Source organism: Myiozetetes cayanensis, unplaced genomic scaffold (genome assembly GCF_022539395.1).
Source record: "Myiozetetes cayanensis isolate MyiCay16 unplaced genomic scaffold, myiCay2020 scf6-25, whole genome shotgun sequence".
NCBI classification, from domain to species: domain Eukaryota; kingdom Metazoa; phylum Chordata; class Aves; order Passeriformes; family Tyrannidae; genus Myiozetetes; species Myiozetetes cayanensis.
In genome coordinates, this window is record NW_026087853.1 from 3,530,846 (window position 1) to 3,801,497 (window position 270,652).

The 270,652-nt window shown below is 43.3% G+C and overlaps 4 protein-coding genes across 5 annotated transcripts; 2 read left to right on the forward strand and 2 right to left on the reverse strand.

Annotated features, from left to right (window-relative positions):
• Window positions 1-20,345: 20,345 nt before the first annotated feature.
• Window positions 20,346-31,633, reverse strand: LOC126650903 (homeobox protein SIX4-like). Of its 2 annotated transcripts, XM_050336251.1 has the most exons (4): window positions 31,391-31,633; window positions 30,732-31,285; window positions 28,709-29,397; window positions 20,346-26,281 (listed from the first exon to the last, which is right to left on the reverse strand). In XM_050336251.1, exons 1-4 carry the CDS (start codon window positions 31,568-31,570, stop codon window positions 25,485-25,487), a joined length of 2,220 nt encoding a protein of 739 aa, XP_050192208.1. In that variant the 5' UTR covers window positions 31,571-31,633; the 3' UTR covers window positions 20,346-25,484. The 2 variants fall into 2 exon arrangements, with proteins under 2 accessions (XP_050192208.1, XP_050192207.1); XM_050336250.1 differs by having other exon boundaries at window positions 30,732-31,633.
• A 1,181-nt stretch (window positions 31,634-32,814) lies between these two features.
• On the forward strand, window positions 32,815-151,052 carry MNAT1 (MNAT1 component of CDK activating kinase). The gene is given in 9 exon segments (XM_050336272.1): window positions 32,815-32,913; window positions 67,953-67,987; window positions 67,990-68,104; window positions 69,784-69,857; window positions 78,423-78,526; window positions 82,683-82,823; window positions 88,078-88,203; window positions 116,326-116,447; window positions 150,548-151,052. Coding segments are annotated over 9 exon segments (927 nt in total). The 5' UTR covers window positions 32,815-32,824; the 3' UTR covers window positions 150,669-151,052.
• Window positions 151,053-152,759: 1,707 nt separating this feature from the next.
• On the reverse strand, window positions 152,760-159,895 carry TRMT5 (tRNA methyltransferase 5). The gene is given in 6 exon segments (XM_050336257.1): window positions 152,760-153,885; window positions 154,909-155,563; window positions 157,081-157,205; window positions 157,575-158,084; window positions 158,087-158,223; window positions 159,825-159,895. Coding segments are annotated over 6 exon segments (1,497 nt in total). The 5' UTR covers window positions 159,830-159,895; the 3' UTR covers window positions 152,760-153,820.
• A 159-nt stretch (window positions 159,896-160,054) lies between these two features.
• On the forward strand, window positions 160,055-200,927 carry SLC38A6 (solute carrier family 38 member 6). Its single transcript, XM_050336262.1, is given in 17 exon segments — window positions 160,055-160,236; window positions 160,762-160,883; window positions 161,652-161,725; window positions 165,959-166,011; window positions 168,918-168,957; window positions 179,429-179,507; window positions 184,104-184,186; window positions 184,657-184,715; window positions 189,143-189,208; window positions 189,413-189,466; window positions 191,009-191,088; window positions 191,806-191,906; window positions 194,525-194,583; window positions 194,585-194,650; window positions 195,460-195,604; window positions 195,729-195,823; window positions 196,930-200,927. Coding segments are annotated over 17 exon segments (1,422 nt in total). The 5' UTR covers window positions 160,055-160,071; the 3' UTR covers window positions 197,011-200,927.
• The last annotated feature ends 69,725 nt before the right edge of the window (window positions 200,928-270,652 follow it).

The following is a 270,652-nucleotide window of genomic DNA, read 5'->3' on the forward strand; positions in this document are numbered from 1 at the left end:
GGAGAGAAACGCAACTCGGGGCTGAGGAAGCCCCATGCCATTTTAACGAAAGCTGCTTTTTCTTGCCCTCACATTTCTTCATTTCTTCTCTTGATTTTTTCTTTCTTCCTTTTTTATTTTATTTTTATTTTTTTTTCTCCTTTAGAAGGCCGACCAAAACAAACACCGCTCTTGCCGGGAATGAGCAAATTATCCTAATACGGCCGGCGGAACTGCTGACAGGGACGGGTGAGGGCTGAGCCGAGGCTTCCTCGCGATTCCCTTGCGGGACTTTATTCTTCCGTCTCATGAAAATTCACACAGGGAGGGGACTGACCCACCAGGGTCTACCTGAGAGTTACTGCAGGCGAGAACCGCTCAGCATCAATGTTCGTTGTGGCCCGCGGTTGGTTTTTCTAGAAACTGGGAACCTTTCATTTTAAATCGCGGAAAGAGGTACATGTATTCCCAGAACACCCCATCCCGTTTAGACCTTGAAAACCACACAGAGGAAAAAATAGTTTCGAGCCGCTCAAAAAAAAAATAATAATAAAAAAAATAAACAAGGCAGATGCAAATGAGCATAAAGCTACTGAACAACACAACGGCACGGAGCTCCCGCCGGCCGCTCTCGGTCCTTCCTTTCCCGGCGGAGCAGGAGCAGCCCGGCAGCATCACCCCGGCAGCATCACCCCGCTCCCCGCCCGGGCTGAGCCCCCCAGGGCTGTCCCCCGCCGTCGGGGCCTGCCCGATCCGCGCCCGCGGAGAGGCGGCGGCCGGACGAGGGGCCCTCCGCTCCTCGGCCCCTTGCCCGGGCACCCATCGGCTCTGTTTGTGCGGGAAATTCATATCTTCCCTTTTTTATTCGATGTGGCGTTATACAAGCGCGGAGCGGGGATGAAGATGCAGCCCACGCAACGCTCTGCGGATTTTCCTCGATTTCGACAAAAAGCCGAAACAAAGCAGGAAAAAATAACCCGAATACATCCCCCATGCACCCACGAACTTAGAAATAAAGCTCTTCCCCAAGCAAAAATAAATTTTAATTTTTTTTTCTATAAGTATAATGGTCTGGGGAAACAAATAGCGCAACAAAATAAAACCAGCAATGGGGTTTTTTTGTGGAGCCGCGTCTCGTCGGGATGAGGAACCGGGGCTGGAGGCTGGGAGCCGGCGGGGCAGAAACACAACGCTGCCGCTTGCCGAACCTTTCGAAGGCGAAATCCAAAACCGACCCATTAAGTCAATGAGGTTTGTGTTGTAGAGGCTCCTTTCCCATCCACTTGCTGTTCTGAAAAATAGATCGCATTTCGTTATCTCGAGTGAGGATCTGCAACGTGATACCGGATCCGCGCCGCCTTCCCTGCCGAATGCGAGGCGCAGGGAGACAGCCAGCTTCCCGGCTTATTCCCCAACAATAAAGGATTTGTATTTTCTTTCTCTCCCTCCCTCCCTCTCCCCCTCCCCCTTCCTTTATTATTCTATTTTTTAATGAGGAAGGACAAACCCCTCTCCATATGCACCGCTCTTCTCTCGCAGGAGCCTCTGGCCCGGCGCGCCTGCAAACCGGTGCGACCTTTAATTACTTGTTAGTAAATTGCCCTCCCGACACCTGTAAAAACAAAGCCGGTGTCCGCGGGGCGGGGGCCGCGTCCCTGCCCGGGCCCCCCGGGGGTGCCCGGCGCGGGGGTCCCTCCGCACCCGGCGGGGTCAGGCCGGGCCGGGGCTGCCGGAGGAGGGCCGGGCCGGGCCGGGCCGGGATGGTGGGGCAGGATAAGGATAAGGCCTTCCCGGCGTGGCCGATCCCCAGGGCACAAAGGGCTCTTTCTTCGCGCACTTACCGGGACATTTTTCAAAGGATTAGAGGTGATCACGCGTTGTTGTTTTTTTTTTTTTTTTTTTTCCTGTCCGAGGGCCGATACGTCTTTCTGTCCCTGTCCCCCCTCCACCCTTATTTTCTCCTGCTTTTGCCACAGGATCCCCAGTTCCGGTCCCCCCCTTTTCTCTTTGCTCCTGTACCTCCTGGATGCTGATTCTTTTAAGCTACGAAAAATTTCCTTTGGGGAGGTGAAACCCTCCAGCTCCTCCTGTTCAGAGGAAAGTGCTAGTGATGGTAATACGGGGTGACACTAAATAAACAGTTAAAGCAGGGCTGGAAAGATGGAGTTAATTATCCAGTGAGCTACATTTAAACCGAGACCAGGAGGGGCTGATTTGTTTTGGCGCAGGGAACTGAGAAGGAGACGAGCCACTGAGGTCTCCTTGCCCCTCTTTGGTGGCTCCTTAACTTGTCCTTGCTGTCGCCAGCCCGGGGACCGGCGTCCTTTGGCCTGGGTGGGGCAGCCCCCGGCTGGGACCCCGAACCGCAGCCCGCCCGGCCCCGAGGCCGCGGCGCTGGGAGTTCTCTGTGCGAGCCGTGCATGGAGGCGGGCGATTTCAGGGTGTCCGGAGGTGGGGTTTTTCCCCCATATTTGTTTGCTTTTTCTTTCCCAGAAGTTAGATAAATTCTCGTCCGTGCGGCTCGCCGATGCCTGTGCTCTCAGGTAAGCCTGCATCCGTGCATCCGAGCAGGAGCCCCGCGATGCGCTTTATGTTTTAAATTTTCCCTCCTCCTCCTTCCCTCTTTTCCTCTTTTTTTCCCTCCCTCTTTTTTTTTTTTTTTTTTTTTTTTTTGAGAAGTCTGATATTAATAATCCCCGTATGCCCCGCTTTCCGGGTCATTACGGTACTGCTGGTCTCTAATCAATCCTAATGCGATGGCAATTGGAGTCTCTGATGAATGCATCTCAGGTTTCTTGTAATGGCTCTACCACATTTTCCTGGACCTCCTTCTTTAACCTGAGATGCCAGGGGGACGTCTCCGTTCTCAGCTGCTGATTACTTCAAGATGTTTGGGCTGGCGTGGGGAGAGAGGGAGCGAGCGAGGCAGCCTGCCCCTGAATAATCTGGAACTGAATTGGATGAGCCATTTCCTAAATCAAAGGACAACGGCGGGGTTTAACTCCTTTTCTGCACGGAAGCCTGCCTGCTCGCCTTCCAGCCGGCACTGGCTGGGCTACATCTCCCCCGCGTGTCCGTGTCGGCGACACGACCCTCGGGTGCCCACACGCCCCAGGAGTGCGCAGCTCCCCCGCCAGTTGCAGTCCCCCCTCGGAATGGGGAGGAGACCCCCGCCCGCTGCATCCCCAGCTGCTCACAAGTCCCCAGAGCCCCTCAGCGCTGCCGGGCGGGTCTGCACCCCACCACGGCGGGTGGAAGTCCCACGGCGGGAGGTGGGATTCCCACTCCGGGGGGCTGCTGGGAGCCTCCCGCCGGGACCCGCGCGGAATCACCGCGGTGGTTCGAGTTGTCGCGACATTGTTTTCCTCTCGTTTCTCGGCGTAATGGCATCTGCCGGTACCCGAGACAGTGGTCATTGCAACTTCTGCCGTTTTATGTTATTTAAATTTTTTTTGCTTGTTTGTTTTTAAAGTAAGATAATGCAGCCGGAATTAGGCTGCGGGCAAACCAGGCGCGGGGCTGCCGCGGCTTCGAGCGCTGATTCCCCGCAACAGGCAGGATGTTCCCCCGAGATGCGCCTCCTCGGTGGGAGAAAAACACGTCCCGGCTGCCCCCCCGCAGCCACTCCGCGGCCGGCAGCAGGGTATGTCCCAGCGCAACCCGACAAGCGTGGGCACCTTCGTCTGCCCTCCTGTGAGAGGAGGATGTGCTGGATGGGGGGGGCGGAATAAGTATTTGAAACGAATAATTTAATTTATCAGCGCAGGATGCGGTGTAAAAATGAATCCCCGGCAGAAAATCAGTGAGGGGTAAAACCAGCCCCTTCCCCGCGGGGTTGGTTTGGCCCTGCGTGGGGAGACGGGAGCACGGTCGCGGGGGGGTGGAATATAAGTACTGAGTGCGTGGGTGGGTCCTCGCTGCACCTCAGCGGTGCCACATCTGCCAGGAATGAGTCACTCGCGAAAGCGAAACAAACCACGGGCGCCTTCTCCTCTCCCAGCGGGGCGGCCCCAGCCCGGTCCCGCCGGGGTCCCGGGGCTGGAATTGGGGTGCAGGGCCAGCCCACGCCAAGTCCGCGCTGTGACGCCCACCCGTGTGCTCCCAGTCACCCCACGGGCAGCGCCCCAGCGCCCACAGAGACCCTTGTGCACTCCCCATCGATGTGCACACACACACCTGTGTCCCCTCCGAGTGCCGACACCCCAAAATCCACCTGTGTGCACTCCCCCACCCACGTGGGCGGACACTCTTCCCCCCCGAAATTTCACCCTCGTGTGTGCACAGCTCCTCGTGTGGCACAGACATCCCTGCCTGCGCTCACCTGTGGGCAGACACCCGTGTGAGCACACACCGAGCCATGTGAATGCTCCCACAGCCCTGCGTCCAGGTGTCCGCCCACGTGTACACCCCCCCACACACGCGTGAACCCCCCACCCACACCCGTGACACCCACCCAGCAGCACATGGACCATCCCCACGTGTGTCGGGGGCAGGAAGCCGGGTGCCCAGGAGTGCAGTGTGGGCGGGTCCCATCTGTCCCTTTTTTAGGTGATGGCTGGGGCAGGGGGGCGCTGGACACCGGGAAAACTGCAAAAAGAACCCCAAACCCCTTACTAAAAAAGAAAGAAGAAAAAAGGGCGTGGAGGGAAGTGCGGTGGTTTAGTTTTTTTCTGCACCAGGTTCAGTGCAAATTGCTGGAAAAGAAAATAAATTAAATTTCAGGCCCTTCCTGGCTTGAGGAGGGCAGCCCAAGGACCCCCTCCTTTCACATCGTCCTCAAGCCCAAACCCATCTCCCCACCCAGTCGATGCCCAAACACAATCCGAGCTCGGAGCAAGGTGCTGCCTGGTGGCTGGAAGGGTGGCAGCTGGACCGGAGACAGGATTTACATCCAGAGCTCTGTTTGCCTTCCTGCTTTGCATTTGGGTATTGAACAAATATTTCCACTGCTGGGGGACTGTGCCAGTTTCACCTGGGCCAAGGGAAGAGGCACCGACAACCCCTTGGATGAGTGTGCATGCCTGTGGTGGATCAGTGGGCACCTGCCCCCGGGAATATGGGGCTGGGGGGCAGCAGGTCCCTGCCTGCAGGGATATGGGGTCAGGGGGACAGTGAGTGTCTGCCTGTGGGGCTGCAGGGCTGGGGGGCCCGTCCCGCACCCGCCGCCTCGGTGGGTTTCCGAGTGAGCTGCGAGGAGGGGACCTTTCACCTCTCATTAGTGATGCCATCAGTGGCTTGGCAGAGCAGAGCTGAGGTCATGTTACATATGGCACACAGTCTGTTCAGCGCCGGCAACGCCAGCTTTGAAATTTTAGAGAGGGGAAAGGTCACCTTGCGTAAGCCGAGGTCTGGGGGTCCTCCGCTCTGTCTGCGCCCTGGGTGGGTCTCCATATGCCTCCGTCGTCGCCAGCCTTCCTCTGTCTGGCCCTGAAAGATGCTCAGCCCACCTTCTCTTCCACCTCCTGCATTTGCAGGGAATCACTTAACCGACGGGAATACTTTCACACTGCCTTTCCTTTTGCCTTAGAGAAAGTCTCTCCCAGCACTGCCTTTTTTTTTGTCCTTTCCCTTCCCAGCATAAACCTGTCTCTAACAGCTGATTATTTTTTTTCAAACAACATGAAATGCAGCTTTCCAGGAGAAAATGAGTTGTCTCTGTTTATCAGCAGATCTGCCCAGACGGATAAGTTTACCCTTTCTTCAGACCTGGGTGTTTAATTTCATAGACCTTCAAAAGTGTTGTGCTTCCATGGTGATTAAAACTTCTCGCTCCTGAAACTTGCTGGGGCATTTCAGGTTTCATGCCACTGGATCTTAGAAAAGCACATCTGCACAGCTGTATTTCTTTCATCTGAAGAGCAAAAAAAAAAAAGAGAAAAAAAGAAAAAAATTTTAAAAAGCAAACCCAGTATATTTTGTATTTGGAAAAATATGACACGTTGCAATAAATTAATTCCCGGTTTAATTCACTCTGTTGAATTTTGGTAGGATCCTGTCGGAGCTTCCTCCGGAATGATTCCAGAGGTGATGACTGCAGGGAAGAAGTTACCAGTTTCTCATGTATGATGGCTGACAGGTAAGTTCATGCCCCTTCTCAGCCCTGCTGCAGAATCTTATTTTGCACTTTATTTTTTAAATACTTGGGGCTTGATCCTTAAGCTCTTCAAGTAACTTGGCCGGGAGTCTCTGGCATGCAGCTGTTGCAGGGAGATCTTCAAAAGGACATTTGCTTCTTCACAGGTCATAACTAAAAAGGCTCTAAATGAAATAGATGCTTATCTTGAGAATCCGGGAGAAGCTGGAGCTGAACCAACACGCGGTGTGGATTCGGGATGCACCTTTCTGCCTGCTCCAGTGAGGCATCCAAACAGCCACATTAAAGGCAGCTCAGCCTGATTTCCTAATAGGGCTACTTGCATGGATTTTAATTTTTAAACAGGAGTACTCTTCTGCTGTCTGTCAAAGAGGGAGTTTGGGAGCGGAGGTATGAGACGGCTTATTTTCAGAAATGGAAACTGATCTCTTTATGGTTTTTGTCACAAATGATGCTCTCCCAGCACGGGGTTAAACTCTGCCCTTGGTTATTGAATGCAAATCTGTCGATTTAAATGGAGTTCATTGCGAGTGGGAACAGGATTTAGCTGTCATTTTCTGCTGCTGCCTAACCACTGTAGTCTGAAGAAAAGCAACATATGTATAATGGTAGCTGAGATGCAGGAGGGGTGGAAGCTTTCTAACAACAAAACCACATTAAATAATTAATTCCCAATTGCCTTTCTACATTAGTGCTTTCAGCTAAAAAAGCTGGTCAGCTTTGTAAGGCCCCAGGCAATGAAACATTTGGTGCATTGTCAGTCCAAAAGTGGAGGTAATAGATATCCAGTGTGGCTGGGAAAGTGCTACTCTCCATCCTGCCATTTACATATTCCAGCTGCGCAGCCTCATTCCTCATCCCCTCCTTTGCCTTACTTAAGTTTGACAGGACAGCATCTCTTCTGAGGTGGCTGCTGAGGAAGCCAGAAGTGCATTTATTTTATCAAAAAAAACCAGAGGAGCTTCGTGTTGGAGCCTAAAAATGGCGTATACGAAGTTGGTCCCTCTTTTATCAGCAGACAAATCTGACGGGTTAATAAGGAAAGGACTGAATTTCCCCCTCCTTTCCCATTTGCCCCTCCTTAACCCATCTGCTGGTCCCCCAAGCTCAGCCTGTCACCTCAGGTCACGATGGGATCTTTTGGGCTCATACGTCATTCGCAAGAAAGATCTTGCCATGAGAAATGAGTTAACAAGCCTTTTGATGTGCAAGTCATCAGAGGCTGCTCCGCTCACCTTTCTGAGATAAATATACGTGTGCGTGTGTGGAGAAAGCTGAGGAAGAAAAGGAAGCGTTGGAATAAATTGCCTGGGGAGGTGGGAGATTCTCTGTTAAAAACAGGTCTAGACAAACGTCTGTCAGAAAATACCGACATGTATTTGATCTTGTCTTGGATCTGGGGAAAAGACTGAATGGTGTTGTCAAGTCCTTTTCAGCCCTGAGAGAACACAGTTCTACACCTATATACACTCGTGTGTAGGTGTGTATATATATATATATTTTTATATGTGTGTGTGTATAAATGTATATATTTCCACACTCTTGGTGACAGGCTCTTGCCCTCCGTGATACTTTGTGGTAGTGAATCTTGTAGGCTAATTACACACAGGTTTGTGTCTCTCAGCTTCATTAAATTTGAGTTTCAGTTCCGTTTAATGTCCTTTGTGCACTGAGTGGATCAGATGACAGTGTCTAATCTACTGACTGTATTTCTCTCCCCTCCCCTTTTTCTCATCTCTTTAAATATCAAGTGAAGTCATTTCAATTCTGGGAGATTTCCAGCAATTCCACTTATGGAAGAGCTCCCAAAGCACATCTGTGAACGCACATGGGGTTACACTTAGTGAGGTAAGGTCATGATAGTAGATACTTATCTTTATTATTAGTTGTAATAGATGGGTGCTTGGAGAAGCTGTTTGGCTGAGCATGAGGACAGCATGAAATATTTGGGGTTTTTAATGATTCTTTTCATATGAACTCATTTTCCAAAGCATTCCTCTACTTTAAAGTCATCATGGTCATGGCCACTGCTAGCACACCTATGTCTTCTTCCCAAGCACACAGACCTCAGTGGGACCAAGGAGCTGCAGGATGCAGCTTTGAGGAGCGTTGGAAGCTTACTTGCGTTTGTTCATGGAGGATGGGGAGATACCAAGGGCCAGGACTTTTGATCCTTTACACAGGAGACAATATTAAATATAAATACTTGTATTAAAATTCATATGAAGGGGAGTTTTATCACAGTGACACGTGGAGGCTTCCCTAGAGGTGGGGTCCTGTGCAACTCAGCATTGGAGATAGAGGAGAGGCTGCTCCATGATAGAAAACTTAACACTCCAGGTGGGTGTAAAAGAAGTTTGCAGGGCTGTTGTAGAGAAAATTGTATAGTAATTCCTCTGTCACTGCTGCCAGAGCATATTCACAACAGGCGATGCAGATGTTCCCTTGACACCCTGGCCAGTGCTGGGTGGAAGCAGGAGATACTTCAGTTGAGTTCCAGGAATCAACACCAAACTTTGTAGCAGAACCTGAACCCTGAATTTCTGAAGCCAAATCTAGGGTGAGCCAGGCTGAAAAGTTCTCTGTGATCCAGGCTTTTAGCCCCACTACCAGCCTTCGTGAGGTCCTGTCCATCTTAATCTTTCCAAAAGATCTCTGTTCCCCCACAGCTAAAGCATGAGCAACCACATCTGTAACTTGGCATTCCGGCTGAAGCTGAAGCTGCTGCAGAGGACATTAGGGCAGTAGGTTGCACTCTGAGATGACCATGGAGGTCACACACCATTACTTCTGCCAAGACCACAGTGAGGCAGCAGCCTCTCCCTCCTGGGGACAGGCGGGGACAGAAAGTCCTAAAACTGCCTGAGAATGAGCAGCTGGAGCTCGTGAGTCCATCCTTGGGCAGGGTTTGAAGAGCAGCTGTGAGTCAAGTTCACTTTTTGGACGAACCCTCCCAGCAGATGGTGAACTGAGCTCTCCTGTGTGTTCACTCAAGGACCTGTGAGCAACAGGGAGGAGGAGGCGACTTGTGATCTCCTTGGGTGTACGAAAGCAGCAGGGCTCTTCCAGAGCGTGTTGTTGTCTCAGCTGATTGTGGCATGTGACACAGGTTTTGACATCAGGACAAGGAGCTCAAGGAGCTCTTTGCAAGCCAACTTCCAGCACAGCTGTGCAGTAAAGGCAGAGGTGAGAAAAGGGAGTGTGACTGTCCCCTACAACCATGTCCAAGGGGAAAGAGCTATTTAAGGGGAAGGACAAAACGGGCACAGGCTGGCTGTGAGCACACACGAGCTGGACGTCGGAAAAAGGTCTCCAGCCATCGGTACGTGACGCTCTGCAGCAGAGGTGATAGAAATCATGCCAGTTTTACAGAGGAGCTCAGTGGATGTACAAAGGGTTGAGATGGGCTGTTCCCCTGCTCTCATCTCACCCTTAGTATTTTTTAAGCATCACTTTTCCCGAGGTCTGCCCACACAGGGTCGGGCAGGCACGACACCAGAGTCAAAATTCCTGACCAGCAAGCGAGTCCCTTTTTGCCTTTCCCAAGTGGAACATTTTCATGCACCGCTTTCATATCAGCCACTTCAGATAGACTTTTGGGGGTAAGGCAGAGGAGGAAGTTGGGGAGATCTTCCCCCCATTTTGTTTTCTACATTCCTTTTGCTGGTGAACCATTACCATTGTGGCTGAGGCGGTTTGTCTGATGCCTCTTGGGTTTGTACTGCAGCCAGCGCTTCTGATTCTGTCTGGCCACATATTGTATTTGGCTGTTTGGCTCTCCCTAAAAAATTCCTCTGTTTTTTCATGTTTGGGTTTTTTCTTTCTCTGTGGCATTTTAATGTCTCACAACAGGCACCTTTACCTAGAGATTAAAGGTCTGTAAACAAATGGCTGTTTCACAGGCAAGCTTTAACACAGGTAACAAGTAAGAACCCTTTGTAAAAGAGAATTTGGGGAGAATTTTTTGAGTGTGGGTAGTGCTTTTAAAATATTTCTTCCAGGATACCGAGGAATTACAAACAATTCCTGAGTTAATATTCATGTAAACCACCAGGAATTATTCAGGTAATAAAAAAATATTAAAACCATTTTAAGGAAAACTAGGTGAGAGGGAAGCTCTATCAACCCTGAAAAGTTTCTACAGTGATGAGAGAAAATCCATATGTTTTTGGATGGGGAGTGATGCAGTTCAGCTATGGGGAAGAAAAGAATCACAAATCCTTTATGCTAATAATTCTTTTAACCCTCTAGTTGAAAAACCATTGAAAATTTATCCAAGGCTCTGCTGTAACTGACTTGCCACTGCAGGTCCAGCCTTTTTATTGAGCTTAGTGAAAGCACTTCAAGGGCCTTGCTTGGCCCTGGGAATTGTGGAGAGCCGGATGATGGGGATCACACAGACAACAGACTCATGCAAGGAGCAGGGATCCCTTGGTAGGGAGATAGGAGTGGGTTTGTCCTGCTGTGGACTTGTGTAAATGCAGCTTTAACTCAAATTCCTCCCTTTCTATGATCTAGAGAAGGTTTTTCCCTTCATCACTTGGGAGTTCCCATGTTCTCCTGTTCTCTGTTGAAACCCCCCAGCTGGTAAGTCTGAGGAGCTTTTTGCCTGGCAGGGTGTCTTCTTGTCCCACATCCATCATCCTCTCCTGCCTGGCACATGGTATGGGATGCACCAGCAGGTGCTGGAAGGCTGCAAGGGCATAGGTCAGGAGTGACAGCAGATGAGAGTCCTTCCCAAGGACTGGTTTTGGCAAATTCCAGCCTGGCCCAAGGTCATGGAGGACTCTTCACCTGCAAGGGAACAGCATGATCCTGGCTGAGCATGGAGCTGGTGTGTTGTGGGATGGGCTGAGGCTGTGGCCATGATGGAAGGTGCTCAGTGACAGGGACTCTGGGATGATGGTGAAATGAAGTGCAGGGGACAGCAGTGTGGAGATGGATTAGTTAATTAATGTATAGCTTGATTAGGAAGCTGGAGCCAGGCATGCAAGCCCCACACTCCTCCTCTGCCGTTCCTGATGCTGATCCCTCTTACCATGACTGCAACGTAGGGAGCCACTGGAGTCCACTATAGGTAAAGTAAATATTGTTGTTTCAAATAGAAAATAGTTCATTCTGTAGCAGAACAGAGGGTGCCTTCTCTTTGAGAGGCCTCACTGAGCTCGGGGGTGGGACTGCAGCCCACCCAGCTGCCAGCAAGGCTGCTTTTTCTGACATTCACAAGCCCTAGTGCTGGATATGCCACCTGAAACCCACAGGTGAGAAGGGGATGTGCTTGGAGCTGCACATCCAGTGTCTCCAGCTGCACATCCAGCATCTCCAGAGACTGTCCATCAGCTCCTTCCTTCAAACAGGCCCTTTGCTGGTGTTTGGGCCTAGTTTTGGCCAGGGTGCCCAGGGCAGGATGGAGTCCCTGTGGTGCCAGTGGGAGATGTGAGGAGCATGGAGCAATGGGAGCAGGGGCAGAAGCCAGCCACACTGGGGGAAAGGAGGGGCTGTGCCCTTCCCCACCGAAGCTGTGCAATCCTTTGCATAATCCCTTTAGCTTCGATGGCACCATGGTGATTTACAGCACTAATGCTTTGATCCAGAACATGATGGACCATGGGACACGAATTAAAATACGAGAGATGACCGTAAAGCACAAGTTTCCATTTATGGCCAGCTATTTTGTGAAGACGTGACCACAACCAGGTGTGAAGATCTTGCAGGAGATGAGGGAAAACCAAGCCAGTCCAAACAGATTTGTTAGAATGTGAATGGGAGCGCAGCAGCGTAAGTGCTATTAATAGGATTTACACAGATTAGTAAACTAATCTGTGCATTTCAGATTGGATTTCATATTATGGAGAAGAAAATTAAGCCACATACCATGCAGACTTTCCAGGCAGTGATTTGAAAGTGTGATCTATTCGCTGGTAGAAGTGGCCGCTCAGGAAAGTCGTGGCAGCTCCACTGGGTGGATCAGTGACACCCACTGTGAGGTGACAAGGAGTGCAGAGCTGTGCTGGTGGATTTGGGAGACAGACAATGAAAGGAGCAGCACTGCAGTCTGTTTAAGGAATGGTTCTTAAAATGCGCTACCAGGAGGTAAAGCAGTGTCCAGCCTTGGCTGCATCACCACCGGTGCAGAGCTGTCCTCCTGACTGGACTGAAGCGAAAAGGGAGGAGAGGTGTGAAGAAGAAGGGCTCATAAACCAACTGTATCAGGGGATGCATCAAAGGCAGAGGGGACAGCAGGTCCAGGGAGGGGATTCTCCCCCTCTACTCTGCTCTGAAGAGACCCCACTTGGAGTTCTGAGTCCAGCTTTGGGGTCTCCAACATAGGAAGGGTGTGAAGCTGCTGGGGCAAGTCCAAAGGAAGCCACAAAGTTCTGTGGGGAAAGGCTGAGAGCTGAGGCTGTTCAGCTTGGAGAAGAGAAGGCTCCATGGAAATCTTAGAGCTCCTTCCAGAACCTAAAGGTGCTACAAGGGAACTGGAGAGGGACCTTTCACAAGGGCCTGGAGTGATAGGACAAGGGGGAATGGCTTCAAACTGAAAGAGAGTAGGTTGAGATTAGATATTAGGAAGGAATTCTTTACTGTGAGAGTGGTGAGACCCTGGCACAGGTTGCCTAGGGAAGCTCTGGATGCCCCATCCCTGGAAGTGTTCAAGGTCAGGTTGGATGGGGCTCTGAGCAACCTGGTCTAGTGGAAGGTGTCCCTGGCCATGACAGGAGCGTTGGAATGAGAGGACCTTCAGAGACCTCTTCTTTCCCTTCCCTGTATGTGGACTGAAGAGGAGAAGAACTGGCCAAATGTTACTGAAATGGGAAAGAAAAGGCCTCCTCCAAGGTGAAGGGCAGAGTGCTCTTGCTGTGCCCTGCTCACGCTCCTCCTGGTGTACAGGAGGTGGATGGAGGGCAGGAGCAGGGAGGTGGGAGGCATTAGCACAGCTTAGGGAGGGACTGAGCACTCAGGCCAGTTCTGAACACTTGTCTGTGTAAGGGGTAAGTTTAATAGTACCTAACAATGCATTAAATATATATTATATATAATATGTAATACATAATTTATGATACATAAAAAAATACACTATATAATATCTTTAAATATATATATTTTTTAATATATTTTCTGTTGCATCAGTAGGGTCTAGCCTCAGTATTTTGACTGTGCCACCCCAGACAGGTGCATCCCAGCCTGGCTATGCCTCTTGCCATGAAGGAGGGAAGTGCTGTACTGTTGTTGTACTGATGGGGAGATGGAAACAGAGATGTTTAGGAACTGGACTTTTGGTTCCCAGTGGTTAACATCAGCTAATAGTGGGCTAATATTTAAGATAATATTCAAGCTGCCTCTGAGTAGGGCTTGAAAAATGAAGTATAACCCATCTTTCTCTTTGTGCTCCCTGTTATTTTGCAAAAATACAAGCATTTGGAACATTTCAATGCCCATTATAGTCAGGACTGAAGGAAGAACACCATTATCCTTTTAAATTTCTGGTTTAGGCCAATTCTTTCAAACTCAGAGTGAGCTGAGCAGTCCAGTGATTTCTCTTCTTGCAGCATCTTGTTATGTTGCAGCAAATAAAAGTCTCAAAGTTGATTTGGTTGATCTGGGAGAAGAAACACTTTGGAGTTTTCCTGGACCAGAGCTGAGGGTGGTAGTCAATATAAGGCACATCAGGAAGGTTTCTGGCTCCTTTTCCACGGTCCTTGACGTTTGTCTGATCTTTGGTATGGGTGATAACTCAGCTGAAGATCATTTGTTACAACTGGGAGCCATTTCCTTGTGATAATTACAGACACAAGGATATGCAGTTTGTGTGCAGACAAGTGTTTAGGTTGGGTGTTGAGCTGTGGCCCTGAGCTGAGTAATCTGACATGGGATGGCTTGTGCTGCCAGTCTTGGTGGGAGCTGCCAGGCAGAGGATGCTCTGAAAATCCTGCCTGTGTCATAGAGGGATGTAGAATGAAGTTGCTTGAATTTCTGGAAGACAGAACTGCTTATACAGGTGCTGATTTTGAGAAATGTGTTTGTATGCTGTTTTCTGGGAGTTGTTTTTAGGTCAGGGAAATGTTTCTTCATCCTGAGTTATGCTGAGGTTTTTAAGAGATCAGCTATTAGCTTTACTGATTAGACCACAATAGCCCAGTAAATTAACTCAGAAGTCTAATTTCAAGTTTAGGGAAATTTGGATCCGAAGGCATCTTTGACAAATATTATCCTGAATTTGTAGACCATTTATTAATCTTATTTCCAAAGTGGCACCTTTTTGATACCCTGGTTTATCCTCCTGAAGTGCCTTGTTGCACATAGAGCTATCAGACCCAAAGGCTTGGAGAGCAAGAGGCAACACCAGCTTTGAGATAAAATGCTTATATACAGTTAGATAGATAAACGTGATGTACCCAAATTTATATGCATTCTGGTTTGGAGGCCTTCAACAACTCCACATTTATTTGTATTTTTTAAAACAAGGAACTTAAGAATGAGGTTGATCAGGAAGCTGTGGCCGTAACCCCCCTGCCTACTTCCACTCTCTCACCAGCTACTGAACGTTGCAAAGCTCATAAATTGTGAAAGTTGGCAAATCAGAGCATCGCTTAATTATAAGACTGAGACTTGGGGCCAGGAGATTTCAATCCTTTATTACCTGGAATATATCATTACTGACAGACTCGTCGGGGTTCGGTTTCTACCAGCTATAAAGTGAGATTCTCAAATTATGTCATGCCAGCCTAGTTGCCTTTGATGACATGATACGCTGTTTGGAAAGGGAAGAGCCATTAGAAGTGACACAGCTTGGCATCCGTCAGCCTTTTGATGCTGTTCCATGCCCCGATGAACTGAGGAAATGCGATCTGGGAAAAGTCCCCGTAGGATGGGTGGGAAATTGTTCTGAAACAGTGATTATCTTGTGGTTCCAGGTCAAAATACCATGATCTCTTGATCAAGGGTTTCTACTCAGCACGGTGTTAGTCAGTGTTTTCAGGAGCAGCTCGGATGCTGGAAGAGGGTGTGCTTATTAAATACAGATAAGCCGACGATCCTGCACAAGTTTCGCAGGGTGGAGACCTGGATCCTGAAACACTGGCTGTGGTGTTTATAATGGAAGTAGAGCTTGCAGGGCAGGAGGCACTGCTTCCACTGGACTTGGCTCTGGCAAAACCCAAGTGGGAGTGTTGTCTAGTTTTGGGCTTAGATATGGCTCTCCTCTTGCCTTCCAGTGTTGTATGTTAATAGCAGCTTCTTGTTTCACAGGGATATTTAATTTATTATGGATTCTAAAAAGATCCTCGGAGTTAAGAATAGGTAAGAAATGAAAAGGAATAGGCTCTACCCTGTACTTTAATCTGAGGGGCTGGTCCTCAGTCCATTAGCAAATGACTAATCCTTGATTGCTGTGAGTGTCATTCACCTGAACAAGTCTTGCTTTTGTAACCCAAACAGTAAAAATTCAGACCTTTGCAGGGAAATCTGGAAGGAACAGAAGCACTGCTAACCACGTACACGTGAGCAATACTTGCTGCCATGACTGATTAACGAAGATAAACCAAGAGCAGCTGGTCAAATAGCCTCATTTGCTGGGACTGACTTTTCCAAAGGAGTGGGATGAAGCTTTCCTGACTTGAGGCTCAGGTTAACTCAGCCTTCAGTTTACACAAAAAACCTCTCAAGGCAGCTATGGGAAGCTATTCCTAGAAGCTGAGGCCAGAAGGGGTTCACTGAGACCTGCAGTGTGTAGCAGGAGGTGCCAAATGTCCCCCTGGCACCACTCTACTGGGCCAGTACATTGTTGTGGAGCCATGGAGGGCTGGCTGGCATGGTCTGATCTGGGACCAGGCATCCTGCAGTGCTGCTGGCCAGTGCCAGCCGACCCTGCCTGGTATGTGCAGCACTCCCTGTGCTCTGGGAGCGCTTCCAGGCTCTTCCTGATAAAGCAATACCTCGAAATAGGCTGCTGTCAGCAGCCTGCTTCCAGGTACTGGTGTTTTTGGAAGTCCTGGGTTCTACCTCCCTCATATGGCAGAGGTCTAGGGGCCGAGGGGAAGATGGCAAATGAGAGCAGCCCCTAAACATCCCCTCTGAATTTATCTGGGGGGGTCCTGAGAGGTCCCAAATGAAAGGTGCTGTGGGGAAGACACTGTGGGGGCTCAGCTGAAGCACCTCAGTGCTTGCTGACTGAGAGGATGGACCTGCTGTGGTCTTGCATCCAGCCCTCGTCCTCGTAGGCAGATGCGTAAAAGTGTGTCTTACTTTTCTGGCCTGATGGCAAAGCCTGGGGAAACCAAACCCTGCAGGTGATGTAAGAAGTAAAACCACCTCATTATTTTGAAGCTCTGGGGAGAACACCACTACATTTATAGAGAAGAAGAGGAGAAGGGCTATAGCAGCCTTCAGGAGCTAATTTGACTCCTCACAAAGAGGGGCGATGTGCCTAAATCCCTCCACGTGCAGATGATATCACACCCTTAGAGGTTTCAGCTTTTTCTCTTACTGATACTGCTCGAGCCTGCTTCTCCTCCAAGGACAGCACTAACAGGGCAGTCAGCCCCTGCTGCCTCTGCTGCTCTTCTGCCACAGGCTCTGAGCGAGGAGCCAACACATTTAGCAGCAGTAGGTCAGGAATCTGCACCTGTCTGGGGGTGTTGACCCTCAGACCAGTTCCCTCATGGAGTTTTGGGACCTGGTTATATCACATGTTGTCTGCAAGGGGGAGCAGAGGTTGCAGCTCTTACACAAATTCATAGTGAACCTCAAAATAAAGAATTTTTTTTTAGACTTAGTCTAATCAGTGCTCACTTCTACCTGCATGCATACAGCACAACAGAAAATGTTTTTTAACACAGACAATCCCTATATTTTTATGTGCGTTGTAAAATGTACTTGGGTTGGTCCAGAGTGTTGTATTCCAGGTCTGCCTTCTGATCCTGCCTGCCTTGGTTTGCTTAAGCAGCAGTAAGTAGCAAAATCCCCAGCATTTTCCTAGGACATAGGTAAGCTGTAAATTCTCATTTGTTGTTGATTTATAATTTTAGGAAACCACTGGCTTAGGACATTCACAGCTCAAGCTCTGAACTAACCCTTCCTCGCTCTCTGGAACATCCCCCTCCCTCGGCTCCTTGGACTTGGTGGGAGATGAGTCAAACGTTTCTCAGATTGCCTTGATGTGGAAGTGGGTGGCTTGGAGTCAGCCTTTCAGGGCCTGTGTGTGTAGGAGCAGCTTCCTTGGAGCCTGAGTGCTTGCAGGCTCAGGGATGCTGGTCTAGGGCCGCTCTAGTTTTCGACAGGGCTGTTGGTCAGCACCAGGAGGTGGCTGTAAACACAGCAAATAAATAAAAGAAGCAAACTCAGCTTTGGTGTCAGCAGCAAGTCCTTCTGCTGCTGTTGGGGGGACATCACATCCAAGTGGGATTGGGCTCCCGGGGAGGCGGCGTGAGCCAGTGGGCAAAGCAACAGGGGGAGTCAGAGACCTGGCTTTGCAACCTGGCTCTGCCACCCACTGCCTGCATCGCCCTGAGCACATCACATCCCCTCCCCTCCCCTCACTGCCCTCCTCCCCTCTCCCATTCCAGCCCGGGGTTGCTTTGATTTCTGTATACTGTAAGTGCCCCAGGGGACGGGCTGCATTTTACAGCTGCAGGCAGTGTAAGGGATACCACCAACACCGAAATCGTGGGCTGTCAGCTTGCAGACTGGGAAAGAAAACGATGTGTAACGTTCTGGGAGTCCTTTTTCGTAATGTAAAATCTATCACAAAGCACTTTGGCTGCAACAGTGAAGCTTATTGATCAGCCCCAAGTGCTACGGATTGTGTCTTTCTGCCCGAGAAGTAGCAGGATGAAGAATTGAAAGTACTTACACAGGAGAATATCGTGCATGAGTTATTGAGTAACCATCAGCTCTGCTCCAGGGCTGCTCTGTTCCTCTGGACTGCTTGCAACTTCTGAGCATTTTATCTCTTTCCTTCAGCTTTTTGGAGGTGTGTGCCAGCTTCTGTAGCACATAAACTAGGTGCTATTTTTATTGAATCTGGCTTTAATGCAGTAGGTTTTTCACACGTGTGTTGGTTTTTTATTGTTGGTCTCATTCCTGAACTTTCTGGCACCTCTAAGCGTAAAGTCAGTTATGTGCACGTTGTTTGGCAGATGAATTCCCATTTCTGGGAATCATTTTCCTTCTAAAATGTATTTTTATATTAAAAATGCGATCTGTATCCATATACTGGACTAAGAGTTCAGCCTAGAGATTTCTGCAGCCAGAGATCACCATAAGAGAGGATGCAGCCCTGTGAGGAGACCTCTGCTTTCCAAGCCTTGAGTATTTGTATTAAAATCCTGTTTTACTGACCCAAACTTTGCCTCTTGGAGCAGCAAAATTCCCTTCTGTTCAAGCCAGAAATAGAGGATGATAAGTGCTGTCTTCCAACATTGTCTCCCTTCCCAGCTTGTCTCCCTGCTAGATCAAGAGCAACCTCCCATCTCCCGAGACTCCCTACCATCAGCTCTATCCCAGCTACCGCCTTGGCAGCCCCCCATGCTCCCTCCAGCATCCCCAGCCTCCGTGTGAAAGGCGGGGGCTCAGGGATCCAGCTGCCCACCCTTCCAAAGGTGCTGTCCCCTCTGCACAGACTGCCAGGGAAGAAGGAACTGTGGCTGTGTGTGGTTTTCTCGCCCAGGGTGACCTGGAACACATCTGCAAAGCCCTCCAAAGTAGCAGGAATGCGCTCAGTTAGGACATGATTCATCCTGCATACCGCATGGGTGGCTGCTCAGGGAGAATTCTGACATTTGCATACGCTGAGACTTTCCGCTTCTCTTGCTCTGCAACCCCTGCACTTCGTCTGGTCGAGAGCGTGGGGGCTGCAGAGCCAGAAAAGCCTTCCCAGAGGGGATTCCCCCCAGCTGGAGCCAAGCCAGCAGTGGTGGTCCTGGCGGTGCTCCCCCAACCCCCGGCTGCCTCAGCGAGGCAGAAAGGAGAGAAGCTGCTCCCAGCCAGGCTGGAGGATGGCTTTAGCCCCTCAGCTCCTGCTCCAGGCAAAGCTGGGACAGAGCTGCTGCCCAGGGATCACTTAGGAACTTGGTACCTGCAGGGCAGGGAAGTATTACCACAGACCCACTGCTCAGGCAAAACCGAAGCATGGCACAGGGAAGTGCTACGAACAGGACTGAGCCAAGCACGCTGCTTCTGGGGAGGAAACAGGAACTGGGCAACAAGGCAGTTGGCTCTCTCTACCTTAGGGCTGCTCCCCCTGGATAACTGGATTTACGTTGGCAGCTGCAGAGTGAGAGTCAGATCAGCCTCAGGCAGAGAGGGGAGACGTTCCTGGGATTGGGAGGTGACTCCCTGTGCCTTGACACCATCACCGGAGCTGCGTGGAGCGAGCGGGACGTGGCTGTGATGAATGGGAGAGGTGGAGGAATGGTGAATCACAGCAGGGAAAGGTAATGTCTTAGCGACTAATAACATTATGGGTATTACATTTTTAACTGGAGCTATTAAAAAAAAACTCTCAGACCTCACCTTGCTTCCTGTGGCCTAAATACAATTTAAGAGGCATGTGCAGGCTGTTATTTACCTCTACTGAATTTATAGCTTCAGCAAGGGAAACTATTTCACCTGCACAGATTAGTCTATTTGAACTTACTGTCATTCATTTTGGCACCAAAATCTTAACTAGGCAATCCTGGTACTTGGAACACAGATCTAAAGTAATATGGTAATGTGTTTAAATCCTTCAATATCAAGGGAACATAACATTTCAAGCTGTTCTCAAAAGGCTGCCAAAACCAAGCCTGACACTATGGGAAACATTTTAAAGAAAAATTTCAACCATCCCAAATTTAGCAAATAGGAATTGACCTACCCAAATAAAAGGCCCTGACATAGAATGCATGCCAATGTCATGGCAGCCAAAAGTAAATACTGACTAGTCCTAACTAGCAGGTGGAAATATATTTTATTAGTGTCTAACTAATTATGGTATAAATTTGGTTTGAGACACAGATTTAATAGTTAGGTTCAATATGAGATGTGAGTTTATGGGTTTTAATTTAGTATTTTAGAAGCAAAGCTAGGGTCTGATAAAATTCCCTCAGGTCAACAGAAAGTCTCATTCTAGCTTAAGTAGGGTTTAGATCAAATCTGTGGCGAGCACAGGCATTCCTAGTTGCCATTACCTTCATGATGAGTCATTAAAAGCCAACTTTCTACTTTAGATTGCTTTTCTAACTCAAAATTCAAAGCCCTCACATGCCAGGCAAACAGAAATATTTACACAAGATGTGTATAAATATAAAGTTTATTCAGTATAGTGTTTAGAAAAATAAGTTCACATCATCTCAGAATACAAATAAAACACTTAATTGTCCAGGCACAAACCCCTATTACAGTACAACAAACATACATACTTTAGATCTCTTTGGTTGGGTAATTAAGCACAGATATGTTTGATGATACACTCTGGGGCAGCATCACCTAACAGTGCAGTAAAGTCTCCTTGATTATTCCCTCCTCTAACGCGTACATTCCGCTTAAGTTCCGTATTTGTTGTAAGGCACAATAAACCCATACTGGAGAAGTAACTGCTTAGTGTTCTGGACAAACAGTACATGCAGCAAAAGAACAAACATCCTCTGAATGTGAATCCTGAAAGTCAGAAGATTCACTCCCCCCCGCCCCCCTCCCCGTTCCTTGAGTTCAGAAATTTAAGAAGCAAGTTTTAAATTATATGAAACATATAACTAAGGTAAAAAATATCCTTCAAGGTAATAACTGCTAGGAGATACAGGAAGACTTCAGGTATCCTTGCTTGCAAAGAAACACAATTTTTGTTTCCAGAATTATAAAACTACTATTCTTTTGACGATTTGACATACCTCTTGACCACAAGCACTAGGCAATTCATACCCCCCCCCCCGAGTCCTGCACACACATTTCATATGAAACTGGAGAGATGCACCCTCTTGTTCACCTGCTCTCGCTAAGGAAAGTGTACAGGCACTGAAAATCTGTGTGAAAAGCTCCTGTGCTAGGAGGAGCCAAATTCTGCCCAGCTTAATTTAAGTGAAAATAGTTATTGAGGTGATTTTTTTAGAATTTGAAGTCAGAACCTGTCCGTTATTGTTATCAACATCAGATTGATGGTAATAACAATAAAGACAGTTCCAGCCTTACTTCTGGGTAAAGTTGCTTTCTGAATGTGTCTTCCTGAATCCACAGGTAGGGAAAAGCAGTAAATGGGAAGAGGTATATGCTTTGATAGACTGTGACTGTTTGGTTCTACCCAAGTGTCAGCCTTGTGCTCTGGTTCACGCTGCCACCATTTACTGGGCCAAATCCGTCCCTGACCTAACACCAGTGAAATGAATGGACCATATTCCCAGCTGGCATGAAAGGACATTAATGGAAATGTGCTAGTTTAGCCCAGCTGAGGACCTGGCCAATAGATGTCCGTGATTTACGTTGCTGAAATGTCCTTGTAGGTAAGACCACAGGAATAATGCTGCAAATAGTCCAGACAGAGCATTCAATTTAACAAGTTTCTGGTCTTCTGCAAAACTCTGGGTGGAACAGAGGCAGCTTTAATCAAAAGCAGTAAAAAGCAGAAGGGTTTTTAACATCGTGCTTTGTAAGAATTTGCTTAAACTTTAAGCGTATTTTTCAAAGCTGAGTCTGGGACCAAAAAAGTAGTAGAACTTGGCAATGTTTCCTGTAAGATTACCAGTGGACTTACAAGTTACAAACATATGTGAAGTTGAAATGATCCTTTATTCTCATCCATAACAGAGAGAGAGAGGGAGGGAGGAGAAGGAACGTGTATGCCAGATAGACATACCTTCCATTTAAACAACAGAATGTGATAATAAGGGGCTGTCTCTGGGGCTTGGACACTCACTGCCTTCACATGTGTGGGAGACCAGCATCCATACCCCCTAAACACCACGTTAAATCCTGGGTTTGGGAATCAGTGGAGCAATGCCTTATTTACAGCAGCCAAGGATCCGTCCCTGGACACTTTTCGGGGCTTTGAATATTGTCTATTTAGAGCAGTTACCCTGCTTGCTTGAGGGCCACATAATAAAAACTTAACCTCGATAAGGAGTAAAACTACTTATTTAAATTTCTATTTTAAAAACATTGTACCGTGCAATGAGTCTTTATATTGTGCATATGTACCTGCAGAAAAACATGAGGTTATAACTACGCTATCTGAAGGGAATGACACTTATTTTCAATGGGAAAAAGAAAAAGATAATAATAAGTTACTTGGTATCTGGAAGACTAGAATAGATTAATCTTACTTTGTCCCAAACCACTGCTTTTATGTACATCCTCCACTCCCACTGAAGAGTGGGAAGTCTCCTATCAGACAAGTACCAGACACTCCAAGATATGTGCCACTGTAACAACATACACAGTTTTCATGTCAACTGTGCTGCAAAGCCATGGAATTCAGAGTCTCAGTAACACAACGAATGCAAAGGAGGAAAAAATAAAAGTAACAGGTACTGGTGTAACACCACAGTCCCACAGTCTTTTCAGTTATAAGACCTGATCTCACCAACAGGTGCTCTGAAATATTCCCTAGCTTGCCTCCAAATATAGTCTGAGCTTCACAAACCAAACATTAAGCCTCAATGAACTCCTTCAGAGCCAAGTACACATTCTCCATTAAAATGACGACGATACAGGGTATTTCTAATTTTCCAAATGGCTGAACAATTTCATGCAAAGCATATGCAGCTACTATTACTGTCATCACCACCTTGGTTTTATGGGTGAAGAAGAGGTGGGAAGCAGATTGCTCATGCTGGGGCCCAGCAAGCAGATAAACAAGCAGAGCGGAGAGGAGAACTCCGGCCTATCCGATTCCCTGCTCACGTGGAGCTCCCCTGAATGTCGGGGAAAGTTGTGCCAGGGGAACATACAGCTCCACGTTCTGCTCGTGATAATCTCTGCTTTAAAGCACTTGCCTCAAGCACCCTGTTTGTTTGGGAGCACGTGGGGACAGCCAACTGCTAATGGGCTGCTCCTGCCTGCAGAGAACCAGCGAGTCCGCGCAGCTGCAAAGTGCACCCCTTGCACACTTGCTCTTCCCTTTCCCTGCCCTTTTCCCTGCAGCCCTAGAGACTCTGGCTTGCAGCACGGACTCCAGTGATCACCAACAGGGCTCAGCTTCCAGGTTCCACAGAAAACCTTGGAAAACACGCTGTGTTCAATATAGTGCAAAACTGCAGCGAGAGCACCGATGCCACGCGCACGGTGCACGGAAGAGCCGTCATTCCTCAAAGGTTTTCCACAAAACCAGTTACAGCCAAGACAAACAGACTGGGATGTGCTACCTCAATCATCCCTCCTTTCCATTTTTTTTTGTCCTTTACAAGTGATCTTGTTTTGTCCTGAGCCTGATTCGGAGCCCACAGAAGCTTATGAAAACATTTCCCCTTGTCTTCCAAAGGCTTCAGACCAGGCCCCTGATGAGGATGAACACATGCTTTAGTTACTGTATATATTCACATTAGAATAAAAAATAACAAAACAAGACCGCAAGGACTAACAGCATGTCATTTTTTGTACATCTGCATTCTTCTTGTTGTTTTAAAGCTTAAGGATGTGCTTTTCCATTGCTACAAAAAAAAACCTCCTCTGGAGGAAAGGTAAGATCTGTTCCACCTGCCCAGAGCCCACCTGCTTCTGCTGTCCTTGGGGAGAAAGGTGTGGTGACCCATCCCCAGCCAGGCAGGGACCATGGCTGCTGCCAGGAGCCCTTCAGAGCTGCAGTTCCCACCATCAGCCCTCAGGCTGCTCATCCTGGAAAGATACATAAATACACACACAAGAGCACTCCCGGATGGAGACCTTCTTGCTCAACCAGCAGCTGAAGTCCTCCCACACGGGCTATTTGGACAATGGGCCCGTGTAAACATGAGGTTCCCCTCCCTGGTCTGCCCATCCAACCCTTCCTGCTCATCCACCCGAGGCTGGAGACAAGACCTTTCTCTCGGCACAACAGCTCTGCCCATGATCCCTCTCCAGACTCCTCCTGCCCTGCTGAGGAAGGATCCACCTTTGGCTCTCTGCACTGCCAGTAAATGTCACCCACGACGCCCAAAAGACTTAAAATTTCTCTTCTTACTCGTGCAAGTACCCAAGTCAGAGGGTCTACTTGCAGAAGTAAGGCATCAGGATTTGGCCCTGAGGACGGATATTTGCAAATCAGTGTTTATATTCCTCCTGCCACTGTGCTTTAGTAACAAAGATAAGGCCACTAGGAAGAAAGGCACGTGGAATTCTGTAAAAAATACACAAAAAGGTTCAACTAATTCGCAAATTACTAACAAAACAAACAAAAAGCCCCTGAACACAAAGACAGAGAGGGGGTAGAGACAGCGACCTCCTGGGTTTGTGAGACCGGGAATTCATTTTCTAGTTTCAGTGTGATTAACATTTTACTTTTACAGTCTATTGCTTGAAAAAAACTACAAAAAAGTAAAACCTTGTCAGAAATAACTACGCTTACTTCCTGCTCAAACAATAAAAATAAATTAAACTGCCAGAAAACGTTTTCCTTTTCAATGCATTGTGTCTAAAGTGAAAGGGAACATAAACCATAAATAAAATCCATTGTACTAATTAAAAAAAAAAAAAAAAAGTCTCCTTTATAAGAACTGAAACAATATTTACATTCATACTGGAGAGAAAGCTTCTGAGTTGCATAATTAGAGTTTCAAATGATGCTTTTTTCTGGTGCACTGAACAAAATGCTCGCCGTAGCATTTAGAAACCTGTACATGATTGATGCGAGATTTTTGGTTTGAGCGCAAGTCTGCTGGAAAAAAAGCAAACACACCAGTAACAGTATTATTCGTGATCTTGTTTCGTTTCTTAACCTCAAACAACATAAAAGTAGCCGGAGAGGTATCGTCTCGAGTTCCTTGAAAATTTCTCAATGCCCACGGACTGGAAGTAAACAGCAAAAGTGACTGCATTGTTCCTACGGTTTTGGAGCGAGAGTTTTCTATCTGAAGTTAGGAGTGTATACTTACTGTTCAGAGTATGTTGTACTATGGAGAGTCTAGTTAAATTTTCAGAGTAGTATCTGGTAGCCAAACCTGTACCCATTCACTCAGTACTTGCCCTGGCATCTCCTTTCTCCTTTAATCTGCTTAAAAGAGAATACTGCATGCAAACCAAGTGTGGCAACCTAATTCCATTGCTGGAAATTCCTCTGTACATCAATTCAGACCATTTAAATGTTCTTCTGGTTTCTTTAAATGAAAAAAAAAAAAAACCAAACAAAACCACCAAACCAAAAAAAAACCAAAAACCAACAAACTCAAACACCCCACTGGGTGCTTGTTAGGGCCTCAAGAGGAGACTTATCTATTAAAACAGAAAGCAAGGGGAAAAAAAAAAGAAGTTACAAGTCTTGCATATCTTCATCTATCTGAACCGTCTGCAGTTTGGCAAGTTCTTTTTTGTCCGTTTCCAGTTCTTCACAAACCGTGTCAACCATGTTACTCATAACATACTTGGATTTGGAATCCAGCATCATTAAATTGCCAGTTGACTTGCTCTCAGAATTAGGTAAGAAATTCTCTTTGACATCAGGTACGGCTTGCAGGACTAACCTGTGCTCCCTGCCAAAATCCTGATGTACTTGTGCAGAGGGGTGGCTGACACGGTCTCCGCTCGTAGAAACTATTTCTCCAAGCACCGGCTGTGCTGTGGAAATGGACAACAGATCTTGACTGGTAATGAGGGAACAGTTCTGAAGGGTTGCATAGTTAGTGTTGCTGATAGATATCACTGTAGAGGTACTGGTCACGGGTGATGACATGGACTGGCTCTCCGAGATACCAGAGTTCAGTTCTGCAGCATTTAAAAGAGTTGGTGGCGTGAGGGAAAAATTATGGGAGGGCGTTACATTCACTAACGAGGAGGCCAGGGACTGGAGTCCTCCGCTGGATATATTTTCAGCAGACATGTTTACGTTTAGTTGTGTGTTCTGACTGACTGGCATCAACTGAGAAAACACCAGGCTTCTTTCCAGTCCTTCTTGCTTGACAGAGCCTACTGCCTGGCCTGAATTGGGAACTGTATAAACCACTGCACTCGGAGCGAGGGGGCTGAAGAAAACCTTTCCTTGCTGCACTGTTGAAGAGTCAGTTGTAAAAGTTCCTCCATCAGATGTGCTGGGATTTACTGACACATTACCTAGGGAAAAGGGAAGCAAAAGAATGGAAAACAGAGATTACAGCTGGCAGACATTTCTGTAAGAACTTCTGGTCTTTTTTGTTTGCAGTACACATCTATGCTAATATTTCACACAACACTGAACAGCAATTCTTTTATAACAGGTGAAAAAGAGATTGGTATAAAGAAATAAAAGCTGTTAACAGAAATAGCTTCTAGAAAGAAAAACAAAAAAAAGGTTCTGGTATATGAGGTATCTTTCAGACTCTCGTTAAGGGGCAAACAGTCCCCAGCCATGTGACTAAAATGAACGTGCTTTGGCCTTCACTACTTGCCACCACTCCATTTCTATCTAAGAATAGAAGCACGAAAAGCTATTAAAGATAGTTCAGTGACAGACTACAGCTTGTGTGTGGGAACTGGAGACACGTCACATGAAATCCACTCCTGCTGGGCAGAACCTGCCCGAGTCAACCTGCAGAGAAAACATGAAAAACCGGTAATTTCTATCACTTTAATGAGGTAGTCTGTCAAGCACTCGGATCTATTGCCTTTCACCTTGCTTTATCACATATTTCTAAAATCCTAACCCTGCCACATCCACCACACCGTGTAAAGTCACCCAGCACTGCCTCCCCTTGCTGAAAGCCACAGCACAGCTCGCGTGATGTTGCAGTGAGCCAAAGCCAGGAGAGGTGGCCAGAGATGACCTGAAGTTGTTTTTACTGGACATGGCATGTAAGTTGTCATTATGATACCTCCTAAAATAAGAAATACTGGCTCTTGGGACTGGGTCCCACTCCAAACACCTCTCTCTCTCAAAAGCTGTTTAATTATAGGTGGCTACTTCTGAAGTTTTCAGAAGTGCAGCAGAGATGAATTTTTCACATGGGGAATATTTTAGCTCCCTATCAATTTCAGTTTATCATCAACGATTTTTTGGAAGATGTTATGCATATGTGTGAACCAGAAGGATAAAGTGAGGCAATCTGAAGCTACCTGTTAGTATTATTTACTGTGGCTTACTTAAAATAGCCTGCAGCACGCTTCACTTGGAAGAGGCAGCCAGCTATCCATCCATGTCATGATAAGAAAACCAAAACTTTTCTCTGCACCAGACACATGGTGGACCACTCTCCAGTGGGAAGCAGCATTTTTAACAATGGGGAAAATGGTCAGAGAGGAGCTTATTATGAATTTGAGGGCTTTCAAGCACAACACTACCACACTACTTAAGGGACAGAACTTTCCTTCTCACCCCTGCTGGCTGTCAGTTTATGCCTTGGAGCATGTGGATTAAGTGGCTTTTGTAATTACAGGTGGCATTCAGACTAAATGTCTTCTCTCTTTAATCTTCGGTCAACTACGTACCAATAACTTCCAGTGCCTGTGAGTGCCACATTTTTGGAGCTTATAATTGTGCACCCATTTAAAATGTGTTTGTACAACTCCAGTGTTCCTCCCCGTGCTCCAGCAAGAATAATTCGCTCCCCATACACATTTAATTCAAAGAAGCACAGGAGCACAATTTGATTTTCCTTACAGGATTCACAGCTCCTGAAACTAAAGAGGTTCACTCCAATTTAATAATTTTCATAGCCAAACATAAAGTGTCTAATGAGTAACAAAGATGTTCAGTTGTGCTTTTTAACTGACCCGCTTCAAAACAAGGATCCAGAACTAGGTTTATGCTCCCTGGGATTCTTCCTGCCTGGCTGCAATCTTCAGTCTACGGTATGTTAAGACAAACTCTAAAGCAAACTCGGGGAGGAGCCTGCACACTTGGCACGTGAACCTGTGATGATATATTTCCCTTGGACTGAGGGCAGTTTTATCCGAATACCCTCACATTTTACATCTACGAGCTATTGCTTACTTCTGTTGCTTCCCTCAAGTTTCATCTTTCTTAATTATAGAACAGAGAATGTACAAGTGTAACTGCTCGATCTTGTTGTGTCTACAGTAATTTAATATGTATTTTTATGACATGCTTTGGTTAAAAAAACCAAAAAAACCAAAACAACCACCACAAGAGCAACAGCGGTAACAATTTCCAGCTGCCACAATTTTCATTTTTATGAACCTTCTCATTGGAAGAATTCAGTGGCAAATAGGGAATATTTTGTGTTACTGAAACATGTAAAATTTACGGATATTTGTGAAGACTGGTATCACAGACTTCTGTGAACAGCATGAGATGAAAGCAGTGTAAATCTCCAGACCTCCTTCCCTGGTCTTAGCAGAGCTCAACCTCATCTAATGGTCTGCCCACGAGCATAACCCACTATAAAGGGAAACAAAAGGTATTATTTGATGTTCTGTGTGTGGCCATGGCAGAGATACAACCCTGGTACCTTGGAGGAAAAGGACCACAGCTTCTAAAATGCCAAGTATGCCTGATTCCAACTCTTTCCTCATACCTCTTACTGCAAGAGACAAAACTTTTACCTTGTGAAGCTGCCACAGAAACAGGAGGCAGCTGCAGAGAAGAAAAACCAATGCTTCCGTTCAGCAGCTGGCCATTTGTTCCTGAATTGGGGATCTGGACAATGCCATACTGGTTTATTTGGACAGGAGCAGTAAAAGTAACGACAGAGCCTCCATCTTGGGAAGCAGCAGTTTCTACGCCTTCCCTTTTCACCTCTGAGCTCGGTATCAATCCCGGGAAAGAGACTGGGATGTTGCTAGGGCTGAATGTGGCTGCTGTGGCGTTGGGGACAGAAGCCTGAAGGAGTTTGAAGTCTTTAACATCTTCTGATGATGACGATATTATGTCAGTAATGGACACCCCGTTGCTCACAACACTTGACGCGGTTTTGGGCGAATTTAAGGTAACTGTCTGCGAAGTGCCCACACTGAGTCCATTGAGTATGACACCATTGGGTCCCTGAAGAAAAGAGCTACCATTGAGGAAGACCGGAGAGGTACTGGCAGGCACGAGGTTTCCATTCAGCAAGACACCAGATGAGCTCAAGGCTATTTTAGTGTTTCCAAGCTGCTGCATGTAGACGGGCTCCATGTGGCTGGGGAGGCTGAGACTGGTAACGCCATCAGATGAGCTGGACAGTGGATGGGGAGATAAATCCTCCTGCCCCTTACTGGATTCATCTTCTGTGCTAGGGTTCCCATCTGACTCGCTATGGGAAAAGATGGAGAAATGACATTGCATTACCATGGCGTGCCTGGATCTCTGCACCAAGGCTTTAATACAGTTTGTGAGAGTTTCCACGAACGTTTATTTTTCTGTGTTTTGCCTTTACCAGGCACTTTAAACGAATATTCAAGCCAAACTGGGGGGGGAGGAGGGAGGAGGAGGGGGAAGGTTTCTTGGAAAAGAACACATCAAGCCAAACACTCGCCGAGGAGAAACTTTACAGACTTGGGTTATGGAGTTGTAAATAAATTCCTCCACCCCGGCGGCCGGAGGGGGCTGCCCGGCGCGGGGTGTCCACACGTGTGAGAGTCGGCCGCGGCCATTTGGCAAAGCGCTGGGAGGTGAGGGAAGGCCGGGAAGGCTCTGCCCGCCGCCCCCGGCCCGGGGAAAGGGGGGGACCCCGGCCCGCGCTGCCCCCGGAGGCACCTCCGGCCGTGCCCGGCGCCCGGGGGAGGGACGGAGGGGTGGGGGGCGGCCTTTGTGCCTCCGCCCGGGGCTGCGCCGGGGATTTTTCGCTGACTGGTCCGCCCTCGGCTGCATTTTTCGGTCGCTCCCCCCCTCCCCGCTCCCTCCCCCTTCGCCCTTTGATGTGTCCCGCGGAGAGGGGCCGCGGCGGCACAATCGCGCCCTTGGTTGAGAAATGCCTTGGGGCCCCCTCCGCCGGCCGCTTTCCCTCCTTTCCCTCCCCGCTCCCTTCCTCCCCCCCTTCTCCCCCCTTTCCCGTCCCTTCCCGGGGGGAAGGCGGGGGGAGAAGGGGGAAGGTCACCTCCACCTGCCCGCGCCCCCGCGGCGGGGCGGGGGGAGCCGAGCCCGAGCCGCGGGCGGAGCGGGGCCGGGCCGAGGCGGCTCTCCCGCCCGGGAGCCCCGGGAACCGGCCCCGCTCCCTCGCTGAAACCCGAGCCCGGCCCGCTCCCGAGTCAGGTTTCAAAACAGAAGGAGCGCCGGGACCCCGCGCGTCCTCCGGCCGTCAATGATTAACTCTGTCAGGCGCGACAATTGAATAAAAACAAGGAGTCGGAGGGGGGGGACACACACACAAACACCCCCCGTCCCGTGTTCTCCCGGGAGCCCGCCCGGCGGCTCCCCCGTCCCGGGAGCTGCCCCGGGAGCGCGGGGCGGCGGGTCCGGGAAGTTTTCCCCGTGCCGCCTCGCACGGCCGGGCCGGGTGGGTGTGTTGGGAGCGAGGGAGCGGGGAGGAGGAAGGAGGGGAGGACGAGGCGCACCGAAGGTAAGCGCCATGTTTGCAAGGGAAGAAAGAGCCGGGAGAGGGAAAGGCAGGCGGGAGAGGGGGGCGGGGAGGAAAAAGTTTTCCCTCACCTTTTGGACTGGGTCTCGGAAGGGTTGCGGTCCCGCTGCCTGCGGTTCTTGAACCAGTTGCTGACCTGGGTGAGGGACAGCCCGGTGATCTTGGCCAGGTTGCGCTTCTCGGCGGGCGAGGGGTACCGGTTCTGCTTGTAGAGCTCCTTGAGCGCGTTGCGGGACTTCTCCTTGAAGCAGTACACCGTCTCCTCGCCGTCCCAGATGGTCCTGGGCAGGGGGTATTTCCTCCGGAGCCTATACTTGTCCACCGCCCCCAAAGGTCTGCCCCGAGCTCGCTCCGCCTCGGTGTAGCGAGCCTTGTACCAGAGCTCCTGCAGCAGCGGGTGGTTGGAGGAGTCGAAGTTGTGGCTCTCCAGGATGCTGTAGAGCTCGGCGTAGATGCCCTGGTGAAAAGCCACCAGCGCCCGGGCTTTCATCAGGCTCTCGTTGCCACGTAGCAGATCGCTCGGGGGCAAAGACCACAGGAACCTGGCCAGGCGGTCCAGGTTCCCACCTTGCTGCAGCGCCTCGCACACGCAGGCGACGTGGTCCGGGGAGAAAGCCAGGGGGGTCTGCGAGGAGGAGGAGGAGGAGGAGGAGGAGGAGGAGGAAGATGAAGAGGAGGGAGAGGAGGCAGCGTGGTGGTTCCTGGCCAGGAGTTCGGTGTGGAGCAGTACCTGTTCCGCGGCTCCCTCCTCGCTGGCGGAGCCTGCATGCTCCATGGGGAACGGGGCAGCGGCGGGAGGGGGCGGCGGCGCGGGCGCCTCGGGGGCTTCCGAGAGCATTTCCATCACATTTTCCTCCTTGATCTCTACCGCGATCACGATGTCGTCCGTGGCGGGGGAGGCAGAAGACATGTTTCGGTTTAGTTTTCCTTTTATTTTTTTCCTCCTTTTTCGTTTCTTTTTTTTTTTTTTGTTTCCCCCTCTTCCTTCTCCCTCCCTCCCCCCGCGGCGTCCCCTTCTCTCCTCCTCTCCCCCCTTTCCCTATCTGTCTCTCCTCCTCCCGCTGCAGCCGATCAGGTTTCCCCGCGGCCCCGCAGTGACCATCCGGGACCGGCGCTGTGTCCCGGCCGCGCTCCCGCCGCTCCCCCCGCCGCGGCTCCCGCACCCGCCGCAAGACTATGTGGCCCCGCCCACCGCTGCCCGGGCAGCGCCCGCCCATTGGGCCGCTCTGCGCCCGGGGGGGCGGGGCCACGCCCGTCTCCAGGGCAACCGTCAATCAAGCGGGCGCGCGCCCCGCGCCGCTCCCCCCTCACGGCTCCACCTGGAGCCCCCACGGGCGGGCGGCGGGTCCGGCACCTGCGGCTCGCCCTGGACGGGGCAGGCCTTAGATTCTTCCCCCACCCCGGTGCTGGGGTTGCCCCGGGGTGAGGCACCTCGGTTGCGAGACGGTGGGGCTGAGGGGACCCCGCTGTGTCCGCTTCTGGGCCCCCTCGCTTCAATAAAGTCGTTGAGGTGCTGGAGCGTGTTCGGTGCAGCTGGGGAAGGGGCTGGAGCGCAAGTGTGATGAGGAGCTGCTTAGGGGGGCGCTTATCCCGGAGAAGAGTAGGCTCAAGGGTGACCTTATCGCTCTCCACAACTACCTGAAAGGAGATTGTACACATCTAGGAGTAGGTCTCTTGTCCCAGGTAACAAGTGACGGGATGAGAAGATGATACGAATCATTAGGCTGTGCCAGGGGAGACTTAGGTTGGACACCAGGAGGACTTTTTTCACAAAAAGGGCGATTATAGACATCGAAACGGGCTGCCCAGGGAGGCGGTGGAGCCGCTGTCCCTGGAGGTGTTTGAGGAGAGACTGGACGTGGCATTACTCAGTGCCACGGTCCGGCTTGACACGGTGATGTTGGGGCACAGGTTGGACTCGAGGATACCGGAGGTCTCTTACAACCCAACCGACTCAGCGATTCCTTGTCGGTTACTCGCGGGCGAGTGCCCCCTTCTCCCCCACTGCGGCCGGCACAGCCCCAGCTCCAGCCCCGCTCGCACCCGCTCGGCCCGGCGGGGCCGCGGAACGCGCGGGGTGGCGCCGGGCGGCGGCGGGACCCTTTGCCGGGCGCACCGGAAGGCGGAAGGCGCGGCGGGCGGAGGGAGCGGGGCGGGGGCGGCCATGGACGACCTGGGCTGCCCGCGCTGCAAGACCACCAAGTACCGCAACCCCTCGCTCAAGCTCATGGTGAACGTCTGCGGGCACACGCTGTGAGTGCGGCCGGGCCGCGGGGGCCCCGGGGAGGGGTCGCTTCCCTGGCCGGGCCGGGAGCGGGGGCGGCTCCGGCCCCGCCGGCTCCGAGCGGTGTCTGCGGGGCGGCCCCGGGCCCTTCGTGCCGTCGGTTCCTCCCCCGGGCTGGGTCCGGTGCGGGTCTTCCCTCTGTGCAGCGAAATTCCCGTGGGGCAGCGGGCACGGGAGCCGGCGTGTGGCTGGGACAGGCTCCTGTCCCGCGGGGCTTCGGGGTGCCAAGCCGGGGACGCGGGGGAAAATAAATTTCTCATCGGCCTAAACATTTCTTATTTGTATTTATCGCTGTGCTCGAGTAGTTGAGAAACATAAGAAACACACAACAAAACCCGTCCTTTTTTTTTTTTTTTCCCTATCCTTTTAACGTGTTAATTCTGCTGAATGAAGAATGCTGCACTGAAAGTTTGATGCCGTTTTAAATGTTAGAAAACGCTCTTGTGAACCAGTGCAGATGGTCGTGTTCACTCCTTTTTTTTTTTTCCACCAAAACTCAAGCCTTAGATAATTCCCAGCACTGGCTCTACCTGATTTAAGTCACAGATAGTCTGAACTCATTCCCTTTCAGACCTGGAGATCATCCTTAATGTGGAAGTTTGGAAGGCTGTACTCTGCGTCCTTTCTGGCTGTTCATGTTAGAAGCCTCATATTGCAGTAGCAGCCCTGCTGTGTTGTTTTGTTTGTTTGTTTTTATTTTGTTAAATTTTTGGTTTGTTTGTTTTTGTTTGTTTTTCTTATTATTTTTGTTTGCAGTTTTTGTGTCTTTTCATCTTTCCTGTGATGTATTTTTATATTTTTTAAGCTACATATGAACTACATTCAGAAGACCCAGCCTGAAAGCTTTTGCTTGACTTGATACTGTGCTGGAAGTGAACAGGATGAAGGAAATTAATTGCAAGAAGGGATTTATCTTATTGGCTTAGGGAAAAAAAAAAAGTGTTACCTTCCATTCTGTTCCCTGATCCTGTTCTCTGTGGCCACACAAGCACATGTGTTGCCATGAAGGGTGTGGGAGAGCAGCAGCAGATCTGGTGGCGGTGGTGTAGGAGAGGTGGCATCAGGAGTGTCCATTTGGGACAGGGCTGTGCTCTCTGTGTCCAAGTGCAGCATTAACTGGAGCTCAAAAGGCAACAGCCACGTCTGGGCAAAGCAGAGCAGTTTTAAAATGATGCCTCGATCTTGTATTCACTGACAAACAAAGGACTTGTGGTCTTGATGATCTTCTGCTTTCCGGCTCATCCAGAGCCACTTCCAGCAGAGGACAGCATGTCTCAGTTTCCTTTCCTGCTTTGGTTCTCAGTGGTACTATTTTTTTTTTTTTTTTTAGCTGAGCTTTGCTTGAGAAAATGGTGTTTTGTGCTTTGGTGGGAGCAGCTGCTGACACCGTGTTTGGGGTTGATATCCTTGCCTTGCTTCTTGTTTCTGCACCAGTTCTGCCTCTGCTTCCCCCAGCTCTTGTTGTTTGCACCTCTGTCGTTGCAGAGTAGGATCTCTGCATTTCTTTGGTTTTGTTGTAATTAAGGACTCTCCATCTTGATCTGGTTCAAGTGTGTCACTTTTCCCCTGCATTTTCCTTCCAATACCTCCTTTCGGTTATGGTTTTATTACTGTTTCCATGCAACATTACGAAGCCTTCATGCTGGAAGTTGTTTCTTAGTAATGGTTTATAAATTCTCATAATAACTAATCCAGAAGCTGGAAGCTCAGATGATCCACCTGTGAATGAAGGGAGGGGAAAAAGGGAGGTAATTGACATTTGTTCTCCCATAAATTCATTGCATTTCAGGCACAAGGAAGGAATGTTTAACTAGTTCTCAAAGCAAGTGAGCTAAAGTAAGTTTCTGATGGAGATTTATCCTTAGACAATCCATTCTGATACTTTGCTATTCTTACCATTGAAAATACTTCTCCTAATTTCCAGTCTACATTTACTTGTAACTGAAACATTTAAGAGTTCTAACATGAAGTATACCTTGTGAACTCTTGATTACACCTCTTCTGTAGGAATGCACTGCATGTTTTGGTGTTTTCCATTCTGAAGAAACCCCATTCCTTCAGTCTCCTCTCGAGTGATTTTTTTTGAAAATTATTTTTTAATACATCTGTGGGTTGTTCTCACTGTTTTTCTTGAGGCCTTTTTGCACTTGGTTTTCATTTTACTGGAACTGGACGTGCTGTTCCTTCTGAGTCCCTTAGTCCATCATTCAGCGTCAAAATTATTTCATGTGCTTTTCACACGATTCACATGATTTCACATGCATTTTGTACAGGCGGGATGATGAGTCTTTATTTTTTTGCAGTGACATATTTGATTTATTATCAGGATAAGCCCAGATTCTTTAGCACTTTGGCACCCAGCGTATCCATGGGCAGAACAGAATTTGACTTTGCCTTCCATGTTGTGTTCTACAGCTCATTATGTTTTTGCTCTGTTAAACAACATGTTACTTCAGGTGACTTTTGCACTTGATTCAAATGACTTTGGGTTCTGAGTCCCTCCATCCAAGCTTTTGAAACTGTCCTCTGTTACTGCCCTGATATTTTCTAATGTGTAGTTTGTGGACAAAATGTTGTCAGGGATATCTTTCTTGTGACAGAAAGAAATCAAACCAAGTCAAAGCAAAATACGGAGTTGCCTGCAGTGAGTTCCTTGCTGAATAACCCTCTTCCAGTGGTTACTTTCTGTAACAGTGAGAAAAGATTAGAGCCATGTGAATGGGCTTGCTACCAATTTTCTCTCTGACTGCAATAATGACAGCTTATCTCTGGGTGTGGGGTTCTGATCATCTCCCAGTGCTTCAGTGTGTTCTGCGTTTGTTTCAGGTATGTGACTGTCAGTTTAAGGGTGTCAAAAGTCCTGTTAAACCAAAACTATTTTGCCTGGAATTGCTGTTTTGCTACCTACTTTGTTACTGTGTCATTGCAGGGAATTATATTCCTTTGATGTGATTTGTTTCTAAGAAATTGTGTGTGGAATCTTATCTGTTTCGTTATCCGAAAGAGGTAATTTGTGTGATTATTTCGGCATCTTCCCAGGGGCTGATGGTAAGCTTGACTCTGGTTTGTGTTTTTCCCTGTGTATTTGGTTTCCTGCTCTTTAGAGGCAGGTGCTTTTGTCCTTCTGTAGGTTGTTGGCACTTAATGCAGAGAGCAGAGATGATCTGCCTTTGTCAGTTTTCAAAGGGTAAATATTGCACCTACCAGAACTGAAAACCTTGAAGTACTCTTAATATAACCCCTGGATATAGTCCACAGGTTTATGGACTACACATCCATAGGTTTATGGAGGCTCATTAAGTTGTCTGCAGTTGCAGATTGCCTTTACCGTGCTTTCTGTTTGAAGTTTCCCGACAAATCTGCATGGAAAATTCAGAGCCTCGGCTTTGCTGGCTCGGGAGGTTTGGAGCAGTTGCCGTAATGCATTTCCCAGTTCTGGCTCGTGCTTTTGCTCCTTCTGCTGTGATATGAGTTACATTAGGCAGCTAATCCGTCTTACTGAGTGGAGATTGATGCAGAAAATGCCCCAAGTGCTTTGGCATCATCTGTTAGAGATTTTCCTTCCCACTGAATAGTGGGTTAATGTGCTCCTGCTTCAACTGCTCTTTCTTTCACTGCAGGCATTCTGAAGGAATATTTTCGTGTTGCCTCCTGGTAGTTTCTTTCCTAAAGATTTAACCTTTTGTATTCTGTTAACTGTGCTGTTCACTTAATGAGGTGACCTTCAGTGATTTGCTTTGCACTTGTGCAAAATACCTTGAATTTTGAATTATTGAAGAGCTTCATATTTTTCTTCTGGGTTACTGATAGCTTGTGGTTTTAGCATTTTACCATGAGTTCATTTTCTTCATTTTGTGGCTCCCTGTCTTCCCTTTTCAAGAATTGTGAGAGTTGTCTTCTTACGCCTTCTATCAGCCAGGTTATTTCCACTTTCATGTTCTTAGTCAGTTCCTCCCCTTTGATTAGAATGAAACTTGAAGAGCCCTTCCTTTTATCATGGTTTATTCCCCCCCTTTTTTTTTTCTTTTCTTCCTCCCTCCTATATATAAAAAAAAAAAATCTCAAAATATCTGAGAACTCGTTGGGCAACGTGTGTCCTGTTTCTTCCTTCTTTTTTTTGACAGATGCCTGCGGTGAAGGTTCCTCTTTGCTATGAACTCCTGTGCTTTGGAGGTTTGGCTGTTCATTCTTCTCCTTTTCCCCACTTCATTAATTTAAATCTCTGTCTGAGGTAGATACTCTGTGTGAGAGTGCCCCTGTCGGCCTCCCACCTCTCCATGACTGCCACCTTGATCCTGCCGATGTGTTCATTCTGGATTTCAGCAGTTACACGTGCAGGGGGCATTTCTGCTCCCTCGTCCTTCATGTATCTTCCTGTGTCAGTGGGCTTGACCCTGCGTTGGAAGAACTCACAGTGGCTTTCTCCTAATGCCACATGTTTGCCATGTTCAGTTCCCCAGTGGTCAGTGGGGCTCTGGAATGTGTCTGCTTGTGGCAGAGCGGGATCCTTGTGCTGATAAGCACAGCAGAGCTGTGGCAGAGATAAGGGATAGGCAGGTGGCTGCAAGAGGATGAAGTGGGACATTTGGCCTCCGGCTGTAAACAACCTTCAAGTTGGAATTCCATCGGAGTTTATTCCAGTGGAACCGCGCCAAGAGCTTACAATTATGGCAATGGGGTTTTTGGGGGGTTTATTTCTTAGCAGTTTGTTTTCCTTGGTTGTTGCTTCTTGACCAGTATTGCCAAAAGTGTAATACCATGTGTTTTTGGCATCAGAGTAACGTTAAATAAGCCTTTTCCACTATAAATCTTCCCTGTCACTGGGAGGGAGGATGATAAATTAGCAGTTAAAAGTTGTTCTAGGATGGGACTTAGTAGGGAAATGCTTAGTTCAAGAATAATGAATGTCTTTTTAAGTTTATTTTCTTAAGTATAACAGAGGTTCAAGGCATGAGACACTTGGCTTTAAAGATGCTTTTGTGCAGGGGAAAGTGTGTCAAATTATGGAGCAATGCTTGATTAAAGTTCTGCAATGCATTGACTTCTAAAGTGCACCAATGACTTTGCCTTCTTTTAGAAGTTCCCTCAAGAATTATATTCAAAATCCTTTGTGCATGCATGACAATTTTTGATTGTTCAGATGATTTCTAAAGTCTTTTCTGAGCATGCAGATGCTGGGTGCGTGCTTGCCAATGGAGCTGTGATCCACCTGGCTTCACTTGAGACCATGAATTATCTTTTACTCTGCCCGCTTGGATTTCATGGCCTGTGTTGAGTTTTAGGAGGCAGGTTAAGTGTATCCCACTGATTTACTTTCATGGAGAGGAAAGGAAATGCATCCATCAAAACCTGCATTACAAGAATGTTAAGGTTGTTGCTGCAAACAGGAGAGGGTAAAGAGATTTATTCTTGGCTGTAAACTTGGACCATATGGTCTCCAATAATGAGACACAAAAATCTTATGTAAAAAAGGTGGTTAATTGGGGGTGCTGGGTCACCACTGTTATCCCACTGCCTGCTGCAGGGAGGAGGGAAACTGGTGTGTGAAGCACTTTCTTAGGAGTCAGTCCTGCTGCTCCATCTACCTGTGACCCACCCTGGCTTGCAGAGGGAGGAGATGTGGGTGTCTGCAGAGCAGCAAAAGCAAAGGAACACTTTCCCTTCCCCAGTGTCATGCCAGCTGTTGTGCTGTCTCAGCAAAGTGTCTTTTCCATGCTTGACATCTCTGGGAGATGGGCACAGGGACCAGAGCAGCCTCCACAGAAGACTGAGAGGCTTGATTTCAGCTGCTGCCAGTGTGGTGTTTTGGGGTTTGTTCATGTAGTGCCACAGTCTTAGATGGTAATTAATGAACTTGCTCTGTTATCAGTTTCTCTGCTCTCTTTCTTGTTCACAAGAGACGTATGGAAAGGTGTCTGGGCTCCTTATTAAAATGTCATTTTTTCCCTCCTGTTCCCAGAGGGAGATGTATTTATTTCTCATTTAATTTGTTAATAAGGCTTCAAAACTGAGACAGCGTAAAAACGCTCGCTGCCTCTAGGCCCAGCTTTGTGTTGCTCAGGGGAGACATCAATTCACCAAGTTGAGTTGTGGGGATTCCGTAATCTGCCCTGCACCCTGTTATGGCTGTTCCAGGGATTCATTAGGGGGTAAGTGCATCCTTGGAGAACTCTAATTGCGGTGCCAACTGCTGCTGAAACCAAGAAACAGAGGTTTCATTATTTGCATATTTATTTTAACGTTGGGAGCTTTTTGGAGTTCTGTGGCTGTCAAATTCCCCGAGAGTTGGAAGTAGGAACATCCCGGGTGAATTCAGGGGAGTGGGGTCTCATGCCAGCGCGTGGGGCTGGAGTCATCTGAAAAGGAGTTTGGAATCTTCTCGTTTAAACTCCTTCCAAGTGAAAGGATGGCTTGGCTTCCTGCTGCATTCTTCTGTGCAGTGTGGTTCAAGAAAATGCCTTTCTTCTAGGATGGGGGGGAAGCCCTGGAGATTTTGGAAAAATAACATAGAACTGTGTGTTTCAGCTGAGTGAGTTTGAGTGAAGAAGTCCAACTCGAGGTAGGCAGTGAGGATCTGTCAGACCTGTAACTTTTAACTTGAGCATGTGGGAATTAGGGGGGCTTAAATACGTAGTCCAATTTTATTTGGCAAGCTTTTTTTTCCTTAAGAAAATACCTTGAATGCAAGATATACAAGGACAATGATTCAGGGCTGTCAATTGTAACGTAAGGGTTGGCTGTCATGTATATGATTTTTGGGCCAAAAAAGTGGGTGGTGTGTGGGCTTTGAAGTGCAAACAGTCCAAGTGTGCTGGTTCAACCATGGAAATGTGGATTCAGGACTTGTGAATGGGCAGCAGGCACAAGGAAAAGAGTCACCAGACTCTGGTACTTACTGGAGCCTTGCAGGAGCTGATCTGGTTTGCTGAGCTGGCAGAAGATGAGAAGCTTTTTGGTCAGTTGATGTGGTGGTGTTTATACAGGACTAGCGAGTTGAAATGGCTTGTGAATGGTTAGTCAGACATCAGAGGTGGTGCAAGGTCATTTATAGGAATGTGCATCCACAGGAAAGGTGGGAATAGGAAGGACCTTCCTATGGCACAATGTTAATTTAGCTTACACCATTTTGTGAAGCTGCATGCTTAAAAACCTGGCTTATCTGGGAGAGCAAGTGCTCTGTTTTGTCTCTTAGGCTTGTTTTCTTGCTGCTATTACCATATCACACCTCAGGTTAGATTCCTGGATGGTAGATCCTTACTGGTATGAAAAGCATAAAGGTGATCTAAAGCAGATTGGGACTACATACAGCTAAAAATCTCAACCAGAGCAGGAACGTGGTGTGGTCCAAAAAATGCCTACTTTGCTTTAGGGAGATAAGTAATGACAACTATGTAATGCATTTCAATCCCAGTGATTTCCATCTCTGAGAGAATTCTCTTCATTTCTTCTGGGTGGCTTGGGAGTTGCATTGGGGAGGTTTTTACTCGCATTTGTCAGATCTGCTATAGGAAGTTTAACTGGTTGGTGGTTGAAATAGTTGCACAATCGTAGCCTATCTGCTTCCTCAAAGGAAGAAGCAAAATAATTTTTATTGTAAAGTGGAATGTATTCCCTCTGAAAGAAAGCTTTTCCCTGACTTCTTAGGAAATAAAAATCTAGGTCATCTTTCTTCTTAAGTCTTTTTGGAGTTATTCCCGTTTTTATTAATTGGGATTCGATGCTCTTTGGATCCTGTTCCATCCCATTAGTCTTCCAAAGTCTCTCCAAGTTAGTCATGGGAGGTGATTAAATCATTGCTGAAATACCCAAGAGGTTATTTCCTTCTGCCATCCAGTTTTGACAGTGCATATTTGCTTTTACAGTTGGCTCTGAATCATGGTCTTAATACTTCTGATGAAGTGGTGTTAATGCTTCAGTTTAATTCTTTTGTTTTAAAACTGACATACTTTGAAAATCTTCTCTTTTCTCTGCTGAGCTATCAATTGCCATGTCTACTTGGTAATACTTCTTGTCTGCTCAGCAAAGCTCACAGAGCTCTGCTCTTCATTCCCTCTAAGTACTCTTAGGAAATTTTAAGTTGTGGTTCCACTCTGTGATGTGATCTCGGCAAGAGATCAAGCTGTTGTTTATATCCCAGTTCTTCAGTCAGTAAATGGGAAAGTAAATTCTTTGTTCCTTGGTTCTGAAAATTCAGTCCGGTTAAATCTGCAGCCTGGGGTTGGAGACTGTTTATAAGGGTGTGTAGTGACAGGATGGGGGCAATGGCTTCAAACTGAAAGATTGGGTATTAGAAAAAAATTCTTGACTTGGTGAGGCCCTGGCACAGGTTGCTCAGAGAAGCTGTGGCTGCCCCATCCCTGGAAGTGCTCAAGGCCAGCTTGGACAGGACTTGGAGCAACCTGATCTAGTGGAAGATATCCCTGCCCATGGCAGGGGGCTTGGAACGAGATGATCTTTAAAGTCCCTTCTGACCCAAAACATTTGTCAATTCTATGGTCATGAAAACGTGTTTGGGACCCCAGCTTGAAGAGTCTTCTACCATGCTGGGTCCTTTTTGAGTTGGGTAAATACTTACCCTGTTAAGGTTGAATATTGTAAATGCCCAGCATGGTAATGCCCAACACAGGTGTGTGTAAATCTCTGTGATGAAAACAAGAGCTTCTCCAAAAGAAGCCAAACACAACAACCTCTTAAACAATTTCGTATTAGGTGGGTTTTTCTTTTCACTTTCTTTTAATTGCATCTACTGCATTTTAATTGAAACCAATAGTTCTGTGGGTTTGTGAGGAAGAAGGACATCTGACTTGCTCCTGTGTGGTTGCATTAGCTGCCAAATGTTAGTAAGCCATATGCATAGGTTTCCTATTTGTGAAATTAAGTAAATATATCCCTGAGTCATTTTAGGAAATGTGTCGTGGTAACTGTAAATTCACAGCAGGGCAGATCCGAAAGTGCCCCTTTGGAGTGCTCAGAAGTTGCATTTGTGTGCATGTTCTTTGTATGGGGCTTTGGCTGGTTGTTCTTCCCCCTGGAAACTGAAGGTGAAATTCGAAGAAAAGCTGGGTCAACATTTTGGAAATTGAATTGAGTGTTGCACTGTTCACATATGGTTAGGAAATGCAGAAAAAAAAAATCCCTGATAGTAACAGACTGTGGGACAGGCAGCAGGCTGAGCTTGCATTGGGGACACTTAAGTTTTATGTTGCTGGTTCTGTCTTTGGTTTAATAATTTGCAGGAAACAGTGGATATTTCCTCACAGAAAGGCCACTCTGACTGTAATAAAAGTCACAGGTATTACTCCTAACAGTGAACTGAATTTTGTAATGACATCTGCTTGGTTTTCCTTTCTTAAAAAGTAGTTTGCAAGAATTAATTTTGACCAGGACCAGATCTGAGAACTTACAGAAACTGCTGCTATATGTGACAAAATTCACCTAAGAACATTTTTTTGATGGTCTGAAAATGATATTCTAAGGTTTTTCTTGTTTTGAATATAACACGTGGAGGGGGAGAGAATGTATTAAGAAATTCTTGCAGGGTTTTTTGTGTGGAATGCAAGTAAGTCGGCAAGTGAGATAAGTGAGAACAAGATGGCTCTGCCACAAAGGAACAATGAGGAAGTCATCTGGTCTGATAAATATTTTGGCTTTGACCTGAGAAACATGTAGGTAATTACTTTTGCTGTGTCCACATAGTTCTGCCTCAATGACTGGCACTATGGTTGGTTTCTGTGTCTCAGAATTTGCAGAATCCTGGGCTTAACATGAACATGACAACTTCTTTAGTATTACAGAGAAGGTAAGTGGTTCTGCTGAGAGGGACGGGCAAGGCGAGAAACAGGGATTTTGTTGGGTTTTTTTAAGAAACGATCTTGAGGTGAAAGTTCCCAAGAACATTGCACTCTCCAGTTTTTATTAGTGCCAAGCAGTGTGGCCAGGCTCTCAGTCTCTCTGCCAGGGTGGCAAAGGAGGACTGATGTTCCTAGACAGCAAAAGGTGAGGGAGTGGTTTGGCTAATGCTGACACCTTCAGACTGCTGAGCCAGAATGGGAAGTGTTGGGTCTCACTGGGCAGGAAAGTTTTGCACTGGGGTTAAATGTATCACAAGAGCCGAGCTGAAGGAGAAGGACCTCTGGTCGCAGACAAGTGCAGGCAGAATAATGTTCAATGTCTTTGTCATCCTTACTTGCAGAGTGTCCTGTATTTTTCTGTAAAAAAAAAAGTAAATTGATGTCTTTGTGGGGATTATGGGCTGGACAATTGGTAGGTACAGCTAGTGGCTAGATAATCTTTGGTGTGAGCATATGAATAGCCTTGAGTAAACAGAGGAGTTCAGATGCTTCTGGGAGTAGCTGTCTGTGGGCTTTAAAAGACTGAAAAAATGGTCCTTACACACCCTGGACAGAGTCAAGGATCGGTTGGTGGCAGTGGCGGAGTTTGATAAGCCTGTGATTGATGTGCTGTGAACTGGAGATGAGAGGCTGCCCTTAAATCCCAAAATCCCTTGTTTTAGGAAAAAAAATGAACTCATCTATAGCTTTGGGATGTGGTTGGATTGTGTAAAGGGGGACAGCGAGGTTTACAGGACTGAGAGCAATGCCAGAGTGATGTGGTGTTGTGAACATCGTCAGCTGAGCAGGCTCGGAGGAATTCAGGAGCTGGAGAGATACTTGTCTTTTGAGCTCAGTCTAGAATAGCTCTATTTGTTTGAGCCTTTTTGTGTCCACTCTTGCAACAAAGGCTGGCCTACGATTTGGTTAAACAAACCCTAGATTTCTATTTTGTCTGCCTGGTTTTGGGAAAGGTAATACAGGAGATGTGTCCAGAATTAGCTGTCTCTAGGTAGGCAGTATCTTAATGATGTATGAGTGAAACAGCCCCTTGGAGATTTTGTTTCTTAGGATGAGGTTAGAGAACTGGAATTGCATGGGATCTGTGTGGGAACCTTTGCTGCCAGCTGACAGATTTTGGAAAGGAGCCTTGTCTTTTGCAGGGAACGTGTGACTGGGAAGCATCTTGTGGCTCTAGGGAAACTTTGAAATGCTGCAGGGAAGTTGGAAGGGGAGGCTGACTCCCAATCTTACCTTGTGGCAATAAAGAAGCAGCAAAGATCATGAGGGAGATTTGTTTGGAGAAAGAAACATGACTACGTGAGGAGTTGAGAGAAGGAGTGATGGCTGGGCTAGAGAAGGATTTAGAACTCTCTGGGAAGACTGAGGAAAAAATGGAGCTAAAGAACTGTGTAGGAAGATGTGAGGTTCTAGGAGGATGAAGGCATGGTGGCCAGGGGAAGATCAAGAGGTGAGGATAATGAGTGTGTGTGTGCTTGAACATTGTGGTGAAGAGGTGTAGGTGTCTAAATGGAAATTAACTGTGCAAGGAGTCTGTGCCTGAATCCAAAGCTCTTGGCCAGGGGAAGAAGGAAGGATGCAGAAGGAGGTTGGCACTCAGATCTTGTGTTCCTTCACTGGGCTGGAGCAGCACCCGGGTGTTTGAGTTGCTTTACAGAGCCCTGGGGTGCAGTTGGCCAAGTTCCTGCAGCTCAGCATTTCTCAGGGGCTCCTCTGTGCCCATGGGACGCTGCTGTGGAAGTGCAGGCTGGGCTTTGAGCAGAGGAAATCCTATGGAGCACTAATGCTAATCACTCTTAAATCAGGAATGTGAAATTTGGGCATGCTTCAGGCATTAATTGTAGTGGCTTAGTTTCCTTATCTGGTAATGTGGGGATAATGCTACCTCATGGTGGTTTTGAGAAGGTCAGTTATTTAATGCTGACTCTGCATGCCAAAGAAAACCAGAGAGGGGGAAAAAACCAGTAAACGTGTCGAAGCAGGATTTGAGCAGGGCAGAATAAACAAGGTCTGAGGATAAACCGGCATTGCCTGCATGTGTGTTAGCTGAGCCTTGCCTATCCAGAGGGCTGAAGGAGGTGGGAGTCCTCAGAAGCTGGGAAGAGCAGCCCCCACATCCCGGTTCCTGGCAGTTCATGCACATTAACTCTAAGGAAAACATGTAATGCCCGGCCTGGGTACATCGTGCAGGTTGTTAGAGGAATAACATGACATTGAGGGCTCTACCCTGCCGCCTGACTTAGTTGACATAAGGTAATGGATATAGAGGGGAGGAGCTGAGCAGCAGCCTGGTTGCATAAGCTTTTTTTTTTTCCAAAGGAAACTGGCTGGTGTGATGTGGAGATATAATAAATTTATATTGTAGTGCGCGACCACAAGAGGGATCAGACCACTTGAATTTTCACTTTTGTGTTTTTGATTCTGCGTTCTTTTGTGTAGCCTGGTGATGGGTGCTCCACATAGGAGGGGGGTTAATTGTTGGACTTAAAGATAATATTAGAAATGTAGTTGAATAGTGGGCTTGTGTCTAGTTTTTCTGTCACAGGTCTGTTTCCTGGCTTCAGTCTCTGCAGTAAAATTAAGGCTGCATTACTGCATGACTTTGATAGATAGTTTTACATTCCTGCTTGCACAAAACGTTATCTCTTACTGTTTGCTTGGTAAGGCTTCATTACCAAGGCTCGTGATGTCTTTTTAAGTGAATATTTTAAACAGATGACTGTGCCTTTGAGTTCAGAACCCGTACAGAGTCTGTGTTTTACATGAGCTTGATCATTCAAACCTCATTTCTCTCTCCTGATTCCTCTCTTCTGGAACATCAGTTGTATAATTGACAAACGTATACGAGACAAATGCTGATCTGAAAGAAATTCCTTGAATATAATGGACCACAATCCCTTTCTCTTACACTTGATTAGTCCAACATCTTATTTTAAAATTCATTTGTTTTTTAGGGAGAGTAGAAAGTTGCAAAGTTGCTTGAAGGAGAATCGCCCCAACTTACTTTTCTGTGTCCTTCCTTCACAAATATAGAAGCAGCTCTATCATTGAAAATTTAATGAAGCTTTCATCAATATAATGCTGTGCCTCTGCATTCTCTGAAACATATTCATATTTAATGAGCTTCTAATTCTAATTTCAGGTAACAGGAACAACTGAATATAATCATAAATCTGATTTGTTTGTGAACAGCATGTCCCATGTCATTTACAATTCCTGAAGTCGTCACTGATGACTTTTTACTGCTTTTAGTAGTTTGGTAAAAATGTTTTGTTTCAGAACTGTATTGGTTTTTTTTTAATAAAAATCAGCCTCAGGAAACAGAAACAATGACCTTAAAGCAATAAGGTGGTTGTCCTAGTGTCATATTTGAGTACTGATGTGGAGTTTTTTGATTTTGTTGTTTGTTTGTTTGTTTGTTTGTTTTTTTACCAAGCCTAAGGTTAGTTGCTTAGTTAAAAGTACAATAGTGGGAAAATATTTTGGATGTGTGTGGGAGCTGGTAATACTGAAAAAATATACAATTGCGGATAATTAATTACAGAAGATGGAAATAGTCTAGGAATAACTGTGAAAATGTCCTACTGCACTCTGGACAGCCTCAAACTGAAGATTTCTATGAAGCATCCAATACTGTTGCACTGTTGGGCTCGGCTGGGAGAAGCAACCAGGCTTGTTTGGCTTTTCCTTACTGGGAGTGAATCATAATGCTGAAAAGATGGTATTGTTTACCAAATTTTATGCGATAACAGCACCTATGAGTACTTTTACATTTTCAATTAGGAAAAGAAAACATTAACACTGAAACATTGTTTTGATCATGTGAAAAAACGTTATTGTTCTATCTGCTTTATTTAATTTACGGCCCTTTTATTGTTTCTCATAATCATAATTGACACTTATCCATAAATATTTAATTTGTGTTTTGGAGGTTAATTGCAGAAAAAGGCTGCATATAATGTGATGCCATTGAATATAGCAACATAAAATTTAATAAGCAGAAACATTCTCTACTACACATAGTATTGCCTTTGTTATTATACAAAGGGTAATGCGGAGAGTGGTATTCACTCCACCCCCTTTCATGGCAGTATGCAATTTTCTGTTTCATCTATTAAGGTTTTTGAAAAGAAATTTTAATTTAGTACCAGGAGAAAGCTGCATTTGCATGGCACATGTATCCTGATTGCTTTTGACAGTTCTTATTTTCTTGCTTTAATTTAGTTGGAGCGTTACACTGGCAGGGCTGATCAGGATGTTTTCCCACATGTTTTTTTAATCCAGCTTCTTGTGCTCATTTTACCAGCTTTGCCAAGGAAAACAATATGCCGAACATATTATATGGATATTTTTAACTGTTTCAGGTGTGTGAAGCAGCCCCACAGTTTTTATTCAGTCTTTAGCAAGACTTAACACTTGACCTTGGTGGTCTCCTCTTGGGGCAGACCAGGAGAAGGTGTTGGACTGGCAGCTCTGGAGCAGGTTCCTTGGCACTGCCAGCATGGAGCACTCCAGGTGCCACAAACACAGGCTTGGGGGGAGGCCCTGAGAGCACAGCCAGCGAGGATGGGGCAGGGAGGAGCTGCCTTTTTGTCCCCTCAGTCAGCTCTGCCCGGCTCCCTGTGAGCCCTTGCCCAGGGGAAGGAAGCTGTGGGGAAAGCAGTGCATCCTGCGGTCCCTGCGGCACCCCGGCTTGTAATCCCTGCTCCCGATGGTTCCCGGTCCCTAGTGCATGTCACTGCAAGAACACTGCTTTTTTACCTTCTGAATTCTTCCCTGCCTGAGTCCCTTTCCTTATCAGAGGAGGTCCGGTGTGAGTGAGTTAATTTGACACCTCCTGAAGTAGGAAAGTGAACGTTTGCTGTGCAGCTCCGTTGTAGGGATCTCATGCTGGGCAATGTCAGCTCTGTGTCAGTGACAGACACTTCCACTGTGGACTGATTTCTGTATTTACTGAATTTATGATGGCTAATTAAAAAAATTCAATTCTCCAATTATAATTCTTGTTTCCTGGCCATTTGGGTTGCAGAGCAGTACAACAGAGGAACGGATTAAAAGAGCTCTGTTAACAAGACTGTTGTTTCAAAAGGCTGGCTCAGTTCATCAGGGGCTTGAGTGCCAGTGTAGCCCCACTCATGCCAGTAACCCACAGAAATAGAGAGACTCTCCATGTGATGATTATTTTTTGGGATCAAACCCGTATGATTTATTTTCACTGCTTAAAAAATGTACAGCAGTTTTTCTGACAGTCAATTTTCTGTTAAATAGTTTACTTAACAGAGACAAACAGTTTATTTAAGATAAGTTGATAGCAGAAGACTTGGAGTTTGTCCTAATGCAGTCAGTTTTCGTATTTGGTTTGGACTATTTACAGTAGAAGCTGAAGGTGAATGAGATGAGGGAGAGGTGTAGGTTTGTGTTGGGCCCCCCTTTAAATATTACCAGTTCAAAGGTCTGAAATATCTGTTCCTCATCTTTCCCTGAGTGATATCAGAGCTTTTACTTGCCAGTCTTTAGCACTGACCTCTTTTGACTAAGGGTGGCAATAAATATACCAGTCAAGTTTCATTTCATGATGAGAGCACTTTTTCTGGTGCAAGTTTGGAGTGACTGCATTAATAAAACTCTTTTTATTTTCCTTTCCTAATATCTGCAGATTTTTTTTCAGATTCACTAAGGATAATTTGAGTATTTTAACCTGAAATTTGTTGAGGAATGTGTCAATTGCACATAAAAGCTACATTTCAAGTTTTGTTTTGGAGTTTAGCACCCAGAAATCAGAAAATACTAAAATAAGGACTCCTTGTTTAGTCGTAATGTGATTCCTCTGTATATGTGGTAGGGTACTGTAATGGATGTAGAACGGTATTTTTTTATCTTCCAGGACCTGTTTTAGGCCATAATCAGAGAATATTTTAATCAATTATTTTTTGAATGTATCAAGCATATGTAATGAATAAGAGAATCATTGATTTCTTCCTTTTCTATAGCATTCTGGATATAAAACTTTTTATGCCTATGTATTTCTCCTGCGATATACATCACTTACTGATGAGAAAAATTATCATGCTTTTGCAGGGATCTCTACATTTTTAAATGCACTACAAGGGGAATGTAGAACTTCTTTTCCATCCACCCTTCGTCCTCAAACACACAAGCTGCTTCCACAGTGAACAAAACCAGCCTTTTGAGAGCCTCATAATGAAAAACGTTGAACTTAGATTGTGCCAATTGTATCTGTAAATAGATGTTGGGCATTCCAGAAAAGGGTATTTGAATTAGTTAAGGTAATTATACTCTAGCTTCGCTCTACAGTACAGTTATGGAGTTTTTAGGAATTTTATTTTATCATGGATTCATAGAATGTTTAGGGGTTGGAATGGGCCATAAAGATCATCTGGTCTCACCCCTCCTACCATGTGCAGGTACATCTCCCACTAGACCAGGTTGCTCAAGGCCTTAAATTTTGTGTTACAATATTTAGCTCGTAGACAACTGGTGATTTGTACAACCTGGTGTCTGGGCAGGTAATTCACTGGATGATCCCAGTGCTACTGAGCAAGACTAAAAACTGAAGCTTTGGTCCTGGGGAAAGGAAGCTTGGGTACAAAGAGAGTTTCAAAAGGAGTGGAGATATTAGGGACATGCTTTCCCCCACACACACACTTTGATTAGTTGTTCTGCTTGCTTTGTTGTCCATCCTCACACACAGTTGTGTTGTGTGGGCACACCTGAGGGGCAGGAGGCTGAGAGGCCAGTGCAGGCACAGGGAGGGGATGGGGGTACACAACAGCAACAAGGTCTTTTTGCCACCAGGCAAAACCTGTCGTGCAACAGCCCCTCCGTGTGATTTCTGGGACACTTTGGCAGCCCTGTGCCTTCACGTGCAGGCTTTGTCTGTGCATTTTTAGGCTGAATTAGAGCAGAAGGGTTGTGCTTTGCCGAGCATCTGTGGTCGTACCCTCTCACTGGTATTGTTGTTGCTTGTGCTCAGAATGTTGTGACTCTTCCCACACTCTGCATTTAGCACAAATGAGCTGTGTGACTGGCCATGCTGTTATAAAATATTTTTATGCTTTGTACGTGATCAGACGTCACTGGTCGTGCCTTTTATGTATAAAGGCAATAGGAAGAGAAGTGGTGTGATTAAGGGAAAGAATAAAAATTAGTGGCTGCAGGTGTTTGTTGACTTTCGCCTGAGTCTCCATGGTTACTCCAAGCTGATTGAAATCCAGGTGTTCCCTGTGTCACATGCCTGTCCCATCCTTGTGTTTCAACCCTTTTTCTTGGCACTTGGAACCAATTCAAGAAGGTGGAAGGTGATCAGTTTTAGGGGTTTGATTATCAGCTAAATTAGCTCCTTGTGCTGCTCTAGAGGTGGCAGGGCTTGAATGTGGGGTGGGAATCTATGGCAGCCCAGATCTAAAAGTAGGATAAGCTGCTGTAGGACTAGACTTGCATTGCTTTGCATTTGTATTAGCCATATTTGATGCCTTTAAAAATAAAGACATAAATCTGTATCAGGTACCTGTATGAGTCTTAGTTGATAACTTCAGTGCTGTGCCAGGATGGTGCAGTCCTGGTAACATTCCTACATAAAGGGGTAGGTGTGTGTCACCCATGCAGAAAAAACGTTGATCTCAGATGATCCCACGCAATCTCCCCAGTACATGCTGTGGGAGTCAAGATGTTTGTTTTAGTTGACAGCCTGAGCTTGCAGAGGCTCTATTTGTCTTTTGCTCAAACACTGTATAGCTTGGATTTGGATTTAGCTTAAACAAATTCCAAGGAACTGCCTCTTCATGTTATGTAAAGTTTGTTCCTGAAAATAAAAGGATCACTTGTGGATTACTGAAAGTGTTGCAATTTGGAAAGAGCTGTACTGAGGAGGAGACAACTTTCTTCTTGGAGTGGAGAGAGTTTTCAGATCTCATCTCATTCAGACCTTCTCATGGTCCTTTCAAAGCTTGGGCAGGGGAATTTGGTTTACATGGATTTTAAAAGTTGTCACCAGTGTGAATGAAAAGCTGGTACAAGGGATTACTCAGGAGGGTGCTCAATATGGTCCTTGATAAGAGTGATAGGTTTTGTTTGGTTTATTTTTCTTCTCTACAGAAGTGAAAGTGAAGATAATACAAAGCAAAAGTTGTTTGAAGGGCAACAGGAATGACGGTGAAGCAAGTTTGATCTTTGCATCACAACTGTTACCACCAAGCTGCTTTTTCTATTTTGTTTTTAAATTTATTTTTTAGCATTGTTTACACTGGTAGGAGCCAGAAGACGTCTCATGAGTCCCAAGTTAGAGTTCTCTGCAGGGAGGGGAAAAATCCTTGAAGGAGAGGTAGTCTAAAAAGTAAGTGGATTTGAGCAGGGAAGGTGAAGATACAGTGGCAACAGGAAAAGCACAATTTCTTCCTGAGTTAGTTGATACAGACTGTATCATGCTGAAGTGCTTGCTCAGTTTCATGGATTAGTTTTCAGTGGAGCTGCAGGATGGGATGGGGAATAACAGTGGAGTTAGAGCTTCATGGAGCACAGGTTTAAGTATTTGTGGCTTTTAATCTTTGTGCTGTTTTTCTTTCCCCCTCCTCGTGGAGCAGAACAGGTGAGATGGTGTCAAGGGGGTGTTGTGCACAATCAGAGGGCTCATGATGCAAGTCATCTTTGTCCCCTGGCTTGGGAAGCCATCCCGCAATTTTGTTTGTGGTGCAGGTGGAGAGAAGGACAGGAAAAGTCGTGCTCCCATCGGCCTCCTGAAAGTACTTTGTGTCCCCGCAAGCGCTAAACTTGGGGTCTTTTCAAAGCGTAATAGATGCTGTGCAGGTGAGTCAGCCTTTTGTGCTAAGGGCCAGGTGCTTGACTTATTTTCAAGCTGGCATGCTAGGACACACTGGCATTCATCACATTTGTAAACACTCCTCAAAGCTGAGGAAGGCTTTTGTCTTGTAACCGGTTTTCTGTAATGCTCTGGGAGTGACTGGCTTGACGCATTTTCCCCAGGTGGCATCAGCAGCCTGTGAGACACAGAGGAAGCATTTCTGCTCTGTGACCTTTACAGCAAGGTGATCTTCAGGGAGGACAACCAGCAGCGAGTGTGTCTGTATTTTTGGTACTTTGCCCAAATATGTACACTTTTGACTCCAGAACAGGGAGTGAAAGACTCCGTGTCTTGGACCAGTCCTTTGGGCAATGCAGTTTTGTCCTTGCTTTTCTGCCTCATGTCCATTTGATGGTTGACAAATCATTGCTGAAGAGCATGAAGAAATACCTTTTGTTTTTAGTGGTGGAAAGGTTGTTGCTGGTATTGGGAGTGAAACCGAGCAGGGTTGTGGTCTGTTGTGCTGAGTTTTATGTCAAGTTTAGGCTCTTGCTTTTCTGAAAGAGTGTTCAGGTTTCCCTTTAATAATCTATTACTCTTGGTAGGCTTTGTTTCTGAACAAAGACTGGAGAGTATTTGTTTGCAGCAAATTACAAGTAAAAAGGAGTTCCTGGTGAGTTTTCCACAATTTTTGGTCTAAGTGTGGCCTCACTGCTAGGGCTGCTTGAGGAGGAGAATGTTGGGCAGTCCTGGATCCACACTGCGTTGCTAGGGAAAGCAAAACCTCCAGTTACATGGGAATTATCCAGCACATGTAGTAAGTGTTTTCTCAAGTCTGTATCTGTCTTTTTTTTCTTTTCTCCTTTCGGTGTTCTGAGGTTTTTCTGTTTGCTTTCAGTAGGCCATTGTCTTGAGAGGCTTGGTCTTGCAAACAGTAATGAACAGAGTTTTTATTTACTGGTGATACCTGTGGGACTGTTCAAATAAGTATATGGAGCTGAATCCAAGACCCCCCTGAAGCCCACCAAATATTGTGGTTTTGTTTCCACTCCTTCCTTGAGACCTCAGTTCCCAGAGGACTGTGAAGCCAGGTCAGCTCTCCCAGTAGAAATGGGCTGAAGGATTAGGCCACTTTTTTTTTTAATAGTAAAAAAAGACCTGAATATATTCACATTTTGACATGTTATGTCTGAGAACGTACAGGCTGTGAGCTGTTGTTTAGGCACACATTTTTAGCTTACTTGTGATGAAGTACTGAGTGCTAACATGCCTGTTAAACTGGTATGTTGGGGGTGGGAAAAGTGACTTAATTGTACATTGTCAAAACCAAAGAACCTCTTTTGGCCTGGCCATTTAATGGGCCACTGAGCTTCACGTGAATCTGGTTTTGCTAAAAGCTGCTGAGCAGAAATCACACGGGTTTGTCTTTCAGTGTTCACTGCTGTGTAGGTGGGGTACAAGGCAGGTGCTGGTGACAATTTGAACTGTCTGACACCGTGCCCAGAGTGACAATTGCTGCAGAACCAGAGCATACCATTATCTTATTAGTGCATTCACATCTTCATGCAATTAAACCATATTATATTTAAGCTGCCTCCACTATACACGTTCCCACAGTTTTAGCAGTTTATAATTTAAAGCCTGTGAGAATTTGACTGAGATTTACTTCCACCTGTACAGCCTGGGTAAGAGTTGGGTGTCATTGTATCTGTGTGGTTAAGGGCAGCTGCCCTGAGAAGTGAGAGTATTGTCAAGGTCTTCAGCAACCAGATAAGAGGGACTGACCAGCAGAAAATATCCCTTTGTGGGGGAGAGTGTCTGTCTTTCTTCCATGAAAGCACTTTCAGATAAAAGGTGAAAACTGATCATCTTGCTACTCGGTTGCGTTAAATTTACATAACAGCAATGAAATTCCCTTCCAGTGTTTAATAACGCTGATTTCTGCAGAAAAAAACCAGCATTTCACAGGTGCCTCAGTTCTATCACTGGAAAGTTTTGCAGACAAGTACTTGTCAGCTTCTGAAACTATAATATATATTGTTGTTAAGGTGATATTTTGGGGTGGAGTACTGAGTAAGCATATATGTCTTAAAACCATCTGAGTCATGTATTCTATTTTTTAATACAAAATGGTTTTGAAGACTCAGCATGTTGATGTGGTGGAGATATAGCACTAAGCATAAAGAGACAGGGAAAGGTGTCTTAAAAGGAGGAGAAAGAACGGAGAATCTTATGTACATCCATAGGATCACTGAATTAATTTACACATTTATTTATTTCTAATGAGCCAGTCAACTCTTGTTTGCAAGCAAATTAAGGTAGGGTGATGGTTCCAGTTCTGGGTCTGACATCCCTCCTGCCCCAGAACTTGCTGAGGGAAGGGGGTAGTGGCAGGGCAGCAGGTAGTGATTGTGCTTCACCAATACAGACAGGGAGGTGTTTCTGTGTTGGGTTCATTCATCTTGGGAATGCAGCCTGATCGTCCTGATTTCCATGACCAACCACAGCATGTTTTTTTACCGGGGAATTTTGTTAAACTGGTTAACTTTGTACGTTGGATTCAGGTCGTGCTGCAGTGGGTGTCACCAAACTCGTTTTACAGGGTTTTCCAAGGAAAACACTCGGTGTGGTGTTTTGTGCCCTGGGTAGGCTGGTAGGCTGTAAATGGCTTTTTCAGATGAGCTGCAGTTGCTTTTCAGATACTTGTGTTGCACAATGGTACCATGAGTCATGAACCACAGCCTGTGTCTGTAACTGGATTCTTTTCAGGGTTTAATTGTTGAGTGCAACAGCCGGGGTGCAGACTTCAATAGCTACAGAAGACTCATCCTTTCTTTATCTTTGGCTACCTTTGTTTTGTTTTTGATCAGTACACTTGGCTTATGTCCTTTGTGTAAAGTAGGCAAGGTGATCAACTTCTCTATAGCATCCTGATGTTTCTTGGAGAAAATGCTGTTAAACACCTTACATGTCTGCCCAAAATGTTGCATGTGGTTTTAGAGGGTGGAAGCAGCTTGGATTGCACTTCAGATAAAAGTTGGAAAGTTAAGGAAGTGCTTGAAGTTCATGAGAGGCTGAGAGCTTTAGATAACTTTAAAAAATGATATTATAAACGGCAGGAGTAGATTTATATGAAGTAGACTACTTGCTAATCATAGGTATTGGTGGTGAGTCGAAATTGTCTATGTAACAGTGTTACAGTCATGGTCCTCAGCTTGAACATAACCACCTCCCCAAATGTGTGCCACAGCACTGAGCTTCAAGCCAGAAAAATTCAGGTTTCATATCAACATGGAATCATAGAATGGTTTGGGTTGGAATGGACCTTAAAGATGATCTCACTCCACTCCCGGTGCTGTGGGAAGGGATACCTTTCCATTCACCAGGTTGTTCCAAGCCCCACCCAACCTAGCCTTGAAATTCCACACAACTATTCTGAAAAGCCTCGATGAAAGCAGCCTTGTTTGCCCAGGTTATCCCTGTTGGGCATCAAGGACAGTTTGTGCATTAAGCTTGGAGGATTGAGCCCAGTAATTCATAGTAATATATAATTCTGTAAAATTATGGCAATATTTTAGTCTGGGATCTCTGTAGAGATTCATTTTTGCACACACAGAGCTTACTTTGGCCAAGGTTAAAGGTGGCCTGTGTTAGTGGGCATCTCCAAAATGTCAGTAATTGGAGGGGTCATTGTCTTCTGAAAATCTAGTTCTTTGCTTTTTTGGGTTTCTTCACTGGATCTCCCAATCTGTTGGTCATCATGGAATTTGCTAGTGGCCATTGCTCTGTGGGAGAGCCTGCAGGATCAAAAAACCACGTGTAAAATAGATGTGTTGATTTTTATATTTTGAGTGAGCGGTTGTGAAAAAATCCTTCTCATTATTGTGTATAAGCTTTATCATTTGAGTTAGACTGGGAGCAGGTTAAAAAAAAACATTGCAATTCTGTGTTCAAAAGCTTTTGATCTTCCCAGAGTTGTGTGCTGGAGGGTGTGCTCTCCTGATTTGTTTTAATTTGACCTCTTTAGTGGCACTAGATAATATCAAGCGGTTACTGTGTGTGATTTATATGGAGAAGGAAAACGCTGTTCACTGTTTCTCAAGCCAGGAACAATGTTCTTTACACATGGCCTTAAACACAGTTGTGAGCCCAAATAAATGCTGCTTTGGAGTACGTGCACAGATTCCCTGTAATTATGGAGCAGTGTGGTGTTTATGGGAGAACCTGGGGCATTGTTGAGTGTTCCTCAGCTGATGTTTGGGTGAAACAGATCAGCTCAAATATTGTCTGGAACCGATCACCTGGATCTTGGGGCCGGATTTCCACTTCCTTACTTGTTGTCAGTGGCTCTTTACTTGGTCGGTGGGAGTAGTGGGCTGTGGTGCCTCTAACTGTGGATAATGGTGGATTTTGGTTGTCTGCTGAAGTGGTGGATGGAAATGGAGAACTTTTTGTAGTTAACATTATACAGATACAGGAATGAACAAAAATGTTCTGCCTAACGATGGGTCTGCATAGACCAGTCCCACGGATGGTGGCAGGTGGGGTTTGTGCTGAAACAGGCATCCAAAAATACTTCTTCCCAGCTATTTCCACACACAAATGACGAGCAAACAGCACATCTGTGCTCTGAGTTTGGCATTTATACATGGGAGGAGATTCACATAATGATGAACAGATTTGTGGATGTTTATCTGACTTCAAATCATTTGACAACAGTTTGGTCCTGATCAGTTCACCAGTGTGGGGAGGCAGCTCTGTGTCATCTTCCCTCCTGTCCCAGAATGTGCATCCACTGCTGAGTAACTGCACTGGTGTGTTCTGCTCGGTGTGGTTTGTGGCAGAACATGTACTGATATAAATACTAGCAAAAATTTAATGTATTTTGTTAAAATGTAAGGTTTTTTTTGCTTTTGTCTCTTTGATCCTGCATTAATACAAGTTTTCTTACTTCTTGCTCCCTCTGTGCAACTGATTCTCCTCACTGCCTCTCCTGCTAACAAATACTAAAACAATGAATACAAATCACAAATTTTCATCATGATAAAGTTCTTCAAAATGTGCTGGAACTTTGAGAGAGCGGTTTGTGTTATGCCTCTGGTATGGTGAGTAATGTGTTTGCTCACTTAGCCTTTTGTGTTTGATAACCTGTGAAGCTGCCTCCAGCTTCCCTGGAATAGGGCTGGGCTTTTATTCCCTACTGTCTGTAGGAAATGATTGAGATGCCAGCATAGCTATGGAAGGTCTGACACATCCTCCTTATTTTTTGTTTAATGCCTAAAAGTAGTTGGATTGAATATGACCTTACCATTTAGCTTCCAAAAGTTTGTGTGACTTTCACCAACTCGTTTAAGGTACTGAAATAGCAACTGCCATTTATTTTTATAAAAAAACTTGAGGAAAAAGCATTTTTTAAAAAATGATTAAATTTACAATGCAAAAAAAAAAAAAAAAAGGTCCCTATAAGGCTTTTAGTAGGTCAGGATCTCTGCCACCCTTGAAAAGGAAATTGCAATCTGACCTGCTCCGTGACCAGTGTGGGATGGGGGAGGGAGGTTTTGGTGTGTTTTTACTTCTGTTTTTTTTAATAAACATACTTATTTTTTGACATTTGTTTCACTGGCCACGTGTTGTATATTGTAGGATATTTCAAGACATCCCTGAAGTATTTATCATGCTGTGTCCCACCAAGAATGTAATCTTAAGGCCTCCACTGTTTATGAAGCACGGTCTATATTTTATCTCCTGCTGAGAAAAGATGTGATAATGGTTGTTTAGGGATTATGTGAAAATGAAGTGAGGAATGACCCTTAAAAATTGGTAGGAAGTGGGAGATTCCCAGATGAGACAAGGGAGGTGGGGGAACTGATTGAAGTGCTACTGTTGGGCTTTTCTAATGAATATCTTCTTTGCAGTTGTACCGGTGAAAATTAAGATTGGTGAGGTAAAGAAGCATTTAAAGAAAATGCGGTTAAAATCTGTTGGGTACAGAAACTGAAACTACAGCTGTAATTCGAGGAATTTGTAACTCCTGGATGTGTTAGTGCTGCAGTTTCAGAGAATGCAGACACAGAGCCTGAGAAGGTGCCTGTGCTGGTGAAGAACATTAATGGATCAAAAGTGCTGGCCCTGGGAAGTGATAGGACACACACGAGGCACAAGTTAGCACAGCCACTCCTAAATGAGTGATCCATTTCAACAGGAGATGCTTCACTTGGTTTTGGGTTTGTTCTTTACCTGTCCTTTAACTTTTTTAGGTTAAAAAAACCAAGTGGATTTGTCAGAGCATTTCTTTTTAACATGTACTTGCCTAGGCTTATTTCTTGGAGGATTAAGTCTGTATCTGGATGAAAGAAGGCAATAAAATGTTATTAAGTTTCATATTTTCTTTGTTTTTCTTTCTTCTGATGAGATTTTCTGCAACTTAATGTTCAGAATAATTTAGGCCGTGCTCTGTAAGGTATTTAAGGACTCCATAGAGATCATTCTTCCTTCTCTGACACCCAGCTATTCAAATTGTAATAGTAAAGGCAACAGAGATTTAGCAAGTCATTTTAAATGCTGCTTTAGGGCAGGAAATAAATAATGCCCCAATCAATTGAAATTCCAGTAGGGAATTGGGATATGATGTAAAATTACCTACATTAGTCTGGGAAACCAGCGTGCTCTCAACAACAAAAATGCTACTGAGTCCTTAGTATTCAAAGGCTACTGGTGCTTTTGGTCTGTCTCACTGAAAAGGCAGCAGTTTGTTCCCTAAGGCTGGATTGGACTGATGAGGAGGTGGGAACGATGATTTGTTGAGTCATGACCACAGGCTTTTGCTGCAGAAAGGACTTTTTACGTGCTGGTAGAATATATCTCCATATTAAATTGCGTGTTTTATCTGAAACAAGGCAAGCTGAGGATGCTTATACTGGAGTTTTCTTCTGTGCTGTTTGTATCAGCTGTTAAAGACAACCGGAACGGTGTGATCTTACTTTCTTTTTCCACAACGCGAAAAAAATTGATAAAAGTGAACCAAGTTTGATCTCAGAAATATGTGTTTTCTGGTGTGTGCCAGATGAGATGAATTAATTGGGGTTTGATAAAAGAATATGAATCTGTGTAGTTTGTGAAGACTGCTTTAGACTGATGGCAGAGTGGTTTCTGTCATGAGCAGAGGGAGCAGATGCTAGAACATCTGTGCCGTGCTTGTCATCCTTTAAAATTTTATTTTCAGTATTCAAAGATGCATGTAATGTTAGCTTTTTTTTTCTCCTTTTTTATTTTTCTTCCTAAGCTCTTGTTGTCTTAGGGCTTTAGTCAGTAGAGAAGGTAACCAGGACCATGGCTAAGACTGCAGGCACCTTCTTCATTATCAGATCTAGTTACCTGTTGAATACAATCAGGTCATCAGATCCTCCCTGTGATCTTACAGAACTTTAAAAAACTAATTAATGTTAATTTTTTTAAATTAATTTTTGTCCTGTTACTTCTGTTGGTTCTGATTCCAGACTCCCACTATGGTGACTGATGAGAAATACAGTTTCCAATGTGAATTTTTACTTTGTTGGTTGGACTTGTTTTAGTTTAAATAGTTTTTTCTGCTGTTTCTCTTGAAAAGCCAGTCTTCCAAATCTTGTGATCATCTAGTTGCTCGTTTGTGCGTTTATAGGATGAGCTCATCTGTTTGGAGAGTGAGTGACCAGAACTGCAAATGTCACTTCAGGTGAAATTTCACATCCTGCTGGTAACTCTTTCTGACAACAGCGGCTTTTCTGATGTGTCCTTGGGTTTCCTTCATGACTGCACCTCCTGGCAGAGGCACCACGAGGTGCTATTTAATTGGTATAGAGGTGTCTCTTCCTCTGGGTTGTGCTCTTTAAATGATGAGCTCCCATGGTGACTTTGTGACTTGTGTAGAGTGCGTGAATTTTCGTTCAGTTGTGTTGCCTTCTGTTTCTGTCGTGGAAGGACTTGGCTGTAAAATAATCTTGTGCGCTTTGTTTAAAGTATTCTGAAATAATATGTCCTGTTCTTTTGGTTCTCTTATTTTTAGCAGTCCTGAAAAATACTACTCATATCTGTCCACTACCCCAACTGTCATTGCATTCCTTGTGTTCTAACTGGGCTTCCATTCACCTTTTTAGAGGTGTGTTGATCAAGCAACTTTAGGGTTACCCTGCAATAATGATCAACACTTCATGTTCTCTCTCCTTATACTTTTGGATCAAGCTGAAGTAGCTGAGTATGTCACAAAAGCTTTGTAAGAGGGAAGGGAAGGAGAAAAGTTAATAAACAGCATAGGGTGCTGTTGACTCAGAGATTGGGAAGAGGAACAAGCAGCTTTTTATGCCCTCCCACCCAGTGGCTATCCCTTGGATCTCAGTTCAGGGATCTTGTTCAGACTGTGACCTGCCTGTGTGGTGAACCCAATGGGAAAGTTTGCCTGGCTGAAAAATAACCCAGAAAGTAACCCAAAGAATAACCATGTGGCTACACAAATGTTGTTCTGGCCTGTGGGAGAGGACAGCAGGGCAAGGACAATGCACAGCAGTGCGAAGGCAGGTTACAGCAGATCCTCTGCCATTGGTGCTGACTTAACGTGTAGGGATACAGTTTTGGGTAGAGTTTGGGTACAGTTCCTAGGCTGCATCTATAAACTCAAGGTTGTTGGGACTTCTGCTGCTCATCAGTGGGAGCTGGTGTCTTAACCTTTGAGTTCGATCACTGGTTTCTGACAAATTCAGTTGATTTTATTGTATCATAAGGCAAGATTTATGCAGGAGCTCCCACTTTGTCATGGCAACTTGTTCTTTCAGTCTTTTCTAGCCAAGCAAGCTCAGTGATAGAGAGGACATCACTTTGTGACATTTTGCTTTTTTGGCACTGACAGGGGTTTCAGAGCTGTCCAGGACATGGATGGTGCAGTGACTGCCCCAGTAGGCTCTTCCTTTCAGTCGTTTTTAATTGTGTGTACATACACCCCCAACTGTGTCTGTGTTTGAATAGCTTAAGGAAACTGGACTGTGTACTTTCTATGCTTTCAGTGAAACACAAGCCTCTGCTCTTGGCAGAAATTTGGCTTGGTTCCTCCCAAAAGCCATGAGAGATGAACCAACATATGCAGATCATTCAACAGGTATGTTTGCGAGAGACGGGTCAAGATCTTGATTTTTGAGAGAGTTTTAAACCTTTGCAGGTGTCCCACTGGGACCCCAAACCACTGTTGTTTTTATGGAAAACCTTGGTCATATGCCTGGTTCTCTTACAGATGTGTCTTATCAACTTTATCTTCTTACTTTCTGAGGTTAGGAATGAAATATGGGAGTGTCTTGTGACAAGCCTTCAGTAATGTGGTCAAGATATCCCATCATGCCACAAATACCTTGTAGAGTTTTTCCCCTTTTACCATATAGCTGCATTTCCTTGTCTTATTCCCATGTGCTGTTCCCATTGTAAATGCATTGAGAGTACAGGACAGAAAGTGAAAGCCTTGTTTTGGATCAAGTAAAAGTTTCTTTCGTGACTCTTTTGGGTCCCCAAAGCATTTATTTTCCATTGTCTGTGTTTTTTTTTTTTTTTTTTTCCCCAGTGTGTGATTTCTTGTGTGTGCAGGTGTTTGGTGCAACTGAGTCAGGGAATGCTTAGAGCACTTCAGCAGTAAGACCTGTCAGCCCTGGTGTAGGACTTTCTCACGGGGCAGCACATGGATACAGAAGGAGAAGGGAGCAAAGTGTCTTTGGTGGAGTTCCGTGTGAGATCTCAAACTTATTAACCATAAGTATGTTTGTCTTGAGACAATGGGCAACGTTGAGCTGGATCATGTCTCAAAAAGTGCAGTTTCTGTGATTTAGACAGATGGGAAATTTCGTAATTGCCTCCTAAGTTCAGGTGTGCTGTGGGCAGCTGCTGATCCTCATAGCTACCCAAGCTGGTGTTTGCTGAGAATTTGCAGAGTTCTCATTGAAGGAGAATGAAGCATAATAGAAGGGCTATTGACACTGTTGAATTATTATTTTAGTGCATGTGTTTGCCCAGTAGAACATAATGGGTTTGGAGTAGTTGTTCTGGTACATTGGGTAAATTCTGGGTCGGTTTTGGTGTGCCTGATCATTGTGAAAGCACTTATTTCTCAATGCCACACAGCTGCTCTTCAAGTGTCAAGTACTGGCCTGTTGTTTGGCCAAACTGACATAATGGTGCTGTAAGACATGTTTTTATGATTGTGTCCTTAATTGACTAGGCACTGGTATCTCATAAATACTCACTTTTATTTAAATACCTATAGAAATATTTTGTCTATGCTGTCCAGAGTTAATACCATAAAAGGTTTAATTTTCTTTTTTCAAGTTGAAACAAAAGGCTCATCTGTACTGGATAAATGTGAGTTAAGTTTCAGCTTACTTCAAACCCTCTTGTCAGGTCCAAGCCACTTGAAATGGTTTTGTAGTGAGATGTTGAAACACAATGGGTGGTGGAAATATTTCTGTTTGTTATTAATTGAATCCATATGTCTTTTTTTTTTTCCTTAAAATGCCAGTCAGTCAAGGCTGTAGTTCAACCACTACCTGGTCTGCTTTCTCTCTGGTGAGTGCAGCTGAGATGAACGGGTCTGTAGAGCAGTGTATGTACATGGGTGTTTGGAAAATAGGGTTAACTGTGGCTGTCTCCTAAATTTTTGAGATGTCTGGGCTCATTTAACCTCCTCCTTTCTGCAGTACGGAGCAGAACTCGTCTGACAGAACAAAAATGAAGCAGAAGTGTGTGCATGCGTCCTTTTCCCAAAAGATATAAATAGTCTAAAAGGAGGACTGTGTGCTCAGCAGCTTGGCAGATGACGCTGGGAATTGACATAACGCAGATATAAGGAGAGTACTGGACTCTCTTTTTGGTTTTGCTTTGTTGCTTAGAGGAGGGGGTTTCAGATCAGCTCTCTGGAGTCTTGATCCTTCTGAAAAAAAATGAAATGTTGGCGAAGTAATCTCTGAGATTTTGTGTTGCAGTGCGTATGACTGTGGGCTGAAGAGAAGGGAGCTGCAGACAACTGCAGATAGCTTATCAGCCGTGTTTAAAACCCCAAAATTCATATCTACTGAGTGATAGTTTTGGTTTCTGCCAGAAAGCTGAGATGTGTGTTGTTGCCATAATGAGCCGTAGTCTCTATGTGGCACATGGGCTGCTTGTGAGACCTGTTGGTTTACTAGTTGAAGATAAGACCCTCTGTGGGTTTTTCGACCAGGTGAGGTTTTGAGAGCATTCTGGAGGTGTCTACATATAAGGTGAGAACAGCAAGATCCCCATGGGTAGGACTTCACAGAATCTGAACAGGGACCAGGGCAAGAGTACTTGGTATCACCTCCCAACTCCCTCTTGTGTTTGGCAGTCAGAGAAGAGATGGCCCAAAACACATAGCCAGCAGCTTCTGCAAGTGCTTGAATAAGGATTTATGAATTCCTGAGGCTGAGGTGTGAAAAGGAAGAGACTTATTTTTGTCCCTAATTCCATACTCACATGGGAACTCCTGATCTCATAAACTCCTTTATTCTGATGCTCTTGGAAGCACTTGATGTCACTGCAGTCACTCATCTTTCTCTTCCCTCTGCTTTTGATCCCTAAGCTGTAACATGGAAGAAAATTGGTTTTGCTCAGTTGTTCTGGATTTTTTGAATCACAGGGATCATCATTGCTTCAGACTCCAGGAAGAACCTGCCTTCTAGGCTATGCCTCTCAGTCCATCAGCCCAGAAAATAAACCTGCACTGGCCAACTGCAAATAGTTGATGAGCTCTTGGCTATGTAGCAGAAACCACTGTGGGTTAGGAGGATTTGTTAAATGTACTGAAGGTTGTGAAATAAACAGGTTTGGCAGCTGCTCCCTCCAAATTGGGCCGTTCTTGTCTCAGTTCAAGAATCTCTGTAGGAGAACATGAAATTGTCTAACCCAAGCTAAGCAAAAAGCCTGGGAATGTTTCTAGAAGCATCTTTGATTTAAAAATCTAGATGTCGTTCTATAGGCTTTCTCATGTGTGTGTTTTCTGTTGGTTTTCAATGTTTCCTCACCATAAATCAAGTCATTCCATTTCTGTAAGTAAATTTCCCTCTGACTTCAGAATTGAGGAACAGTGAAAACACATAGTTTTTGCTGATTCTTTCCACTCCACTTGTTTGTGGTTCAAGTCTTGGCTATATGTTGAAGACTATTATTATTTTTTAATCTAAACTGGTTTTTCCATAGTGGAGAGGATTATTTGTTTTGTGAGTTACTTAACAGAAACGTCTTGGTTATAAAAGCTGAAGACAAAGGGACTTAGAGATTCTAAATATTTGATACTGTTTAATGAGTATATCTACTAAAAACAGGCTTTGTAAAGAAGGGTAGTAACTCATTCTGTAATATTCCTGGTCAACAGCAAAAACCATAAAGATTTTTTTTTTTGTCCTGAAATGATTAATGGCTGCGTATCTAAAACCCTGCAAATTTTTGTAATACTCAGCAGAATCTACAATTTTATAAGAGAATATATTGTACTCTGCTGCTTGTGAAAATAGCTCTTCCTCTATTCTGTTTTGTTTGCTCCCTTGCCAGCCAAGCTAGAAAAGGGAGCAGCACCAACGAGCTATGCGAATTTTGTGAGCCATTTTCATCTGTTCAGTGTCCCAGAGGTTTGATTCCTTATCTGCCATCATCCCTTCACGAAGGGAATGTGTGCATGTGTGGGGAGTGCAGGATTGGGCACAAATCTTGTAACCTTTGAAGGCACGCTGTCCAAAACAAACACTTAGTTCCAGTAAGTGCAATTTAGCTGATAAATATCTTAACAGTTTTCTGGAGGGGACCCTCTGCTTGTTTACCAAAAGCGTTTTTAGTGCAATCCTGGTCCTGAAGTCCATGAACATTGACATGAGGGCATGTAGTGCTGTTTCTGCATTGGTGGTGCCAAACCATCTAGATACTTTATTGTTTGCTTTCCTCAAAAATGTGGTGTTGTTCTGGACTGCTTAGAGACCGAGCCTTTTGTTTTTTATTTCATGGGATGAAAGAGAAGAACAAGACAGATCAAACCAGTGTCCATGGAAATGAGAATGAGCATACTGATATTTATTATCCTGGTGTCGAAAACCAGGATACTTTATTGTTCCTGGAGGTGTTGTGATGGCTTTTGTTGGTGGCATGACTAGTAGTCTTCCCTGTCTCTGTGCATGTGTAACTCCTTGGATGTTTTCTATTGATATCTTCATCCTGATTATCCATTATTCAGGATACAAACTCAAATCCAAAAGGTAATGAAATGTCTTAGTGTATGAAGTAGAATACTGATGACAGGGACTGGGCGTCCTTGGTGTGAAGAGGGGAATCAGCAACACCACACACTGAGTGTTTTAGATCTCATGTGAAGCTCTTGTCTTCAGACATACTCAGTATTGAACCAATAGATAGACCTGATTTTTAAGCATCAACATTTGTTGTGCATATGAAAAATGGCCAATTTAAGGCTTCTAATTTAAAAAAAACTTGTGGCCTTCTGTTTTGGCCCTGATTTGAAGGTGAATTAATCAAGTGTTTTGGTGTTTGGCTCATTTGGGGATAGCACATGCTGGGCAATGAAAAGTGCACTGGAGGATGTCCTGCTTCCATAGTCAACTGTCTTTACACTAAGGCCTATCTGGAAGAGTTGGACTTGCAAAGAAATGGAAGGACCTCCCAAATTGCTGTGGTCTGTGTTCCATGAGGAGTCTGTAATACCAGTTGTGGTGCTAGGCTGCCCCTCTGCTGCCCAGGATGTCTGGCTGTTTTTTGAGTTGGGTACCTTTGGTGAAGCCACAGAAATTGCTGCATATCTTGAATAAAAAAATAAACCACAGACAAAAAAGAAACACCACCAAAAAACCAAAACATGCTGTATTTTTAAATTTTACAGTGCAAGATAAATTTTTTTCCAGTCACATTTTGAAATCTGTATTTCAAGACATGAAATAATTCATTAAACCCACCTTTGCAGAAGTCTACCTTCCTGTTGTTGGCCTATGCTCTGACTTTCATGGTCTGCAGCGAAACCAAAAGGAACTCTGGGATTTGGGAAATGGCTTTTTTCCTTCCTCAAGGATCAGATGGAAATGTGTGACCAAACGTTGCCATCGCTGGCAGAGTGGCTGCGGTTTGTGGGGGCAAGAATGAACAGCCTGGAAGGAAACTTGGGATCTAACTGTGTATATTAAAGCTATCCGGAGATGGAGAGGAGGCAGGATATGGACACAGTCCAGGTCTGCCCTTGACTTGTCCCACATAGCCCCCTTTGAATTCAGAAGGAATTATCTACAAATAAATATAAGGGTGGATGTGCGTGAGTGAGCGAGAATGTGATCACCTGATGTGGGATTCCCATAGTGAGGTGTTGACTCATCTTTTCATGTATGGAAAGCTATTTTCCAGCCCTAGAAACAGTGGTTTCAGTTTGGGAAGGCATTGAAGCACTTGTATGAAGTGCTTTTCCAAGAAGGGATTGTTTCCATAGTCAAGTCCTGTGTAAACTTGAAATGTTGATTTAGGGAAGGGGGGAGTGAAGTAATTTCAGGTACTGCTGTCAATGTTTGGAGCCCCTGTTCTGTTGGTCCTTAGGCACTACCATGACAAAAAACCAGTGCAGACACCTGCACTTGGATACACCTGCCTGGTTCTGTAGCTTTACACTCCTTTTTCTATAATGTAGGAAAGAGGAGGTGTAGGGGTTTCTCTGAGCAGTGGCTGCTTCATTGAGAGAGACACATAAACAGCACGAGCTGCCAAAATGAAGGAGACAGTGAAACTGTCCTTATGTTGGGCCCTTGCATGCACGGACAGGCTGAGGGAAGAAGGAGAGAACCTTTTGCCTGCCTTGCCTGCTTTAGTATTGCTTCTTCTGTAGTGGGAACCTAAATTGTTTTCTTTATATTCATTATACTAATTTTTCATTATTCTCTTGAGCCTGTGTCCCAGCAATGTGTGAATTTCAGGCCTAGTGTGCCAAAAAAGTTTGATCTTTCCTTTCCCAGATCACTCGTGTTTATAAATACACTTTGTTTTCTGACTAAAGGAATTCTGGAGCAGGAAAATGCCCAGCTAAATTCAAGGTCTACTCCTTAACGTTGGCAGCTACAGTGCAAGATACATTTCGAAGCTGAAAATGAAAGTTCTCCTTGTGTTAACAACAACAAAAAAATGCTCTTTTTTTTTTTTTTTTTTTAAATTCTGAGATACAATTGTGTTTGTTTTGCACTTTCTAATCTTGAAAACAGAAGCTGGGTAAAACTGGTTGGCTCTCCTCAGCTCTGCCTCTGCAGGGACTGGAACCGGTTTAGCTGGGGGTAGGTCAGCAGAGTGAAAGTTTTGTTTAAGATCCTTCGCAACTGTGTCAGTGTTTCTCTTCACTTGTTTAGCTTTTGTGCTGGGTTTATGAAGGTACAACACAACTTAGCCCTTAATGTACAACTGTTTTGGCTTCATTATAGCAAAGCTATAAATAGGCGCTCCTTTGCCTCCCCAGCAGTAGGAAATGACTGCAGCAGGTGTTGTCCTCTGCTAGAAATTTGCACGTTATTACTACCCAATTTTTTTAAATTGGCTTCCTTGTTGTTAGTTCTTCCTTTATTAAATGCCAACTGACTGGTCCTCAAGCGTCACTTTAAAATAGGAAATCTTCGTTAAGACAAAAGAAATAAAAGCGGGAGGGTATTTTTGCTTTACTTCTGTGCAGCCTCCGTGTAAAGTTTATTTTATGTGCAATTTTAAAAGTATTACCAGAAGGCACAGGAAAGCTGCATAATGCTGGTTGCTGCCTGAAATGTTTTTTTGGTTCTTTTGGCTTTCCCTGGCTGGAGTTTAGCTGAGGTTTGTTATAGCAGTTCCTCTGTGGTAAACTGGTAGATGCTTGGAAGGCTGTGGGCAAGGTTTGTGTCCGTGCTTGTGCTGAGTTGTCCCTTGCACTGTGGCACCAGGAAAATAAACAGGGCTTTTCGTGCAGCAAAGGTGCTGCTTTAGAGCAAGTGAGGATATTGCAACGTGGCCCATTCAGAGTGGGTTTGATGGTGCCAATAAACAAACTTCCCCTGGACACAGACCCCATGTTGTTTGGATTAACTTTGGGTCCCAGCAAAGAGGCCGAGTTGTTTGGGCAGGGAGCAGAACTGTGTTTGTGCTGCTGAGGTTGTTTCTGTTCGGCCGCGGTGCAGAGCCCTGGCCTCCCGCCACACTTGGGTGCTGCAGGAACAGTGAAATCCAGGGGAGATGCAGGGTCCAAACAGCTAACAAAGGGGGCAATCCTGTGTTTCATTCCTATTTAACACTTATCTGCCCTTACACCCCTTCCTTTCCCCTGCAGATGCGAGAGCTGCGTGGAGCTGCTGTTTGTGAGGGGGCCGGGAACTGCCACGAGTGCGACACCCCCCTGAGGAAGAGTAACTTCAGGGTGCAGCTCTTCGAGGATCCTGCTGTCGACAAGGAAGTGGAAATTCGGAAGAAAGTGCTGAAAATGTGAGTGCCACCGGTTTGAAGAGCAGAAGGTGGAAGTATTTCAGGGATCACGATTTTAAGAAATTGACTTTTCCAGTAGTACAGAGGGGATTTTTTTTTCCCCTAAAGTCACAAACCATAAAACTTGACTCTATTTATCATGGAGGGATTTCAGAGAATCTGATTTTATGCAACAACTGAGGACTTAATTCTCAATTTAGCCTTGAGAGATTCCTGCTTAGCATTAGAAAACATTGGGTGTTTCTGTGTGGCCTCCTTTTGGCTAAGATTTGCCTCCTGAATGGAGATGATTAGATGTTGAGAAGTACAGCCGCTTTCCCTTTGAGAGGGTGAACATGGGAGCAGGGTAAGAAACAGGACCTTGATTGTTTTGTTCCCTGGGGACCTGTTCTGAGAGTTGAAGGCTGGTGCCCTTAAAAATCAAAATGGACAAAAGAGAGTTCACATTGTTTTTTAACTTCACACAGCAATTGTTAGTGGAAATACTTCCTTACAAGCCTGGTGTTACTAGCCTGTCATGCAGATTTGAAAGCTCTTGGTATTGAGATAAATGAGGTCTGAAATTGCATCTCCCTCCTTGTGGCCAAGAAACAGCATTTTATAAGGAAAATAAGGGAGCTAGTTGGTGTTTGATAGAAGAGGGTCTGGTGAAATGTAACAAACCCAGAGAGAGAGTTGTGTGTGCAAAAATGAAAGTACAGGTAAATTGTAAGCTTGGCAGCCTTTATTTGAGACTTAGTACAATACTAAATAAATCATGATGTTGCTGAGATGTGGGGAAACTGTGTTGCTGAATACCAAGATGCTGATGTGGAAAGCAATAATAATTTTGATGTTGGATTTTAAAGTCTACTAAAGTTAACAGAAGTCAAACTGGAATGAAGTCAACTGAGTTGACTAAACATGGAATGAAGTTTAGTTAGAAGAGAAAACATTGGAAAATACTTGGCCCACTTCGGTTTGCCAGATTAGTTTTTGGGAGGCAGGAAAAAATGCCTCCAAATTGGAATTTTGCCTGAGTTCTGGGAATTAGATTGTTATACTCCTGGGTGTCGTGGTCCACGGAGCAGGCAGAATCTCAGCTTTATATTTTCTTGGGAAGAAAGTCTGCACATCTTGACTTTCAGAGGCTGTCCATGTTCTAGCCAGCCGTCCCTTCATCTTTTTACTTTTTCCAGCTATGAAGAGGTGAATATGAGTCCTGGAATGGTCCATTGATATGAAATGAGATAATTGCATAGCATTTTCAGTTTGCTGCTGAAATGTGCTTTCTGTTGTTGGCACAAAGCCAAAACTCCCTTTTCTGATTCTTCTAGAAAAGCTTTTTTTTTTTTTTTTTTCTTTCTGTGGGTGTTCCTGTTGTTCTCTGCCTTTGTTAAGAGGTTGACTGGGAATGACTCTGCCTTGGCCTCTGTGCTCATGTTTACCTGTAACCCTGGAAAAGGAGTTGGCAAACAGTAGGCAAAGATAGCACTGATTTATTCCAGGCTGACTCCTTTCCTTTGGAACAAGCACTTCTGTCTCCCATGAAAGATTCTGTGTGTTGGTCAGTTTGGGAGCCCCAAAGCACATGGTTGATGAAACTAGATCAATACTTGATCAGCTTGCAGCAAGAGCCTTGTGGAATGGAAATTGCATCTTTGTGTGTTGTATAAATACTTGTTTCTCTTCTCTCAAAGATACAATAAAAGAGAGGAAGATTTTCCCACTTTAGAGGAATATAATGATTTCCTGGAAGAAATAGAAGAAATTGGTAAGTCTAAATGCTTGCATTTTTGATGTGCTGTGCTCATGAGACCATAGGCTTTTATCTTCTGACTCAGCTGCCTGGGAGAATGTCTAAGTTGAGTTTCTGTAATAGGATTTATCGTAGTATCACATTTTTACCTAATTACTTTTTTCTGCACACTTTTAATCATATTTGCTGAACTGTAGGACCTCGTTAAGTAAAACTTTTTATCTGCCAGAGAAAGACCACAATCCAAAGGGGAAGCAGTGCTTTATAGCTGGAAAAGAAAGGCTTGCAGGGTGCTGTCAGTGCTACACTGGCAAAGATTAAACAAAGAGAGGAGAAATTGAAATTTTCATTATATGCTTCCATTAGCTTTATCTACCATGACAGAAGCCATATGGTGTCTTTCATCATTTCTGCTTCTGCAAGTACAGTAGTTGAGGCTGCTTTGAAGCTGATGACCTTACATACCACTGTGGTAGCATTTTATGTTGCTGTGCAGAAGGAGAAGGTTTAGGAACAGACGTTGACTTCTTTCTCTTTGGATTAGCTGAAGCAGAACTTTGCCCTTTGGGGAAGGGACAATGTTATCAACAGAGTTTATTTTCTTCTTAGTTAGGGTGACTTGTGATTTATGGTGGACTGATGGATTTTGCTTAGAAAAACAAGGATGTGTTCAAAGGAGTGACTCCTAAATGGTTTGTTTCTTGGTTTTTATGAGCTTCTGAGGCTTTTTTTTTTTTGTCCTGGAGGAAGAAGAGGTGACTTAGAGCATGCAGGAGGGGCAGTCAATGTGATTTGAAGGAAAACATGGAGATACCACTCCCCTTCGGTTTCTCAAAGGAGCCCTTGCTCCTCTTTGCACTGTGGTGTTTTGTAGAAATGTATCCAATACACTTACTGCTGTGAGTAATGGATCGTGTTTTTGTTGGCATCAGAAGGCTGAGGCTGGAGAGCCAAATCGTGTGGCTGGGAAACACCAGTCACACTCAACACGGGTCCAAATATCTGGAGGAGAAGATGTGGGTGTAGTTCTGTTTGTGTATTTTTTTGGATGGTGTGGGGGAAGGAGGGACTGAGCAGAAAGAATGGTTGCAGAGGATCCTGGAAGAATCTGTGTGCTCATGGAAGGGAAAACAACTTCTTATTTATGTAGCATTAAATGCAGTTTCCCCACTTACTGCTGTTGCAGTTTTCAGCATCTGCAACTAGGGATTTGAAGTCTTGCCTGAAATTGCCTGAACCTCATGAATTTGTGCAGGACATTTTGATCCTTCAGCTCTTGGGATTAGGGGGTTACGTTTCAAATGATTCCAAAGTCTGCACTGGGAACTTGGTTTAGAAGCAGCAGAAATCTGAATGGTCTTGGTAACCTTGTGAAAAAGAGTGAGTTCGCCGATAATTGTGTTGGCCCTGCAAATGCATAATGAAGAAGCTTGATCGAGTCATTAGGAATTGGAGTTAGTTGCCTGAGAGGGACACCTAAAATACTAAAAGGAATAGGAAGTCTGATTAACTCTTAGTTCCTTCATGTAGCAGCCAGGGTGATGAGAGGAAAAAAGTGGTGAAGTCAGAAGGCTCTTAGTTTTCACTATCACAGGGTTCATTTGTGATCTACTAACTTCAGACAGATCCCAGAGGACAGGTTTGACACAACAATGCTACTTTAGTCAAGGGTTCAAGCCCTGTTCTCTCTCTCTGGTGACAATGCCCATTGCACACATATTGCTCTCCCTAAGTCATTCCCTGCTGTGTTCCTGGGCAGATTTCTCCACCTGGAAGTTGTCTGGTGTGGCACTGTGACTTCTTCCAATGCCTGTTGAGAATGGCATGACTGAATAATGTGTTAAGGGTGTATCTTTGACTCTGTACGGTCGCTTCACATTATACTGCAGAGAGTAGTTATTTCATTTGTGCGTGTGTGTGAATTCCCTGCTGGTTTGTGCACATGAAAAACTGGGCTGCAAGAGGGGAAGGAAAAGATATGGTTGTGCAGGGCAGTTTTACATCCTGGAGCCAGCATACAGCAGGTTGAGAGTAGCCGGTGGTGGTTGTTCAAGCTGCCAGGTTGGGAATGTTAGGGAGACAGAGAACTGGATTTCCCCCTCTCTCCCCCTGCCCCAGACTTTCAGTTTTTCTGTGGGAGAGTTGAAGTGCAGCTTCACCTTGTTTTGTCTTTGCTGGTAAGTTTTGTTTCTTGAGTTGTTGTGGGGGTTCAAAGAAAGTAATTGCTTAGCAGAGGCAAGGTGTAAGCATCCAGTGCAGGTATGCTTCATGTGACCCTGGCACGATTCAGATAGTTTTTCCAAATATTTGCAACAATTGCACTGTCTTATTCCATTGATGTGATAGGTGACCTCACTGGAAACACATTTTCTCCCTTGATATCAGCCGTGTTATACTTACAGACTTTTCCTATTTAAATGGAAGAGTTGGGTGGTACAGCAGAAGCGTGCGTGTGGGAAGGTCAAACAAACATTAGGGTAGTCACCTTTTAAGATTTGTGTTATAAAAACACATTTTTGAAGTGGTTTAGAATGTAGCCACTAAATAATGCTTTGGGCTAAAATGTGTTGTTACAAGGCTTTAAATAAAAACCACATTTTAAAGCAAGTTTTCGCCAGGAGAAAAATCAGTTGGACAATTTGAGAACACTGTAAACACAGTTTGTTGTCATTAACACTAGGAATAAAAATAAAGTGAAAGGGTTAAAACCTGCCTTTGGGAAAGGTGTGGACAACATCTATCTGAATGAGTCAGGTCTGTGCCCATTATGATGAGAGCCACAAGGTTAAAACTTAGAGTGTTGCTACAAGTTACAGTTTCTGGACATGATGCAAATTTTGCTTGTTATTTCTATAAAGTTTTCTTCTTTACCCAAAGGTTTTCTTCTTCCCCAGAGTATCTCTGTGCCCAGTTTATTTTAAACCCTGTGTGCAAGCTCTCCTGAGCAGGACCCACCTCCCAGCATGTGCCTGGCACTCTTCTCCTGGTACCTGAGTGAGGCCCGCAGGCATTACCACAACACAATTGTTAACAGTAATTATTACTTTTTAAAAACATTCAGTACATTCAACTTGGAAGGAGGCTGCTGTATCTGTGCCCTTCGGATTCCTGTATCTCCTTACTCCTCCGGGACTTCGTGCAATACCGGCTGCCTCGGGACTTGTCTCGCTTGGAACATTTATCTCAAAAGTGATCCTTGGATAGGAAGGGTTTTGGTATCTGTGATCACTTGTGGGTTGTGTTGTTTATTGTTTTGTGGTTTGTTTTTTCCTTCTGTGTGTGTGTGTGTTCTTGAGGATGGCGTTGCTGGTCCTGACAGAGGCAATTTCCCAACTGGAAACTGGGCAGTTTTATCAAAGAACCATTTCAGTCATCTTGTCTGAACAAAGATTTCACATTGTTCCAGACAAAATGGTCTCTCTTAGACTGATGGGGCTGAGTGAATTCAATAATTTATGACTAAGCTAAGGTAATTTTCTGGAAAATTATTGACCTAGTAAAAGACAACTGAGGATAAACAGAGATAATTATTAATACCTAACTAGACTTCTCTGGCTTATCTGTGGGTTTTCTTTTGCTTCTGATAATTATTTTGTTATAATCACAGAAATGTTGGTTTGGAAAGGACCTGTAATCAGCTTTTCTCCAGCTCACCCCTCTCCTACCCCTCTTAAAAGTGCAGGGACTCAGGCATCAAAGGCACCAAGAGGAGGTGCCCTGGGACTCCCTGGGCAGACTGAGGGTGTTGTTGTGTCTCCCTTCATAGCGCTCTGCCCAAGGCAGTTGCTCTTCTACCATTCCCAACCTCTGGCTGGGGTTTTATGAAGATGATTATTAAGGAGTTTTTTGTAGTGGGATGGGAGGAATGTTGTTTATATCAAACTAATGCTAATGATTTTTAGTCTGAAACTAAAATGGAGATTTTGATGGACTTAGAGTCCTTCAGTGGAGTGATACTCATTCATACTGCTATGTCTCTGGACAAATTATTGTGCCATATAATTAAAATTTTTCTCATTTTCTTTTTCTATGGCTGGGAAAATATTTTTTCATTTGTTGTAGAATTGCATAATGAATGTTGTTGTTTTGAAAAGCAGTGAAAGTCTCCCTGTAGAGGCGGAATTTCAGAAGTTGGGAGTTTTACCTAAATAGAATGAAATGTTTCAGAAAAAACACAATAGTCTTCCTGTTACACTTCAACAGATGTCTCAAGGCAAGTCATTTTATAAACCAACCAATGTGAGATGGATAAGTAGATAAATAATTGTTGCATACAAAACAGCTTCTGTTTCTTTTCCCTGAAGGGTTTCAGGCCTCTTATATCGGCTTATGCTATATTTCAACATGGACAAAAATAAGTCTGTCTTCTCTTTGAAACCTTTTCAAACCAGCCATCTGCTTTGCCACTCATATTCAGATCTACACCAATATTTTTTCAGGGTAGGTGTGGCATATGAGTTAGGGATTTTAACCCTTTCTGGTTCTTCTAGTTTTATAGGGGTTTTTTGTTGTTCTTCTGGTGTGTTTTTTTGTTTGTTTGGTTGGTTGGGGTTTTTTTTTGGTTGTTATTGTTGGGCTTTTGAAAAAGGGAAGAATTATATTTAAAATAAATTTCTGGCAAAACTCAAAGCAGACCAAATAAAAAAGTACTGCTTAGTCCTAGCTATGTAAAAGGTAAAATGTTGAGTATTAGCAACTGTGTTCTTTGGTTTGATACTTACTGGTTTTCAAATGCCAAGGAACTTGTGGAGGGGAGAACGGACAAGACAAAGAAAGAAATAATCTCTTAATTGTTTTTTTGTGGCCTAGTGCCCCTTGCAAAATGGAGTGGTCAGCTGTAATTGCAAGGATACAATGGCAAGAACTTGTTTTCTATGAATATTGATGAAAAGACGTTTGAAGCTCATGAAAGATTTATTAGAAAATATGTTGAAAGATGTTTTGGTGGCCTCTGCTAACCATGCAGTGTCAAAGGGCAGAGTTGCTTTGCTGCTGAGTGCTTACTGTGGGAGGGAAGATGCTTTTTTCATGTATTAAAGGGCAGCTGTTGACACTGATGTTGATGTCGAGACATCCTGGTTACGCTGGTCTACTTTTCCACTGGTTTACTTTTTTTTTATTTTTTACACTTTTTTACACTGTTTCAACAACTGGTTTTTTACACCCTTTTTTACAACTGTTTCAACCAAATATACCTCTTCAGTATTTTTACTGTTGAAATGTGGGCAAGCTGGTGTTGAGGAGCAGATGCTTAGGACCAAGATAACGTTCCTCATCAATGACTGTACATCAGTGTTCATTGGGACAAATCCTCTCTGGCCTTTGAGGATGCTGGAAGTTTGAATCTTTCTGATTGCTGGTGTCCCACGATATCCTTGAGTGACAGAGCAGAATCAGATGGACGGAGCAGATCTGATATGAACAGATCTGACTGTTGGGAGGGTTGTATCTGTGGTTTGGTTCCAACCACAGCAGAAAAACAGAAGGGGAAATAAATAGTCTTTCACCTTGCTGTGAGCAGAGCAATGGGCTTTTAAGGTGGCTGTGCAGGTGGCTGCTGAAGATTTCTCAAACGCTGATGAAGAAATAGATTCCTTACATGGAAATGTTACTTCCTATCAGATACCAAAATACTAATAAATACGGGAAAATGCACCCACTTTTGTAAGTAGTTCCCATTAAAGGTAGGCATTTGCACATGTTTAAAACTTGCCAGCTCTCCCTTGTATGAGTTTTAAGTCTTAAGCTTTTTGTTTTACAGACCAAATTGTGACTGGTGGAACCCATCAAAGATAGGTGAGAAAGGGGTGAAAAAACAAACCCCCAGTGTTTCAAGCAGCGGTAGTTGCAAAACAGGGATCATCAGCTTATTGCTGGATTTATTTTTAGAGAAATACTCAAGATGTTCAGGAGCCTAAAGGCAGTTTGGCATCTCATCTTGCTCCTCCTCTTGCACCTGAAGGTGGCATCTGGGCATCCTGCTAGCACAGCATGTCTCATATGCTATTTCTTTCTTGTGTCGTCATTGAAGAGTTTAGAGAGCTGATGTGTGGATTTAAGTTGTAGGAAGTGCTGACATTCCCATGCAGCTGCTGTCATTGCTGAGCCCTGGGCTGATTTTGTGCCAGCATTTTCACATGACAATTCTTCTCTGCCCTAATACTCAAATATTAAAAGTGCTTGTCAGTTGGGAGCTGTGGGCTGGAAATTTGGAGGCCAGATCTCCATTAAAATACTAAAAATTTAGACTGAAGTGATGTGTTTTACTAAGGAGAGGTTGCTACAACCAGAAAGTATGTGTTTGTCATGATATGAAATAGGAAAATGTTACGTCTTTTGGAGATTAAAGAACCCCCCTCAAACATTTGGAATGGGTAACTTGCTTCCAAAAGTCAAGGAGCTGGACTTTGAATGCCTTGTTTGGGTTATGGCAGTGCCCAGAGGTTCCACTTGAGATGAGATCAAGACCACAGGGATAAATGCTGCATTTAGCTATAGAATGGAGATACAGCAGGTGATATATAGGAGAAAGGAAGCTTTATTCCCTTTTCCTGGTTCTTGCCAGTGGGAGACCTCCAGTATAGAGGCCCAGCGATCTGGAACAGTAGCAAAAAAATTGAACTGAGGTATTGACTTCCAAATTCTTAAACCACAAACTCAGCCTCCATCTCAGATCTTCCTTCTAAAGTGAGGATGCTGGGTGGGGTTGGATAGTTTGGCTGATTTAGGAGCCAGGCTGAACTGAAATGTCAGTCCTCTTGATACTCTTTATTATTTGGAAAAGAGGGGGGAATAAGCACAGCATTTTAGTTTTTTTCTTGCTTAAGTTTGGGAATTCCTTCAGCTGTATCTTGCTGAGCCCTTTTTGTTGCTGTTAGAGCAAACTGAATACTTTTGATAGCTGTAAAATCATGTGGTGCTCCAGTACTTCTGTACACTTTTATTACTCCCGTGGTACCATCTCTGGCACTTGCCTGACCCCTTTGTTTCTGTTGACACTGCAAAGCATCCAGGGGTGTCCTGGAGTCAGAAGCAGGGGAAAGGGTGAAGCCTGTGCCTGGGAAGAGGCACCTTAGGAGCAGGAGTACCCCTTTTGGCTGTACAGCTGGGTTTGTAGAACTGAGCTGTATCCTACAACTGTAGCATTTCAGACCTTCCCTCCTTTTTCCCCATCCCCGTTTATTCCCTGGCTTTGAATTCTTGATGTTTCCTTTGCTGCTCTCAGCTGGTTTGCCAGCCGAGGCTCTTTGTGGTTTGGTTTGCCTAGAACCCTCCTAATGCACATTTCTACCGTGTTACCTGTGGAGAGGATGAAAGAAGGGATATAATCTTTCCCAAACTGAGATGTGAGCTGTCCTGATGAGGAACAACAGACTTCATGCTGCTTCCTTCTGTTCCTCTCTAGCAGCCTCACTGATACAAATGACTTGGCAGTGGAGCAAGTGCCAGGGATCATTTGGCCCTGGTTGCCTAAAAGCCTAGGAAGAGAGAACTGGACTAAAATTTTCCAAGTCTTGTGCTGGTGTTTTCACAAGAACCTCCTTCCCTTCCTCAGGGTCTGACTGAGCGCAGTCACTGCACAGTTGTTTGCTTGTGAAGGATTCAGCAACAGCAGTGCAAATTTCTTTTGCTGCACTTGACAAAGCTCTTGGAGGCTTTGAGTGCTGTGTGTTGTGAGTGTTCAGTGGCTTTAAGGCCATGGGCATGAGCCCAGCATCCACTCTGGGTGGTGATCACCAAGCAACTTCCCAGCGATAGCAGCTCTCAGTTGGAATTCACTTGACCCTCAACTGAACCAGTGACCTAGAGGTGAAAGGCTCAGGAATTGTATCAAATTACTAATCATCCAAACCATCTACATCTTTCAAGCTGTTGATTATAGACACTGTTCAATTTCTTGGGATATCTTCTGCGCCATGTGTAGATAATTGGGAATGTTGTGCTAAACTGTGGAGCTTGCTCATGATGACATGAGAGATACTCTGTCACCATTGGGAAACATCAAAAGAATGTCAGTTAATCTATTAATCTGGAAGCATCTGTAGATTCCTCCTAATAAAGGTAATTGTGTGCCTTATTAAGTTATCAAACAGTGTGAATTTTTTGTGTGTACCTGAAAATTCAAACAATCTTTATAGTCTTTGTGCATTAGATAATTTTATGAAATAGAATGACTTAATTTCCAACTTTGTCTTAATATGTATGTGGTGGTCTAGTTTAATTTCACAGGAATCACTGTGTTCTTAGCTGTAACTGCTACTTGAAAAGGTCAATGTTTTATGAATAATATGATGATTATTCGTGTGTATCATTATCAGTATCACAAAATAGGATGCAGGGCTCAAATTTTATTCTCCTACAAATGTTTAAACTAAAGGAACTCTGCTGGCTTCTGTTGAAGTTTGCAGTGACTTAGCAGATTGTGTCCATCTTTACTGAGCATGTTCAAATAAATCCTGTTACTGCAATGTTTATATCTGGTGCTAGAAGGGATAGAGAACAAAAGAGTATTATTTCTTTGTCACAGTCATGCATGCTGACCTAATACTTTTGCTTTCTGTCTTTATAATATTTATGTAGTGTTTAACTTGACCAACAATGTGGACTTGGAGAACACCAAAAAGAAAATGGAGCTGTACCAAAAGGATAACAAAGAAGTCATTCAGAAGAATAAGTTAAAACTGGTTAGTTAACTTTTCTCCTCTACAATTTTTACTCATTAGTTGAAGAATTAAAGGATTTGTGAAGTACTTTCTGCGGTGTCTTAAAAACAAAACTAAAAGCACTATGCAGATTTCTCTTTCTGTTTCAGTATTTAGATTAATAGCTGAAATGGAGTTATGCTTTACTTTGGGAAGAGCTTGAAAGGAGGGACAGGCAGTAAAGCCTGTGTCTAATACATCACCACTGCATGTGTGCTGGCAGTGTCGTTGGACAATATCCAGGAGAGATGAAGTTCATTCCTGTACCAGGACAATCGTTCCTTTCTCATCCGAAGGAAAAAAGGAATCCAGACGCAGACATTATGAAGCTCCCAGGAGGGAGTTGTAAAACTGAGGGAAAGCACAGGTCTGGTTTATGCAAAATTCAGAATGAAAGATGTTGAAACAAACATTAGAACTCTTGTTCAAGAGCTGATAACAGTAACGTCAGGAATATTGTATATATGATCTGTATGCAAAACACAGGGTTCTTTGAAGATTCATTCATTAAAATGTGGCTCAGATATCATTTGGCTCTTTAAAATAAACTTGCAAGCATTTATTCCTGTAAGAAAAGTTTAATCTGTTAAATATTTTTTCAGTATAAAAATACACACAGTTATCGGTTCTTGAAGCAAAATGTCTGCCCAGAGTGTGACATAACAAGGTTTTGTGTTTGCATTACAGTTGCACTGAGGACTTGCTTTCAAATCAGTAGGGGTGAAATCCTCACTCCCCTGAAGTGTGTGGCAAAACTCTGAGTGATTTCTTTAGCTCTAGGATTTCACAGGAGGAGATTGGAATCTGAAAAATGTTTGTTTGAACCTCTTCCTTTTAAAGGCAGGGAAATTTCCCTAGGGGTCCATCTCTGATCTGTTATCCTGTCTCTGACACTCTGCAATATCCTATGCTTCAGAGCTTGAAGAGACCTGCCAAAGCTTTGGCTTCACATCTTATTTTACAGTGTAGCTGCAGCCTTGAGGGTCACTGTGTTAACAGTGTGCTTTGCCTGCAGCCCACCTTCCCTTCGTGGGGGTGACTCTCAGGCAGCCCGTGCAGGAGCTGTGTGACCCTGTCAAGCGGCAACCGTGACACCCCGTGCCCACCAAGCCCCCCAGAGCCTCCTGTGTTCTGTACCGTGCAGTCCTGCTGTGCTGGAGGCTGTCTGGTGGCAGCTGGGCAAGCCTGTGTGAATCCAGACTCACTGGAGATCTGGAGACATTTCCCTTTTATTTCTTTTTTGGTGTTTGAAACATTCAACCTTTCCTTTTCGACAATCGAAACATAATAATAGACTTGACACAGTGGCTGTTACAAAACCTGCATGATATTGCCCATAAATTTAACCCTCTCCTAAAAGTTGAAGGGTTGCTTTCTCTCTCTAGTTCTTTTTGGCAGGTTTTGGAATGTCTTAGCTCCATCCATAGTAAAAGGTGTCCAAATAGGTTTTTCCTAAACCTCTCCTGACCAGTTGTTGTCCCTTCATTCTTGGACTGACATCACTTTTTCTGTCCATTGTAATAGCTTGCTTCTGAGGAGTATAGATATCTTCTCTCACTTATGGTGTTTTTGTTATCCTTTGCCTGTTCCAGTTGGAATCTGTGTTTGGGATGCAGAAAGCACCAGAGTTAAATGCAGTGTTGCAGTTGAGATCTTAATGCCTCTTGTACAGAAACTCTTGTTTTCCACCTCTACTGGAAATACATTGACATGATTCTAAAACTGTTCTTTGTAGCACTGTCATGTGGAAGTTCACACTCAGTAGTTGTCAAGCAGTGCATCCTCTTTGGTTTCTACCTTGCAAATTATTGTCCCTAAGCCTGTGACCTTTCAGATTATTTTGATCTCATTTCTCCTACTTTTGTCCTCATGAGAGTGTCATTCTTGCAAATCAAAATATTAAGTTACTATATAATAATAAGTCATCTCAAGATTTGAATAACTGGTTGTTCTCCTGTCAGTACAAGCCATATTTGTCATCTTTATTGCCAGTTCCTAATGACTTTGCTATTTTTGTACTAATCCATCTATTAGATGTGTAAGTTTGATGCAGAAGATGAGAAGTTTGATGCATGAAGAGAGAAACTTTAAGTAGGCAGGTTAGGAAAAAAACCCCTGAAGAATTATCTAGGTCCTTGTCATTCTAAGTTGATTTTTATATAGAGATACTTAAGTGCACTAGTTATTTTTAAAAAACCTTGCACTTGGAATGAACTACAGCTTTCCCAAACATGCCTTCTTCCTTAAATACCTGCAGTTCTCCAGTCACAGGGTAACCTGTTACTTCCTACTTTGTCAATAGATATTTAAATCCACTTGCTGCTTTGTGCAATCTTGAAATAGTTTTGTCTGAGTTCTGTGACATCAATGTGCACATTTCCTTAAATATCGTTTCCTGAATGTGATGAAACATCATTACACTTTTTATTTACTTCTTCCACTTATCTTCTTAAGGTTACTCCTGGCTTCACTGTCATCTTTTTCTTCAGATATTGGGACTGTATTTAGATTATTTTTAGGCTGGACACAACCCCTGCTGCCTGTTGAACTCGTCTCTCTTCTGGTTTACTGTTCTACTTGGTCTTCCTTTCAGAAAGAATTTGATCTGACGTGTGATAATTCTTCCATTTTCCCGTAGTGTGGTCTGGTTTAGATTTGTATATCAGTTTACTTATTTCTGACTATAATTTTTCTGGGCTAGTTCTTCACTCTGGGTCTGTCACCACTTCCCTACAAGTTTTCATCTGTTTCAGTGCAAATTCTGGGCAGTCTTTAGACATAAATGTGGAAGAGCTTTGGAATGTCTTAAAAGACCCTGAGCTCTCCAGTTCTGTTGACTGAACAAACTAAATCCCTTAATTCTCAGAAGCAACCTCAGTTGGGGATTTTTTTGCTTTGTTTTTTTCCTTTCATTCAGTGTAGAGAGAACCCAGTTGCAGGTGGTCACTGGTTGGTGACCAGTGTTTTACCAGTGCCACTGCTCATTATGGAACAGGAAGCAGCTCCTGTTGGCTTGGTGGCAGGTGACAAGATCTGTCAGCTCTTGCATCCAGGACATACTGGGACTTACTGGGACCCATTGGCTTGATCTGCCTGGTACAGGGATGTTTTTCAGCATATTGTGGCCAATATCAGATTGCTGTGCTTTATGAGAGAACTTTATGATTGGAACAAACTTTACTGAGCTCTTGGCTGCAATGATCTTTTCCTGAAACTGCTTCCATCAATAAATCGTCCATTTAAGTTGTATAAAATTTTAATTATCTCTGTGTTTTTACTGCATCTCCCTTTGCTTTAGTCTTTTTGGTGGGGAAGTTTTGGAAAGTGTTTCCTGTCTGTTTTTATCTTCTTGCAACAAAACTGATGTTCTTTTCATTCCCTCTTCTCTATAAAATTGTTTTTAATCAGTTTTATTTTCCCCTGTCACTGAACCCTCTTCTGGTTTTTAATTTCACTGTGATTTTCAAATACAGATTACTTAATAGTTTAAAAGGTTAAAAAAAGACTTGTCAAGAAATAAATCTATAACAAAAACTAGTAATTTTTTACTAATAATGTTTCGTTTCGTCTCATGTCACGTGGCTGCAATCCAGGTTATAGGAAAAATTCCTAATTTTCTGAGAATGTGACATTTTTTTACAGTTCATGCTTAAATGTTTTAACTTACAGACTTCTCTATTAATATTCACATATTTGTAATTTCTTGTTTTTCTTCTACACTGATAAGCACAGAGTGTGCTTTGCACAGATGATGCAGCTGATGGAGGGGGGGCGATCAGGAACAATATTATGGGATTATATTTTTGGTCATCCTACTTATATTACTTAGGTTGTAAGATATGTGGGAATAAAGAAGGGTTCCTTTTAGGGTGAATATATAAGAAAACCCCACTGTCATTCCCTAACATTTAAAGAGTTGGACCCAGACTGCAGAGAGCAGCAAGTTAAAAATGAAACTCCACACTGGACAATAAGAGGAGGTAGAATAATCAGCTATAATCACCTTAAAATTCTCCCTAAAATTTTACTCTAAAAGGTAGAATTTGGCTGCTTTTCTCTTGCGTGGCCTGCCCTGGGTCCTTTGGCAGGCAGTGGAGCTCTGGAGTTGCTGTGAGCTCATTTCTGATTTCCCTTTCAGACACGGGAGCAGGAGGAGCTGGAGGAGGCTCTGGAGGTAGAGCGCCAGGAAAGCGAACAAAGGAGACTGTTCATACAGAAGGAAGAGCAGCTACAACAGATGATGAAAAGGAAGAATAAACAGGCACTCCTGGATGATCTGGTGAGTAACAAAACCAGAGGCTTTGAGTGCTCAGTAGCGGTACGTTGACGTTCATCTCTATCACGTGTTAATTCCCCCCAGTTAACCATCTGCCCTGTTTCCCTGTCTTGCATGTTTTGTGTTAGTTGTTATTCATTTCAATGTTGTTCAAATAACTCTGGTTTTGTTAAGCAGTTCTGAAGACTTGTTGATGCTCTGGGGTGTTGAAGCAAAATGTTCATCAGGAGCTGCTTCATGAGCTCAGCCATCCCTGCAGTGGAGATGGTGGAGAGCAGGGGACAGTAACCTCAGGAGTTATTTGAGCGTTGGTCAACCTTTTATGGGTCAGAGCATCTAAATGATAATTGGTCCCTTTGTATTTAAAAACTACTTAAAGGAAAAGATTGAGTGTGTCATGTTCTCTTACTCCAACTTGTCCTGTGTGAGTTGCTCCATTTGAAGTGAACAAAGCTTGAGTTCATTTGAGGAGTGTACAGACAAAGGGAGAAAAACCTCAAGCTACTCCTGGAAATGGTGTTAATCTTGGTTGAAATTAGTACTGATTCTGCATCTAAAATGCAATGAAGTGTGGCCATAGAGAGGCTCAATGAATGTATTATTTAAACAAGATTCACATCCCAGTATTTTCAATGCAGGTGTGTGTACAGACATGGACACACACACATTCATGTCCTCTAACACCCATGAGGTGTAACAACACAGTAACACATTTCCTCGAAGGAAAGCAGAAAAAAGAAGTGTGTATCCATACATACATCTATTCAGCTGTGTCAGTGTGGTTTAAAGCTGCTTGGTATGTTTAAATCAGAATTTCTCTTATTTCAGTGCATCTCACACTTATCAAGTGTTAACTCCTGCTTTGTGTTCTCAGTTTTTATTGGAGATGCAGATGCTTTTCTACTTTTCCTGAAAAAAGCAGAGTTCCTTTCTGAGCCAGTGCAGAAGGTACTGACACGAGGAGAGAGAATTGAAGTGTAATTTAGAAGTTTCAGGGCCTCTTGAAGAGCTACCTTGTTTCAAGCCAGGGATTCTGGCAACCTGTCATTGGTTTTCCTGAAAGGAGCTGGTGTTTCATTTTTTGTAGACAAAAGCAGAGATGAGCAGAAAGGTTCTTTGAAAATTCCCCAAGTCTGTAACTTTGCATCCAGCAATCTATTTTCACTTTAAAGGTAAATGGGCTTACAGTCCATACAATTAGGAATAGTGGATCAATTAATAAAAATTCCACTATGAATTTGAATCTAATTTCTCAGAATATGGATTCTGAACTGGTTTCTGACTTACTTAAATGCTGTTCTAAAACACAGTCTTAACTGACCAGAGGCCAGTGGTGATGTGTGTTTGGTTGTTTTATTATTATTTTTTTTAACACAGTAGTAGGTTTTACTGGAAACCTTCACCAGATGGCTTTCAGAAAGAATGGTTATAAATAATCCTTAAAACACGACCAAAATAGGTAGTTTTAACTGTGATTGCATATGTATTGCTGTTAAAACATATCTTAATATTCTAAAAACAACATAAAGGTGATTTTTAAAGGCTGAGAAAGGAAACTAAGCAGTTTTAAGTTGTGTGTCTGTTTCTGAAGGAGGACTGTCAACTTAAATTTGAGCCAAAACTTGTTTTGTAATACTAAAGCTTTATAAAACCAGCACTGAAGTGTTTGTATAATGACTTATAAAGTCTCTGGAAAACCAGCAATTGTTAAACAAATAAACATTTCCTATGGTCTCTGAAGTCCCTCTAATGCTGTGCTGCAAATCTGAAAATGAAGCTGATCATAAATAAACCTTAATTGAGAAATGCAGCAAAAGCCAAGTGTAAGCATTAGTAGTGTAAAGAATCAGGTGTAAAAAAAATAATCCTGTATCTATGGTTGCTGGTTCTGTGCTAAACCAACAAGGATTAATTTCTGGCTACAGAGATACCGGTGGCAAAACCACTGACTCGGCAGGATTGTGAGTGCAGAGGAAGGTGGGAAGTTCACATTTCACCTGTTGGTTTTGAATCTTCTCTTTCGGATAGATCACCTGGCATGGGCAACCTACAGCCCAGACCTCCTGGATCTTGGTAAATTTTTTCTCCAGGATTGTCCTTGCCACTGGACAGCAAGAGAAAATTTAAGATAAATTTTTTGTGTGCAGTACAGGTTGAGATACTGTGTCTTTCTTCTTCCTTCTTTGGTGCTGAAACCCTAAGAAGCTGTGAATCTCATAGAACCATAGAAATGCTTGTGTTGGAAGCATCCTGAAAGCCCATCTCGTTCCAATCCCCCCTGCCATGGGCAGGGACACCTTCCACTATCCCAGGTTGCTCAGAGCTCCATTCAACCTGACCTTGAACACTTCCAGGGATGGGGCAGCCACAGCTTCTGTGGGCAACCTGTACCAGGGCCTCACCACCCTCACAGTAAAGAATTTCTTCCAATACCTAATCTAAACCTACTCTCTTTCAGTTTAAAGCCATTTCCCCTGTCCTGTCACTCCAGGCCCTTGCAAAAAGTCTCTCCTCATCTCTCTTGTAGGCTCCCTTCAGGTACTGGAAGGCTGCAATTAGGTCACCACAAAACCTTCTCTTTTCCAGGCTGAACTATCCCAGTTCTCTCAGCCTTTTCTCATAGGAGAGGTGCTACTTCCCTCTAATCATCTTGGGGGTCCAAGTCATTATATGTGTTATTTGTGGTGGTTTTGCATGGAGTAAAGGTCTCAGTTGTTTGCAAGAAGTGCTTGAGAATAAATACTGTGATATTTTTCAAAGAACCTGTAATTTAGGTAGTCCAGAGGCAGGGAAAAAGACACAGAAATATTTGGTATTTAAAATGTTGTGTAACCTGGGGAGTGCAGCAGCTTTTGCAGAAAGGACTGGACATGGGACCAAGGCTCCATGAACCCATCCTAGACTGGGGACAGGGAGGGGAAAGCCGGTGTCACTTGGTGGAGAGGTGACCAAGATATTGTGGAGGCTCGAGTTTTGCAGGCCACTGGAAGAGCAGTTTGGTCCTGTACTTGTTTTGCACTCCAGTACTAAATTAGATTCTATAGTATCTTCATTTTAAGTGACGTCCTTTACAATAAAACCTCTCACTTTAAAAGCACAACACCGTGTCATAATTTAGACTTGTAGTCTCAAATGCATTTTAGATGTTATTGGAAGATTTAGGGCACTTTATTTGCTGTATAAACTCTTGCACATGACATGCATACAGAGGACTCTCGATCTGCTCTTAGATACCTTGTGTGCTGTGGGACTTGCCCTCTCTTCTTCAAGGGGACTCTTCCCAGGCACGAGCAGAATGAGATGGCAGCACATGGCAGAGAGGCAGGCTTTGCCTGGGCTGAGGCATAGCTTGGAGCCAAGCAAAGAGCAAGGTGCCTTGAAGACATCATATCCACACTCTTTCACCAGAACCTGGTGGGTTTTGAGACCGATCTTTCAGCAATTGTTGCGCACAGCCAGCTTTGTTCACACCGTGGCACAGTTTGTTTTCCCATACCGAAAATTGCTGCTGTGGGTAAACGCTTACAGCGTTGGAACTTTCACGTGTGTTAATAGTTAACAGAAGGGCTCTGTGCGTATTCAGGAGGACGAACAATCAGGATGTGGTGCCTCGCTGGCACGGTGCGGGTTTCCCACAGTTGTGTAATCTGGTTACCGGGCATTGTGCGAGCTCTTGAGAAGTTGGTGCAAAGTGGGCTTCCTTGAGTTATTTTGTTAGAAATGCACCCAATGTTTAAGGAATATGAGAGGACAAAATGAACCAGAGACCTCTTCCCACTCCTCCCTTCTCCCCCAACATGTTAGATGTGATGATGAAAAGAATTCAGCGTCCTTAACCTCTGGCAGCTGGCAGCACATGCTGCTCTGGGGTATTTAGAGATGTACAACTCTTGGAAGAAGCAGACTGTAAACTGTTGCATTTGTGGTCCAAGTTTTCTTGAAGTTGTATAGAAATTAGATGTCTCTTGCTGTCTTTTACTACAATTTAGGTTTTTAGCATCTTCCCTCCCCTCCTCCCAGTTAATCACAGAAATGTGAGTAGGATCATTTGTGTGAGTTGTATTTGTGATTCTGGAGGAGATCTTGTCATGTGAGGTTTTTCTGCTTTTAACTTGCAATCTACTTGTTAGACAAAGGGAGTGTAACAAAAAATAGAGAGGAAAAAGGACTGGTAAGTGATGTGAAAAGTCAGTGCGCAATGTGGCTGTTCTTTGTGATCACTTCAGAAGATTTTTCTAGGATACCATGAAAACAGCAAAGCATGTCGTGGCATTAAAAATGCCATCAACTTCTTACCTTGAACTAAGTTAAAAAAATCACATTGCAGTTAATGAAGTTCGTTTGGTTTTGTGAGTAACAAGTATGGTTTCATAGTTCAGTGTTTATTTGGTTTTTGCAACAGAAGCGTATGTGATGTTTGAGAGCCTTAGGAGCAAAATACTGCACTAGAGCAGTTCAGGAAGAACCCATCTGAACTTCTTCCCTGCTCTCAACTTTGTGTCAGTTCTAGCCAGAAATTCTCAAGGATTTCTGTGTGTGTATGGATAGTTGCATTAGCCTCTTAGAAAATTACTTAGCCAATAATTTCCTGACCCTCTCAAGAATGCAGTTACAAATATGTATGTTAATAATCATTTTGTCCTGAGAGTTTAAGTAGTTCATTTGCTTAACTATTAATTTTACTACTTTATATATTTCTAAAAATTGGCTGGCTTCCCTAAAAATAAGTTGCTGAAGGAGAAAATAAATATGCTGTTGGTTGCACTTACAATAGTGCCATTGTGCAGAGCAGAGCAAGGATCATTTCCAAACGGCCTCAGGTGAAATCTAATGGGAAACAATTTCAAACTGCTCTGAGTTCATTGGTAGAAAGAATGTGTCTTAGATAAACATCTGATCCAAGTTATACTACTTGGTATTATTCCTTCTCTGATTAAGTTCTAATTTTTTTTTTTTTTTTAGTTTAATAAATATAGTTGCATTGGCCAGTTGGAATAGGAGCCTGTTATATTGTCTTTAATGTGGATTCTATAAAAATGGTTGTTTGCAGGTTACTTTGATTTATGGGGTTGCTGCAGCTTTTTCATATTACTGAAAATGATCTTTTTCTGTGAACTGTTTCTTAGAGGATACTTGGCATTATGCTGCTCTCCTAGTGATGGCCTTGCAGACACAGCTTGCAGCTTTGAAGGATATGCAGTGTTAATTAATATTTGTTTTGGTTTAGCATTCAAATTTGTTCCTCATATGTTTACAGGAGAGCTCTGATCTTCCTGCTTCACTGCTTTTGGCTCAGCATAAGGACAGATCTACTCAGCTAGAAATGCAACTGGAAAAACCCAAACCTGTCAAACCAGTCACATTTTCCACTGGCATCAAAATGGTAAGACTTGCTTGTTTCTTCTTTTAATGCCTTTCAAAAGACCAAGTGTTTCCTCATAAGAAATTCAGAGGTTATTTAAACCTGAGTTGCATATTATATTAAATACATTGTTCTCTTCCAATTAAATAAGTAATTAGGAATTAATTGAAGAATTTCATCGTTCTGCTAGTTGCAATACTGAGATGACCCACTCTTAAGGTTCATCGTAAGTATATGAAACATTTTCATTGCATAGTTGTCAAAAAACAAGCTATACCCCTCTCCCTGCAAAGTCGTGGTGTCTTTGAATTAATTTTCTTGTTTGTGTACCAATTCTGGAAATTGAAATTTTGGAAGTTCAAGAATAGGCTGCACTTTCTTCAGATTTACTTAAGCACTGGAGCAGTCTGTGAGTATGAAACTGCCAATCTAGATAATTATGGCAAGGTTAAGGACATTATTCTCGTTGTTATTTGGCTCTAGGAAGCAAAAAGTACTTTTGCAAATGTGTCACTGCTGCGGTGGCAGCTGAAGCTCTGTCAGCATTCCTGTTCTGCACCACGACTTGGTGCACATACACATCAGCCTGTGTGTGTGTAAATGTAAAGCTGGAGGTGGAAGCCTGAGTTACTGATCTGTTCTGCACCTTACTGGTTTTCTCTTTGATGTTGTTTTAAATCCCTGCATGTTTTAGACTTTGTATTTCAGAACTGATGGTGGTAAACGATGTCTTGAAAACAACTGACACTCTCCACCCTTCTCAATACCCAAGGCAGCAAGGCAAAAACCTTTGCATCAAATTAGTTTCCTATCAGCAATGAATTTATTTTTGCCAGGAATATTTGTGCTGTGTTCATTATCTGCCGAAGTGTTCACAGTGTAGAAGCATTTGCAGCTTATTTTTTCAAAAACAGTGCCAGCTTTTGCTAAGCTGCGTGGATTGTTTTCTTGTTTTCCTGTGGTATAAATTGATCTTCTTCCTATTTCTTTTAAAATCTAGGAATCTGGGGGAGGTTGATACAGTTTGTGAGATATTTTCTGTGTGTGTAGGAAAACCAGTGGATAGAAAATGTTTGTTGTTCTGTTTAAATATAGTCCAGTTGAGTGCCAGTACTTTTTCTTGCTGTGGCCTTTCTCCTGGGAAAAGGAAGATAACTTTATGTTACATGATGAGGACAGTGGAAGTATTTTCTAATGCATTTATAAATGAGTATTAAATGCAGTATATGGTAGTGGACATTTTGAGATCTGCAACCCTAAGTACACTTTATTTGGGAACGGTGAAAGACTTGGATGAAGAGATCTCTGGCAGCACAACATCTAAATCTTAACCTTTGGAATAATATGGGATACATCAGAAAATGTGAATAGATGATTAATTTGTTCAATCTCAGAAAACAAAATAATGCCTCACCCTGGTTGAGCTTAGTCCTAAATTAGAAACGAACAATTTAACTGCATTTATTTCTATTAATGTTTTTGACAATAAAGTTAAGGATAGGAGTATTTGAATTGAGTGACTACTATTCATGGAAAGTGGATTGCATCAAATAAAAGTTGTACGCTGATGAAATTAGAGGTTTTATTGAGAAAGGTGAATGTATGCGTATTTTCTGTACAGGGTGCACTAATTTTTAGAAGTATAAAGAGATTATATTACACAATAATAACAATATTGAGATTCTGGACAATAAATTTATTAAGTGGCTTAATTGTAATTTTTAAAGTAGTCAGGAATGTTCTGTGGGTGTTCTGCTAGGACAACTCAGTGCTTGGAAGCAGATGATGAATTGCTGTGGATGATGTGCAAATTGGCAGTTTACAGGGCTGCTTTGACACGCTGGCCTCATTTGAATGAATGTGTTTTAATATGGCTAAATACAAAATTATAAATAGGAGGGTATATAACAGGCTTTGTGAAGAGGATTTGGAAGTTTAGCTAAGCAAGTAAAGCAGTTTGACCCCTTGTCACAACATTTGTTGGGGGGACCTTGACTGTGTGAATAACCCAGCAATAAATAGGAAAGGACTTGTCCTTCTGAATGCAGTGTTGGGAAGAGCCGTGGACTGGAGGGTTCTGCTGGCTGCATTTTGAGTGCAAAAACCAGAACACAAAATGGACCAAAGTCCATTCAAAGGCAGAAAGATCTGCTTTCTGCTGCAGTCTGCCTCTGGTGTGGGAGAAGGTTGAGGTATGACTCAATTTACAGTAAGTACATCCTTCACACAGAGCGTGCCAAATCTGAGCAGCGCAGCCGTAAATGCAGCGAGAACCAGTAACCTTAGTTAAACAAATGGCATCCAGATAGGAACTGAAGGAATGAGTAAGACCTAAAGTTCACAATGTTCCACCGCTTAATGGGCCTCACTGTTGAAACTGAGTCTGGAACGCAATGAAATCTCTGATTCTTGATGTTTTCAGGTTAAGATTGGGGTGTGTCTTGGAAAGTTATTGTAGTCAAATACAAATTGCTGGGTGCAGAGCCGAGTTAGTTTTGTAACAAGCAACACTGCACATGATTTGGTGGGGTTGATGATCCGTGATGATGTATTCCAGTGACAGTGTAAGGTGAATCCTCACCTGGGTACTCACCTTATTGATAAGTATATTTTCCAGACTGAGTGTTTTTCTAAGAACCTGAGATGCTCAGTCCATTAGTTTTGTTTAGGTGTACAGGTGGAGTAGGTGGAGTTTTTGTTGTGCTCTTTATAGTTGCTTTGGCTTTGCTCCTCTCTAAGCCTTGGGATTGCACCACCTGTATTGGTAGGGGCAGCTCTAGGGGAGTACTGGGAACTTCTTAAGAAATATAGTTCTAATTAGTCATAGAATCATAAAATCAGCGGGGCTGGAAAAGACCTCTGAGATCATCAAGTCCAACCCTTGATCCGACACTGCTGTGGCCAGACCATGGCACTGATGCCACATCCAGTCTCATCTTAAAAACCTCCCCTGGATAGTGACTCCACCACCTCCCTGGGCAGCCCATTCCATTGTCTGATCACTCTCTGTAAAAAATTTCTTCCTAATATCCAACCTAAACCTCCCCTGGTGGAGCTTAATGCTCTGTTTGGCTCAACAGTTCTGCTCATTCAGTACATTTCTGGGAAAAGTCTTGTGCTCGCTGTCAGAGTTTCAGCAGCGCACATTTAATGAATCACTGTGTACATTCTTCCCCCGTGCATTTAGTTTTTCCTTATAGTTTGGCCACTGACCTTTTCTGGTGGGTGTTTTCTTTAGTTTTGTTTCAAAAGAAGGGAATTCAGATAGGGCTAGCTGAGATGGTGTCTAATGCGGAGCTGGTGTTTGTGTTACACAAAGGCTATAAAAATGCACCAGTTGTGGCAATCCAATGGTTTGGTTTTTTTCTGACTTGAACATGAGTGTTTTTCCTGGGAAGGCTTTGGTCAGAGATGCTCTTCTGCTTGGCTGCTAATTGAACATGTTTCTCGGTGTCTGAATTAGGAGGCATGTCCATTCTAGTCTCCTGGGCAATGCTCAAGGAAGTTGGCTCATTTAAGGTGTCATATTAGTGCTGTGAGTTCCTCTGCTTGCAGGGGGAGGAAGGAACGTCTCTCACTTGTAAGCTAAGCAAGAGCATCCCCTCTAGCACGAGACAGACAGTAAGCTCAGGGTCTCCTTCACTATTCCTTTTGTCGAATTCCTTCTTTTTTTTTTCTCCTTTCAAGTGGAAGCAGAGTTTGTCTCTGTAGTCTGCTGTTTCACTTTTTCAGTGAATTATATCTTCTGTGCACCAAGTTGACCTTTCAAATTGATCAGTTTGATTCACCCCTGTGAGTGAGGGGAATGAAGTGCTTCGGAGCTTTCTCCTTTTCATGGTCATCATATTAAGAAATACACTTTAAGCATATCTGAATATTTAAAACAGTCTTATTTAATTTCAAGTCTGTGTAAAGCTACAAAATGAGCAATCAGTTAGTGCTAAAAATGCTATTTCCTGTCAGTTCTGGTACTTCAGGTTTTAGTAGCTGTCAGAAAGAGCAAAGGTTGTCAGGAATGAATGATGTTTCCAGTGTTTCTAGGGCTTATCAGGGGGTGCAAAAAACAAATCTAAGTCTGGCAAGAGAATCGTTCTTCTTTTCCTTGGTGAATGAAGTGACCATTTCTGGCTGGGAGGTAGCTTTAATGTGAAGCTCATTTTGAGGTGTAAAAGAGGTGCTCATACATATTGCACACAAAATGGCAGTTTGCAAGTGCAACAGGAATTAATTTTGTTACAGGAGTTTGGTTTTCTTTTTATGTCTCTGGCATTTACAGGGCTGTAGGAACCTTTTTGGTGCTTGTAGAGCTGTGCTTTACATCACCAGTGTGGTTAAAAATGCATAGATGTGTGGATGGATTTAACTCCTCTTTCATTCGTTGGTGTGGGAACATGGAACCTTTTGAGTCTGTGACCCAGTTAGTTCCGTGTTTGTAAAAAATGAGTGCCTTAGGCTTATGCTCTCCCCAGCATGTTTTAGACTGTCCCTTTTCTTTTCCTTGCAGTTCTATAAAGTTCCTGTGCTCCCTTCCCCCAGCCTCGCAGGACACTTTGCCTCTAGTGATGGTATTTTTGAAGGAATCTCATGTAGTTAAAAACCCAATTACCTCTAATTGGATTGCCAGAACACTCAGGAAAACAAAATAGGTGTCCTCTTGCCTGCTAGCGTGTGGGAGAGTTTACCTTTTTGCATTTTGTCCCCGATTACCTCAGAATTAATGTAACGCGTCATTGACCTTTCATTTTCTGCCGTTGTTTTTGTTTTATTACTTAATAGCAGTGGGAATATTTATTAATAGAAATATATAGTGCAGAGTGCTGTACATGCTTCGTCATTATCAAGATGGTCTGTGCCCCTGAATCTGCAGTGTAAATAGATGTGTCAGGCAAGGAGGGGAACCAGATGCCTGGAGGGGATGTTCTCGCCCAGGATTAGGAGGAAGAAGGAATAGGATCCAGCCCTCCTGAATTCCTAACCTCGTGGCTCTTCCGCTGAGCCGGGCTCCATCTCCTGTCAACAGCACCCCTGAATGGCAGCAAATTAAGAGTGAAATATCTGCTCCAGCTACTGCCTCCCTTGTCCAAATCACAGCAGCGGTGTTAAATATAACTCTGTGGGCCTGAATATTGCCCGGATTTATTCCAGTTCTTGTAGTTTCGGATTATTAGCAGATAAATACTGGGAGAGCAGTGTGCAGTCTAGGGCAGCCAGAGCCTGCAGGAGGGAGCAGTCACAGAACCAATATTTCAGAGGACTGGATTTGTGTCAGACACAGGATGTCTAGGACACCTCAGGAATGCGCCTTACCACTAAACTGCACATAACAAGTGTCAGGGAGTAGATTCCGTGCAGCGTTACACTTGCAGTATTATTCTGATGGGAAATAATATTCTTATTTTACGTTATGTGGAGCTATTTCTTTTAAAACATTGACCTCATCAGTTCAGGTCAAATTAACTGTTCTTTATTATTGCCTTTTCCTGCAATATTGCTTCCTGTGCAAACAATTCCTGAGCGGCTGCTCCTGTTTTTCAGTCTGTTTCTTTTATAGCTTGTGGAGCAATTATCCAAAATCCTGTTCCAAACGCAAAAAAGTCTGTCAAAATATCTTTTTAATCAGTTGTGCTCCTTCAAAGTTGCTTAGACATATACCAGGTACTCTGAGGTAAGTGAGGTGCATGTCTCACTGTGGTTTAGGCTACAACTTTTCTGCAGCTCCCACGGGAGCTTTGCCACCCTGTCTGTGTGTCTAGGGACTGTTTCAGCCTTGCTTTCCTAACTCTTGCTGCTCTGGTTTGGTTGGTTTGTTGGTTTTCATGTTGTATGTTTTGGTGTGTGGGGTTGTGGTGGTTTGTTTCCTTTTTTTTTTTTTTTTTAAAGTGCTTTTAGTTTTTGCCTGAAGTTAAAAAAATAAATCAGTCAATCAAACCCTCCTTCACTGTTAGCTCAGCTGGTCTGTCTTCAGGCCGAAACTCTTCAGATGGAATTGATTTTTTTTGAGATCTATGCCATTTTGAGTTTAATTGGTGTTTTGTTTTTAATCTTCGTTTGGCTCATGCTACGCACATTTCTCTTTTACAGCTGGGTGGAATATTTTCCTTTTTCACAGCTCTCGGTGGTTTAGAATCACGGCAGAATCACAACACTTACATTCAAGGGGAGCTGGTGCGTTTGGGTGAATAGATCCTTTTGGAATAGATGTATTTGTTCAGGGAGCATGCATGTAAAGGTAAAATTTCTGGTGGCACTGAGCATTATGTGGGTCTGCACCATGGGGCTGCTGCGTTGCCCTCGCAGTCGTGGTGCCTGTGTGTGGTGGCTGTGTCCCAGCTCAGTGCTCTGACACTCTGGGCTGGGTGTCCGTGCCATGAAGCTGAGTCCTGTTGCAGAGGAAAGCCAGATGTCCCAGGCAGAGGGCAGTTACAGTGTGTTCCATGAAGGTGCTCAGGGAATGAGCATTCCTGCCAGGCAGCTTCCCTGGAGTGGAGATTCTTGGGGTTGTGCATTCTTGCCCTGTGACAAGTGGGATTCTGCAGTTGCTAAGCACCATTTCCTGATTCTTAGTAAGAGTATATACTGTGTGTTGCTTTAGCTTTGGATTTTTGTCATCACTAACAATGCCTTGTTTTTAACAACGAGCACTGCATTGATCTGCTGAGAAGGATACTATTTCTGAAAAGAAAAAAGGAAAAAGAAACTGTGGCTGCTGGATCTCCATAGTCTCAGACAATACATGTGTACAGAATCCAAATATATGAACTGAGGGACACCAAAAATGTTGGATGATACAATTCAGTTTAGGACTAACATTTAAAAAATGATCCATAGCCCTGTGATCCACATACTGCTCACTTAAATCTCATGGGTTTGTAGGTACAATACGATTGCAACTTCCGAGTGGCACGTTGGAGAATGATTAGCAATAGCAAATCCGTTTGTCATACTAAGTCCTTAACCCTCTGTTTAAATAAAGATGTTTTGTTAGGAGTCAAGCACATACATGCAGAACTGTGCTTTAAGTTTTTGAACTCTGGTTTTGAAGTTCATGCCAGATAAACTTTATTTAAGTGATCTGTCATCGGAATGCTTCCTTTGCACTCCGGCCCACAGACTGAAATCTAAAACATTAATTGGGTTCTGGCCTCACTAAATAATTACTGTTATATCAAAGTACATAAACATTCAGCACGTTGTGTTGACTTACTGAATTTTTTTTCCCTAATGTCGGGAAGAAGTATTTCTGGAGAAAAAAAAAGGACAAAAGTAAATTATAGTATTTGTTATTCCCCTCACCTCATTTACACAGTGATGGCCTTGGAAAAGGAGATTGGATTTTGAAAATGCAGTTCTATGTCTCCCCATATCTCTCTGCAGGATTTCTGTTTGGAATGCCTTAGGAAAGATGCCATAGCAGAAAGTAAGCTGTTTGGTGGACGGACATAATCAGAACTTCTTGACCTGATTCTGTTTTATGGTTGGTCTCTCTTATACTGCTCTGTTAAAATAAATATTTGTTCATTTGCTTTAAGGCTCCTTTACGTGGCTAAAGCAGCACATGTTTATATACACATATTAGTATAAATACAAATCAGGCCCGTAAGTTTGCACAGCTGTAATGATTGGAATTTGGTAAATGAAGTAGTGCCAACAGTGTTAATTGTACAAGAGTGAACAGCACAACTGATGTACTTGCTAAAGTGACTGTAGCTAAGCTTTAACTGTGACTTTTGGAATTGAAATGTTCTTGAGGTTTGGGGTTTTTTGGGGTTGTCTTTTTTTTTTGTTAGTTCGTTTGGGTTTTGAAGTGTCCTGTTTGGTTTATGGAGTTGCCCAGGAGCTTACTTGCTTGCCCAGCTCTTTACCATCTGTTTGCAGAGGTACATCTCTGTTCACACAGCATGTTTTGGTCCCATGAAAAGGCTTGTAGGGAGAAGGCTGCTGGAGGGGTTCAGCCAGGTTGTCAGCTGCTTCCTTGCCTGTGTGGGAGCAGGCAGGAGCATCAGGAACTGGGCTTCAGGCCCTAATGTAGGACGCTCAAATTCCACCCCAAGCAACAGCCAGACCTGCCACTAGCTACGATAGCACAAAGACACTTTGTAGAGCGTTCTGAGGAAAATGCCATTTAAATCAGCCTGAGATCCTCCTATTTCTGAGTCTTATAGCTCTGAATATACCATTGCTTGAGTAGGTGTTACTGTGAGCAGTAAGGAGAGATCTGACTGAAAGAAAGAAGGTGGCTGAGAGGGGAGTCCAACAAAACAGCCGGCAGGGAAATAAAGAATAATAAAAAATTTCTCAATCATTGTTTGTTTTGGAAAGATCATGCTTTAAGCACATGGAAATACTTTACACATTTGAGAAGTGCTGACTTCCTACATGCCTTTTGAAGGAACAGCAAATCATTCATATAATGTAAACACATTTATAGATTGTTCCAATATAACTTTTTTCAGTGCTGCTGTTCTTTTTAACAAGATACAATTCAGTGCATACATGCTCTTTTGATGCTATACTTTGGCTAAGAGTTGCAAACACCATAAATGTTAAATCTCAGAATTCGTGCTAAATGAGCGGTGCAAAGTTATTGAACCAGACTTTTGATGCAAAAAGTTGTTAAATGGTGCTGCTTGATGCACTGTTTAAAAGTAAACATACCAGAAAGAAGTGCTGGGGTGAAGCAGAAAGAAATAACTTGTCCAAAAGTGTGAGTACAAGGAGTCTCCTTATGTCTTGGTAGAGATGGTATTAAAACATGGGAGTGGAAAAGTTCCTCTGTGGGGGTGGAATTTGAAGTCACAGAAGAAAAATTAATAAAGTGAGAAGCTCTGGTGCCAAAATTGCAGTGGATACTTGTGGAATTGTATAATCATAGTTCTGGGAGGGGGTCGTGAGAGGTCATGGGGTCCTTCCCCCCCACTGTGAGGCAGAGCCAGGGGTACTTCATGCCAGGTACAAGTCTAACCTGGTCTTAAAGATCTCCAGAGATCGAGGCTTTGCAGTCTCACAGGCAGCCTCTGGTAGCACTTGCTGCCCTTGCTTTTACATTTTGGGGGAAATTCAGTAAAACTGTGCATTTCCTTGACCTGATACAACTTCATTTTCTACCTAGGTAAGTGCCAAGAGCAGGTTGTTCTTTGCCTTTTTTAAGAGGTTCTTATGTATTTGAAGATGACTATCTGAAGATGACTCTGTAAAGAGGACTTCACAGAACTAAATATTTTAGAATTTAGATGTTAAAAAAATAGTTCAGATGCTTTAATTGTCATTTAACAATAAAAACATTAATTTCTTCTGCAAATGGTTGGTAGACTGTCTCCACTCTACAGACTAGATGTGAAGTGACATTCATCAGCTGATGACTTTTTAGAGAGGAAAATTCTTTTCAAGAGAGCATTAAGAACATTTAGAGAATTGTTGTAAGTTTCAGTGAAGGATTTGAATTCATTTAGGGAAGCTAAAGTAGTAAATTTGTGCATGTGCATAGAAAAATGTGTGACCTTTTTGCCATGATCTTTTTGTTCTTAGCATTTGCCTGCATTGGTGAGAACATTGCATGTTTTCTTCGAATCCTTTCTTCTGTTGCTGCTGATCAAAGCAGTTCTGTGTCATTCCTTCATCTTCTCCATAGTTTGGCTGGCGGAGTGACCTGGAATGGCAGAGCTGGGATAACGTCTTCGCAGATTCCTCTGAGTCAGTGGCCGGTTGGGCTGTCTCTGTTTGTCTTGCTTTGAGAGCAGGACAGGCATGTGTGTGCAGACTTATCTCACAGACTGGTTTTGTTCCTGGTTATTCCAATTCTCAATGAACTGGAGCCTGTTTACCAGTGCGGAGTACGTTGTGCTCACAGCACAGATGGAAGATCTCCCATATGCCTGTGTCGTGTTCCATGCCTGTTCTCAGGGCCACCTTCAGACAAATTTTGGGTAAGCACCATCCTACATCTGGCTCTTCTGAAATTCCTACCAGACTTCAAGGGCCATGCAAGGAGAGCCAAGAGCAGGACAAAGGGATGGTCATGGAGGGAGGTAGTCGCTGGAAGAAACGTGGCAGGGAAATCAGTACCAAGCGCTGGCAGCAGCAGCAGTGGTGCCATGGTAAGAGCGTGGGATCAGGGCCGGGGGGGATGGGGAAGCACAGGGCAGGTGATCAGATGGATGGAGGGAACATGGAGGTGCCATCACTCTGAGTGGGGAGATTTTAGGGCAGGTGGGAGTGCGTGGGATGAGAGTCCAGGGAGAAGGGCTGAGGGGTTTCTGCACGAGATTGGGAATTCTAGGGGAGCTCTAGGACAGAAGGATTTGGTTCTGGTACTCATCTGTCTGGATCAGTTCCTCTGTAAGAAGTCTGGTCTTTGAGGACTGCAGGGGTTTCAAATGTACCATCTCCACACCTGGTTAACCAAGTGTTCTGGCTGTAGGCAGGACTGTATATTCAGGGCTTGTGTTTCCCACAGCATCTTCTGTTTGATGTTAATCTCTGTTCCAAGGTACATCAGTCTTACTAAGACATTAATTCCCTACAAAGAAAAAATCATCTGTGTGTGCATGTACCACACTTCTGCAACTCAACTCCTTACTAAGTGAACACAGCAAATAAATGAATGTTTGCTACAGGGTCTCAATGGAGTTGACTTTTGAGCTTTAAAACAGCACATTTGTAAATTAAAAATACATTTAAAAATGAAGCTGTATTTCAAATGAGCTGTTGTGGGCCCTGGTTTTCAATAGTCATTATTACCATCCAAGGTGCACTCATATCATGCTAGGGTATTGCAGCAAAAGATATTTGGATCAAAGAGACAATGTTCTGTACCATGGAGACTTCAAAAGTGGTTTTCCTTAAAAATGTTTGTTCAGGTGCAGAGAGTGGGAGAAAGGAATCTTGTTTTAGGCAGTCGGCATTGTACATCAAAAAGTAAATGTCCCCATATATACCCAGTGTGAACTCAGAGTGTCAGTCAAGGTGTCTCTGGAAAGGAATACTGACAGCACTGGCTGATAATGAAAGAGGAATTATCCTCATGAAGAAGCACCTTGGTCTTTGAAAGCTTGGCTTATCTTTATTCCTCTTAAATGTTTTGGGTTTGTTGAGGCTTTTATTTTAAAGGAGAAGAGTCCCAATAATGGCATATATGAAGGTGGACAATTGGCTAGTTTAGTTTGTTGTTTTGCTCTGTCTGAGAATAGTTGCTACACAGGTAACTCTTGTATTTTGGGGAAGTGTGAGGCTGAGGTAGTTTGTGAGATGTGTTATAGTTCAGTAGAATGTGTGGCAGAGCAGTAAAATCCTCTGCCTCTTACCGAGTCCATAATAGCACGGTAATAGGTTGTGTTTTTATGCAGACTTCTTTTTTAAAATATAAAGTACTAAAGAATATTGTAACTACAGAGAAACCTGCTTTGACTCACTTAGACAAATGTGTGCAGCGGTATGGGCAGGAAATGGAAGGACAGAGAGCACATGTGGAACCATCTATCTAAATTAGCTGGATGGGGGCCAGGAGGCTGGAACTTGCAACTTTTGCCATGATTCGTAGAAAACAAAATGATGGTTTTGTGTAAGAATAATGGTTCCTGTATTATTCTGGGCCAGTGAGGTACATCCTGCAGGAGACAGATGTGCCTTTAAAGGTGGTGCTTGTGGCACTGGAAGAGGTGCAAAGGTAAGTTTGGAGGGAGGAACAAGTTAAAAGTGAGGGCTGTGTGCACAGGAGGAAAGCAGCATGTATTTTTAAGTCTGAGGTCCATTCTCCTGTTTCATCTCTTGAAAGAGAGGCAGAAATAAATGGAGCGTTGCTCTCTTCTCCAAAGCGTAGAGAGAGAATCACAGAAACATGATCGTCTGCAAGCCAGTCGGAGGCAGTGCTCCAGAAATCAGGAGCTGCTGGGCTGGGCTGCGTGGATGTGCTGACAGATCCAAGAGGATCCATGTAGGCACCTGATCCTCACCATCCTTAGGCACTCCTTGGCACCGGGACTTGGGGCTGCCTGTGCTTGGGTACCTGAGGACACGTGTACATGGCTAGCATTAAGAAAAAAAAGCCACATACATCACATATATCCCAGAACATATATAAAGATGGCCAGCTTGTAATCCTTCCCTGTGACAGGCCCTTTGGGTTCAGACAAGTAAAGTTTGAATAATGGGTTAGTAAATATTTGAAGAATTTTCTGCCTTTCCAGAAGGGTGGCACAATCCTGGCTGTGCCTGCATACTGAGGATTCTCCATCATGGTTGTTTACAAGAAAACATGATTAGGGTCTCCTTTTCTTGTGGAGGGAGAGGAAGAGGGGCTTGGCTTCAGAGCTGATGGGAGGATGTAGAGGGGATTGCAATGGGAACTTCACCCTTCCTTTGTCTTCATCTATTCAGTGTCAGTCTGCCCCTTCGTAGGATGATGCCACATTGAATTCCCATGTTCATTCAGACAGAATCTGAAGCCTAGTTAGCATTGGGCCAAGAATTTATCTCATATCAGGCACTTCTAAAATCTGCTTTGGAATATGGGGTAACAAGCCCAAAACAACACAACCCCCTTAAGGTGCAGTTTACACTAAAGCTTAATGTTGCATCAGTTCAGTTTCATTGATAGGGTCATGTACAGCATTTGCTTTATGCTACTTTTTAACCAGTTTTGTGTCTGGTCACTTAAGTGAATGTGAAATACAAAAATTATACAGATGTGTCACTTCTGAAGTAACAGAAATACCCTTGAAGGGTGTTGTACCCATTTAACCATTGATTGCTTTTAGACTTTGTGTAACCAACTTAAGCTGTAGCTGAGTTGCCAGATATAACTTTGGCATTAAGTCTCTCTATCACCTGATTGGAAAACCTTTGGATTTTTTATCAAAAAGGACCCTGAATAAAGTATTGGTGGTATTAGGGTTATTCTGTTTGTCATGAAGACCAACGTATAAATGTAGCTGCACTTTAGTTCTTATTTTCTGTATTTACGAAGAGCCAAAGTACATAGCAACTGCAGCTTTTCAAAGTGTTTAATTTCTTCTGTAGGAAGAAGCCTCTCTTTAGAACTGGGGATACTTTATCTTTGTTGTTAAATACAGCACTGTATGACCGTGCTGGTTCACTTTTTAGTATCTTCAGGCCATCTCTGCTCTGTCTCACTGGTAGCCTCAGGCTTAGAAATGAAGGAGTGGGCTGTGGTGGAGGTGGCAGAGTTGGACCTGCAGGTGGGAACTGAATTTAGAGGGTAAAAACCACTGCTGCATATTCTGTTTGGGGAAACCTCTGCCTGCAGCTCTGGAGCTGTGAAAGTGCAGTCTGGACCTGAGAAAGGTGGGAAAAGAGTGTATTTTCTTATGCTTTTGCATGAGGAGGTTTTTGCTGTTGTGCATTCTGTTGTCTTTGGTTTTGCTGGCACAAAAGGAGGAGCAGGAAAGTTGAGGAATGGCCATCTGAGGCTTTTAGGAAGGGGAGAGAGAACCCCTACCTGACATCGCCTGTGGGTGACAGGGAGAGACACACACAGCAGGTCCTTATTTTGGCAGTGGGAGGTATGTGTGTGTGTGCATTGTCAATTGTCCGTGACAGCTGACGTTGGGGGAAGGGAGCTTTTGAGGGGAATTCAGAGATTTAGATCAGGGAATATGTGCTTCGGTCAAAATGCTTCAGTTGTACTTAATACCAAGCGACTAAAACTAGTTTGAACATGATTTTTGGATTGAAGTATCAATGCAACTTTGGTCGGGTGGTTTTTTTATGTTGGTTTCCCAACCTTCCCTAGGAGGGCACGTTTTGCTGAAGGATCATTTGGAAAACCTGAAGGAATGTGGATGATGTGAATGACAGGGTTACTATTCCAACCACTTCGACAGATTCATTGAATTTATAGAATCCTTTCACAATTTTGTTATGCATTTATTTTATTTGATTAATGGAATCTTGAATTTTGTTTTAATTGTTTGCATAAGGTCACACAAAGTATTAAGTTAAAGCCATGGAAAATAGCTCTGCGAATTCTTACTGCTCTGAAATTTAATTAAAAACCTGCAAACTTCATCATTCATCATTTTACCGTAGGAGTGTATTTCTTATGGAGACAATCTAATATCCTGCAGCAGCTTCGTGGCATTACAAAAATAATTAATGGACCCTTTTAGGGCAATGTGTGTTGCTACAATGTGGAATAATACTTCAGTGTAGTAAGTGAATGGTGTGCTTAGGAAACACTAATCCCTTGTGTATAGTAACAGGAAGTATGAATATTACTTATTAATAATAATATAAAACACCTTTGCACACATGCCTTTTTCTGGGCATGTCTACCTTTTTGTAAATGACAGCAAATTTTAATTGTAGAAAATTGGGGAGAACCAAGAAGGATTTGTGTAATTAAGACGATCTGTTTATTTAAAAGTCTTCAGAAGTTGTAAGAGATGGAACTTAGCTGTGTGAGAGGGATGACTGTTGTGCAATAATGCCCCTTCATTCCCCTTTCATAATAAATCTCCGCAGAGTATTCATCTAAAGGGCTGGATGCCAAAAAGAACAGGTTCGACTTGTCTGCGAGGATTTACACCACAGTAAAATGCACAACTGCTTTTGTAGAGGTCATTGTGAAGGTCAGGGAGCCAGTACTCAGGGCTGAATGGGAGCAGCCTGGAACAATGGTGTGAGAGGTTGGGTTGCCTGAAATCCGTGTTTAAAACCTCATCTGAAATGTAGCAATGAGCTGGAATCGTTAAAACACACGACTTCAAAGCATCCAGGCTGTTTTGCAAGAAATAAATGGTCTTTTTTTCCAGTCGTTTGCATCCCATACTCTCTGCTGAATGTAGCTCCAAGCTCAAAAAGCAAGAGTGTGCCTGATTCCTGACAATTAACATTGAAATAACTGAGTATGTCTGATATAAATGCCCTCAAACTGTTAATAATTGCCTCTGTCCAGTTTTTAAAAAACCCTAGTTGATACTGCATTTAATTACCTGAAATTTGGCACACTTTTTTTTTTTTTTTTACAAATAAGGTCTGAGTTTGACCATAGGGTCGCTATGTCTTTAAATAAAAGATGATGATCATTTCAAATGGCACCCGGCCATCGGTGGGGTTTAGTGCAGAGATTAATTAGTAAACTTTGGAATGCGCTACGGCAAATGCAGCTGATTGGCAATAGCATGTGGAGCAGCAACTGGTGGAAAGCTGGTGCTGCTCAGCAGCAGAGGTATTTCCAAAAAGACTTAAAGGGTGCTGTGATGTGCCGTGCTTTAAATGGCACTGTGCTGATTGCATCAAACCGCCAGTTCTGTGTTTGTGCGGTTTGGTAAATGCACAGATTGAAGAAATCTGATGTGCACTTGGGAAGGAAGCAAGTTTTCTGGTGGTGGTGTTTTGATAAGCTGAGGTGCACCCCATCAATGAAGCGATGCCCCTGAACATCAGTTTACAGAAAACTGTGGTCTGTTTGCAGTGAGTTCTGCAATTCCTTTTACTAGGAAGACAAATGTCAGATGCTGAGATAGGTATTATTCAAAAAAGACTCTGAAGGGAATGTGATCAATTCAATGGCTATTGCAGTAAGCTATTTCTAAGAATTCTGGTCCACTTTTTAAAATGATACAAATTTCTGAGTATGTCTGTCTGCATGATTTATATTTCCTTGCTGTTTTCCTTTTAAGTTTTTAAACAAATACGTTATTAGAGAAATTTGGAAACTTTCTCTGTAAATTGGCTTTCTAAGGATGCTTAATCTATTTGATATGACTAATGGTCCCTATTATGTATAGTCCCTAGTGGGACTGTTTTCTCAGTTTGTTTAGGCCATGGGATTGGAGCCCAGATAATAAAATTAAGATGATTTATATAATAAATAACTACTCTTGAGACATTACTTGGAAGCCCAGTGTACTTATTAAAATCTTTTTAATAATGTTGTATTAGTCTCCTAATGTCCACCTTCAGTTAGAGAGGGATGGCCTTCTTACCATTTAAAATGGTGAGAAAATACACCAAAACCAGTGGGTTCTTGCTTTGGAAGTGGCTCATACATCTTGACTAGACTGGGAAAATTCATCAGACTACCCGTATCCTGAGCTACAAATCTGTCCTTTTAGGCTGATGATATCACTGACATAGCCACATAAACTTTTGATCTAAAAGTGGCGGAGGTGCTTGATCTCATAAGATACGGATCATCCTGGCTTTAACCCAGAAAACCCTTAAGCGTGTGCTTTGAAACGAAGGAAGCAATGTATTCCTGTTGTCTTAACCCCCAGCTCTGTGACTTTGCCCTTGTTGCAGTTCGCTCCCCAGGGCCTATCCAGGTATCCTGGTGGATCTTTGGACCAGGCAAGGGCACGCTTTGGTGTCCAATACCTGCTTGGGAACTGCTCGACTTCCAGGCTGTTGGAACAGTCCGTGCAAGGACAAGGAGCGGAGAATGGAGCCATCAGGGTGCTGGTTGTTTCTCTGGAGGCCTGTTCCTGCAAGCCTCTGCTTCCTAGACCGTGGTGTTTATCGCCACAGGTAATTGCAGCGGAGCGGATGGGCTCAGTTTACGCCATCAGGTTTAGGCTTGCTTGGCTTTGTTGGACTGGACTTGTAGGCCACGATCCAGACAAAGTAATCGGAATGCGACGGCTCCTTTGACTTTGTGAGGCTCTTTGTTTGCTCAGAGCTGGGTAGTTTTCTAAGCTGAATCAGTGTTGCTGAATCTGGGTCTAAGCCCCAGGTAAGTGTATGATAAAATTTTCTGATAGCAAATAAATTTGTTAGCTTGACGTGCCTCTAAATAAATCCCGTGTGTAAATTTGCACATGATTGGGGGATTACAGGGTTGTGCAAACATTCTATGACAGAATTTGTTTAAAACCGTTTAGCTCATGCCCTTGTTTATTTGTGTCTGAGTGTATCTGTGTGTGTACAGACAGAATAGAAACCTCCATGAACATAAAAAGCATCTCATTAAAAACTGCAGCATTTGGGCACTGCAATCAGCTAATTACTGAGATGTGGTTATTTTCTCAAATAAATCTGCTCTGTGTATGTACAGTATACACATCCAAGTACATTGCACAGCATTGTGAATAATTAAAAGGAAACTGTAGCCCTTTGCAGAAGCAAATGTAGGTACATCTGGCAGTGCATTATCCTGGCCAGGCTGCTGGTTTGCTATGAGTCAAGTATTGTATGAATTATAGAATGCTCTTGGTAGCCCTTGAGGGCTGCCTCTTATATTAGTCTAAATCTGAGATAGGAAAGGTTAAACAAAGTCTGAATTTTGTTGACTTGGTAGCAAACAGTCACTGCAGCTCCCCACTTTTGCTGATGCCCTGGAATGGCTGGCGTAGCTGCTGGAGTGGCCAAGCTGGGGGTTAGATGATTTTGTAAGGTGAGCTGCTTTTGGGCTCTTGGCAGGCTTTTGTTCCTTGTAGGTCTCTTGGTCAGTGTTCTGTCCTAACCATAAATGTTTCAACCAACGCAGCAGTGCCTGTGAACAGGGAATGGGGGGAGAAAAAAGTTGATGCGGTGTTGTGTTTTAACTTTGACCCAAGATTAATGTGAAACTGAAGGAGAAAACGTGGTTTTGTCAGTATACTACCAATTGATAAAAGTTTACGTCCAGAGCCAGGGCAAAGTTATTTAGGCTGCTGGTGATTTAAAGGGTGATTTGAATTTTTTGTTAAAGCTTTTAGATGTGGCCTTGCCATCTTTTGCTGAAAATATAATTTTCCTGAGAGTTATACATCTTAACCTTCATTTCCATCTTCTTGTCAAATCTTGGACAACTCAAAACAAAACCCAAAAAACCCCACCCTGGATTATTAAGCCAAATGTGCCGTGAAAGCTTCTCAAACAGCTTGCCTTGGCACGCTGAAATTAATGTGGTTCTAGTCCAGCAGTGGTGGGGAAAATACCCCTCCGAACTGTCAGCACTTGGGAAAGGAAACACAAAAACCCATTATTATTCTTATGTACCCTGTAGAGTTTCTGATTTGCTCCCACTGACTTGAGCGGTGCGGTATCAGTTACTGCGGTGCCTGTAGCGACGGGTTTGTGTTTCATGTGATGAAGTGAAACAGCGATGCAGATGCACAGTAGCCCAGTGTCGCTGGATGGATGGCTTCCAGGTAGATGGACTCTTGGGCTGGCCGGCTCAGGAGGCAGTTTGCTGTGGTCAGCCAAAAAATCAGCCCTCGCTGGTGAGTCTGGAAGTGTGTGCGCGCGCTGAGTCAGTCTCTTTGTAAACGTGGTGACTGTAGCTCTGATTAGACTGGAAAGGCTTGGCAAATCCTAGCTGTGTGGGAAGCTCGAGTGCAAAAACTTGCCTAATTTTCTTTATTTAAATCAGTACCGTCGTGCTCGAGGCCTTTTGGAAAGCACATCTAAGGGGACGCTGTTTTAAGTTAACGCACTGTCTCTCGTGCTCACAATAAAGGGCAGTTTCATTGGAAAAGGATGTGCTTACGGTTACCTTCCACAGGCTTTTGCCATATTAAATGTGGAAGGACTCAACTCTCCTGCATGCACACGGTGTCTTTTGTGAAATTTGTGCTTAGAAGATTTGATGTCTTCAAGTTTGCTTTATGATCAGCACTTCTTTGAACTCACAAACAAGAAAGTGTGGATAACTTCAAATATCCATTTGAAGTTTGATTCTGAGGAATGCTTATGTTGATTTTTGACCTTAAAACGTGAAGTTTGATCTCTGTCTCAAAACTGCGGTATTGTAGCGGAAATGTAAATACAGTCTGAACTGTTTTTAGATACCTTTAAAGTGTGCTGGTGTCTCTGAAAGATAGGGACTTTATTCCAGAGATTCTGGATATTCAAACCATGGAAACCTATTTCTGTTCATAAGGCCCGAGATTCAGGAGCTGATTGATCTCTCATCAGCAAAGCTCACTCGCATGTGCTTGCGTTCAGGAGACACCGATCTGTGGTGGTTTAGCTGTGAATACAACATTTTTGGTAATTGTGAAGCCTCGTATACCAGTGAAGGGCTAAGGGTGGAAGCTGTCTGAGATGATTTAAAGTTTTATATAAGCACATAAAGCTGTAAGTTGTCTTGTTGTGTTTGGGTTTGAAAAGCATGTTTTAACTACTTTGACATCTCGCTTTTATTCTCGAACATCTGCTTTAGATTGTTTGCCATAAAAGTGTAAGAATTAATCTTGCCCTCGTTTTTGTTATTGCTACCAGAAACTGAACTATTTTTATTACTTCTTGTATAGGGATTTGGGCCCTGAACTATTTTCAGAGTTGAGGAGAATAGGAGTTTGTATTTTATTTTCTTTTTTTCCCCTTCTCACTCACCCCTCCCCCCAAGCTTACAGGTAAAGTTAATTAAATTAGAGATGTTAGACATGGCTTGTTAAACCATATAATAAGTTCTACTGTGCTTTATTTGGTCCAATATTAAGAGTTTTAAGGGAATTCAAATGATCAACTCATTTTGGTTTGTTTCTGAGAGCAGCAGCTGCCCTGAGCCAGGCTAAGACATTTGCATCATCTGTGGAGAGCCTGGCACATATTTTACTGAACGGAACTAATATAGGAAAGTCAGAGAAATGAAAAACTTCCTATATGTTTAGTCCTTTGATTAACAAATGTTCTTGATACTCGTTCTCAGGGCTTCCTTTCTGTGGGATTCCAGCTTGTTTGTGTTGTTTCCCAAGCAGCAGCCATGGCATGGGATGTCAGTGCAAGCCCCTGATCTCCAGCACGCTGCGTTTGAGCAATTCCCTTCCTTGTGTGGGGGATTATTAAATGCCAGAGCATTCTGCTGATATGGGTCCATCCAGTACTTATTGCCAGAGCGTACTGGAATCTTCCCTTCCACAATGGAAGTGTTGTTTTTAAGGCAAAACTGTCTGTTGTAAGCCCATAGCAGGAAATACTCAGGCAGCCTCTCTAACTTGCTCGAAATGCGGTGTTTGTGCTGCAGTTGCTTTCACAGCAGTCTCCTCTTTCAGAGTCTGTGGCAACACTTGCCTTTTTTTTTTATCTGAATACAAGTGTTTTAGCAAAAGGGTTCACAGAGGAGGCAGTTAACAAGATCAAACAGATGAGGCATCTTTTTATTTTACAAACAGATAAATAGGATTTTTCTGGGACTGGGTGAAATTGCCATGTGATTTAATCGCTGCTTTTGCTGCCAGCTTCTATTTTGTCTGAGACTGTAGATTTTTCATGGCAGGAACCATTCCTTTTTCTTTGTGTTAAGGATGCCTTAGATATTTCTGGTTATTGTGCTTCAAGGACTAACGAGGCCGTAGCCAGTGAAACCAGAGCAATGCAGTAGGCCATGGTAGCTCGTTGAGGGACTTTCTGCAACACTCTCAGGATCAGACAAGGTTTACAAATAGGCTCCTGTGAAGTTCTTTGAATGCTCTCCAAGGGACTGGTAAAATTCAGGTACCATTGAAAGTAAATATACACAACATGAAAAGCTGTCCTGTGTCTGTGGTTCAGATTTAAGCATCATTTTGATACATCCACTTAAAACATAGATGGAAACTTGCATGGAAAGAAACTAATCCTCTCTACAAGGACAAAGGAGTATGTTTTGTGCATATTAAAATGCAGTTGCTTCTGCCCCAGGGAAGTTTTTTGTTTAGTTTGGGAAAATTAATATGTATTTTCAAAGCAGTGCTGTGAAGTGTGTGTTATGTTTGCAGTGGATCCCTTCCTGTCCCAGAATAATTGGTTCATGTTTACTTGGGCACTCTGCATGCAAATGAGGAATAAATGGTAGGAATAGTACTTGAACTTTAAGTAGCAGTTTCCAAATACATTGCTAACAGGTTTCAGTTTTCATTTAAAATTTTTTAGTAAATACAGTCCACAAATACGAAAATATGCCTCGTACTGCTGACATCTGACACTCTCTTAGTTTTTTAACTTTAGACTTCACTTTTTCTAAATTCCTCCTTTTTATCTTTTTGCCTGTTTCTAATAATTCACTCTTCCTGTTTTTCTATTTTATTCATGCTTTTCCTTTCATCTGCCTTTATTGTCCTTTTCTTCATATTTTATTCCTTTTTTTGTTCCTGTTGCTATAAAAACTTCCTTGCTTTCTTTTGCCAGACGATTATCAACTCTTAGCAGTCCCTCCTTAAAATCTAGCTATTCAAGGAATCTCACTTTATTTCTTCCCTTTATCAGGCAGACATAAGCCATGCTGAATATGATGTTCTGCATCTTTATCAACGTTTATCTGGGTCTAGGCTGGATGCTCAGTAGAACAGGGAATATGTATCTTACTTTCACACACACAGAGTTTCTCATCCTCTGCAGACCGAGGTCAGCTTTCTGCTTGGTTTTGTTATTTTAAGCAGTCTTTCGTTTTAAATCATCCATCAGACTTTGCATTCCTCAAAAACGATATTGTAGAGCTGTGGCTGTTTGGGTGGGGGGAAGCTGCTTTAGAGAATCCCAGGAAAGAGCAGATAGTGCAGTGATGTGTGGCTCTTTGTGAGCTGCTGTTCTAATACAGATGATTTTTGCAGGTTCCACTGTTCTCTGGGAAATCCTAAATAATTATCTTGCACAATAGAGGGATTGTATCAGCATAACACACAGCTTTACTGCAACAAAATAGGAACACCAGGAGATTCACCTGTGGGGAGACTCAAGCAGTTGTCACTGGTCAGTGAGCGATGGGCTGTGCTCTGACCTCCACTGCTCTGTCTGTCCCTCTCTCAATGTTATTCCTCGTGATGTACAAAGTGGCATTTGCCAAATTGATTTCTCCTTCATGTCCCTTGAAAAATTAGGCCCTTAATGTGTGTGTTTAAAACAGTGTAATGCTAAAGCCATAAATCCTGTAATTAGCCTGGCTACTGTTGATAGTTGATACTGTGCTGTGTTGATAGCCAAATCAAAATGAGCAGGGCTCCAGAAGTCTGATGGTAGAGACGCAACAAAAGTTTCCTTAATTCTGCTTAATGCTGTGTTACCAACATGGCACACCGAGGATTGGCGTAACAAACTGAACAGAGCGGGGACTTGGAGTCACCTGTAATGAAACATTTCTCTGGAAAATGGGAAGAACCTGCAGTTGTACCCTGAGAAGGGCTGCATTGGTGAAAGCCGTGGTGTAGGAAAAAGAATGAGTGAGGCTTGCAAATGCAATTGGCATTCCCAGGGTTTCGGAACACCACACAGCAGCCAGGGGCATGGCTCTGCAGTCTAGCTGAAAGTGGCCAAACAGGTCTTGTGTGCAGGGTAAAGGTCCTGGGACCAGAGCAAAAGGAGCAGGAGAAGCTGAGCCTGCGTACGGTGGGCTGCACAGAAGTGAGTGCTTAGGAGCTGGGACAGAGTCGGGAGCAAGATTGAGAAACCAGTGCTGAAAACCAGGAGGGTGACCTGTGGGCTTACTAGTGACATGAAAATGCTGTTGTGGTTTAATTCTTTATTTCCAGAAATGGGGCTGTATTGTGTGGTGGGCTATCCTTTGAACAGTGCTGGAGATTTTGAGGAAAGCTTGGCAGTTCCTGCAGGAACTCTGAGGTCTCCACTGAAAACAAGCGTGTGACTTGTTGCAGCAAATATCCAGACTATCCCCTGAATCCTGCCTGGGCTTCAGCAGGCAGTGCTGGAGAGGACAGTCCCAAGCAGGGGCTGCAATCCATGGGCATGAGGAAAGGGCACTGGGCTTTTCTGTGAAGGGAGCAGGCACTAAATCCTGCTTCTGGCACAGACCCAGGGGAATTGTATTTCGGCATGTTAGATGGACATGGGCTTTATTCTGAGAGATTACAGAAATGGGCCTCTTTGGCAGGAGCTTTAAGATAAGTCTGGTCAGGTAATTACTTATGTCAGAAAGTTGTAAAGGAAAATTTTGGAGGCAAGTAGAACTGATAGTGTGATTTAACCCGTGTCACTCCGTGGTTGATTTCCCAGGTACCTGTTTGTGTATAACAGATCACGTATAGCTGAATGTCTTTGTTAATAGCTTCTTCAGTGCTGTTGATCTCTTGGTTTATTTCTGCCATTCCTAAAGAAAACATATCTTTTAAAGCCGTTCTGGCATTTGAAAATCAAATTAAGTTACTGGGGGGGGGAGAAGGTCTAAATATAGTAGTTTAGTCAGATTGTCATTAGGCATCTGAAATCACCTACCCCAGGAAGAAGGGAAGGTGACAATCTTGTGTCTCTGGTCCTGCCACGTGTTCAGATTTTGTTTTTGCGATCAACAGGAAATCTAATGTTGATTCTGTTGCTTTCTGTCAGATCATTTGTTCTCTTTCAGTTTTGCTTCTGGGATATCCCCATAGTGCTTTTCACAGAAATCGAGTAAAGAAATTGGATTAATTGTTGATTTTTCAAGAGCAGAAGAAAGAGAAGTTGATTTCAGATATTCACATCTTTGGAAAAGTCTCACTGGCATAGGAATTTTAGGCTAAAGAATGGAATTATACATTTTAGTTTGACATTCCTTGTGTTTATTTAAAAAGGCTATGGAAGACAGAGAGGGTAAAGGTTAAAATAATATTAACTGAGCCCTCCAAATCTATCAGTTTCATTCTCCTTTTCCTGAGTATTACTGCAGTCAAAGTAGTTAATCAGAATCAGAAAGCCACATTAGCGTTGCTGACATGTATTTGTCAATAGCGAATTGGGAGACTGAAAACCAGAGGGGGAAAAAAGCCCCACAAGAACCCAACTTTTGGCTCAGACCACATTCCCAAAGATATTTGCATTAATATCTGTAAGAAATTGTGCTAACATGAAATCTTTCCAAAACCTGAATTCTGTTATGAGCTTAACAGTAAAATAGTTTCCTAAGACTGCTTATACTGAAAAATTCAAGGAATTTATAGTTTTGTTTTAACATTCTCTTGAAGGCATTTGGATAATTACACACTCAGATGATGGTGTGTCAAAAAGGGCCTTTGTTAACCTCTCTGTTGTGCCACGTACAATCAAGGCAATGCTGGGGATGTTTTAGCAGTGTCATGCCCTGGCATCCCACAGGCCTTGGTTCCTTTTATGCTCCTTACACCAGGCTGGGGAGGGCGACCTGACAGTGCAAAGGGTTAAATAAAAATAACATTGCTGCAAACTGACTTAATGAGACATAGCACGAATACTGCTATTTCTGTTATCTGACGTGTGCTGTGCTCTGGAAATGTGGTGATAGCAGAGCTGAGTAAGGTCCTAAGCAGAGAGAAAGTAAAAAAGCAAAAAGATTGGCTGCAGCAACTCATCCAGCTGCTGCTGGTACAGAAACATGCCTTGTCTGGACAAGTTTTACTGACCCCAGTCTCTGGCTTCTGTCTCTTGCCTGGGGATGTTTTTGTGGTGTAGCTGTTCCTCCTCTTTCCCCTACTAGTGCATTTTTGGTGTCAGTCTCCTTTCTCCTCCCCAGCACTTGAAAGATTTCTGAGGAGACTGTCAGTTGTTTCGCTTTGCTGCAGAGGGAAGGAGGTGAAGGAAGGCAGGGAAAGGGAGAGAGGGCAGGATGGGAAAAATTGTGAATGCTGCACCTTGAGCAGATATTTCTGGACTCTGTGTGCTAAAATAAATGCTTTCTGCCAGCCTGCAAATACCGATGTACCTGACATTTGCCAAGAGTCCCCCAAACCCGTGTGAAAGGTGCACTGATACTCTATAATTCTGTTGTTCTAATAGCCATGATTCTTCCTAAAAGAGCATTGTTTTTGTTTAAAATAAACTCCTTGTCACTGCCAGGGCAGCTCTTCTCTGTGTATAATCCATGGCTTTTCTTTTATTAATGCCATGTTGTATCACAGTCTGAAACCAAAATTGGCCACGGCTGTTGTTTCTTATTATTTCAACTGAGAGATGTCTCAAACAGTGTATTTGGATAGTGAAAAGTAAATCAGCAGGTCAGTTTTATTTCTAAAGCAAAGACATTATTTAACCCCCCCTCTCCCAATTTAATCCTGTATTTCTCTTCTCCAAAACCATACAGGACGTGAATGGGAAGTCAGTTGCTCACAAATCCATTGCTGTGCAGGCTTTTACATAAACAAAGTCCTAAGGATAAGCAAATGCCTTCCTTCTAATTAGCAGCATGTTTTGTGGTTCCATACATTCCAGTATGTAATAGGCAGCTCCAGTGCCTAAAATAATCCCAGAGAAAACACTCGTATGCCGTGAAGATAGGGGTGGGAGGGAGAGGAGGCAGGAAAATGTGTTGTCTGTGTTCTTGGAAGCCTTTTTTATCTCCGTTTGGATACTGTCAGCTTCTTTTACACAAACATTACAGCATCCAAGGGGAATTAGAAATACTTACCCATGACCACAACATCAGATTTTAGGTTTGTCAGGAGAAAGCAATGCAGAAGTAGGATCTTGGCCCCACTGCTTTCATTTTGGTTTTAGCGTGCTGATAAATGCCTCCTAATGCTGGAAAGAGGTAAGGCCGACTGTCTAGGTGGAATACAGGAAATTTAAAAGTCTTACCTCATAGATTTGAAATGGGTTTTGGATCTGTAAAAGTGCTGTCTAAGTCCTAAGTAACAGTTATTGTCTGTAGTGATGTCTTTAAAGTTACACAGCAGCATCCCTTTTATGCCACTGTGTTATGAAGTGGTTAGGGACCACTTGGGACAGAGAGACAAAACTGAGATCCTTCTGATCAAATGGCTTTTAACTGAGATAATAGTGGTCAAATTGAGCCTTTTAACCTCAACAAGGTGTTTTTTTTTTTTTTGTCAATTGTCTTGTCCCAACATCAGTGGAAATAGGGAAGGCGATGCTTTCATCCCAGCCTTTTGCACTGATCTGTGCCATACCCACTGCTTGGCACCACACTAACCTGTGCAGGGCTAAACAAGCTGGAAGCCCATCAGCTCAGGAGCCTAAAGGCCAGACAGCTATAGGGCAGGAACAACAGCTGGTCGTGGGTTTTTTTACCCATTGCTAAGTGGAATGTAATCCATGTTACCAAAGCCCATCAGCTAAAGTCGTGATTTTGGGAAATGAAAACAAATGAGCTGTCTCACACAGCTGCATAATCTCCTTGAGGTGCAGATCTGCTGGCTGGACACAAAGCACTACAGTTGTTTTGCCATGCAAAAGTACATCCTGGTTCCTAACACTTGCACCTTGGCCCAGGATGTGGGTGAGAAAGAGTCGGGAGAGAGTCACTGCTTGCAAACTGATGAACAAAAAATCAGTTGCCAGTATTTAATGGTGAAGATAATTAACTATTGCAACAATTTACCTAGGGGGTTTGCCAAAATATTTACCACGAAAATATTTGCCCGAAACAGAATTTTCTTTTCCATGGCTTGAACAAAATTTGGGTTTGGAAAGAGTGAGACTTTTCCCTTGCCAGATGAGGCTGTACACATGTAAAATGTTGGTGTGTCTTTACCTCTGGTTTGGTTATAGTCAAAGATGTCGCTAAAAATGGAAATCTAAAAGTCTTGTTTAAGCATTAATCTCTTACAATGGGTGTAACAGCCCCACATAGATGTAGTTACAAAGTATAATGTTTTCATGATCTTGAATAGATTGTAAATTGACGACTTCTAACAATACAGAAGACCCTGCATTTGTGTCTTAAGGTGCCATAAAGTGGAATAGAGCTGAATTTTTAACCTTTCTTTTCCTACTTTTTTTTTATTTAAATGTGTGGCAGCCTGCTTTTAATGTTGCAGCACTAGTTTGTGGCACAGAAATAAGTGTGCTGACCATGAAAGTTGGAGTGACCCAGGGCTTGCTGGAGAGCTTTCTTCACCACGTTTCACCTCCAGGACAGTCACCACAATGGTGCTGGCAGAGGCCTCTCCAGGCCCCCAGGCAGTGCAGAAGAAGGCTAAAACTTGTCTGCTCTCATCACACACGTAGAACCATTTCAATGGAAAACCTGAGTTGCTGATATTTCCACAGAGATCAGCTCAGATCCATGACAGCACTTCTCAAGGACTTGCGTCTTCAATTTTCTTAGCTATTTTCTGCAACTCTCTAAGCAAAAATATCTCTGCTCCAAATTCAGAAAGGTCACTGTCCTCAACCACAAATTTAATTAACAGCGTTCCCCTTCTACTGACCTTTTTTTCCCCTGTCTTTAGTTAATTTTAACCCAGTGTCCCACACTGGGAGCCTGTAGTTTCCACTTGAGGGAGTAGATGCTCACATGAGTGGCCCCAGGGAAGCTCAGCTCAGTAAGTGATCACCAGTGGGAGCCAGGGTTGTACACGGCATTACACCGTGGAAAGCTTCCCATCTCCCGTTGCAGACAAAATGTCTACAAAAACAATACTACTACTCTGCTAAATTCCTGCATTTTGCAGATGGGAAGCTCGATTTCTACAGGGAAAGCCAGGCTGTTTTGGGAGACCTCATAGTGCTCTGTCTTTTTGCTGCTGCTGCTAATTTTTGTGAGCACCATAGAATACAGTAGAAAATTGAAACTGTGTGAAAGATCAACAAATCAGTGTAGAATGTCACGCAGCAACATCTGTTAACTTTGGCTCTATCTCATATCCTCCTGACCCCTCCTTTCCAGCCACAAGTCTCCTGTTTTGTGAGAGCTTGGAGTGATAGGGACTTGGAGGGGGGAGGTGGGGGGTGGAAATCTCACTATTTCTCAGTGGTCTGAAGGGCTTGCAAAAGTACCATCTGGAGTGAAAGTTTAGTGTTTGTGTGTTTCTATATTTTTAGTAATGAAACAAATGGGAATTTGCTGAATGAATTAATTGTATTGCTCTGTAGAAGTCTGTCCTGAGAGCCATTATATATGGGAGCTTGCAAAGCCTGCCGAGAGAAAGGGAAGCAGCTTCCCTTTCTAATGAGGGCTTCCAGGAAATCATTGATTACACAATTAAGTGGCTTTCTCAGAGACATTTGTTTGATAGTACTTCTGATATACAAAATTTTAACCTAATAATAATTTTACTAGTGACACTGGAAGCAGCTGTGCTCTCTAATGGTAAACTCACCTTCAATAAAACTTGCCCCCTTCCTCCTACCTTGTCCAAACAGCTATAGCTAATGAAACATCACTTCCAGTCTGTAGCTCCCAGTAAAAAATTTAAATCTTGAAGAAATAAGCAATGTAGTGGACAGTGTGTTCTTAATGGGATGGTCTTTATCTGGACCAGGTTAGAGTTATCAACTTGTTCTTGCATTGCATTTAAATAAAGTCAAAACAAAACCTTGATCTGGTGTATAGAGATCTCCTTTTTTTTTCCCTTTTAACAGGGTCAGCATATTTCACTTGCTCCCATTCAAAAGCTAGAGGAGACTTTGTATGAGTATCAGCCTCTGCAAGTGGAGACATATGGACCACAAGTTCCAGAGCTTGAAATGCTGGGAAGGCTGGGGTAAGTAACACATTTTAATTCCCATTTCATGGCATTATAGCTGGGACTGTTACCATCTTCAGATTGCCAGGGATTCTTTTCTTCTTTTCTTTTTTTTTTTTTTTTAGGCATCTTAATGAAATATTAGACTTCCTGCCCAACCAACATTTTGTTTGGGTGGATAAGCTGAAATTTTTGGTCCTCTAGCCTTTATAGATCTATTGAGAGCTGGACTGGATTGCATTAGTGTTTTTAAGGTTGTCCTTGGCAGTCGTCGTGAAGTAGCTGTTCATTTTCAGTTGCACGGTATTAAAAAATAAATAAATAAAAATCTGGGGCTTAATTTACCCAGCTGTAAGCCAGTAAAAATATTAAAGTTGGGCTGTTTGCCATGGAAAAGGGTAGATTTACTTGTCGGCTGCTGTCTACAGTCAAACTGCGTTTGTGAGAAATGAAGCACAGAGCTTAACTTATGTCAAAAAATATAATGCAGGGCTGGTCCAGCAGCAGCCTGGAGGCATCATGGTGTGCAGCCATGTTTGGAAGAGAGTTTGGAAGCCTGCTGTGCCCGGGTAATGGAGGATAGGAAGTCCAAAAGTGTGCTCTCTAGAGATGTGTTTGTAGCTGATATGCTACTGGGATACGGTCACCCAACTCGTCATGGCCTAACTTTCGAGGTCAGCAGCACTTTCAGTGCTTGGAAAACTACATGGCAGAATGAATGTGCAGACTGGCGAGGCAAGAAAGAGTTTAAAAGATAACAGTTTACATTTGACTGTGCAATATGGGAAAACTGAAGCCACAAACTACTGAGCAAAGTTGAGACAATTTAGTGTGCAGTTTTGGAGACCACTGAAATCAAAACAGGAATCCCATCTAGTTCACTGGCACGGGAGAAATTGTATCTCATCCAGAAAATGACAGAGGTAGATAGACTTTTCTAAGTAAATAAGCAACCTAATGGTGCTTTAGAAAACTTGAGGCTGTCTGGAATTGAGGTTGTCTCCATTTTTACTGTTTTTATGTCCTCCTGATGGCTGTAATTTTTTATTATCTGATACCAAGCTTCTGAGACCAAATATTAATTAGCAGTTTAAACTTGGGCAGAGCCTGGTTCAGCCTTCACCACCTGTTTGGATGGAGCACAGCTGTGAGGGACCTCCAGCGCGAGGGGAGCTTTGAGGCTCTCCCAGCCCTCAGCCCCATCAGAAACGAAAAAAGATGACTTGTGCAGGGAGGATTCCCACTCCCTGTCCCTTTGCCTGTGTAAGGTGAGTGCTGGTGTCCAAATCCACCAGGAGCCCTGTGTGATCTGTGCACATCCCATTTAACTGCCTGTGACAGTGGTTCAGAGGCAGCACAACAGCTCGCAAAACAGAATCCTGCAAATCCCGCAGTCGCATCGCTGTGTCCGTGCGCGAGTGTATCCGGAGTAGAGTTTGCAAACAATGCCGCAGTCTTTTCTTGGGAACGCTTTGGAATGTGTCGTTCTACTCCTGCGAGCGTGAACAGCCAGGGTTGCTGGGCTTGGCTCTGGAGGGGATGAAGGAGTTAAGGGCACAGCGGTGCGGGGTGGCTGCGGCAGCAAGGGGCGGCTCGTGGGTGGGTTGGCTGGTGGTGCCCACCAGAAGAGCTCTTCTGAGTCCTGAGGCTGTTTGCCATTCCAAAACAAATACATCGAAGCTGTGGGTTCCCAGCCGGTACAGCTCCAACCCTATTCCATGGGGTGTCTGAAATACCTTAAACTGTGCAAGGCTGTTGGTTTATATATTTGTGTTTCTGTGTTTATATGAACTCATGCGCATTTCCTGTTGATGATGAATGCTTAACTAATGTGCCTCTGTCCCTGCTTTGGGGGTTTTCAGGCAGCTGCATACAGCTGCCTGGGTGAGGCAGAAGAGCTGGGCACGATGATATCCACTCCTGCTAAAGATTTTTAGTTTCCTGTTCATTTACACTCATAAAAGGCCAGACAGGGCTTTGAGGCACCTGGCTTAGTGGGTGGCATCCCTACCCATGGCAGGGGGTTGGAACTAGATGGTCTTTAAGGTCCCTTCCAACCCAAACCATTCTGTGATTCTAAATGTATTTAATTTTAAGGTTGTTTTTTTTTTGTTGTTTCTCCTTCTTTTCATTTTCCATGTAATAATTTTGCAGTCTGGCTATTTATTGCTGTGAAATGGTTCTCTCAAATGTGCAGGCTGTTGTCTGAGTTTCTGGAGCCAGAATTATTGCAAAGACACTGCCAGCCTGGAGACTTTGAATTCTCTTCTGGTAGCACAATTTATTGACTTCTTTCTTTGTTAAGGTACAATTTATTCTCTTCAAAACACTCAGTAGAATGGACTTTTTGAATATTCACATCTTAACCTCTTGCCTTTTGCAAGACTAGCTTTAACTTTTCAGTATCAGTGTTGAGTTTATTTCTTAGTAAACTGCTGTAATGTAGGACAGCTGGCAAGAAGGTCTAGCAAAGAGCAAGAAAAAGGGTTAATCCTTAAGGGATCATTTAGAACATTTGTTTAGGGATCTTTCATTATTTTTAAAAAATTGCTTTTTAAGATGACTCTTATTATTTGCTTATTAGACTTTACAAGGAACTTTGTGAGCAGACCAATAAACTTGATTCTGCATCCTCCCACTGCTCTTCTGCATGGACTTTGCATATTTTGCAAAAAAGGAAATTTATGTTCAGATAGTTTTTAGGAATTTGTTTTTGGCTTCCCCTGGGCATATAAATTTTCTTTTATTTTGCTAAGTACTGCAGAAAAGTGTTAACATACTTGTGATGCATTTATTGTTAGTGTTTTGGAAGTCTGAGAATATGAAGGAATAGATGTTTGGTTGGTTTTTTTTTCCCCCAGCACAAATGATTGGTTTAATGTGTAGGGGTTTGCATCCTTCAGCCCCCTGGTAAAGGTCACTTTGGTTGTTCAGACTGTGAGGACCAGCTCACGCCTTTCTCAGCTGTCAAAAGGAAACGTGACTTGGAGAAGGGGAGAAGACACGTGTGAGAGCATCTCCCAAATCTGTGGTGCTGCCCTTGGAGAAAAGTGTGGTCTTGGATCACTGTAACATTCCCATTGTGGGTGCAGGCCCTGCAGCTGCCTGTCCCTGCAGAGCTCTAATATCCCTGGGTCTGTGTGACTTGGTCACTGCTCTGAGTTACTGAAGTGTTTAGAGACGTGTGTTGGGGAACAGTTGCTTCCTGTGTGGAGTTGAAGGCAACCTGCTGATGGGAGTCATGTTTTCAGAGCCTTGTCTTTCAAACTGGTCCAAATGTGCTGAATTTGCTGAATTGCCAAAGTCATTGCAAGGCTGTGTGACCTGCCATGACTTTCAGGGTGTGGAGATGGATGACTGGGAGAGAGAACATGAGGAGCACCTGAATGCTCAGGCACTCGCTGCCCTTACTTTGAGTTTTTTTTAGAGGGGCAAAAAAAGGCCTGTCTCCTTTTCTTTCTTTCTAATGGTTTAGCTGAGTAGGCTGAATTTGTGTGGTTGGAGGTCTGCGTTTTTCTTACTGCAAAACAAAAGAAATGAAAAATATAACAAACTGACATGCCAAGTAGCGAAAGAATAACCCGGGATGGAAATCGGTGTGTTATTTTAAAAATGTATGTTTGATATGTAGTTTTGATTTTAAAGAAGAAAAACCAAAATAAAACAAAAAAACCCCCCTGAGCATCAAAATGATGTTTGTTTGAGGTCTTGAAAAATGTAAAGACATTCCTGGCAGTAATTGTAAGTATGTATGTCAAGCAGGAGCGGCCACACAGCGTTCCCACACCAGCTATTTACAGCTGTGAAGAGCTGTACACAAGCTACTTAAAAACTGACTGTAAATCAAAAATCTGCTTATGTGATTAACATTTTGGGTAAAGATACATGAACTTCATGTCTCGAAGTTTAGAAACAGTCTCTTGTAATCCAGAGTGGATCATACTCATAACGCAGTACCAGTTCTATCCTCACCATTCTCATAAAAGAGAGGTAATTTACAAGTAAGATTTAAAATTTCTGTTTGCATTGTGCTTGAATTCTTTATGTTAAGGCTGAACTTCTGTGCAGACCTTGTAATCAAGTCAAGCCTAGGCTGCTTAAAATTGTATTTGCCTACTTAACTTTGGAGATATAACCTGAAAATATACATGTGTATATAAAAATCAGGTTTGCTCCAAAAATATCTTCTTTTCTCTAGGGAAAAATGTGAATTTCCATTGATCTACTGACTTGTTTTCATGTATAACCACGTTGTTGGGAGCACTGCAGTTTGTTTAAGTAAGATGAAGAAAATGAAGTTCAGGAGTGACCACTAATGTAATGAGGATAGGTAATATACTTTGATAAATTAAAAGTTAAGTCTAAGCAAAATGTCATTTTAAGAGATAAGGGTAAGTACTGAAGCAGAGTGGGAGTGCTGTGAAAATCTGTACAAACAATGAGCATGTTTTAACCCACTGTTCTTTTCATTTTGAACAACTGGATTGATTCATTCCTCTTTTCCTTGTGTAGGACAGCTCAGTCATTTTAAATTTTGCATTAAGGTAAGGTTGGATTTCATATCTGCTAGAGCTTTGTTAGTGTTTAATTTTTAACCTTCACTTCAAGTGGAAAATTTCTGCATATTTCTTTGTTGTACAGTGTTGTAGTGTAATTTAAAACACATGTAGAGTTCTGGCACTTAATGTAGAAATGACTCGTGTAACTTCTTTGCTGTCAATCATTGTGGTTTTTTTTTTTTTTTTTGAAGTGAGGCAATAGTAAGGATGCTCTCCAAACTATTCTTAAACCATAGCTGAGCTGGTCTTTGGCTGGATTAGTTTTTGCTAAAACCCTGTCAGTGTCTGTGTAGGGTTCAAGGCAGTGAAATAACTGAGAATTGATTTTGAATGGGTGACAGGAGTGCTGGGCTTTAAAAGTCATAGCAGGTGATTTTTCACATCTGCTCTGTCACTGGGGTATGCAGATATTTTTTGAGTCTTGGAAAAGGAGAAAAGCCGCAAATGAAGGGCTGATTTGATCTGCTTTGGCCCATTGATTTTGAACACTGAATTCATTCTGCTCCTTTTAATGGAATCTAGTCTCTCAATAAGCTCAGTAGTCAGAGTCAAAAGATTGAGTAAGAGCAAGGAGAGCTTGTCTTGCTTTGGAGGGCATGTAGAGGGCTGCACTCCTTGCAGGAATTCTCTTGGCTACCAAGGCATATGGTCTGAATTTCCCAGAGTCTCCTGTTGCAGGGCCTGATCCTCAGTAGAGAGATCCCTGTCAGCTGCAGTGCGTTTTGAATCAGGCACCTCATGAATGAGAATTGGCCAGTAAGGAGTGATTATTGCCTTAAAGACACAGACACATTTGCATACAGCCCTTTTTTGTTGTTTTTTGTTCATTTTATCACGAATAATTGAGTAAAAGCCTGTGAATGATAGTACAAGTACTGTGTGGATACACTTTCTTGGAATAGTGTGCTGTCTCCTTCAAGAGAGGATGGACCAAGGCAACAACTGCGTGTAAACCATCCTCATTTGGTTTGACACAGAAACTGCCTGGTGTTGCTTTAGAGTACCACAGAAACCCTACAAGTTTCATCTTAGGGTTTTGGAAGGATGCAAATTCAGTATGGGGGGAGGTAGATTAGCACCAATTTTTCCAGCCGAGTGGAAATCAAGGAGCGCAGCCTTTGGTTAAGTCTGAAATCTTCCTGTTTAAGAAATCAGCTTTCTGGCAGAAACGTCCGCGAACATTTCAAACGACACCCTGTAGAATATGGTGTTTTGCATGGAGCTCTTCTGTCAAGGTCATTAGCAATTGAATATATTAAAAGTGGCCTGCTTATGAAACGGAGAGTTTTGCTTCCTGCCCGCCCACCTGTGGGTATAGTGTGGGTTCTGTAGCTGCAAAAGGTCTCGGGGGGGTTATAAAAGCAGAGAATATGGAAAATATATAAAGAAACAAAGAAGGAAGCCTGCATACACCGTGTAGTTTCTTACATGTAAAGTTGGCTGTAGTTGTGTGTGTACCACTAAATGAACCTCAAAAGCTGGCCATGACAGCAGAATGTCCATAGTGATTGTTTTTGTTGGCGTTTGGCTTCAAAATTAACTCATCGATCTAACACGAGTCTCTGTGCTCGCAATACTGCTCTGGTAATGTTTTTTTACTTTTTCATGCAATCATGGAAAAAATATGTTTCTGCTCGAAGCAGTTGTCAAACAAGCTTCTTTCATCGGCAATCAGACACAGGGCAGCTGAGTAAGGCTGTTTAGTCTAGAATAAATACTCGAGAGATTACAAGGTCGCTGTAGGAAATGTAATTATACCATTTATTCCAGAATAGTCTTTCTGTAGTGTGGGCTTGCTGAATACTAAATCATACATTTATTAAAATACTAATAACGTGAAGAAGAAAAAAACTTTCAGAGCCTCTAACGTAAGGAACGGGGATGTGTCTGCAAACTGTATGACAGGGTGAATCAGTAACTATTTAAAATTATTTCAGAAGATCAGGATGGTAATACTGGCTTTATTAATGCAAAATGGTAGGAGGCAAACCCTGAGTTGTCTCTGCAGGTGTAGGGGCAGCGCTGCTCAGTGGGCACTGCAATGGTGCCCACTCAAGGCAAAGGTGCCTGCTGATGGGTTATAATGTGGCAGGAGGCACCCTGCAATTGTGTGAGCCAAATGCCCTATTTTCTGCCCTCTTTGTGTCTCAGCAAATCAAAGCCTTGTTACTACCAGCCATTTGAAAATATCTGATCGTCTGTGACAGTGCTTATCTGTTATTGAAAGCCCTTCTTTGCTTTCATCCTTCCTTTCCTCCCCTGCATTGATATTGCTATTGATGTCTGGTTCTCCTGTGACTTTTAATGTCCACAGACTGTCCTCCATCTGCTTAGAAAAGCTTGCTTTTGTAGAAGTTAAGTTTTAGGTCTTCTGTTGCTTCTCTGAAAGTTTGTGGTAAATTTGAGGTCAGTAGTTATTGCGCTCAGTATTTTCTTTTTCTGTACTTTTTTCCTTCCTTTCCTCTCCTGCACTCCATCACGTTGCCCTTTTTGAGTCTTTCTCTGACTCCTCAGCCAGATGGATAATTGCATTGGGAATTGTGTGGTTGCCACAAGAAAAACAGTACGTTTTGCACATGCAGGAGTGATCTTTCCTGCTTATCTCTCGCTTCTACAACAGCAGGGCCTCAGTGTCCCCCTGTTTTTGTAGTTCTTCCTGGGACAGAGCCCCAAATGCTTCCTTTAAACCCAGTGTTGGACTACAGAGGCAGGAACACCTTAGTCATGAGGAGTCAAGTCTTGACTCTGACACTGGTAAATGTAGTTGTAAAGCAGCCTCTTGAATGAAAATGGTTTGTTCAGGTATCAGATGGCTGAAAAGGTGAATTACAAGTTTCCTGAAATGTCAGAGGGAAGCACAGGAGTTTCTTGCTTGAAGTTTTGTGCAGCTTTTCAAGCAGTTGCTTGTAATTCTTTAACCCCCTTCAGCTAACTCCGTTGCAGGAGTCAGTAACGTTTAAAGCTTCTCTGAAGAAGTGGTAGGAGTGAGGGATCTCTTCCCAGAGGAGCATGCCAATTGCCAAAGTCAGTAATTCCACTGATAAATTTGATCCTGTGTATATAATTGATCTGGCTGGATGATGAGATTTTAAAGAGCTGGTAGTCACTCTTTTCTTATGTTGATAATGACCCTGTGGTCCCTCAGATTAGATCACACTGGAGGAACTTTTTGAAAAAGTGCAAGCAGAGAACTTAAGATTTGATGGTATCCCATCACATGTGTGTTCTCTTCTTTACTTTTCCTAGTTTCCTATTAAAAAAAAAAATAAATCTGAGTCTTACACACTGATTAGAATTGGAGTTTTTAGCTACTTCCAGTCCAGCAGTTTTTGCATCTGTTCCCTGATTGCAGTTGGACTTGGGAATGGCAAAAAACATAATATGTGTTTTCTGTCATGCTCTATAGCTGTTTTTAAAATTTTCTTTAGTGGTGCTGCCTACCAGGGGGTTGAGGAAAATACCTACAATTAAAATGGTTGGCTGGAGATTATATATGCACACATCTAGGATCTGATTTTCATGGCTTTGGCTTTAAAACCTTGCTGATAGTTAGCTGAAAACTGTTCTTGGTTAACAAGCCACATTGTACCAGGCTTCCAGAAAGAATTGAGCTGTTCACTTCTCCCTCTTCCAAATTGCAGTATTTGTGTTAGGCCACATTTCTAATAACAAAACAGGGGTTTGAGCATAATTGAAGTGCACAGCTGAACTATTGCTCAGGCTTGAAGGTAACGCCACCGTGGTTTTGTTTCTTTAACTGGTATTAAATGTAAAAACATAAATCCTTTTCAGTGGGAGAGGAGAAGGGGAGATGGTTTTCATTTGGCATAATTTCCTGTGAGACGTGGTTCTAAACAAGGCCCATATTTACACAAGACAATACAGTTTTACATGTACTGGTATATCCAGCACATTTTAAAATTGTTTAGCCAGCCACGGGTATTAAATGCCTTCACAATAAATGTGTTTAATAAAAGTAGATGAAGTTTGAAATAATTTTTTAATAATTTTACAGTAGAAACACCAGTTAAATCAACCCCATTGCAGTAATAAATGTCACAAAAACAATTAATTATAGTTGCTTGCCACTGCAAAATCAATTGTGTAACTGTTCTTCTAAAACTGACTTTTACATTACTAAATCCTAAACACTACACTTCTGTAACTTGTCAGAATCAGGTTTTGGTTAATAGATATTTTCAGTGATGTAATGGGAACTTCTGGCATGGAGTCAGAATATAATGGACTGTGATTAATGTTTTAATAAGCACTTTTCTTCTGCTTATGATGCAGCAGTGAAATGGTTTCCTGCTCAGATTGATAGAGCAGCAGGTGTGCGTACGTACTTTTTTTTCTTTTCAGTGGGAGTAAGTTTTTCAGTGCTTCTGCTTGAAAACATTTAATGTTTTTCCTCGAGTCAGACGCTGCTGATTGGGGGGTTTCAGTTTGTTGGTTTTAGATCCAGCTATTGCCGATATTTGTCAGTTGGAAGTGGAGGGTGCCATGGAAACCTTTTCAGTACTTAGAGTAATTGCTTTGCAAAAAGGGAAACTCATTAGTTTAAAAAACAGTTTTGATATATTGATGTTTTCTTCAGTGAAAGGATTTGTTTAAAATAGCGTTGGAGTAATTCGAAAGTGTGCGAGAACAAATATAGTGTTGAAAATATTAGCAGGTTAGATTTATTATGGAAGTTGATGTAATACACTTGCTACATGCTTGGTTACTTTTGTACTGGAAGTGATTGTGTTATTCTGTATTTTAAATATTTCTACAAAAAAAGTGATTTAGTCACTGTTTTTAATGACCCATCAATCCTGATTTGTTGCAGGGATAGGTTTTTTTTTTTGCTTAGGGCTCCAGTCAGCTGCTGACCTGGTGGTGTTTCACCTAAGGTGATGCTTGAGGTGAGCACATTTTCCATGCTCTTAACTTCCTGCTGATATCAGGTGGTGGTTGTGCTCTTGGTCTCCACTATTCCTCTGCAAAGGAATATATGCACATATAAAAATAATAGACAAAAATACGTATAACCACAGAACGTGAGGATTACCTTCCGTGGAAAACAAAGTCCTCTCTTTTCTTTCCTTCTCCTCTGTCCTTGTAGACTCGATAGGAACAGCAAGTATGGTGGGGATGAGAAGAGAGTGAATCCTGTAGAAAGAAGAGGTCCCATGTTTTGCTGGCATTATTCCACTAGGCAAGATTCCAGGCACCTCTGCTCTCCCATTTCTAGAAGCTGGGTGAGCCTTTCTGGAAGGATGGAAAAGGTGCCGTGGTCCTGGTTCCAATGCAGGTTTTCTTCTCTCCAGAGTCTGTTGACACTAATTGAGATTCAAGATAACAGTTCCTCCATCTCTTTGTTCTTTCCCCTAAACATGGGAATCTTACTGACTCCTCTGTTCTCAGCAGCATCGACCCATGCTTTAATTTTCCCATCAACTTTGGGAAAAAACTGCAGATATCAGCATACTTGAGTTTTTAATATTTATTGAGAATTTACCAAGCAGCCTTTATACCTTGGTTTTGTGCCAAAGCTGTGTACTGGGGTAGTGCCTGCCTTGCACAGAGAAGGTTACTTATGGTTTCCTTGATTTGCTACTGCTGCATTTGCCTAGTTCTCCTTTAAAAAGATGCAGGAGGTGAGTGCTGGCTGCTATCTTTATTTCCTGACTCTCTTCCAGAATTCATGAGGAAATGCTCCCGAATAAAGCCAAAAAAAATCTACACCTCTTCTCCCCTTCCTGTCATTAGAAGGTTCCCTCTCTCCTCCTCCTCCTCTTTTCACATTTGGGCCCTGATGGATTGGGCAGACTTCTTGCTCTGTGGTCATTGATTCTGCTAATTGTCAAAAAGTATTCCAGAAACAAGAGAGAAGAGGAGATCTGCACTCTGAGGCCACCTCAAAACTTGGAAGCATAAAGGCTCTGCTGTTCCAGACTCTCTTCAGCATGCAGTTAACTTTGGAATGAAAAGTCCCACAGATACAGAGTCTCCATACAATCTGAAATATGGAAACCTTATCTTCCTATTTTATTTTTTTCCTTATTCCATGATGTAGGTACATCCTGCTCTTTTTCTCACCAGAAGAGAGGCAAAAATTGTGAAGGTGAGGAGTTCATGTTCAGGACTCTGCTGTGACTGAATAGTCCCTTGCCTTGAGCAGTCCATGCTGTAGGATCCTTCTTGATCTTTTGGCTTCTGTCTAAGAGCAGTCACTGAAGTTACTAGTTTTGTATCTTGGATTTATTACTTCTCTCTCTTTTTTGCTCACCCAGAAGTGTTTTAGAGATTTTTTTAGGTCTGCTGTATTTGCTCAATTTATCCAGGACTTAAATGTGCTTGGAAAAGCATGAACTAGCAGAAGCACATACGAAACTGGTGTTGTCCAGTTCTCCAAACATCTGAGCAATCAGTAGTGTAGTATCAGACCATGAAGATGACAGCAGTGATAACTTAGTGCAGCTGCCCTCCTCAGCATTTTCACGGTTCTCACAGTTAACACCTCCAGACTCCTTCCCTGGCTTCTCCAAAGAGCTGTAGGAAGTTCACATGTTCCCTCACTTGTTTTTGGCTCTTGTGTCAAACCACTGTTCTGCAAAATTCCTGTTGGACTTGCTTGGGTGCTGAGGGTCGGAGGTTTAAAAATAAGAGCTGAACATAAGTCCAGTTCTGCTCTCAGCCCTGGCAGAGGGATTTGTAGTGGCTTCAGTGGGAACAGGATCAGGCCTTACAGGAGTGCCCTTAATGTTCCTGCCCTTGGACAGCCTGGGTGGACACTACTTTCTGTTGCAACACAGTGGATAAACTGTGTGTGCTCCCAGGCACTTCCAGATATTTGAGGAGCGTGCTCGCATGGCTCGGGGATGTTTGCGGATGGAGCAAAGGAATGCATCTACCTGTAGGACAGAGGGTGGGCAGTGAGGCCATGTGCTGGTGCTGCAGGCTGTTCATCCTCAAGTTCGTGGGTGTTTGGCTTTTCCGGGAGCTGTTGGCTGCTGGTTGATTTTCCTGTATTTCGAGGCAAATGCTGGGAACCTGCCTGGAGCTCTCTGCTCAGATCAGCTGCCCGTACCAACTGCAGCAGCAGGTTTTACAGGCTCTCTGCCCTGGGAATTCGAGATCAGAAGGGAACGGAAAATCAATGTATTTTCTTTTAATGCTATTTTTATCCCCTTAGAAAAATACTTTGTGAATGGGGCTCGAAAATACAGGACATTTCAGTGCTCGTGTGTGGGTCCATTTCATGCCTTCCTCACTCACGTGTGCATGTCTTACTTCCACACTAAGGTTCAAGTGCTGAAATCTGTGGAAGTTTTACATCTAAACTCCTTTTGAACCTCTCCTTTTTTTCCATTTTTTTCTCCCCTTTCCCCCACTGGTGCTTTGTTTCATTATGTGAAAATGGGAATATCTGGTTTGAAATATCAGCATTAGGTTCTGGGAAATGCTTGTTACTTCCAGCAGACAGAACCACATGAGCTGGAGTGGCTGGGTGGAGGTGATAATACAGGCTGCTGTTGTTTGCAAAGAGTAGTGCATCCTCTATTTTGGGCTGCTTTGAAGGATGTTATTTGCAACAAATCCCAGAGTTTTTGTTGACTCATGACTTATATTTTGGTTTTATTCAGCTTTTTTTTTTTGTCCTTTGAGGGCTTCAGCAGCTGAAACAGCATCATCTTACCACACGGCAGTTTCAGCTGAGCCTGGTGTTTGAAATGGCAACACTGCTAAATGTTTGTGACTTGTTTTTAGAACACCGTTTCAGCTGCCAGTTTCCTTAAGAAAGCAAAAACAATATGGAAAGCAAGAAACACAAATAAAGGAGAGGCTTTAAAATACTTCTGATGTAAAAAAGAAATAATTGAAAATAAACAAAAAACATTCAGGAGACATGCTAAATTTAGCAGAATTTCTTGAAGTAATAGGAAAGCGACATTTAAATAAGCATCGTGTGTTCCTGGACTCCCTTCACCTTCTTTTCCTCCCCCTTTCTTCAGCCCACACATAAACTCATTGATTACCTTCTCCCTTAATGAGCTGTTTCCAAAAATTTTGCTTTTACTCTTGTAAAAAGCTTGGATGTTCCCAGAAGAATATCTGCCATGTGGTGAGGGTAAATGTAGGGGAGGATGAGAGCTCCCCCAAACCCTCTGCTCCCTGGAAAAGATGATGAAGAAACTTCCTGATGAAGAAACGACAGTGGTACCATTAATTCTTCCAAGTAGAGAGTAGGACTTAGGGCATCAAGAATAGCTTGCTTTGAGGGCACCCAGGAAAGCTGTCATTTCTACTGGGATTGTTTTACTGATATATATATGTTTGTGTGTGCATATGTGTGTATGCAGAGATTGTTATGGAACATTTTCCATTTACAGAGTGATAACTCCTTGTTGTTATTGCTGTTGTGTTATTAGGTGTCGTGTAGGCATCTCAATGCAGGGATTGTTTCAGCAAGTGCAGCTGAAGGGTTTTTTTGCCCCAGAAGAGAGAGAAGGTAACACTCAGAGAACTTTCTGCAGAAAACCAGGGTGAACTCTGAACAGACAAAGGGAGCATTTTCTAGAGCAACTAATAGAAAGAAGAGTCTGTTTGGCTAGTTTTCATGAACTGTAGGCTCGGAATTGATTGAAAACACAAACTAGCTTAGGATAATCAGAGTAGGGAAGGAAAGGTGTTGGTGTGAAGGGATGTATCGGCGAGTGGGGCAGCAGTTGCTGCTTGGAAAGGTGCAGAGCTGCAGAGGAAGAGACTGACACTGCAGGGATGAATCAGATCTGATCCTGTCAGAGATTCCTCTGTAGCCTTTGTTAAATCAGATAGACTGAAATCCCTAAAGGCAGTTAAACACCAGAACACCTTTGGAGTTTGGCTTCAGTCCACGTGTAAATCCTTTATTTCTCTTTTCTCCCCCTCATTCCCCTGCTTGATATTACTTTGTGTCTGTACTCACCTCCTTACCTCCAGAAGTAACCAGAACTCAGGTTTTGTTGGGTGGCCACCATTACCTTTGTTGATTCCAGTATTAATTTGGGGTGCTGTGTCGGTGTGACCCATTCTTTGCTCCTCACTGCATGTCCTTTGCAACTGAGCTGTCTTTGATTGGAAAAAGTCCATGTTAGTAAATGCTGCAGATTAGCCTGAATCATTTATCTGTTTTCCCAACCCCCTCAGATTTTTTTTGACAGATGTACATTTTATAAAGAGTGACTTTTATATTTTCTTTCATATCATAGATGAAAGTTGTTGAGTATTACTGTGATAAAATGAGATCCCTGCAGGGAAAATACCTCTTTGGATGATGAATCCCCATTCACACTTATTTCTTGAGATCTATCAGTGTAAATCATGCTTAAATATTTTTTGATGCAGCACCTATGAACCTAATTTGCATGTGGTACTTTAAGAAAAAAAGTACTCCCTGCTTTTGTTGTAAACCTGAGGGCAAGCTCAAGCTTTTTATTGGGATGTGTCGCTGGGTGTGTGTTGGTTCTTGGGGTGAAGAAATTTTAGTTCTTGGAGCAAAGACACTTGTTGGTTAAACAAATCCATAGGTCAGTGTAGAATATACTCAGCAGCAGTGCATTAAATGGACAGAGCATACAGTGGGAGCTTTTGTACTGCAGTGAGATTAAGGGATGATAATTCTGATGCAGAAGGATAACTGACTCAGAAGGATTCCTGTGGAAATAACGCCAAAATTTTTTTCCTTGAAGAAATTGAATGTTATTCACACAAAAAGTGAGGAATTTGCATTGCTACAGCTTTAACTTCCATAAAGAGTTATGGGAAAGTTGTGTAAAGCTCGTGCTAAAGTGTGGGGGCTACTTTTGAGTTGGTTTTTAGGGCAGCTTGGACTCTCTTGCGCTCCAGCCTGTGCTGGAGCAGCACAGGTGGTCTGGGAAGAGCCAGCTCTGCTCCTCCTGTGGTTTTTGCTCTTCTGTGGCCCCAGCTGATAAAGCCTTTGTAGTACAAGAAGTTCTCAGTCACAAAGGGCATCACATTAGCCCTCAGTAGATTTATGTGCCATAATATCAGCCTTTGATATAATTTAAGCCTTTGAAAACCTCCGCAGTGCTCGTGTGGCAGATAATGCGATGCTTGTGTGGGGCTGCTTTAAAGTGAACTTACTGGAGTGCTCGCCCTGCTGATGAGGGATCGATACAGGGCTGTGCTCTCTTCCCTTCAATCACATCAGCAGCCTGCCAGACGTGATGCAATGCGCTCCACCAACTCAATAGCAACTATTGGCTCTATTCTCTTAGTAAAGAGATTTTATTGGCCCAAACCCCCTTTCTTGTCAGAATGTCTGAGTGCCTTTGGTGAGCAGAACACAGCTTTTTACCATAGAATAGATCCATGCCCAAATAAAAGTGACTTTTTCTTCTATGGTTTGCCCTTCAGCGCTGCTCAGGGACTTGAAGTCTGCAAAGGGTACGCAGAGACCCTGATGTCGTTTCCCAGTTGTGCATCCAGTGAGTGCTCCCAGTTCCTGGCTGCCATCTGGGAGAGCTGCAGGACTGGTCCAGTTGCTTTTAACAGTCGATTACAAGGAAATGCATTTCAGCAGCAATGTTTTTCAACACCTGCATTACCCACCATGTTCATTTATGTTTTACCTGGAGAGCTGCATTAAGCACGTGGATGTACAGCATAGGTTAAACTGGGGCTGATGGGAAATGGGTTTGGGCCTCAGCTGTGGTGACCATAAAATGTGATGAGATCTGGCACTTGGTTTATGATGCCAAAGAGTGGCATGGCATGTAATCTGGTAACATCACTGTGCACAGTGTTGCATAAAGCACTAATATTTTATTGTAGTCTTAAAATAAGATAAAAAGCTTGGTTATAACATTCAGTGCATAAACATGCATATACCTGTTTATGGTTGTGTGTTAAAGCAGTGACCCACACTGTTTCTTAAATTTCTTTTTATAGCAAGGAGCTCTTATATCTTAATAACTTGAGAAATTAAGCAGTTCAAGAACACAGAGCAAGAAAGAGACCTACTTTATTTTCTACAGATGTTTATGATGATTGAAGACTAAAGGAGTTTCATAATGAAACAGCAAATTGCATAAAAGGTTTAACTTCAGTACAAAGTTACACTGCATTTTAATATTCAAGGAGAGTGTATCAGGTACTAATAGAATAATCACTCACCTTTTGTCTTGCACCTTCTGACTTGACATAACCACGGAACTTCCCTTTAAAGCACAATAATTTCTTTAAAGCCTGTTTGATCTGTCAAGTAGGTGTAGAAGCTTGTGTCAGATGTGGAGAAGAGAGCAGAGTAAACTCTGACAGATGATACAAATATGGTGAAATTAATTGACTTCGCCAGGGGAGAAAATTCTTCCTCCCAATTATTTCAAATGCCAGACAACTTTCCAGAGTGGGGAGGGAAACATGCCTGAAGGACAATACTGACACTGTGCTTTTCTAGTAGGTGCTTGCTGTGCTTTATTTTTATTTTTACTTTTTTATTATTTAAGCTTTCAGGGAAAAAAATAATAAAATCGACTTGCTCAACTGCCCCTTTGTTTTAGGATTCTCAGACCTCATAAATCCAGTGCCCTTCTGTGGTCCTCTAGGATTTTCTGCCTGGTTTTGTGAAGATGAAAACTTTCAGGCGACTCTGTGAAGCAGTGAAGCCCCAGACTTATTTTTCTGCCAGTGTTAGGTGTTCTGCTTCTTTGGTTTCAGATTGGTGTAATTTAAACTCTGTCAAAGTCAACAGGTTTCTGTCACATTCTAAGTTTTTAGTATTTGGAAGGCAGAGGAGGGGACTGGGCTTTTGACTCTGTTCGTTAATCCCTGGTCAGGCCTATAGCCTGTCTCATATATGAACCTCTGCAGTTTTGTGTTCCAGCACCACATGATTCTTTTACAGAAATTTCCTGTCAGTGGAGAAGGAGCCAACGAGGCTGTCGTGGTAGGGGTTATTGTTTTGAGGAGTAAAACTCCATTTTCTCCACTCTTTTCCTTCCTCAGCTTCATTTTTGTTTCTAATTCATGGTTTTTTCCAGTGAAACTCAGGGTAACTGTTATTGCCAAGAGATGATAAATAAAATAAATAATAAAAATTGATTGATGTAGGCAACTTTTTATTCCCTATCACCTTCTCCTGAAGTTGGGATGGATGTCAGAGCAGTGGTGGGCAGGTTGTGCACACCTTACGCAAACACACACCCAGCAGGGTGTCTGTGCTGCAGTTAAAGGGGTCTGTGTCTCTGGGATACATGGAAGTTCATCCCCACTGAGACTGGGTAGCCAGACAGCATTCCCTCTCTCCAGTGAGTATTACAGGTAGTCGCAATGCTGCAGCAGAATAAAGATAAAACTGCTGCAGGAGGCGTTTTTTTACAGGCTGGAAGTCCTACCTGGCTGGCAAACATGAGATTTCTGTCCACTGGATGGGTTGGTTTCTCACTGGCTGAGTCCTTCAGGTAACCAGGGCTGAGGATGGTCGCCCCTAATTAAGGCTGTGAGGTGATCAGCATTTTTTGGGGGTAAAAAAGAACACACCCTGTATTCAGGTTTTTTTCACAGTGAAGGTAGAATCTGTTTGCAGTGTTATTTTCTTTTGTGGCCCAGCTCTACTCTGTATAACTGACCTTTTTGTGTCTCACTGTTCAGTAACTCTTACAACCTTTTCAAGAGCTTATGGTGGTAAACCTGACAGTGTTTATATTTCATTTGGCTGGGTTTTTTTGTTGTTTATTGCTGTTTCTTGCCTCACAAAAGTGCCTAGGAACAACATAATTGCAGGTCCATTGTGCTAGAGACTGTACAGCACTTTAGAGGTGTGTGGAAAGGTCTGTGCCTCCAGCTGCCTGGGAGTGGAGGATACCATCTTTGAAAGAGGAAAAAAATAAGTAAGATGCAGCAGAAACAAACTATCATGTTCATTTCTTCTGCACTTGACTCTCTTCCTGCTCAGTGTGGCCATACTATCAAAACTTTTCATTCTTATGGCTTCTCCCTGTCAGTGTAACTGTTCCAGACCTTGCAGTAGCCAAGAACTCCATTCTGATTGTGGGTTCCAACTTTTTAGTCATCCTTGCATCTGGTTTTGTTGCCTTAAACCCCAGATACTTTCAGATTGACAAAATATTGATCACAGTTGCATTTGGTTAAATCTGAGGTTAATTCACATGAGTCAGTGATGAAATTGCATGTGACACTTTTTTGGACATCAGGAATTAATTATCTTTTAAATTATTTTTTTTGAGAAACTTTATTCAGCCACTAAATGTACTTTTATTAAAACAAGGCCTTAGTATGCATAATTGAGATTTGGAGTCATGGTAAGTTTGTTTTTTCACATTTCTTGGAGTGTGCTTTCAGTTTAGCTAAACTAAACACCATTCTATTTAGGGCAGAATTTTAAGAATATTTTTTCTAATTCTGGCAGCAAATGCTGTGACATTATAATTATGCCATAAGCATTCAATGTTTATCCATCATAAACTGGCTGTAATCCCAGTTCTGGAATACAGCTTTCTTGTTGCTCTCGATTCTTCAGGTGAAGGGGTAATTTTGTCCGCAGAAATAATTTCCTAAGAAAATCTGCCATTTGGGTTGGTTACATACTAAAGCAGCTCAAAAAGAAACGTCTGTCTTTGCCTCTGAAGTCATAAATTATTTTTGAAGTTTTCTTAAAAGGAAATTCACTTTTAAGGATGAGTTGAGCCAGCAGGTACTGCTCAGAGACACTTGATTCTTGCACATGCTAAAATATTGTGCTCTCTTAATTTACTAATGGGAACTGGTTAAATCAATACAATCCAGTGTTGTTAACACATCTGTTAATTTTGGGGTGTCAGAGCAAAGCAGGATGCAGTGATACACCCCAGGGGTCAATACTGGGACCAGAACTCCCTGTTCTCTTCATTCCCAGCTGACTGTGGGAAGCAGTGCACCCTCAGCACGTTTGCAGGAGATACAAAGTCCAGAGGAGCAGCTCGTGCACCAGATGGTTGTGCTGCCCTTCAGGGGGACCTCAGCAGGCTGGAGAGACTGGTGTCACAGCGGTCTTGTGAGTGCAGCAAAGAGAAATGCAGGGTCCTGCACCTGGGGAGGAACAACCCCGCGAGCCAGGACAGGCTGAGGGCCGACCTGATGGAAAACACCGTGGTGGCCGTGAGCCAGCAGTGTGTCCTGGTGGGAAGGAAAGGCTACCAGTCTCCAGAGCTGCATCAGGCAGAGAGTTACCAGCAGGTCGAGTGGGTGGTGATCCTTCCCCTCTGCTCAGCACCAGTGAGGGACACCTCTGGAATGCTGGGCCCTGTCCTAGGCTCCCTGGTACAAGAGACATGAACACACTGGAGTGAGTAAGGATAGGGGTATCTGTCCTGTGAGGTGAGACTGAGGGAGGTGGAACTGTTTAATCTAGAGAAGGGAAGGCTTGGAAGGATCTTGTCAATGTGAGTAAATACTTGATGGAGGGCATGGAGTTGAAAGGTATAAAGCCAGACTCTTAGTGATTCCCAGTGAGAAGGCCAGATGCTGCAGACAGTAACTGAAATACAAGGAATTTCATTAGAATGCATTTACTGCAAGGGAGGTGAAACACTGGAACAGGTTGACTAGAGAGTTTAGGAAGTGTTCCTTCTTGGAAATGCCAAAACTTGACTGGACACAGCCCTGAGTGACCTGTTTGAGCTGACCCTGCTGAGCAGGGAGGCTGGACACAATGGGCCATTCCCTTTAAGAGTTGAACTTGGTAATCCTTGTGGGTTCCTTCCAACTCAGAATATTATGTGCATGATGATAATAATACCTTGTCTCCCTGTGTGCCTTCCAGCCTCAAAATTTTCTTAGTGTTACCCTCTTTATGTCTGTCTGCTCAGACTCTGCATGGCAAGGTGAGAAAATGTCATCAAATAATCTCAGCAACAAGATATGTAAAATAACTCTAGATATTAAAAAAAGATATTATTTCTTTCAAGTTGAGAACTTCTAAATCAGAATCCACTGGAAAGTGTTCAGGCTGCCATTGTCTTCTTATTTTTTTTGCAGAGGTCTCAGAGGTTGCCCATGAGAGTGGTCCACCAGTTTCTAAAGCAATGTGTGTGATGCTGAGGCATGAGCTGCCATCAGGTGTGGGCTTGGTAACATGAAATCAGTGGAGCTGCATTGGTGTGTGAGTGGTACAGCTGTGAGTCACCCCCAGATTTGAGGTGATCTGGTGTTAAACTGGCTTTCTGTTCATGGATCTCCCTGTCAAATATGTACTTTCACTACTGAGTTTAAAATTTTCTGAAAGAAAAGAAACGAGTACTGAATGAAAAAGACACATCTGCTCATAAAAGAGGAGCAAATTGTCACAGTGTCCCTGTGATCCCACTGGAAAAGTCGGGATTCCGAACTCTCCTTTTCTGCTCCTGGAGAGGGATGGCTGTGGTGGAGCGAGCCTGAGTCTGACCCAGTGCAGCTTTCCTGAGCTTAAAACATCTTCCTCTAGCGCTTATTCAGGGTACGATACTGAACTTGGATAATAATAATCCAACCAGATAATAATCCAACTGTCTGTAGCAGAGCAAATGGCACTGCTTCTTTGTAGCAAAAAGCAATAGTGTTTGTTGTGCCTTTGATCTCTAAAGTGTTCTGATGTGGTGAGATCATCTTGAGGAAGCACTGACCGGCCTTTCCTTGAATTTTGTTTTTAACTCCATGTAAAGGCAAGAAGGAAAAATGGAATTGAATGTGTGCTTATTGTGATAATTAATTTTAGCTTACAATTAGCTTGCTTTTCAAAGTTCCTGCACAGGACCTGGTATCGGAGTGGGATATTGGCAAATGACTTTATTAGTTTTCACTTAAAAGTAATGTATCTGTCAGCTTTTCACTATGGGGCTTGTTTTGCTCTCCAGATCAGTAAGACTGCTGGCTTCCCTTCCAAAACTAATTTTCTTTATTGGTGTGTTTGCTTATGTGTCTTGATAACCCTTCCAGTTACTGCTTTAGAAGATGTGGGAAGGGGAAGGATACTTGGTCCCTGAAGGTTGCTGTAAAACAGTCACTGCTCGTATGAATGAAATATTTCCATACACCATAAAACTTTATCTCAAAGAAAGTCTCGAGAAGTTAAAATAACGCTAAATATTCTGTAGACTAACTCTTGCAAAGGCTAAATAGCCTGGCCTCGATCCAGGGAGGCACTTAACAATGTGCTTAACTTTAAGCGCATTGAATATTCTTACTGGCCTGAGTGAAAAATCAATGAGGCTGCTCACATGCTTAAAATAAGACATGTGCTTAAGTGTCTTTCTGGACCTCAGCCAGAGCATTCAGCCTGTGAGAGGGGCTGAATTCTGACTGTGGGCAAAAGCCAGTAGTGTTTCATTTTGCTTGTCGTGTGCCTTTCTTAAGAATTCATTGATATTGTCTGTGTTTATTTTAATTGGCCTCCATTTCCCATCTAAGCCCTACCAACTCCAAAGCTCTGGGGGTAAAATAGATGTGCAGCTTAGGGCTGTCAAACAGCTTGTCAGGGGTAGTACTTAGACTGTATATATTGCTCTAGAGCAGGAACTGAACCTCAGAAAAGCTGGGAAAAGATGAGGTGAAACATGATTGTTTTCTTTGGTAGCCAAGGTTTTAATATAGAGAGAAAATGAAGAGGAGAGAAGAGAAGGGCTGGTGACACGTCACACCTTTTCAGTTAACATAGTTGCTTCTTAGGAAACATTAAAGAATGCAGACAGATGCATTAATAATCCACTGGCAGTGGCTGTGGCCTTGGCAAATCAGCTTTCCTACCTACTATTGATTTTTCTGCCTCTCAGGCAGCAATTTGCAATGGGTGGCGTGATCCCTTACCCTCAAAACGGGCAGTGAGATGAGTTGTCATGGCCAAAATAATTTTTACTTCCTAGCCAACCCCTGCTGTTTCTTCAACAGCATCTTTGCCTGCTTAGATGACAATTTCCACTGCTGACAACTGGGAATGATAAAATATATGTGCTGTATTTAAACACAGAGAGCCTCTATGGCTAGAGGTGCAAAAGATCCCACCTGAATGCACTGAGCAGCAGCTTCACTCGGGGAACCCAGCCCTCAGGTGCTGTAAATTTGGGGTGTTACTGGTTAGCAAGTGCAAAAGCAGTGCAGCCATGGGTTCCTAGAAGAAATCTTTGCTGTCAACTCAAACTCACGTGACTAAGGAAATAGAGTGTCATTCTCCTCCCACCGCCTTTTGTTTTTCAACATCCAGACATTGCTTGTCTTCCACTTCCCCTACGTGTTTACCAATTCCTCCTTGCATTGCTTTTGCTTTCTTTTCTACCCAGGTTGTTACAGCCCACGCAGCAGATTGTTCTTCTTATACTGCCTTTGAGTGTGATTGCTGATAGTTCTTTTACTGGAAATCATAGGATATTAAGGGTTTGGAATGAACCTTAAAGATCATCTATTCCCATCCTGCTCCCCCATCTTCTGCAAGACAGGGACACCTCTTTATTTCCTTGTACATTTGATTTATACTGGATGAGAAACTTAGATTAATTGAAAAGAAGGTGGTCAGAATAAAGGAAAATGGACCACAAATGTTTTTTAAAGGGTTAAATATGTAAAACTAGAAGTGATCAGCTGATACTGAAGAATTTTACATGTAATTCCAAAAGTATCTCCTGAAAATGCATCTCCATGAAGGAGCAGATGCCATTTTTAGCAGGCCTTCTCTGCAGTAAATCTTGAGCAGTTTTGAATGGGTTTGCTGGTAGGTTGTTGTTTTGCTTTCAGCTGCAGGAGTGTGTTTGCTGTAGCACTCCAGGCTGGGTTTCAAGATGTATTTCAAGGTAGCTCACAGTGTATGTTTTTATTGTGTACTTGCCCCAGTGGTCGTTTATTTCTCTCAACTGCAGATTCCTCTTTTACTTGAATAAAAGCGCAATAGAATCACCTGTCACATACAGAATTTCACCTGAATTGAATAAGAGGCAATTCAGGGTTCAGATTTAGAAGGTATATTCACATTCAGGGATAGCCTGATGATCTTTTAAACGGTGAAACGATGCACACTAAGGATACCAGGGCAGAATTAAAACTGGAAGAGTGGGTGGAAAATGGGATGCTTTCAACTGTTTTCCCCTTAGCTTTTCTAAAATCAAGCTCAAGTCTAGGTCTCAGTGTATCTGTCTGCAGGTGTCTTCAATGTGACAGAGCCTTCTGCCACCTAGTGTTGCTGGGAGCTCTCCTCATCAGGGAATCACCAGATAATTTATTAAATGTCATTATTTATTAGCAATCCCCTCAATTGCTGGGCACGCTCTGTGAATGCTTAAAAAGGCATTTTCTGACCAGAGAGTTGCAGAATCAGTTCAATCAGTAGGCACAACTTCGAGGGTGCAGTTTGCAAGTTGAGTTGTTAACAGATAACTGCATGGAGAATTTCAGCAATTGTGAAAGTCACTGCTCTGTAACAACTCTGTTAGTGCTTTTCTCCCCCAGGTGAAACTAAAGGACTCTGCCTAACTCAGCACACTCCTGCTTTGGTATCTGTGCTGCTGCTGGGTCAGGATATTGGGTTAAATTGAAAGCAGCAGAGAATAAAAGTTAATTCAGCAGAAATTATATAAATTAAAGAACAAGTCCATTTAGACACTTAACTCATTGTCTTTTTAGGAGAGTAAAATGAAGTTCTCCTATCATCACTGCTTTTTCACCCCTAGAAATTCCAGCAGGGCACAATGGAGAAGGACAATAAAATCCAGAGAATTACACCCAGATTTCACAATAGAATTGTCAAACTGTTAGAATAGGAAAATAGGCTTAATGATGCTTTAGATTTAAGCCAAATAAAAATAGCTCCTACCATACGCTGACAGATAGGAGGAAACTGCCTAGGATTGAAGGGGTGGGTTTTTTCCTTCACTCTCCTGTAAAAAAATATTTTCAGGAGAACAGAGTGACTCTTTCCCTTCATTCCCCCACCTCTGTGAGCTGTCTGAGTGCCCTGTGACACAGAGTAGGGCAGAGTGGTTCCTTTGCAGGTCGGTGTGTGAGAGCTCAGCCCAAAGGCTGCTCAGGACTGGGGCAGATGCTTCTAATCCTTCGCCCAGCCGTGGTTTTGAGGAGAAGCCTCACTCTGAGCTCCTGCCCTCCTCTCTTTTCTCCCTCCCACCTCTTCCAGGCCTTCCTGAGGAGCAGATGCCAGCATGGCTGAGAGCTGTAAACTTGATCCTCAGCATCAGACTGAAATGCTGACCTGATCAGCAGCAACCAGAACCTGCAGCAGTGGAGGGTCTGATGCATTAGAGCACTAATTAGCTGCAGTACCAAGCAACCTGTTTCCACCTTCTTTTGACCTGAGCAATCTCATCCTTAAATACCACCATTCAAACTGCAATCTCTTTGCTTTCAACAGTTATACTTTTCACATACTGACTAAAGAAAATAACTTCAGGTTCTTCTTATCTAAAATGAACAACTGTGATCACAGAGCAGATTTGCTCTGTACTTTTGGTTATTCATTTGACATAATTATTAGGTTTGGCAGCTTTTGCTTATCTGATCAATATCAGAGGTTAAAAATCCTCTAAAATTTTTTGTGCATCTTGTGCTATTTTGTTTGAGTCATATTAAACTGGAATTACCATATGACACGAATTCATTGCTCCTCGGTCAGAACAGAGGATGCTGTGTAACAATGAAAAACAGAACAGCCCGTCTGACCTGGGGAGACCATATTTTAAAGCTGAGGTTATAAACAGCTTCTTCTGCATCCAGATGATGTTTTATCCATGAGCAGTGATTTGGGGGCAAAGCCTGTGGCTGTGCCTGATACATGAGTCACCCTGGGGCTCTGTCCTCCCCTGCTGGGACTAAAGCACAGCCCTCCAGCGCAAGAAAACCTCCAAAACTGTCCCTTTTCCAGTTTTGGGCCCAAAGTTAAGGTCCTTACCAGAGCTCCTGGGGCAGAAATATCTCCTCTCAGCTGGCAGCTGTCCTGGACTCTGCAGTTGTGGTCCTGAGCTAGTGGGTGGCAGCCCTGCCCGTGGCAAGGTGGTTGGAACAAGATGATCTTTAATGTCCCTTCCAACCCAAACCATTCTATGATTCTATAACACAGCCATGACCGTGCTTGTGGGCTGTTGCCACAGAACTGTGCATCAAGCAAAATGTACTGAAAGGGGTGGGGGGGAGAAATGTCTCTGCATCTCCATCCTCTGTCTGTAGGTGTTCCTGACTGAGTGCCCTGTTTCAGAAAGTGCTCTGTTTGCTTCACAGCTGCATAATTTACATGGAAGCTGGTCCTGGAGGAATCTCTTTCATGTAGCTCTCTCAAAGCCCCAGTTCATCAATATGGAGTGGTTGCCCTGCGCTGGGGGATTTATGGCACGCGCTGGGGTGTGCGGAAGACGAAGAAAAAGGCAGTGTGAGGAACAGTAGGGAATTTTTATCCTAAAATAAAAAATTCATGTGTCCAGAAGAGCTGTCTTTCAGAATAAAAGTTGTGTTCTCCCTTTTAGCCTGCAGAAGCGATGCTGTATTCCCGGAGTGAAGCCCAGGGAAGTGTTCCCTGAGCCCTGGGGAAAGACACAGTGGTGTCTTTAAGACTGAACTTGCCCTATCCTTAAAAAAAAGAGATAAACCAAGGAAAATAATCCTGACTCAGGTAGTAAGATAGGAAACAGGAAACAAAAGTCAATTTCCTCAGAGTAATAATAATTCTTCAAACATATCCATGTTCTTCTGGTGACGTCTGCCCTAAACCTGAGGAATTGGAAGGCAGGGGGAAAGATAAGGAATTTGGAGATCAGTCCATGCCAAAACTTTTCCACAATATGTTACAAAGAGAGCTGCTTTGCAATTACAGAGTGGTGGCTTAATGGTCTTTTTAGCCACTGAAAAGGAAAAAAAAATTACAAAATCCTAGCTGAGAGAAGGCCCTTGTGTACAATGACATTCTTCCCGGGGTCAAGTACGAGCGGAGGCCGATTTAGTCATAGACTAAATGTAGCTGCAGTTCTGCAGTGCTCCCGAGTGTAATCCATACTAGTCCTGCAGGGCGAGTTCTCTGCCGGATTCCAGCGGGGACTGCAGTGTCCTTGTTGCGCAGTGAGGCTGCTCAAGGGTGTTAAAATGCTTAACTTGCAGTTGTTTGAGCACTTTCTGTGGTGGCTGATTGATTTACTGTATCTGGAAGTTCAGACCTGGAAACCCGAGCGAGGGAGAATGCCTTGGCCGCCGTGGTGAGCCCGGGTGTTGAGAGGACAGACAGCTGGCAGGTGACCTCAGGAAGATGACAAATGGGGCACCAGGTGCCCCCGCTCATCCAAGGGCGCTCCCAACCCCTCTGGAGTTACGGAAATCACTTGCGCTGGACGAAGGCTTCCTGTGAGCAAGGCTTCTAGAAATAAATATTAACCTCTTGTTACCAGCCACGGGCGCGGGGGGAATGAGTTCAAGCAGCTCTTTGGGAAAGAGCTGAAGCAGAAATCCTTTCAGTTTAAAGGGAAAAAAAAAAAAGAAAAAAAGTCCATCCGAATCATAGTGGCTGTGCATATTTTGGAGCTGGGAATTCCGGGAGGAATGTGTCGGGCAGAGATACGAAATGAGCAACAAGAAACAAACTCTTCTCACAGCGTAGTCACTGATGGCTCTTTTCTGACATGTGTGGAGCCATTAAAACAGCTAAGTATTTTCCTGGGACACAGGGAAGCCCCCCGGGAATTGAAAAAAGAAAAGTCTGTGCAGAAGTTGTATTACAGGGTTGAAGCACGTGAATAAAAAGAAATTGTGTAGCCTCTAGTTTTCCTTTGCTTGCAAAGGATTCATGTATTTGCAGGTTCTGCTTTCCATTTCCTGTTTTTATTTTAAAGCAGGCAGTTGTGTTCTAAAGTGAGGAGAATTTTCAGATAATCATTTTTTCGAATCTGCCCCGCAACAGCACAGAAAACTCTAACCCATCTTGCCTTACACAGCTGAGGATGTGCCTCCTCTCTCTGAAGCTTGCCTAGTGGGGTTAGGGTGTATTTTAGCAACTTCAGGGCTGTTTTTCTTTTTAACTAAAAAAAAACAAACAACAAAACAAGATGATCTCTGTCACTGCTTTAACTTTTGAAACTGCGTTCAAGATTTCCCCCATTAGCTCAGATCGTCAAGTGCTGCAAAGACACAGCAGTGGCTGCTCTCTTGCACTGGTATTTACATTTCCTGAGGTTGGAACTGTAACACCTCATCTGAAGTGGTGCTGCCTGATCAAATGCTAAGAGAATCTGATTAAATGCAGCATTTTATTATTATCAAAAGGAATATGCAGACACCCACTGTGAATGCTGGGCTCACGTGAGGTGCCAAATGTGCTTTTCAAACATGCACTGGATTTACACAAATGTAAATCTCTAGCTTGCATAACTCCTAAATGAAAAGAGGAGGTTTATTTAACTTGTTAATGCTCTAAACATCTCCATGTACAATTGGATTTACGGTTCCATTTGAGGATGGGAATAGGTGAACTTGCACCATGTAAGGGGTTTATGTCTTATTTCAAAATCTGTAGTCTGTATAGTCTACAATGCTTTAAGTTGATAGTCTCAAGGTCTGTAGTCCATGCTACTTGGAGTTCATAGTTTTTGGCACAAGAAATAGTTGTATCAAGGTGGTGCATCCTTGGGTAAGACCCTGCAGTGGGACTGGAGTTGTCCAAAACTCGTTGTTATGGCAATGCCTGAAGATCCTGTCCCAGGGCTGCATCCAGCCTGCAGCAGAGAAAATGTGCAAAATGCAGATCAGCTCAGAGGAGTACAAAGCTCCCTTTATTCTATAAAACCTTTTTCATCGTTAGTTTCCTGTCTTTACACTTTAAAACATCCACTTCTTTTAAAATTGTATCAGACAGTTTCTGTGGGGCAGAAGGCATTTCTCCTTGTCCTTTGATCTCGGTTTCTCCGTGCTTTTTCATCTTACCTCTAGGCAATAGCACTGCCTTCTCAGTTACTCCAAAAGCCAATGTTTGTGTGCTAAATACATGTGAGTACCTGAGTCTGGTCTCATGTCTATTTAAAAACTGGAGCAGCAGTGGAATTGCAGTGCTAGGAAAATGCTGGAGAACCAGGTGCTCTCTAAAACTTTTCTTCCTTTAAACTTCTTTTTTTTTTTTTTTTTTTTTTTTTTTACCAGTAGAAAACTTGGGTTTTTTATGACACATACACATAGGAGTACTGAAGATGTATTTTGAGATAGCTGTGACAAGGAAACTTCCTTCCCTCTGTTCCATCCCCCAGTGTATTAGCCTTTCAGTGGAAATGTTTGGTCTCTGGAGTCTGGATTTCATCACAAAAAGAGGAAGTTTTCAAGGAAAGTAGTAGGGGAAAATCTGATTCTGTTCTGTTTCCCCACTGAGGACTTTGTGTCTTTGCATTTAGAGGTTTTTCTACTCCAGGGTTCACAACCTCACTCACCAGTGCCACAGGTAATTTGTAATCAACTCTGAGATGGGTCATTAGATACATCTTACAGGTTACATATGTGTTTCACCATTAAAAAAGAAAACAGTTTATGTAAAACATCACATAAAAGTGCCTTGGTTTTTATGTTAAGCACTCTGGAAATTCTTTTATTGTTCACTGCAGTAGCTGTGGAAGGACTGGGAAGGAGCGAAGCTGCTCCTTTTGAAGCAAGAGCATTGAGCCCAAAGCTGCTTCTGGGTCGCTGTTGCAGCATGACACGTGTGGCTTTGGGCTCCCAAGATCAGAAATGTTTGCCCTTTCTTATAAGGAAAAAGAGGGAGGAATAACTCATCACTGATTTTTACCCTAGGAGTCAGAACTGGCTTTATCAGTGACAGCTGTTTCATGGCTAATATTACTTTTCTAAGCTTTTTTTTTTCCTCCTCTTTCGGTGTCCAGTAGCAGAGCTCTGTGCTGTTCCATCTCAACTGAGATGTGTTTTAATTTTGAAGTACTTTGTTTTACCACACGCAGTTGACACACACTCCTGCTCTGAGATACTCTGACAGCATTTGAAACAAATTGCTATTTAGAAAAAGCAGATGGTGGAGGCTAAAAAGAATCACTAGAGGTCCTACATTTCTTGTATTGATATGGTGGGCTGGGGGGTTTCCTGGCTTTTCTGCTGGGAAATTTTATTTCTGGTAGAAAAGAGTTCTTCACTTAGAAGACCTAAAACAGAGAAATAAAAGTTCTAGGAGCCATGAACTCAAACTGTCAATTAGGAGTTTTTTTTTGTAATCCATAACTAAAGCAAATAGAGATCCATTAGAGTCAGAAGACATCTGCTGTTGAAGAATTTATTGCAAGATGAAGGCACTAACTTTTCCTTGATGGAAATTGAAATTAAGGTGGTTCTGCAGGAGCTTTTTGGGGCCATGGGTAAGTGAAATAGGCTGAGCAGGTTTATGGCAACTGGAAAAGGGTCTGGCACTCATCTGACACCTTGGTGAGCAATTTCTGCTCCTTGAGCCCTCAGAAGCAAGCACAGCTAAGCAGTGTTAGTAATAATAACAAAACAGACTGGTTTACTAAGCTGTCTGCACACCACTGCTGTCTGCAGGTGGGGTTGCTGCGGCTGCAGGGGTGTCTGTGGTGGCTTGCTTGTCTTTGGTAGGATTTTTCAGCAGCCAAAACTGTATTGTGGTATTTAGAGTAACTTTTCCTTACCCCTGCACTATGGGCTGTGTTTGGTCCATAAGGTGCCATAATCTGGGTAAAAATATATTGTTTTTCTCTCTGCCTTGGGATCTGTTGTATTTGGACCTCATCATGCTTAGCTCTGTTTTGACATTCACACTGGTTGCTGCAACTAAATACACAGAGGCATTGGGGGACAAACAAAGAAACAAACAAATAATAGAACCGCCTTGGTAATTGAAGCTATTAAATAGATTTTTTTCCCCATTTTATCCTTATAGTCTGGAGGGGAGGGGAGGGGAGTGGCTGAGGGCAGGTGCCTCAGTGCCATCAGGGCTGGCACTGTGACCTTGGGCACGGTGCAAAGAGGGATTGAGCTGGAGTCAGGAGGAGCCCTTGCCGAGTTCATGGCTGTGTTAAAGTTGCATTCCATGTTGGAACAGGCCGTGTTGGCTGGTGTTCAGCAGGCATTTCTGACACCAGTAATAGCTGGTGGGTTTGTTAAGATCTAAATTCAATAATAGTGCCCAAGCAGTGTCTGCTAAAATACATAAAAGACTGGTTGGTTTTTTTTTTACTTTTGAGGACCTGGGACCAAACTTGTAGCTACTCTATGGAAGGGTGAGTTGCTGTTCTGGATTTCTCTGACTACCAGCTTTGTGTCTTGTGTTTTTGCCCTGCCTTAGATGTTCCAGTGTCCGAGACAGGGAGAACCACACCACATTTGAATAACACCCAGCAAAGGCCTGTTCCCAAATGAATTTCCCGGGGCTATTTAATGGAGAACAGCAATGAACTCTGCTCATTTTATAAACAAATCCCGTTTGGCTGCACGGACTGACTGTGGTAGAGCCGACTGGTTCGAACAAAAACAGAGCTGAGCAGAGGAGCTCAGTTTGTACCTGCTCGGGGACTATAGAGTAACCCAGACTACACATTCCTGAACGCAAACCAGGCCAGACACAATCCAGTTCCTTTGTGCCTCTCTCGTCTGATGAGACCAAGTCTCTCCAAGCTCTCTCTGAGTAATGCAGCGATAGCTCATCCCAGGGACTTGGTAAATCTAATGAAAAGAGTGTCTCCAGAAAGGTTCAGGAATGCAGCAGCCTATGCTACTGCCTTGCTAATGCTTCACACAGCTCTCCAGACTGGAGTATTTTGCTTGCTTTCATGCAACCACTATTTATTATTTAAATGACGAACCTGGAAAATTTCCCAGATCTAATGTCTGCCCCATTACTGTCTGTCTTGGATACTGCAGATAATCAGATGAGCAGTAAATCTATTCTGTGGAAAGAATTACGTTATCTTTTTTTTTTCCCTGTCAAGCAACTTGTGAATGATTTTTCTTTTCTTCACCCCCTATAAAATACCTAATAGATAAAAATCTGTGTGCCAAATACAAGTTACACCACATGTACCTCCAGTGGTGCATCTGCAGGGGACCAGTGGGAGTGTATTTATCTTGTGTAGATGGGGAAGATTGCGTGAAATAATTCCTAGCACCGATACTTTCAGTTGAGTGGGTAAAAGGAAGTGCTATGGGCAGTTTTTGGTTCTTCTCATTTGTTTGTTTGTTTAGGTGGGGGGTTTTTAGGTTTGTTTGTTTTTTGGTTGGTTGTTCTTTTAGCCAGTTTTGATTGTGTCCCTTCTCCATCCTCTCTGATGGTTTCTGAAGTCTGTCCTGAATTTCTCTGAAACAAGACCACCCTGTTGAGCAGTGAGGGGATGTTTGCCAGTGGTCTCAGGTACTACTGAGCTGCTGTTGGCTCCTCTGGCTCTGGGAATTAGAAGTGCCAAGGGGTGCTGAGGCTGCCTGGGCAAGGCTGGAAAGGCACAGGGAAGTACATCCCCTGCCATGCTGAGCACCACTGCATAATTCTCCAGCTGTCCCAGTCCTTCCCGATGAAGTGATGACGAGCAGGCTTTGGAAAAGAGAAAACACAAAGAAAACCTGCTCCCAGGAATGACCAGCTCGATCCTGAGCCTCCACACCGAGCGTGGGTTGCACCTCTTTCCTTAAAAACAGGAGGCTTTTTTTTCTGCCCTCCCCCCCCCCCCTCCACAGTGATGAGAAACTGAAGGTCAGGAATGAGCCCCCCGAAGGCTCATGAGGAACAAAATACGACGTGTTTGAACTGACGGGAAAGGTTAATGGGGAAGATCAACATCCAAAGGCTGCACTAAGGAAAGGGGGCTTGTTTGGGCAGAGCCTGAAGCGGAGCTTCAGCGTTACAGGCAATGGGAAATGTGAAACTGTGGGGCAGGGAACACACAGCCCTTTAGCCCTGCTCAAAAATAATAAGTGCAGACCTTTTTTTAACTTCAGAGTGTAGTCTGCCCTCCGTAAAAAAACAAGTTACATTAAAAAACCGTGCACCAGAAAAAGCAAACCTCGTTTTCCTGGTTTCTGCTTATAAGATTTACAGGTACTTAAAATAAACCTATGAAAAACAGACCCTGTGTGCTGGAATTTGCTAACTAGTGAGAGCAATTACCTCCAGGTCCCAAGACCTAACGGAGCTTGGCTTTTTTGGAAATAAAACTTGGCAAGCACCTCTTCCTGCTGCTGTTGTAAAGGTGCACATGAAAAGATGTGCTGACCTCTGCCAGAAACCCCAGGAATCCAGTTCAGAGAGATTCTCCCGTGGAGGGGATGGCTGGATTCGGGCAGCACAGATGGGGATCGGTGTGGAAAAGCCGGCGAAACATTCGCTTCTCATTGTGTGGCTTCAGCGTGGCAGATTCTTTGCAATTGCCTGGTGTACCACAGTAATTAAATGGGTCAAGAGCAGTAAGTTCAGATACTTAACAAGAAAATAAAGACCTCACTTGACAGCCAGCAGCGGGTCGTGCTCGTTTCGCAGGAGTAAGGAGAATTAATGCAGGTTGTGCAGTGAAAGTGGATCTGAGCCTTTTTGGCAATGATTTTGCATTGCTTCAGAGATCACCTACCAATTAACTGCAAATGCTGTAATGGCTGTAAATCAGGTTGTCTTATGAAACTAACGCTCCGATTTCAGATGTCCTAGAAAAAAGGAAACAATAGACTCTGCTTTTCTCCTTTCAGTGATACGAAGGGAACAAAAGATAAGAAAAGCAATGAGAGAGACACAACCAACCTTTGTTAATACTGAAATGTAAAATAATCCCATTTTCACTCGACTGTTTCATGCGTGAGGGGAAAATGAAGTTTGTGTAATGCAATAAATATGATAGAAGTGGAATCCAAGATGGGAATTGATTTTTACAAGACTCTCCAGTTTGGAGGGTGGAGGTAGTTTCAGACCAGCATTTTGAAGGAAATTATTTGTTGTTGTCAGTATCCATCGTTCCTGGCTGGGAGAAGGAGCTCCTGTTTCCCACAGCAGTTCTAAAAGCCCATTGGGAGGGATGGGATCTTCCTCCTAAAATATTAAGGGACAAGTAACCAGAATGTTAAAAAAAAAAATAATTAAACCCGTAAAATGTGTTCTACCACAAACCAGGAGCTCTCTGCAGACCACCTCCCCTGGAAAGTTAAGAGATGGGACCAGGTTTGCTGCTGTGTTTGTAGATCCCCTTTGGACTGAGCACTATTGAAAGGGTTTGTGCCCTCCTGCCTGTGTCCATGCTGATGGGAACCGGTGTCCAGCAGTGAGGGTTGGGCTCCATCACAGGCTGGTAAAAATCAGCAGAGCTCAGCTCGGCCACAGGAGACAAATTAGGTGTCTCAGCTTCAGCATCTCACCAAGAATCGCTCAGGAACGTTGCTCATGTCTGTGCATTGCGGTTATTAGGTGCAAGAAATACAGTTTTTAAAACTGTATTTAATCATTTCTCAGTAACCTCTTTTTCTACAAATTTATGGCATCAATGGGTATGACTGTTTATTATGTCTTACCTATAAAATCTGACCTGTTTTATATACTCTTTATGGAAACAGTGTACAGTCATAAATTAAAAGATGCAACTGTTTTGGATATTTTACTGGTGGTCCTGTATTTTCCTGCCAAAAGTGCAGCTGTTTTAGGTTTCTCGGGATAACATTATAAAAGGCTGTGTGCGTTTTGCAAGTTTATGCTTGAATTGCCAAGCCAGAGGTGGAATGACTCAACCTTCCCAGGAGCAACATGTACCAAGTGAGGAATCAAAACAGCCGGCTGAAGCGGGGCAGCTCAGATGGCCACGGGGAGAGGCACTTCTTGTTCACGGGGGTGCATCTGGTGGTCAGGGTTTGGGAGACGATTGTCGTGCTGGGCTGTGGATCCCTCTGTGTATATGATGGGGTTTTGGTGCCAAACTAGTGGAGGATCTGGTCTTGTACCTGTCTCATGTGGGATTACAGCGTGGAAAGAAGCCATCCAGGCCCCCTGAGCAAACACCTTTAACGGGAGCCCTTAGGAAGGAGCCAAGAGGAGCCAAGGGTTTGTGGGGATGCCAGCACAGACAGCGTGTTTCCATGTCAGCTCATCAGGTTGGCAGGTTTGGGGGAGCGTTAGATGGCTCTGCAAATGGGTGCTGATGCTTAATTCGTGGGGAAGTTTAGAGGCTTTTTAGCCCAAATGTTTATGATCTAATTCCCAGGTGTCAGTGGGCTCCAGACATGGATAGGCCTGAGAGCACAAAGCTCAGCCCTGTGGTTGTCAGAGGAACCAGCATTAACTGACAGAGCAGAAGTCCCCCTGTTCCCATGGGTTGTCCTTGTCTTAGAAAGAACTACAGAGGGTTGGAAATGAACCCTCCCCCAGAGCAAGCAGGGAACACAAACCTGAGAATGTCCTTAGCCCTGTGGCACTGAGCTGTCCGAGTGCGTTGGCTGGGGCAGCCTGGCTGAAGGTGCGTCCTGGTTTTAACTCCTGGCATCTCTGTCCTGCTGTGTTCACAGGTGGCTGGCAGCCTCCACCTCACCGTGCCGTGCACTGCACAGGTGTCTGATGGGTTCATTCCTGCTCTAAAATGACGCTGCTCTTTGCTGCAGGTACCTCACCCACGTGCGAGCCGCCTCTCCGCAGGATCTCGCCGGGGGATACACGTCCTCCCTGGCTTGTCACCGAGCCCTGCAGGACGCTTTCAGCGGGCTCTTCTGGCACCCCAGTTAGCCAGGGACCACCGGCCTGACATCAAGGGACACCCAGCGGGGCAAGAAGCCGATCAAGCCAGCAAAGGTTGGGGCAGAATCGCTGCCATCCGCGATGGCCGGGCTGCCGTCGCTTTCCTTTGCACTTTTCTGTGCAAAACCAGCTGTGTTCGAGTGTTAAAGGGAAGAAAACAAGCCCCGTCTGCACGAGAGCTTTGTAAAATGGTGAGATACATTTTTGTGGAGGGGGAAACTCGTTAGTCATGTGGCACTTTGCTGAGGGAGGCTGAAGCAATAAGCCACATCTAATGGAAGATGTGAATAACTCAGCTGTGTATGTTTGAGGCTTAAAGAAATACACTTGTAAATTTTTTTTTTTTAAATAAAGCCAGACTTTTTTATTAAAGTTTGTGGTTTTACTCTTATTGCAGGGTTTTATTTGCACAAGCATTTAAATGCCATTTTGATTATAACATTTAGTGTCAATATTCAAGCCTACATTTTCTTCCCATAAAACTAGTTTCCCCAAGTTTAGACAAGTGGGTTTTTCCTCCTGCCAGCTGGATGAGATGAGAAACCCTGGAACTGTGCTGACACGGCTCCTTCCAGGTGACACTTGGTTCTTACCTTTGCCTGGAAAAACAATCTTTAGCTGGATGTCTTTCTGTTGAGTTCCTGTAGAAGCAATCTAAGAAACAAGACTGAGTCATTGAAGTAGTTAAAATTGTGGGGTTAATTGTTTGTTTTGGTTTTGTTTGTTTGTTTCCTTCTGTTTAGCTCCATTTGCAACTTTTCTGTCATGCACTCAGGAGCTTCTTTTGGCGGGAACATCCCTTTGCCTGGCTTTTGGGATGACCCTTGCCACTTGATTTGCTGCTTTCATGTATTCCTTCCCCCCTCCTTGTAGTGGAATGTTGACTCATTGCAGCAGAGCTGGGCTTCCCATGGGAGGATTGGACTTTGCCATGAGTGGATATAAACTGCAGGAGATGGGAAACTGCTCAGGGCAGGGAGCTTGGACCATGTTTTAAGGACCATCCATTAATAGATGTTGAATCCTGCTCTGAGGGGTGCACTAAATGGATGTATTTTTTCTATGCTGAAATAAAGAGAACAAGCTCTATTCCCGACTCGGTGCTTGCTTTATTAAGTAGAGGGAGGTGGCAAAATTTCCTTTGCCCTTTCCCTGAAATCCTGCTGGTTGTGCCCAGAACAGCTGCCGACAGGGGATGTTACATCCAAGGCAGAGGTGAAAAGATCACGGCCTGTGGAGCACCTGGGATTCTCCTCTCCCTCACCTCTCCTCTCTCCCCCTTCCTCCCCACCCCAGCCTGAGAGCTGACATGCCCATCGTTTTTCCAGTCTCTGGGAGTTTGTTCCCTCTGTCACAGGTGCCTGACATCCCGGTCCCAGGTACAAGATGGCACCAAACCTCTTGGGATTCAGCTCTGGGACCCTAGGAGAGAGTAGCAGCAACCAGGGAGAGTCTCTCCTATTCCAGGCTCACCCAGACTGGCAAAGATGCACCTCAACGATGGTCTGTCTGTATTCAGTTTGCAAAGCCTCAGGTCATGCCCTAACAAAAGCAGAACTGCATATACATATTAATCATGTATCATTTCAATACACTCATTAACTCGCATCATTTGCTGTTTCGTGTGGAAGGGTTGTACACACAAGTGGCAGCTGCACAGGAATCTGGAAAAGCCCCTGGTCATGAGTACAGCTACCTACCATCTGCTGACTTGCATCTAAACAGAAGTTACGCTGCAAAACCGCGACAGAGGGTGAGAGCCCAGCTTGCTCCTGGCACAGCAGTGCCTGGGAGGAGAGGACACGCGGGCTGGAGCTGCTCAGGCACCACAAAGCCAGAGTGGGAACGCTCAGGCTGCAGTGCAGTCCGGGAGGAATCTGCATGGCAGCGCTCAGGACAGCACGGGTGAGTCATGACGGCCTTCTCCCTCTGGGCTGATAAATGCGCTCCCAACACCGGCTGTGGAGCCAAGGGAGGGAAGAGGCTGTCACTCTGAGCCACGAGCAAAACAAACCCACGGCCCTTAGCGGTGCTTGGGTGAGAACCAAACGTCCTGCAGGCTGCAGGCTCAGGGATGGGGCCATGGCAGCAGAGCCAGGAGGGGGACGGACATCTGGTAAGGGAGTTGCTGGGCGTGAGCTCAGAGCGGGGACTGGGGGGAAAATCTGACAGCGAGAGGGCGAGCCGAGTTCCCCGGCCAAAGAAACTGTTTGTGGTCGATGTTGCCCAACAATAGTTTGGATGGGTAAGAAAAGGAAACCAAAGGCAGAGGCGTTTCAAATCCCTGCAGAATACAAGCAGCCAGTCAGAGAGATCATCCAGGGACTGCAGCAGGGGAGCAGTCGGAGATGGGGGAGAGCCGGGAGAGGGCAGAGGCACAAAAGCCACGGGAGGACACAGTTTCAGGACTGTTTTCCAGGTGCTGTTTTCAGCCTGGCACTTCAGTACAAGCATGTGCTTATTCTGCAAACGTGCAAAAGGCATTAGTCTCTTTCCTGCTCTAACAGTGGGCAAACACAAAGTCAGGAGTCAACTAATCCCTAAGTAAATCTCGGTGTTCAAAAGCATTTTTTACTCAAACCCATAGGATATGTGGCTATTTGGCCCCGTCTGTATCCCAGGTGAAGTTTCTGAAAGGTTATCTTGCTTACACAAGGGCTGCTTGTGCATCTGCTCACCGTAATCCAATATTCTGAAACAGCAAAATGTTTGTCAGAGGGAATCCAAGGCAGGGGTTATATAAGTCACTTTCCTAGAACTGGCAAAATATAAAAATCTGTTCTCCCCACAAACTGCACATTATCAAAATGCCACAGAGAAAACCACCCCAGGCTGTGGCACTGAATCAGCACAGGGTGTGAAACAATGGAGAGCAGAGAATTACTAAAACACATTTATTACAAAAGAGCAAAGTTTTAATTTTTTGTAGTAACAACAGTTTCAATCTGCTTATCGATCCCACAATTATAAAAAAAAAAAAAAAGGTAAATGCAGGAAACAGGGTTCCCAAAGGAAAGCTGCAACATGCACTGTGCATCTCGATGGGTAACACAGGTATGCTGTGAATAACTCAACAGGCAAACCAGAGGCACCCTAAATACCCTTTGCACAAACTAAGGTAGTCACCACAACTTGAGTCTTCAACTCAGTAACTTCTCTTCAGAAAAACCTTGGCTGGTACACAGACGTTTTGAGGCTGGTTTTGCTGGAAAAAGGTTAGAAAAAGTAAGTTATTTAATGTGCAGTAAACAGACTGAGCTAAACCACAAGCCCTGGAACACTTAAGGGATTTAACAGGAAGAGATGAGAGTTAAAATCAGGATTAACAGTCACAAACGAAAACTGTTACAGCAGTAATGGGGGGTCTTTGCTAAACGCCAAAAAGGACTTTCAAAAAACCTGTATGGAAATAGATTTTGACCTACATCTCAGTGCTACCCAACAACAGCATAAAAAAATGGTTTATGGCATTAAAGCTTTAAAAAAAACCCCTCCTTTCCTTAAGTTCATGTAACTGCAGCCTTGTCACATACTGCAAAGCCCAAGATCACTGAAACCAACCAGTTTCTGCAAGTCCTGCAAGAAACAAATGACCAATTATAAAAAAAAAACAACAGCAAACCCACAAAGTAACCAAATTCAGCATTGAAGCTCTCTAAGGGTATCCCTGTCTCAGCTAAATTGCACAGAACCTGACTCTGCTGATGTGGTGGCTCCAGCCCTACACAGAGTCCACGTGAGCATAAGGGAGAAGGTCAGAGCTGGGACCAGTCCCTTGGAAATGCACTGTTCTGGGCAAAAATGCAGCTCCAGCTCTTAAGTACTGAGCTAACAGAAAACTGTGTTTGGCATTAGATCACAGACTCACTGAATATCCTGCGTTGGAAGGGCCCACAAGGATCGCTGAGTCCCCATCCTCCCCCAGGACACAACCCAAGGCATAAAGGTCTGGTTTACGGCCTGTGGGGTGATCCTATCCAGTCCCCCACGTTTCTGGGGAGGCTCATGCTGGGATCAGAGGAGCAGGCTGCTGTTTTCAGGAGCATAGGAAGCCCTGCAGCTGCTGCACACATGCAGGCACTCGGTCCTGCCGGCCACCTCCGCCCTCATCCCAAATCCAGTGTCGCTGTCACACGGCCAGAGTGGCCCCCAGGGTGGGACCAGCCCGAGGCAGCAAAAGCTGGAGCCTGAAATCCCAGTACCATGTGAGAGGGTTATTCCTTCTTACCTTCATCAGGGCAGGGCCTCTTGTACAGCACGTCTGCAGGGACCTGGAAACTGATGCACAGCATCTCCTTGTTGGGCGCCACGTTCCTGACCAGGTACGTAGAGCAGCGTCCGTCCAGGGAGGTTCCCAGCGACGCCTCCGCTCGCTCCTGAATGTCTTTGGCCGGGTCCTCGTGCTTGGAGAACGCGTAGCAGTGCACAGTGGGAAGGGCAGCAGCGCTGCACGGCTCCCCCACCAAGAGATGCCTGAAAACATCCAGGAATTCGACAGCCAGCGCTGGCAAGTTCATGACTATGTGGAAAGCGTTTCTCTGCTCCTCCTTCATCAGTGGGAGCTCTTTGCTCAGCTCCTCCCGCACCGGCCCCCGCAGGAATTCCCTGCCATCCATGTTGAACACTTTCACTCTGGCGTCCACCTTGTTCAGCCTGCAGTTGTGCAGGAGCCAGCTGTAGGACTCGGGGTTGAGGTCGTTGGCGAACACATGGCACTTCTTCTTTGCTGCTGGGATGGCGAAAGGTCCGACCCCAGCGAAGACATCGAAGAGGACGTCGCCAGGCCTCAGCAGCTCCACGATGCGGCCGCGTTCCGTGGAGAGGCGTGGGTTCCAGTACACCTTGGAGAAGTCCAATTCATACGCAGTATTATTTTCTTTGACCTGGAAAGTCCAAAACGTTTTCTGCGTTTAGCTGCCAGGCAGGTTTAAGCGTTATCAGTAATTCAGACAGATAAAAACCAGGGTGCCTTGTCAAAAGGTAACGTGTACATCAACATTTGTCCCACTGGTAGGGCACAGGAACCTTTTAAAACCAGATCCAACTCATCAGAAAGTGCCATGAGGAATGTCCCCACTGTCAGTCCCGATGACTGGCTTACGCCTGTCTCAATCACCAGGTGGAAACAAAGCAGCAACTTAAAATGACCATTAAAAAATGAGGCTTTTCAAGAGCTTTGTGGCTGACTGACAACTCCTTTATTGAAAGCAGACCTTGGGAAGATGCCTCAAGCCCTCCTTAGAGGAGTCCACACAGTAAATAAGCGTCTGAGAACGATATGCCACAAGAACAGGAACCCTCAGCCAAAGCCACTGGGAGCCAGTTCTGCAGCTTGAAAAGTACTGTATTTCATCTCTCAAGGTGACAGAGTCTGGAGCCCGATCCAAACCCAAACTTTGGAATGACCACTATCTTAAGAACAGACCTGAAAAGAAACAGTATTTATTCAGATGAGAATGGGATGCAAGATAATACTCTCCTTGCAGCACCGCCACTGGAATTGTGTGGCTCCAAAGCACGGAAACTTCAGATCCAGATCGCCCCATCGTTCGCTTTGCCAGCAAGAAACATCCTGAAGCGTATCTGCAGCGCTGGGTGCAGCTCCACGGCGTGCCAGGTGTACAGTAACACCGTCTGCACAGTATTTGATCCTTGCTGCTGCCTTGACAATTCAACTGCCTTCTCTGTGTATGTACAGGATGTTCTACCAAGATATTCGACCTTTTTACTCGGTAATCTAATGTCTCCTCTTCTGAAAGTACAAAACTGCTAACAGATAGGGAAAATATTTTTGTGGGAGCCGCGGCCAAGATTCCGGCTACAGACAGGAAACCCTGCGCGAAGGATACGTGGCAGTTACACAGTGACTGCACCTGATAAATGTCAGGACAGAGGAGAGAGGAGGTTTGTCCTGCTGCTGTCAGAACAGGAAAAAAGGCAAAGGCAAAATGTTGCCTGAGCTGCAGAGCCAATCAGACTGAAAACACTCTCTTAGGTTCTATACCAGCCACAAGGTACAAGGCTTGGTGACGTTATAAAACTGCGTTTTCTTAGATCAAATCCACTGAATATTTTGGCTTTGAGAAACATCCCCCAGTACAAGTTTGCCGTTAGTATCTCTGCAATAAACCTTTACTGCAGCTGGTTTTACACAGCATTAAATCTAGGCTGTGTACTTGAAAGAATATGTGTCTTCATGACCCCTGTGGCTGAGTTTGCCCTTGGCAGAGCAAGACAAAGGAATGCCAAGTAACAGCCAACCCTGATGCTCAGATAGGTGTCAGGAAGGGCACTGTGCAAAGGAGTGTTCTCAACAGGATCCCTGCATCACCTCTTTCCAGAAGATGCCCTTGGGTTTTAGCATATTGAAATTAAAATAGCAGGGGGAAAAGGCCTGTACCTTGGTTACCAGGTTCTTCTCTCCAGCGAGCACTTCCATTTCAAAATTCCTGTACGTGCTGTCAATAATACTGGTTTTATTCACTGCACAGGTGATTCCTGGATTCTTGTCAATTATGACTTGGCCTGAAAGAGAGGGCAAAAGATATTCTGGTTCCGGGACCACAACCTCTTAATGTTCTACAACAGCCACAACAAACTGGCTGTTAACAGTTAACAATAACAAAAGTGAGCGTGTGTTGGAATAACCTCCCTCTGTGGACTCAGGGTTGCAGCTGTGACACCGTTTTAAGGCACACACTTCACCCTGAGCCAGTGCTCGGTGCAGGGAGAGGAGAGAACTCTGCCCTCTGAGCACAGCTACAGCATCAGCACAGGAGCTACTCAAAGCCAAGACAAAAAGCAGTCATAAGTTTTCTTTGTGCAAGTGACACCTGACAAAATATCTTTTGGGGAATATACAAGTTATTTTTTGAGAGGAGCAGTTTTACCTACCAATCAAATGTCTGTAGGGCAGCTGGTGGTCCCTGAGGTTCAGGTGAGCTATGTGGCCAACACGGCTGAACCCAGAGGTGACCTCCTGACCCTCGGGAAGCACCGCTCGCAGGATCTCCTCCGACTTGAAGTTCTCGTAGGTCAGCTCCAGGTTGTACCTGGACACCTCAGGATCAACACCGAGCTCTTTCAGCACCTGCTGCTCTGATTCTCCCAGTGAGAATCCTGGTGTTTTGTGAGGATCCAGGATAACAAGCCTACTGTCCTCATCTTCTGGATCCTCAACCACTCGCTTCAGACCGGGACGCTGCAGGACCGACTGTTTTAGGGACTTCAGCAAACTATTTACAATTTCTTTCTTGACTTTAAGAGCTGGAACAACAACTGTCCTTTTAAAAGCCTCTCTGTTGAGCAGTGTCATCCCACGCACTCCGGGATGTGGTGAATACAGCTCTGGATTAGCTTTATCCTCCACGGTTTCAGGCATCGTGGAGAAAGTGTTTTTTTCACGACTACAAAGGGCCCAGGTACTCTGCCAGAATATTGTGCCAACAGCATCCAAACTGCTGGAAATGATGTATTTGATGCAGCTGTCCTAAAATGATTAGTTTTCAGTAGTCTGGCAGAGTATCCAAATCTCCACAAAGTCCTAGAAGAGAAATTATTCATTTTATAGACATTATGTAATCATTCCATTAAAAAGGCTGCAAATCACATGGATTTGCTGTTCTCTTAAACCAGAATTTCCATCTGTACCAAACAATCCACAATAGTTTAGTAAAGCTCTTTATTATAAAATATATACTGCAAATGTCTGTTATTCTGCAAATGTGTTTTTAGACTTAAACACCAACTAACTTCAAGCAGCGAGATAATCCCCTCCTGCCAAAAAACCATGACCTCTCCTTGTTCTAATAAATGTGATATTAATCCCAGGAAGCCAAATGGAAAGATTTCTACTGTCTTGATCCTACTGCTGGATCCGTTCTGTGTCTGATGAAATTCATTACCAAGCAGTGGTTGCTACAAAACAGTTTTCAGCAATAGTGGTCATGATCACTCTTTGGTGATTTCTGCCTCCCAGACCCCAGTGTCAAGTGTTACACACTCACAGTGTCTTTGCTCCATGGGCTGCATGCCAGCAGGATCATTAATTAAATCCAGTATTCCCTATAAGATCCAGGGGAGCATTAGTAATGGCTCTTCCAGCGACCAAGCCCCATTCCACAGTTCATTCATGGGATGGGGAACTTTAAAAGGGGCTTTACCCTCCTCTAAATGGTTTCCTCCACTAGAGACAGTCCAAAAGGGCCCAATTTTCTGACTCTGCATCCGCTGCTCCAAGGCAGGAACCAATGGTTTAGGTGGTTGCATTTCTCCTGACCTCTTGGGACGCTTGTTTTGAGCTCGGGGGTTGATAGGAAAGATGCAAACCAGCTCTGAAAGGAAACTGGTTCTCCTGCCTCCCTCAGCCACTGCTGTCCTCGAGGGTTCCAGGCAGTGCAGTCTCTCCTTCCCAAGAGCTGCTGCGCCCAAATCCTGGCAAAGCTGGGTTGGGTTTCCTGCTCCCATCCTCCCAGACCCCAACTCCTCTACTGTAGGGACTCCCCTGCACCTCCCAGCCTGCCCATTTCCCTAATCCAGACTTTTGGCAAAGCACGCCTCCTTCGCCTGTCGACTCGGAGATTAAACACTGCATTCCTCACGTCTGCTGCACAGGGGAAATCCCATTATCCAGAGGCCTGAGCATCCCTGTGCTTCTCCCGGGGCATTTGCCTTCTCCCTAGAGGTAAACTATCGAGTCGGTACGTCAGAATCCCGGAATCAATCACGCTGGAAAAGAGCTCTGGGATCGCCGAGTGTAAGCCCTGCCCCAACCAGACCACGGCACCGAGCGCCCCGTCCAGCCTCTCCTGAAACACCTCCGGGGTGTTTCACGCCACCATCTCCCTGGGCAGCCCCTTTCGCTGCCTCATCAGCCCTTGTGTGAAGCAAATCCTCCTGGGGATCAACCCGAACCTGCCCTGGCGCAGCTTCAGGCCAAGTCCTCTCATCCTGTCGCTTATGGATAAACCCACAAGACAACCGCCCCCACACCGCGCTGTATTCCGGCTGGAGGCCACTGCACCACCCTCCCAGGTGGACAGACCAGCCCCTCCCTCACCGCCGCGATCCCGGTTTATCCCGGTTTATCCCATTTTTCCCTCAGGGAAATCCCTCCCCCCCTCCCTCCTCTCCCCCCGCCCTCACCTCATGCCGGGCCCCGCGCGCCGCTCGCGCGCGTCATCGCCGCCGCGCCGGGGGAGGGCGGGGCCTGAGCATTGACCACGCCCCCCGTGTGGTCCCGCCCCCTCAGCGCTCCTCAAACGGGGCGTGCGGGGGCGCGGCCGTGGCCACGCCCATTTTAAAAAGCCACGCCCATTAAAACCTGGCCCCGCCCAGAAAAGCGTGGCCCCGCCCCGGCGCGCCCCTCAGAGTGCTCGGTGCGCGGGGGGCGATGGCGGCGCCGCCCCGGGGGTCCCGCAGCGCCCGGGCCCTGCCCGCCCGCGGGTGGTACCTGTCCGCCCGCCTGCGGGACCACCAGGACGACGAGGAGGACGAGGAGGAGGAGGACGGGGAGTCCGCCCCGCTGCTGCCGCCGCCGCCGGCGGGCAGCGTGCGTGTGAGGGGCGGCGGGGAGGGAGCGCCCCGAGGGGGCTGCGTTGGGTGCGGTGCGGGGGGGGAGCTCGGAGGGCGCGGGCTCGAAGGCCGGGCGGGACGGGGCTGTGCGGGGCGGTGACACCTGGGGAAGGGGGTGAGCCGCTGCTCTCAGTCCCTTTGGGTGTGCTCCGGATCCCTTTGGGTGTGCTCCGGATCCCCTCGGTCCTGTGAGTGCCGAGCGCTTGGAAGCGCTGCCATGTGCCCCACGCAGGGAGAGCCTGCTCCGAGCCGTAAATCTCCTTTTGCGCTCTGCTATCCCCGCGCTCAAAGGTTGTGGGCATTTGGGGTGCCTGCCGGGCAGCATCGTGGTGTTTGTTGTGTGTGCAGCAAGGGTTTAAGCGGGGTCTTAGAGTGAGAAATGAGGTTTGCTGGATTTAGATTAGGGAAGGAAAAGGTGACTGTGGCCCCCTCCCTTAAATTGCCTCCTGTGGAAGACCAAAACACCTCTAGCACTAATTGTACTTCTTTTTCTGGGCCTTTTTCACAGAGTTCTTCAAGTCGTGGTTCCTCCTTTGCTTTCTCAGTGTTCAACCTAATGAATGCCATCATGGGCAGTGGGATACTTGGCTTATCCTATGCTATGGCCAACACAGGGATCATGGGCTTTAGGTAAGTTTTCAGTTTTTACATGTCCTCATTTTTAAACTCAGCTTGTAGTTTTAAGTGGAACGAAACTTGATTACTAAGGCTCCTGTGCAAATCTGAGGAAGAAGTAAATAGCATGTGCTTTTCAGAATCGTTGAATAAGATCTTCCCTCTTTGGTTTAGTCATTCAGATCTAGCCTGACATAAGCCCTGCCCAGACGTTGCATTAAATTGCCACATGGTGGCAATTTCTTGGCCATTACTCCTGATAGATTGGCAGTTTCCTTTCAAAGCTGTTATCTCCTTTGGTTCCAGGAATGGGCCTTCTGGAGCAGGATGGATATGTGTCTGAAAATTGCGAATCAGCTTGTGCTTTTGTTTGCACTTCTGGTTATTATACATGCTGACCTGTGGATAACGGGGCCATAGTCACCACAGTTGTCGCTTTTACCGTTTTCTGAGTGTTGGTTCCACTTCACTGGAAGATGTGCGTTTGTCTGTGTGTATGTACACACACAAACTCCCATGTCTATGTCCTTTTTGTAGTCCATGTGTCAGGCCTTTGCCCTGTATAGTGTGTGATATTCTTAGTGAACAGTATGAGGAGCAGGGGAACTTCACAAGTATTGGGAATGTCAGGGACCACATGAACCATAGTCAGCAGATACCAGCCACAAAATGAGGAAATCTCGTCTTGTGGTAGCTTAATTCTTGCAAGAGTAGCGTTCTTAAAGCTAGAAAATGCACTGTGCTGTAAAAGTGCTTTAATTGTGACTATTTTGTGGTTTTTAGTATCTTGCTGCTGATCGTTGCCAGCCTTGCTTCTTACTCTGTGTTTCTCCTGCTCAGTATGTGCACTCAGACTGGTAAGTGAAAAGGATTTATCTAACAGTGAGCTCTGAAGTGTTTCCTCAGCTCTGTCACAGAATTTGTGATATTGATGAGTAATGATTGCAATTAACAGCATGTTAACAGTTAGCTGTGCCAGCCTCACTGGTCTTGAAATATTTATCGTTTTTAATGATTATTATTTGCCATTTAAAAATACGATTTTGAGACTTCTTGTGAGCAGTTGGTGCCAAGCTGTCTGGTTTCTAGATTTTCAGGTTTAATTTATTTTTTTTTCGAAAAGCCTCTCTCATCTTTCCTAAAAGACAGATCCTGTATTTCTGCAGCGAAATTATTTTGGTGCTGGCTGGACCACGCTACATCAGTGCGTGCTGCTGTTTTCATGGAAGGCTTAGGAGCAATAAAATATCAGCCTTTAATTCTTCTGCTTGTGATATATGTCTTTTGTTCCTGGTTTGAAATGGATACCTTTCAGGTTTTGTAATCATGTTGGAGTATCATAATTGTCGTGGTATGTTACAGATGCAGGGTTTTATGGCATTTTTGATGCTGGATGAGAAGTCACATTCCGGTCCTTGGGAATTGCCCTGCTTTGGGAATGCTCAAACGCAAACAAACCTGCCAGTGTTTTAATTCTTGCTTCCTTTAGCTGTTACTGAAGCGACTGGTTCCCTGAGTTCTCTTACACAAAGATCACGTTACAGCAGGAAGTCTCCATCTTTTCCAGTCACCTGGTTATTGTTTCCCTCTCATCTGTTTTCCTCTCTTTTCAGAGGTGGTGGGTGAAAGCTTCCGCTTCTTTCCTCCTTGGCTTTGTTTTCTTTAGCTGCCTTTGGTCTCTCAGATGACTGCTTCCTGATTCTTCTTAGATCTGCTGCTCCTGTCCTCGCCTGTCCAGTGATCTTCTTCACACATTCTTAAAAAGCACTCCTCAGAGGTAGGGTTAATTTTATGGTTGATACTTTTGGCTGCTTAATTATTTGGGATTAAGTCTTTGGTAATGCTTGTCCCCTCTTGGAGCTCTGCTTATTAGAAAGGAATTAGAACTTGAAACAAGTAGCTAGAAATGTACATGAGAAGCAAAAAAAGGGTGGATTTGAGGCAATTTTGTATGGCCTTTTTTTTGCCTCTTCTTTCAGGCTGAAAAGTTCTGTATTGCATAGGCACTAAGTGATATTAAAGTGTAAATGGTAAAATAATAATTAAATAATAATAATTACAGAGATCCTTGCAAAAGAATTATGGTGAGAGGGGAAAGCTAAAGATTTGAGTTGTTTGAAGTAAGAAGAGTTTGAATATTATGAACTTAGACACCTATTATGTGAGAATGGTTTAACTCCTCAGTTTTTGTCCAAAGCAACAGTGCACCTCAAGAAAGCAGTTTTAAAATGCAGACAGCTGAAAGCAAGGAGCACCACTGAAGTGACAGGATGAAGTATTTCTTGTCTGAAACAAGCACTTTACAGTTAATAATTAATTATTACCCAATGCTGACAGATAGGACTAACACCAGAACTATGTCTGGATAAATTTGCTGGATTTATGACCTTCTGTATTTTTTTTTTTTAAATAAGATTTGATACTATGTTTCCTATAATTCCTGTCAGTTATTGAAGTAATTAAATATTAGATAGAATTCTGAATTTTTCCTTTGAACATTATCTTTAAAAAGTGGGAAATATGACCTGCTGTACCTTGGCAAAGTACATGTTTGATTTCAAAGTAGGTAATGAAATGTTTTTGTTTAAAAAAATCCACATTCATTTGTGAACAGTGTTAACAGTATTAAGCTTAATCCGTGGCAGCAAATCGGAAAGAAGTTTTACTATTTTTATATTAAAAAACGAGCTAGGAAAAATTTAAAGGGGACTGAAGAAAAACCTTTGAAAGTGTTTGCAAACTGTTCATTAGGAAAGAGCTGTCTTATAAAATACCTTCTGAAAAGGAAGCTCAAAAAATGAATTCCATTTCAAACAGAGATCAGGATTTACTAAGCACAGGCATTTTTAGTTGCAGTTCAAAAATAACTGAGTAACTGAAGACCCTTCTTTATGTTGGCCTGGACTTTGACAAAATCCAGTGATTTGTGTAGACCAAAAGGCTTAGCAAAAAAAAATATTCCCAGGTGTCAAGTGTTGTGTTGGGATTAGTTTAGTCAGTGTTTTCTCCTGGTGTTAATTCAGTACGACCTGTGTTGTTTTGGGCTGATAAAGGCTAAGCTTGCTCTGTAAAGCAGAGGAATTGGGAATTTAAGTGGGATGTACTTTGAAGTTTTGTGGATTTTTTTTCTTTCTTCGTTTTATGAGTGAGTCACAAATGTTGCTGGTGCTATACGTGCCAATTTCACATTTAAAGGGATAATTTCCACGGGGTATTAATGACATGATAAAAGTTAAGCCGATCAGGCAGAGCTTATTTATATAAGTTGTGCTTAATGTTTCAATCCATATATTCTTGAAATTGCAAAAATAGTGCAATTAAGTGTTAGAGGTTCCCAGTGTTCACAGGACTAAACTGAGTGAGTGCAGAAACAGAAAATATTCCAAGGTTTCATATTGCTGTTTTGGAAATGTGTGGAAAACTGTCAATCCTTTTTGCTGATAACTCCCCGTAGGTGAGTGCTGTGTATTTGCTGCCATGTGGTACAAACAACTCGCTCCTAAATATCTTTAACATTTTACTGATTTTTATTTTTTGATGCCAGCGAAGATGGCTGCCTAAAATGCCTTTTTTTTTTTTTTTTTTTTTCCTCCCTTGGTATCAACAACTTTATTAATATAAATGAGAAAAATGCAGGGTAAAATTTAGCACGACGTGTTTCTTGTTTAATTGTATTTGTATATAACTCATATTAGTGTAACAGGAGGTTTAGGAGATAATCCAGGTTTATGCTGAGAGCTGACTCTGGCTCATTTGATTTTATTTAAAATGAATCTGTTTTTTGTAAGGTGTTGGTGTCAGTAGTAGAGCAGCATGTGAAACTGAGGAAAATCATGCAAGAAAATCAATGAAGTTCTGTTAGGTTTGGGGTTCGTTTTGATCTCATTTTTTTGGTTTTGTTTTTGTTTGCCCCCCGTGGATCTGACCGCGTGCAGAACTTCAGTGAAATAAAACCACCTAATCTTGGGCAGTTGGGAGTCTGAGGCTCCAGCCCTGTCATCTGATCTCTGTGTCTCCCATGTCCCGTGTCATTTGCTGCAGTGGGGGCTTCACTCAGGTGTGAAGGGCTGCCCCAGCAGCTCAGGTTGCAGGGCCGGGCCCTAAATTAAGATGTGACAGGAGTAGGAGCAGTATTGTACCAAACAGAACCAGGGAAGAGAAACCAAGCGTTGTGGCAGTAAAGTTACGTGGGTTTGAGATTAATTTTTACCCTTGGAGGCATTTACAGCTGTGGGGCCGTTTCATTACATCCTGAGAAAGTGAGCGGTTTTTCTCTGGGAACTTTCATCTTTTTGGTGTCACTTGAGTTTCTAATAACAAAATACAGAGTAACAATGAAAGGCTTTAATATCTCTCTGAGAAGGGATTGCTTTGAGTTACCAGCAATATTAGAAGTGAGCTCCAGCTAAATCCCAGCAAAATTATACAAGAAAGCTCAGGGCAGTAGAATGTCATTATGTAAGTTGGGTGCAGGTAAGGGAAGGATTTTTGTTTTGTTCTGGGTTTTGCTTTGCTGTTGTTTTTGGTTTTTTTTTTTGTTTGTTTGTTTGTTTTGTTTTAATAATAGATTTCCACTAAGGAAGGTGTTTACCTTCAGCTCTCTTGAAAATAAATAGTGCCTGATTTTTAAAAGCTGGTGAGCTGGTGGTGTTTATATTTGTAGAAAGATGAAAAAGTATCCTCTGTTGTCATCTTTACTTAGAAGAAGGAGTGTGTTCTTTTAAGAAATAAAATACAGAAATATACTAATTCTTGAGGCTAATTTCATAATTCTTCACCTATGGAAAAAGTCTTTGGAAGAAGGCAATTTGTCATTAATGTATTATGGTTATTTTTTAAATGTTAGTACTTTAAATATTAAATTGAGATTCTTTAGAGTCTCTGATTGTTTGAGCACAGAGCTGTATTTCATAGCAGGAGTACTGGCATATGTAAAAGCTGTTTTGTAAATAAAAAATACTGTAGAATGCTCTTTTGACCTGAATTATGTTCATTTAAAAAAGAGGGGAAAAAAGGCAAAGATAGAGCTTTCAAGCAATTTTGAAGTTAAAAATATTTTAGCCTTTTTTTTTTTTTTTCCTTACTAACAGCTGCCACTTCTTATGAAGACCTTGGCCTGTTTGCCTTTGGATCAACTGGAAAGGTGAGGATTAATTTTTTACCTTTCTTTTTCTTCTTGGAAAAGTTGCTTCTGATATGGAACTGTTCCTTGCATGGTAAAAAGGTATAGATGAAATAAGCTGTATAATTAGTGATGCCTCAGTGTGGTGGAAAATCTTTTGCAGCCTGAAGCTTTTCACTGGGTTTCATTTCGTGTGTATGGACTGTGGAAGCCCAAACTTCAGTTAAACTTAAAACAGACCCTCCTTAAATGCGAGGGTTCGCGCTGCTCTGCTGTCAGCGTGTTCATTTTCGGCTGGGAGTACAAATGTGCTCACTGGTGGTGTTGCCCAGTGGGCTCAGCGCTCAGGCTTGGGTTTGTTACGATCCCCTCGTGCCTCTGCTGGAAACTGCTGAGGGACAGGTAGGAGATCCACTGTTGGTGTTCCAGCATTTCATAGGGATCTAAGATAAGGGGATTGTCTCTCATGCAGTTTCCACAATGGGAACAACTAAGAGTAGGTTTCGTGCGTGTTATTTTTTTGTTTTGTTTTGTTTGATAAGCTCTTCGGGTGAATGCTTCTTACTTGCTGTTTTATGTTTAAAAAACTCCACCAACAGGACGCCCCCAAACAAACAAACCCCAACAAAAACACCGGTAAGCTAACCATTTCTGGTGTAAGAGTAATCAAAATGTTAGCTGTGCTTTTTTAGGCGTGTACTAGATCTGTTTTTCCTAGTGGACAATGTTATCCAGTAATACTGGGTGCACAGGAAATATTGCCTGTGAGTACTGCACACTTATTATTATGAATTCTATGCTCTGTGTTTCAGTAACTAAAAGCAGGTTTTACCACACAGAAGTATGATTTTAATATTTTACTGAAACGGTGTAAATTTTTTTCAAAATTAGTTTTGCTCATCAGGCTGGAGTCTGATTTCTTATGCCTTAGGGTAACTGAGAATTAAACCTGAGCTGTCAGGTGTTTGTGAGACTTCCATTAGCATGAATAAGCAGATATGAGTGTAGTCTGAGGATCAATATTTATTGATCAAAGTTCTAAGGTGACCAACCTCAAGAGATAATAAATCTTGGTATTAGCAAGGTATGAAATACAGTTATTTTTTACTGGAGCTCTACAAATAACCATAAGCCATTGCTTGCAAAACTCATGGAAATTTAGATCTTAAGGACAAACTAAAATGTGACTTAGTTTGCCTTTGCCCTGAGCCCAGGGTGAACATACATAAACCATTCTTGGCAGATGTTTGTCTAATCTGTTATTTAAAAGCTTAAACTAAGAAATTTCACAGCTTCACTTTGTAGCCAATGTCAGTAATTTTTTTTTTTAACTCTCCCCAATATACTTATTCATAATTCTCAGTTTAAATAATTTGTGCTAAAAATTATCCGGTCTTTTATTTTTGGTGTGCACAGAGAGCACTGGATTATTTTTAGGTTGGGAAGCTGTTGTTCCAATAAAATAATTAACCAAAGTTCACCCAGTTTTCCTGATGAACACTTACCTTTCTCCCTTGAAGGATCTTTGATATTTATATAGCTTTCTTAAAACTTGCCTGCAAAACAGGCTTTGCTGTTTCTCATTGTGTTATCTCAGACTGTTTTCTCTATTTGCAGTCTAATAACTCTTCTAAGTCGTATTTTTGAGATCTCCCTGAATCTTAACTGATCTGGTCGATTTTTAGGCTTTTCTGGTTTCACCACAACCATTCTGGATTCTGATCTGTCCCTGAACAATTCTCACTTCAGTCAGGCACAGACTTTTTTCTTTTGCTTTTTTCTCACTCATGAGGGAATGGTGCAGTCAGACCACAGCAGGATCTTGCTTGAACTGACAGCTTAGGCTGTCTAATTACTGGCTGGTTAATTACTCTTGAGGTAGAGCAGTTACTCAACCTTGTGGTGATTTCCTTTCAAACGTATTTTTTCTGACATTTGTGAGGATGGAAATTTTCTGCCATTGGAAGATTGCTGGTTCTCCCTTTCCAAAGGCGTGAAGTATTTGTTTCCATGTATGGCAAACTCCAAGATACCATACTTTGCGTTTTTTTTTCCTTCCCTTGGTGACTTTTGAGCTGACTTTGAATTCATTTAAAATCTGAAATTATTTTCTAGCTGATCAGTTGAAAAAAATGGCAGCTCTGTTTTCGGATTTTATTCAAAAGTACAAATTTGTTTTTCTTCTCACTCTCACATCTGTGGCTTAATTTTTTTCCAAGCACTCATTTGGGAATGTCTTGCTCTATCAAGAAGAGCAGTGGGTAAAAAGAAAAACTGCATTAGGTGATCGTCGTGTTTTAGAACTGAGCTGAGAAGAAAACACTGGGAAAACTTTATAGCCACTTTTAGGGTTTTTTCAGTTAGAAGTTAATTTTCTTTTGGATTCAGACAAGTATTTTAGTAGCCTGTGATCATTTTGTGCTCCCAGTATGAATAATCACAAACGCTGAAGAAAAGTCTGTCTGGTTTACAAGTTTAAAAGAACAACGACATCCCTGACAGTTAAAAATACTCAAGTTTTTGGAGTGAGGAAGTGCACTTGAGCTTGTACAAATCTCTGCTGTCTTTTTGGAGCTGAATGATCACTTTCATTTGTATTCACCTGATACCAGTTAGGATGCACCTATATGTTTTTAGGGATTTAAAACCCTAATCTTCTGCAGATCAGGCTTCACTGAGTTCCTGCTCCTGCTTTGTCATCTCAGATTTTTCAGGGAGGACTTTTTTGCTGTCATGTTCATTTCAGGTTGTGTTGGTTTCCACGTGTTAAGCTCTTCACCAAGGAGAAGATGCCCTTCCTCTCAGGACTAGTTATCGCTGCCACATCTGGTCTGGTTAAGATGATGCACATGTGTTTTATGACTGCTGGGGACATACGATTTTAGTTACCCTTACCCTTTCTAAAGAAATCAATTTTTTTTTTATAGGTCCTGGTTGCAACTACAATAATTATCCAGAATATTGGAGGTAAGAAACTTCAGATGCTCGATTATTAACTGTGTGGAGTATAACCTCTACAGGCTACACAGCCCCAGAGGCACCAAAGGCAGTAATTAAATTAAAGTGCTCTTCAGAGGACAGAAAACTTAAAGGAAAGGCTCATGTGATCAGGCTAAGCTGAGGGGCTGGAGTCACGGGGTAGATGGGGGGAATTATGGGGTTTGGGTTGTGTGCCTGTTGCTGCATCCCAGGTTGTGGAGCACATCCATGGTAGCTGGCACTGCTGGTTGGAAGGGGCTGAGGAAGCAGCATCTCCACTCCCCTGTTCTGTACATTTGTTTCTGGTAGCTGCACTTTATCAGATCATGTGTTTTGGGTTTTGCTGTTGGAACCTGCCTATGCATTTTACTGATTTGTGTAACAACTGAATGTTTACTTAGCTCTGATGTTTCATATGTTCTGCATTAATGGGAGCTTTTTTTTCCCCTGTTAGTTCAATACCTTGTTATTTGGGGAAGTTGTTTATCCTCCCAACTTAGTTCATGTGGGCTGATATGTTGTCATATGCTGGGCTGTCCCCTCACACTGTTCTTATTTTGTCTTCCTTGGTGCATGGCTTAATAAAATTACACTGCCTGGTTTTGTATTTAAACTCTTACTCAGAAATGCTTGCATACTTGATGGTCACTAAGTAGTGACCAGAAATTATTTAGAAATTATTTGTCTGAAAGTAGACAGTGTTTAACAGAACAATTTTAGATTTCTTTTGGCTCTGAATGTTTTGGATATTTTCTTTTAAACGAGGGGATCATGTGAAACCTCCTTCCTCTCTCCCCTACCACCGGGAAGATACACGTGTTCAAGTACATCAGAAGAAGGAAACAGCATTCCAGTGCTGTTCTTTCCTTTAGGATTACCTCTCAAGTCCAGACAATGCAGTGATTGCTGGGTTTTTTTGTCACAATGTAGACATCTAGAACTAGACCAGGTAACTTCTTTCATGGTAAACTTGGAATATTTTCATATACTGGAAGTTCTAATAATAAAAGCTGCCCATATGAAATGGCTGTAAAAATCCAAGCATTAATTTTAGGCAGGAGTGACCATATTAATTCCAAGATTAAGGGCTATTTATTCATACAGGTTTTAGAGGATGTTCTGTAGCAATGAACAAATCTTTTCATTTCCTTTCCCGTTTGAGTGGATCTCTAAATAAACAGCACTAGAGAAGGAGGGATACACAGTGCAGGTTCTGGAGATTCTGGGATCGTGTACAAGACTCTGTGGTCAAAGGAAATATGACTCTCACTTCTTCCTCATCGCAGTTCATAACCTCCTCTGTGTCATTTTTAATAAAATTCAGCTCAGTTACTCTAGAGCCCCAAACTAGTGCGTGCTGGATATTACCAAACTCCTTATTCCACCCTCTGCAGTGGCCTTCTCTGCCAGCAAGTAGGGCCTGGTTTGCCCAACCAATGGGTTTCTGTCAAACTAATTAAAAAGTAGGAGGTTTGCAAGATGAAATGCTTCTATCAAATATTTTGAGTGACCTCATTTTGATGGAAGAATTCAGAAACTCTGGTTTGGTGGTTCTGGTTCCCAGGGCAACAGGTTTCATTGAGGTGGCTTATGTATCCAGTACATTTACTTTCAAGGAGGGCTTGTTTCCAAATGCACTGAAGGGAGGAAGCTGACTTTCCTGCCTTGAATCTGTTGGTGTTGGTAGTGCCTAAACCTGCCCCAAGGCTGTGAGGGTGGGTGATCTGTGGAAGCCTGGGTGGCAAGCTGGGACTCTGGCCCCTTCTCCTACACAGCAGATGTGTTGTGTTGTCACTGCAAGGAGCTGTCACAACTTCTCTTTAGTATTGAGAGCTCTCTTCGGGAACAGAGCTCCAGCTGCCTTATTCCTCTCCTTAACAACCACCTTTGGCAGTGCCCTGTGATGCTGCAGCCCAGTCAGCACTGTGTCAGGAACCAGCTTTGAAGGCGACTGCACTGCAGGCTGAGAGGCTGCTGAAAAAGCATAAGGAAGGTCGAATAATTCTCTTCACCTCTCAGGGCCTTGACTCTTGAAGGACTGCATGGAAAGAAGGGAATTTTTCTTGTCTTTCTGGTCCTTGGGCAGATTTTAAATGGGAGTGGTGAAACTGTGGAGTGTCGTTTGTCCTTGAATGGGATCCACGCTGGGATTAAGTGTGAGGCTTGGGCTCTGCCCACAGTGCCTGTTGGTAGGTGTTCCCCTCCCTTTGTTTTTCTGTCTGAAGGGACCAGCAGCACGGTGCCTGTTGGGCAGACATCCAGACTCTGTCAACATCTTTGATTTCAGAGTAAGGCTAAAAATAAAACTGTTTTCTGTTACCTCTTCCATCGTCAGACCTGAGAACGTTGCATCATACGGTGTCTTATTTCACAAATGATGGGAGAGCATAAGATAATGAAAGATGCCTTGTGGCTAAAATAAGCAACTCTGCCAGGGTTACTGTCACTATCTGCATCTGCTCTGGGCTTTCTTTTACAGTTTTGTCTGATCCCTTCTAAAAATAATCCAAGTGCAGAAGTGATTTACATTAATTTGTGGTGGAGAGAGCGTTTCAGTAATCATTTTAATAGTTATGCTTTCCAATTTGTCAGCTTTGTTTTTTTTTAAAAAGAAAGCTTAATGAACAAATTTGAATGTGACGTTCTAATTGCATGCCCTTAGGGATTTGTGTAGATAGGGGAATTGATTTTTTTTCTACTGGCAGGATACAGGGGAGTTCGTCTTTCTACTAGCAGGATATCCAAGTTTAAAAAAAAAATTAAAAATTTTGTTCAGCTGCAGGAAAGCACTGGTTGCTCAAATTTGGAATTTAAAAGGTTAAAAAAAAATTACTTCAAGTGCACTGCTTGGAAATTTAACATGTATCTCTAACAAGAGTGCTCAACTTTTCCTGCAGATTTTTAACCATCCCTTTGGAACACTTTGTAATGTTGATTCAAGTAACAACAAATCAAATACCAAAATCCATTCAAGTACCAAGGATTAACTAAGGATGCATCAAGATAATGCAATATCCAAATGTAAATTAAGGTAATTTTAGTACTGTGTCTTAAAGACTTTATGGAATATGTACAGCTTAGAGTGATTAAACTTGGAGAAGGTTTGCCTTGCTTTCCTTGTAATCAGTATGTTCTTGTTCTTGCAGTGTGGGTATTGTTAATGAAGGGAAGCCAAAAGGTTGAGTGGGAGGGCCAGGGCTACTAATTTTTGTGGTGTTCAATTTGTCAGCATTTTGGCCCAATCCAGCAGCCCTTTGATGTAAATAACTAGTGATTGGTTGCATGTGAACTGCCCTGGTCTAGAAAGGGCTGGTTAGTTGTGTGTGTGGGTGTAAAGTGGACACGAGGAAGGGAACCCTCACGCTGCACCTACCAGGCTGTCAATTTGTCCATCGACTGCCCCTGACCCTTTTCCTGGCACCCACATCTTTCCGTGGAGTGATCTTCCCAGTGTCCACTTCTTGCCTGCTGTGCAGAAGAAGAGGATCTTGAAGGGTTCCAGATCCTGTCAGGTGCCCTCAAAGAGAGGAGAGGGCCCTTGGGAAACTGTAGCCCTGGAGGCACACGGGGAGGGAGGGAGGCTGCTATCGAAAACACTGAGTTCCACGGCCCTGCTGGCTCTTCATGTCATCCTTACCAGGAGCAACTGGAGCTGGACAGAGTCCCTGCTATTGTTTTCATAGCTTTGTGCTTCTAGGAAGTGATGGATGAGGCACAGGGGGCCAAAGCCCTTCCCCCTCTCCTGCCAGGAAAGCTCTGTGAGCTTCCTAGGTGCTTTCCGAAGAGGAGGAAGGAAGACAGTAATTTTTCCTTCTAGAATTATCCTCTCTGGATGTGACCGAAAAGGAGGCCGCGTGCCCGAGAGAAAATTCTTTAGGAGTCTTAAAGCATAAGTAGTAAAGACAGAGAAGGGCTGATTTTAGCAAGGCTGGTGGAAAAATGGAGGCAAACACAATGAAGTATTGCACAAGAGCAGCCCGTTGCCAACACTAACAAATCCCCAGCACCGAGGTCTAGCAGGAAGCATGAGGAGTTTTCCAGCGTGCTTCCCAGGGCTGCGGGCTGCCATCGGCTCAGGGTCACCGCTGCTGGAGATGGGGCCTGGTGGCTGGGATGCACACAAACATGAGCCCAAACTGCTGAGAACAGGAGTCTAATTATTTAAAATTTATTAGCAGCGGGATTAAGTGCTGCAGTAGAACCTGCGGTGCGGACGTGTGGCTCGGGTGGGTCCGTGTGAGGAGTTTCTGCAACGGGTTTTATTTCTTTTTCCATTGCTTCAGATAGGCTGTGGGTCAGTGTGAGTAACTCACCTGACTTGGCTTGTGCCCAGGTAGTCACCTCTTTGGAACTAAGCTTTCCACACAGTTGTCTTAATTTTGCAAAGAATTATTTGCTTTTTAGTATAAATACGATTTAATTCACCGTAATTTTTTGTAACTGGCGCTTGCCGATCTTGTTTCCGTATTCTGCACTTCACGCATCCTCAAAAGGTACACATTTTTCTTCTTTCTAAGAAAAAGTAAGGAGGGAAAAAATATCTTTCCATGTCCCTGGAGCGCTGTTTTATCCTCGGTGCTGCCTGAACGCTGTAGGCAGTAACTGGAAGCTGCAGGATTAGTTCCAATGGGTGATGCTGTTCTGTAGCTGCATTTTACAGCCTGTTAATACAGTCAAGGTGACAGACAATACACAGAGACCCCGCTGTGAGTGCAATACACCCTAAATATGTATTTACGTTCGGGGGTTCGTATTCTTCGAGCATCGCGAAGTGAATCGAGAGGCGCAACCACCGGGAGAGGCAGAGACTTAAAAACAGCAGCACCACCATCTACTGGCCTGGCCCGGCCCCACACGCCCTGGGCCGCCTTCCCGGGAGAGCTGCCGGCAGCCCGGCGCCTCGGGAAGCTCCAGCCTTCTCCTGCTGTATTCCACATCCCCTTCCCTTTGTTTTTCTGCGAGGTAAACAACGAAATATTTAACTTACCTCCTCCCCGTGCAAATTCATACATGTGTGCTTTCTGTGAGTCACTGCTTGCAGATGCTGTGCAGAGACTGAAGACCTTGTTTTATTGAGTTAATTGAGCATTTTCCTATTGCAAATTATTTTCTTTCGTGTTTTTTCTTTTTTTTTTTCCCCCAGAGTTCATTCATTCTGTAATTTAGTTCTAAAAGTATTTACAAAATTTGCTTCAAATTTAAACAGAGAAATTTTTTTTTTTTTTTTCCCCAGAATGAGGGGCGGATGAGAATAACCTTCTTTTTGTAATCAGAACAATACTCAACCAGCTTTGAAAATAAATGAATGGTGCAAATCATGGAAGAATAAAATACAGCTTGTTACATGCTGAGACCTGCATCCTTAATACCTTAAGAAATTACTGAGCTTCCTTTAAGTATGGGAAATCTAATTCTGTTTTCAAACAAACTCGAATGTTTGTTTTCACAGCGAGGTTTGCTTTTGACCTGAAAGCCTAATTATCCTGACTGATTCAAAGTGAGGATTTCCAGTGCAGAGCTGCCTTAATTAAGGGCAGGTTTGTCAGCTCCTGTACAAATTTAACAATTGATAACCCATGCTCCTGTGTTTTCCTATTGCAGTGAATAGTTCTTGGAAGTTTTGATACTGTAAAGAGTATTAAGCCTGCTTTAAGTAATTTAAAAAAAAAAACCAAAAAACCAAAAAACCAAAATTCCAACCTGCAGCTGTACTTCAGAATGGAATATGTGAGGAAACTTTTCCTTTTTTTAGCATAAATGTACACATGTAATTAAACTAATGAAATTTTACCAAAATAAATCTGCTGCCCAAGTGTTCCCTATGGAATAAGAAGGACTTTTTTTAAGCTTGCCGTAGGTAAGTTCCAAAGAAATTCAGGTAAAAGATAAAGCTAGAAGGAAAAGGAAGCAGGGGAGCAGAAATTCATCGGGATGAGTGTCCAATATGAAGACTAGCAAGGAAGTTGACAACATTTTTCACTTCTCAGAATATCTCCATGTGAACAAACATCTTTCACACACTCTATTCTACATCTGGATTTTAAAACAGACAAATTATCCCAAGTTTTTTTTTTTTTAAGCTTCCACTAAGAGGATATACTAAAAACAACCCATCAAGGTACTGGGAGACTTCTTAAAATTGAATATGTGGGGATTCAGTGCAAAATAAACACAAAGAGCAGACTTTTAAGGCCATATGGTGTGAGGGTTGATGTTTTTCAGTGGTATCCATCCGTCAGTCCTGGTGCTTCCACAGTTTGAATTACATGTAAGAAGCTCAGTGCAACACTGAAGTACCTCCTAGTCCATTCTTGTTCTTTAGCAGGAAAAATGGAAGCTTGCCCAAAATACTCCCTAGTTTCACTTTCTTTCTTGAGCTCCTTCCCTGCTTTCCTTTTTAACTGTGCCACGTTGTTTGGATTAGGACAGATTCAATTTTAAACAACCCTTGTATCAGCACGAGCCCAGAGGGGTTTGTCACGTGCAGTTGATAGGAAGGATCCAGCTCGGATGGGCTGGAGTGGGCAGGGACTGGGAGTGTTTATTCTGCTATTTCTGCTGTTCAGCCTCTCATCTTTTCCAGTGTTTTGGGAAAACTTGGTATCTTCCTGTCTGAACGTTTTAGAGGATGAGAGTTACAGGCATTTTCATTTAACTCAGTTACCTGTAGACATTTGTGAGGAATCCCTGTTTTACCTAGTATTCCCTCAGCTGAAAATCAAGATTGCTCTGTCTGCTTTTGACTCCCAAATCTTTCTATAAGTAGGAGCTGTGGAGCCTGTGTGGTTTTATTGATCCAATTTGTTTTTTTCCCAGCCCCCTGTCTTCTGTGGGAAGATTGGAAGGGAGCTTGCTTCCATTTTTCCACAGTGCTTAACATCTTTATAGGGCTCTAATATTGTCAGTGGTAGATGAGGGAAAACTGATCAGAAGAGTTGATCAGCCCATTTAGTTAAGTGATCTGAAGGGATTTATCACAAATAAGTGTAATAATTATATTCTCTGGTGTAATTGCTATGGACTTCAGCACTTGGTCTTGTTTTGGAAAGGCTAATAAGAAAAAAGTTACACTTTTTTTCCCCTGGTAACCAAAAAGCCATCCACATGTTTGATTGTAAGATTTTTCTCCAACAACTAGTATTTTTGCAGGTAGGGGCACATGTCTTCAGTGTTGAACAATATTGTAGCACAGCAAGGGCATTCTGAACAATGTATGCATGGTATGTGTATGTCTAGAGAGTCACAGCTCATGGTGGAGACTTTGAGAATGGAAGTGTAAAACAAATATATTTTATATTTATCAAACTTTTTTTTCTGTCAGAGAGCTAATATCAAGTTTTCAGAACACGATGAAGTGATATATATTTCAAGAGTATATAGTTTCTTGCTGCTTTCAAGGAGCCTGTTGAATAATAAACTATGAATATAATTTTGATTTCTGCTGAATACCGATTGAGAAGTTCAGAGCTGCTTAGTTCTCCATCGAGTAGCTCCTAGTGCCTACTGAAAATTATCTAAAAATAACATAATGCATGCAAATTAAGGACCTGAAAATTAGGAAGTGACTTGGCTAAGGTTGCTCATGTAGTTGTAGTTCAGGACTTGCTGCATCTGCATATTGCTGAAGCCTCAGACTGTGCCCTTGCACACCATTTTGTTCTGCAGGAATCCTGTCTCGTTCAGTCCCAAAATAGACGTCTCATGTCAGTGTTTCAAAGTGGAATAAATCAGAGCACAAGGTGGGGTTTTTGTTGTGTTCACTTGTGTCACAGTTCAGTCTCGTGGCTGGGTAATCTCTTCCTTCCGTTCCACATCAGGGCTGCCAAGGAGAGCTGACGTTTAATTTGTACAATGTAACTTGACGTGGCTTTGGTCGAGGTGGGTGTCAGGGAAGTGAAGTACAATTTGTTATTTGGAGCAAAGGATACAGGACTTTTTGTCTGTCCTATTCTAGGTACTTTATTCCCAGAGTAGGAATTCCTACTTTATTCCAAGTGCCTAGAATACAACAGACAAAATTCTGTTGGTGTCAGTTTTTTCTTGGTTTAGTTTCAGCTTTAAAACACCAAACACACCATGTTCTTTGCTCACTTTTTTAGTGTGTGTCAGAGTTATACAGTGGTTAATATCTCATTTTACACTGAGTAAAGCTACAAGGAGCTTTTTCTCTGAGGAGAATTAAAATTGTCTTTGTAAGTGAACTAAAAGCAGGATTTGGCTTTTTATACTGTATTTACAGTGGGCATCCTGCTCAGGTTTATGTATGAAATTCAGGTCTTCTTTAAGCATCAGGACAGAAATAAAATTATTTATTGTTAATTATTCATCTTGTAGAACAAACAAGAGAATATAAAGGGGTGTGGGGGGGAAATCCTACTACATGAGATTGTTTCCCATATGCCCAGAGAAAGGAAGAAAGATGCAATTTTCTTGGTGCAGGATTGGCTCCCTCCTTAGGAGTGGAATTCAGTGAAATAGGACTCCTCTGAAAAACAAAGAGTAAGTGCACAACAAAGGATAAGTGATCAAATGATTAGCCAGAGGCTAATAGGAATGCAAGGGCAGAGTGACAGATTGCATATTAGGGGGAAATCTGATCTGGAAATTAATTCAAAGCTTTCTGCAGCGGGGACTGCAAAAGAACCAGTTTTGAAATCTTCCTGAAGGACATAAATACATGCAAATTCTGACTTGCTTGTGTGTAAAGTATTGTGTCATACAAGAAAGAGGGCTAATAGATAAATAAAGTTGAATTACAATTTAGCAAAGTTTTCTTCTCCCTCTTTGTTTTTTTTTAAATTAGGGTGAAATCTTCATCTGCCTGCAGCTTAGTGTGAGAAACTGTGTTAATTTACTTACAAATTCTGGTGATTTAGAAATATGCATGCTGCAACCTTCTCTGTGGTTGAATCCACATTCTGTTGTATGCAAACAGGAGAGTGAATCAGAACAGCAGATAAATAGCTCACCAGGCACAATCAACAGCTATGTATCAACAGGGAAATGCACTTGAATATTGGGGAAAAATGCTTTTAATTATGAAGAAGTGAATATTTCCTTATTTAGTGACTTGCCAAATTGGTTTTAATTTAACCTCGTGGTAGATGTCACTTTGTATTAATAGGATTCGCTTTCTTTGTAGAGACCACGTTACCTTTCTTCCAAATTTAACACTAACTGCTGTAGGACAGCAGCCTCTGAGTCCACACTTCTTTTAAGGTTCAAAACATCCCTTTAAAAAACCCAAACCCCAAATATCTGCTTGTGGAAGTTTGCTGGTTTACCTTTTCAAAATGTACATTTTAATTTTAAAGCATTAATAGATATGGCATGGTAAAATTCTACAGAATTACTGAGTACAAAACACTAATATTTGAACACAACAGATAAATTTTTGTCAAAGATTAAATGTAACTAAACCTTTATTGACAAGTTACTAAAATTACTGGATGCTTAAGGATGGAAATTAGTTTCATGTAGGCTTTGATACTTGTTGAAGCTGTTTGTAAAGCTGATTTTTCTGAGTAATTTTCTGCTAGTCTTTGATTCATATAAACTCTGCTTACATAAAAAAGTGACATGAACAGTATGTGAAGGTATCAGACTAGTGGAAGTTGTAATTTAATAACCCTCCCATTTATGCCTTTGATCATTTTATGTAGTAAAGGAGAAAACTGACACAGTGAAGGAGTTTTTGGATTTATGTGTTTGTATCATTGCTTTCTGCTGAATAGAATTATAAGTATTTAATTTCAAGTCAGCACTCTTGTAAGGGTAGCTAATAATTTCTCTTCTGATTGGCAGTTCCTGTGTATTTTGCACTTGATGTTGTTGCTGGGATCTTCTGGGTGGTGGGTTTAGCATGAGTAGCAGGGGTCTGTCACTGATAATCCTCTTAGCTCTGAGGGCCAAACTTTGCAGTGTGTAGAAATCCCTTTGAAGTCCTATTCTTGTATATAAATTTCTGTCATGTATTTGTTTAGGACAACAGCAGTTGAGCAACACTAAAAACAGAGTCATTAAAAAAACCCTCTTGTACTGATAGAAATAAGTATTATTTACTCTCATCATTAATAATGTCTGGTGAAGAGGCAGGAGGAGTCCTGCCTGCAGCCTCCTCGTCTGCCTCTCGCCTGCAGGTCTGTGTTCCCAGGTAAAAGGTCGGGGCTGTGTATTGTATCCTCTTGCCTTTTAGTCCTTTGGATTATGTTTTCCTTGTTCCAAGACTCACATTGTAACAGTCTCTTTGGAGGCATTAGCTGACATCAGTGCAACACTCGGGGACTCGCAGCTATTTTTAAAGGCAGTGTGCGAGAGGATAAATTCTGGTTCTGGTGCCGCGGTGTCTAACGCAGAGCCGGGATGTTCCAGCCGGAACCACGCCGGTTCAGCCCTGCTGGCTGTCACAGCCAGAGATGGTGGTATTCCTCTGCTAAATCTGTCCTGCTTCTCTTTGCAGCCATGTCATCTTATCTGTTAATTGTGAAGTCTGAGCTTCCTGGGGCTGTTGCAGGGTTCTTGAGTGAAGCCGAGAGCGGGTAAGGAAAAGCGCTTCGTGTCCTGCGCTCTGCGTTTGTCCTGAAGGAAAAAGCGGATCAGGACTGCTGAAGGAGTTGGGTGCTGACGCTGCCTCTGATCTGCAAAAAAAAAAAAATAGTTATTTACAGCCGTTGTTGGAATATGAAATGTATTTGGCAAGTGCAAGTGTTGTACAGCACGCAGAGCGGGATTCTTTCCTCGTAGCCATTTCCCACCAGACGACCTTAAAGTCAGTGGCAAAACTCCATCTACAAGAATCTCCCTTCTGTAAAATTTAAAAGGGGAAGCAGGAGGGAGAGGAGGAGAAACATTTAAACTGCTGTCATGTTATCACTTCACATATTTCAAAACCACAGGACAAAAAACGGCAGGCATTTATATTTAAATATTTTGTTGTCTTGCTCTAGTAATTGGACTTGTCTTGGGAAAAATGCCAGGTTTCCAGACTTGGTTTATAATTCCTTGACTTGGCTCCCAGTAAAGAAATGATTCTTTGCAGTTGAGCTGTAAAGCTGTGTGTAAGGAGTGTGTCCCTCACATTTCCATCAGAACTGTGGCAAGGAATCTGTGCCTGTGCTAAGGCAAACACTGCAGCTTCAGCACTGAAATACCTCGTTTGAGTTGTTCCAGTGCTGCTGTCATTCGTAACAGTGTATCTTGGATGGGGTTACAGCTGTTTTTCCAAATTGCTATTTTCAGATGTTTTGAGCTCAAAACTTTCTCTGGATTGAAATGTGCTGAAATTGTCTCAAGGCTGTGCAATGCTTGTATTATTCCTGAATGTTGTGGGTGAATTTTAAGTGTGAAAGCAGTTTGTTAAAAGGTACCTTAGTTCATTATATAATTTTTCACTTACAACTTCCAGATTTTATAATGAACTTGAGAAATGAACTGTGGTTATGATTTTGCTTTCTGTCTTTCTGCCCTCTTGGCCCTTACAGTTTTAGTAAGGTTTCTGTTGGTTTTCTGTCCTCTTTTTTTTTTTTTTTTTTTTAAACTATTATATTTTATGCTTGTATGTAATTTTTAGCCTGCTAATGTATCTCTTCCAGCTGTGGTAGTCATCACCTTTTCATTTGGGTGCTATAACCTCCGTCAAGATCATACATTAATCCCACTCTCCATGAACAGTGGCCTTGAGCTGCTGCTCTGTCTGCTGCTGCATGTGCGTTCCAGTCTGTCTGTCCCCAGATTTAGTATCTTAACATCTCCTACGACTCGGTTTAATTTTATGTCAGCTCTTGTTCGTGCAAAGTGACTTTTTTCCCAGCAAAGATACACTTTGAAACAAACTGAGCTGGTTGTTAGGGATCACCCGGGCTGTGTAATCCTCAGTGCGCTGTCAGCACAGCCAACACCCACGCTTCTTCCTTCGCTCAAACTGCAGTTTGAGGTGGGAATGAAGCTCAGCTTTGCGTTTGGGAAGAGCTGAGATTGACCATAGGAATGCCAACCACGGCTCCAGTGGTGATCGGCAGCCCTGGTCTCACTGAGTTTCTGCCTCTATTAACGGGAGTTCTTCCACTGTTGGGTGTTTATTTGACACAATTTCCCTCCTCTAATACTTGTCCAAGCAATGTTTTCCAGTGCAGTGGTCAAGCAGTATTCCAGGTACATGCACACAGCTGACCTTCTTTGTATACCCACATCTATTTTATTTCTTTTACCATATTACTGGCCATGGCAGATCATAACCTTTCGTTTCTGTGGATTTCCCCACAGATGTTAAGTGTACGTTTCTCTTAGCAGACATTTTAAATTGTAGGAAATCGTTCAACAAAAATAGGTAATGAGATATCAAGCCTAAGCAACAACTTATTTATGCAAAGAGCATAAATATTGACTGGTTTGATTCAACTTCTTTACCTGGACAACTTGTTTCCAGATGTGGTTGCACAACTGTTCTGTTTTTAAGTCATTATAGCATCTGATACGCTTCCATTTGGTGCAGAATTTATCTTTAACTGTAGTTAGAATGTATCAAAAGTGTCAGCTAAACTATCTGTGAAAATATTTTATATGCCTAAACCCTCCTGAGCCGTACATTTGGGAAAACCATTTAAAGAATGTTTTGTGCATTAAGTTGTTTTTATAGATAAAGGATGGCAGGTGTGTGTGTGTTTGAAAGGCTCAGAGCCAGTCTAACACATCCTCATGCCTTTTAAAAAAAACAACCCGTACAATACGAACACTTGTTAATTGCAAGTGGAGATGTTTCTGTGTGCAGAACAAGAATTCCACATAGTTTTGATGACATGAACATAGTTTCAAATGAGGAGTGTGTTAAAAAGTTGTAATTTGTGAGCCCTCTGCTAACATTTAATGACCCTGTCAGAGGATGTGATTTATGCAATTAAGTTGTCTTGCTTGTGTGTTATATAATTGATATGGACTGAGAGTAAGATCCTAATTTAGAACATATGAATATCTTGTTCTGCTGAATTCAGGAATGAAATTAAAGCGATTTATAAATGTCTGCTTTTAGTTAAAATATGGAGGAGGGAGGAGAAACATCTGCATGCCAAAGCATTTTCAGTAGAGTCAAGGATTTATATTCTGTATTTCATATTTGGAACGCTTTTATCATATGGGATTAAATTTGCAGATCAAATTGATTTTAAAGGCAATATCAAAACATTTATTCTGCCTTTGGAAAATAAGTGTATTTTTACAACAGTACTTTGAGGAGAAAATGGATGTATTTTTTGATAACCAGGAAATTGTCCCCTATTCAGTTTTTTCTTCTTTTTTTGAGGTCTTTTTCAGTGTAAGAATTGGTATTCCAAAATCAAGCAGTTCACAAAAGTGTGTTTACTCCTTCCCATCACCTCATTGCCGTTTTCCTCTCTCTTCCCTGCCTCACCCACAGTAAAGTAACCAAAATAATTTCCTCTCTGTCCTGCTGAGCTTGTGAACCTCGACGGCAGCTGTGGGGTTGCTGCGTGTTTAGAATCAGGGGACTGAAACAGAGGTCCCACGTGCACACATAGTGCATTGTACTTATGCCTACTGCCATGATGATGTTCCTCCTGATCTGAACACCCACCACACTAAAAACAAAGAAAAAAAAAAAAAAAAAAGAAAAAAGTGTAAAAATATGAGAATGCTCAATGACAACAACGTAAAGACTAAATACCACAGCAGGGAGCTAATCTTGGCAAAGTTGCTTCTTCCCTGTAGCAGTAGCAGGCTTAGGCCAATGTTACACTTTTTGGAGAATGATGTATTTTAACTAATCTTTAATACAGACATTGTCACCTAATGGTCATTTTGGTTTCCACGTGGTGAAGACGCCCTCAGCCTTGAGATCTCTTTGTTCGCTTCCATAACACAAGTGGCTGTCCACGATGTACAACAGCAGTTAATATACCTGGAGGATAATTCTTCTTTAACACAGGTGTTATGGTACTTTCCCTATGATAACTCGAGGTGCTGCCTGTTTATTAGGTGCTAACCATATCCTGGACTAAATAAACTGGAAGGTCAAAGGTCAGGGTGTTTATAGGTAGTAAAGTCGGAGGCTGATGTGCAAGATGTTTATCAGTACAGGATATGGTTATTGCCAAGGCGGGGGAGCCACCCTCAAGATGTTTCTGTTTCTTGACAACTTATCCATCTGTGCTCTCCTCAGTTTGGAAGTGGGAATTTTTTGATACTTCGAACAGGTTTTAAATGCATGAGGACTTCCCGTGCCTCCACAAGGCTTTTTTTATTATGTGTAGTTCTATGGTTGAATATTACAGCAGATTTAATTATCATCGTTTCAGTCTCTTTTGTCCTTTAATTCTTGTGTGGATGTATGCAAAGAATGAGTGATCACTTTGTGCAAAATTGAAGAACATCCTCGTTATTGCTCTACCTTCTTATACCACCTCTGGACAGGAAACAGAATTTCGAAGTAACTGAATGTTGATTAAATATTTGTTTTCTTCTATTGCTCGAGTGGTACAGTGATAGCTGTAATGAAATTTGGGCAGAAGGAAAAGCTGATATGTTCGGAAAATGTAACTGTGTGTCCAAACAAATCAGTTGGATAGCTTAGCTTTCTGCCTCGCACCTCCTGGAAGTGGTAAGGAGCTAAGGTCATGGAGAAGGAATAAACTGGAAGAGAAGCTCGGCAGTGAGTGGGAATTGATGTTGCTGTTTTCTTCCAGCAGTGTAAATATGCACCTCACTGCAATCCAGTTCAAAATGCATGTAGTGTGCTCTAGAAGTACTTCTGTTGGAAGTCTGTAGAGTATGAAATGCCCTTCCCTCTGATCACTGCCGTGAATCAAGGCAGGGATTTGCATATTGTGCTGCTGAGAAATAACTTGACACTCATCAGGCCCCTGATCCCTGCAGACACTTGCCTGTGGAACGTTGCAATGCTGGTTAGTTTGGGATGATGCTCTGCCCCCTCGTTATCTGGGAGCTCTGTTTTATATCACAGTATAGAAACTGGGAATACAAATTTGTATAAATTGCATGTGAGACTGGAAATTATTGCTTTTTCTTCTCCTAGTGGTTATTTCGTTAAGATCACGGTTCTAAATTAGAACTTAACTTATAGGACTCCTGAGCTTTGTATCAGTCCTAAATAGATTTTCCAACAGGTCTTGGTACCTCGATGGGAGGCTGCTGCTGCTCATTACTTCAGTCTGCATTGTTTTCCCTCTTGCCCTTCTTCCTAAAATTGGTGAGTAATTAAAGGAGAGAAGCGAATATTATTCTACTTTAGCAGCAATTACGATTGAAGACTTTAAAACCTTAATGGGTTATTTATTTATTTAAACTTGCAGGGGGCTGGTGGTGCTGGTGATTACTTAAGCTGTTGTAGTGTGTTCTGCCTTCCAGCCCTGCCTAGTTAACCTATTACTTGGGTTGCAGTAGTATTTTGTCTGCAATACTAAAATAAAATCTTTACAGCAGAACATTAAAGAGCTGCATTTACTTACAGCATGCCATTAGTGGTAAGCCAGTTCTAATTCTGCCCTACAAAACTACATAAATGATCTGTGACAGGCAGTTGGAATGTTGTTATTCTGAGTCCTAAGCCCCAGATACCCAGCACTGTAATAGAAAACATGCCTAAAATGTAAAGCTTTAGCTGTACATTAGGATCACTTTCCTTATAAATTCTCTTTTATTTTTACTGTTATTTTACAGGCTTTCTTGGCTACACAAGTAGTTTATCATTTTTCTTTATGGTGTACTTTACTCTTGTGGTAAGTTAAAAATCTCTGCACAGCTTATCATTTTTTTTCCCCTTATTGTTTGAATGTTTTCATAAGACTGTTTTGAAATTAATTGTCTTCCCCTCCCCCCTTAATTTTTTATGTGAAATTTAGAGGTTTCCTTAAGCTCAGTATGTGCTTGCTTGGACAGATTACATTTGTTTTGCTGAGGCTTAGAAATGTGTATGAACTTCCAAGCATGTGAAAAGATTTAAAATAATTATATTTTGGGCTGGTAAATGTAACAATATTTTTGTTTTGCTGACAGTGCAGCAAAGGGAGCTGGCACATGTATTTTTGTTTCCCTACTAGCAGAGGAATGGAATTCTGTTTTCTTAGCTTCTAACTATTACTTACTGCAACTAGTGCAGAAGAAAAATTTAATGTACTCCAAATAAATTAAATTTACATGTATAATGGAGTGACAGAGTTCAAAAAAAGGCAAAGAAAACTAGAACTTCATTAAGGCAGTTTACAAGATTCATTAATACGTCAATGACCTTATTCTTCTTTCCAGCTGAAAGGAAAAGTTCTTTTCTCTGAGCCATATGGGGGCTTTTGACCCTGATGTTCACCCTCTCAAGGCCCCTGTGAGGTAGATGTTTCCAAATATCAAAAGTGAGACCTGCTAGGCAGATCTAAGAGGGGAAAATGTGCCTTTAAGTTGCACTATTTTTCTTGTTACAGGGAAAAAGTGTGCTAATGCACATGTGTAATATGTCGTACAAGCGAGCAGCTCTCACTCTGTCATCTGTTGGAATCGTTTTTGGGAGCCTGGCAAAATGTTCCCCCTCTCCCCTGTCATTCTGGCTTGCATTGACTTGCATTTAATACCTGTTTTACAAAGGGATAAACAGAGTTGAAGGCAAGTTGAACAAACATGCCATCCAGGAGACCCAGGCAATCCATTAGGAACTAAACCATGTGATAAAACCAAACTTCAAAGCTGTCAAAACATCTCCCTGGGGTATCCCCGGAGAGCTGCTGTGTTTGTAGGACCTTGGGAAGTATTCTTCTTAAGATGAACATTGAGGAGCAGCCACAGCCCCTCCAGAGCTAATGGAAATTCATTTGTGATATTTATAAATTACCTTAACTTTTGACCTCTCTCCTAAAATTTGTCTTTAAGGGGAAAAAAAAAAAAGGGGAGGGGGCAAGAAAGAGCACAAACTGTAGTGCTGACATAGGCCTAATTGCAAGGGTTTTAAAAGCAGTTCAGTTTCTGGATTTCAATAGGAATGTGAGGAAAGCTGTTGTGATGAGTGGATGCATTTGAAAGCAATTTTGGCCCCTGAAAAAGCAAATGTGGGAGAAAGACCTGTGCACAGCTAGTCTAGCTGGGATGATTTAAATTAGATTTTTTGATTCTCAATCGAAAAGATGGGTAGAAACTACTAATGAGAGAGCACAGACTACTGGATTTCTTAGGAAATGGTTCAATTTGTGTGCTTACCCTTTGTTGTTAAATGACAGAGGAGCAGCCCCAGTAAATCTAATTGAGGTCAAAATTTTTAAAAGCCGTTACAGATATTTAAAGAAAACCAATACTCTTCACAGAGTAATATCTCCAACTTCTTTAGGCACTGAAAGTCAAAGGCACTAAATGTGGTTCAGTTTTCATATCTAATTGCTTTGAAGTGGGTGATATGTGCTGTTGAAATGGTGTTTTAGTTTGCACACTGTTAATTTCTGTGTGGCAGATATGTTTTAATTTGTTCCAGAAGAAAACTGCGTTAGTCATATGGAAGTGATATAATTATATTTTGCATATACAGTAATTCTGTGCCTTTTCAAGTGCACACCATCTGTTCAGCCTTTTGCCAGGAAGCCACATTTTTACTGCAGCCTGCAGAAAAGGGAGGTCTTGGTCAGTCTGGTCACTGAGCAGAGGGCTGGAGAGTTCTTTGTTCTGTGCTCTGCTCTGGGGCTTGGGCAGCTCACAGGTTTCCCCTCTGTGCTTTAGTAGCTTCAGTATCTTCAGTATCTTTTCCTTCAAAGACAACATACTGGGTCCTAGTCCTCTCTAGGGAAAATTTGCAAACACTGAGATGAGCTGATCTGGGAGATAAACAAATACATATTAATTCAAAGCCAGATTCTTTCAGGTCCTGAGCACTTTCATTTCTGATTATTGAACACTTCCCTGACTTCAGTCCTTAGTGAAAAGAAATTGTGATTGGTAAACTTCTTTTTTTTTACTGCCTCCCCCCTTGCTGTGTTGAATACTGTTGAAGAGTAAAGACACATTTTGTGTTTGTGTGTGTGTGTTTGTGTAGACAGAGTTACTGGTAGCTTGTTCAACAAAGGTGTTAATGATTACTGACGGTATTTTTCTAAATCTCTTGTTTATGTTCCCAGAACAAAATGTGATGCAGATTGGGAACCTGTCATATGTAATGAATGATGTTATGCACAGACAAGCCCCTCTTTGCTGAGTGCTGTCAGTGCTGCTGGAGTGAAGGGGTTCCTGTTTTCCCTCTGCAGGATGTGAAAAGGCAACATCACTGAGAATATTAGAACACTTGGAGCCTCTAACTTGATTTTTTTAGCAGTGTTTTTGGTGCAGGTTTAAAATATCCTATTTCTGCTAGACAGTCTCCTTATTTTTAAATTTTTTTACTTAAAACCAAATGTTTGTTATACTCAAAAGAACGTTTATATGAAATAGGCTTAAAGTTCCAGAGGAAGGTTGTGCTGCCTGTGTGACTACTCAGCTAATTGGGCTGTGCTGCCAGCTTAAAAATTTCTTCCTGTTGGGGGGACCTCATTAGACTACAGTTGGAAACCCAAACAGATTTGAATAATTAAGCAGGTGGGCAAATATAAATATAAATTTTAAATGCACCTAATACATTTTATTTTGTCCTTTTTTTTTAGTTTCCATTTCTTAATCTGTATTACATTTATTTTAGAAAAACGTCGTTCGGCTTTTTAGGTTCGGCTTGGCCTGTCCTCCTTCTGCAATGTTTATATATAACTTTGCTCTTTAGCTGGCAGGAAACCTTGCCCTCACCACTGCCAGGCACATTTTACGTTCCCCAAACCTTGCCCCTTCAGCTCCATGGCCCTTTTCAGTGCTCAGGAAGCCCATCCCAGCTTCAGACAGAGTTCCCACAAAGCCAAGTACTTTGGAGCCTTCTCCTGCATTTTCCCCCATCTGGATGCCTTAAATATCAGAGAGGCCCAAGTTGTATTTTAGTGTTTGGCCTTTTCCTCCTTCTCCCCTACTTGCTCTTCAGTTGAACTTCTTGATGTACCCCCAGCACGTCCTTGTCCCCTCTCACAGCCTCCCTCAGGTGAGGGTGCCGTTCCCATGGCACAGAGGGAGGCAGTTCAGACAATCAGTAAATGGCATAAAGCAGTGCCAGAAACATGACTGGAGGATTTCCCTTGATAATCCATTCTCACAACGTTTTCAGGCTGCTGTTGAGTTCCATACCTTGAGTTAGCTGCTCTCCTTGTGCAGTGTAAGACGGGTTATTGCCACAGTGTGCTCGGCCTGCCGTGGACTCGCAGTTCCCTTTCCCCACATTTTGTCCGGAGGTAACATTTGTTTGCTTCTCCTGGCACTGGTGACAAGAGGGAGCATCTAATCCTCTGGGAAACACCACTTGGCAGCAAGCAAAATGTGGTTCTCTGAGCCAGGAGAAGCGCTCCCTTGCATGTTATTCTTCTTGTGAATCTGAGTCTTTAATTAAGTTTTTAATTATTTGCTCTAGGCTTCAAAAGAATTATAACCTCTAAAGCCAGGCAACTACAATAGGAAATTAATTAGAGTGAGGAGAGCAATGCAACTATCATTTTAAACTGGGCTCCTGAAAAGGGAGGTAGCATTTCTTATTTTAATTTCCCTTTGATTTTCAGCCCTGTTACTTGGCAGTCCCTAAACCAGCAGGGTGTAGCTAAAGGCCCAATGACATTCTGGGACAATAATTGCATTTATTGTTTTTCCTTTGCTTTCTAGTCCAAACCATATGTTTCTGCCTTTTAAGATTAGCCCTAGGCTCTGCTCTATCTCTGTTTAGGGCTTGTCTACTTAAGGCGCGAGCCTGGGATCGCTAACACAGCAGCTATTCCGTACGGGAGGCCCTCGGTGTGGAGCCCGGGGAGAGTGGATGGGGAGTGCTGGTTGTATTTCAGCTCATGTCAGAGCCCATTGCAGTGCCCCACCTCCAGATCCCCACAACCATAAGGCTGCCAGCTGTGCCGGGCGAGCAGCTGGATGGAATGGCACTGACAAGCTTTTCTGTCCGAGTTTCCTTCTGGTGGCCTGTCTGCCAGGCAGGCCTGGTGATTTACTGTGGGTGTGGCTCCCTGCTGTGTGTTCCAACAGGCTGATATTTTAGCTATGTGTATCTAAATTGAAAACTGATTTTTTAGGTGATCATTCATACATCAAATGTCTGCTCTCTTTGCAGGTTATGATTAAAAAATGGTCGATCCCTTGTCCTCTTCCTCTGAGTAGTGCCATAGAGGCTTTACAGGTAAAGTGCTCTCCGTTTTGAAGTTCTAATTTTACTAGTAAACTGTAATACTTTTTTTACATTAACACTTTCAGAATGGCTTGCAATTTAAATTCCTTCTTTTATTAATCATCATAGAAACTGAAAAGTTTCATGTCTGTGGCTTGGGCTTATTCTTTCATTATGCCTTTTTTTTGTGTGTGTGTGTGTGTTTATGTTTTACAGGTTTCAAATTCTACCGGGGATTGTAAAGCAAAGCTCTTTCATCTTTCAAAAGAGGTAATCTCTATTAACGATACGCAAACTTAAAGGGGGGTGGTGGTTTCTAAAAAATTGGGGTTTAAACCTTATCCAGGGTAAGCTGTCCTTCTGTAAAACCAGTTATAGGCTGCTGAAGTATTTCCTATACCTGCTGCCAAGTGTTATCCAGCCTCGCTTTTTTTTATGTACTAAGGCTGACTGTCCGAGTTGGCATTTATGAAAATATTTTTCAAGTATGACCGAAGAATAAAGTCTAGCAGATGCAGCAGTGGTCAGCCTGATGATGCAATCACATCAAGCCAGCTTAATATGCCCTCAGCTGGAAGTCAGTGATATTTGGCTGTATGTACTCCCTTAGGTTCTGGCAAGGCAGAACAGGTTTCCTGACAATGCCTGGACCTAACACTTAGTTTTTCCTTACCTGAAGCTAATTCTTCAGGCCTCATGGAATTTTGTGCACCTCACTGGGTGCCAGCTCTGGTATTTGTTAATTAATGTGGCATTTAAATCATGTCACCACCCACCAAGGCTTGCAGGGGAGGAAGTGTCACGTAGAACCCTAGTTGCTGTGGGGTGAAGAGGGAGGGAAAAAGGTAAAATTAAACCTGGGATAGCCCTGTAGTGGGATTTAGGAAGGACGTGGTTGCATTTATCTGAAAAAAACAAAACCCACCGTCACAAGAAAAAGAGAAGGGGAAATTAAAAAACAAAAAAAGCTTGGGCAATGCACCCATGAGACAAATGTTATCTGTAGATCAAAGCATAAATAGTGCTTTGACCAGGAACATCTACTATGAGATTCTGGCCTTTTGTTTGGCCTTTTCTGCTTTGAAGAATCGTGGGACTCACCTCTAGTTCTTTTTTAAAATTGGCTTTATCAGTAGAAAGTGGCATATCTTTACCAGTATGGGCCTGATTATGTCAGCACAAGAGTGTTTGTTGTAGTTCAGTTTATTCCACTTGGCAATTGCAGCAAGCCAGGCTGGATGATTCATCTCTTTTATTACAAGTTTTTGGAGTAATAAACCACTAATTGCGTGGTTGCAGCTTTAATTACATAACTCTCTTAAAACTTGAGATGCCAAAGCGTGTTACATTTGCTGTTAATATTTTCTGTTCTATTTCATGCTGCATCCAGATTTTTGTCAGGGAGTAATAAAACAGTGAAGTCAGGATGAAGGAATCAGCAGTTTGACAGGTAGCTATGGATATTGGAATTTAGAGAACTTCTTAGGGAATTTATGATGTGCTGACTCTGGGGCAAACCCTACTCTTTCTACATAAGCACTTGGCTTCAGTAGAGCCAAAAAAGAATCTTGCAGGTTTTGGCCTACAGACAGCGTGACTTCTGGTGATAAAATAGTGACCACTTGAAGTGATGTGACTTGAAAAGGTCCAATTTTGTGGAATTTCTGTGTTGTGGAGATTTATCTCAAACCATTAATGTGGAATTATTTCCTCTGACTTCCAACACTTGAACTGAGTTCTGAGTTCATCCAGATATTTTTCCAACCAACAGTCATAACAAACAACTTACAAGATGTTTGTCTTCTATTTTAGAGTGCTTATGCAATACCAACCATGGCCTTCTCTTTTCTCTGCCATACCTCAGTCTTACCCATCTACTGTGAGCTCCAAAGGTAGTGTATGAAAACACTTGAAATGCTAAAGTAGAATTAATGGCATTTTTGTAATATTTTCCCTAAATTAATCTTCAAGTCAGTGCTATCAAACAGTGCTAACTAAGTAGCTTTCTTGGTTTTTGGGAAATGTACAGTTTTAGTCTGTAATGACTTTTACAGGAGGGAAAAGTAGCAAATATGGTTCATCCATGTCAGTATATTTGTCCTGACCTGGACAGTCTGGAGGGGAAAAAAATATCATTTGTTAAGGTATTTTAATAGTCAATTTTTATTGCTGTAACTGAATCTGCATTTAGCCATATCTGATGCAGTGGGGTTTTTTGACTCAGATCCTGTTACTTGCTCTGAATAGATATCATCCTGTATAAATCCAAATTTTGGTTTAAAAGATGCACCGGGTTGTCTAAATTCCCTACAAGTGTTAGTTGTCTGCTTGAAAAGTGCCCTTTAATTGCCAGTCTAAAAATACTTTTAAACCCCTAAATATTAGGGACAACACAGAACTCAGCAAATACTCAGTGGCCTTAAATTAAGACAATACATCTTGTGAAAGTCAAGGTGCTCTGTAGATTGTGCTGTGTTTAATTGTCCTCAATACAGATTAAGCAACACTAATTTCCTTTTTTGTTTGTTTTTTTGGGTTTTTTTTGGTTTTTTGTTTGTTTTGTGTTTTTTGTTTGGTTTTTTGTTTGTTTGTTTGTTTTTCCATTTTAGTCCATCCAAAAGCAGAATGCAGAATGTAACTGTCACAGGAATTGGTCTGAGTTTCCTAATTTACTTTATGTCTGCTCTGTTTGGGTACCTGACATTTTATGGTAAGTGTGTTCTTCAGGTATTCTTTAGAATGAGGGTTAATCATAAATGTCTTCTGCCTGGAATGCTGCAGGCATTGATACACTCGAGTCCTCAGAAAGCTTGTTCCTGTCAAGACCTAATAATATGCCTAACACTGCAGAGAATTACAGTCTCATTGACTTCTCAAATGAATGACAGAAGTGCCCATCTAATTTTGTGACTTGGATGCAGTGAAGAGCCATGACAAAAGACTAGGGAAGGATTTAAATAATTTAACAGGACAAACTATGAGCTGGGTTTTCCAGCACATACTTCTTGTTGTCAGTAATTTGTGTTTCATGTTCCTGAGCCAGAAATGTGTCTGTTTGATACATGAACTGGAGCAAGAAGTGCACATTTCTTAGAGATGTTGTCGACATAGTGCTTGGTGAAGTAAATGTACCTTTTTATTACCAACCAGAAGAGTGGGTGGGGTGTGACACTCGCCCAACCAAACTCCACAGACATCTTTCATTTGCTGTAGAGTTTAGGTGGCAGTGTGCTTCAGTACCAGTGTAATAACTCTGCATTTGGACTTACAAACACTTCTGTTACAATTTTTTAGTTGAGTTTAAACACAGATGGCTTTGTCTGCATGACACTCAAATTTCCCAAGTGCACAGAGACATTTCAGACCCCTTACCTACACGGTGGCCTTTTTTTTAAAGGTCCATCCCAACTTTGGCACAAGTAGGTGAGTGTCTGTTTTATATAGCAATGTTTGTGTCCTGTTCACATAACATCATAGCAGGGTGCTTTTTCCCAAGAAATTTGGCTCTGTGTATCCTGGTGTAAATTTGAGTTGTGTGCTTTGCTCCAACCTGCTGATTCTGGAGTAGTTCCATACAAATTCTGTCACATAAATGCATCTCAGTCATCTATGAAGATTCTTCTGATGTCTTCTCATCTTTTTATGAGATGATCACATGCTCATCTTTATTGATTGGAATGAATAAAAATTCCTATAGGACACAGTAAAGGAGTAAGACAAAAGTTATGATTAGGATTTCCTCTCCTTTCAGAGTGTTTTATATTTCTTGATCATGGGGATAGGATTGTGTCTGACAAAGCACCAAGAATATTGGCTTTCAGCAGCTAATAATTCCAGATTTTGAGGGAATTTTGTACCTTTATCCCCCAAGAGTAGGTGTGTGTCTGAAAATATTCCCTTGATACTCAGAAACCTTTGAATAATGATATGGGGAGTCTTGAAGCCCCTCGTGGTGTGTCAGCCACTATTACTGTACCCTGAGTGGTTCCATGTGGTTTGTTGGAAGATAAAATTTTGAGTACAACTCTGAGGGGTTCAGCAGGATGACCATCTGTCTCCAGGTGAAATCTCAATAAGAGGGGAGGAGAAAAATGGGAAAAAAGAGTAGGCCTGGAAACCATCCCATTTCCTGTTACCTTCACTGTCATGACTGGGCCAAGACCCTGTCTTGACCATAACCTTTTATTCTGTTGCACTGGGAACATTTTTAGTTTTCTGAAGCCTGATTTCTTTTAGTAATCCTTAAGACTCAAGAGCCTGAAATGCTGGAATCAACAGTGGATGTCTGTAACAGGGTTGTTTTTATTTGTTTGTTTGTTTGTTTCCCCTTGCATCCTTCTTCTCCTTTTCACTTTTTGGTTGTCTTTTTTAACTAACTTACTTCTTTAAATAGAGAGAATCTGTTCCCTGTTCATAAAACACCAGCCTGAGAAAATGTAAACCATTTTATTTTAAATTGAAAACAAAAGAAGAATTCCCTCTTTGAAATGAGACTTATTTCCTCTTTCTGTGGTTCAGATGGCTTCTTCTGTTTTCTGTGAATTTGAACCTTCACAGGGTGACAGGACTTTGGAAATTTTGGTCCATTCTGAAGTCTAAAGAAAGCAGGAATGCCAAAACCAAAAAAAAAAAAGTCAGGGTAGCAGACCTCTTTCATAGCTCTCTGACTTTTGCTGTTAAGTTAAGGAACATTTTCACCTTAAAAGGGCAATAGTTAGAGGTGAGGAATTCATCACTGATTCATCCCTTTTTGCCCCACTGAGGCTGTTTGTCCTTCTGTGTGCCATCCAGCAATACATTGCTACTCACAGCCAGTAAAGGCACAGACACCAGCAGAGTTTCTTCCTTCCTTTAAATTAGAATTGCAGCTTGAAATTTTACCTTGCATTTCTCATAATGTTTCTGGTGGAAAAAAAAAGGAAATGCAATTCAGTCAATTTAGCAAAATTTAATTTGTTTCTGGCTTCTAGTTCAGCCACAAGGCTCTGGTGTTGACTGTTTCAGAAACATACAACAAGTTTGACTGTACACTTGGGTTCATGATCTTTCTTTTTTATGCTGTCTCCTTCATATTTTTATGTTCTCTGTTAGGCAGCTTTGGCTTCAGCAGAGGCTCTGCCCAGGCTTACCTCCTGAAGTTTCTTCGTTTTTCTGAAGATTATGTACTTTATTGTATCACTAATGCCAGAGTGTTGTGTGTCTGAACCCCCCTTCTCTCTGCGTTAGTCACAAGCAGATGGATCCATCTGAAATGTCAGCTTAATATGCCAGGTTAATTATCTTAGTCCTAAAATGATTAACTGAGCAGTTAATTTTTCTTGTTTCCAGACAAAGTGGACTCTGAATTGCTGAGAGGTTACTCCAGGTACCTGCCCCACGATATGGTCCATCATGACTGTTAAAGTAGCCATCCTGTTTGCTGTGCTCTTGACAGTGCCTCTAATCCATTTCCCAGTAAGTACTCCTGAGTGTTCTGAAGCTGGCAGTGAGCACTGGGAATGCTAATGCTTTGCAGACTGCAATATTTGAGTCACATCTAGTCTTGTGTATCTTATTCACTTGTCAAGTGATTGATCAAAGACCACATATTTGCATATGTTCCATGAAAGCTCCAAAATAACAACTAACCACTAAGCTAATTTGTGCTCTTGAGACAGATTTCAGATTAAAACTAGCCCACAGCATTGTTTTTAATTTAGAGAATTCAGAACTTCTAAAGTTTATTTAGTTTGATTTTCTTTTTTTCCCCTCTTAAATTGAGTTTTGCTGACTTGGTTTTTCCTTTCTACCCATGCACACACCCACACACAAACACACTTATACTTGAAACTCAATTTAATTGTAAATTAAAAACACATATTGACCTATTTCACAAAAAACCCGCCCACTTTAGTTTATCAATACCATGGTAGAACTGACAGTTCATTCAGTTACATCTGAATACTGACATTTTCTACCAAGGACGTTTAGAGAGACAAAGCACTGTCACCCAGGCCTTCTTTTGTCCCTCCAAAAAAGGAGTAATTCCTTAAGACTAATATCCATGTGATAGGTCTTGCTTTAATGAAGTAATAATTTTGTCTTTCTGTGCTGCAGAAAGACAAAAGCATTAATCTATTACTGAATTTTTGGCATTCTGGCTTTTAAAATATTCTTTCACATCTGGAATGATATAATTCCCGATGCAATGAAAGTGAAGTAGGATTAAAATACACGTGTATGTATGTATTCACCCATACAATGTTTCTCTTTGTGTTGTGTAGGCAAGGAAGGCCGTGTTGATGGTATTTTTCTCTCATCTTCCCATGTCGTGGATTTGCCATATCCTCGTCACTTTGACCCTGAATGCTGTTGTTGTTTTATTTGCCATGTACGTGCCAGACATTAAAAATGTATTTGGAGTAGTTGGTAAGTTCTTGTGGTGGTTGGTTTCCTTGGGTTTTATTTCAACTTGAAGAAAATTCAGTACATAGTTCTGTAATGCACTTCAGTCTTCTCTAAAGAAAATCTTACTTTCTTTTTTTTTTCCAAGGTTCAACCACATCAACCTGTTTGCTTTTTGTGTATCCTGGACTATTTTATCTTAAACTTAGCAGAGAGGACTTCGTATCACCACAGAAACTTGGGGTATGCTTTTTATTTTCTCATGTGCACTAATAACATTTAAATAGGCCCATTTTAAATGCATCTTAACACACTCTAGAGCACACGATCCAAGGGACAGAGTTCTTGTTGCAGCTCACAAAATCTGTGAGCATTTTGTTTTATCCTTTGTAGTAGCTCTGGTTTTTCTGAAACTCCTTCTTCACCAGGGATTTTGACAAGCAGTGTGTCCATGTGCTGGACCATTGATCTGAGCATGTGCCTTTCCCTGTAGTTTTCAGATGTTGACTTTTAATCCAATTTCTCCTCAGTTTTTTCACATTACTCTGATGTTGTCCTGGGCAGCTGGGACAAAGCCAAACTGCATTTAAGTGAAACAGTTTTTATGCTTCTTTTCTATGCAAGCATCTTTTTTTTTTTTTTTTCCTTCCTTTTTTTTTTTTTCCTCCTCTTTGTGGTTTCTCTTTTGGTAATAGTAGGTTAAGTTCTGGCTGGGATTAGTGCAGCACGCCTGCTTTTTGCACTGTAACTTCTTGTCTTCATTTTAACCACTGCTCAGCAGAGCAACTTCATGGCAGTGACCAAACTGCTGATGAACTATTTATGCATAGTCCTTCTGCCATCCTTACGAATCACAGGGCTGTTCTTGTGTTGACAAAACAGGGAATCTGAAAGAAATTCTAATAATAATGCCCTCTGACCATTTCAAGTCAGCAGTAGTTCCAGCAGGGGCCTTGTCTCTTGTAATTTTATTATCATCTGGCTATTCAAAAATGTAAAGGATCCATTGTAATTTTAATTGCATTTTGAGCAAAATACAAATTCAGTTTCTAAACTCCTTCAGAGTTGTAAAGGGCAAAACAGTTTTTGTTTTGTGCAGATGGATAGTGTGAACAGGCAAACCAGACTGCTCCAGAGTTCCCAGTGAAACTGTCCCAGGCTGAGTTTAGTGTGCCCCTAAGCAGATACCTTGTGTTTGAAGACTGAGTAATCTGAAATATTAAAGATTATGTTAAAAGACACCATTCATACCTGTTCTTACAGGTTTTCGTCATCATTAGTCATAAACCTTGGGCAGGTAAAACGCTTCCTCCAGCAAGGCATTAATTTTTGCTTCTCTTTCTTCACAGGCGTGTGCCTTGGTTATTTTTGGCATTTGTGTTGGCCTTCTGAGTTTAGTTCTAATAATTTACAATTGGGTTGATCATTAGCAGCCTCCTGACACACTGTCTGAACTGAGCCTCAGGAGGACAGCAAGAACCAGGGACGTGGCAACACTACAGCAATGAAGGCTGGACATCCTAAGGAAACACTGACCAAAGCTGCCTGTGGAAGAAATGAAAATGCTCTTTTCAACTGCATTTGTGATGGTCCTGCTTTAATCTTCAGTCACTCTCTTCAGTTACTGGACAATTTGTTTTTGCCATTCTGAAACAGTGCTTTTTAGTGACATAACAATGACAGGTGAAGAGGTCTCTCGAGAGTTTCTGCAATGCAAAAATGGTTGTGGGGCACATAAGTGAACAAAAGTAGAACTTTGAAATAACTCCCCCTTTAAAGACAACGAGGTGAACAGGTATTATATCAGTCATTATGTGCATATCATGATATGTGCTGTTAGAATAGTGCACGTTATCCTAAACTGTGCAAGACTTCCATTGCTTGAATAATTTCCAAGACTTCAGCCAGTTCATAGTAAGAACTGTCTGATTCCAAGTGTTTACGCTAATTTATCCTAAGATGGATCCAGAAACCAGCTGCCTTAGCCCAGTTTAATGGGCATGTCATAATAATATTTGTTAATTGCTTTTTGAAATACAGTTTTTATGTGTCAGCACTCTTGAATCATACTGATGCAATTGTTAAATTAGCAGGCTTTGCCTATTGAGCACAATAGCTTTTAGTAGCATTAGGAAGTACTTTCATTTTGCAGTTAATAATAGACATTTTTCAATTAGTATCTGCTTTTGAATACTACTCAGTATTACTCCCAGTGAAAGACTTTCTTCTTTTTCTCTCTCATTCCCATTTTTACAAGTGTTACAGGTTTGAACTAGAGTGTTTCCAGATTTTATGTTCTGTTGTGTGTCAGAGAAGGTTTGGGCTTGAAAGGTGAAAATCTGTCTCTGTTGAAGACGAATAGGGAGGAACAACAAAGAGTAGAGTTGGAATCACTTTCTCTATTCCTGAGCCTGCAGACTAGGATTTTTCATGCCAACAGATCACTTGGCTTTCTCAGGATCCATAAGATACTTTTCATTTTTGATGGATGGCCCGAAGGCACCAGGGTGGTGCAGCTTGGTACTGCCTCAGGAGTCCTTTTTGCTAGGAAATATCTTTCTACTTAGGGGTTTAATATAGAAATAGGCATGTGTGGTGAGGCCTGGGAACCAACTCAGAAGTTTTGGTAGGTTCCCAAAGAAAAGAATCCCTGGAAAATACTGTAGCTATTTTTATAATAAAGTTTCTTGCAGAGGTTTTATGATTCCAGGTGAGCTGTCTAATCGTTTGGCAGTACCAGAAACAGCATGTCCACTCTTGGCCAGGAGTTTCCAGCTCCTTCTGTGGCACTGGCAGTGGCTCCTATCAGCTTGTTTAACCAGCAGAAAACCAACATGGCTGAGAGATGTGACATGTTATCTGCCAAAAAAAATTAACTTCCCTTTATTCTTGCAGTTCTCCCGACTTGTTTAGCTCTTGGTAGCCAGGTGTAGCTGCCTTCCTGCCTGTGGCTGCCCTCTGATAGCTGTGTCTCCTGGGCTTCATTGCACTACAGGGATTCAGACGCTCAGGGAGTCTCTGGCAGTACTGTAAAAAGCTAAATATATACCTTCCAAAAGTGTGCCTTCAGCAAGCAGTGACAGCTGTACATCAGGAAGTGATTTCCTGTGTGACTGAACCAAAACTTCGTAGGAAAACAGAAGATCTTACATTGATGAGAATGAACTCAGGGATTTTTGTCAGACATTAGAATTTAGGGAGCGTATTTATTAGAATTCTTATGGAAATTTTTTCTCATTTATTATATCTGCTCTTGTAGATACTATGGAGTAGTACCTGTAGGACATCACTGCAGTCACTTTATTTTAGACTAACCAACAAGGCTTAACTGAATACTTAGATGATCTGTGAGGGGACAGGAAGTTGGCAAAGCTTTGCTAAGCTTTTGCTCTTTCGTCCTCCCCCCTGAAAAAGCTGAGTCTTGCCATGCTCTGTTGCCCCCGGGCAGTTGGGTTTGTGTGCATCATCTTAAAAATGTGACTGAGAAAATACCTGAAATGCAGTGTTAATTTTACAGTGGATTCCTGTCACGCTGCAGAAATCACCACAGTATTGTTTTTAATCCCTGGGTATTATCCTAACTAGCCTGGCTGTCAACTGACTGTTCTGATAGGTAGACTTTGGAATGATTGAATGCCAGTGTATGAAGTTAATACTTGGTGAGGATGAATGGAAGCAATTCACAGCTCTGCTGAGCTCTATTATTACATTTTGGCTGTGGTGCAGAAGGGATAGCACAGGGGGTTACAGGATGTCTGTTCCCCTTCATCTGATAAAGACTTAGAAATGCTGCTACTTCTAAGTTTCTATAATACTTAAAATATGGAGGGAGGGAGAGGGGCAGAAAGAGAAGGAACTTCTATTGCCAAATTTAGAAGGAGGTATGAGTGTTGTCCACAAAGAAAAAACAGAGTAAGAACACTGTTTTTATCCTTCACATCTCTCATGGCCATTCTGTGCCTTGTGTCTGTGTTTTGCTACAGTTGAGTATTTGCATGAATTTTTTGAGGAAAACAGGCCTCCAGTGTGGAACTCTCTGCTCACTCAAATGCTGAGAAATATTTTCTTCTTTATTCTTGTGTGTGGATTTTTTTTTCCCCTTCTGAATTTCCAGATTTATAAATTTCAGTGATTCTGCTTTATTACACGTCATTGGCATTTTCCAACCTTTTCTGAAGACTTGACAGGAATGGGTGAAGGGACCCACAGCATTTCTGCACTCCCTTGGCAAGGTTCCCTTTCCCCAGCTGAGCAGGAAGAACAATGTAAGAGATGAAAATTCATTGGTTGCCTTTGATTTATTTTCTCTGTTTCTCCTATTTCCATCCCTTCTCCATTTGAAGGCTGCTCAGATTTCAGCTGGGCTGTGGCAAGCCGGGTGTGGAGAGTGTCTTTTGTAACCAACATGGCAGGAAGGAGACTGACAAACAACAGCCCTCAAAACTGGGCTTTGCATTGTGGCAAATGCTCATCTTTTATTCCCACGTTTCTGAGCAGTTTGGATTTTAATGTATTGATTTTCATGGCAGGAGCTTGTTTGAAATTGTATAATGACAGTTGAGACACTGTCAAACTGTCCTGTCTTCTGCTCTTTAGAGCAGGGTTAGGGACCTCTGTGGATATTTTGCCAATATGGCCCAGCTCATTTAAAATGAATTCCTGAAATTAATTTTGAGGATTATTTGTAAGGAATACGAAGCATTTGCACTAACATCAGCTTACACTGATATTACTATAAAAAATAGACATAGGCATAGACATATTTATCAATGGATCACTTAAAATACTTCAAGATCAATCAACTTGTTTCCAAATGTCCCCTACTTAAGGAGATGGAAATTGATATTTCTGTAGTGGGCAGCCTAATGTGCCCTTGTGATTAAAGACTGAAATTCAGTTCAGTCCAGGACTCAAATAACATTGATTGTTGTAGAATTCCTTTCCCAGTTAGATTTATTTTAACACTTTACCTGAGATCATTGGTTTACAATTGACTTTCATGTTGAAAGCATTCACTGTAGTTGCTCTGCCTATGGAGAAACCTTTGGATATGTTTACTGTTACTGCCAGTGGGAGAGTTTCCAGTATTATAAAAGCGCTGCCTGATTTCTGCCGTTTGTGGTGGTGGTTCTGGTATTTGCATTTCAGTTGTGATCATCCAGCCACGCTTCATGTGGAAATGGAATTCTCAAGTTCATGTAATGATCTGCATGTAAAAAATTGCCCAGCTCACGTCAAACCTGTGTGTGGTACAATAAGTTTTCCTTTTTGAGTTCTCCTTGCCTCAGGTTCACTGCGGGACAGCCAAGGTGTGTCCCCAGGAAAGCCAAACAAACAGAAAATAAAGAACAGGACTTGTGTAACTTGTGATTGCCATCTGTGCTTTGTGAATAACGTGTCCATTTGGTGGCACCACCAAGCATTGTCCCTGCAGTGGTGCTTCTGCCACCCCAGCTCAGGATGTAGCATCGCTTTCACCAGGGAAGGGCATCCTTCTTGAAAATAGTTCCTGGTTGAAAAGGATGCAAAACATAACTTGTCCAGCGAGAACTGCAGATTTTGTCCTCCTGGGTGTTGGTTCATGGACAGCAAACCTCTTCTGATCTGCCTCTTCTGATCTGCTCCCTCCTGCAACCACGAGGCAGCAAAAGTGATCCCGGAGGCTGTGGCTGTGCTGTGCCGGCACTGCCTCTGGGATGTGGGAGGAGGGTGACCAGCTGGTCTGGCAGTGCAGAGTAGGGTGAAAAACTGCTCATGGAGACCCCTTTGGGAAGGGCATTTTTGTTCAGCAAGGTGAGAATCAGACAGGGAGGACAGACCATTCCATGAGGGAATAGCAGCAAGAGGAATGATGGCTGGCCAGGAAGGGCTCTGGAGGATGGATGTGCTTTTTGGCTGTAAACCACAGTGCCCTCCAATAGCTGTGTCCCGTGAGTACAGCTCCAAGCACTTTGCAAGGTCTGAGGGAGTCCTGAATATAAGGAAACATGGAAAAAAACCCCTCATTATTGTGCTTCTGGCTCGATTCCAGAGCTGTAGGAACGCTCACACACGTGGAAATGAATATCAGCAACTCTCTGTTTTATTTAACTGTTTGCCCCAGCTGGAACCGGCACCGAAGAGCACCAACTAATTCTGTCCTGTGCTGCACCAGCTGCCCAGACCTGGTTTGTTGTCAAGTATGTCCTGTCCGTGCTTGGCCTTTCTGCTGCCCCCAGCAGCGCCGCTCACACGGCAGCGACGCCGACGCCAGGCAGCCCTCGGCACCTGGTTTGAATTTAAAGCTCGTTTACACATGATGTCACACTTTTATTGTCAGCCCAGAGAAGGTCAGGACAGTTCATCTTGGGAAGGTTTACATTGTCGAGCCTTTACATTGCTGCCATTAATGCCTTCACCATCTGAGTTACATTCCAGGTTTCAGGCATGATGTAATCAAAGGCACTGGGTATCTGCGATGGCTGATCAGCCTCGGGATGCTGAAATACTTTTCCGGACACTTGAGGGTGGAAATTCTTACTCCATGCATCATGTAGCAAATCAGGGATCTGGCCAAGGAGAGTTAATGAGCCCTGGAAGCTCGGGGCGGTTGTTCCAGTCTGTTGCCTTTCGGGAGCCCGTCTCGCCGCTCCACAGACCAAAGCGGGACGGTGTTCCTGGGAGCCTGTTCTCCCCGGCCTCTCAGGTAGCTCCACTTGACAGTGGGATTTACACTCAGGGATGGAGAAAAGATTTGGGATGTGGTTATGATGGGGCAGAACCTTTCAGGCTGGAGTCGAGGGCCATGAAAATCTCAGGTGTTATTCTCACCTCCGCTCACGCTCTGCTGTTTCACCATGTTGGGCTGGAAGTGGGGCTTTAGGGCAGCATTTCCCCAGCTGGGTTTGTGCAGTTCATGGCTGTGAATCTCCTGTGGGAAGGGTTTAAGGAGCCTGTGTGTTTTGTAGCATCCTACAAAAAGGATACAGGTCTGGCATTGGGATGGCTCCTGGGGAACGTGTTTAGAGTTTCATTTCAGGATTTTGATGAACAACTTCCATCCTTGTTAAAGGGGTGGATGAGGGAACGGATGGGTTTTATTCACTTCTCAGTTCCCACTTCTACAATCCACTTGTCTCTCTCCAAATACATAAATCAATATTTGATCCTTTGGGGTGAAGCTTTGGAAGGGCCTGAGCAGTGAGGCAGAACCCACTGCAGCGTTGGTGGGTACCAGATGTGGGCGCAGAGACAGCCTGGGCAGAAGCTGTGCCAAGGGGGCTCCCTGCTGAGACGGGTGTGTTTGGCACTGGGGCAAAGCTCTGGAATAACACCGACCTTTTCCTCCTCTTGGTCTGTTTTAATTGGTGGTCCTAAGGAGGTTCCTCAGCCCTAAGCTTTGGGTAGGGTTGCAGGGGCATTTGCACTGTTGCTCACTGACCAGGTGCTGACCAAGTCTTTTAGTGCATAAAGTTCAGAGGTGAGGGAGCTGTAGGTGAAATCACATGTGGGTAAGGGTTGCAGATGGAAGGTCTGTGCCCTTTTGATGTCGTTGACATGTTTGAGTACAGGGTCACTGTGCACATTGATCTCAATGACAATATGTGATATTTATGCCCCCTAAATTGCTGCATCTTCAGAACACCGGTCCTTTTACCCCTCTGGGATGTGTGGTCTTCTCAGGAGCAGAGCAGCACAGTGAGGTCCTGCTTGCAGACAATGGCTTGCCAGGAAAGGAGAGGTGAGGTGAAGAGCTGAAAACCCTTTCCTTTGCATCAGTTGATATTTATTCATTAACCCTATCACAGGAAAATGGGCTGCTTCAGATTTGGTGGGCACAGAGACCAGTGAAGTGCAAACAGAGCCATTCCTGTGGCACTTTGGGGTTGCCAGCTGCTACCACAGCACATCCCTTCCCAAGGATCAAAAAGGCTCCGGGTCGGGGTGAGCGAGAGCAGCCTTAGCTGTTACACAACCAGGGCAACCAGGCCTTGTGCACAAGTGATCCCAGATGGGATTAGGGAGGAAGGCCCATGTCTTGAGGGACAGCATCCCACAACAAGGTGTGCCCCGTGCAGTCTGTGATGCTCCTTGGCAGCTGTGGTGAGACAGGAGCTGCATGGATATGGTAATTTTTAATGCTCCTCAGAGTGCTGCTACTGGAGCCAGATCCAGAATTGTTGTTGAAATGGTACAGTTTTCCTTTTGGTGTTTGCTGGCCCAGTTTCCGTTGCTGTTTACAAGCCGTTTCTTCAGGAATCATCTGAGCAACAGGAACATTCGTCTGGTCCTTTTCCAAGGGGAGATTACTCGAATGATGGTGGAGAGAGACGTTGTCTTGGCCTGGCTGCCAAATGTTAGCCAGAGACATCTGTCTTGCCGTTCCTTAATCCGACAGTTCAGTTCGGTGGGTCAGAAGCCAAGGAATGACGTTTCCCCAAGGGGGATGCAAAACCTCAGGCTGGAACTACATGGAAACCATGGACAGATTTCCCTTCCCTTCCACCCCAAAAAAAAACTTCTGAAAGTCAATATTCAGCACTCTTCCAGCCCCTGAAGCTGTTCCACAAGGGCCAGCACCTCGTGTTTGCCACTGCTTGTCTAAACAAGGCCGTTCCCTTTGAGCGGAGGTGTTGCCGCACATTCTCCAGCGTCCTGCAAAGGGGGAAACATTTGGCTTTAGCACTTCCCTGCCACCCCTTGCTCCCGCTGCAGGGGTGGAATACAAACACCAGGGCTTTAGGGGTCCCGGGAGAGGCCGAGTGAAATTCCTTGCTTTGAAACGAACGTTAATGCTGAGAAATTGACTCCTTTAAGGAGTGTAACGCTGGGAATAAAGAAACTCCACGTACATTCATGTTTTGATAGCTCAGCATTATCCATTAGGCTCCAGCATCTGGGATTCAGGGGACTGTGGAAACAACGGTGATTTTGAGGGGTTTGAGGTTTTTGAGCACGTTTTAGCCCCAGCTTTGACTCGCATGATTTGCCTCTCCTGGCTTCAAGGAGAGTTGGATCGATCCTTTGAAGGTGTTTTCTTAAGGGACCTTTCCACTGTGAAAGGGTAACGGAGCAGCCTTGGCCACATAAATCAATTTGGAAGTGACTTATAAAGTGCCTAATTTGCCTTCTATTAAAATTCCTCGTCGCCCCTCCAGTCCCTCCAGCTCGCTGTTAAGTGACCTCTTGGGAAGCTGAGGATTGAAGTCCCTTTCTGTGCCGGAGAGGGAACGCGCTTGACTGAAAAGGTTGAAAAAAGAGAGTCCAATGGACGTTGCCTGAAAAAACGTGTGAGGTTTTGTTGGTGATTTGGTGAATTTAAAAGCTCTTTGTTGTCCTGTGCCAAGCCCAGGGGCTTTGAGTGATGATAAAGGGCACTAGCAGGTCACATGGGCACTTGAGGGTCAGTCTCCTTTTCTGGTGGCATCCTGCAGCCCAGAAAGTGTTTAGGAGCCCAAATGCCAGAGCCTTTCAACAGTGCTGGAATCTTCAGGATTCAGCCCCTATAGAGGGCCTCCTTCTGCCCAGGCTGGGCTCTGACACAACCAGGCTGGTTCTGGAGCGGCCACAGAACTGTTGTAGGTTGCTCCAACTGCAGAGGAAGCAAGGCACACAAATTCCCCGGCCCTTCTCTCTCCCAGGGAAGGACGAAGCTGGCTGAGTGTGGAGGGGAGGAGGGAGCATGGTGAGGGAGGATTTATTGGGTTGTCTCTTGAAACTGTGGTGTTTTGCTGATCTGACTGTCCATTCAAAAGCACGTGGCACCATCCCTGCTGTGCAGGGGGTCTGTGGGGTTGGGAGGGGGATACAGCCCCTCTGCTCTGTCACCCTCTGTGTCACTGCCTGTGCCTCCCTGTGACGGTTGCCTGGCTTGCCCTCACCCCCCACGATGGTCCCATTGTGGTGACCCATCTTGGAGCCTCATCCTCCTCCTTCAAGGAAACCAGAGGAGAGCCTGAGGTCAAAGCCTGTCACCCAGCCCCTTCTGAGCTGGACATAAACACGCTTGCTTGTCTCCAAGGGTCCAAAAAAGCCCCAGAGGGTGGCTCAGTGGGTGGGGGGGATGTTCCCAGCGCCAGCACGGCACCTCCCAGGCTGCATCACTGAAATGACTCCACCAGCATTAACGCTGGGATTATTTAACCACTGTCACTTCTCAGCCCTCTGTGACAGGCACGTTGCATGGGCAGTGCAGCCACAGGGCTTTCTGATGCGTCCCAGCAGCTCCAGCTGGTTCGGTCTCTTCTGAGCTTCACCAAGCCAAAAAAACTTCTCTGGGAGCTGCCTCCCACCCAGCCTTGGTGCAGGGACACACGTGGGGCTCAGAGATGGCTCTCCAGGCAGGAGATCCTGGAACAAAGCAAACCTTACTTCCAGCTTTCTTTACCACGTGGTTAAGCTTTCCTGCTGCCAACAGTGATAAGCAAAACTGAGCTTCACCTTGAGGACATTGCAGCAAGTGTTTTGACCCTTCCCACCCAGGCTGGTCTGGTTAAAGGCTCGTCTTTTCTGGTTTATGTGGCACCACAGAAGCAACCAGTTTGCTAGAAGGATTTTTAGAACATGCTTGGAAAGCAGCAAGTGTCATTGTCCGGAGCTGCTGAGCAAGCAGAGTTTAACAGGGTGGCACAACTGTTTTTCTTTCTATTCTCAGCAAAAAGAAAAGGTGGAATCACAAGGAGTGGAGAGAGCCATTTGCTGAACCTGCATATCTATTTTTACTCCCCTGCTCCATAATGTTCCTAGGATAATTTTTTTTTTTAGCACACAGCAGGGTAGGAAAAAACTCGTGCTGATGGCATCTCTGCTATCCCCATTGTGCTGGGAGGAAAGAGGCAGCTGCTTTGCTGACCTGTCATTTCCATGAACCCGCATTCCAGGTACAGAGGCCATTTGCTCATCGGGGTTTGTTTGACGAAATGGTCACCGGGTTTTATATATAGATCCTGCCCATCCTGCCAAGTTCTCTCAAACCCTTCTAAGTTGAATGAAGTTGGAGGGGGTGGGAGAGGATCAGCTTGATAAATAGAGCTGCTAATCTGCCGGTGCCTCTGGGACAGCCTGCGGGATGCCCTGTCACCCCTGGGACTTGGAGCATCCGTGGGCATCCCGCTGGGAGAGGGAAGCAGGTGGTGCTCCCACATGGCCTGGGGGCTGTGGGCTGCTCCACAGGGGCTGTGGCCACTGCCAGTGCCACGGGATTGAGTGATGGGGGAAGCTTGGGAGGAATATTTATAGCTTGTCTCAGCGCCGGGCCTGGGGGTGATCGCTGTCCCGGGGATTTGAAGGGCACAAGTGTTCAGGGCGGCTCCCCAAGGACAGCAGGATGTAGGGATTGGGAACACGAATGTCCTGACGGTGAGGGCAAGGGGTCTGCAGTGCAGTCTCTTACCAGGAAGAGCCCCCCAGCCCCTCTGTCAATGGAGAAAACACCTGGGGCTGGGAGGACAGCTCATCCCAACAGGGTTTGGATTTGATGTTGGTTCCTGTGTCTGCCTTGTCTCAATAATTATTTTTTTCTTTCTGAAAACATTTAGGGTAAAAACATTTGTCACACTTCTTTGAACAGAACAGGCTGTCTACTTCAGAATTCAAGTATCTGCTTGACACTGAAGAGGTTTTGGTTGGTTTTTTTTACTGATCTCTGCCAAAATCTGACTCTGGAGTCCCAGGGTAAGCAACAGAACTGTGCCGTGTTGCCAGTTTTGACCACTGCAGGATGAACTAAGGAATTAGCAATGCCTGAGCATCATATAAAGGCTGTAGGGCTCTGAGGTCATGCTAGCAGCCAGAATTTCATCTTTGAAAAGTAAAAATCCTTTTACTTCTTGTGATTGTAAAGCAGATCTGGGACATGCAAGAGCACAGCCAAGGCACGCTCAATACATTGTTGTGAAAAACCTCGTGGCGCTCAACGCCAGCTCGGCAGCAGAGCTTGGGGCTGGATCAAGGTCTTGGATACTTGGATTTGGTGAGGTCTTTCAGCTCCCTTTACGAATGAGCTTTTGAACAATGAGCCAGTGAGGGCAAGAGAGGCAGGCAGCTTCAGCCCACTGTGCAGGGCAGGGAATTACAGCAGGTCCTTCCATGAGAAAGGGAGTGAACTCCTGGGCGAGCTAAACACACCCTCCTGCTGCTTGTAGGGAGCTCTGTGTGTGTGTGTGTGTGTGTATGTGTGTGTCCTCTGAGAGAGGAAAGATACCAAGGCTGCTTCCCCATGGTGATGCCAGGGGATTTGGGAGGGTTGTTTTTGGGTTTAGGGAAGATGAACAGCAGGTGACTTTCCAGAGGCTGGTCCCACAGCACATGTGCCCTCAGCAGCCACCGCCTGCCAGCCCTGAGGTTTCATTCCTCGAGCTTGACTTTGTTTGCTGCACAGGGATTATTTGACTCTCTGGTGATGCATGCCTCATTTGCTTTGTTTTTTGGCCAGCTCTGCTGGCAACTCTTATTTCCTCCCTGGGGTATTGGTACAGGAGACATTTCGCTGACAAAATCCCTGTCAGTCCCTGTGCACGGACATGGGCCAGGCACCTGCCTGCCCCAAGATTCCCCTGTGTACTCACATCCAGGAGCAGTGGCTTTGTTCCTCAGGGAAGTCTGGCTTTGATTTCAGCTCAAATTCCTCCCTTCCTCCTCCTCCTCAGGCCCAGCACTGAGACTGGCCGGGTCTGGAAGTCCTGGGCAGATACATCTGAGCTGTCAAAGTCCACACCAAGCAACGAGTCCTGTTGCCTTTGCTGCTTTCTGCAGTGAAATTTATTGATATTTGTATGCACCAAATGGACACCTCAGTGTTCCCCTGCGATGGAGATGTAGCACCTGCTGAAGTGGGCACACAGTTCTCTTGAGTTTGGCCATGGTCAGTCTTCATTCCCAAAGAGGTAGGTTGCCACACTGTGGACATACCTTGCTCTTCTCTAACCTGCTGGTAGCCCAGCCTTTTCATAAACTCTGATATTGTTAAAAATGTGGGTAAAGTGTTCTTTTCTCTCTCTCTCTTTTTTTTTTTTTTTAAGCCTCATCACTTAGTCAACTTCCTGCTGTGTTTTTGTGGTTTTGGAATTATTGTACTGTGCAGTTTTCCTGTTGATCCAAGCTCATCAATAAGAGACCTTGGTAATATCAGTTTGGTGGTGGGGAGAGTCCTCTGCCATTTTGCTTGCACCCAAGAATTCAGGGAAACGTTACCCAGAGCTTTCTGAAAGGTTTGGCTTCTTGCCAAGACTCGTGTCCAAACATTTCACACCCAGAAGCAAAAATTTGTCAAATATCCCAGGGAACTGAAATCCATGGGAGATGATTGGAAGTTTATCTTGAACCAGTACATTATCAGTCAGATATTGGTGCTCCTGCAATGCCAAGGGTGTCCTGGATATGCTTTGCTCAAAATTCCTTGGATGTCTGCACTGGTGTCTGTGTCATAAACTATTTTGAGGGATTCCCAGTAAATTTCCTAAAAGTTGCCATTTCATTAGTTAAAATACAGCTAAGTAATAAGCTTTCATAGGGTTGCCTCAGGTAAAACCGCTGCTGCAGTTCACCTTTCTAAGCCAATATATCTGCAAGAAACACCCCAGGGTTGCATTTCACCTTTAATGGATTTTTTCTAACAGCCATTATAGTGAGGCCAAAAGCACCAACTGTGGCTGCTCACAGCACCAGTGAGTCTTGCTGGGAAATGGGATTTCAGGGATGACTTTGAGGCACATTTCAGCCTTTAGTAGCTTTAACCAAGGTTGTTCTCTGAGCATTCTATCCTGATGTGGCTCATGCAGAGCACAGCTCATATCTTGTGTTGGAAGGGGCGTTAAAAACCACCTTGTTCCAACTCCCCACCATGGGCAGGGACACCTTCCACTAGTCCAGTTTGCTCAGAGCCCCATCCAAGCTGGTCAGGAACTCTCACAGAGATGGGGCAGCCACAGCTTCTCTGGGCAACCTGTGCCAGTGTCTCACCACCCTCACAGGGAAGAGTTCCTTCCCAATATCTGTTCTAAATCTCACCTCTTTTATTTTAAAAACATTCCCCCTTGCCCTATCACTATCTGCCCATGGAAAAAGTTGCTCTGCTATATCATCTCAGCTTGGCCAATTCTGCCTCTTGGCCTGGCATGGGAAGTTGGGCACCAAAACCCTTAGAAAACCCCACACCTACATCCCTTTCTACATACGGGATGGAGTATGACTGTGCCTGTACAATTCCATTGAGAGCACAGGAGTGAGAGTCCTCTCACAGGATCCCTTTGCTGGAAGGAGGGTGTGCTCTTGAGTGGTAGCAACCTTCAGAGCACTGGGAAGAGATCACCCCTCTTCAAGGTCCTCCCGCATGGAGGATGGGGAACATTCACCACTCAGAAATACCGTAAATGCTGCTGAATGCTGCCAGCACTTTTGTGGGGTGATTCTGTCACAGCTTCAACAGAGCCATTAGCTTTGGCTGAAAAGTGTATGTCTTGTCTCTGTGTCCCCTGGTTCAAACATCGCTCTCTGAACTGTCCACCCAGAAAAAATCTGGTTTGTTCCTCAGTTCTCTTGCTTTGCCCAGCTGTGAGCAGCAGCACATCCCACATACACTGCTGGGGCAAGAAGGCTGAGGTTTGCATTTACTCCAGGTCAGGCACATTTACCACATTTCCTTGCTGGGGAAACAGCTCCTCTGGAATCACTGAATCTGCTGATACACGAGGCCCTTGTCCATAGGTGGCGTGCTGAGGTTGGTGCCCTGTGATTGGCTTGTTCTGCGCAATAAAAATATATTGGGTTCTTAAGATGTTGACCAATGGGTTTGGGAAAGAGATGATTGATTCCCACAGCTGAGAAACAGGGATTGTAATATGTTTTGCCAGAGGAGACCAGTTTGATGGATGAGTTCATTTAAGGATTATGCTATAGATAGAGCTGTTGACAGAATGAATTTGTTTTTATTTTTCATCAGTAGGTATAACACAAAGCAGAACTAATTGAAAGTAGTTTCCTCGTGGCATCTGGCGGTGTTTCTTGCTTTAAGTCTTTCACACGCTGTAAAATTACACCAAGGGCTTTTCTTCGCTTCCATTTGGTCTCCAAGTTTTCCATCACTGCGCTGTGCGTGGGTTCCCAGTGTGTCAGACACGTTAGGGAGTTGCAGACTACACAAGAAATGGAGCTGGGTCATTGTTCCTTCTTATTGAACAAATATTCTGGTGTGCATCACAAATCCATGCTGGGGTGTCCTCACCTCAGGGCTGGTGGCAAAGCTGAAACATGAATGTCCTTACAGATACCTTTGATGGCATTTTAAACTGTGACCTGCGCTAAATATCATCCAAATGTGAAGTGATCTTGTTCTGTGTAAGGCCCAGGCCTGGAAGGTTATTATGTTTACCCAAGGAGGTGTTCTGAGGTTGAAGGAAGGTGTTGAGTAAAGTTCTGGAAACAGCTTTTCCAAGCAGCCAAAGAGAATAAATCCCAGAGTTCCTTCAGGGATTTGGCTCGCTGCGTTCATTGCTCTCCTGGTCGGGCTGCTATCGCCTGCTGTCTCAGGCTGGGTGATGGAAGCAGGGGCTCAGCTCCCCAAGCACTTCCCTCCCCTGTTTGTGGGATCTCTGTGCTGAGATCATGCAGACTGTCAGGGCAAAAAAACTGGGCTCTGCGGTTCAAACCCGTCCTACAAATTTGATCTGTGGGGTTTGGCTTGGGGTGTTTTTTTCTCTCTTTCTTTTCCAGTTGTGGTCAAATAAGAGTTTTCCAGAACTGTCTCACACAGGGCCAAAGAACAGGAATGCAGCAAGCACAGCCAAACCAATGGACTCACAATCTCAAGGGAGAAAATACCCCCAGGTCTCCGCCACCGAGTCCAATACCTGAGGAGAAGAGCCCATGTGATTTCGGGATTACATTGCAGGCTGAATTCTAGCCTCCACTTGGCCTCAGACCTGAACTTTAAGCACCAGCCAAAACATAATCCGAATTTGAACACTGGCTGTTGGTCTGTCTCATCTCCTGCTCCTCATATGTGCAGTCATTCAACAGAAGCTGAAATGTGTTTTCCCTGCCAGGGGCCGTTGGTTTCCAAACAACTACATCAGCGTGGTGAGTGATGGAGTTTCCATCAACTGCTGTAGGCCAAATGCAGTCATCTGAATTCAGGTCTTGGCAGGTACAGAACTTGGAGTTGTCAATGATTTTTATGTGAAATGGTACCTAATTACGATTTCTCATCCTGTGCTTTAGTTCCGTGAGAGCTCTCGGAACTGCAGATGAATGGGAGCTTTTTGTCTCTTAGCTAGTGATATTTTCTGTTCTTTAACTGACCTTTGAAATAATTTGGTCTGGGCTTGGATCTGGGTTAAATATAACTGGTTATTTTCACTCTGAGTATGTAATACATGAAAGAACCTAGGTATCCTTTGAATGTGTTTTGACAAGTGCCCTGTCTGTGCTCAGGTATGTATTTATAAATATTTGTGCTGTGTGTATTAAAATGACACTTCCAAAAAAGCAAGTACTTTCTCTCCTGTAGCAAAATATTTGTCCAAAGTGTAGTGTTCGGTTTCCAAAAAATGGGCAGTTCAAGGAGAGTAAGACACTTGGAAAAAAGTGAGGAAGGAAGGGATGTGGACTGAGCCATCAGTAGTTATGAAGTGAACATGGAGCCATTATCCACTTTATCCCCTAAAACCAGGACTAGATGGTGCCTAAAGCGCTTACCAGACAGCAAGGTTAAAGGAAGCAAAAGGAACTATCATAAAATCATAGAATATCCTGAGTTGGAAGGAACACTGGTCACCAGGGAGAAGAGATCAGTGCCTGCCCTTCCACTCTCTCTTTTACCAGGCTTCGTGGCACTGCAGAACACCTCGCTAGTGGTGTTGTGGGGACTAAAGTTTCCCAAGGATAGAATTAACCAAACTCAAGGAAAACAGCACAAACAGTGCCTGTTCACTGGAGAAGCCGTGTGGATACAGCAGCTGTCTTCAGAAGACCCTGAACTACTGTGGGCTGGAAGCTGGCTGAGTGTGGGACAACTGCTCTTCCCTTCCTGATACTTGTTTCCAAAGCATTTATTACTTGCTACTGCCAGAGGTGAGATGTTGAGCTCCTGTTCCTATCGAAGATGATCGTTCTTATCTTCCCAATTTATGTGACAAGCCCATGGAGTCTAAGGAGCTACTGCCTACAAAACAGAAGCAAGACGCCAACAGCTTTTTGCCTCCTGTCCCTTGCCTAAGGCTGACTTCAGTCCAAAACAGGAACAACCAGAAAAAAAAAAAAAAAAAGAAAAAAAGAAAAAAAGAATAAATTCAATGTATTTGTCAGCATTTCCTCTGTGTTTTCCAGACACAAAGTCCCTCTCCCTTGACCTTCTCTTCTCTTTTCATCCTGATAGCAGAGACACCCCACCTGAGCTGTGATCCCCTCTTCTTTCCATACTCCAGAGATGGGAAATATTTAACTGATTTCTTTTTTTCCCCCTTTTTTCATCACTTCTCATCTCATGTTTGATGTAGGAACAAGGTCCCATCTTTGCTTGTTAAAGGACTGTGCCTGAAGCCGCAGCCTCCCTGAGGAACTGGCTCTGGTTCATCATTACCCTGCTGTTTATGTAGCCATTTACCCCCAGATTCCTACTCATTTGCAATGTGCAGGTGTCTAAGATAGGTGTAAACGAGTGTCTGGAGTAGACCAGCATCATGTCTGCTCTGCTTCCTCCTGCCTGTTCTTCTCCAGAATGAAAGACCTGTCAGGCACTGCTCCAGGGGACGTCAACTGCTCTTAAGTCTTCCCTTTCCATTGGGGTGGGACAGTGCAAAAAAATCAACCCAAGTCCAGAAAACGTGCCTGCAGGAGTGGCGAGGAAGTTGGGAGCATATCATGCGCTTTTGGGGACAGAAAAGGTAAAAGTGGCCCATTCTCAGAGAGTATCACAGAACCACAGAATATACTGAGTTGGAAGGGACCCACAAGGACCACCGAGTCCAACCAAAACAACCCCTGGCCCTCTCTCCTGACAGCCTGTGATCTGAGTCATCAAATTCCCTTCTCCTGTAACTGCTGCTGCCACTTTTGAGGGGCTGGAAAGCCCCGCTAGCTCAGACCTACCAGTGCCACTTGGCAGCCGTGGTGATTTACAGCAGAAAAGACTCATCGTCTGCGACCTGTCAAGGCAGGATCTCCAACTTCATTTGAAACACTCCTGCTCTTTCAGATGATTTACTGCTCAGGCACAAGGTGGTCATTTTATCTCTCTTCTCATTCCCCTTTGCCCACGGCAGACTGGATCCCACTCACAACCCCCTTCCAGAGCTCCGGTGCCAGGTGAGTGGGATAAAAGCCGCTCCATTTTCCACCAGCCCTCCCGAGCAGTTCTGCTGGAAGGCGACTGCGTAGCCAATTGCCGTGACCATTTTGCTGGCACCTCCAGCATTTTATGCGGTGTCTGAATCCCAGCAGGCACCTCACGCCTGCTAATGGCTTCACAGGCCAGCCAATCAACTGGTTATTTACAGCAGGCACGTCTCAAAACCGTCGGGTCAAGTTTTCCTACCCTGACGTATTTTGTTCAGAGGAACACATAAATCGTCTCCTGCCATTTGCAGCTTAAACCCTCCTGAGTGTGAAGCCAGTGGGTTAAAGTTTCCAGCAATAGTATCAAACTGTATTTTAAAGGGTTGTTCTCCTGACTCTTTAGGGGCTTGGGCACTTTATCTGAGTCATGAATCAGTTCACACTGCAGGATTTATAGGCATTAAAATCTCTCTTTGGTGTCCTTTAGCTCCGGAGTTGGAAGTCATAACCAAGGAAATTGAGACCTTTCCACTGCTCCAGTGTTTTTATGTTTAAGGTGCTCCTCTGAAAAGTCACGGTGACATCTTCATTAGGTGCTCTGAAGTGAGATACTAGAAGGAGTACAGAATTCCTGCATTTGCAGAGTCTGATCCTGCTGCTCCAAAATTCGTAAGCTCACAAACAGGAGGATGAAGCATTTGTGTGAAGTGAACTCTGGATTTCCTTATCAAGCCTCTAAGGACCGTAACACTCCCACTGCTTGGAGCTGTGTAAATCTCGATGCTAGAGCAATATGAGGCAAAGTCAGCCAGAATATTTCCCAGTCTTCAAAGCTTTCCAGCCCTGAAGACTTAAACATCAAAAGCACAACTATCTATAGCAGCAGCTGCTCTGCATGAAGGGCACCTCAACCAGAAAGCATGGGGTAATTCCTGGGCAGACTCTTTACAGGTGAATGAAAGAGGATCACAGTCAGCTTTCTACTGTTCAGTCTGTACTGGTATCTTTTCAACATATCTGCATGTTTAGAAGTGACGAATGGCTATTGTGAAGTAAGGAAATTAAAATAAACCCTCTTTCTGAAGGCATGAACACTGTGGTATGTTTCAGTGATTTGAAAAATAAATCGCTTACAAAAGTAAATTAACTGTTAATGACACAAAGTGGAAATTTTGTCTGGTGTCATGTCATAAAATAAGATGTCATAAAATAAGATGTCAGGGTATAAGAAACCTTGAAACTGATAATACACTGCAAACACACCTTCGGCTTTCAACACTTCTAGAATTTGGAAAATATTATCTTACAGACCAAAGGTATTCAAATGGCCTTGCCTACAACACTTAAAATTAGGTCTAAGTCATCAAATTTGGATTGATCCACAAAATTTCATGCAGATAAAACTTCTCTCTGTCTGTAGCTGGGAGCCTGTGCAGGACACCTATGGGATTTATCATCTTCTTTTTCCCAGAGCTCTCAGAAGAAGCGACTGGACCTGCTGAACACTGATGTGAAGTTGTATAGGTAAGGGCAAACATAGCAATGAATCCAGATCTGAACTTGATGTTTATTTCTTCAGCCTTCCATGGGAAAAAACTCAGTATCTGGCAGAGCACCTTGAACTTTCTCAGTTCTACAGCCCACACAAGGCGGCCTCTCTTGCTCTCAGACCTCACTGACTTTTCCAGCCCTTCCCGACCCTCCAAGTACTGATTTATGGACCTTGCTCCCCAAAAGAATAAGTTAAAATCTTGACATTGAGTCTTCCAGTCCACATGGGACTGTTTGGGTGACAATAGCAAGAGAACAAGTGTAAGACCCCCAGGGAGCATCACCCCCACCCTCTGCATTGAGCCTGCTCCGGAAGGGACTACTGACTCCAGGTTTTCTCGAGAGGAGAGGAGAGGAGGAGGACTGAATTTTGGGAGATAGCCTGAAATGTACTGAAATTGTGTGGGCTACCAGGTGCCACACGATGGATGGGCTGACATGTGTTCATTTAGGTCCATGCTCTGGAAATGATGAAGGCTCGTGTCCTTCTTGCCACTGATCATGACTTCTGCTGACAAGAGCAATAATTTCCACCCAAGATAACTCACTATTTGCAATGTTTTGTGTCATTTCTCCATTTACAAATGGAGACCACTTAAGCACAGCAAATTTTTAAGTCATGGGCATTTGTGAGCACAAAAAGAAACTAATGAGAAGATATGAACACCAAAGTGTTAACCCTTGAGTGACCTCTGAGACAGCTGCACAGGGAATGTGGGGCTTAAAAAAAATTCCTTTTGTGGCACTTCAGTGGGTGATTTGATGAGTATTTTCAAAGGTGAACAGGTCCTTGTTAGAAGGTGGCACTGCACAATACAGGCAAACATAAGTCTCTGGTGAAAATCAAGGCAGGCACCTGGAGAGGCTCTGGAAAAAGGAGGTTCCTTGGCTGTACTGCTGTGTTATCAGCTCCATGGCTGAGTGGGGAACAGGCACTGTGTGTGGTGGAAGTTTTTAAAATGATTTTCATCAACATGATTAAATACTTATTACGTGAGTCAGCCATACGGGCTTCATTAAACCAGTGAACTCAGAGGAGCCTCCTCATCTGTTTATGAAATCCATCTGGAATTAGGGATGGCTCAGAAGAAGGAGGATGAATGCAGCTCAGTGTGACAGAAGCCCACTCCCCTCCCAGGAGCCTGCCTGCACTAACACACTCTGCACTCCTCGCCCCTCACTCAGGGAAAAAGGCTTTTATTTTTCTTTCTGCACATTCCTGGGCAAAGAACCAAGGCCTGCCATGACTTTGACGGTGAGACTTTAAATATACCCTGTCGAGATGTGACACAAGCACCTTTTTCTGGTGGCAGGATATAACAGAGCTTTTAAAAAAAAAAAATAAAATAAAGTAGACGCAAACCTTTGCACTGGAGGGAAGTGTACCTTGAAAGGAAAGGCTTAATGAACTTTAACCAGCCTTCCAAGATCTTTATTAGCTGCCCCTTTATCAAATTAAATTCACACTGTGCTAGGCAGCTTAAGTACTGCAAGTTGATGTCATGTGCTAAGTGCCAAAGTAGGCTTTAATTGGCTGTTTAAATGAGAAAAGGGGTCCTGCTGTGCCGCACATGCACGTACACACACACACACACACACAGCCAGGGGGGCCAGCAGGACAGAGCCTGGCTTGGGCTATCCCCCTGTGGAAATACCAAAGCAAGGGACCAGTTTACTCTTGAACCAGCTGGAAAGGTTCAGACTGAGCCCCTTCTCTACCAGGCCAAGTAACTGAAGGAAAAGTTGCACCAAGGTCCCTCAGCTCTGTCCCCGCAGCGTTGTAGGTGACACGAGGTGTCTTGTCCATGGCTGATGTGCTTCAGGGTAAGCTGGGATGAGATGTTCCTTCCAGAAATGTCGTCCCCGTGGAGTCACGCAGAGCTGGCTCTTCGTGAGCAGCGTTCCCAAGGAACGCCTGCCCGTTAACCTGGCAGGGTTTTAATAACGATTTTTTGTGTTGCCCACGGCTCGGTTTCATCGATCACGAATTTGTCACAGATGTCAACAGGAGTAGCCAGAGCAGTAAAGGCCAGAGGGAGACGAGCAGGTCACTTGTCCTGCAGAAGGATTTTGGTTTTAAAAATACATTGTGGGGGCAGCAGTGGTGGCTGTGGAGTTAAGATTACAGACAGCTCCGCCCCTAAAATGTGGGGTCCTTTACCTTCCCAATGGGAATCTCTGGCCTCCCAGGAGGAGCAGTTAGTCACACATGGGGAAATCCTGCTGGGATTCCTTGTGTGGGATTGTCCAAGGCAACCACTTGCATGACTAACAGCTCTACCCCTTTGTGAGAGGAATGAAAAATGAAGTGGCGGTGGCGTTTCGTACTCCTGCGACCCAGACGGAACAAGGGTGAAAGTGCTGCTGGAACTTGCTAAATTTGAACAGTTGTTTTCTGTTAACACATGGCCTTAAAAAATGTGATTTGAGAAGCTTGTTAGAGAGTTAGTGTTAACATCCAGTCCCAGTGCAATTGGGCCCATCTGGGCGACAAGCCTCCCGAGCATCCTGCTTTCCCCATCCAGCTGCATCCTTCTGTCCCACTCATCTTCATCACATCCCAGTGCTGATTCTCAGCCTTTGGTTTGATCTGCCACGGTGGTCAGCTCCAGTGCTGCCTGGAAACACCCTCCCTGCCCATCTGGATCCATGGGGCTGAGCAGCAATGGAAGTGAGCTCTCAGCTTGCTTTCCACAAGAACTGGGATTGGGAAGCAACGGCATTTGAGCCCCCCTGGCTGTCGCTCTCCTGTTCTGCTAGGTAGCGATGCTGGTGGTGCCTGGGGGGCTTTCCAGCAGCATCATGGACTACAAAGCTTTCTATTCCTCCTTTTTTCAGCATGCAGAAAGTAATTTTCCACTGATGTGGCAGGTCTGTCCTTGTCTCTTTCTCTCCCTCTTCTGCTTCCCCTACCTTCACTTCCAGCTCTTTCCTGGTTTCCTCCCAGCCCCTCTAATGTCCCCCTCCCTGAGTCTGCCTTCTCCCTCTCTCCTTCCTACTTGTTTCCCCCCATTAAGCTGGACACTTTGGGGAACTCCTGTCTCCTCTCTGCAACTTGCAGCTGATTTTATCTGGCCCCTGGGGATGGATTTCATGAGCCAGCAGCCAGCGGAGGTGCAGAGGCTTCCGGCACTTGCACTAACCTGCATTCCAGCATTAAAGATAATGGATACAATGGAAAATCAATGGAGAATATGTAACTTTATCCCATTCATAGCTTCATATTGCATTACACCATGGCCTTCAGATACATAAAAGTGATATATGGCTGAACTTGGCAGGAGAAAAGAACACAGGAAACAAATATCTTTGGTAAGAATCACAGTCTAGGTATAACCTATACAAAAAATAGGCCTAAATATCTCTTGTTTTTCATTAAGTTTTGCTTCATAATTATTTTCCAGTAATATGCCAGAGTGTAAAAAATAAATCAAGGCTTTGTGCATATTGCAGATTTCCCTTGAGTGAGGTAAGAGAGAGAAAGAAAACGACTGCTTGACTTTCCAGCCTCAGCCACATGCCAAACCTGTCAGAAATACTGCTTTTTCATATTATATCAGTGGAGGAAATTATTGCTGCTGTTATCTGCCCTTTGGTCAGGAGCATATTCTGCACCTTGGCTAATGTGCCTTTGTGGTGCAGCCACCTGCACTTTTTCGAGGAGTTCATCTAATTACGGGGTAGATGAGTCAGGCTGCATTTCCTATGGGCTGTCTTCAAACATAGGAAGTTATTAATACCGACTAGCTGAAAAAGTCCAGGTCTTCTCCACGACGTTTCCTGGCTAATATTAGACACACCTTCTGTACTTTAAGGTGTGATGGCTGATAAGAACCAGTAGTAGGGCAGCCGGGGGTTTATGGCGGTGGGTGCAGCGTGGGACACACTGTCCCAGGAGAGTTTTTTTCTTACACCTTTGAATGAATTCAAGAAGACAGGCTTGGGATGGGAAAAATAAAAGCAGAAGGCACAGCCTGGGATGTGAAAGTCCCTTAGGAAATGATGAGGGAGCGGCGCGGCTTTGCCTCGTCTTGGTGCCTGGCAGCAGAAGAGAGTTATTGGGAAATTTTCCCTTCACTAGAAAGAAATGTCTCCCCAAAGGAGAGCTCAAAGTTCCTAGGAGATGTTGTTGTAAGCCTTAAGCTCCTTGTTTTGGAAGAAGATTAAAAGAAACTTGGGTATTTAATGAGAATTAAGCAGCTGTAGCCAAGATCTAACAAAGGGCACAACAGAGACCTAATGGGGTGGGGGTCCCTGCAGATTCCTGGGATAGGCAAGATTTGGAGACAGAGGAGGGCATAATAAATGGCCTCACTGAATAAAGTGAGGCTGCAAGGTCTATTTTCAGGTCTTCCATCAATCTGCAAGTACCTGCTGGGCTGTTTGCTGACCCCTCTTTCACCCTTTTCCTGTCTCCTCTGTGCAGAGTACAGGGCCAGGGGCTGTTGGTGGAGTCCCAGCTTCACACTGGGATTTTAGGGGCTCCTCAGGACTTCCATGTTAACCTAAGCTATGCAACTTGTCATCATTCCATGTGCAGAGGTAGACAAGGGAATGTCCTATGGCACAGTGGATGGAGGGACAGGACCATGGTGGTGATGGGAAGCTCAGCTCGTGCCTGCCCCTTGGATGGGGAGTACAGGGGTCCCCATCTGCCTGAGCAGTGACTGTGGCTCAGAGACACCTGGTCTAGCTCTGATGAAGCAACAAAGGGTGGAAATACCCAGGCAGCACAGCTGGCCCCACTGGTGACAACGGGGACTTCACTGGTGTCTCGTGAAAGATTTCCAGAGGATAAACCTGACGGCAGAAGGAGGGACAGATGGACAGCGTTCTGGAGATTTATCCAAGCCATGCAAAAGGGAACATGGAACACAGCCAGAAGGTTCTTGAGTTATAAGTGATTATACCTTACAAAATAGGTAAAATAATAAAGTCCCAGCAACCAGGAGTGGGAGCCAGAAGGACAGAGATTAAGTGCTTTAAACATTCTCAAACCAAATCTTGTATCGCAGACGTCTTGCTGTTTTATCCCTTGATTTATTTCGCTTTTGCAAGCCACAGAAAAATGGTACGTGATGGTTTTTCCTTTTCAGTTCCCACTAGTGAGTTTACAAAGCCTGCCAAATGTGAAGAACTTCACAGAAATCAAGAAGAAAAAGCTTCCTGACTGGCTGGATTTTCCATTGCTTTCTCAGCCGTACCGTGGTGGCTGCTCTAATTTATTCTGCAACCGGAGGGGACAACTGGGCACAGCATGGGCACATGGCATAAGAGACAGTGGCTGGCACATAGCACCACAGCTGCTCTGGAACCTAAGGAAAATGGATTTTAGGTGAAAGGACTGGGTTCTCCTCACTCCCTGGGTAAAGGAGGAATGTCTTTGCTGAGGGTTGTGGCATTGCATGGGCACAACCTGGAGAAAAGGGGAAAACCAGGCTGCAAAAACCTTTCCTCCCAAGGTCCCTTGGTTTCATGTTCTTACTCAGAGTACATCATACCAACAGGAAATTATGCTTTTTTTCTCCCTCACTTTTCTGGTTTAACAGCTAGAGCAGGTGAAGTTATTTTACAGAATGAAGTTGGTGCTTCTCCAAATAATTAAACCAATGTTTATAACATTATGGCCTATAAAAGGGATAAGTATTATCCTCATTTTACAGGTGTGAAAATCTAGACAATTTGACCATGGTGTTGAAAGGAAATTATGTTGAACTCGCAGCATTGGATTCATGTAACTCATCCCACTTCTTGCCTGTAGATCAGAGTTCATACAGTCATGCTCTATAAATACCTGCCAGCAAGTATATGTGGGATATTAAAAAAACTACCCTTGCCTCAAACTTTGATTCAGTCTAAATGGATCCTCCTCATACCTAGTTTTTCTGTATTTGGTCTAAAAGCCCATAAATTGAGTCACATGAAGAAACTTTGGGAAGAAGATTGCCTGAAATAGGGCTTCTGTTGTTGGAGGCTGCTGCTGCCCAGTCCTAACCTGTGCTTTGCATGTCTCAGTTGCAAATGAGATGGAAAATCAGAGCTGCTTTGGCCAGAAGCTTATCCTGAATTGGATTCTCCTTTTTTTTTCCCTTTTTTTTTTTTTTTTCTTTCCTCAAACAGTATGTTTGATTACTGCACTACTTAGCAAACAGAAAAGCAAGATTCAAGAGCTGGACTTCAGTGATCCTTGTAGGTCCCTTCCAACCCAGGGTTTTCTGTGACTCTATGAAGATGCTCCCATTTCTGATCACTGGAAATGGCATGGATCTGATTTATAAAGTAAAATGACACGCACAGGAGTAGGCAAGAAAGGTGGGGGCACAAATCAGTGAGAAGCTGCTTCTAGGGAATCATTAAAAAACAGAGGATGGGATTTCTTCCTTAGTGAATTGTTTTTACCCAGGAACATTTTAGTCCTAACACAAATCCAGAGACTGTTGTGAGCTTATGACATATGACTTGTATCTTGAAAATTTGCAGCAGATTGCAGGAGACTGAGATGACATTTAGGCAGTTGAAGCCACATTCACTAAGTTATGTTTCATAGGGAAAAATATACTGCCTAGTGGGAGTGTTGTGCTGTTGGGTGGCAGCATGCATTATTATTATTATTAGAGATGGCAAGGATCTATGTGGCCTTTGTACTTGCAATATGAAGTTTTAAGCAATTTGGAGCTTATGGGCTGGGCACTTCTTTGTTTGCTTGCTTTTGTATCGCTTGGGTTTCTGTGTGTGCATATTTTTGCTAATGCAAAAATAGAGCCTCTTTTATTGCAACATTTCAAAGAATTTTCCAGCTCAAATGAGCCAGTTTCCAAATCAAAAGGATAAACCCTGATGAAAAGTTGGCTTCTAAATGTGAAATTGTTCATTGTCCACATTCTGTTGGCTTTTAAAGGAAAAAAACCCCTATTTCTATAATGAAGAGAACTCACATGTTAAGGGGGTTGTAGCCATTCTCTGGCAGATGGTAAAAAAATTGTGTCAAATCGAGGAGGGTGGTTTTTTCCACCACTTTTCCACCACTTCTGGTTTTCTTATTCTGCTTGCAGGATGCAATCAAAGACCCCCAGTGAGCAGGATGGAAACGCTCAGAAATCAAAAATAACTTTGATTTCCAAACCTCTGCTCATCTTTGAGGAGCTGCCCAGGTCTTGTGTTACCGGTGACTTTGTGGATGGGAGTGACACGTTATCAGTTCTTCTGGATGCAGAACCATTACTCACACACTGATGGCACATGTGGGCACATCCAGCTCCCACCTCCCAGCCCTGGCTGCCCATGGTGGCTTTCCTGCTGTCACATCTGTATTTCCAGACTCTCTCTCACAGCCTGAGCCCAGCACTGTGGCCCTGGTCCCAGTGGGAAGTCCTGGAGAAGGGCTGTGCATCCCTGCAGATGTCACTGATGTAGGACCATGTCCTACAGGACTCGTGGTCCCGCCTTAACAGGGGAAAGAGAGTTTTAGCCCCTGGGGAAGTGGTCTGGGACACTGTGGGGTGTCTGAAATCAGGTGTGAAATGTCTGAGGTGCCAGCAGCCCCAGAATGTGCCACACAGTCATGGCAGGAGTTAATCTGTAGGGTGCAAGGTGTTTAGGACCCTTCTCTCCTCCCAGTCAATAAGGTCTTGCATATCAGGACAGATTTCGCTTTTCCAAATAAGGCTTTGAGTTTTCCAAAGTATTTCAAAGGCAGATGTCATCTCTGCAGGTTTGAACACTGATTCCTCCCAACTTGAGCCAGGGTGACTCAGGTCTTGCAAAATGGAGCCAGGAAAACTATTCAAGGGGTCTTAATTCTGAAGTGCTCATCTGCCTCTGCACTGTTTTTATGGGGTTTTTGTGGTATGTAAAAACCCATCTGTGGCAGGAACAGGGAGAGCCCCAGCACCCCACAATGCTTCCACAGAGTTGTATGTTCCTTGCCAGGTTTCCCAAAGAAGAGAAAAAGAGAGAAGTGGACAAGTTCAGGTAAGCAGTGCTTGGGTTGTGTCCCAGAGGAGGAAAAGACTTAAAAGGTTTCCAAGCAAGTTGCTCCATGGGAAAACCTGGCTCTAACCCAGAAAATCCTTAATTCTGTATGAACAGAGAGGATGAAGTCCAACCTCTTCACCTTTACAACATCTACTTCACCTTATTGTGGCCTTTCAGTATCTGAAGGGGCCCTACAAGAGAGCTGGAGAGGGACTTTAGACAAGGGCATGCAGTGACAGAACAAGGGGGAATGGCTTCAAACTGAAAGGGAGCAGGGTTAGACTGGATATTGGAAAGAAATACATTACTGTGAGGGTGGTGAGCCCTGGCACAGGTTGCCCAGAAAAGGTGTGGATGCCCCATTCCTGTAAGCATTCAAGGCCAGGTTGGATGGGGCTTCGAGCAGCCTGGTCTGGTGGAAGGTTTCCTGACCATGGCAGGGGGTTGGAACTTTATGATCTTTAAAGAGCCTTCCAACCAAAACCATTCTAGGAAAATAATTTTTTCCCTCCTTTCTGGGTTAAACAGCCTACCTTTGACTAAAGCTTATGTTGTGTTTGTTTAACAGAGAACTGTTCTCTTGACCCACCCAAGCTCCATTCCCTCGTCTGAAGAGATGACAAGATACAAACCAAGCCAGCTCTGCCCTCCAGGGTTTGCTATAATGATAAAGGATCCCACCTAAACATGTGTGCAGAGCTCCTCATGTGGATTTGCTTGGCTTGCATGCCTACTCCCTGCTTTCTCAGGATGGCTTTTTCTATGATAAAGCCCAGTAAAGCCATTGCTTCGTCTGCTCAGACATTTCACATTATACAACAAACATATTTGTTGTATAAAGACTGACATCTTTATAGTGGGTTTTGTTGTGTTTTTTTTTTTCTTTCTTTCCACAAAACAAACTCAAACTTTGAATCAAAACTCAACCTCATCTCAGATCATGCTGCATTATGGGAACTGACATATCCCGTGAAGCGCTGTGGACCTTCTGGACGATTTAAGCTCACCTGTCTGCCACATTCTCTTCTTTATGTTGAAGGAAATGTGGTGGTTGCTGGTCCTCTGCTCCCCCTGCTACAGCCAGATATACTTATCCCATTGTGCCCTTTCCCCATGCATAATTTTGGCACAAAGAGTAGATGGAGGACGAGAGACTGCCCTGTGCACTGACTTCCCAACATAGATTACATCCATCTCTTCCAACAGTCCTCCTGCTGTCAGGACTGACCACCAGAAGGTGAGTGAAGAAGTTAGTTATTTAGTCTAAAAATAGATTGATGCAACCTGCAAAAGCCTAAAAATGCAGTCTAAAAAAAGCCTGATCTCTTTTCTCATATTCCTTTGGTTATATAGTGCTTAATGATGAAGATGGTGATGATGCAGCAAATAAACTCCTGATTCTGCAATTGCTTCTAGGGAGCTGAAAGATTTCCTGACTAAGGTGACAGAAGGGTCACAGAGGACAGTGAAGTCAGTCTTCTTGATGTGGGAGCTGGGCCAGCTAGAAAATTTGGCTAAACAAAGACATTTGTGGCATTTTTGTGCACCCATCAGTAACTCAGAGAAGTGTGAATGAGAGAGGTTGGGTTTTTTTCTCAAATAATGCAAAATTGCACTGAAAGGGGAAGGCTCCTCTTTCTGCTTAGCTCAACATAACAGTCTAAAAGGCTGACTGGGAAGGATGAACACAGATGAGTTTCTAACCATGGACCTCACTGGCCCAGCTTTGATGCTGCTGCAAGATTTACTGCCAGATTGGGGGGGGGGAAAAAAAAAAAAAAAAAAAAAGCTGAATTATCTAGAATTTGTGCAAACCCTTAATATATAGCTTGGCTCCAGCCTCTCATCTCAGCTGGCCCAGGAAGAGTCAAAACCTGAAGTGGAGGGAAGGGAGATACCCTCCTTGAAAGGGTAGAGAAGTGGAGGAAATGTGTGTTCCTGGCAGACTGAAGACCTTCCAGGATGAACTGACAATAGATCTACTTATAAATTCGCAAGTGGGCTTTGGCATTCAGTATCAACAAAAGAAAAAAATAGCCACTCCAAATGGCTGTGGAAAGGGTTTACAGAACATGCTTGGGTTTTGCAACCTGTCCATTAGAAGCAGCAGTGGCTTTTGCAGAGGAATATGCAAGTATAACAGCAGTAGCAGAGCAGTAGTACGAGTATGTTTTTTAATCCCCATAAAACAAAAAAAAACCTGAACTGGCATATAAAGGAGGAAAAAAGTTCTTTTACAGTCTTTCTCTTTGCAATTAAAAAAAAATATCAAAAGCCTGAATGCAGAAAAAAAATCCTTTAACCATACAAGATTATCCAGAACAGAACTCCAGAAGTGCCCAATACAAGCTTCTCCCCCAGCGTGGGCTAGAGGAGGTGGCACAAAGCTGAAGATTCAGCTCATGGAGGTCCTGGCAACCACAGAGCAGGAGATGAGATACTCTGGGAAAGGTTGGGATCATGAACGGGAAACATGTGAAAACAGGGAACAAGGGATTCAGCCTGAGACTTTGGTGTTGGTGATGGAGGCATCTCTCCAAAAAGGCCTTGACTGATTAGCCAAAGTAGCAAAGGAGTTACTGAGAACTCTGAATTTCAGGAGACCTGAGTGAGGAAAGGTGTTCACAGCAATTCGGTGGAAATTCCCTTTTGAATGTGTGGCTCGGGGTTGGGGGGCACAGGTACATGCATCTCATTTTCCTTTTGCTCCTGGGGACAGAAACAATCACAGCTTCCTCCTGTGATGGGTTTCCAAGAGAGGCAAAGTGCAACATGGTTGAGACCTGCACAGAAATTCAGGGAGGATGCACTTCTGTGGATCAGCTATGGACTCCTGCTCATCAGCTGAGCGTTTCTGATAGACAGCAGGATGTTATAAAAAAAGGAATGACTGGAAAACATGGCTTTCAGAGATGTGTGTGTGGCGGGGCAAAGAGCTGAAGAAAAAACAAGTATGTTCCCAAAATCGCCCTTGGACTTGTGCTGGCACAGGGCAGCACCTCTAAATGGTGAAAAACAACAGTGTAAGGCAATTTCTGAAAAGGAATCAGGATCTATTTTCCAGATCTCAGAGAGGTACAGGTGTTAAAAGTGATCCAGATACTGGCAGAAAAAAGGCCCATTGATCAACCACTCCTCCACTTACTAGGAACAAAAGGAGAGGTTTTATGGATTACTGAGAAAATGAATTAACTAAGCATAATTAAACCTGCAGTCATACAATATTTTGGGTTGGAAGGGACCTTAAAGGTCATCTAGTTCCAACACCCCAGCCACAGGCAGGGACACCTTGGATAAAGGTCAGTCAAGCCCTGACCTGCACCCAGTTCTTACTATGAAATAAGATGAAAGCACCACTTTCCAAGCGAATGCTGCAAAGTTAAATTCAGTCATTTTAAAAGATGGCTATTACTTGCATAAAGAGAAGGTTTTCAGAACTCTGTGGGGGTTTTCTTATTAGATCCAGAAAAACAGTGGTGGATACAAAAAGGCGTACAAAAGGAGGGTGAGAGCCCTGCCCTTAGAGCAAGACAAGGCTTGTACTCATTTAAAGGGATGGCTTTCAGCTTGAATATGCAGCATCCACTACTAAAGAGGCTCTGTGTGGTACTTGTCATTTGTCCAGTGTGTTGTATCTTGCCAATATCCTGACACATGCCGAGGTCTTTGAAGGGGAACTCATAAACCGTTTATAAGTGGCTTGTGATAAGCTCAAGGCAGCCCATCTGAAACAAAAAGAAATGTGTGGAGCCCTGAAAAGAAATAATTCACCTTTCACACGTTGTGGGGGAGAACACCAGGGATGGAAGAGAGCTACTCAAGTCAAGGCACAACCACAGCGTGGAAACAACTGGGTAAAAAATGCCTGAGAATAAAATTCAATTGGAAACAGGAAGGGATATGTTTTTATAGGAGAAGTGAGAGTTTATGAAAGAGACAGCAGATTCCAAAGAAAGAATAAATATTCCTCAGGGACTCTGAAAAGACAGATGGAACAAAAATAAGCAGGAAGATTAAAAATCCCCCAGGAGGTCTGTACAGGAGAGAGCTCAAACTGAGCTTGTGGCACGAAAACATCATGACAAAAAGTAGTGGCTCCTGATTATGGTTGTGCCATTTGTAGCCTGTTTATGGTCCTTTTCTCTGCCTAGTGTGGACCCAGAAAGAGGAAGGAGAAGGTGGGAAGAGCATGCTGTTCCCCTGGAAAACTGCCTTCCAAAGAGTGTGTTTGGTCTCAGGTTAGTGGTGGTGTCACTGCTGTCTTCCCTTCTCCAGCTCCTTCATTTAGTGGCAGACAGAAAGGCCCAGAGCAGAATATAGGGTAAATGGTTAAAAACCAAGTTATGAGGCTAAAGGGATATTGAGACATTCCCAGGACAGTTTTATTTCCTATATTAAAGAGGCTGATGCTGTTTGATAGGGCAGACTGGGCAAGAACAGCGAGGGATAAAGCAAACATAAGGCACATCCTGAAAAAGAACAAAGAACAAAAGGTTTTGGGGCAGTGTGGTGGTGAGCAAAGAAACAGCCTCCTGCTGTTTGATCTCATCGTGTCCTGGCACTCGGAGATCAGTTTGCATTTCCTAAAAATAAACAGAATGGCAGTGAAGTGGCATCTGACTACAGCTCAGCATATGCATCCTCCTCGTGGAAACACCCTGAAACCATCTGGGTGGAGGGAGGTGACAAGACACCCACGTATACATACACTGGCACTCACAGCTCTCCACATGTTTGTTGTAAAAAGAATTATATGCTACAGAATTGTCCTATAACTGCACCAAAAAGCAAAACCCATTTGCTTTCAGATCCTCTTCAAAGAACTTAAAAATCCATCTCCTCCTGTGTGCACGAGGTGCCCCTTACATCATAAAAAGGGTGCTAAAATAATGGTTTCTTTTATGGTACAACAGTTTTCCAGTTGTAAAGCAGGAAGATGAATTTCAGATATGCCCGACAGCCTGGAATTCCTTTCATTTCAATATTCCTGCTCTCTCCTTCTTTGAACAGTGGTTTATTTTGATCCTTTTCTGTACCTCTTTGCTGCATTCAAGCTTTTGATACCAGGGGACAACTTCTGTGTAAAAAACTTAATTTTGAAGTAGTGTCAGAATACTTTGAATTTCTCTACCCTAAAATTCACAGAGGGTAATTCAAATCCTCAATCCATGTCTGGCTTGAGGGAATCTTCTGCAACCTGAATGAGAATTTCCCAGGAAGGATTTTTGCTCCCCCAACCCAGAACTTTGGCCCTGAGCACGTGAGGAAAGCCTTCAGTTTCTTGGTAAATTTTAGATCAGCCTATATTGAGTCTTGACCAACGTGTTCCAGGGTGTGGGAAGGATTATACTTGGAATAAACCCCAAGCATTGCACATGCAACAGTAAGAAATGTGTGCTAAAACTTAGAGTTGATCACAGACCTGTATCTGATTTTAGAAACCAATAGAGCATGTAGTATAAACCATATTTCATAGCATATTCCTGAATGTCAAAGCACAGAATAGTGGTGAAGCTTTTTTCATTTGTTCCCAGAAATCAGATTTTACTGATAATCCAATAGTCCAGCACTCATTAGTATAAATTACTGCTTCACTTTAGAAACCACTCCACTGTGACTCTCAAGGTTCATACATCTTAAGAATTGCACTTAAAGAGCTGTTAAGGAGCTGTAAACCTTAATGCAGTCACAATAGCCCTCAAGTCAGTGGTCTGGAGAAGAAGAATTGGAGCGCATTTCGTGAGAGTTTGTCACTAACTAAAACCCCAAAATATCTTAAAACATCAGAAGGCAGTTGTTCAGGAGGGTGTGACTCTCACTGGCTGCCTGGCCAGCCTCAGGAAAGAATGTGTATTTTGGTTTGGTTTTTAAAAGCCTACTTGGTTTAGCTGCCGAATGCTCTTCTAGTCTGCAAGGAAGATCTTCGCTTACTTCAAAGCTGACATGGAGCAAGCTGCTAAAGTGAACAGAGTTACGCTTTTTCCATGGCGTCAGACTTTTTCCTCTTCTTTCAAGGCAACCCTAAACTGATAACTGTGGATTAAAATGTGGTATCTGGATTTTTATTTTTTTTCAGCATCCCAGAGCTGCGGCTGAGACGGGAGAGGAGTTGGATGCAGGTTTCCCATGGCTTTTCCTAGGTCAGTGCCTAAGGGCTCAGACCACCTGCACAGCACCTGCAGGGGAGTTATTCAAGGTAATTAGCCTGAAGATCTCCACTTGCTGTCAGCTTCCTCCCTCATTGGTTTCAAATGCTGAGCTGTCACAGAGGGACAGTGACAAGCATTCTCCCTGAATGTCAGGGCCCCCTTTTTTTTTTTTTTCTCCAGAGCTGTGCTGAAGTATTTACTCACCCTTCAGCTGTTGGTGTTTCCAAGATGGACAGAAGGCTTAGGAATACCACCAGCAACTACAAACGATGTATCTCAGGTAACATCGAAGTGCAGGTGTTCTGAATAGACCTTTGATTTCTGCTGTGTCCTGCAGGACAACCCCTAATTTTGGTCTGTTCCCACCTGTGACACCATTCACACGCCTGGGACGTGAATGCATTGAAATGGAGGCAGAGGGAGCAGAGTGCTTTGTTGTGTGGGGTCAGCAAAGATGGGGCACTCACTGGTGGCCAGAAGACCCTCATGAGATGCAGGGAAGTGTGGCAGAACGTGCTCCCCGAGTCCCAAAGCTTTAATCCTTTGGAACAACCAGCTCAGAGGTCTGTACACAGCAGCAGGGTGCTAAACTCCTAAACCCCCATGAAATAGTGGGCTTTCTCATGCTGTAGGTTGAAATCCCACGTCTTTCCCTGTGTCACGTTGCCTTCCATTTGGACCCTCTCTTGACCCTCCTGGGGAAGCTCTCACAGTCTCCCTGGCTGTGTCAGGGGACTAGTTTTAATCCTTGCACGTGCACTGTGTGACAAAACCTGAAACCAGGGGCATGCCCATGGCCACCTGATCCAACCAAGGGGACATGGCCCTCTCGAGAGGCCTGGGCTGGCTCAGGGGATGCTCGGCCTGTGTGAGGGGGATTGCCCCTTGTTGTGAGCCCTGCTCTGGGCTGGGCCTTATCACTGCAGAGGTGGTGGGCACCAGAGGCCAACAGTTCCCATGGTGTGGGTGGATAACTGCTGGGAAGAATTGCTTCCCTGAGCTGTGAGGGAAGAAGCTGCACTCAGACACTTCCTCTGACGTGGTCTGCAAGGAGGTGCTGGCTCACGGTGTTGGGGTCTTCACTCAGATGAGCTGGGAGATGGTTTGGCATGTCATTTGGAAGCGGTTTGTCCATCAGTGTTTGGGAACATCAAATTTCCCCGTTTTTCTGGCTTTCCAGCTTTTATCCAGCTACCCCTTTTGGGAGGGAAGGTATGCCAAAGTATTTTCCTGGAGCTCTGCTTCCTCACAGGGTTTTTCTGCAGTGGCACCATATGATGCTTTTCCTTTTTTTGCAAGGAAAAGAAATGCTTAGAAACAAGCCCAAGCCACAGATTTTGGATCTGTGGATACAGTTGTTGGGTTTTTTTTGAATACCCTAAAGTTGCAAAGTGCTTGCAGTTGGACTGTGTTCAGCTTTCTAAAATAACTGTGCCCAAAATCCAGGCTCTGACTCCACCCTTCAGGCTCATGCCTCTTTCTTTAGCAAAAGTGGAAATAGAAATTAAATCTCGCTTTATCTGAAATTTTTAATACAGAACACTCTTCATTTTTTAGTTTTGTTTTCTTAATAATTTGTGGCTGTTACAAAACGGGTCTTTTGACCTCTCTTGCCCTTTCAACCGGCAGCCTTCTAAGCCTTGTCCTTCAGGGGTTAAGGAAAGGAGGCCTGAGAGAAACTGCCACTAATTAACTGTGACAGCTGAAATCTTTGAAATTGCTATTGAACTTGGAACCTCGTGTGCTATTGTTCTTCGCTCCTCTGCTGGAGTCTTGCGTGATGGTGGTTTGGATGGAAACATTTTTGGGCAGGTCCTTGGAAAAACAGTGGGAAAAAGCCCTTTTAAACAACCCTGTGAAAGCCAGCAATGGCAATACTGACCAGAACTTCAAGACTTAATTTCATGAATTTGGAACTGAAGGGGAGTTTCCCTCCAGGTTGGTGGCAAAAGTCCACCTGTCCATCAGCGCTCAGGGACAGGGGGGACCAAAATCTTTCCAGGTGTAAGGACTAACTGATGGTGCAGTACATCTATCCAGGTGACTGATGTGGATTGAAAACAAATTTTGGGAAAGCACAGTGTCATTTTCAGCCTAGTTTTCAGCCTACTAGTCAATTGCTGCTTATAATTGTGAAAGTATCCCTTATTACAAGGTGTCTTGAGATACTTCTCAAAGTATCAAAAGCACCTTGAGATACTTTCCCACCGTTCTTTCTGGTACCTGTAGTGAGCACAAGAGGTCTACAAAAAGAACTCAGCCTGAGCATTGAAATCTTCTGCTGGATGGCTTCCTGTAATTGTTCTGAAGACGGCACATACAGAAAAAGAGAAGAGAAAATGAGTCAAAACTGTGTTTTCTCTGGTTCTTGGCCACTGCTGAGCAACACTGGTTTGGTTGTATATTTGTTCCCTAACTGCTTTGCCACATTATTTCGGCTTTGCTAAGGGATACAGACTGTGATCCCTCGACAGACACTCTCTTTGTCTTTGTGGAATATTTCTGAGCGAAGGGGGACTTTTGGACTTGGCTCAATATTTTTCTTCTGGGCAATTATGGTTTTCTGGCCTTTCCAAAAAAGAATAATACCATATCCATGCGTGTACTCGTGTCACCCGACCCTTGTTTTAATTAAGATGATTACCAGATTCATACGAATCCAAGCAGAAATGTGGGATAATGTCCACAAGCTGCCCTCTAGCTTACACAGGATTGTTTTCTGTTACCACAGAGTAGGATCTCAGGAACCAAGAAGGCTGTACCTGCCAAGAGTGTTTTATGCTGCTGAAAACACTTCTTTTGGGGTAACCTCAAAATGCTCCTGTTGGGAACCTTGAAGTCTGCTGTGCTTTAGAGAAATTATCCCCAGACCTGCCTGGCTGCTGCACAGTGCCATATCCTGTTCCCTAGGGATCAGCACTCCGGTCTCCAGCTCAAATGCATGCCCAGGTATGGGATAGATAGAAAAGTCTTCCCTTTCTCAGTATTCAGTCTTGTATTAGCCACTGCAAAAGGCACAGCTCAGCTACGGAGAGCTCTGGAGTCTCAGCTGACCCCGGATGAACCTTGTCATAAAATAATAATAAAAATAATACAGGAATATGAATCCTGTAAATCACTGACCCCTTGTGAACATCAACTGGATCTCTTTTAACATTTTAAAGATTCATTTACTGCTGTCTTTATGGCCAGCTTGTATGTCATAATGGTATGGCCAGGTCTTCAGCTGATTTAAATCCCAGAGGCTCCACTAAAACTGTCATTTCAGTTTTGATTTACAGTTGCCTGAGTGAGACAGTCCCTGTGCTATTTCAATTCAGATAAGGAGCTCGTGAAAGTTGTTATCAGAGCATATAACACTCTAATTTTTCTGCCTTTGGAGGCAGATTAGAAGGTGGATCTTTGGAAGCCTCTTGAATTGGACTGATGCTCTTTGAATTTTAAATATCTTCTGATTTGCAACTGCGATTGCACTTGCAAATTTACCAGGGCCTTAATGTTATTTCAGCATGCCTGAATAGCTGATTTTATTTGCTTGCTTTGTGATTAAAACTAATGGGAGCAGACCACAACTTCATGCTGTGTTTCCATATAGCAGAGTAATTACAGAACAGGCCTTGAAAATATATTTGCAATGCACTTTCTTAATCAGGTTTTTATTAGGGGATATGTCCACATTTTTGCATGCACACTTACTTTCCATGTGTTTAGAGCATTCAGGGGGTTTGAATGTCCTTTAAAGCCTGGCAAGAACACTTGTCAGAATATCACTTCTGCTCTTAGAGGTTAAGAAATGATATATTTCTTGATATTTGCTAACTTATTCTTGATTGATATCCTTGTCTTGTACTTGATATGGACATATCTGTAACTGACTAATTAAATTTCATGATAAACCTAACAAAAGCATTTCTGACAGTTTACAGCTCTGGTTGTAATCATGAGTCTGGAGATAAGAGGAGCAGCAAGAGTGGGCAAGGCAGCAGAGAACAAACCAAGGAACCTGAGCTGCTGCCAGAGGTGTGCTTAGAGCCTGACCTTGAGAGAATAACACAGAGAATATGGGCGAGCAGTTGATTGCAATAGGACCAGGTGTTGCCCCCTTCTTTTATTTGATTTCTGCTCTGCTCAGAGAAACTAGGTTTGATTCATAAAGAGGATTTGAGTTCATAAAGAGTTTTGATTATGGGGGTAAAAAAAGTAAAGTTGATTTCTTCTCTTAACGGAAACAGCTGGTGAGATCCCCAAAAAACCACCGAACTGCTGGAAGACAGCACTGAAAGAGCTCTCCACAGGACCTCAGCAGCAGAGAGCAACAATTGGCAGTGACTTCATCCCTGTTCTCTTGGACCTCTTTTGCAAGAGCAGACTGGCCGAGGGGATGGTGAGGAAGCCCAGCCTCTACCCTCTGTGCACAGCTCCTGCTCGGTGCAGCAGAGAGCACCAACCCGAACCAGGAGGCGAGCCAGGAACCGCTGAGCCTGCCGAGGTGTTACAGACCCCCTTGTGCGAGACGTGCCTGGCCAGGATCACCCAGGACATGTGTCCTACCACCACACCAGCCAGGTTATAAATCCCTGCACAGACTGGACATCAAGCTGTCTGAACCCATGGAAAAGGAGCATCAGCCTTCGGTCCGGGATTGTTGATAATGGCTAGAAATGTTCATTTTAGAAAATGAGGTAAGTGTAATGTTACTAGAAGGTGGAAAGCTTCCAAGACTGATCCTGCCTCATGCCCCTGCTGCTCTTAGGCTTGAGACCAGACTTTGGGGGCAAGCTTTACCCTGCAGCAAATATTTACTGTGACGTTGTAGTCCCTCAAGGGAAAGGAGGGTTTATGATGGAAATGATGATGGAGTATGAAGTGCCATGGTGCTTCATGAACAGCACAGCTACAACAACAACCCCCACACCAGAAAATAGGAAAAAGGTCTTCTCCACCCAGATGGGGAGGCAGGAGATATAACCCTACTGTACGTAACACCAGAGACTTTCCAAATCCTACTCCAAATCCTATAATCCCTTCAGCCCTTAACGGGTCAAAATTACATCATCATTTCCTCCATTTCAGACAGAGCTTTACCCCTCCTGCTTCTTAGCTGCACTGCAGCCTAATAGGACTCATACTTCTTCATCTTAAATGGAAAAATGTATGTCAAGGCAAAACAAAGCACAGTTTCTAGACCTCCACAGGGGGTGTGTGGGGGTGTCTCATAAATCTGTATGTGATTAAAGGCAGCTGCAGATTGACATGGACAGTTTGAGCCTGTCAGTCCTTTGTGTGATGGATGGCTGTTGGAGCAAGCCAGCAGTGGCAAGCTCAAGACAATGAATTTCCTGCACTTCCTAATCTTATTGCTGAGGACCGGGAAATACATGCCTAATCAGCCCTGGATTGGTAAAAACTCTAACCCAAACCCCAGCACAAGCACTGATAGTTTTCAGCCTGGCCATTTATTCTTAAATCTTTCAATCTCTTGTTTCTATAGCAGGGAATGTGGAGAAGTACAATGAATTCCTTTCTGGTAACCTGAGAATATCAGCTAATGGAAAAAACAAGAAGTGCTCTGCAACTATATTAAATTTTCAGGGATTTTTCCCTCCTGCCCCCAACTGGCTGATGTTAACATTTTTGTAATGTCCTTGAGATTACAGCAAACAGCTTGCAGGAGAAGAAGAAAAACAAACTCCACAAGCAGCTTGAACCACATCCTCAGCTGGCACAAACTGATGAAACTCTCCTTTTTATACCAGCTGAGAAGCCAGGGTACTGCTGCTTTTATTTCAGCTTCACAACACAGTTACCATCATAAAAGTAAGATAGTGAGATGAGTTTCGCTCCAAGTGACATCATAAATTAGTGGGGAGCATGAAATGTGTTGGCAGAGCTAGAAGGGGTGCTGTGCACAGAGTCCTTTTGGCACCAGAAGCCAGACCCCAGGATCCATGGAGATGCATCCAAGGACAGAGTCTTGCATCTTGTCTCCTGCTTTTATGAACATCAAACTGATCCGTGTGTTTAGAAATGGGGGAGGGAAAAACAATGATGAAAGCATACATCTGTAACATGGTGGCATTTCTCATTATTTAGCATGTTTCACTACAAAAATTGAGACAGTTAAGAGTCATCTCACTGTCTGTGAAGTCCTACTCATGCTGGTACTTCTAGGCAAGCAGTTCCCCACTGATGTTAGAGACATGTAACAGGTACACAAAGAAAGGAAAAAGATGTAGCTGATGGAAATGATCATGTTAGACCTCCAGGGTCAGCCTGGCTCTAGTGTTCAAATATTCAAGTTTTGGCTTAAACACGAGCAGTTCAGATGTTTTCAGTCCCCTGTGGACATTTGAGCAGCTGAAAATTAGTATAAAATGCGAGTTGTCCCTAATGAGCAGTGAATGTCATGACTGAAAGCTGTCTCAGGACATCCTCTTTCACCTCTGATGGAAAAAATCTTCCATCTGGGCAGATTTGACCAACTCTTGGCAACTTGGAGCCTTCACTGCAGCATAAATAAGAGAACATCTGGTTTACACCAATCTTTAGTTTTCCATACCCTTGGGAAAGTCATCATACTGGCTCACCCTCCTCTATACCCTCTGCAGGATAACTCCCTATCAAAGGTATCTTAATAGAGGAACAATATGCTTTGGTCTTTATCAACAATGTAGTAATATTTGAAAGAGAATAGAATAAGATAGGATAGGATACAGTAGAATAGAATAGAATAGAATTCAGTTGAAAGGTACCTACAGTGATTGTCTGGTCCAACTGTCTGACCACTTCAAGGCTGACCAGAAGTTAAAGCACATTGTTAAGGCATTGTCCAAATGCCTCTTAAACACTGACAGATTCGGGGCATCAACCACTTCTCTGGGAAGTCTGTTCCAGTGTCTGACTACCTTTTGGTAAAGAAATGCTCCCTAATATCCAGTTTAAACTTCTCTTGGAGCAGCTTTGAACCATTTCCACACAGCTGATCCTACACAGTTGCAGGATGTGAAGTTTATGAACAGGAGTTTGGGGATCCCACGTTTGGACTTAGATACAACTGCCACACCTCTTAAAGGCTTTGTAAGTATTCATATTTTGTCTGGGAGAAGAGATAGTTGGAGAACTGCAAGTCTAGGGCTTAAAATGTGCAGAGATCCCAAGTTACTAGGGACATACTGATGCCAATAAAGGTTAAAGCAAAAGGGCCTTTTAAGTCAGGAGGACTCTGATGTGCTCCAAAAGATCCTCTGGAAAAGATGACTCCAGAATTCAGTGTTTGCTAACTGGAAGACCTCACAGTTTGCATTTGGGGGACTGAAAAATCTCTGTATGGGATTTGGAAGCCATCTTTTCAGAGGTGAATTTTGAAGACAAATCAAAAGTAAGGAACTTGAAGCCACTGCTGTTTTGTATAAAGTGGGTAGTAATTGCTTTTGGGGCGGCCTCCCTGTATTTTAACAAAACTGCAATACCTATTCCAAATGACTGTAGTATAAAAATCTTTGCTTGGCAAAAAAATCAGGCCTGGCACCAACTTGTTTCAGAACTTTGAAAATGAGATTAATGAGGAAGAAAGTGCTGAAAAAGGGAGCCAGAGAAGATGGAGATTGATGTTTTTGTAGAATGGATGTTCTTGTAGCACTTATCAAGTTTTCCTGCTTTTCATTTATTTTTACATTATTCACCTGGAAAGAAAAAAAATTCTGAAGTTCCTGTGCTTCTCTGGAAAATGCTGGTCTCAAAGAGATATGTTTGCTGTTTTCACATGGGAATGGTTACTACTTGGCATCTATTCTAAATTCAAAATACATTGGGTCTAATTCATGTGTGTTGCAGCCTTCTCAAATTGCGGGATTTCAAGTCGGGATGCATTTGGCCCAGTGTGCTCTGCCTGTTTTGGCTTCAGTACATTATGAGACTGTTAGTTCCATATCCCCTGAAGGATTATATTCTTCCTTGGGCACAGAGCCTGCTCAGGTCTCTGTGCTCCACCAAACTAGACTATAAAGACTAGGTGCAAACCCTGCACAGGAACTTCACTCATCACGTCAATACCTTTTTGAGTTGCCCTTCGAAAGAACATATTTAATGATGGGCTTGGTGTGCTCTTCCCTGTCATAAAAGCTCTGAGGATTGAGTTCTTCTGCACAGCTACCGTTAATGTGGGGAATAAAATGCTGCCAACCCCTCCAGCTCACTGCCAGCGATAGAAGTGCCCATTAACCAGTGTGGTTACACGACATGCACTGTTCTGCTGTCTGGGAAACATCCTGCACGTCTGCACCCCCAGATCCTGGTGGGAATCCTCCAAAGTAAACTCCTCCATTTGCCTTTCCAGGTGCTGCACATTCCTTGCTCCTGGGCTGCAGAAAGCTCAGACAGTGCCCTCCCTGCATCAACAGACAGTGCCACTTGCGGACAGACAGGCAGAGGTGAGGAGCTCAGGGGGAATTTTGGGTGATGTGATGTGGATCTCCTGCAGCAGGTTCAAACATCACCTCCATCACCACGGAGGTCTTGCTGTAGCACAGCCCTGCAGGTGCCTGAGATACAGTCCTTGCCAAGGAGGAGAAGAGGATCACGAGACAGGGCCAGGGGTGTGTGCCTTCCCCTCGGTGTACAGGTCTTGTCTGAGCTCAGCCTGCAGGTTACAGCCCAGAAAGCCTGAAATGACCCTCCAATGCTAAGCTCCCCCAAAATGTCCCTCAGTCATGCAAGTCTGGAATGGCTCTGTGCATCGAACAGGCTGGAAAGGAGAAGTAACAGATATGAGCTTTGCTGTCGTGTTCTGCTGCTGTTTGATGAGAAATCTTCATCAGGAACCAAACCTGAACCTGCTGTGACTGCGGTTCTAGACTGGAATACAAGAAGCATGTATGAGGTCTCCAGGCATAGTTTGCATACAGCCTTGAATAAAACACTTGTTTCTCCTTTACAGAAAAGGTTTACAGGCCTGTCTTTATCTGTCTTATCCTGGTAGATTCTAAGGTGCTTTGTCAAGGCCATGGTTTGGAAAGTGCTAAGCAAATCTGGCCAAAGCCCAGAGGTGCCCCTGTAGCCCAAGGCAGGAAGACCAGCAAAATTTAATGAGATTCTCTCTCAGAAAGGAGGGAGGGAGAGAGAACCTTTCTGGAGCTGAATACTGTAATAGCCTGTATTACCTACAAAACCAGACTGAAGTTCAATGTAAATCCAGTTTCTATTTTTGCCTTTATTAAAGGCAAAAATCTGATAACTTCTAATAAGTATAAAATGTAAATCTAAATGATTTAAGCTTCATCAAAAGACTGATCTTCCATTTGGGAGTAGCCTGTGCAGTTTTCAGCGTAAGAAACAGGACATAACCCCTCCATAGGCAATACAATTAATCAAATAATACAATTATGCTAAGCCAGTGCTGACGATCATTTCAAGGGATAAGTATAGTTATTCTGGCTAGCAAATAAAAAACAAAAGTAGTTGAAAGTTAGAACATGGAGCAAATGAATGATTCTGAATCCTCCCTCTATTGTTAAACTGTACAAATCTATTGCTTTTCTAATAAATATTCCCAGCTCAAAGCATTTCCCTGCCAATATTTTCAGCAGTGGAAGCCAAGCCAGAAGGTTCTGAAACCAGCATATTGGCATGGGTAGTTTTTTTTTCTCCTTCTTCTAATATACCATGGAATCTAGTTAAATATTTTTCCACTCCTTACTTCTCTCTGCGTCTTCTGGAGAAAATGTGAGTCCTATTTCCTCATAAAAATATCTTAGCATTTGACAGGTTGGGTGTCTTTGATCCTGAAATATTTTTGGACGATTTTTTCCTCCCCCACTTTGACTTTGTAATATAACGCTCCATAAAAAGTATATGCATATATGCAACTTTAAAAGGGGGATCCTTATTTGAAATTAAACTTTTACACCAATTAACCTCCTCCCAGTGCTCTATAAAGTGCAGTAAAAACAGTGCTCTTACAGAGACCCTTGCAGTTCTCAGATTGATGCCTCCCTGGCTGTGGAACCCAGAACATCTGCTTTAAATTAGCTCTGATGGAAGGTCTACTTGTAAATGCATGACTTAATCAGCCTTACTAAAGTAAATGGCACATACTGTAGCAGAGGGTGCTTCAGAGTCAGACTCAAACCTGTCTTTCTTTTGAAGCAGAGAGGGGGAAAAAAAGGGGGGGGGCACAGAGGGGGCAAACTTTAAACCAAAGGCGATTTCTTTTTTTTTTTTTTTTTTGCTTTTATGAGCTGACATTAGCAGACGTGTGGCTGTACCATAGCCAGCCTAACTCCCCAGCACCATGTGCAGCTGTGCAGGGTAAGCCTGCCTTGCTCCTCCCCGCCCTCACATCCCCACGCTTTCAGGCCCCCTTTAGGTGAAGGCTGCAGAGAGTTCCATGGAGGCGTGCCAGGGAATCTTCTTGTTCGCCCAGAGGCTCTTGCCCAGCGTCCCCTGAGAGTGCCCAGTTTGTCCTGAGGGAAGTCCAAGGGCAGCCCATCCAGCCAGCTTCATCCAAGGATGAGTCTCCCTGCATTGTTCAGACCCTGCTAATCTTCCCTGAGCAAAAGGAGCCACAGGCTTCCTGTTGGCTTTTAACAGTGGGGATTGTGAAGGGTGAAGGGTTGCAGAAGGTCCTTATGAGGCTGAGTGGCGGGGCAATAAAATGACAGATGAAATTCAGTGTATATAAACAGAAAGTGATGCATGTGGGGAAAAACAACCCTGGATTCATTATAAAATGATGGGCTCTGAGCTGACTCTTATGACTAAAAAGTGAACCTTGAATGAAAACATCAGCTCAGGGCTCAGAAGCCACCAGAAAAAGAAAAAAAAAGTAAATTGAATGCTAGGAAGGGTTAGGAAAGGAATAGAAAGCAAAACAAAAGTATTTCATCACTCTCTATAGCCATGGTTCATCCACACCTCAAATAACATGTGTTGTTCTGCCCCCTCACCTGAAAAAAATGGTATAGCAAACTAGAAAAGGTTCAAAAAGGGTAAAAAGAATGATCAAAGGCTTGCAATTACTTCTATATGAGAAATTATTGAATCTGGAAAGGGGACAGGTTAGGGTTGGGGGTATGACAGAGGGCTAGAGCACCAGGGACCAACTGCTCACTGTCTTTTCCCTGGAAGTGTTCAAGGCCAGGTTGGACAGGGCTTGGAGCAACCTGGTCTAGTAGAAGGTGTCCCTGCCTATGGCAGTGGAGTTGGAAGTTATGATCTTTAAATCCTTTCCAGCCCAAATAATTCTGTGATTTTTGCAGTACAAGAACTAGTGGCCATGGCACGGATCTAGTAAAAGCCAGGTCGAAAAACAACAGGAAGTTTTTCTTCACACAACAGTAACAGAGCTGTGGAATCCCTACCAAAGGACGTTACGGACGCAAAAAGTTTAGTAGTTTCAGAAGAGAAGAGATGAGAATTTAGAAGAGATTAAAAGGGTAGGGAATCAGCAGATAGGACATAGGGAAAATACTGCCAGAGAAAAGAAAACCCAGAAAAATTAGGACAAAGAGAACAATTAGAAAAATCTTGGCAATAAAAAAGGAAAAGGACAAGTGAAATGAGAAAAGGCACTGGGGAGCCTGAAGAACTGATCTGGAAAGGGATTACTTTCAGTTGCAAGCTATGTAAGAATGGTTGTAAAATACACATGGAAGGACACAGACCAAAGATGTCAAGAAATATGGGAGAAAATCACAAAGTGGTGGGAATGAGGATCATTAAGATTGCTGGAGAGGAAAAAAAGTAAAGTAAAACAAGAGGGAAGAATACTGGGGGAAGTAAGTTCTGCTGTTTGTCTGCCAAGGAGGAGGAGCTTTATGTCCAGAACAGCAGATTGTCACCACTTCAGGACAGTTAATTAGTACATACTGGTCACGCTGAGGCATCTCATATAAAGTGAAAGAACAACATCATAGATTCAAAGTGGGGTCCACAAAACTCCAAAACCACCCAAACTAGGGTAGTTGTGCAATCTTAATCTGACCCTATTGTTCTTTACAGGCTAATTACTCCAGTGCATCCTTTTCCAAAAATTATCCTGCAGTATCTCATTCCCTCTGCCCTTGACCAGAGCAGTTTCATCCCCTCTACTTTTGAATCAGGCTGGTCTCTACTTTTGCTGGTGGGTTGAACCCTTTCTAGTTTCTCAAGTTCTGCGGTCAGAAGGTAAGAGGCACGACAGCCATTCACTGAAAAGACCCTAAAATTGGTTTAACAGAGAAGAATCAGTATGTTTCTCCCAACCCTATTTTTTTGTAAGAGACAACTCCTTTGTTTTGAGTAAACAAATCTTCTAAAAAGTCCCGAATATTCAACCTGAGACTTCTGAAATATGTGAGAAATCTCTGCAATTACATTTTCATAAAATATAAGCAATCAGAATTAGGACATCACAATGGCAAATGCTGAGCAATTGCATTAAAAGGCAACACAACTGGTCCCACATGTACCACAATGGACAGCAACACCATGTATACAGGAAGAACATTGCAAAAGGGAAAAGCATGGATGCTATGTTATCAAGTGTTAAAGTATTTCACTTCACATGGATATCTTTATTTTCTGCAGTATTTTCTTCAGGAACGCACATTAGGGCGTGAGGGTGGGTCCTGGTGGGTTCAGTGGAACTTTAATGTGTACTCAAGTGCTCCTTTAAACCAGATTGAGGCATTTCCAACCCAGAAATAATATGCTAATATAAATCTCAGTAGGCATGTTAATTTAACGTTACTGTTTGTATCCACAGCCATTGAAGTGGGTAGATAAAGACTTTGAGACTGAGATAATTTAGGGTCAGAGTGCAGCATTAGATTATGTAGTCTAGTTTAGAGAAGAGTAATCCACTTACTGAGGGTAGCTGTCTTCTGAGACCAGTAATTTGAGTTTGGCACCAGGCTACACTGGGTTTGGCTGGAATCCCTTTTCCAGAAAGGCACCATGTCCTGATCTGAACACATAAAGCGGCAAGAAAGCCTCTCGCTGTCCTTGGTGATGAGTCCCTGCAATTATCTGTTCAATATTTCCTTTTGAGAGTTAAAACTCTGTTTTGCCAATGGGTTTTTGTGACACTGTTCCTTTTCACGTAATCACAGAATTGTTAAGGGTGGAAAAGACCTCTAAGATCAAGTCCAGTCATCAACCCAGCACCCACCACCATGTTCACCACTAAACTGTGTCCTCAAGGGCCATATTCACAGGGTTTTTTTGCACTTCCAGGGATGGTAACTCCATCATTTCCCTAGGAAGCCCGTTCCAGTGCCTGACAACCGCGTCCATGAAGAAATTTTGCCTAATATTCAACCTGGACCTCCTGGCACAACTTGAGTCCATTTTCCCTCATCCTGAAAAGGTTTAAAGAGCCATTGGTACCTGCCATGTCGGTGAGGAGACTTATATACTGTCATTAAATCACTTTTTAGTCTTCTGTTTGTTTGTTTTTGATGAGCAGAACAGTCAGAGCTGTGTAAGTGTCTATCCGTAATTTTCTCCAGCCTTTGATCAGCATTTTTGGTACACAAAAATTCAACATGCAACACCTAGAATGACTAATGCCATGCATGTGGCTTACTGCATTATAGACCACACTTCCCATCCCACAGATGGATGCTTGTTCAGAAATCCTCCTGATAAGCCATGCTACCAAAAGGCTTAGACTTTATTTTTCTGAAAGGAAAGACCTCCAAGAGTAGTTTGTGATGTTTGGCAAGCAGCTTTGTCTTCGATTTCCTCTGTTGAGATGCTTGGGACTCTTTGTCTGAATTGCTCTGCACATTACAATATAAAAATATGGTTTCTGTGAAAAGCCTCCTCTCCCTCTGCTGGTTCCACTCAAACCAGAATTAAACCAGAGTTAAATGGAAGCTTTCAAATCTCAGCATTTCCTGGGGGCCCTGCTCTTTGCTATCAATCCATCATTTCTTTACAGCTCATTTTCAGATGCATTTGTTAGAAGTTACTCTCTGGCTACACCCTTCTTTTTGTCATAAATCAGTCACTTCTGGCCTGCGTGGACACTTCTCAGTCCTCCCAGTGCCATTCCTGCCAGCCCTCGCAGAATGCAGCAGGCTGAGTCATACCTCAGGAAAAGGTTTGTAATTGCACAATTTCATGTTATTTCTTTTCCATTAGAGAGCTAAACTAGAGGTGACCATTTACATTTTTGGGGTAATGCATAATACCTTGTTGCTGTTTTCTCCCTCTTCCACTTGCTCTTCGGTTTATTCATTATATGTGATTCTGAAAAACATTCATTTAGCATTGGTCATTCGGTGTTAGAAAATGGGAGACATATTGATTGGTAGTTGCTCATGTGAAGTTGTTTAAATAGTACTTTAAAAGACATTAAGCAGCATTTTGCATCAAAAACCACTCAGGCACATGTATTTGGAAAGATACTGACTAGACTCATATTTCCTGTATTAAAATACTTGTATAAAAATGTGTTCTCCGATTTATCAAACAAGCAAATGACCCTCTGGAGAGTTTCTGGTTCAGACAAGAATACCTAAACAAAATCTTAGTGAATCACTTGAACTTGCTAGAATTTTTCCATATGAAGACCATTATAAATGTATCAATATTATGGTGTGCACTTATTCAGTACATGCCTGAAATCTGTATCACTGCAGTGTTGGCTCATGAGATATATGAGTAAAAATGCACACAAGAATACCAAGGAGGTGTACAGAGAACATCAACTCCTCAGTCACGTTTGGTTTGCTACGTGCTGACAGAATGTTCAGCCAAATTTACCTCCTTGGCTCAGCAGCACAAATTTAAGCTTTAATTGTAATTTAGTTATAATTTAAGTCTTTTTCCATTTCACATAATTGTTTTGCACACTTAGGGACAAGAAAACACTAGAGTGAGACCCACTGAGCAGATCTTAGCAGATAATTTGACCCATCTGTTGTAGGATTTAGGAGTAGGTTGGGAGATGTCACAATATTTTAAGCAATTTAAAAGTCATGTGTCTAATTCAGCCCTTAGATATAGATGCATAAAAACTCTACCAGATGTTGTAAGAAAGGCAGGGAATTGTGGGAGACATGGGAAAATCAGAGCAAAAAGAGAGAGGACAATGTGCAGATTTTGGCTTAGGCCAAGAATTCAGGTCCTGATCTGAAACACAAGGGGTTGACAGAAAGATTCCTGTTGTTCTCAAAGGCTTTTGGCTAATATTTCCTAATATTATCTAAAAAACATTAGAGGCAGTGAGGCACTGAAATATCACAGGGGTGACAGTTCCAGTGCCTGATACAGATTAGAAGGATTTTTCCTTAAGCCTGAATAAAGCTGAGACGCAGACATATGGAGGATAAATGTGTATGTGTGTGCAAATATATATATATATACACACAAATTTAAAATGTGTTTTATGGAATTGCTCTCTTGCTCTGAAACCAGAGAGGAGCTTGCACCAGCCCCAGAAGTGGCCAGCCCAGAGGAAGGATGACAGGCTAGGTGTGCTTCTGACCCATAAGCTGTTGGGAAGGAGCTAAATTCCCATTCAGGTAGAGAGAAGGAAAGCTGCCTGAACTGCTGGCACCAGCAACTACTTTGGATTCTCAGATGTGGGACCTCCTAAACTGTAAAAGGAAAAAAAAAAGGGTATAAAGTACCTGATAAACATGTTCCATGAGAAAGGAGAGGAGCTGGATCTCCCTTTCTGCCACAGGGGAAGCCTGGCATGAATTGTGGCCAGGGAAGAGAAGAATCTAAAGATTGGTTTGTTCATATTGTTGAGGATTAAAGGTAAAATCTTAGTCATTGAAACAGTGAGATCTGAACAGATGTGGACAAGAAAGACTAATTAGTCACTAATGAAGGAGTGAGAGCTGTGGCTGACAGGCAGACTGAAGGCTTGAATAATGTATATAGGATAATGTACATATATATAATGTATATAAAATGCTTTTGGAGTAGGAGAAGAACCTAGAAGGGAATGCTGCTGGGTCTGAGTGCCCCTCAGGTACACACTGCCCAGTAATGCTGACCTGTGATCACAAGGAAAGGTACCTGAAAAATCCTGGAAATTACTCAGGTGAGGAATTCACCACAAAATCCAAACGGGTCCAATACCAACCTTACAATAAGACTGAGAGAGGGAGGAAAAATCCCCTATTATGTATGTTCCCTGTGGTTTAATTTTTTTACACTGTTAACATTTTTCCATAATCCAAGCATTTGAGCACCAGTTGATTTTGGACATTTTAACAAAATATCTCTTTTAAACGTCATTTGTTCTAGGACAGTGAACCAGACAGCACAGGAAACAGCTTAGGGAGCAGTTGAAGGAGCAAAATTAGAGGAATTTATAGTACTACCTCCAACAACAGAAGGAATTTCTGAATTCAGGATGGCCTACCCCAGTCCCAGCATGGATGGAGCTCCCTCTCCACTCACACAGAAGTAAACTGGATGGAGAGAGCCTCTTGCCTTGTCCTAGGGGGAGGATTGAGAAACGGCGTGAGAGACTGCACATCCCACTTCAGTCTTGGCTAAACTCTCCTGGGCTCAGGGATTTGCATCACGGTCTGTGCAGCTTTCTTGAAGTCAGCATTACAAGTTGAGCCATGTGGTGATGGGGGGGATGGGGTTGGGTTGCCACGATTTCAATCAGTTAGTTTTTTGCTCTCCATATAAAGATATCCCAGTTTTGTTTCCTTATGTTAAAAATTGCTTTTAACAGACACAGTGGAACCACAGCTAACCCAGACAGAAGTCAGCTGGGGTTGTTATTTCTCTTCTGTCAGGTTTTTGGGGCAGGGAGGCCCTTCCTTGTAGCGTCAGAGCTGCAATAAACTCAGGGCGATTTCTAATTGTTAACAACAGTAGGACACCATCACCACCACCACCTCCCCACCGTCAGCACGGGTCTGTTATGATGGGACTCACATCTCAAGCTTGTTCAGTAAGCGCCTGTCCCATCACAACAGGCCTAAATATACGGATTGTGCTAGGTTGGCTTCCCTTGTTTGTACAGGGACACTGCTGATGCTTTTTCAGGTCTTCAGTTCATAAGAGTGTTCACCTTGAGTCAGCCAGGAAACTGCTGCCAGGAATTCATATATTTTTCTAGTCAGTAGTGAAAAATATTCCCTTCTGGATCTTCAGATTTCTAGACCTCTGTGAAGGCAAGGATGATCAGCCACTTCTGGAACGACTGCTAACCACAGGATTTCACTCAGACTATTTGTAATGGAGAGGCATTGTAGGCCAAGTAAGTGCCTCTGTACAAAACAGTGTCTTTGGTAATTGTTAGTGCCAGCATGTGAGAGCTTATCTGAAATGTCCTGTGGCTCTGCATCAGGCATGGGTGTTTACAGATATTCTTCATAAACTGATACCTGGTTATAACAGTCAGCACAGTGACCTCCAGCGTGGCTCTTTTGCTCTGAAACGTGAGCACGTCTAAGTCCATCTGGGTGAGTGTCTACCCACGTCCTTCTGGAAGAGCAGGAATTAACTCCATTTCTGTATTTCATTTCATAGGAAGGGCTGGTTTCCTGCACTTAATGCTCATCAAGAGTTTACCTGACTCTGTAGCACAAGAACTCCAAAGTTACAAGTCGTATTTCCAGAACTTCGAGGTTTGTTGAAACCCTGAGATGTTTCACTGTTGCCTTTGTTGCTCTGCATTTGCCTTCCCTTATATAACTCCCTGCTTTCTCTTAGTTAAAATCCTTGCTGTGGTGGCCTGCGATAAAGTATGTCAACTGTCCCTGTGTACAGAGTGAGCAGAAGCTACTCCAGAGTTTCCCTTTCAGTGAGAGGGCTCTGTGACACAAACATAAATCTTTGAAGTATGTGTTGAGCCAGCTGCTACATCATTTAAAAATAGTCAGGTTGGTGCCAACAAGACAGATCACTCAACCTGGGGGCCATAAACAGAAATCAAAGGCATGCATTAACAATGCCCCAGTGTTCGTGTGGTTCCATGACGAACCCTCTGCCCCTTCTAGCACATATGTGATGGTGTTACTGAAGAGCCTGATGTCACTTCTATTGTGGATCAGCATTGCCCAGCCCGGGAAGATGCCATATGTTGAGGACTGTATAAAGGGAGAAGACATTTTCTAACTTTTTGTGTTAGACTGCAGTCAGTTTCCTCAACTTCACAATAAAGCAGAGGTTTTAAGAGTTCTAATAGCCCCAGCAGCTCTGGTGACGTGCCATTTGGGTATTAAATACTTGAAAAGGGTCAAAACCTATGAAGTGGTCAAAAGGAAAAGAACAAAGGTCAAAAGTTTAAGCCACGATACACGGTAGGCAAGGAGAACTCATATTTTAAGAAGTCTAGACAGCATATTAGCAGAGAAAGCTTACTGTGCTGTACTCTGTTTATGGGAGTTTTCCATAAACTGCAAAAAATATTAGGAAAGCAGTATAACCAAAGCTTTTCCTTTCCCTGTTGAGAATAAACTGCTGTGCAGTTTTATGTTCAAAGAGCATGGCACCTATACACACTTAATTCAAATAAAAGGGCCACAGGGCCTTAGGGAAAAAGATGGGGAAAAAAAAAGAAGTTTATTTAAGATGACTTTTTCCTGCTAAAACCCTCCACCATTAATTTATGTATCTGTCTGGAGACAGGTATAACATAGCTGTTGGTGCTCTGTAGCAGATGTAGGAGGCGACTGTAATGCTTGGGCACCTGTGTTTTTTATGTTCATGTGTATATATTTTCTTGTTTTCAGAATGAAAAATATGCAGTCTTGATCCATTTGCTTTGCTCAGCTTGTTTTCAAGCTTTTTTTTTTTTTTTCCTCACTGAATAAAAAGCAAAGTATGTGGCATTTTCAGTCCATAAATCTCGGTTGCTGTGGGCTAAGTTCTTCTTGCAGCTCTTATTTAGAGTAAGTTAATGAGGCCAACACATACCCCAGGGCAGAATATGGACCTCTGAGGCTACCTGGGTAAAACTTCCTAAGTGGAAGGACGGATAAAGCTTTGGCCTGGGACTTGGGTTCAGCTCAGGGAGCTCAGCTCTGTGATGTGGTCTCTGAGTTCTTGGTCTGACATGACTGAAAGTTCTTTAGGGCAGGGAGCACTTTTTTTTCTTTGATTCACTTCTACAAGACAGTAAAATTATCTCAAATATTCTGCTAAAAGCAGTGGCATCAATAAATTGATAATCTTGTACCATACAGTTAACATTTATGAGCTCTAATCCAGACGTTCTTGCCAAAACTCACTTGAGAGCGAGTTCAGGTTAAACCTCTAAGGTTGCCTGAAGATACTGAACTAAAAGAGGGCACTGAAATATCTGTCCACGTGGGTGCATATCTAAAATACAACTGTCAAAACAGTTTTATGCAAAACACCTCAGCTATTCCAGTTCTGTCTCACTGGGACAGACTGACCTCCTAAACTGTGAATTCGTAGTCCTCATGAACAGGAACCTCCTTTCTGGACTATAAACCAGCAGCATCAGTCACATTTTTTAAGAAACACAGGATTATTTAGGAATTGTTTCTGAACTTCAGATCAGGAGTTCAAAGCTTTGCAGTGGGAATTTCAAAAGCCCTTTTTGGAAACTGTGCTGGGCCACTGCAGAGCAGTTTTTTAAAGCCCCATGTAAGTTCTGAGTCATGCTGCCCTCTTACCTGCAGGTGTTCAATATTACACTGAGCATTTTGCCTAATTTTGCCTGCATGCAAACACTGTAAGTTTATCTGGTTCAGCCTGATAGTGGCTGGGTATATATTTTGTAAAAGTGAGTTTATGAGAAGAAAGATCAGGGAGAAAATTTAGGTGGGATTGAGAAAGAGGAGAGCAGGAATATTGGGGTAAAAAAAAAGATGTGAGAGCTCTGTGAAAGAACAAAATGAGGATAGAGAAAAACTATTAATTAATAAATATCATCTATATGGAATATAAAAAAGTCCAGCTAGCTCCAGGCACTATGCAATAAACTGGATCTTATACAAATGTCATGATACAGCAAGGGAGTCTTTTGTTCTAATGCAAAATGTAAATTTGAATTAAATGTTGTTATTGCTTGTGTAAGTGTGGGTTGTTAAAGCATCGCTGAACAAGGACCCAGAGGGAGAAGAGTGAGCAGATGTTCTTTACCAGGAAGATAGCTGGGATTTGAATCCCAAATAGGATTATAGTTTAACAGTGACCCTTGAAACAAAGTCAAGGTGCTGCAGTCTGGTCACTGGGATTGCAGGCTGAGTATCTGCCAGCCCAGAAAGAAAAGTGAACTTTTCTTCCCAAGAGAATAAGGCTGTGTGAACTTCTAGCAAGGTAAGCTGAGGCAATTCACATGGAGCAGAAATCTCTCTGTGAAGATGAGATGAGGGAGGATTTTTAGCAATGTGCAGTGATGAGTCATTGCAACTTCTATTAATATAATTGGCACGTATGTAAATAAATTCACATGTGCTCCTCTGAAAAGTTAGCTCATGAGGTCAGTCAGCAATAATAAACCTAGAAGAAATGCAGTTTCATAGAAACAGTGACCCATGGCATTATTTTCCAGGCATTTTAAAAAGAAAAGGAACAACTTGGTCATTTGCAGTGGGACGAACGACCATGTATTTCAGAAACTGTCTTTTAGCTCTGCACAGGTATTTTCATTTTCATATGGTTTCACAGAAAAGTTTGCTAAAGAAATTTGTGCGTTCCCTGATTGCTTACAGACAACATATGGTGTGTAGATATAATGCCAGATCTGGCAAAGTAACTCATCACAGCTCCCTGGAAGTCAACAGAGCTTCCACTATGCTATACCTGTTGATCTACCCATGTATAACAGGAGCTGGGTGAAGTCCTTTCATGTTTCAGGTAGTGTTATACATTAGCCCAACAATGCAGGGCTGCCTTTCCCCCCTTCCTCATAAAAGTTTGAAACCTGTTGCCTATTATGCCCTTAGCCACCCATTCATAGTTCAGACACCCTGGAGTCCAACATTGTACAAGAAGAAACTTGTATTTTTCTGAACAAAAGCTGCTGCTGCTCTTAGGGTAGGACTTTCCAGACTTATGGGTTATCCTAGTAAAACCCAGGAATGTTTTAAAGGCAGTAGCATTAGAGACCACCAACTATTTTATTGTGGAAGCCTAAAGAAAAATCTATTATACCTGAGATTGACTCTGTAGCTGTTTCTTTTAGCAGGCTCCTTAGAAAAGTAGAAGAGTTGAATTTTAAAAGGGCATGAATGTATTATTTTGGATTGCATGAGTCTGGATATTTACACACAACTGCATAATAAGCATGTGAGAAAATAAAGTGCATTCAGCCATGTCACATTTCCTTTCTAATGCAGAATGCAAAAGAAACAGTATAAACAAAGAGGACCAGATCTTGCTTGTTCAGCATGGTTATTTTTACCTTTCTAGCTGTTTGTCTGTCCTGTCCTCATCAGTGTTACATGCAAAAAAAAATCATGTATACATAAAATATGTCAAAACATGCATCCATCCTCACAGTCTTACCAGGAAACAGTTAATAAACAGACAGGGGATTTTGCAGGCTGAAAACTGAGTCACCTAAAACTGAAAACCTGAAACATCTCAACAAGGTTCAGTGACAATTTCCATTGACTCAAATGGACTGACTAACTGCATCTGACGGATCTGGGCTTTCCATGCACAAGGCTCTCTGTAAGGAGGTATCAGGTAAATGGGTCAAGTTCTCTTGGAAGCCAAACCAATCCCATGCACCACATTTATTTCCACACTTGTCCTGCTGAAGGTAATAAAGCAGGTGATGTGGGAGCACCCAATGCTCCATGGTCAAGTGTCCAAAGGCTCTTGTCCTGAGCATGTGACTTTTAATTTTCGGAAACATTGCTGACAGGTTTGCATTCAGTACCTCAAACTACATTCAGCGATCCAGATGTCTCATCCAGATTCCTAGATGGCAATATGGCTATGCAGAACCTTCTTCACTGGCCGTACCTTTTGCCATTAATTACAGCTTTGTTGGTCACTGTGTCAGTATTTCTGCCACAAAGCACTGTCTGTGGAGGATGTGAACACACATAATGCAGGTTTTCAGAGGTGAGGATTTAGTTAAAAGTGCTGTCTGCCTTTCTAAAGGAGCGATGTCCACTGCCTCTCTCAGTGCAGGGTGATATATGTAACTGAGAAGATCTGAGCCTTGCCATAAAACTCAATGTAGCCCTGACACTTGAGACACAGGGCCAGGTTGTCAAACTCTCAGACAAAGAGCAGTTGTTCAAAATACACCAAGGGAACCTGCATCTCCCCATGTAGCATCCGCCGTGGCGTATGTGGTAGCCTAATTTACACCTACAGATCCCAGTCAGTATTTGCACTGCCTGCTAATAGGAAAGGTTACAGGAACTGCTCTGTAAGAAGGCCCACAGAGCTGGCTCCTTGCCTTGCTGGTTTAGAGGAAAATTCCTGCCAATTTGGCCATTTTTAAGTTATGCCTCAAATAACAGAAAAGAAAAAATTGGAAGTGTTGGATACATTTTGGCCTTATCTTAAGTCTGATTTAAATTTAAATGTAATACTTGACATGGGATTACCTCTTAAAATGTCCTTGATGATTCCCTCTCTACCTAAGAGGGAAGAAAATCAGACACAAAGAAACAGTGATCAAGATCTGGAGATTTAAAAATCAGCTGGTGTGCTTCATCCGATATATTCCCTGATCTACCCACACATTTATACTCTTGCTCACACACAGACAGAATTAATTCATCCCAAGATGCAACTGTGCATCTGTTTTATATATTTGACTAGTCACTTCAGAAATATTTTTAACTTGTGGGGAGCATTTACAAGTGTAAGAGCAGGAAAGGTGACAAATAAAGGTGAGAGTATACATTCGCCAGACAAGAATAACGAGACATAACAACTATGGACAAAAATCTGCTTCTCTGTGATCCATCCTATGTGTAATCCCCGACAGGGATTCAGTGATTTCACCTGGAAAGTATTGAGAGCTTATAAGGAAATCCTGCCTGTTACTAGGCATAGGTAGGGGTCAGGTCGTCTGCATCCACATCTACAGTAGCACGGATTTCTGCTGCTTGGTTTAAAGGTAATCTCAAGCTGTTGTTTGAATCAGGCCAGCTGCTATTAACTGCTCATCCAAAGCAGCACATGATGATATGAAGCAATAGATAGGAATGCACAAGGCAGGATAAAGTCTAAATAAAGGCCCCTGCTGCCTTCCAGGCAAACCCCTTGTGAATTCCTCAGGTGAACTTTTGCCTTCGTTCCTACTAATGAATTCTTAATCTTCCTACTAAAAATCAAAGGCGTTGTCCTCTCTCTGACAGCAACTGGGTCTTAAACATGTTCCTCGACTTAATTTGGCCTCACACAAATGTCAGCTGAAGGTTCATCTCTGATCTGAGTCCCTTTCCCAGTTACTGAAGTTGACAGTCTTTCCTTCTAATCTGAGGATCCCTCCTGACGGGTCTGCAGACGAGGAAAGGAGGCTGACCACAAAATGCTGAGAAGTGAACTACCTCCAGCTTCCTTCAAATCCTTTTCCTAGTCCCCAAGGAATGCATTCAGGAGGCCAAATGCCTCAGGAAGCAGCTGCCACACTAAACACTTCTAGCTGGGGATTGGTCCTGAGACGGTGGGAAAGTCGAACACTGGTTTGGAAAATGTAAGTGAAGTCGCCTTCGAAGCCGGCTTAGCAGGGAGCTGCCTCTCAGCTCGTGTTTCACGGCTCAGAGGAGATAAGAACGCCCCTCACAGTGCAGATGGAAAGGGGCTTTTAGCACTTGATGCATCAGATATTGTTTAGGGTAAATAAGCAAAATCTCGGTGTTTCATTGCTTTGGAACTGGGATTTTTTTTTTTTTTTTTTTCTCCTCCTCCTGAAGGATGACCCAAGGGTCTGCAGTCATACATTTGAGAATTGTGGAGTTACAGGGGGATTTAAAGTATGTTGTAGCCTCTAAGACTGTGTTCTGGTACTGCTTCAGGAGCAAGGCTACATCTCAACTTGGGTAAAATGTGTTACAAAGGAAAAAAAAAAAGGAAAGAAAAGCTGATTACATTAGGGGCTTGCTCTATCTCATATCTGATGCCCAAAGACCTTGGTTAGTGCAAGTACAAATGTTGGGCTGAAAAATACAATAAAAAGCCTTGATTCAGCATATTTATAACAAAACTAGGTTATTCTCCAGTTACCATAGTTTTTTGTGGGTATTTTTGGTTTTTGTTTTGTTTTGTTTTTTTTTGAAATAAGATTTATCTTTTGCTTTTCACATTTCTTGGGATAGATGATAAAATTTGGGAAGATCATCAGATCATCATCACTTTTATTTTTTCAGAACATAAACCCTTGTGAAATCAATGCATGTCTGTTTTAGAGAGAAACTTTAAGGAAGGTGTGGGGTTTTTTTGTGGGGGGGAGAGGAAGGGACAGACAAAACCTTCCCAAATTCTAATTCTCCCGATCCCTGTACTGTTTTAGGAGAGAGGAACAGTCCCGTAGTTTGCAGTGTGTTGCAGGCAAGACCGACCTCTGCAGGACAAAATGGGACAGGTCTAAAGAGTATTAGGCTGAATGGAATTGTGGCTTGTAGCAGTAGCACTAAAAAGTAAGTATTCTTCTATTTTTTGGAGGAAGTCCTTCCTCTTCCCTCTTTTTTTAAGTGAAACTCTGTGTGTGCATTTACAGAAAGGGGCAGGTGAAATATTTGTGTGAGCTCCAACCCTCCTCAAAGAGGGTTTCCTTTGCTCCCACTCATGCGACAGGGTGGTTGGGAAGGGTAACAAACTCTTGCCCTCTTGCCACTACTTTTACTCAGAGTGAGAAGCTCCTTGCAAAGTGGCTGTCGAGCCCTAGGACACTTTGCTGTGAATTTGAAAAGTCACACAGTGGTGAAATCAGCCTAACACTGAGAAGGGGATTAACATTTTTCCAAGCCCCCTATGACCAAACCTGAGATGGGCAACAGCGTGAGTGTGTGTGGCAGATTGGAAAGTGTTTCTCCTCCTACAGACTGAAAATGAGTTTAATTTTTTTTTTTTTTTTTTTTTTTTTTTTAGGGGTCCTGGATCAAAAAGCTGCCTTCATTGTTTTAAAGGCTGTTCTGGTTCTTTTCCTTCTAATTACTTGCCGGTGCCGAAGAGAGCTGTTCTTGTACAGTCAGCACTGCAGATTCTTTGGAGACCCCAACAAAGTGGAATAAAAGCTAGTAAATCAAACAGGTTGCTCAGTGAGCAGTGGAACTTGTGAATCCAGGTTTCCTGTGCCCTTCCAGTGTGGATGCTTTGGTGACTAATAACACCAGTGTCTCTGAAAGTGGTTGGACATGTGGATTCTCTGATGGCTGACAAGAGCTGAGCTCACACTGTGGTTTTTCTTCCCTGAGGGGTCTCTGACTTTGTTCTCTCCCTTTTTCTGAGGAGTGAGAAGTAGGAACTTGATGTATTTGAGTCCTTAGCCCTGCTGTAAGGTTTGGTGGAGGTGGCCAGACAGATTTAAGAGCCATACAGGGAAACAACAGCAAAGACTGATGAACACACATGCACACATGGAGTACTTTGGTGACCCTTTAAGCTGCACACTGGAAAACTCGGCACCCCTCTCCCTCTGTGCTCCCTGCAGGCTGCCCATTGCTCCTCTGGGTGTTCTTGGCACAGGTATTTACACAGCTGGGTGGTGAACTTATCCCAGTCAAAAATGTGTGAAGGACTGGGTTTAGGTATTAGGTTTGGGTTTATAAGACTTCATGGTTTGTCTTTTTTTCAGCCAGCACCATTTCCCCCTCTGCTTTGCTGCAAGGCTGCATGAACCCATCCTGCACAGGCAGAAGTGAGTGGCCAGGTGGAGTGGGGTGAGGGGGTGCAAGTATTTTGTCTTTACATTGGCAGCACCTGCTGTAAATGCACACCAAACTACAGCCAAAGACACCATGAGAGCACAATTCTTCTTTCTTAAGAAAATAAAACTAAAATTATCTATTACAAAAAAAAAGCGGTGGGTTTCATACCTAGCAGAGGAAGAACAAATATAAAACCAATGGTCAAAACACGAAGATTTGCTTTTCCAGCAACTCTGACTTACACAGACAAGTACTTCTTTTTGCAAGAATAATGAAGGGGGCAGACAGAGCAGAGAGATATTGCAACTGTGTCAACCTCTCAAATACAGATCCAGGCATGAGAATTTTAAGAAAAATTTCAAATTACCATGTAAAAAATAGCAATGGGGAAATCATGGCAAGAATGCAATAGGCCTGAGGGGATAATCACACCAAAAGCATTGCCTAAGGTTGCTTAAACCTCCATCACTTGGAGTCCTAAAGTCGGTATTGGATGCTGTACCATGAAGGGGATAGTGTTTCTCTGAACAGCTTTACTGTATGTCCAGCTTGCTTTTCATTAGATTTTTGTTCCCTTCTCACTTTTTAAAATGGCAAAATGTCATAAACTGAAATTCCACACAGGATCTAGGTGTCACTGGGAGTCCCTGGCTGAGGGAGCGCCAGGCAAAAGTTCTATGCTTGTGTAATGCGGGAGATCTGGATTGATTATCACAATGACTCCTTATGGCCTAAAAATATCTGTTATGTGTCCTGGGCTTTGGCTACTGAAAAAAACAAGTTTTTGTTGAAATGGAGCTTTTGAGACCTGTTTTCTAAGTGCTGGAAAGTTCCTGGTTTTCAGATGACAGTGTCGTGGTCGGTGGTCATCTGACAACTGACCACTGTTCTGCTTAGTGGCAAACACCTGCCATAACCAATGCAATGGCAATGGCAACCATTACCTACATTAGTCCACATATTCCTGCTTTATCCTTTTACTGAAAATTTAATTATCTTAGTTACTCTTCTGTAGTCTATGTGCTGCAGAAATACACTGGAATTTATTAAAATGCCTTTTTTTTTTTTTTTTTTGACCAAGGCAAAGTACTTAAGTAATTGATTTGAAGCAGGATTTTCTTTGATTATAACAAAATCACTGGACTCTTGAGCTGCTTCAGTTCCCTGCTTGCTTCCAGGAGGCTTTCATGTTGAATAAGCTCAGTCTCTGCTCCTCAGCCATCTGGCTTTGAGTTCTTCAGCATTTTCATCCTAATCCCCTTCATATGCAAGCCCAGAATACAGGAGTTTGTTCCAGCTCCAGATAAGTAGTAGCTGGATTTTTCTCTCCTTGTTGCCAAAACTGCCACAGCCCATCACAGGGTACAGTCCAGCTACGCATCGTGACCTAAAGGACCTTGGTTGAGGTGCTTGGCCTGCAGCTTCTATTTTTGGTGATTCATCTGTGGGGAAAGTAAAATTGTGTCTGCAAAGTTGATTACAGAAACGGATGTTTTCTTTGATGAGGACATTGCATTTTTGCTATTCCACCCAAAAGTTTGGATCAGTGCTAGTTAAACATGAGGGGCAGCTTTCATTTGTCCAAGTGGAAGTGCCTACGGCGTAGTCCTCTACACTGTGCTAATATTCTGCATTTCTTTGTAGTCCATGGAGGGAGAGGCACATGGAGTGTAGGATTTCTCTTATAGAAAATATCTGAAGTAATTCAGATGATCTAAACCTGGAAGTGATGTAGTTCATCTTCATTCCCTCCAGTGATTAAAGGGAGGATTAAGTGGTTACAAACCAGACCTTTAAGTGCAAAATCCATTCCAAGTCCTTATAGAAAAAAAATGTCTGAAAGTCTGCAACTTTGTTGATTGCATTTCTTTCACCACACTCAGGCTGAGCTCTGCTCTTCGTGTCTTAGCGGGATTCTAACAATCAGGTATTGTAGCTGTGACATTATTACCATAAGCTGTAGCTCAGAAATGCCTCTAGATTAGCTGAAATGTGCTTTCCATCAACACCAGGTATGGACATGTCTCTTTCCCTTCCTTTTTGTTTTCAGGGAGGGCAAAGGGGAGCAAACCATGTCTTTTGCAATTCAAAACTGAACAGTCTCCACTTGTGTCAGTGTTCCCATATGACTTTCTTATAGTACAGTGGGGTCTCATGGAATGAAGGATCTTGTTTCACACACATCTGTCTTTTTCGAACCCACATCACCACAGCAGCAAATACTCGGTTTTAGTGACCTCCTGTGCCAATACTTGTGTCTCATTGGGAAGGGAAAGGATTTTCCTCCCTTGGCAGGTGAACATCTAGATTGTGTCTCATATTCCATGTCCTCAGAGCCAAGGTCTGCAGAGCATGCATTAGGAAGGCAGCAGTCTTAAGGCCTCAGGAGAATGAGACAATGCTATTAAACCTGTGCTCTTTTTCCACCTTTGCAGCAGTGTTTTTCAGCCTGTGGTCTATGTACCTCTGGGAGTCTGCAGAATATTCCAAGGGGTCCATGAAAAACAACTAACAGAAGCAAGCCTATTGTCAGTGGGTTTAAATTCCCTATACAAGGATACATACCATTTTTAGGATAAAAAAAAAAAAAAAAGGAGGTTTGTAAATTGAAAACTGTTGAAAACTGCAACTCGGTAATATTCCAAGGACTAATTTTTCTAAACACTTCGATGCATGAAGGGTTGGAGGGTGAAATATTCTAGCTTGATGGTTAGCACCATCACTCAGGCAAAAGCAGTTGCTTTTATAAGCATTTAATTAATTTGTACAAGCAGGAGAGACAAAAAATTTCCTACCTCTGAATATCCTGTAGTGCAGGGATTAGGAAAATCTCTAGGAAGGTGCGAGGCTTGAACTGGGCTGGAAAAATGATGAAGCTTAGCACATGTGTGGGGAAAATTCCCACCTCCTCTATACTGTAGGTATAAAAGAAACAGCTTTCCACACATCTCTCTTCTTGATGTTTTTTTCAGTGTGGGATCTGGTAAATGTTTCCTTGAGGCTGTACATGTGCTCAGCGTTGGAGTGGTAGTACATGTCCCGCCACTAGAGACTGTGAGGGTGGTAATATAGAGGTGGCACTGCATCCAGGGTGCTGAGGGTCTGTGTTTGTGAGCTGAGCACCAAAAGATGCTTTATGATTCAGCCTTTTGTGGTCCACTCGAGGCCATACAGGAGGTCCTTGGGAGAGAAACGATGTGAGCCTGAGTTTGCCAAATATGAGACCAGTGCCTTCACCACGGGGCTGTGATGTTTCTATTAACACAAGAGAGACCAGATTAAGAATGAGCAAGGGAAGCTTTCTTTCCCCACAGAGGGTTTGAAAAGAGAACCAGCACATGGGAGTGCTACCACCACTGAAGCTGTGCCTAGTGGCAGAGGGGGAAGACAAAGCCCTGTGTTGGATGTGGGAAGTACAGAGGTGGTGCAGAAAGAAACGTAAGGTTAGATTTACAGACCTGAGGAGGGGTACAAAGAGGGTTACTCCTGCTCCATGATGCAAATCCCATTGGATTTCCACATACAATTCATAGCATCCTAATGAGAAGCAAAGATGGGCTCACGGTTCTAGTAGAAACAATATTTGGGTTTGAAACAATGGATCAGGTTAAATGGATGAAGGGCCTATAATTCCTGAGGGTTTGTCATACAGTTCAGACATCCTGAGGAATTGTAATTGGATTTTTACCATAAACAGGCATGGAGAAACATGTTTCTTACTTAGATTGTACATGTATGTTCATGCCCTTTTTTGCTTCCCTGTTAGTCAACAGAATTTCTGTGGGTACAAATGGGAACAGGAAGGGAATATGTCGTGTGGGAAAAAGCAAACCTCCCAAAGTCCACAGAACTCAAACTATTAAACTACTTTAGGTGTTTAGAAAACAAAATGTTTACCTTCACAAACTTATTTGCCTGTAATTTAAACCCATGTTCTCTCCCATGCTATTCAAGAAAACTACATTTCAAAACCAAAGAGATTTTCTAGGGAGCCAATTCATGTATTAAAGAAGGCTGACAAAAGCAAAGCAGACGCAGATCAGTCTTATGGAAAGGATTTCTGTATGTCCTGCCCTCATACTTTCTGTGGTTTCTTATGTTGGAAAGTGTTTTAGATTTTTATATTACATCAAATATTAAATTATGTATTACATAAATGCAATAATGAGCATTAATTATAGCCTTTTTATTTGTTATCTTTATTGTTTGTGTTTATTTGTATTTTTGTTTGTATTTATTGTATCTACTAAAGCTTCTGTTTGTTTCGCTCCCTTTTAATTTGTTTTGTCTCTGTCAACTTCTCACAGCAGTGCATGTGTTAGTGGGAGGTTATGCTCTGTTTAGAAAACATGAATCCAATAATGTGGAAAATAACTTTCAGACCTAATTTATTGGCATTGTCAAAAAACTTGGAAAATTTCAAACTTTAAGGTCAAGACAGCTGAGAAAGCAGATGTTTAAATATGCCAAAGCTTGGAAGACTGAATTATTCTTCAGACTCCCCTTTCTTGTCAGTCTCATTTTGTTGCTCAAAACTGAGTGAATTTTGCAAGTAGGATACTGAGAGTGGGAGTGAACAAGATTCTTGTTTGTATTACAGTGACAACCAAACAACTTGTAATGATAAGGAGGTTTTCCTTTATGAGAGGAAGAACCAAAGCTGAGCTTTCAGATCTTTCTGTGATCTGACAGTTGTATGTTTGATTTCTCATTGTTATGGTTCTCTGCTGATCCAGAAAGATTATAATGAGAGTTTTGAAGCATAATGATAAAATTGGTTTGTACTGTGGTCCCTGAAAGTAGATAGCTTGAAAACAATTTGGCTACAGTGCTTTAAACAGTGGCTTGAATTGAAATACTTTATTTTTTAGAGAACAGGAATATTTCTAAATATTTTTTATTTTTTTTAAATTTTTTTAACTTACATGCTGTATTTCTGTGGTTTCTGTGGCTTCTAAGGAGTTACATTTTATTCTTTTATCTATTTAGAAAGGTTTTGAACATACCACTAGCAAAAAAAGAAGGGTGGGTGATTCCTGAATACAGTGCTGAAGAGCCAGACCCAAGTCCCATGGAAATGCTCACCCCATCAACACATGAAGAGCAGGGCTGGATTCACAGTGGGTCTGAGTCAAAACCCTGAAAACCATTCTGAGCTTTCCCTGGGACTCCAGTTGTCTTTGGCTGATGTTCAGTGAATGGGGAGTCAGTGGACTTGTAATTCTGACCCCAGCTTATTTTTATTTATTATGAGTGGACACCAACTGCTTCTTTGTTGTCTGAAATATACTGTGTGCCCTTGAACTTTGACATCTTCCTTCCAAGAGGATGATTTAGACTTGTCTGTGGTTTGCCAAACCAGCAGGGTACATCATACTTTTGGACTTCCGACAGACCATGAGGGACTAATCCCCCACCTACCTTTGGAGTGGTACATAAAGTAAAATATGGAAAGCACATACGAGGCCTTATGAAATGGAAGCACTGATCGACGGGGCCACAGTTCGTGTGATTACCTCTGCTGATACGTTCAATTAACAGTCTTGTCAAGGAGAACCTGGCTTTGGTCACTCAGCCTTACTTCATTTAAGTTGATAGTCCTCGGCATCCAACAGTGGGACAAGCCAGATTCCTTAGCTTTGTTTGTTTTGGCCTACCGTGTCTCTTTATGAGGAAAATGGTCAAAGTAAAGTGCTTCCTCTGTGTATTTTGACAGGAAACAGTACTAATATGCTTTCCTTTTGTCGTATGCCTTGCTCTTTTCTCCCGGTGTTGTTTAAATATTTTCAGTCCAATGACATATTTATTAACCCACCACCCTCTGCATGGGGTAAGACTTTGATTGGCCCATCTGTAAAGACTCTCGGTTAAGGTGGTTTTTTCAGCGAGAGTTAATAATATTACTACTATTCACGTAAAACTCTGAGACAATCTCTTTAAAAATGGACCACATTTATCTAAAACAGCTGGTTAAGAGAGCATGAGGGCCCAGCTAGAGTCGGCAAGGTCGGGGGTCAGGGTTAACACCAATCTCTGTGGAACTTTGAAGCTGACATTTTACAGATTATATGTGTCTCAGTGCACAGTGGGCATGGCATATAAATTGGTCTTAGAGGCCCCTATTTGTTCTCTGCATTTTTATGAGCCCACAGAGTTGTTCTTTGAAGCAGCACACACAGAAAATAAAAACTCATTTTAATGTTGTGGAACTATTTGCAGTAAATCATGTTAACATCCTGGCTTTTCTTTAGAGAGATGCAGTGTGGTTTTCCATCTTCTTGGATGCTGTGATCGCCCCTGATTTAATCCTGTATTTTTCCTTTTAATCTCACTTCATACATCTTGTCTTCTCTCCTGTTCTCCTCTTTGGTATTTGCACAGTTTTATCCTGCCTGGCTGGCTGATTTTAAGCTACAGGGACACCTTCATTTTGCTTCATGCAGTGACTTAGCTGTGGTAAATGCTTACTCCCTCCTCTATCAAAAATCCCCTGGCACTATAAACCCCTTGCTATTGTATGGCACTGCAGCCTTAGAAGAAAGCATCTGATTTCAAAGAGACCAAGTTCCATTCTGGAACTAATTATATCATTTATTTTATGATTTTTTTTTTAATTGCTAGGTGTTGTAACTGGAAAATGCTGAATTCTGGAGAGCCACAAGGAACAGACACTGTTAACAGAATCTGCTGGAGGTATTTTAGCCACCCAATTAATTTTCAATAAATGCTTCCAATAGGTAATTTGCTTCTGGCCAAATGTAAATCAACTGGAGACAAATAGGGTTAAAATTAGAAATGTGTGATGGGGACTATGTTTATGGACAAAATAACCTGGCACTCCTAGAAATAACTTGCTGACAGTAATAGAAAATTAGACCACACAGATATTAACAAAAACTGAACACTGTGTGTCACATGGCCCTGGTAAAGTTTCACCAGCTGGACACGCAACAGGCCCCTACATTTGAGTCCTACCACTCAAGGCCTGCTTATCCTTAATCTTCCCTTGGTATGGATTTGGCATGACATGCCTCAGTCCTCTTCTATGTGGCATCTTTCCTAAGGTGCCTTTTCTCCATTCTGTTTTGCAAAAATTGACTTTATCATCCTCTTGAACCTCCACGAAGCCTCAGACACACTCCAGTTTGTACAAATATCCTCTGCAGAGCTCCAAGATTCTATGTTCTCTGGTCTTAGAGGTCATGTTTTCAGTAGCTGAAACACAGACAGTTGATGATTAAAGTTTTTCTAATTTTGTTAATTACTAATGGCACTAATCTACATCAGCTTCTGAGAGAAATTTAAAATACAGATTAAAAAAAAATAAACACTTCTTGTGTGCTTACTTTATAAAATTTCCTCACTCCTTTCACATGTTCTTTGCTCCTTCTAATCCCATTGTCTTCCCCTCTAGAAAATGAAGTCCCTCCCTAAAAGGCCTGGTGAGAGATTAATTTCATAACTCCCAGTCTCCCATGCCAGGTGGCCCTTGGACAGGCCCATCATAAGGCCAAGGTCCCACAGGAAGCAACACACTGCCTAAATCCCTTCCTACCCTTAAATTCAAACTTTATAAAGTCTGACCTGGGCAGAAGTAGAGTCTTTGTCCGTGAAAACCTTCATATGAAAAGGGGAGTGTTAAGGTTTGATGCCTCTTTATTATGGGTCTTAACTCACTTACCTTTATAATTTAGAATAAATTAGGCAACTTGGTTCTGAGACAAGGACAGGATTTGTGTTACTTGCTACTGAGCATGCCTGTGGATACTGGAAGAGCCTTCAGAGCAGATACCAGCTGCTGTATAAACAGGGAGATCTCTCAAAGCTGGCATTCATAGGCAGACCAGCAGCAGCACTAACGAGGCTGCAGTGACACTGCTGGCCTGAAAAACAGGCTGCAGAAAACTATGTGGTATGAGATGGGACAGACATAGGCTGCCACTAAATAAACCCAAGGACAAGTGAACTTTGGAGGCATTTGTTTGCCCTTCTAGAAGGAAGCTTGCTTAAATGTTTGGCATTTTCTGAAAGCAAAAGTTAATGTTGGAGGCTTGCAACTTCTGTAAACTTCTCTAAACATAAAGGTGACAAAGCAAACTGATAATTATCCTGACATTTTCCTTATCTCTGTTACTGAAAAGACACTCACACAGTTTCAACATTTGCCTGGTTTTCGTGGATTTAGATCTAGTCATGCTCTGTAGGTAGGATCTCTGTCAGCTTCAGGAAAAGAGCTTGGCAGCAAATTTGTTGGTTGATTTAGCAAATCTTTTAACACTGTAGAATCATAGGGGGTCTGGAAAATTTTGTTCATCGTTTTGAAGTCCCACACAGTTTATTTCTGTCACTTTTACTTTTCTGTGATGGCCAGTGTATGGAAAATGGCAACATATCAGACTCCATTCCTGCCTCAAGCAGCCCCAAACAAGGTTGTGTGCTGGCTCCCACGCTGGTTTTCTTCTTTTTCTTGGCCGTGCTGGCGGAGGCATTTTGCTGACATTGAGAGAGGAATATTTATTTAGTTCTGTACCAGTGGAAAGTTTCTCCATCTGCAGTGCTGCTCATCAGAGATCTTCTTTTTTTCAAATGGCTTAATGCTGGTAACCTCTCCAGTGGAAGACATTTGCTCAAGCATTTTGCTGAGCAGGCAATCGAGTGGGTTTCGTGATTGAACAGGACGTGCATGCCCATTCTGTTCCTGCTCCTCTCCAGCCTGGAAAGCTCTGCTAGTTAGTAAGAATGCTGTCACAGAAGCTGCCCATGAGATCAGCCACTGCAAGGCTTTGCATTTTGTCTGTGGTCACAACTCTGTAGAGCAGCGCTGTGAAACTAAGTAGTAATAACAATGCCTGTCAAAATGTCCAGCTCATTCCTTCCTTGTTGTAAGACGTGGAACATACTGTTGCTCCATCAAAATACCTAATCTACAGAGCCTGTATTCTTTGCTTTCACCTATTTTTGAGATTGGAAGGTTGGGGTGAAATACCCAATACACAAATCCTTGTATATTGACAAATTGTTCTCGTTGAAAGCAGAACATGCCCGGAGACCTTGCTATATGGCTTGAAAATTCTTAAGGAAATACTTTATGATCAACAAAACCAAACCAGCTGTTCCCATTTTGCTGGGATAATGCACACACAGCTGGAGAGTGAGCTGGACTGACCCCTGCCCTGAGGAGGCAGCAGCCCACAACAGAGTAGGGCGGTGGCAACAGTGCTGTAAACATCTTTGAAAGGAGTTGTGAAATGTACAAAAAGAGAGCACTGTTCCTTGATGTTCTCGACAATTCCCCTTATTCCATGTCTAGCTATTCTTAAGACTTTTGCAAGGCACCACTTTCCAACATACCTGTGCAAACTGAGCGTTTTCTGAACTCAGGTGTGCTGAAATCAGGATGAGCTTTCATAATTTTTGATGAGATAACAAGGAAGGCAGGTAAGAGCTGAATCCAACGGGACTGTGCAGCTTGACTCAGAATCCCATTACAATCAGGTATTTTAGATGGGCTTCCCAGAGCTAAAGTAGCTTGAAAATGGATAAAGGAAATGACTGGTGAATAAGATTTTGAAAAGATGAGGACAGATCCTCAGGTGGCATAAATTTCTGTAGCTCTACTGTATGTTGTTTCAGCTCTTTTGATTCCATCATTAATTATGAGCTGTATTTTTGAAATTCATAGACAGACAGATAATTCTCTACTTAACCTTGTGACTAAACATGCATTTAGGGTTGCAGGAAGAGGGACCAGTTAATCTAAAGACCAATATGACAGCAATACACATGAGAAAAGAGAATCTGATTTTGTATGGCATTTTTAGCATATTTTTTGGCTGTTTCGTGGAGTGGATCGATGAATTAATCCTGAATCACATTTAATAATCAAGACTCAAGCAATCAATTATGTTCCAGGAATTCTGATTTTTATGACCCATCTACCTATAATAACAAATTACCTTTACTAATTGGGTTTAAGATGGAGTTATTATGAGTTCTTTACACTGCTAGAAGAACTGATGGACATAACATCAGACAGATGGATCACTTTTGGATAATAATCTTGACTTTTGGAAAATGACAGTATTTCTATTTCTAAAATTCTATTGAGATAAATGATAATAAGTTTTCCTTAAGCTCAGTGCTACCCAGTAGTACAAGCTACTTAATGAGGGACTTAGAAGTCACTGAAAATACTTTATTTTTGAGTTTATGGACATTTGATACAGTGCTGAATCCATATATTGCCTTTAAATCTAAAAAGCATAACAAAACTCTACATTTTCTGCATTAATCTAGATGTATTTAATTAGCAGTAAAGCACAAGGCTGGGTGCCAGGAGGTCTGGGTTGTAACTCCTGTGGGGATCCTTTGCAAGCCTTGCCTTGCCTGTCACCTGGGAATAAAAGTCTCTCCAGGGAGAGTTTGCCACAGTGGAACTTAATTTACTGATGTTTTTAAAGCACTTTAAAGGACTGCAATGGGAGGCACAGGAAAAATGAGAATTGTGTGGATCTATTGTGCATCCCAGGACCCTGGTGACTGTTAATGATGGACACATGGCAGAAAGTTTACAGCATAGCTTAGATAGACACGTGTTTGGGTACTTACCAAACATAAAGCCTGTTTCTGCCCAAATCAATAGAAGTCCTGTGCTAAGCCTCATGAAGGCAAGACCAGTCCTTGTTCAGAGTCTGTGTCAGAAAAAAACCTGTGCAGGACACGTTCTCATTACATTTTCTCACCAGGACTACCTTTACCACAGTGAACTAGAAAGTGCAAAGAAAGAGGAAGCAAGATATGTACCTCTTTAAATGAAACAGAATTTTATTTTTAATCTCAAGATCAGGCTTTTATTGAATGCTGTGCACAAATTTGTTTTACTTTTCTATTGCTAAATTTCTTGAGCTACTGCCAGTCATAATTCATTCGAGCTCTCATGTCATGATTGAACACACTGAGCAACTGAATGGAGATGGGAAATGCCAGTGTATATAAATCACTACAGAATGCCAGTTGTTCTCCATTTGCTTCCTCCTCGTTGTCTCCCAGCACCCATGATCAATGCTGTTTCCTGGTTGCTTCACTCAAATGGAGATGTGTCCTCATCCAGCCTTTCTTACAGCTTTTTTTATGAAAGCCTCTCTCTTGCTCTGCCAAGTAGCCCTCTTTTCCTGGGGAAAGCCTGAGCGAGCCCAGCTGTAAACACTCAGATGAGTCAAATCCAGTGGCTTCCATTAATATTGCAGGGGTAAGTTAGTGGGAAAAGACATCTCAAAATACACTTAGCTCGACTTTTCAGCCACATGAGAAATGCAATTAATTCACATCTATCTGTTCTCGTGGGTCTACCCCAGCAATGGCTCCTATCCCAGGCCAAAGAGTCTTTAAGCTCACAGCTAGTGGAAAAAGCAGTCAGAAATCTGGTGCTGCTTTTCATCCCTGGTTGATGAAGATAAAGAAACATGCTCTGGGCTGCTGGTAGCTGTTTGTTTCTTCGGCAGAAGGTCACAAAAAATGATAAGTGAAACGCTGAAAAAATTGTAAATCACTCAGGGAAAACTAGATCTATTTTCTTTTGTCCCAAAGTGTTTCATTATAATCATAAACTATAAGGTGTTAAAGGGGTTAACAGGCTCTCAACTCATTGTCAACTAATTATCTTTAAGGTGTTGTCATCACATACTAATCGCTGGGTGAATGCCAGTCCCACCACTGGGAGGTGCCCAACCCCAGGGTGACCTTCTCTCACCTAACAGATGCTTACTTCATTAACTTCAACCATCACTTGCACAAAAAAAAAGCTTTTAGGGACTTTCATCTTTTTAAAAGGGCAGGGAAAAAACCCTAATAAACTGGTAGCCTGGTTAGCAGTAGGGGACAGCTTTAGCTTAAGGCACCATGGGTGGCTAAGATGTATGAGAAACAGATGTAAGGCCTTTGGTGATAGGTCTGCACTTTCTATTTATTGACAAATGAAACAGGCAATAGAAGGCAATTAAAAGCCAATGATTGCACACAAACAGTGCAAACCATAACAGCAGAGAGGAAAGAAAAGCAACAACACAGTGCAGCTCAGCTTGTTCAGGGCCAAGTGACATCGATTTGGGAAGCAAAAATGTGATTTCTTTGCAAAGAAAATGTTTTGAGTTTAAAGCTGAAGACATTTGATAGTTGTTCTTGCTTTTGTATTTGGGTTTTCCCCAGGTGCTGCCCAGTTACAGGGCACTTCCCATCTGTTTGACTCTGGTTTTCTTTCTCTGGTTCAAAGAGGAGGTTTAGTATTGGTTTTAACTGATGGAATGGATAAGGAAGATAATCAAATGTGATTAGACAGCAAAGGGACAGTCCTTTCGTGCAATGACTGACTGTGTCAGTGATTTGACATCACACCCCAAGTTTGATAACCTCTTTATATTTTAGTATTTTCTTAACAGGCACTTGAGACCTGGACATGAAAAGATAAATTCAAATTCCTTTACTCAGCTTCTCCAAAGAGACAGATTTATCCCTTTTATTTCTAATCTTCTGTCCTCAGGAAATAAGCATGCAAGATAGTTAATCTCTGAAAGAACTCGAGGAGTGTGTTTTCTGCCTGTAGGCTGACCTCCCTGATCCCAGAATGTACAGATAGGTAATGCAGGGAAGAGGAGATTTTCTTTGTAGGCATTTTAACAACCAGACTTGGGATAACACCTACTTTTCACTTAATAAGGTGAAGGTGCAAATCCACAGGCCTAATTTAAATGCATCTTTATCCTGCAAACTATGATTTTGCACCAGAGTCAAGGGCAAAGCCATCTCACCCTCCCAGGATGATGTTACCGCCAAGCAGAATCTCATTAAAAATCAATTCCTCCTGTCCATAAAACAAGTTTATTTTATCTTGTGGGAGCCTGCTGTTAGCACTCACACAGTCCCATTGTGTGGAATTCTTGCCCCTAGTTGTATGCCAAACTGCACTGTGTACCATTAACGAGTTTCAATTTTATGCTAAGCTTTTCAATATTTTCGGTGTCATTTACTGCAGGTTATTTTGCCAGCATGTGGTGTCTTATAACATATGTTATTAATAGTGATGACATGTTTAGGTTCTGAAGGTTTAAACAAGACCTCCAATATTTACATTTATAAAAGGGGGAAATGATGAGAGCAGGACTGGGATTGGCCACTGAAGGCTCCAGCTGTGCAGGTATTCATCCTAACCCTTGCAGGTCAAGGCTCGCTGGCCAACTGTTACAAAAACATAATGCAAAACACATTTTATAGGCACCACAAGACAAGCCAATACAGGTCAATTATCTATTAATCTGCCCTTTTTGCAGAGGGTAGTAGGAGGCACATGTGTTTGGCCTTGTGCTTTGTAGTACCCCATACCCCCGTGAACTGCAAGGGATGATGGAACCCTTGGCTGGGTGATTTGGGGAATGCCGTGGGGCTCAGTTGTCCTAATGAATTTCACTGGCTTAATACCACAGATAATCACAGATTATCAGATAATCCCTTCCCTGAGTTGGAAGGGACCCACAAGAATCATTGAGTCCCGCTCCAGGCCCTGCACAGGACAACCCCAAAAATCACACCATGTGTCTGAGAGCACTGTCCAAATGTCTCTTAAACTCTGGAATAGTTCTTCACTGAGACTATGCAACAAAGGCAAAGTAAAATACATTCACTTACATCTCAATAAAAGAGGTTTCAGTTAACGTATTTTATGCCTTCACTGCAACAGATAAGGATATCCACATACTCAGTAAATAGTTTTGCTGACCTGTGGTAATTTAAATTGCTGTAACTTGATTTTGTCTCTGGGTCTCTCATCTACAGGGTTTTTGCATGCCTCTATCTGCATTCTGGTGGAAAAATGGTGATTGGGATTTTTAGGCACTACTGTAATTTATAAATATTGGTCTCATAGTAATTTAGAAATATAATTTTTAAAACCTGTGAAGAAAACATCATGTGTTCAGAGAATTGCTAATCTTGCATGTGTGTATTTCGGAAGGGGGAGGAGAGGTGCTTCAGTCCATAGTGCCAGACATAATTAGGATGATTAGTCAAGGCTGACTACACCGTAAATTACAGGGAGCAAAAATTGGTGCTTGAGTGGTGTTTCGTGGTGCTAGGAAATGGCTCATGACTAGGAAAGATAAATACAGAGCATTAAATGAATTATCACATATTGTATTTAGAAGTCTAATTTTTTTAATTTTTGGGGAACCCAAAATTGCAGGGTTAGGATTTTCAAAACGATATCTCCACCTTTATTTAAGCAATAAACCAATTGAGTTTGTTTGCTTGACTAAGCTTCCCTCAGGAATTCCGGTGACACTGGTTGAGATTTTTGATTGACCAGAAAGTGCAGGCCTGGAAAAATGCTGCTTAAAGTGAAATCTCCTGGGATCACACAGCATTGCTGTTTTTATAACAGGGAGGTGTAGGCAGTAGGGAACTGATGATCACAAATGTGCCCACAGGCCCAGACGCTGAACTTCCCACATGGGCATGGGACCTTTTGGGAGAAGACAACCACTTTTATTCCTTTACTTGTACACTGTCTGGTGAAATAGCATCCTTGAGGGCATAATCTGTTTATTTAAACAGAAGAATACGAATAAATACCATGTATTGAGTAATTATTAGCTGACATTTTGTTCTGATCAGACAATTATGTCAGGTTTTAAAACACCTTATTTTATAAATGTCCTCTTCACCAGAATGTCTTGCACTCAGAAATCAGGCACAAGACCTTCATGGGGTAAAATCATAGTCGTATTCACTGTTTAAACCCTAGCAATATAGGAATGTCTCTGTGTGTCTTCTGTCCAGTCCAGCAATGACAAGTATGTGTAAAGTGGCCCTGAAAACCAGTAGTCTTTATACTGTGTTGTTTTCTGAGGTTTCACTACCTAGAAAATATCTATGAACCATTTTATATCCCACTCTTGTCTGGTAGCCGAGGGTGGTAAGAAAAGGACAGAGCAATTATTGTGCTTTATATAACAGTGATGTTATTTGCTGTAATCTCAACTGCTTCAATTAAAATACAGATAATTAAAAATATGACATGACCTCATGGTGGTATCTCTGAAATGCCTGGCCATAGAGCACAGCCAGGAGCCTGGTGACAAGTGACTTGTTTGGATCACCAGGGAGCCCAAGATCTCTGTTCCTTGAACCTCTCTGGGCATAGGAGATGCTATGGTTAGTCAATTTATTTTATTTTCCCATTAATTTGAATTGAAATTTTGCAATAAGTAAAGTCAAGGATAAAATATAGCTGGAATTATCTTCATGGTTTTGTATATGGAAACAAACAAAATTACCTACTACATGGCACTTTTCCACACCTGTACTGTTGGCTTCTATTTACCCAAGAA

What these genes read in the sequence shown, in the direction of transcription:
- LOC126650903 (XM_050336250.1), bottom strand. Translation starts at nt 31,570, where the DNA reads ATGTCTTCTGCCTCCCCCGCCACGGACGACATCGTGATCGCGGTAGAG. An exon ending in TCCGAGACCCAGTCCAAAAG is followed by an intron (nt 29,398 to 30,731) that starts GTGAGGGAAAAC and finishes CTTTTCCCATAG; the next exon opens with CGAGTCAGATGGGAACCCTA. An exon ending in TTCTGTGGCAGCTTCACAAG is followed by an intron (nt 26,282 to 28,708) that starts GTAAAAGTTTTG and finishes CCTTTTCCCTAG; the next exon opens with GTAATGTGTCAGTAAATCCC.